At 34.9% G+C, this 288,358-nt stretch overlaps 13 protein-coding genes and 1 pseudogene across 61 annotated transcripts; 7 read left to right on the top strand and 7 right to left on the bottom strand.

Annotated features, from left to right (window-relative positions):
• Positions 1-13,561: 13,561 nt before the first annotated feature.
• On the bottom strand, positions 13,562-17,659 carry LOC18447576 (uncharacterized). The gene is made up of 2 exons (XM_006857670.4): positions 15,219-17,659; positions 13,562-13,929 (listed from the first exon to the last, which is right to left on the bottom strand). The coding sequence occupies exons 1-2, from the start codon at positions 17,067-17,069 to the stop codon at positions 13,834-13,836; spliced, it is 1,947 nt and encodes a 648-aa protein (XP_006857732.1). The 5' UTR covers positions 17,070-17,659; the 3' UTR covers positions 13,562-13,833.
• A 35,834-nt stretch (positions 17,660-53,493) lies between these two features.
• On the bottom strand, positions 53,494-59,165 carry LOC18447577 (ARM repeat superfamily protein). The gene is made up of 2 exons (XM_006857671.4): positions 58,719-59,165; positions 53,494-54,597 (listed from the first exon to the last, which is right to left on the bottom strand). The coding sequence occupies exons 1-2, from the start codon at positions 59,003-59,005 to the stop codon at positions 53,739-53,741; spliced, it is 1,146 nt and encodes a 381-aa protein (XP_006857733.1). The 5' UTR covers positions 59,006-59,165; the 3' UTR covers positions 53,494-53,738.
• A 2,784-nt stretch (positions 59,166-61,949) lies between these two features.
• LOC18447579 (phosphatidylinositol deacylase) lies at positions 61,950-85,465 on the bottom strand. 14 transcript variants are annotated; one of them, XR_016042234.1, is made up of 19 exons: positions 84,328-85,465; positions 80,191-80,448; positions 76,775-76,965; positions 76,498-76,669; positions 75,713-75,850; positions 75,385-75,574; positions 74,560-74,708; positions 71,707-71,889; positions 71,255-71,365; positions 70,504-70,623; positions 70,221-70,377; positions 69,689-69,855; positions 69,508-69,594; positions 65,639-65,967; positions 64,939-65,011; positions 64,639-64,778; positions 63,759-64,029; positions 62,603-62,931; positions 61,950-62,241 (listed from the first exon to the last, which is right to left on the bottom strand). XR_016042234.1 is itself a non-coding variant. In XM_020675543.2 (19 exons), the coding sequence occupies exons 2-18, from the start codon at positions 80,290-80,292 to the stop codon at positions 62,636-62,638; spliced, it is 2,913 nt and encodes a 970-aa protein (XP_020531202.1). In that variant the 5' UTR covers positions 80,293-80,448; positions 84,328-85,465; the 3' UTR covers positions 61,950-62,241; positions 62,603-62,635. The 14 variants fall into 14 exon arrangements, 11 of the variants coding, with proteins under 11 accessions (XP_020531202.1, XP_088705262.1, XP_020531199.1 ...); XR_016042232.1 differs by having other exon boundaries at positions 84,332-85,465; XR_016042233.1 differs by having other exon boundaries at positions 63,759-64,005; positions 84,332-85,465.
• Positions 85,466-96,989: 11,524 nt separating this feature from the next.
• Positions 96,990-102,933, bottom strand: LOC18447580 (large ribosomal subunit protein uL30y). Its single transcript, XM_006857674.4, has 7 exons — positions 102,856-102,933; positions 101,657-101,844; positions 101,425-101,522; positions 97,937-97,994; positions 97,767-97,846; positions 97,581-97,683; positions 96,990-97,479 (listed from the first exon to the last, which is right to left on the bottom strand). The coding sequence occupies exons 2-7, from the start codon at positions 101,840-101,842 to the stop codon at positions 97,264-97,266; spliced, it is 741 nt and encodes a 246-aa protein (XP_006857736.1). The 5' UTR covers positions 101,843-101,844; positions 102,856-102,933; the 3' UTR covers positions 96,990-97,263.
• Positions 102,934-105,890: 2,957 nt separating this feature from the next.
• ABCG26 (ABC-2 type transporter family protein) lies at positions 105,891-109,207 on the bottom strand. Its single transcript, XM_006857675.3, has 9 exons — positions 108,959-109,207; positions 108,387-108,673; positions 108,141-108,296; positions 107,788-107,971; positions 107,403-107,681; positions 106,997-107,281; positions 106,627-106,911; positions 106,392-106,499; positions 105,891-106,292 (listed from the first exon to the last, which is right to left on the bottom strand). The coding sequence occupies exons 1-9, from the start codon at positions 109,163-109,165 to the stop codon at positions 106,023-106,025; spliced, it is 2,061 nt and encodes a 686-aa protein (XP_006857737.1). The 5' UTR covers positions 109,166-109,207; the 3' UTR covers positions 105,891-106,022.
• Positions 109,208-111,215: 2,008 nt separating this feature from the next.
• Positions 111,216-117,677, top strand: LOC18447582 (coiled-coil protein). 9 transcript variants are annotated; one of them, XM_088849126.1, is made up of 7 exons: positions 111,220-111,668; positions 113,422-113,937; positions 115,482-115,705; positions 116,060-116,206; positions 116,498-116,722; positions 117,210-117,247; positions 117,340-117,677. In XM_088849126.1, the coding sequence occupies exons 1-7, from the start codon at positions 111,411-111,413 to the stop codon at positions 117,348-117,350; spliced, it is 1,419 nt and encodes a 472-aa protein (XP_088705252.1). In that variant the 5' UTR covers positions 111,220-111,410; the 3' UTR covers positions 117,351-117,677. The 9 variants fall into 9 exon arrangements, 8 of the variants coding, with proteins under 8 accessions (XP_006857738.2, XP_088705252.1, XP_088705251.1 ...); XM_088849125.1 differs by lacking the exon at positions 117,210-117,247 and adding an exon at positions 115,156-115,240 and having other exon boundaries at positions 113,422-113,942; XM_088849127.1 differs by lacking the exons at positions 111,220-111,668; positions 117,210-117,247 and adding exons at positions 114,856-114,897; positions 115,156-115,240 and having other exon boundaries at positions 113,809-113,937.
• Positions 117,678-120,662: 2,985 nt separating this feature from the next.
• Positions 120,663-140,037, bottom strand: LOC18447583 (uncharacterized). Of its 4 annotated transcripts, none has more exons than XM_006857677.4 (10): positions 139,711-140,037; positions 138,004-138,047; positions 136,284-136,389; positions 129,915-130,050; positions 128,751-129,364; positions 128,007-128,403; positions 124,407-124,716; positions 123,591-123,755; positions 121,888-122,382; positions 120,663-121,503 (listed from the first exon to the last, which is right to left on the bottom strand). In XM_006857677.4, the coding sequence occupies exons 1-10, from the start codon at positions 139,880-139,882 to the stop codon at positions 121,213-121,215; spliced, it is 2,730 nt and encodes a 909-aa protein (XP_006857739.2). In that variant the 5' UTR covers positions 139,883-140,037; the 3' UTR covers positions 120,663-121,212. The 4 variants fall into 4 exon arrangements, with proteins under 4 accessions (XP_006857739.2, XP_011628259.2, XP_020531234.2 ...); XM_011629957.3 differs by having other exon boundaries at positions 128,007-128,400; XM_020675575.2 differs by having other exon boundaries at positions 129,915-130,044.
• A 10,017-nt stretch (positions 140,038-150,054) lies between these two features.
• On the top strand, positions 150,055-174,532 carry LOC18447584 (RNA-binding (RRM/RBD/RNP motifs) family protein). Of its 4 annotated transcripts, XM_088849120.1 has the most exons (7): positions 150,055-150,256; positions 150,351-150,391; positions 151,023-151,186; positions 155,004-155,031; positions 164,487-164,586; positions 164,746-164,915; positions 173,723-174,532. In XM_088849120.1, the coding sequence occupies exons 3-7, from the start codon at positions 151,125-151,127 to the stop codon at positions 174,236-174,238; spliced, it is 876 nt and encodes a 291-aa protein (XP_088705246.1). In that variant the 5' UTR covers positions 150,055-150,256; positions 150,351-150,391; positions 151,023-151,124; the 3' UTR covers positions 174,239-174,532. The 4 variants fall into 4 exon arrangements, with proteins under 4 accessions (XP_088705246.1, XP_006857740.1, XP_088705248.1 ...); XM_006857678.4 differs by lacking the exon at positions 155,004-155,031; XM_088849122.1 differs by lacking the exons at positions 155,004-155,031; positions 173,723-174,532 and adding an exon at positions 172,863-173,235.
• A 7,807-nt stretch (positions 174,533-182,339) lies between these two features.
• PGLP2 (2-phosphoglycolate phosphatase 2) lies at positions 182,340-190,108 on the bottom strand. Of its 2 annotated transcripts, none has more exons than XM_006857679.4 (11): positions 189,082-190,108; positions 188,732-188,799; positions 188,205-188,297; positions 188,043-188,114; positions 186,548-186,619; positions 186,032-186,091; positions 185,837-185,889; positions 184,010-184,104; positions 183,319-183,418; positions 182,734-182,837; positions 182,340-182,592 (listed from the first exon to the last, which is right to left on the bottom strand). In XM_006857679.4, the coding sequence occupies exons 1-11, from the start codon at positions 189,182-189,184 to the stop codon at positions 182,489-182,491; spliced, it is 924 nt and encodes a 307-aa protein (XP_006857741.1). In that variant the 5' UTR covers positions 189,185-190,108; the 3' UTR covers positions 182,340-182,488. The 2 variants fall into 2 exon arrangements, with proteins under 2 accessions (XP_006857741.1, XP_011628260.1); XM_011629958.3 differs by having other exon boundaries at positions 182,340-182,566.
• A 22,980-nt stretch (positions 190,109-213,088) lies between these two features.
• Positions 213,089-215,371, top strand: LOC105421701 (pentatricopeptide repeat-containing protein At5g66520 pseudogene; annotated as a pseudogene). The gene has a single exon (XR_016042230.1). The product of XR_016042230.1 is annotated as a pentatricopeptide repeat-containing protein At5g66520 pseudogene (transcript).
• Positions 215,372-222,896: 7,525 nt separating this feature from the next.
• Positions 222,897-232,774, top strand: LOC18447587 (oligopeptide transporter 1). 2 transcript variants are annotated; one of them, XM_006857681.4, is made up of 7 exons: positions 222,897-223,606; positions 227,515-227,966; positions 228,496-228,593; positions 228,762-229,334; positions 230,080-230,338; positions 231,191-231,373; positions 231,920-232,774. In XM_006857681.4, the coding sequence occupies exons 1-7, from the start codon at positions 223,561-223,563 to the stop codon at positions 232,538-232,540; spliced, it is 2,232 nt and encodes a 743-aa protein (XP_006857743.1). In that variant the 5' UTR covers positions 222,897-223,560; the 3' UTR covers positions 232,541-232,774. The 2 variants fall into 2 exon arrangements, with proteins under 2 accessions (XP_006857743.1, XP_088705245.1); XM_088849119.1 differs by lacking the exon at positions 222,897-223,606 and adding an exon at positions 225,288-225,515.
• A 7,405-nt stretch (positions 232,775-240,179) lies between these two features.
• On the top strand, positions 240,180-247,109 carry ABO5 (ABA Overly-Sensitive 5). The gene is made up of 2 exons (XM_006857682.4): positions 240,180-240,929; positions 245,736-247,109. Exons 1-2 carry the CDS (start codon positions 240,183-240,185, stop codon positions 246,939-246,941), a joined length of 1,953 nt encoding a protein of 650 aa, XP_006857744.2. The 5' UTR covers positions 240,180-240,182; the 3' UTR covers positions 246,942-247,109.
• A 14,999-nt stretch (positions 247,110-262,108) lies between these two features.
• LOC18428537 (uncharacterized) lies at positions 262,109-267,118 on the top strand. 19 transcript variants are annotated; one of them, XR_016042222.1, is made up of 14 exons: positions 262,109-262,374; positions 262,467-262,528; positions 262,673-262,759; positions 263,962-264,095; positions 264,315-264,373; positions 264,458-264,512; positions 264,625-264,666; positions 264,907-264,946; positions 265,236-265,295; positions 265,394-265,434; positions 265,561-265,595; positions 266,098-266,145; positions 266,312-266,431; positions 266,864-267,118. XR_016042222.1 is itself a non-coding variant. In XM_088849110.1 (14 exons), the coding sequence occupies exons 2-14, from the start codon at positions 262,480-262,482 to the stop codon at positions 266,927-266,929; spliced, it is 828 nt and encodes a 275-aa protein (XP_088705236.1). In that variant the 5' UTR covers positions 262,109-262,374; positions 262,467-262,479; the 3' UTR covers positions 266,930-267,118. The 19 variants fall into 19 exon arrangements, 11 of the variants coding, with proteins under 11 accessions (XP_088705236.1, XP_088705232.1, XP_088705240.1 ...); XR_016042223.1 differs by having other exon boundaries at positions 265,561-265,682; XM_088849110.1 differs by having other exon boundaries at positions 265,569-265,595.
• Positions 267,119-274,339: 7,221 nt separating this feature from the next.
• Positions 274,340-287,581, top strand: RPAC43 (RNA polymerase I subunit 43). The gene is made up of 8 exons (XM_088849105.1): positions 274,340-274,548; positions 281,617-281,746; positions 282,052-282,132; positions 282,334-282,521; positions 285,296-285,391; positions 285,600-285,684; positions 285,901-286,026; positions 287,156-287,581. Exons 1-8 carry the CDS (start codon positions 274,366-274,368, stop codon positions 287,257-287,259), a joined length of 993 nt encoding a protein of 330 aa, XP_088705231.1. The 5' UTR covers positions 274,340-274,365; the 3' UTR covers positions 287,260-287,581.
• Positions 287,582-288,358: the final 777 nt, after the last annotated feature.

Below are 288,358 nucleotides of genomic sequence, written 5' to 3'. Positions count from 1 at the left end.
AATCATAAATAAAATATTGAGAGATTCATAAAAATTTAAATAATAAAACTAAAATCATTTCAATAATAAAATGAACACAATGAAATTAATATGATGCACAAATGATCCATATGGTTTTAGGAATCTAATCTGTAATAACGGGGTACTCTACCTTCAACTGTAGATTACATACCACATTAGCTTTATCGAACTGATCCAGTGTTTCCTATGACCCACAGTCCAAGCAGGAGCTCATTAGCGGGTCACCAAAGTTAGGTTGATGAATCAAGGAGTCGCAATCCCAGTCTGTGGATTACAGGTCCTCCCCTAGAGACGAGTCAATGTCACCACGACTTGATGCGACCACAGCTCTATGGCGCATAGGGGTATCTCTCTCACATGCATACGCTTCACCCAAAGGTGGATATCTGGCTTTCCCGAACAATATATCAATTTGCATGTCGTGTGATGGAACATGGATGAGGTTTTGTCCCCTGTCTCAGTAGGTCACCATCACACACAAGGGCCACATGGTCTCTCGGCTCACTCATCTGAGCATGTTCTCCGACCTCATTAAGGGCTAACCCATAAACCCTCATCGGTTTGTTCTTCATGCCCAGGTAACATGGGTTTTTTCCAACCAACTGGCCTAGATCATTAAGCATAGATCGGTATCAGCAAACTATCGTTTGCTTAGTATAGTCGACGAGGGACCACAATCCCACTGAGTTCATATTCCACTATATCATTTCATTTTACAAGCACTCATAAAGCCTTTAAAGGCCACATAAACCCAACATGCCTTACTTTGATTATTTAGAGCCTCAGCCTTATACAAACTACACCATTAACTTATAAGTTCAAACCGAGGTTTAGAAAACCAATTGGGTTGCTGAACTGGTTACTCACGAGTCTCATTCGACCAGGTAACTGGGTGATTCGGCCTTACCAAACCAGAAAAACATTTTTGACTCTTTTAAGATTTAAACATAAAAATAAGTAGATTTTTGGAAAGGATTTGATAATCATATTTTGATTATCTTAATAAAATGGTATGAATATCGAGTGTCAGATTCCTGCCTGAGTATCACACAATTATTTCATAATCTAAATTACAATAAATCTCAATAGTGACATCCATAGTATAGATTAAATATCTGTGATGTCCAAATATTGACATCCATTGTATCATTTTTTTTCTTTTATTCTTTTTGCACTTTGACGTGGAAATTTTCATTAATATTTGGCATCTATGAAAACAAGGCACTCAGTGTTGACAGCAAAGAAATTTAAAGCAATTTACATGTAAAGAAGCAAATGCAACACCCTATTTTGAGAGTATGTATATGCCACCTCATTAGCTTCTCTATAAACATGTGCAAAAGCAATCTCTCTACCCACACACATCTTCAGTTTCTGTTAATATGGATTAGTGTATCGAAACCCTTTGCATCTACCATGATTAGATGCATGAATGACATTATAAGTCATTTTAATTGCATGAATGACATACATCTATGTGTATTGCCTGTTCTTGTAGGAGCATATTGTACAACAACTCCCTCAAATAAAAGAGCTACTTTGTTGGATTATTTTTTTTACGCAAAATTTGGGATCCATTTAGACATCGCTGATGATTAGTCTTAAGAAAAAAATTGGAATCTGAGTTCTTGATCATCTTGATCATGTCCTCCAAAAATTAGATGGTTCCTAATCAATCTTGACACATTATTTCTTTGATCATGTCCTCCACCATCACTGTTTCGAAGTACTCCACCAATGCCTACTTGTCTTGGTTTCCTAAAGAGCTTCCATCAAAGTCTAATTTTACATATCACATCTTTCCTTCAATCTCACCTTGATGATTTTTTGGTTGATCAAATTAGACAAATTTACAGCTACATCTACCCTAGAAACCCCTTTCCGTTTCTTAGTTATAGAAAACCAGCTCCCATAATTTGTTTTTCACAATTTGTTTTTCACCATGTCTAATATTAATTACCCAAACAACCATGTCTATATTTGAAATCTGCCCTTCAAATGTTCTTCGATTTTTTCTAACTAAAGTTCCCATAAAATAACTGCCTGAAAAATTTCCTAAATTACTTTCCTAACTTTTGGTAAGCCATCCAGATTCAGCTGCTCCAAAATCTCCTTATGCCTTCTTGGAAGCACCATCAATATTCCTATCTTTTTAAAGGACCATCAATATTCCTATCTTTTTAAAGGCCCAATTCTAAATGCACTGTATAAATGGGCCATGAAGAAACATGTGATCACCATTTTTATCACTTTTCTTGCATAATAGACAATATTAACTATGGACCAATGAATACTCTCAATATCTACATTTGTATTATTGGATGCATTACATTCTTCATATTTACTCTCTCGTTCTCTCTAACTGCTCATCTTTCTTTATTTCTTTCACAATATCTACCGGGGTTTCAAAACTTGAACTGGATCTGCCAATTTTTCCAATTTGAATCGGAATTAGGGGATCACCAATCTGACTCCCTCACTAAATCCTGACTCGGACCCATTCACCCTAAAATCATGTATTGATGAAGTTCAATGTACTAAAAAGACCGGCTTAGATTGTTTTGAAAAGAATCTTCCTTTTTAAACTTTTTTAACAACGAAAGTTTAATAAACTTAGATTTCACATGGTTCTTAAGTGAATTGGTGAAGTTGGCTCTCTGAGAGGCCTATCGGACTCGGAACCAATGGATGAGCTGTCTGACCCGACGTTTGCTTGTAAACACCATTTCTACAATAATTACCTGTCCAACTAAACTCCCAAAGACTGAAGTTGAGAAGTTGATGTTCTGGTCCTGGGACCTGAAAGAAAGACCTACGTGATCTTTTGTCGGAAAAATACATTTTTTTTTTTTTTTAAATAATCACTTCTTGTAAGACAACAAGATCACTCACGGATGGTCTTATTACAAACAATAGAAATTCCAAAAATAAATAACACATCAATAATATAAATATCAACTGCTTGATGCCATTCATACAAATTAATGATGTGCTTGAGAATATAAAATAAAAAAATAAACAAATAAAGAAAATATATCGGAAATTACATGAACCGAGCTTTTTACATCCCACACTGAATCACCACATCCAATGGCGTGGGTTATGTCGTCTAGCTTCAATCTCGAACCGGGATAACTGATTTTAGCCAAAATATGTATCCACCCTTAAAATCTCTACTAAACCTTAACCCCCAAAACTAACTTAGGCTTCCCTCTAATTTTTCCAACCCTTAGTTTTTTTTTACGTCTAGAGAGGAGAGAGAGAGTACTACCTAGGGTTTTGAAGAGAGGAAGGTAGAGAGAGAAATATGGAGGAGAGAGAGTGGGGCGTGCCCCTCTAAGAGAGAGTGTGTGTGAGAGAGAGGTTGTGTGTAGAGATTGGGAGAGAGCACCCCTATTTATAGTGGATATTTAAGTTTAGGGTTTTTTAAGGTTTTTTTATAGTTTGTCTCTTTCATAAGATTGAATCTAGACCGTTAATCAAGGTGATTTGTGGGGTAAGAGATATGAGCCATCCATTCCATAAATGTGCCATCAACATTATGAAAGCTGTTTTGACCATTATCCCCATTTCCTTAAACCATTTTCCCCATCAATATATTTAAATAAAATAAATATAATGCATTTCATAAAATTGCATGATCCATGTCACATATTCCATAAGGATATGTCAATAATTATCAAGCAAATAAATAATACCAAATAAGATAAGGTCAATATTTTCCTTCCAAGAATTGACCACATGCCACAGATCAAAGTTACTATATTTAATAAACTTGAATACAAAGCAACAAGAGAATATAAGGGGTGGGGCACATGTGGGCCCTCACCCCTTTGTGGTACATGTGGGCCCCCACCCACATGCCTCATGGTGGGCCCATATGCACTTTGGGCCCCCCATATAATTTTATAAATAATTTTAAAATTAAACAATATAATATATGAATTTTTACAATATTGTAAAATCAATAACTGTATTTTTATAAGTCCAAAAAACATAAATAAAATATTGAGAGATTCATAAAAATTCAAATAATAAAACTAGAAACATTTCAATAATAAAATGAACACAATTAAATTAATATGATGGGAAAATGATCCATATGGTTTTAGGAATTCAATCTGTAATAATGGGTACTCCACCTTCAACTGTGGACTACAGACCACACTAGCTTTATCGAACCAGCCCAGTGCTTCTCATTACCCACAGTTCAAGCAGGGGCTCATTAACGGGTCACCAAAGTCAGGTCGCTGAATCAAGGGGTTGCAATCCCAGTCTGTGGATTACAGGTTCTCCCCTAGAAACGAGTCAAGGGCACCACGACCTGATGTGACCACAGCTCTATGGTGCATAAGGGTATTTCTCGCACATGCATACGCTTCCCCAAAAGGTGGATATCTGACTATCCCGAATGATCTATGGATATGTATGCCGTATGATGGAACATGGATGAGGTTTTGACCCTCGTCTCAGTAGGCCTACCATCACACACAAGGGTCACACAGTCCATCGGCTTACTCATCTAGGCATAAGCTCCGACCTCATCAAGGGCTAACCCAAAACCCTCATTGGTTTAATTTTTTATGCCTAAGTACTTTAGTTTTTCAACCGACTGGCCTCGATCAATAAGCACAGTCCGTCATAAGCAAACATCATTTTCTTAGTATGGTCATCGAGGGATCATACTTGTACTGAATTTATGTTTTATTATAATAAAAGTGTTTCAATACACACTCATAAGGCCTTTAAAGGCCACATAAACCCAACAGGACCTCACTATGAAGATGGTGTGTGAAGTTACATGAATAGAAAATAATATCAAAATTAATTAAGAGAAATAACAGAGAAACCCAAGGCAAAACTCTTAGTATCCCTTGTGTTTAGGCCAACTAGAAAAACAACAAACATATATTAAAGATCCATTTTCAAAAGGAATACAGTTGGATGAAAAATATTATAAGTTAGTCTGACTTTTCATGATAAAAGATGTATTCTTTGGGTAAAAATGTTGGAAACATAGTCTTTAGACCCACTTTCATAGAAGAAATACATTCAAAGAATTAGACCCCGATGGTTTCACAATAAATAACACATTTTGGTTGTAAAAATGTGAGAACACAGGAGGAAGGTGTTTCAGAGTTTGTTGAAACCAATGAGAGAGAGAGACAGAGAGACTTGTTGCAGAGGAAGAGGGGAGAGGGGTGGAGAAGAAGAAGTGCGTTGAGAGTTTTGCCTTTTGGGTTTTAATTTTGTATTGGTTTTAAAGCTGTCAAAACTCGGACGAGGGGTAAACTTGAAAAAACATAGAAAATTTTGATATCTGTCATTCAATATAACAACAGCCTATTTTCGGGCCATTTCGTTATAATAGGACAAAAACCCGATCCGTGCTTAAATTTTCCTTAATTTTTATAGATCATAGTTATTAGGAGTAGCCTGGTTGGTGTAATTGGTTGTACTGCAGATCTGTGCCTTGGTGGGTAGGGGTGGCAACAGACTCGGACAGGACTCGGGACCCACCGGGTACACCCGACACGGGTTTGGGTATGGGTCCAACATTTGGACCCTGCCAGTCAGGTTTGGATCCAAAACCTGGAGCTCAATACTATTTGGGTCCCGACTTGAGTCCGCACCTGTAGGCTGTTGGAGATAAAATACAATAAGAACTCATAGTCATCTTTAGCTATTATTAAACGACAAATCAGATGGCTTGAAATCTACGGGCGGGGTGATTGTGACCTTGTTGCCAATAATATAGGTATATGATGGTAAAAAAAAAGATAAAATAAAATACAATAAATAAGCTCATAGTGAGGGTGGCAATGGACCCGACCAAACTTGGGACCTGAAAGGTATAGGTATGGAACTTCTGGACCCGATGGGTTGGGTCTGGGTCTGGGTTTGGGTCCAGCCGTACCCGACTTGTTGCCATCTCTATTGATGGGTTTGGTCCAAATTGAAAATAGCTAATGGTTAAAAAATGATCAAATTGAATGTTTGATTAGTTTTGATGGATTAGATAAGCTAGCTTTGATCCATTCGACTATTTGAATAAAATTGTGCAATGTTTTAATATAGTTATATTTCAAAATTAATAATTTTATTTATTATTTATTCTAAAATCACATCCTGTCGATTACATCAAAATTGATAATATAGTTATATTTCATAATTAATATTTTTATTTATTATTTATTCTAAAATCATATATGAAATCAGAATTGACTGACTGCCTCAACGACTAGTGGCATCCTAATAACATTTCTATATGCAAAGCACCTACATTCTCCACCACCTGCATTCTTCCCCTCTCATCCATGCTCTCTTTCCCTCTCTACCATCTTACATGCAAGTACTCTCTCTCATATGCTGATACCCATGCTTAGAAACAAATTCCTCAAAGCTCACATTTTTCATTGTTTATGAGAATAGTGTGTATTGCGCCATGTGATCATGGTTATTGTAAAAACAGCCATCATCATCCAAACATCATGATGGAGGGAGAGTGAGACATGCATCAATGATATGTTTTGTTGGGCTCACCCATTAAAGAACTATGATGATCATATTGCTAGCATGATATTATACTTTTTCATCATCATCATTATTATCATTCGAATTTTATCTCAACTATTTCGGATCCGTTTAATAAAAATCTTATTCCGTCATTCGGTTCTATCAAAAGTCATACCCTAACTCAAACTTAAGGGATTAGGATTAGTGAAATATATACGAAAGAAGTCAACCGATCCCAACCGTCCTTTGGGATTGGCATGACCGGCTTTGGTAGACTTATACTAAACTTTCCCATCTGATGAAAGGCTTACGTGGGAGCAATGGAGGATTCCTAAGGTACATTTCAATTAATTAAAGAGCTGTGGATTGATTGAATACACCATTAAAGCCTTTGTACCCTCACCAGCTTAAAGCCTTTATGCTTGCACATAAAAACATATGAGATAAATGCTGGTTCCAGTGAAGGTCAACTTTCAATGAGTTGGTGCAAAAGGGTGAAGGAGAGGGAGAGAGAGAGAGAGAGAGAGAGAGAGAGAGGTCCACCTTGATTTTTCAGGAAATTTATTAAACTAATTGGGGATTTGAATTATTTAACATCTTACCTATGTTTTTATATATGGTTTAAAATAGCCTATCTTTCTTTTGATCAAATTTCAAAATTGCCCAGAGGACTTATCAAAATTGTTTTGGAACTTATCAAATACATGGAAAGTAAAATGTTAAATAGTTCGACTTTATGTGTATTTTGATATCTTTCTTTTTTCCTTTTTCTTTTTAATATATAGGACGAGGGATAATTAAGCTCATTGCCTCCGTACAGAATAGGCATATTGAAAGTCATAAACTATAATTTTAGGTATCCATTGTACTGTAAAAGACATGTTCGATATATTTTCTTAAAAGGCCCCAAAAAATAAAGAAGAAAAGAGATACACTCGGGGAAGAAGAATTTTTTTTTTTTTTCTTTTTTTTTTTTGTAACCATGCATGTCGTACCCAAAAAACATGGATGGCCACGTTTCTAATAGGAAAAATTAAAGGATGAAGTTTTTACATGCCCAGATTTTATGATGACAAAATAAAGTGTCACCTCAAATCTTTGTCCAAAAAGCACTTTGGAAGGCGGAAATCTCCATGATGGCTCTAAAATCAATTTCTAATACCGACAATAATCTTTGAAACTAAAAAATTAGTATAGATCTTGCAGACCTTCGAATACTTATTTTTAGGGCGAAATGGATGGTCTCGATAATTTGTTACAATATATATCATTTTTAGATTTTAAAAGTCAAATTTTTTTCCCAACCATAATTTCAAGCCGTGATAACCATTGTAAAAGTTTTCCATTGCTAAAATGGCAATTTTTGATGAGTTATGAGGTGAGGTTTTACTTTTTTTGATTGGGCTGCAGTGCTACCAAACATTTTCCAAATTAAATAATACCCATTGTGAAAGGAACACCATGCAGCTTGAAAGACCATAGTAATGGCTCTCTTTCTTAGAAATTAAAATAAAACCAACTGGGCTATAAGGATGCTTTTTGACTATGCTGCATATAGCATGGAAACACAATATTATATTTCAACTCATCCTCTGGCCCAGTGTTTAACAATTCGCTGGTCTGGATCGAAAATTACGTTATAGATCAGGAATTGGTAAGGTCCTTAAGCGAGAATAAGTCTGATTCTCCGATTGGCTGGCCCCATTGGAGAACCGGGTGAGTTTGTTGAGGAACCGGATTGCCCGAATTGCACAGATTCCATTCTTTTTATTGTTTTATCATTCTGTTCAGTTATTCTTTTCAAAATTAAAATTATTATTTAATTTTTTTGAAGCAATTCTCACACTGAATAATCGGTCCCGTTCACTAATGAGATCAGATTCCTAGAAGGTCGATTCGCCTAATCGATTCTGGTTTTTGAAGCACTACTGCTCTAGACTATAGACATCATATTTTGTACAATAAAAGCCATATAAATTGTATATAAGCAGTTATTTGCTTGAGCCGATTGGAGCTTAAGAAAAGACGCTTATCCCTCAGGGTGCTAACGGTTCGAAATCGAGCCAGGTAGCCCTAGCCCGAGCCAAGCCTGAAACAGAGTATGGCAGGCGTGGGCTTGAAATTTTTGTTTATGACCAAACCAAATTCATGATAATTAGGCCTCGAGCTAGACAGGGCCCGAAACAATAGGGCCGCACAGAGATGGGCCCTATATGAATATGGGAAGAATTCCTTATTTTTTTGATTTCATGCAATAGGGCCGCAATGATTTCATGCGATCGTTGCATAGTAATAGGATGCAACAACTTTAAAAAACCATCTTATGACCATTTGTTTGATCCAAAATTTGAAATATACACTCTTTTCATTATAATGAACAATTACAAAAAAAGAAAAAATTGAAAACACAACTTAAAAAGTATTTTTTTAGCCCAATTAACATAGGCCGTTCATTTTGGTGAGATGTTTAGATCTAGGCTTTAGAAGGATTTTTTCATTTCCAATTTTTTTGGATGGATTTATTATCATTAGATGAACAATGTTAAAAAAGAAAAAAAAATGATTTTGAATTTATAAAGGCTAAGATCTTGAATTTCACAAAATTAATGGTCTAGATTTGTTTTTGGAGGGTACTCACTTCGATCATATCTAAAGTTCAAATTGAAATTTTTTTTTGGGGGGATTGATTATTGAGATGAAGAGAGTGTGTGTAAAAAATTTGGGATCATACAAATACCACAAACGTGGTTTTCTAGAAGTGTCGTTGCATTATACTATAATACAACCGTTGCATTGGATCATTGCTCTGTATGTAATATGTGTACTTAAAAACATTTATTCTCAGCTTTGTGGGGTCTGCATTGGCCCAGCCCCAGTCCGAAAAATATTTTGGGTCTACCAAGCTTGACCCCTCCCCAGCCTGTGGGCCTTGAATGTGGCTCAAACCCTACCAAAAGGCCCATGGTCTGACCTAGACTAGCTTACTGTTATGCTCGTCTCCCATGAGATTGTCTACAAAGATATCATTTATCTTTTGTACTTAGAGGTTACATTCATTCTCACTCATTAGATGTCAAATTTGGTAGCTTGGAGTGCATGTTGTACATTCTGTAACGGCCTAACTCATGTTTTAATAAATTTACTAAATATTTGGTCGAAATCAAAGTTACTAAAACCCAACAGACCAGCGGTCCAACCGGTAGAGCTGGAGTTTGGAAGCTTGTTTGGTTCTATGAACTCCCGGACCGCGATGTACATAGAATTTGTGAAAACCAGCATTTGAGTGGTCGAACTGGTTCTTTCGCCTGTTTTGTTAGCTCTATTGGAACATCCAGCTTTGGGAAAGTAGAATTTAATTCCTTTTTCAAAATTCTTGCCAAATTTTTACATGATTTTTTCTTTTTCATTTTGATAGCTTGGAATTTTTTGGTGCCAAATATTGTACCAAAACTAACTTATTTTCTTCTTCTTTTTTGTCACTTTTTCTATTTTTTATTTTTATTTTTACACCTTATAAAAATTTGAGTAAGATCGATTTCCTTTGTCATGATGCTTTATTGAGTCGCTCTAAATAACTTGGAAAAAAAAATTATCCATCATTTTGTAAATACTTTAACTAACTTAGAAAAGCTAAAGAAAACAATGTTTTATGAGAGTTTAAAAATGAATAGAATTTTGATGGGTTTTTCCCTAATTTTGTAAATATTTTAACTAACTTAGAAAAGCTAAAGAAAACAATGTTTTATGAGAGTTTAAAAATGAATAGAATTTTGATGGGTTTTTACCTAATGTATTCAGTTAATATTGGAAATGCCAAACTCTTCTACCAACTATTCCTTGGTCTTACTTAATGTATTTTTCACTTTTATTTTATTTTTGATAATTTAATAAAAAATTTAAAAAATTATATTGGAGAAAAGGACAGCTCTTTTGCCACTGAAAATGGGGCATTAAAGGATCATAAATGGAAAGCATAGAAGTGAATGTGTTGGGAAATCACAACCTGATTTATTAATTTTTGTGATGAGTGTTAGATGATAGTCTACTAATAAATCTCTCTCTCTCTCTCTCTCTCTCTCTCTCTCTCATACATGTATGAGATACACAAACTCAGACAGACAATTAATATCTCTTAAAAAGACATGCACCTATTTATTGTCTATTTAACAAGATATAAAAAATCCACCTAACATCCCCATATATACACACACATGAAGTGAAGAGTAAGTTCCATGCTCCCAAAAGCTCCCAAGCAAAAACAAACAACCAAAGATGAGGTTGGTGATAGTAGCAACAGTAGCCTTTCTGGCCTTTTTGTCCTACAAGTGCCAAGCCCAAAACATATTTGTCTCGCCCATGCTCCCCAACCCCCGTTCGGGCGGTTTTGACCCAGTTCCCACCGGTTCGAACCCGGTTCTCGGTGGTTCTACCCCGGTTTCCAGTGGCTCAACTCCTGTTTCAGGTGGCGGTCTACCATTTACAGGAGTTGATAACCCGTTGACGGGAGGCAGTTTTCCGGCTCCTAATGGTGGGGTTGAGATACTCCCTGGAGTGGTGGTCCCTGGAGTGGTGGTTCCTCTGCCTGGAGCCGGAGGCTCAGTGGGTGTAGCTGGGGTTGCTGGGACACCAGGAAGCACAGCTGAAGGGTTCAGTTTCGGATCAGGGCAGCCGGGTACCGCAAATGGTGTCATAGTCACTGGACCTTGAAAAAATGGGGAACTGGTTGGGTTCAATAACAGGTTTGGGATGGTTTCAGTTTCTAGATGGAAGTTAGGTCCTCTTAGAAAGTTACGAAATCTTATTGTAGGGCTTGTATCAAGGCTTTCACTGGGGTTAGTGGTATGAATGTTGTCAATGCTTGATGTTGGTTTAGTAGGATGTTTTCATATATATGTAAAAATAGAGTGATGTTTTATGGTGTCTTGCCCCTTTTAAGCTTTCCCGAGTTTTCTTTTTTTCGAAGTGTTGCTTTCAGAGGATATATGCATGATAAGGTAGCTTGGTCTGCCATCCCTTGTATTTTTGAGGTGGTAAAAGAAAAAATGGTGACAGAATAGTGTGGTTTGCTTTTGCGACAAGCTTCTAGGTCTTACAGTCCATTCACATGGAGAGAGAGATATTTACTAAGGGTGGCAACGGGTCGGGTCAGATCCGGGTCCAGCCCGATTCAGATCCGGACCCGATTGGAACCGACTCAAAAATAAAAATATCTATGTACTAAACTACTATATTTAAATATATTTTATAAATTGAGACCTGAAAAAAATTACTGGACCTGGACCCAGACCCGAATAAAGTTCGTGTCTAAGATTTGGACCCAAACACCCGACCCGCTAGGTCCAATTTTTGGCCCCATACCCGGACCCGGATAAATCATGGGTCAGGTCTGGGTCCATTGCCACCCCTAGATTTTATAGGTCCATTGGTCTGTTTTTTGCATGTAGTGTGTATTTGTGTGAAGAACTTGTAGGCTACTACTGTCTGTCAGTCTATCGTATATTAACGATTTTAAGGAGCGCGTATACCATGCTCCCACAGGAGCACAACTATATACGCACTCCCTCAAGCAGAAAATGTTTTTCTACCCCCAAATATGGGAAACACTCCTTTAAAAAAAAATCTAATAGAGAACGCGATTAGAAACTTTTTTTTTTTATAAAGTGTAAAATATGAGTCGAAGAAGTTACATCCCCTTTATAGATTGGGTTTTGCCTGAAAAAGTAAATGGACAGTATGCTCCCTCGGAAGCATGAAATATTTCACTCTATTTACATCCACCATTATCTGCTGATGGGCTCCTAGGTAAGTGGAGTAAATGCTCATCATGTAGTAGTACCATCCCGAACCAAACCCTAAATTGCCCTTATTCATGGTTGTAAGTTTCTTATTTATGAACAACTTAAATGGGAGATGATCTTCCTATTAAGACTTTCAGAGCACACTAATACATTTCATAATTCCTTCGGGTAAAAGAACTACTTAGAAGGATCTTTTCGATTGAAATTTCGGAATCTATTTATTTTAGAATTACCAAATGAGTTTTTCATAAAGTAAGTTTTAGATTTTGAGTTCTTAAGACACTTGCTAATTCGAACTTTTAAAAAATGGGAGATCGCTGATCAATCTTCGAACATAGTTGTTCAAATATGTGTAAGGTCATTATGAATTTTTTTTATCTTTTTATTTTTTGTATTTTTTTATCTTTTTATTTTTTGTGGAATTGGTCGTTGGATATATATGTATAGGTAATACGGTTTAAGGTTTAGGATTTAAGGTTGAGGTATAGAGTTTCAGGAATTGGATTTGGGATTGTGTGGTTATAATGTTTAGGATGTAGTCATCTTTACAGGAAGGTTCTATCAATACTTGCACTAAACTCTTTTAGCCCACAGCCATATCACATTATCCAAAATAATCCTCCTATAAAAGACAGATGAAAGATCTCTAATGGACTCTCATATGTTACCATCCTAATCACAATCATGAAATCTAACAGTTCCCAATTCATTCTTCTAAGAGCAAAGTCCTGCATCATTTTACCCCAACCATCCTAATCACAATCATAAAATCTAACAGTTCCCAATTCATTCTTCTAAGAGCAAAGTCCTGCATCATTTTACCCCTATGTTACAAAAATTTGAAAAACCCTATTATCTCCCGAGTCTCCCAATTTTTCATTGTTTTTCGAATTTCCTTTGTTACATGTATCCTGGCCTGACTCGGACTCGCCTAAGTCAGACTTGGGGGACTTCGGATAGGACTCATGATGAGTCCAGGTCCTATTCTGACTGTGGAAACATTTATCACCCTGAAAGCCTAAAAAGAAAAACAGCACACCCACTGCAAAATCTGACAATTCACATTATATCTTTCTAGAACAAGGGGTCCCTTCTCTTAGGGAGAAAAGTAGTGACTCTTTAAAAGTTAGAACAACAAACAATAGGGCGTCAAAATACTTTCTGCAAGCATTTAACATAAGAATACTTTTAAACATATCAACTTAAAAAGAAAGGAAGAAAAAAAGTGGGGCAAAGAAGAAAGTTCTGCATTCTTTTACCAGAATAATGCTGTTCCAAGAAAAAACAACCCAAATTGAATAATATATATATAATATTATACAGCAAAATAATAAACACAAGTAAAAATGTATGATGTTATATTTAGCATAAGTTACAAATTATACTTTGATGAACACAATAGGCATGGTATGGAGAATATATGAAAGCCAGAAACCAAGGCCTCATGTGCTGGGAAAAAAATAAATGAATAAATATATTGCAGGGGTCGAGTCTTATACTAGTCCTCTTTACCCATAGCATCAAGCACAAATTCTACATACAAGTTCTTCAAGGCGATCATGATAGTCATGAGCAATGGACCCATAATTGCACCCTGCACAAATGAAACAAAAAGGAGAACAGTGATTATGAAATCTCCGTCACAAACTCACATTTTCATGGATCATTTCACAATCAAGCGACGAAATCATATCAATTAATATTTCAGAAATTCTTAAACTACCAAATTCAAAAAGAAATAGCAGTGTAGTGGAATTCAGCAGATAGTTTCATAGAAGTACAAAGGAAAAAACTATTTTGTTTTTCTTTATCTATCCATACATACTGAAAGGCATTCATATCATGTTTTTATAATTATTCAGGAAAAAGGATCTAGATAACTTCAACTCATAATTCATACATGTAATCTTTAACCAAGTAAGGCAAAGGAGAGTAAGTAATTCAGCATGTGCAAGTAAATGATATAAAATGCTCAAAGGATGACCATCGCATCTCAGTCGAGTAGTTGCCCTTGATTCTCCTTTCATCTCAATCAAGTTTGGTGTTTCAATCATGCATTCTGTAATATTTACTTCCCATACTTGCATCCAAGATTCTGTCAAACCCTAAACTCTAATATGATTTACTCTGGATAAAATCATGCTGGACAGTGGTTCTATTCCTTTCCACCCAAGACTTCGAAGGAAATAACTAAGACTAGATGCAAATACTCAGACCAAACAACTCATTGGCATACAGGTTACATAGAGAGATGTATGAGTAATAGATACAATTGGGTGCACAACCATGTATAAATCCATATATTGTGCAGCCATGAGTGCTTAAGAAAATATACAAAATTGTGTGTGTGCAAGCATGTAAAAGCACGTTAAACTCATCGAAATGAAGAACAAATTGCATTTAGATAAATACATGCTACTATTCACAACTAATGACAAAATAAAGGGAAAGAAAATTGAAAGATAAACTTCCTAGGAGCTAATCAAATAAGAAACAAAATTGAAAGATAAACAAAATTGCATTTGATCGCTACAGATGAAAGCGATCAAATATGAATCACCACCAAGCAATAGTAACAACCAAGTAATTCAGGCAAGTGAGCAGGCAAAATGAAGAAGAAGACTCTAAACACATAACAAGTGCAAACATAGGTAAACTCATAGTAAAGTCTAAAAGCATGGAGAGAACTCATAGTTAAGTTCAAAAGCATGGAGAGAGAGAGAGAGAGAGAGAGAGAGAGAGGCCAAATGCAGACTAGTCATCACACATAACAAGTACAAATATGGGTAAACTCATAGTTTATGTTCAAAAGCATGGAGAGAATTCATAGTTAAGTTCAAAAGCATGGAGGAGAGAGAGAGAGAGAGAGAGAGAGAGATTCACCTCCAAGGCTGAAGAGAACAATGCCATTCCGCCAAGTATGCTAAGCCCCGTGAGATAAGCGCTCTGACCAGGTATTTCTTCTTGGATTGCAGAGGCCCCAAAATCCATGGCCAAAAGATGCACACAACACAAAATAACAGCCTGGATATACCGCCCTTCCATGGCCAATTGAGCACCAGCAGGGATAGTAGAAAGCCAAGAAGGAAATATAGGTAAAAGGGGACCTAGAAAAGCCAGAATTGTTGACATATACAAGAAATGTATCTTAAAGAATCTGAACAGTAGCCATGTGAAAAAGCCTTGATAGAAAGCAACTTTAGCAGTTGCCAGGAGAACACTACTAATTGAACGATCCAGTACTTCAGCACACCTAACCCTTGTGGATTTTGAAAGCGGAATCATACCCAAAATATGGTCCATAACACCGCCTGATTCAGAAGTGACGAGAAAAAACAATAACCAGAAGAAAACTATGGATTGAGAAACAAAATTCATAATGTCAACCGCACCCGAAAGTATCTTAAAGAAGAAAGAGAAGAACACGTTTGCCCCTCCAGCCATTACCAAAGTGCTGCTAGATAATACCCTCCTCGATATCGTGACCCCTTTTAGAGCAAGCCCTTTCAATTTTTCAACTAAATCGCCCCTGGTTATCAAAATTTCTCCCGAAAAGGCATGTAGCTCTCTGTAAATCTCGCTCCACTCCCTGTTTTGAACCTTCGTTCGAATACTGTGAAACTTTTCGGTATATGGGTGAGGGGGAATTGAAGGTAGATTTGATTGAATTGGGCCAGCGGGTTGCATCAAATAAGGCTTAACTCCATCAACAAATTCAGTTAAATTATACTGAGTGGCCAAAGAATCAATCTGTGTCAATACTTGTTCATGGACCTTAGCAGAGTAAGTATCAATTAAAACAGGGATATTGTTATCATTAATCCACTGTTTAAGCCCAATTTTTTCTGCATAGTCACTTTCTTCCAAGTGGGTTTTCAGTGAAATAACTGCATCTTTTCCTTCTAATCCGATCTTATACGAGAAGAAAATCCCACCAGCTAAAAACCCAATAATTATGGAAGAAATTAAACCCACTGCAACTATAAAATTCAATCTTTTAAGGACCCAATCAGTGAAAAACCCGCTAAATCTCCTTCTAGATAGATTATGAGTTCTTTTAACAGAATAAATCATGGAAAGAGTTGAATTAACATCCGGAAAACCAGAATTAAAGAAACTGAGAAACGCCATCAATGGGAGAATCAGAACTAGAGGAAAACCTAGAATATCATACCCAAAAACAAATGCCCCAAAAGCAACTAACCATTGGAATAACTTGGCGAACCCCACCTTGCCGGAATTGTCATCTGAAACCTGGTATTTCCGGGAAATTAGCCGGAGTCCAACGAGTTTTAGGTCCATCAATGTACTGGAAATTACCTTAAATATGGCGATTGGAATGGCCAAAAGGGTCTCTAGAAACCCTAAATTTAGTGGGTATGACCAGAATTCAACCAGGGTTTTCTGAATTGCTCGAAGGGGCATCGAGAAGAGAATGGCCCATTGAATTGGACGCAAGAAGTCTTGAAAGAGTTTAGACAGAGCGTAGAGAACGGCTAGAGAGAGAAAGAGACCAGCATGAGCCATGGCGATGTAAAGAGCGAGAGTGACATTGGGGTTGTCCGAGAAGGTACGGTTTTCAGGCAAATGAGCATTTTTTTCTAGAGAGCGAGGTGGGGGCTCTGGTGAAGCGGGGCGCCGAATAGAGGCGGAGCGAAACATGTCAGACCAGGGGAGGTTTGGAGACGGGTCTTCTTCTTTTGGGGAAGCTTTACAGTAAGGAACGATGTCCATTCTAGAGAGAAAGAGAGAGATTGGGCTTTCGATCAGGTATCGCAATCAGAGGACGATGCACAAAGGTTTGCACCTTTCGAAGAGGGGGATACTGTGTTTTAGAGAGAGAGGTTACTCCCTGGACTTTTGATGGGGCAGAGGAATTTTAGAGAGAGAGAGAGAGAGACGGAAAGCATGCTGTTGTACTTTGCGATAAGAGAGAGAGAGAGACTATTTGTTCAGCGACAACGGAGACACCCTGGCCTTTTGACTTAGAGAGAGAGAGAGTTTCAGTCTACAACTGTTGAGAGAGAGAAAGAGTACATAGCTGTAGATAGAGAGAGTTTCAGTCTACAACTGTTGAGAGAGAGAAAGAGTACATAACTGTAGATAGAGAGAGTTTCAGTCTAGAGAGAGAGAGAGGAGAGTTTCAGTCCAAGATAGAAAGACTTCCCCCTGGTTAAGAATCTGAGAAATGGGGCACCCTTATTTCACTCTTAACTCACAAGGGACACTCGTCCTGGACCTCTCATGTGTGTCTGTGAGAGAGAGATTACATTCTAGAGAGAGAAACGGAGAGAGATTACCAGAGAGACCTCACCATCAACAGGGGAGGTTGAGGTTGAATTGTAGAGAGAGAGAGAGAGAGAGAGAGAGAGGGGAGTTTGAGGTTGAATTGTAGAGAGAGAAAGGGGCGTGATATGTGCTTTAAAGTCGAAACAGTGTGAAGGGGCTCGTAGAATAACGGTAGGGACAGGTTTGGAAGGAATTTAACTAATCGTATACTTCACTGCCCTTATCTTTCAATCCAAAGACACGAATACCCCCTTCATCTTTTGATTCTAGTTGGTTTGTATTTCCCAATAAATGAAATGCAATTTCTTTCGATGTGGGTCTTTCTTGAGCATAAAATATTAATATCTAGTATGGATGGCAACTGAATTGGCTTGTTGAACCATTGGTCTGGGGTTGAACCATTGGTCTGGGTGTGAACCAGATAATAGAGTCAACAAGTATGTATTTGACCTTCATCTGGGTTCTTGGATTGGCTCTAGATTAGATCTTAACAGCTCGTGGATCCCAATCAGCCCAATTTGACGCGACCCAATGTATAAGTACAAACACATGTTAATAATACTAAGTATATAGTATAAGATAACATTATTTATTATTATTATTATTATTATTATTATTATTATTATAGATCCGGATTCAACCACAACTGATCCATTCTCACCTCTAATTTTTATGACCAAAATACAAAAAAAAATTGATAAATTTTTCCAATATAAGTCTAAACAAGGCCAAACAACCTTGTGACCTAACTGAACTAGCCTAGTACAATGTGAGCATGTATTAACGTAGCCTAGTCAAATCTGAAGGAGCAAGGTGAAGGCTCAAACCTAGTCTATTGCCAACCCTAATTTACATCTCTATATTACATTATGTGAAGTGCCCGAATTTTTTATAAAACCTTTAATTTGTGATTCGAATTTTTTTTTCTTTTTTTCGAACTTTAAAACTAAAAAACCACATCTCATCTCTCTCTCTTTCCATTGTGGTTGTAGTTCATGTGATATCGTCTCATTTGGAGCCATCGTCTTCATCATTATCTGATCTTTATTTAAACAAATATTTGCTATCCTATCAAGCATTTATCGAATTTGCTAGAGCATAACAACCGCTTGAGACTCTTGAGGCCATTTTAATTTAAACAACGATTTGATGTCTTTTTAGAATTGTAAAGGATAATAAAGTCATTTTTATGATTTGAAGTCTTGAACCGACCCTTTGTCAAAGGGAAGCACTTTTCATGGCGGGTAACTTTTTCGGCGCGTGCGCTGGACTGTTAGACGATCGATACGCCCCCTTCTTTCATCAAAAGCTAAAAGATTTTCTACTCCTGCGGGAGTAGAATGTCCATTTACCCCGTTAGATAAAAACTTCCTTACAATTAATTTTAGGGGTATGACTTCTTTAACTTATAAATTAACTTCAATAAAAAAAAATTTTAATTGTACGCTCTATATGTTTGAAAAAAGAAATGTCTCGAGATTGAAAAAAAACTATCTAATTTTTAAATGGTGAAGATCAAAATGCTAGTAGGTTTGGCAATGTGTCATTTCCGTACACAAACCCGACCCAATTAGGTCTCCTGCAGACTTGGACCCAGCTTTGGTCCAAGTCATTTTGGACTTGGCCTCGGATTTAGAAATACAACAAATAAAAAAAAATTATATATATATATTATAGCGGCTTGGGTCGAGTCGACTTTGAACCTCGACAAAACCAACCCGACCTGAGTCGAACCGATACCCGGCGGGTCAACCCGATCCAGCTTCCACTCCTAAGTGTAAGAAAACTAAAATTTTATTTTTTTAAATATTCTAGTAATTATTATGTAGTTCCCAATCGATGAAAAAATACTCCAAAGTGAATCTTTTGATCAAGGGAGTAGAACTAAACTATGCGATTGAGGGAGCAGTACATGTGCTCCTGCCAAAATTGTTAAGATATCTCCATCTTCTGCAAGATTAGATTATTTTCACGTTCTCTCTATTTAAGTGAGAGGTTTAGTCTAGTCAAATTAACTTGGTTGTTAGTTTAACCAAATCAAATATTGAAAATAAATATTTTAAAATATAAAATAATATTAAAAATACTCAATTCTATTTAATGGGTTAAATTCACGAAATGTTAATTTTTTCCAATGTTTTATTGAACTCATTTTTCTTTTCTTTTTTTCTTCAAACGAGATTGGTCGACCACTGTGACCACCTCGTCCAGATTGGCCTTAATAACTATGATTTAAAACTATGGCAGCATTCTTAAGAAATATACATTTTGGAAAAAGATATACATTTTTTAAGTGCCTAAATGTTAAAAGGTCTTGATATTGAAAAATATAGTTTAATTTTGAGATATTTACCCATCTAAAGCGTATAAATACTATAATTATAAAATCATTTCTCAAGTTTGAATGTTATGTGCATATCCTTTTTGTCCCGTATTGTTTCTTCCAAATTTACCTTCACTTCGGAGATTGAAAATGCAAAGTCGTAAGTGGCTTCGGATTTTCAAACTTTGTAGCCATATGGTTTTCTTTTTTGAATTCATTTTTTAGGAAAATTGAAGTGTCACTCTTCCCTTTGAATTTTGAATATCTGAAATTGCATGAAATTTCTATGTAACTTAAGATATTCAAAATCCAATGTCAAATGTGACTTCAAATTTCCAGTAGTATTGGAGTTACTTCTATTTTTTCCCTAAAAAAAGGCTATAAAAATAAAAAATATGACTATGGATATTGAAAATCCGAAATCATCAACCGACACAATGACTTTGGATTTTCATTCACCGTGAGGTTACAATTGGAATAGGAAAGACAGACCACAAAAAGGATACACGCATAATATACAAAAATTGTAGTGGATTTTTATAATTAGATTATATACTATACTATATACGAGTAAATTATTCTTTATTTTTTTTTAGAACTAACTGAAAAATATTAATTAATTTTTCAAGACTAAGATCTGTGCATTTAAAAACTCAAAAATAAATTTTAGTTTTCAACAAAACTCAATTTGGTGATTTCACATGAAAACCTTTCAACGGAGAGAGTAAATATACAGTATGCTCTCACAAGAACACACTATTTGTACTCCCCCAAAAATAACATTAATCTGTTCCTCCCTCTATTGGGACAAGGCTTTTCTACAAGACCATTCGTTTTATTTAAAGCATGGATTGCTTGTATTATTTAAATGTGAAAAGGCAAGGAAAAAGGGAGAGAGGAAGGTGGGTGAGAAATGATTTCTGATTTTCATTTTATTGGTACCTCTCTATCTAAAACTTGACCCAGTGCTTTCAATTATTGTGTAATGGACCCAGTTCATAACCTCAATATCTCTCTAATATCAGTCAATCTTGTAATGGTCCCACTGTATAATCTCTAAGGGGTGACAAATCCAAATATATAGGAAAAGTCTTCCTAATTCTTATAGGCGAAATTGCACAGCAATTTCGTATATCTTTATTGTCGTCTAAAGTTCATCACACGGTCACGATTATCCGATAGTGTTTCATTTTTCATTTTTTTTTTCTATAAATCGAAATGACCTGAAATTTGGAATGTGTGTACATATAAAAAAATAATTCGTGCACCTAATATATATATATATATATATATATATATATATATATATATATATATATATATATATATATATATATAGGAAAAAACTAAGATTCGCCCACTAGCTCCTATGAATATATGAGTCCAACGGCCCAGATTAAATTTGGGTCGATCTGACGGTCACGGATGTCATCTTTTTCCATATATGTTCATATGCTCATAGGAGCTAGTGGGCGAATCTTAGTTTTTTCATATATATATATATATATATATATATATATATATATTCAATCCGGGCCGTTGGACTCATTTTTTCTTGTGAGCTAGTAGGCTCACCCAAGCTTTTTCTATATACACACACACACACGTACACACACACACACACACACACACACACACACATATATATATATATATATATATATATATATATATATATATATATATATATATATGGAAAAGATCTTGTCAGCCCATGGGTTGATAGCTATAGTGTTAGCCAATGACTCAGATTGAATATAGGCCGATCTGAGGGTCACGATCTCATTGTTTGTTTGAATTTTTATTTTTATTTTTAAATACAAATCACTTAAAAATATAAAAATAATATTTTGTATAATATAAATTGATCAAAATACCCCTAAAATATTTCGAACGTATTTTTGTCAATTTATATTATGATAATTATTATTATTATATTTTTATTAGTTGCGCTTTAATTAGAAGAATGAATGCCTAAGATTTCAAGTGATTTGGATATGTAAAAAAAAAATGAAAATTCAAATACGAAATGAGGTTGTAACGGTTAGATCAGCCCAGATTGAATCTGGGCCATTGACTGATACTATAGCAGTCAGCCTGTAGGCTAACATAATCCTCTCATATATATATATATATATATATATATATATATATATATATATATATATATATATATATATAGCAATGATTTCATCCAGTGGTTGCATCATAATATATTGCCTTAAAAAACTATGTTATGGCCATTTGTTTAATCCAAATTTTGAAATATACACTCTTTTCATTCTAATGAACAATAATAATAATAATAATAATAAAAAACACAACCTAGAAAGTATTTTTTTAGCCCAATTAACATAGGCCGCTCATTTTGATGAGATACTCAGATCTAGGCCTTAAAAGGATTTTTTTTATTTTGAGTATATAAAAGCTAAGATCTTAAAATTCACCAAATAAATGGTCTAGGTTCATTTTTGGAAGGAACTCATTTTGACCATATCTAAGGTTTCAAATTGAACTTTTTTTTTTTCGGATTGATAATTGAGATGAAAGAGAGTGTGTGTGCCTAATTTTGGGTCATACAAATAACACAAACATGGTTTTCTAAAATAGTTATTGCATTATAGTATGATGCAACCGTTGCATGAAATCATTGCTTTTCTATATATATATATATATATATATATATATATATATATATATATATATATATATATATATATATATATATGAAAGTTATGGCTTAGTTCATAACATAGTTAGCAAGTCTCTGTTTAAATCACAATTTTTAAAAAAAAAAATCTTTTTTTTTTTTTTTAAATCGATTAAGGATTTTGAGTTTTTCAAAAGATCTTAAAAAAAAATCGTGTTTTCTTAATGGAACTGATATAAATTCGTATTTTATCTTTTTTTTCAAAAATATTTTTTAAAAAAATGTATTCCCTATGACTTTATTTCTTCATAAACTTAAAAAAAAAGTTTATATAAGGTTGCAACATTAAAATTTACCATTAAATATGCACCTCAAAAATCCATTGGAAAAGGTTGTTTTAATGTTTAAAAACCCCCTAATTGATCATCTCGACATCGAGATGTATAAATGTAAAAAATAAAAAATAATTTGAGTCCCAAAAATAGTGCATCTTGCAACACATTATCTAGCTAGTCTATTTCAAGATTTTCATATCTTTATAGACCTTCTTGATTTTAATTATTTTTGGAGTTTAAAATTTTATAATTAGATATGAAAATATATTTTGAGATAATCCTAAAAATGTTTTACACCAAAACTATAAGTTATGATAAAATTTAAAGGTGTGCCTTAATTGGAATGTTTAAGGTTGTAACCTTATAGAAACCACGCCCTAAACTTAAATCCTATTAAATTTGGTTTGAGGATAAAGACATTAATAGTGGGAGTAAATTAAGAACCTTGACTCACCAAAAAATTCCATCAAAATTTTCACCTATAAGTTCCATAAGAAAAATTGTACAAAAACTACAACCAATATATTCCCCAAAAAACTAATGATATTGAAACAATCATATATTTCAAAATAATAGGTAGCATTAGAAGAAAAGTAACCCAACAAAATATCTCTTTTTCTTTAAATCTAGAGCATCTTTATACAATGCAAGAGATATTCAATGATACTACAGATTTAGGCAACTAGGAATTCAATGTAAAATTCGAATTTACTTAAGCATTTTGTTACTTTTTTTATGCATAAAGAAATTTGATTAATTTTATTTTTTATTTTATTGGTTTATACAATATTGCATTTTGGATCGACCATTATTTTATATATTTGGGTCTTTATTTTAGTTAACTGCAATCCAATACTAAGGGTCTTTCTTGTTTTTTCTTTGAACAATAAACTATACTTTGGTTTATAGTTCTTATTATTTAATGCAGTCCTTATGTTTAGCACTATTATTGTTGTACCGTTTTTTTGGATTTATTTATTACTCTAATGAAAGTAGGTAAATCATAAAATTATTGTTCAATAGCTTTAATGTATCTATATAATAATTGCAAATCATAATTGTGTAATATGTTATCTTTACACATCTGATTTTCTTCACTCGGCTTATTTGAGCCAATTCCGAAATATTCATGATTTTATGACTTATCTTATTTTTTTGGCAATCTGTATTTTTTACTTGATTTTTTCCTAACTTTTTAAAATACAACCGCTTTATTACCAATGTTTTGGTTTGCCAATATATTATTAATCTTCGAATTATTAATTGTGGTTCATAATCTCTCTCTTAATAGACCCAATTAATAATAGATATTCTATAATATAAGATAATGTATTCTTATTTATCAAATGTAAAACTTGACAATTTCCGATGGGTCACAAAATGGTTTTAAGGGATTTTGAGCCCGACAAGGCACAACTCTAGTTCCCGGAGTGCACGTCCAACGGCCAAGAATATCTTACTTCCTTGCTCTAGATGTTAATGGTCTTGTGTACGTTTCCTGGTGATTTCCTTAAAAGTTTTACAATCCATAGAAGGAAAAAATTTATACAGCATTGCAACTTTAAAATGAATGTAGAATTAAGGTGCACCTCAAAAATCCATAATAAAAGGTTGTCTTGATGTTGAAAAACCTTCTAATTGATCATCTCGACATCGAGATATATGAATATGAAAAGAAAAAAAAGATTTAGAGTCCCAAAAATAGTATATCTTGCAATATGTTATCGGGACTGTCCATTTTCAAGATTTTCAAGTGTTTATAGATCTACTTGATTGAAACTATTTTTTAAATTTAAGATTTTATGAATAGATATGAAAATAGATTATCAAACTATCTTAATATTTTTTTTTACATCAAATTTATATTTATGAAAATTTTTGGAGGTGCACCATAATTTGATTGTTTAAAATGCAACCTTATAGAATTTTTTAAGAAAGGTTAAATTATATTAATATTATTTTTAAGAAAAGTTAAATTATATTACATCAAAATTATATTAATGAAAATAATTTGGAGGTGCACCATAATTTGATTGTTTAAAATGCAATCTTATACAATCTTAAAAGAAAGGTTAAAATAAGCTGAAGGCTTTATGGAGAAAACTAAGGCCTCAATTAAAGAAAGACCTATGTGATCTTTTGCCGGAGAAATATATATATTTTTTTTTATTTTATTTTTTTAATAATAATAATAACTCATTATATTTTTGGCAACAAGATTACTCATAGATGGTCTTATTACAAACAATAGAAGTTCCAAAATAAATAACACATTAATAAAATAAATCTCAACTACTTGATGTCATTGATATAACTTAATACTATGCTTGAGAATATGAAATAAAAAACAAATAAATATAAGATAAAGATGCCAGAGATTACCGCAACCAAGTTTCTTACACACCACACCGAGTCACCACATTCAATAACGAGGGATATGCGGTCTAACTTCAATCTCGAATCAGGAAAGCTGATTTCGGCCAAACTATGTAAGCACCTTTAATTCTCTACAAAACCCTAACCTCCAAAAATAACTTAGGTTCTCTCTAATTTTTAGAACCCTTAGTTTCTTTTTAGGTCTAGAGAGAGAAAAAAAAATAGTAGCTAGAGTTGGGGCGAGGCCCCCTTTGAAACTTTAGGATAGAGAGGGTTAGAGAGAGAAACTCATAGGAGAGAGAGTGAGAAAGAGGTTATGGGAGAGAGAGAGGTTATAGGAGAGAGAGAAGAGCACCCCTATTTATAATGAATATTTAGGTTTAGGGTTTTTCATAGTTTACTTCTTTCATGAGATTGAATCTGTACCGTTGTTCAATGTGACTTGTGGAATCTATAACTATATTATAAACAAAACAAAAATCATAATTAAAATATTGAGAGATTCATAAAAAATCAAATAATAAAACTAAAATCATTTCAATAATAAAGTGAACACAATTAAATTAATATGATGAAAAAATGATCCATATGGTTTTAGGAATTCAATCGGTAATAATGGGGTACTCCACCTTCAACTGTGGACTACATACCACACTAGAACCTACCCAGTGTTTCCCATGACCCACAGTCCAAGCAAAGGCTCATTAGCGAGTCACCAAAGTTAGGTCCATGAATCAAGGGGTCGCAATTCCAATCTGTGGATTACAGGTCCTCCTCTAGATATGAGTCAATACGACTACAACTCTATGGTGCATAGGGGTATCTCTCACACATGCATACGCTTCTCCCAAAAGTGGATATCTGACTTCTTCGAACGATCTATCGATATATATGCCGTATGATGGATCATGGATGAGGTTTTGGCTCCCTTCTCAGTAGGCCTACCATCACACACAAGGGTCACACAGTCCCTCAGCTCACTCATCTAGGTAAAAGCTCTGACCTCATCAAGGGCTAACCCAAAACCCTCATCGGTTAATTCTTTATGCCTAGGTACATTGGTTTTTCCAACCGATTGGTCTAGATCGATAAGTACAGTCTGGTACAAGCAACTATCATTCGTTTAGTATGGTCTTCGAGGGAGCACACTCCCATTGAGTTTATGTTTTACTATAATAAAAGTATTTCAATGCACATTCATAAGGCCTTTAAAGGCCACATAATCCCAACACTCAAAACTCAATATTTTTTATAGTTCCGATATAAGAGAATTTTCGAACAGATCATCTCGACCTTGACCATTATTGTCGTGAAAAAATTAAGATTTCAAGGTCTAAAAGTAATGTGTATTGTAACATATTATCTAGACTATATATTTTCTAATGTTTATGGATCCACAAGATCTACACTATTACTTGAGATACAAATTTCATAATCAATGGTGGAGATAGATTCTAGAGCCATCATAGGCCTTTCTCATGCCCAAAGTGCTTTCAAGAGAAGATTGGGAGGTGAGGTTTATAGAAATTGCATCCAATAGATTTTAGAGCCATCTTAAAAACTTCTCACTCCCAAAGTGCTTTCTAGACATTATTTTGAGATGAGGCTTTAAAAAAAAAAAGTCATGAAACTGCATTCATTTCATAATTCGCGGTGAAAATAGATTTTAGAGTTATCTTAAGAATTTTCCCTATCATTTTCTCTCTCTAGATTTTACTTATCGTCCTTTTTATGTCACTAGTTATGTATGGGGAATCTACATTTTTCTATGTTAAGAGGGAAAGGAAGCCTCAGTTAGAATTTAGATATCATATCTTCTAGAGAGTCATCAATAACCCTATAAGAGGCATTACTGTAGGTAAGAATGAGAGGCACAACCGTAACAGAAAAATAAGAATAGAGTATCATGTTATCATCGTCAGAGCTTTTTTCCAACTATTTTGAAATCGACAATCGAACATAATGTAGGTACATATTAGAGAGAGGGCATAGTGCATCACCATATAGATAGGGCATAGTGCATCACCATATAGATAGGTCTCTGGACTTGTGTACGTGAGTCCATTTTGTACCTTCCTATTTAGTTAATGCATTTTGGTGCACTTTGGTTTCCAGGGTGTACGTGGTTTTGTTTTTGTGTTTTCAATTTTGCAGGAGGTTTAGAGAGAGAGAGAGGGAGAATTCAAATTCGATTGTTTATCGAAAAAAGAAAAAAAACAGAATTCAAAATAGAATAAAACTTCAATTTTTGGGTCTTTTTATTTTGCAAAAATAGATTCTCCATTAAAAAAATGGAACTTTAGATCACCTAAATTCCTGCATTAAAACTCTAACTTTTTTATCTGTCTCATTTTAAATGTAAAATGAGACAGACAAAAGAGTAGAAAATGCTATTTTTGGATCGAAAACAAATGAGGATGATGTCGGTATTATGGGGTTCTAAAATTTTTTTGTCAACGTTGGGACTCAGCCGGTCGAATAACCTGGTCCACCCCAGTCAACTAGGCAATTCAGTTCAACTGAGGATTAAAAAAATGGTTCAGTGACCTAGACTGCTCTTTTGAAAAAAAGGGTATGGATTAGTGGATTGGTAGTTCGGATTGGCGGTTTGGCCTATCAAACAGGCAAATAAAAAAAAAAAAAAAATTGGGACCAAAATATAAAAAAAATGAAATGGGACTAGTTCTTTCAAAGAACCAGCCAGAACTAGCCAATTCCGAATATTTAGGTAGAACCAGACCAGCCCTGACAATTCCTAACCTGAACCAGCAAGTTCTGTTCCATAATTTTTAAAACCTTGATTTGAACAAGGACGCATGAACTTTGGATCCCCTTATTCCAATAAGAATTAGACATTTCAGTACGAATCAGCTATTTGTATATAGCGAAAATTCCATATACCCCCTTCTTGTAATTATGAACCAAAAACAACGTTGGTCTATAAAAAGCCCATTGACCCTCTCCAACATAACTGAGAAGGTAGATTAATACACGCTGTACCTTTTTCACAGTCCAAATCAATGTAATCATATTTGCTTCACTTTGGCAAAAGAGCCTGGAACTTTCGGATTTTAGGTTTGGACCGAAGCAAAACGAAGCCTGGAGCTGCCGCTTCGGCCAGCTTTGGGTCGATTCAGCTTAAGCTTCGTCCTCTTCGGCCAAAACAAAGAAATACCTATATAAATTTTTTTATTTTTTTTTTTAAATTTTATTTTCAATATTTTATTGTTATATATTTATATATATAAATATCTAATTTATTCCTATTAAATTTTTTAAAAAATCCAAAGTCTTCTCCCAATATCGACCGAAACACCGAATTGTATTGTTTTTCTCACCAAACCGTAAAAGACTTTGAAACAACAAAATTGGTACAAATGATAGTGAAGATTTTTTTTTTTTTTTTTTTTAATGACCCTAGAACGCCTCCCCAATCCCTCTCTTTGTCACATGGGAATATCTTCCTCTATCTCTCAACCTCCCTCAAATCCCCCTTTCTCTCTCAATAGATATCTATTGAGCTTCACAAATAGGTTAAATATAGCATACCAGATTCCATTTGCATAATAGGGTCAGTTGCGAAAAAAATAAAAAGGAACATATTATAATTTAAATAATGAAAAGATTGGAAGGGGTAAAACATATTTTTCTTTTAACTTGAAGCGATTCAATGGGATTTTCATAGACATGAATTTATGTGACAACTTAAAAATTTGTGGAATTAAAACATAATAGTAATAGTATTGATAGAAATAAACACAAAAAAAATAAATAAATAAAATCAAAATAAAATACTTACAATAAAGAAATATTTTTGAAGAGATGGTTCATTGTGTCAAAAAAAAAATTATTATTATTTTCTCATAATGATTAGTATTATACCCAATATTCATTGGCCGATAACTTCACATTTTCTTGAGGATGCCAAATAATAGGAGGAATATGATGACCCTAACTTTTTCTGAAATTACAAAATAATAATAATAATAATAATAATAATTAATAATTAATAAATAAATAAAATAAAATAAAATACTTACAATTGGCTAGCCTAGATTACAAGCTTTGATAGTTTTGTTCTTTAACAAAATATTTCCAAACAATTGGTATTATTTTTGTTTAAATTGATGCTAGTCCATTTTTATAGAGTAGGCTTTATGGTCTACACTTCTTTTGTACTATCTTTTGCTTTAAAAGAGGTGTTTACCACGCAACTCATCAAACCAATTCATGTAGTTAAGACCAATCGTTTAAAAAACGGATCGGTGACCTGGATCGGACACCCAAAAAATCGATCCAGATCGATGAATCAGAGATTCGGATCGAGAATCGAGTGAATCGGTCAGAATAAAGCTTCAAAAAAATCCGAAAAAATTATTAAAATTCATTATAAATATTGTTTTTTAGGAATTCAATAAGAAATGAGGGTACTCCATTAAGAATTTTCATGTTTTTGAATGAATATGTGAATTTTGATATGTTCTTTTCCTGCGTGAACTGCCATTCAGCATTTAATTTACATCACACAAAAGGATAAACATAGAATTATCATGGAATAAGTATATCAACATACATGGACTACAATAAAGCATAAAATTAGTAACATACGATCTAAAAATAAAATGATAGACGATGTTGTTGTTCTTCTTGTTTACGCTGGTGCCATTGATTGAATTCGCTTGACAATTCATTGATTCGATCTAAAAACGAATCATCGATATTAGCAGGCATCTAACTATTCCTAAATCCCCGAGTGTTAGTGTTTTGTTGTGTTCCCAATCCAAAATCCCCGAAGCTTGTCCATCCTTCATGCTCACCTGCACTGTCGTGCTCATCCCTACACTGTTGCTGTTGGGACTCGATATGTGAATAATATGGCTGGGATAGGGTGGCCTCAGAATCATCATCTCTCTCATTTTCTCTTAGACCCCCTTCCCACTCTCCCTCATTAGGTGCAATATCACCGACATCTCCGACGAATTGTGGATACGTTGGCTGGCTGCTTCCTCTTTCATGCTGCTCATCACTTTCTTCAAGATCTTCATCACCGATAGCCTCAAGGAACGCTCTCTTGTGCAACACTGGCTCCTCCTCTTCTACTACCCATTGGTCTGCTGTGTCTGTGACAAATATTGTGTCTAAGTCTATCGGCCCATGGTGTTCAAATTTCCTTCTTATTTGTCGCTCTCTGAGGTTTAAATTATAATGAACGTAGACTAGTTTATGAAGCTTCTCAGAAGCGAGTCGATTTCTCCTAGTAGTGTGCAACCATTGGAACGTACTCCAGTTGCGCTCACAGCCAATATCAAAACATGTTTGGGAGAGCACCTTGATTGCTATCCTCTTTAGGTGAGGTGCATCAGTACTATATATCTCCCACCATTCAGCTGGATTAAAATTCAAAAAGCATTGTAAGGGCAAGAATAATTCATAAGATTAAATATATGAATGAACAAAATATTAGCGAGGGGATAACCTGGATCCATCATAGTTCGAGAATTTCTGGCAAGTCTAGTTCCGAAGGATCCTATAGCATCCCTATACATAGCAAGCTAAAACAAATATATAACGTTTTAGTGCATTATTCCTCATAAATATAACAACTCAATGAAGTTCTTACCCAAACATTAAATAATACCTCTTGTATTGCTGCTACTTGGTTTCGATGGCTTCTCTCCAACCTTGCAATAATGTATCTGACCCCTTCCATAATCTTGTGGGGTTGTTCAGGCGTCAAATAGAAAAATTTTGGGTTCAAGTAGTAACCTAAAAAATATATAGGTAGAAAAATGTCATTTACAATTTCATAAAAAAATGATTTAAACTGAAACATTGTAATGATATAAATATATATATTTATCAGCATAACGTCCAAATTTAGTGTTTCACCTCCTTTCTATAATCTCGATCACTTTGCTAACAAAATTACACTTCTCCCAAATAGCTGATTTCGCCCTCTCAATACCTTCATAAAGGATACCCATAGTAGCTTTCTTGTCAGCATCCACCATTCTTAACACTGTGACCAAAGGGGCAGTGGCCTCTACAACACTGGAACATCGAGACCAGAACTGCCTATTTGAGACTATGTTGTCCACTTTTATACCGGTACTGGACTTCGAGAGGCGGTCATTTAACCACTCTTCACAAGTAAACAATCTCTTTAATGCACCTTCAGATTCTCGAATGGAGTCCACAGCTAAGTAATCGGTCGCAAAGCGGGTTATGGCAGGCCTGATTATCTCTTTTTTCTTAGAGTGTTCTCTAAACAGAAATAAAATTTTAGAGTGGTTGTATATAAATCTCGACACCAACCTTGCTTCCTCTAGAGTCTCATTCACAATTTTGATCTCACCGATCTCCTCTAACATAAGATCGATGCTGTGTGCAGCACACGGGGTCCATACTAGATGCTTCCTATTATCCATCAACTTGCTGCCCGTAGAAACATATGCACGCGCATTGTCCGTAATAAACTGGACTACATGCTTATCTCCCACCTCCTCCACTATCTGATCATATAGTCGTACGTAGAAGTTTGCATCCTTTTTCGTCCCTGATACGTCTTTGTTAGACAAAAAAGTTGTACCTTTTGGGGAATAGGCCAAGAAGTTTAAAAACTTCTTTTGGCTAACTTTATTTAACCAACCATCACTTATGAAAGTAATGCCTGTCCTTGGCCAACTCTGTTTATATTCTTCAATCCACTTTTTAACTTCCTCCACCTCTTCATCTAATATTGGCCCACTGAGCTCATATGCCGTCGGGGGTTTTACCCCGGGCCCGACTCTCTGGATTGCACTGACCATAGGTGGAAAATATGGGCTATTGGCTGCATCAAAGAGAATCCTTTTATCGTAGAACCATTTACCAACATATCTCCCTAATATGTTTTTTGTACCTTTAACCATGCATTTTAGGGTCATCTGTTGTGACTTAGGCTTTGAGAGAAATGGGTCTTTACGACCATGACCTGCAATACTGGCACTCCTAAGTAACCTAGAAACAATTTCTTCAACAACTGATTCTCCTTGATACATATTGCCACCAACCCCTCCATACATATTTGAGCTGGGCCTGCCATACATGCTCGAGCTGGGCCTGCTATGCATATCTGAGTTAGGCCCACCATGCATATCTGAGCTAGGCCCACCATGCATGTCTGAGCTAGACCCACCGGGCATTCTAAACCCATGTTCCCTATGATATTGTTCATGTAAACTCAATCTTGTGACCATGTCCAGCTCATTATTATGTTGCTCTTCTAGGTCATTATTATATTGCCCTTCTGTATCATTCATGCTTAATGGTGTATATAAACTAGCTATCTTCTCATTCATCCTATGTTTGGCAATTTTTTTACCTTTGTTAGCATTAATAATTGCCGTCATCTGTTTTTTTACATTACTAGGGACACTAGCGCATGCAAAAACTTCTCCCTTAACCCCTGCCAAGTGTTGCTTGAACCTATGTACCCCACTACTTATCACTCTTTGACAGTAATTACAAATAATTTTATCTTTCTTGTTGGGATCAAGTCTGACCCCATGTTGTCATGCAGGGTCTTCTGCAGATCTAGACATGATTCAACTGTTTTAAGATGTAAAAAGTATAAAATTAATCTGACAGTTCAAAAAAAAAAATAATCACCATGTGTAGTGATAATATGTTGCGGTAGTTCATGTAGTCATATTTGTTGTTATTTGTTATTGCAAAATACCTTTATTGACAATAATATTTTCATACATATCAATTACAAACATTCAGGATAATATAATACAAAGTGCAAGCTCCAAACATGGCTACAACTCAATTATCAAGAACATACATTTTTTTGTATTAAAAAATTAATAATAAAAACAATTCTTCACAGAGCCAGCTAACATCAGTCATTCCAACTAAAAAATCCATGAACAACAGATAAAAAAAATACAGTTTTGCATTAAAAATATAATAACATGCATTTTTTTGCATAAATAATCTATCAACATACAATTTTTTCAACAAAAACTTTAACAATAAAAATTTAAAATATGGTTTAATACCTCATGATAATAAAAACCTTGTCACGATTTTCACTTCTTTTCGAAAAATCATCATTTTTCAAAAAATTCGATCATGGATAAAAAAAAAAGTACAGCAAACTCAAACAATAAAAAATAAAAATTGGGTTTAATACATCATGATAATCAAAACCTTATCACGATTTTCACATCTTTTCGGAAAATCATCATTTTTCAAAAAATTGGATCATGGATAAAAAGAAATTAAAAAAAAACGTACAGCAAATTTTCAAAAAATTCGATCATGGATTACAAAAAAAAATTCGATCATGGATTAAAAAAAAAAATTAACAAATTTTCAAAAAGTTCGATCATGGATTAAAAAAAAAAATCACAAATTCAATCATGGATTACAAAAAAAAATTCGATCATGGATTAAAAAAAAAAATCACAAATTTTCAAAAAATTCAATCATGGATTACAAAAAATTCGATCATGGATTACAAAAAATTCGATCATGGATGACAAAAAATTCGATCATGGATTACAAAAAATTCGATCATGGATTACATAAAATTCGATCATGGATTACATAAAATTCGATCATGGATTACGAAAAAAAAAAAACATAAAAAAACAAAAAATTCGATCGTAAATTACAAAAACAGAAAAAAAAAATTCGATCATGGATTACAAAAAATTCAATCATGGGTTACAAAAAAACAAAAAAAAAAACAAAAAATTCGATCATGGATTACAAGAAAAAAAAACAAACATTTCGATCATGGATTACAAAAAATTCGATCATGGATTACATAAAATTCGATCATGGATTACAATAAACCAAAAAAAATAAAAAATTCGATCGTGGATTACAAAAAAAGAAAAAAACAATTCGATCATGGATTACAAAAATTCAATCATGGATTACAAAAAACTCTATCATGGGTTACAAAAAAAACAAAAAACAAAAAATTCGATCATGGATTACAAAAAAAAAAACAAACATTTCGATCATGGATTACAAAAAAAAAAAACAAACATTTCGATCATGGATTACAAAACATTCGATCATGGATTACAAAAAATTCTATCATGGGTTACAAAATAAAAAAATAAAACAAAAAATTCGATCATGGATTACAAGAAAAAAAAACAAACATTTCGATCATGGATTACAAAAAATTCGATCATGGATTACAAAAAATTCTATCATGGGTTACAAAAAAAAAAAGAACAAAAAATTCGATCGTGGATTACAAAAAGAAAAAAAAAACAATTCGAGTATGGATTACAAAAAAATCGATCAAGTATTACAAAACATTCGATCATGGATTACAAAAAAAAAAAAAAAAAATATGTTCTTCACAGAGCCATTTTAACTAAAAAATCCACCTCTAAGTGAATAAATTACATCCAATTGAGTACATTTTCTGATAAACAACAATATAAGGAATCAAAACCCTAAATTTTTAACACATTATTTCTAATATATCATGAAAAAAAAATCAAAAGGCGGAAAAAAAAAAAAAAAAACAGCGGAATTTTGGTTCCGCAGACATCTCTGTGTTCATCTCAAATTTCATGCTGTAATTGACCAAATTATATAAAATTGAAAATTTTAAATCATAATAGACACAATAAAGATTAAAAACCCTAATTATTGAACTCATTATCAAAATATGTCGTGAAATAAATCATATGGAGGAAAAACAAAAAAACCCAAACTTCTCACCTGATTTTGTGAACCGAAGCCTTCAATCTCAAAAAAACTCTGTTTTTCTCAACGATTATCACAAATTAGTAACAAAAGGTTTTGATGCACAGCTTTACGATCAAAATGCCTACAAATTTTGAAAGATTCATGCCCTATTTTGCATGAAACACAAGGAAAGGCAGAAACCCTAAAAATACAAGTTTCGTGATCCAAAAACACCAAATTTTTCAACCATTTAATCCTTGTAAAAGCTGAATAAAGCTGTTTACAGCCTGCAAATTAGATCACATGCAAAAAAAAAAAAGAAAAATGATAAAAAAAATGACAAATTTCGAAGAATCCCGTGACAAACACTGTGCAACCCGTGTTCTTCACGGACTCGCCGATTCCGTACAGTGAATCGGCGAGTCACTGTGCAGAATCGTCCAGTTCTCTCTAGAACAGGACGATTCCCATTTTTTTAACCGATTCGATCCCCCCATGGAGATTTTCGAGTCGAACCGGGCGAGTCCGGTTCGACTCGGCGTTTTTTAAACACTGGTTAAGACACATGTTACAAAAGGTGTTCAAATTTTTAAAGCCCTCGCTCGCATGCTATACTCTCTCTCTCTCTCCCTCTCTTAAAAAGGTGTTTTAATCTCTTATACCTCTCGTCACACTCTTTCTTGTCGTTACTTCACGTTCTCCCACTCTTTAGACTTCTCACAATCCCTGTTTTTTTTCTCTCTAACCCAATTGTTGAGATACTGGAACTTCTCTCTCAAGTATTATAGGGAAGTGAAATCATTGTCTTGAAAATAATTTTTTTAATAAAATTGTGATATTTTATCAATTGTTAAGAATTTTAAATACTATAAATTTTTAGAAATAAATTTATTTTTCCTGGTTAAGAATTTTAGATACTGTAAATTTTTAGAAATAAATTTGATATTTCGCTTTTAGTAAAATTGTGAGATTTCGTTCTGCAGTTTTCAATATTTAGACACTGTAAAATTAATGTGCAAATGGCTGCCTTATTATTTGAAAAACTGATATTTCTGCATTTGATTGTAGTATTGTGAAATGATTATTTGCGAATTGGCAATTCCATAAATTGTGATAATTCCGTATTTAATTTTGGATTCTCATAAAGGTTTTTCTATTGATACTAGACTGTTATCATGTTAGATTAATGTTCTTAGGAACTGCTACATTTCAGAAATTATTGTCAAAATGTTTGATTGATTGCTTATAGATATTTCAATAAAAGTGATTGATCTAAATTGCTTCAAATGAATTCATGTTAAGGATTTCAAGTATATTTTGAGTATATGATATTGCTATTATCTAATATTTAAAGAGTTTCAGAGAAAATTTAAGTACAAGTGGACCTATCCGAGACCCCGGTAGGGATTAAGTGGACACGTCTGATTCGTCGGTGAGGTATAAGTAGACCTATCCAGTATGTTGGTAGGAATTAAGTGGACTCATCTGGTAGGCCGGTGAGATGAGTAGACATGCAAGGATTAAGTGGACCTAATCGGGATGTCGGTAGGGATTAAGGGGACCCATCAGGGGACTGATGGGGTATATAGGTGATCTACTTGGGATGCCAGTAGGGTATTTTGTGAAATCCTTTAAATGATGCATTTTTGTTAAATTGTACTTATGTATTTAATCTTTTAGATTATATTTAATTGTGTATTCCTGAAAGTAAAATTGTTCTCCATAAATGCTCTTCTTCAAGTTGTTTTTAATATAAATTCTGTTGTTTTTAATATACGTTCTTTAGAAAGTGTTTATATCTTCCAACCATGATTATTTTTTAGGACCATGATGATCACTTACTAAATAGCAAAACTCATTAAACTATAGTAAATATTTTTCAAGGTAATTCCAGCCTCATAGTTCGAATGCAACAGTAACATACTTGAAGAAATTGTAGTCATGATTCAATTCCCTTTTGTAATTTTTGGCTCAAATTCACCATTGTAATTTTTGTTATTTATTTTGAGTAAACTTTGTACAAATTAAAAGAAATTGAAAAATCTGTTTTGATGCAATATACAAGTAGAAATTTGAATTTGTCATATATATATATATATATATCAGAATAGTCTGTACCACCTCATGAATATTAATAAACTTGATGTGTGACAATTTATTTAGAATTACAATTATCAAAAGGGGATATTTATAGAATGGTTATATGTAAACTGTATTTAAGACACTGGTTACATGGACACACTCCAAAATGGAAGTATTAGCAATCAACTAAGGGCAGTAATTTATTTGGCAACATAATAAATATTGTTTCAGTTTTGACCCAACACTAAAATTACGCACCAAATTCTATATACTGTCAAAAAACACTCATAAGAAAAATGGCACGATTATTTTGACTTTACCTGAGAAGTTCGGACTTTGAATAAATATGTGTATTTTTTTTTTTTTTGGGTGAATTTCTCCGGCGAAGATCAATAAAACTAAATTTATTAAGCTAGTAATAACTACCAAACTGACTAGTTGGACCAACCAAACTATTAATTGTGTCAGTTTGGATCATAATTAGCAAGTCTACTAATAAAACACAATTTTTTTTCAAAAAATCAAATCGGTTAAGAACTCCAATCTTTTCAAAATATCTTTAAAAAAACCCACTTTTTTTATAATAGAAAAGATATAAAATCGTATTTTATCTTCTTTTTTCAAAACAACTTTTTTAAAAAAGTTCTTCTCAATATCTTTATCCCTTCTTTGATTTAACATCTTTTGACTTAGATATAAGCAAATAAAAAATGAGAAGAACAAATAAGCACATTAAAAGTGAGAAGAATCTTAATTTAACAAAATTTTCCATAAAATGTTTTATAATATGTTTCCTTAAAAGAAGTCGAATATATTTTCCAAAAAGTAATTTATCAAAACAACTATATATCTCATAAGTGTCCGTATAAAGAGCAAGAGAGAGATTAAGTAACATACGCAACTAGGAATGCAGGGTGAGATTCGAGTATTTGGATTTGCACAAGGTTTTTGTTGCTTTCTTTATGTACACAGGAGATTGATTAATTTCAACTTTTTCAATTTTTTCTTTTAAAAGTTCATTGTGGTTTACCACGTAGCATTTTGGATGGACCACTATTTTATATTTTTGAATTTTTATGCTTTAGTTAAATGCAATCCCATACCGAGGGTCATTTTTATTTTCATTCGAACAATAATCCCATACTTTGGGTTACCTTTTTTTTGTTAATGTCGTTGCCCCCAATAAATATATCGTATGTTCTGTGTAAGGACAATATAGTAAATATTATTTATTGAAAGTTTAGAGAGAAAATTTTCAAGTTTGACTCAAATGATACTAGATAAGGATATAAAATTATGGAAAAGTATAAAATGATACCATTTATCTTTGATACAAGGTGGTCACAATTAATCTTGACCATTGAATGTGAAATTGGATGGATGCATTTATTCCATTGACCAAGCTCAAATTTCGAAAGAAATTTTTTCGAACTTTATGACACATCTAAGCTATCACATATCACATCACATAACTAGGAATGCAGAGTAAGATTCGAGTATTTGGATTTGCATAAGGTTTTGTTGCTTTCTTTCTGTACACAGGAGATCGCTTAATTTCACTTTTTCAATTTTTTCTTTTAAAAGTTCATTGTGGTTTACCACGTAGCATTTTGGATGGACCACTATTTTATCTTTTTGAATTTTTATGTTTTAGTTAAATGCAATCCCATACCGAGGGTCATTTTTATTTTCATTCGAATAATAATCCCATACTTTGGGTTACCTTTTTTTGTTAATGTCGTTGCCCCCAATAAATATATCATATGTTCTGCGTAAGGACAATATAGTAAATATTATTTATTGAAAGTTTTCAAGTTTGACTCAAATGATACTAGATAAGGATATAAAATTATGAAAAAGTATAAAATGAGATCATTTATCTTTGATACAAGGTGGTCACAATTAATCTTGACCACTGGATGTGAAATTGGATGGATGTATTTATTCCATTGACTAAGCTCAAATTTTGAAAGAAATTTTTTCGAACTTTGTGACACATCTAAGCTATCACATATCACATCACATAACTAGGAATGCAAGGTGAGATTCGAGTATTTGGATTTGCATAAGGTTTTGTTGCTTTCTTTCTGTACACAGGAGATTGATTAATTTCACTTTTTCAATTTTTTCTTTTAAAAGTTCATTGTGGTTTACCACGTAGCATTTTGGATGGACCACTATTTTAGATTTTTGAATTTTTATATTTTAGTTACATGTTTATGTTTTAGTTAAATGCAATCCCATACTGAGGGTCATTTTTACTTTCATAAGAACAATAATCCCATACTTTGGGTTACCTTTTTTGTTAATGTCGTTGCCCCCAATAAATATATCATATGTTTTGTGTCACGACAATACAGTAAATATTGTTGTAGTATTTATTGAAAGTTTAGAGAGAAAATTTTTAAGTTTGACTCAAACGATACTAGATACGGATATAAAATTATGGAAAAGTATAAAACCATTTATCTTTGATACAAGATGGTCACAATTAATCTTGAACATTGGATGTGAAATTGGATAGATGCATTTATTCCATTGACCAAGCTCAAATTTCGAAAGAAACTTTTTCGAACTTTGTGATACATCTAAGCTATCAGATATCATATCAGATGGTAAAAAAAATTGTGACCTCTTTATATCAAAGGTAAATGGTATACAATCTTTAAAATTATTGTTCAATGAATTTTAATGTATCAATACAATAACTGCAACTCATAATATTTTATTGTGGTATCTTTATATGTCTATTTTTTTCATTCGGTTTTTTTAGTCAAATTTGAAATATTCATGATTCTCTAACTTACCAAATTTTTAGCGATCCATATTTTTGTCCCGATTTTTGCTTCCGACTTTTAGAGCAAAACCGCCTTATTTTTGGTGTTCCATAGGTTTGCCAATATATTATTATTTCCCGACTTATTAATTATAGATTTGATGCACCAACTACTTCTAAGGTCATGTTCAGCAAATGTTTATAATTTCATTTTGCTTGATTGCTAATTTTAGCAGAGCCAACCAAATATCCAAGGTCTATAGGTCATTTGCAACTATTTTAGTAAGCTTTTTAGACTAATTTTAGCTTAGCAAAACCGGTAATCTTTTAAGTAAGTTGTAGGAATCCACCACATTGCCAATTTTAAGATGGGCAAACAAACCATAAAAACTCTATAAGACACAACTTTTGCTAACCTTTTAATTAGCTTTTCACCAAGCTGTATCAATCTATCACATCATAAATTTTGCTAATATAAGGAAATTATAATCATTTTCCACCGGTGTGGCAAAAGGAAGTTGTATTCATCTACGACCTTTATGGCAATATTCTATATAAATACTTATTCTCTCCCACTCTCTCTTTATGCTAAGAGTGGGAATGGAGGGTGGGACATGATGTTGAGGCACCTGCTGTCTTAACCATAGAGGCTTCAACCCCGTTTCCATCTCTCTCTCTTTCCCCCCACATTCTAGCCACAATGCATACTCTTTTATAGTACTTTTTGTGTAATTTAGTGGGGAAGACAGGCCTCTACCCATTTTTTTCAAATAGTTTAGGAGTTCATTTTTTGAAAGTGTTAGAAGGATGGTGTTAGTGGGAATGAAAAATATAGCGTGTTGCCCATACACTTCTCTACAAAATTGTTTACTTAAAATAATGTTGCAATATTTATTTTTCTTATGTTTCCATATTGTTTTGACAAATCTAATAAACACTTTTGTTACTTTGGGTAAACTCCTTGAGAAAAGTAGGTTAACTTGGTAGATCATCAATCACACCTATTTGGACCAGATCGGAATCCTTGTTGATTCCATCATCGGCCGAATCCTTTTCGCTTTTCCGCCGCATAGTGTTCTACAGGCGCTTAGGATCAAACGTCAAGCTATGCTTTCTTGGCAGAGTTCTCAACGATATTGTTGGCAAAGGAAAAAAGAACAAAAAGATTTGTCAAAATACCCAATTAACTATTCAACATTTTATCCATTTGCAAGTACTTCAGCTTATACTTTAGTTATACGTGTCTTAATGGATATTTTGAAATTAAATTAAACAATATAGATAGAATGTTAAATAGTTAAATAATCATATACTAAAACGTCACTAATAAAAAATAGAACTCATTTCTCCCGCTAAAATTGCTAAGGTACAATGAATATGGGATTCACTATTACTTAATACTATCCAACGTGAAATCTAATAGCTTGGGTATGCCACAAAGTTCGAAAAAATTTCTTCTAAAGTTTGAGCTTGGCGAATAAAATAAATATAGCCATCTAATTTCACATCCAAAGGCCAATATTAATTGTGACCACTTGTACCAAAGATAAACGGTCTATATTTTTTCAAAAAATACACGAACTTCTATAATTGGGCTTTGGAAGATCAAGTGCAAGAAAAGATAAGCTTTACATATCTATATAGGAGAGAGAAAGTTTGGTTCAACAAGTCAAGACTAAAGGATGCAAGTAACAAATAATAGCTTGGAAGTAATGTTGCAAGAGCTCTAAACAATTATATGTTAGGGAAACTTACCTAGATATATCTCATTTTTGGGTGAATTACCTTGATATCTGAAATATATGCTATTTAACAATTTTCTTCCAAAATTTTGTCAATAAATGCGCATTTATTGTTTCTATTTTTTTTCCCAAATTGCCCTCGTTTTGAACTTTGGAGATCTGAAGTTGAGTTTGGAACAACTTCAAGTTAGGGTTTTGGACAACTTCAAACATCCGGAATTTAAGGACTGAAGTAATAAAAAACTCAGTTTCAAATCTTATTCATGAGTTTTTTTTTTTTTACAAGAGTTATTACTTTATTTATGCCAAAAGCAAATTACATCAAAGAGGTAAAATCATCAGCAAATTACATCAAAGAGTTAAAGTCATTAGCAACCTCCAACTCATTCAAGGGGACACATCTCCTACCTTAAGAATCCGCTAACGAATTTGCCTTCCTATAGACATGTTCGAAGGATAAAGCCAGCAAGGGCAGCAGGTCATAAATTTGTAAACCTACCAACTTCAGCTGCCATGGAATGCGTTGATCTTTGTTGCACCACTTGACGACATTGAGCGAGTCCCCTTCTATCACAAAGCCACATCCAGATAATCTTGATAGAATCAATTTCAAACCTTCCAAAACTCCCACTAATTCAGCATGGTTCGTCGTAGTGGAGCCACACAGACCAGCATAGGCAAGTACACAGTCCCTTGCCAATCACGAATAACTCCACCAAAACCTGCAAGGCCCTGATTCCCCAAGGAACTCCCATCAAAATTTTGCTTAAGAATCCTCAGATCAGGTGGCTTCCATCTACTGCATGGTCGGATTCTGGGTTTATCCAACTGAAAAAGATTGACAAGATTAAGCATAACATCAGTTTTTGTGATGCCTCTCCCTTCTTTAGTGATTGAGATCTAAGATCAAAGGGATAATTTGATATTGTTGATAACCTTATCAAAGCAGCTAGCCACCCCCTCAAAGGTTCTCCAGTTTCTTTCTAACCAAACTTCCAATAAAATTGTTCCACATAGGACTTTCCAAATCATTCCTCCAGTTTTTGGTAAAGTTACATCCAATTAAACAATCATGTCCAAAACATTTTTTGGTAATGTTAAGTTTATCCCCAACATCTGAAAACGAATTTTAGAAGCAAAGGCACAGTGAATAAAAAGGTGATGCTCGATCTCTAAATCATCCTTACACATTAAACAAATATTCGTGATTATTTTCTCCCTTTTAATTAGATTATCAACGGTAAGAATTTTATTATGTGCCGCTAACCACAGAAATACTTGCACTTTATGAGAAGTAGACCACTTCCAAATCTTCCGCAACTTTGGTGAACTCCACCGAATTCTATCGAAGAAGAGTAGCTTGCATCCATATTTAACTGAAAATAAACCATCATTATCTATTTCCCAAACTAATTCATCTGAAAGTTGCGGCCTAATAATCACATTATTAAGATCCCGTAACAACATAATTAGCGGCTGAAAGAGATAATTTTGAATTCGATCATAAGGGAAAGAAATATTCCAATAAACCTTGTCTCCCCTCACTTGTACCAAATCTGCAACCGTAGCTTGAGGACAACTAACATTCTCAAATAACATAGGGTAAACATACTTAAGCGACATGGTATCCAACCACTTATGCTTCCAGAAAGAAATAGTTGTCCTTGAACTTGGCAACCACCGCAAATTACGATCCACCACTTGTTTAAGAGCATAAATATCTTTCCACAAAAATGAGGTACTGTCCCTACCACTACCCTTCTTAATCCACATCCCAAACTGGTCCACACCACATTTAGATATAAGCACTTTTGATCTTTGGAAAAAATATTACGCCACCAGCACTTACTCAGTAAAGCATCATTCATAAGAGATAAACACCTCAATCCAAGGCTCTCTTCACTCTTGGGGCTACATATCTTGTCTCATCTAATAAGGTGATACTTCATCTCTTTCCCAAAAGAGCCCCACAAAAAATTGCACATCATGAATTATATTCTTCTTGCTACTCCCCTAGGCATACGCATCAGAGACATCAAATAGATAGGGTGATTTGCTAAATAAGACAATAATAACGTAACCCTTCTTCCAAGAGAATGATATTTCGGTTCCATAGATCAAGCTTAAATTGAACCCTTTGGATAACATTATCCCAAATGGCTACTGGCATTCTCTTGATTGAAACTGGCAAACCCAAGTATTTGAAAGGAAATACTTCCACCCTACACTCAAAATTTCCAGCAAGCTCTTCAATCACAATTCACCCCGATCATAGCAGTTTTACCAAAGTTGACCTTCAATCCCATTAAAACCTCACAGCAGATAATAAACAATTTAATGTTATTCACTTGTGCACTATTCGCATCACAGAAAAACAAAATATCATCAGCATATTGAAGATGCAATATCCGTAAACCATCATGAGCAACCGCAAAGCCTGTGAAGTAACATTTGTGTACGATATTATCAATCATCTTGCTAAAACATTCTGCATATAAAGTAAAGAAAAAAGGTCAAAGAGGATCCCCCTGCCTCAAGCCCCTAGAAGCCTTAAAAAAACCTTTTGGGCTTCTATTTATTAGAACCAAGAAATAAGAGGTTGAAAAACAACCGAAGATCCAACTTTTCCATTTGGGCCCAAAATTCATATTTTTAAAAATTTCTATAAGAACACTTCATTCTACCTTATCATAGGCTTTTTCCATATCCAATTTAATCACCAAACCCAACTCCCTACTCAATGATCTCGAATGAATGCATTCGTGTGCTGTAAGCACACTGTCCTGAATCATACGATCTTAGATAAAAGCTGATTGTGAATCAGAAACAAAAAAGGGAAGGAAAGTTTTCAATATCTTAGCAATGATTTTGACAATAATCTAATAAAGACTATTGAGTAGGGTAATGGGCCGAATATCATAAATAGAGATAATAACCGATCTCTTAGGAATCAATGCAATGAAGGTTGCATTAACCCCTTTAAAAATATCGACAGTTGCCATAACCTCATTAACCATATCCAACAAGTCTTTATTCACCAAAGACCAAAAGGATTGAAAGAAGAACAAAGGGAAACCATCCAGCCCAGGGGTCTTATCCCCAGGAAGTTTAAATAAAGCTTTATGTAATTCTTCCATCGAGACATCTACTTCGAAACTATCAGCCACCACGTGGGAAATAGTCGCAAAAGAAAAGACACCCCATCTTAGGCTTGAAGGGAATCTCAGAGGATAAAGCATTTTGAAAATGAGAAATAATGTCATTTTCCCATGCAATACTATCTTCACTATCAATACCCGAAATCTGAAGACTCGAAATATCGTTTTGTCATCGCCGAGCGTTAGCTATTGCATGAAAAAAATTCGTATTGCAATCCCCTTCTTTAAGCCATTTCACCCTAGACCTTTGTCTCCAATAGATCTCTTCTAATCTACGAGATTCATCCAAAGAGGATAATAACTTACTTCTATTCTCCAACTCATCCTCAATCACAGAGCCCACTTGTTGGACCTCTTGCTCCTATCTCTGAATATCACTGAGATTCCGCTCAATTTTGAATTTAAAGGACATCCAATTCTCAACTCTCCACTTTAGTAACATAGGCTTCATATTTAGGAGTTTTCTCTACAACTGAAAGTCTACTAAACCATAAGTGATAGAATTTGCCCAAGTTGACTTAATAAGATCAATCACCTCAAGCTCAGCCATCTAGACCATCTCCATCCTAAAAAGTTCCCCCCCGAGATAAGCTTCGTATTGAGTAAAAACAGGATATGATCAGATGAAAGCCTTGGAAGAGCTTTAATAGATGCCAACGGAAAGGCTTCTAACTAATCATGAGGGACTAAGAACCGATCCAATTTAGACATAACCAAATTAGTGAGGCTATGGTTAGACCAAGTATACTTAACACCCACAATTGGCAAATCAAGCAACTGGAACCGCTCAATACCTGAATTAAACATCCGCATCATAGAATTGATAGAACAAAGTGAAGAAATCTCATCAGGCCATCTAATGAAATTAAAATCACCACCAAAACAGATAGGCAAATTATGGGAAAGTAAAACATTACCCAGGTCATTTAAAAATTCTTCTTCTTGAGCTGGTAAAACAATACCATAAACATTCACTAATCGCCACCCAAAATCAGCCTCTTGGAAAAAGATTGCTAAAAACATTTCCCCTTTAACAATTTCCACACAGTGGAGAGCCAAAGGATCCCACAAATCTCAAAGGTCCCTAGAAGCCCCTACAGAGTCTATACCCTCAAAATTAACTGCCCCATGGCCTCACACCTCCCTAACTAAATCAAAATTAAGAGCAACAGTTTTTGTTTCTTGCAAAATAAGAACATCTAATCTAAACTTATGAATAAAAAACTTTAGATCATTCTTACGTCTGGTGTCACCCAGACTACGAACATTCAAAGAAAAAATCAACATTAAGGGTGAAGGGAAGAACATGGCCCCTCAAAGAAGGACCCCACGTCGCCACCATCTTCGAAGAAGTCATTCATTATATTGCTTTCACTCGAACTGAAAGAATCATTGCTAATATGCATCACACCTCCTTCAATGATGCGAATATCTCCCATAGCATAATACTTAGGTCCCATTGCAGCGATTCTTTCAGACCTTTTAACAGAAGATAAGTCCTTCAGGGGCTCTTGTATCTTAGATTTCTTAGAATTTCTCTTTCCTGCCTTCTGCATCGATGATGAGAAGCAGATTTAATAACCTTTATCGGCTTCTTGATTGCTTTAACAACCAAAGCTAGAGGGACATCGCAGGAAAACCCAATATCATCCACCATCGCAGCAATTGTGGCATCACTCACAAGCCCATCATCAACAATAATCGGTGCAGCCGCAAAACTCCCCATATTAGAACCCGTGGCGACATCAGTATGGGCATCAATATCAACAATCAAAGCCTCAAAACCACTTCCTTGAACCAAATCAGCAACCGGGAGTGTAGCGCTACTCCCCAAATCCAGAATAGGGGCAACACCCACATGGCCATCAACATCAACGCCCATGGCATCCAAATCACTCACCTGATCAAAACCCGTTCCTTGCCAGCCATCCCCTCAACAACTGAGACATCATCTACTCTCCCAGCTTGAAAAAGCAAGACTTGATCCTAGGAAATCACATTCAATGGTTGCTCCCCACCTGCCTCCACAATTGCCAAATTATAAGAATCTATCGAGTTTTGAGCCTCAACACAATCCACATCAAGAGAATCTTCATCCAGTGACAAATTGTGATGAACCTCGTCCTGTTCATCTTCAATCACAACCAGGGCCAGAGGATCGATGGGGTCCCTCGCCATCACCCTAGACCCCACCTTCTTCTTAGCAACCTGTTGGAATGGTAAGAATCTCATCTTCAAAATTACACTCCACCAAAGCAAAACCACCAAAAAGAAGCTGCTGAACGACAATTTTTGAAAGTTCCAGCTCAACGATGGCTTTGGAGGAGAAGATAAGTACGGGATGGGAATTGGAGCTCTCTTAGCAGATGGAAGATCTTTCAAACCCGTTGGTTTCCTCTCTTGTCTCCATCAACCCTCGAGAAAAGTAAAGAAAACTCTCCTAAGGCCTCCTTTTGGACACATGGAAAAGGGAAACTTATCTTTCCAATGACGGTATGCTCTGCCGACTTCACTAGAGATTTAGGTGAGGCCTTTTTTGATGTACCTGCCGAACTATCATAGATAACTGAAGACTGTATTCCTCGACAATTAACAGGTAATAGATAATCAAATGTATTATTAGGGAAACGACCTACCTCAACCCACGATGATTTGAAATTCAAAAGTTTTGAGCCTATAGCGCCTCCACTTGTCTTCTTCAACCCTAAGAAGCGGGATTGAATGTTCTCCTTGGATCTTTGAAACTGTGACCCCACACCACCATGGAAATATTGTTTTTTCTTCTTGCGGCTGACTACAGTCCATCCCTCTTATTCTACCGGCATCACGGTTTGCAAAGGAAAAACGGTTTTATTATCTGTAAATCCATTTTGCTCCATAGCTGTGTATCTATTAAAAGCTTTCATGGCCCACTTGTATGTGAATCTTGGATGGAAAAGGGTCTATCGCTAGAAGCCACGGATAGACACGCACCATGTCTATAGGGCCCTCCTTTAAAAGTTTCCAATCAACATCACAATAAGAGCCGCACACGTTTGCTAACTTTTGAAAGACATCCAATTTCCGGGCATGTAAGGGAATGCCACGAAACGTAACCCACATCTTTAACATCTCTGTTAGGGATCCATGAGCAGAAGGTCTCTATGGGTTTAACGACAACAACTTACTATGAATTCTGACAAAAAGAGAAAGGGAAAGCACAAATTTCACCTCCTCCATAGATCTCAGAAAGAAGATAACCTTATTAGAACTCAAGCACGAACTTCAAGCAAATAAGACAAACCCAAGCCCCTTCTAGCCCAATCGTCCAATCTAAAAACTTCATTTGATGGAGGAGAGAAAGTACCCACAATCACCAAGTTTGTTCTAAAATTGGTATTCTCCACAAATGAACTGTCAATAAGCACCCGAGGCAGAAAAGCCATCGCCTTTGTTTATTAGAGAGCTAGTAAAACCCTAAAACCAGCAACAGCGTGGAAACACATCTGTATCCCAAAACCAGCAACAGCAGAGTCTCCAACTCGATTGATCTACCCCAAAACTAGCAGCGACAACTCAAACAACGGTTTTTCTCATTGCAAAACAACTCAAAAAAACCCAATAAAGAGATGGGTTCCTTTTTCTCTCTAAAGACCAGTGGAATCGGAGAAGTATAATACATAGCAGAGTAAAACCATTTGAAGAAGACCATTTTCTCTCTCTAGAGATCAGAAATAGCAGATACTAAAACATGGTCTCTCTCTTAAGCTCTAAAAAACCCCATGCCCATGATCCCTTTTGTTTCATCACCACTAAAGATCCATGCGCCTGGAGAGTGAATGCTTTTAGTGATATGGGTTTCTCTCATTCATATGGTTTTCCTTATTAACATAATTCAAATAATCCGAACTTGACATTACAAAGGCTCAAACTCAACTTTAGAGCTTGAAAGTCCAAAACAGGGGTAATATGAAAAAAGAATGAAAAAGAAATGGGTATAAACATAATAGCGAATTTTTGAAGAGGATTTTTGAGATAACGATAATTTGAGGGGATTTTAGTATACATTTTTCTATATTTTATTTCATTAAAACAAATTAATTAGTTTTCTATATTTTATTTCATTAAAAATAATTATTTTAATTTATTTTGAAAATTACTCCTTTTAAAATATTTCTTGAAAAACATAATCTTCTTAAAAATCAAACAGTGAAACAGGTCATTGTGATCAAACACGCTCAAATATTTTCTACACTCTTTTGAAAAGTACCGGAGGTAATCTCTCTCTTTCTTCACACTATGAAAGTAAGCTCTCACACACTATTGAAGTAATCTCTCTCACACCCACTATGAAAGTAATCTCTCTCACGCTCTCTCTCCACACTATGAAAGTAATCTCCCCCTCTCTCTCTCACACACCCACCAAAAGCTTTTTTTACACTCTCTTGGAAAAGTAGTTACACTATGAAAGCAATCTCTCTCACACACCAAAAGCTTTTTCTACACTCTCTATTGAAAAGTGGTTACTGTAGAAAATATAGAAATCTGCACTGATGTTTAGGAACAATATATTCTTTCTTTTTATGTGTATCCATATTAAGAAGGTAGTTCATTACATATGTTAGTTTTTTTAGTAGTACACAACTTTATAACCCTATAAATTGGAGCTCTTGTTCACATCTTTGATAAACTCAATAATACATCTTCATAGGGGCTTAAGGCCCAATTATATATAAATACAGTTTATTCACATGGTATCAAAGCCAAATTAATGTTCATCGTGTCTATTGTGTTATTCCTTGATTGAATATGTTAATCTTCGATGCTATCCGTCTCATAGAGCCGTGAAACCGACGGAAAATATTGTCTATGGCTTGTCGTTTATGGGCCATAGGATCTTTGTGCCTTCTTTCCAATCGAAGGAAAATATTGTTTATCGCTTGTCGTTTATGGGCCATAGGATCTTGTTCCTTCTTTGCATCATCATGGAAAATAGACCCAATAGCGTCATTGTTATCCAGAAATTCCTTCTACTACTTGCCAATGCTTTGTTTCAAAACTAAGCCCTGTAGTCCTCTCTATCTCTCTCTAAAAAGAAAGACATCAAATCATGGCCATGTATTTGCTTCTTCTCTCTAAAAATTCAGCGCCAGGCCGGACCCGGCCTCCATGAGCGAGTAAACTGCTACTGTAATTGTAATTCCACAGAAAAATCCCAGCCTGACTCACTATGTAATTGCTCCGGCCCAAGCCCACAAACCCTGCTCTCTCTATCTCTTCTCTCCAGATGGATCTCTCTTCCATTCTCTGTGTTTTTTTTTTTTTTTTTTATACAGCTCCTGCAATTCTCTTGCCAATCACCACCCTCTCGTCTCTTTCTCTCTCTTAATAAGTTCAATAATATACGTTTATGAGAGCTTAAGGTCCAATTATATAGAAATACAATTTCTGACATAGTTATATGGAAGTAATATCTCTCTCTCAACACACACCATGAAAGCAATCTCTCTCTCATGCGTAAAAGGTATATATTCTTCTATGGCACCGACATGTGTGGGCAACATTAGAGTGAAATAGCATCTAACTAACAAACCAAAAGAAGAGAAAGACAAATTTGAAGAGTAAAATGTAGACAAATAAAATTGGATTGACATTGATTTATGCACCGAGTAATGAGTTAGGTGGTGACCTAAGTCTTAGGGTCACATGCCTTTCTATCTAATTAACCTGCCTCCTGTGATTCCCTTCCTTTATGATGGATGTTACATATTATTATACAACTACAATAGGGAAGAGGCTGAGAAAGTGACGCCGAAAAAGTTTCAACCACTCTGCCCATAAAATTTTGGATACATTTCTTTTTATATATATATATATATATTTTAGGGAAAAGTTTATGCATAGCCTAGGATCTAAACAATCAAATTAGAGCTTATCTAAAATATTTCACAAGAAGAGGTTGTTTTGATGCCCAAATATTATCAACTTGATCATCTCGACATCAAGATGGATAGAAAATGAGAAAAAAATGGATTTCAAGTTTTGGAAATAGTGCATCTTGTAACGCATTTTTGAACCGTCGATTTTCAAGATTTTCAAAGATTTGCTCAATATACACTATTTTTTGAAGCTTTAAATTTTATAATTAAAGCTGAAAATATATTTTAGGGCTATCATAAACAATTTCGATACGAAAGGCACTATTTGAAGGTGGGCTCTAATTTGATTATTTAGAGCCTCGACTCTATACAAACCGCACCCTATTGTTTATGGGGTTATATATTATGAGACCATTTATCTTTAATACAAGGATATCACAATTAATATTAGTCATTAGATGTCCGATTGGATGGCTTGACAATGTTTCACAAAGTTGAAAAAAAAATTTATTGGGCTTTGGGTTCAATCACAAGTACACTTACGACCATCTCATTGAAGTTTGATGGACAAAAATGGTTGTGACCTCCTTGTATTAAAAAATAAAGGGTACAGTTTGTATAGAGCCTAGGCTCTAACCAATCAAATTAGAGCCTACCTTTAAATAGTGTCGAGAAATGCAATTTCAATACTGGAAATCTTTGTGATAGACTTAAAATATATTTTCATCTTTATTTATACGGTTTAAAGCTTTAAAAATTGTCTAGATTGACAGGTCTATTAAAACTTGAAAATCTTGAAAATTGACGTTTAAAAAATACATTACAAAATGCACTATTTCCCAATCTTGAAATCCTTTTTTTTTTTCATGCCCATGCATCTTGATGTCGAGATGATTAATTTGATGATATTTGGGTATTAAAACAACATCTTCAAGTGAAAGTTTTGAAGTAGGCTCAAATTTGATTGTTTAGAGCCTCGGTTCTATATAAACTTTTTCCAAAAATAAATCTGTGTTTTTGTATACTTTTCTATTTTTTTATAATATATAGAACGAATTTTCCAATTAAAAAATGATAGGGTTGAGGTCGGCCTAACCTGGGTAAAGATCTTGACGGTTGGACCCCCAAGCTGCAGGTCTCAGCAAGCTCACGAAATCTTATATTTGTGGGTACGTAAAATTGTGAGCTCACCCGCCCGCAAAGGAACCATAAATAAAGGGCCAAAGCTAAGTGTTGGTACTAGAGGCTATAGACATCCCAATACAGTAGAGACCACAATAAAAACTCAGTAGTCATGGATTGCATAGAGGCTACGAACCTTTTCCATATATAATACCCCTTTCAAACTGACAGGGTGCGGTTTGTATAGAGCCGAGGCTCTAAACAATCAAATTAGAGCCCACCTTAAAATAGTGTCGAAAATTATGGTTTCAATACTGAAATTTTTTTTAATAGACTTAAAATATACTTTCATCTTTAATTATAAAAGTGTAGATCAAACAGATCTATGAAAAATTGAAAATCTTGAAAATTGTCGGTAAAAAAATACTTTACAAGATGCACTATTTTCAAATTTTGAAATCCTTTTTTGTCTCTTATGTCCATGCAACTTGTTGTTGAGATAATCAATTTGATGATATTTGAATATCAAAATAACCTTTTTAGTGAAATTTTTGAGGTAGGCTCTAATTTGATGGTTTAGGGAGTAGGCTCTATATAAACTTTTCCCTAAACGGATTGCTTCAAGTTTTAGGGTTCATTGCAAGAATCTTATTAAATTGGGTTAGTATGTCAATGGTGCACCTTAGGTTGACAACTTGTACAAACTTTTTCTATACAAAGAAAGTTCTTTTTTCAATTTAAATATCTATTTTACATTGACATAAATCATGAGCCATTTGTGGCCACCATTTGTTTCAAGGCATGTGTTCATTGTTTAAATGAGATGAGAAGCCATAGAAAAGGCAGAGAAGGCTGGGATCTTGATATTTTAAAGATCCATATCCCTTTAGTTGTTTAGAACCTGACCAAGTATGTGTCTACAATTATTGTGTAATGGACCCAGTTGTCTCTCTCTATCATTATTGGGTAATTGGACCCCTCTCTCTCTCTCTCTCTGGAATGTTATTTTTCTCCTCTCAAGGCAGTTACACAGTAAGATCTTCTCGTTTTCTCTCTCTCTGTCAATGTTACACAGTAAGATCACTCTCTCACTCAAGGTAGTAACACTTTAGGACATCTCTCTCTCCCCCTCTAAAATTAGTTAGTACTCTAAGCTCTCACTCTCTAGATAAAACACTCTAGGATCTGTCTTAAATGCTCTCTCTCTCATTCCCTCTCTCTAAAGGCAGTGAGGTAGTTAACACGCTCTAGGATCTCTCCCGTCAAAAGGTCGAACATGCAAATAGTTGTAGAGTAGCACATAATGGTCACTGAAACTGTCCCCATTGAAAACTCAGATAAAACCTGAACTCCGAGAAGGCAGAGAAAGCGTTTGTTCCTCCGAGTTGGACCATCAACAATGTCTTGAGACTTTTCATTTTAAACTGTCAGATGAGTGTTGAAACTAAGGTACAGAGAGAGAGAGAGGGAGAAGTGGGGGGAGAGAGATAGATATTTAGTAAGTTGTTAGCAGCAGGAAAGTCAAAAGAAAACCCAGAAGCTCATGGTGGAGGGAGAGACCAAAATTCAATCAACACAAAGGATGATGAATTTAGCAATAAGAACACTCTAGACACTGAAAATCACAATCGCAGTAACGAAAAGTGAGAAGGAAACCACGCCGAGAATGTAGGTTCCCAATCCTGCTTTTATTCATCAAACAAGCAAAACTGCAACCAAATTCATCTGTGTAAAACTATAAAGAAGCCAAACTCTCATGTATTTCTCAGAAAACTTAAGAGAATTGTTATTCTATTTACAACCGGAAAAAATATACAGCAGAGATTGTAGAGAGATAGTAGTACACGTGAAGTACGAAAAACAACAAGTAAAATGTTTACTTACAGTCGTTTTAAGATACAGCCCTTACCAGTCACCTGATACCAACAAAGCTGTCAGCCTGGGCTGGCTCCTAGGCACTGTATCTTAACGCCAAAGGCCTCCTCCATTAAAGCTCTGGTTCGAGCTCTACTTCAAACTTAGAGGGAAGTTCAGAAGAAGAAGTATCAGAAGAAGAAGCCCTCTCTTGCAAACTACTCAAGCTGAGCTCCATGCTCCTTTGCACCATTTCCTGTAACAACTTTTTTGCTGTTTCAGCTGCCTTCTCTGCACCATCAACCTGAGTTGCTATATTAAAGACGAGGCTCTCGAGTACCGAAGATTCTAGGGTTTTTGGAGTTGGGTTTTCTCTCAGTAACTCTAACAAAGCCCTAGCTCTCTGTTGGGCCTTGGGAGAGCCATGAACTGTGAGCTGTAGAAGGCCTGGGATGGCCCCTTCTTTCAAAATAAGCTCTCTATACTTCTCTCTAGAACTTTGGCACAACTTTAGGAGAACCCCAACTGAGTGCTCGGTGCTCTGCAAAGACCCATCTTCAATAGTCTCAACTAGTGTGAGAATCCCATTTTCAACCCTGGAAATTGCAGATAAGCCTTCATCCGAGCTAGAGAGAAGTTCTATGAGAGCGGTTGCTTTTTCTGCAAATTTGGAGTATTTTTTGCACTCTTTGAGGAGCATGAGGAGCGGGGGAACAGCTTGTGGGGCAAGAAGAGGAGAGAGGTTTTCAGTGCATGTAGTGAGATTGTAGAGAGCTGTAACTGCATCAACTTTTCCTTGGAGGCTTCCTGAACTGAGGATTTCGACAAGATGGGGTGTGGCTCCTGAGGAGGCTATGCTCGGTTTATTTAGTGCAGAGGCAGAGAGAGTGAGAATGGCAGCAGTGGTGGATTCACGAATGCTAGGGTTTTCAGATTTCAGGAGCTCAACAAGCATGGGAACTGCACCAGCCTTCACAATTCTGACCTTATTCCTAGAGGGAGAATAGAAATAAGGGAAGACGAACATATCAAAAATACTTAACCATATATCTTTTTACTCTCTCTCTCTCTCTTCTTTTCCAACAGTACAGTGACAATCAGGAGCTACAGCTAACCTATTACACCCAATAACCAATACCTGTTCCAAATGAAGCCTAAGTAAACAGAATTAAGAGTGCACAATATCAAACTGCTACAAGTCATTGTATTAGGGAAGAGAGAGAGAGAGAGAGAGAGAGAGAGAGAGAGAGAAGAAAACATTGAAAATGGTTCTCAATACTCATAATTACACTTCCATGTCAGTGCATTTTTAATTTGGGCTGCTCTCCTCAGGGTTTTTCTCCATTATAGTTTGTCAAATAACTTTCACCCCCCCAACATTGTGGGGAGCTTAAAAAGCCCTGAACCTCTCTTGCAAAAAGAGAGAGATTTTCATCTTTTCTTTTTTCATTTTCTTCATAGTTGATGAGTAGAGAAGAATTTTCATAAGAGAAGACCAGAGGATAAGTTAATCAAATTTCCAATTTTGCGAGAATATGCCATTCATGATTGTTGACGAGCATGTCTTCATCATCAGCAGGCAATCTCCTTCATATTTTCCCCTATTGTCAAGTTTCCTTACACCCTAATGTTACGCTCCAAGGACCTTTGAAAAGCATTTTCTAATACCTTTCTTACAGGAAAAAGGCTTCATTGTCTACCATGAACTCTTATATTCCTACAAGATCTCAGAACAATATAGCCTGATCTCATATAACAGAGGTTTCAGAGGACTCATAAACCAAAAGTAGGTGCATTATGAAAAGATATCCGGCATTTGGGTAATAAATCAGATTACAGAGCACCTCACTTGTAATAAGCGAAATGGAAACACATGTCAGGTAATATAGGAATACAATATCAAATACACTACAATTTAAACTTTCGAGAATGTCATTACTACATAATACTGGAAAAAATAAAAAATCCCAACAGAGAAAAACTAATGAAATAAGGAACCCTCCCAACCCTTGATAAAGAAGTTGGACGTTCTCCAATGAAGAAATAGAAAAAGGAAGGAAAGAAAGAGAAGGGAGTAGTAGCACGATTAATAGAAGGGAGTAGTCTCAGACGGAGGAAAATCTAAGGTGGAGTCTGAACTCTGAAGTGAAAAAATCTGTACAAAAAGAAACTATGCATGTGGTTCATAGTACCATGCAGGGCAGAACAGTTACTTGCAATACTCCACATTCACTTGATAAAAGAACACTAAGGGCATGCTAAGGAGTTGTCTACAATTAAAGGAGCTCTGCATATAGGCTACTGCGAAACAGAATTGCATGCATGCTAAGGAGTCCTCCTCAATTACAGGAGCTCTGCATAGAGGCTACTGCTAAACACGATCGTGTATGTATTGGACTGTAATAGAGATAGTTGTTCCCTTGCGCAAATTTTTGGAATCATTTTTTGGTCCTGCAGATTTTTATCTCAAAGGCAAACATAGGCGATAAGATGAGAGAAAGTAGACTTAGGTTGGTTGGCCATGTGTGGCGCAGACCCAATACATCACTTGTTAGGAGGTACGAGTTAGTTCAAGTGAAAGGCTCACAAAGGGCAATGGGTAAACCCAAAAAGACGTGGTTGGAAGTAATGAGAAAAAATATGAGGACTTATGGCCTCACTGAGGGTATGGCCCTTAATAGAGTAGAACGGCAGACCAGGATTCATGTAACCGACCCCAATTAGTTGGAAAAAATCTTTGACGACGATAACGATGAATAAAAGTATCAGACCATAAACTAAATATAGAGTTCGACAGAGATCCATTTAAGAGGTCAAACAGACAACAACATCAACATTACAGGATGTGAAAATACACAAAACTGAACTCTTTTCTTCTCACATTTGTCCTCTTAAATCTCAAATAGAGAAAGCGTTAAAAGAATTCTAGAGGGTAAAACCTCTTCTGAGAAAAAGAACATAAAAAGAAACCCCAAATGAGTGTTCCACGTAACAAAATTACAAAAATTAACGAAGCATTGGATGCCAAGGAAATTGTCAGCCAAGCTTCCACTATTACTATAATGGAAAGAAACAACGATGGCTTGCCACATTTTTTTGTGTTCTTGCTAACCAATCATGGAACTTACATTTCAAAGCATTCTGTTTTTCTCCTCTCCCTGAAAAAGCAGGTACATGGAACATGGCCCCAGTAGGGACCAAATGTCCTCCCAGTTCTAGTGGAACTTGAAGCATAGCTAGAGACCTATGTGTTTAGCCATCATCACTACGAAAGGTCCTATATTTCTATGTAATACGCAGTCATTAATTCCATTTCCAGGTCTGCAATTTCTGATGCCTCCACCATCACAATAACTAGGAACTTCACCCACTTCGCAATCAGCTCACTCATAAGTTCTACTCCAAAATGTCATTTGAAAATTCCCACATAGGATAAACCTCAAAATTGTTTTCTCATCACCTGTCTATATTCAGCCATAACCCTATGGAAAGAATGGATTATGTACTCACAAAGACCCACCCATGCCTCCTTCAACAAGGGAAAACACCTCTATTTCAAAACCCCAACAACCACCAAATGCAATCCTTATGAACCACATTTTTGCTCCTCAGCATCTGACAAGAATCTCACTCCATCCATGAACAATAACTCACAAAAATGCGAACCCCAGAAGCATGACACTGCTCAATATACTTTACACCAAGAAGGAAAGATATTCTCAAGCTTTTTTCAAGAGTTAAGAGAGCTGAAGGATCTAAGCAAATAGAAACATGTCTTGTTAGCTAAAACATTACTCAATGAATAAGAAAATAAAAGTGCCTAAATGCAGAAAACAAATATGGGGCAAACCAATGTTTTCCCAAATGCATACTTAATAGTTTGAGGAAAACAAACGCCTTTATAACTATGGCTACAACCGCATCTAAAACAGCATAAGACAGGTCACAACAGAAAAAAAGACAGTTCAGATTTTGTATATTCCTTCACGGAAAGATAAATTTTAAGATAATCAAGATCGAGAGCTTAATGCTTAAGGTCATACAAAAACATCCCGATCACAAAAGAACACCAATCCTGCCGATATTTTAAGTAAGACCACAAGTTCCCAGCTTGAACATCATACATTGACAAAGAGACTTAAGTACATCTCATAGTGTTAAGCTTAGATTCTCTCACCTAAGAAAAAAACAAAAGCCATTGAACACAAATGTGTTCTCCTAGCCTCGAAGAATTTCATGAGACTACCTCTTTCCTCTTAGGCCCTAAAAGAAAATAATTAATGTCACGACTGGTTGAACTGTCACCAAGTTTGTCATAACCATACTATGCTCAATCACTCATATCACCCCCGTATTCAAGATCGAATCCACAAAGCAACAGCAACAACAATCGCTACAAATTACATTAACAAAAAAAAAGAATGCAAAAAGCCAAATGATGAAACCGCAAGGTGTTCAAGTTCACGGGAATCTCAGATATTTTGAGAATTTATGGTCATAAGCTATGCATCCAACAGGTTGAGGAGGCTCCATTAAACAAATTAAGTTGTTTCCAAAATTAATTAGACAGGGAACTCGTATGGTGAAATCAAGCAATAAAACAAGGTTTCAGGGATCTTAATAGGGACAAAGAAATAAATTCATGTTGGGTTTTCGAGCAAGTTCTGATGTAAATATTAGTTAAACTTAAGTGAATATGGAATATTTATGAGAGAGAAAATTAATGATGTGCCTGATACAGGTTTTTATGATAGATAGAAAGTACTGCTCTTAAAGTGGCTCAGAGAGTACATTAGAGAGAGAGAGAGAGAGAGAGAGAGAGAGAGATTAGCTATAGAGGAGCACAAATTTAGAGAGCGAGAGAGAAAGAACCCATTCAAGTACTACTAAAAAAAGTATTATCTAGCCAAATTAATTTGCATAAATGACAGAGAATCAAAATTTTATCTAGGCCAAATGAGTTGCATAAGAGAAACAAATATGGCGAGAAACACAGGTAGAGAGAGAAAGAGAGAACTCTTTCACCCATAGGGCACACTTAAGTAGCCCAAATGATATGAATAAGAGAGAGAAAGGGAACGACATTTAGAGAGAGACAGAGAGAGAAGATCACCTCTCATTCCTCACAGCGAGATTAAGCAGAGCGAGGAGCGAGGCCTCTTTGGCCTCAGCGTTGGGCAAATTGAGCATTGAAACCAGTGGTTGAATGACCCCAGCTGCTGCAAAATTTGCTCTTGTTTTTACAGAGGTCTTTGACAGCTTCCTTATGTCCCTTGCAGCCTGTATCTGGTTTTCGAGGGTGCCATTAAATAGGGTTTTGGCTGCTTCTTGTACGAGAGCCTGTTTAGTGAGAGTCCAGGCTTCCTCTTCTCTATCTTCTTGTTGCTGATGCCTCCCCATTTGGAGGGCGTGAGAGAAGGCGGCCTATCTTACAGGGACGTGCCCTTTTGTAGATGGATAGAGAGAAGCCTCTTTTCTTTTACCGAGAGGGGGAAGGGCAGAAGGCTTTGTAGAGAGAGAGAGAGAGAGAGAGAGAGAGGAGTCGAAGGTCCCTTATTTAGAGAGAGAAAGGGGGTTATCTAGAGAGAGAATGGCCTCACGTAGAGCATGTCTCCCTCTCTCCCTCATGAGGCAGCTACCCACCGCCCTATGTTGTGTCACAGGGGGGATCTACACAAGGATAAACTCTCTCTCTCTCTCTCTCTCTCTAAACCAGGAGAGAAGGGAGGAGTGGCGCCCGTGTTGTGGTACAGTGCGGCCCCTTTCTACTTTGGGTAAACAACACCTCCACGCCTGCAACTTACTGAAAATAGAAACCTACCGTTCCTTACCTGCCCTAAAAATTGACCAAAAATGACCATTCTGTATCCAAAATTCACCTGAGGGCATCGGGTTTTCCAAGCCGGAAATGCTCCTCTCTCTTTTGCGCAAGGCCCAAAATTTGAACACTGAAATATGATATTTTTGTGGAGGAAAATAATCTGAAAAATGATATTTTTGTGGACGAAAATAAACGAATTAGCTCGTGGCATCAATCTTATCTTATACTATCGCCTCAAATTGATGTTCTCGACCTCGAGATATATGAAAGTGACAGATAAAATAAATTTCAAATTTTTAACAAAATATTTAGATCGGTTATTTTAAAATTATCAAGGGTTTATAGATCTATTCAATTATCTTGTTTTTAAAATTTTAAATTTCATAACTAAGATGAAAATAAATGTTCCGACCATTATTCGGATACTGAACTACATCTCCAAGTAAAATTTAGAATAAGAAAGTTGCATCATAGAAATCTCACCCTTTTGAAAATATCTTAACCACAAAGGATAGATACCAAAAGAAACATTCAGTTCTCAAAAATAGTGCACTTGTAACGTATCATTGGGAGCATCCATTTTCACGAATTTTCAAGTATTAATATATGTACTCAATCTGCACTATATTTGAAACTATAATTTTTAAAATTAATAGTAAAAATATTTATTCAAGGTATCATATAGATTTATTAACACCAAAATTATATCTTCCAACAGGAACGTGTACCTTACTTTGATAATCTGATAATCTGGCATTAATCCTCATATAAACTGCATCGTACTTCATGAATGGTAATATCAGATCGATCTCTCTCTCTCTCTCTCTCTCTCTTAAGCTCGACCGAAAGATCGACGTAGAAAGTAGAAAGAATTCATCCCCACTCAACGCACTCTCATTTTACAATGTCGAGGAGAAGTGTGGCCGTATAAGGATGATTTATTACCTTTTCTAATAAAAATGAGGCGCTAAATAAATGTATATGAAGAAACCATTTATTCTTTATACAAAAAAAGCCAATTTTATATGGTTGAAGATGTATCATTTTTTAGGCACAAAGTCCAAAACTCTATTCGAATACTATAACAAACTTTTATTTCTTAGATGTTTCATTCAATGGCTAAAAATAATTTTGACTTCCTTATTTAAAAAATAAATAAGATTGTACATTGTAAAACCATTTACTTTTGATATAAAGCTGTCACGATTATTTTTAACCATTAAAAAATTTTATTTTAAACTTCGTACTAATCAATAAAACTCCAGATTTGATTTCACAACCAACGACCAATAATAATTGTGACCTCCTTGTATAAAAAATACATCGTATCATTGTATACATTTCCAAGACATATTCGAGAGGACTCCAGAATTCAAAGCACTCCTCTCTCTCTCTCTCTCTCTCTCTCACTCGACACATGAACCTGATTCAAATCATTTCAGTATGTTGATTCTCGTATATAAAACCGATAACCTCCCAAATATGGTAAAACCAGGATAACATTTTAGGAAAAATATCAGTCAAATATCATAGAGCGTACTTTCTGTCTTAAATTACAGGTCAACTATAAAATGACTACAAATGAATAAACAATAAATAAAGAGAATAATAGCATCTGACTTTGGTCTCTTTTATTCTCACTTCATTTATTGATGAGCCATATGAGATACGTACATGGGGAATATTCTTTAGGATGGGGTTGCTATAGTCAGCCAGCTCATACTGTACATATGCAATGTCCCGCTTACACCTATCTTAAAAATGGATTTTTAATCTAAAATTTTAGGGATTCATGATCAAAGTCAAGATGATAATAAATATTAAAAAATTAAAATTCAGCATTTAAAATATAAAACTTAATTAGCATTCTTGCTCTGTAGAAGTGTCTGGTTCTACTAATTTGAGTTACGATTTCTTATTGTGTGATGCAATGAGGAACGTGCTAGTGACGATGTGAACAGTGATGATACAGGTGGCGGAGTAGTGGCGGTAAACCAGTACCATCATGGAGTGGGTAAACTGGGGTGGTAATGGTGGCAGCTGCAGTAGATGGTGCTGGTGCTGGAGCCAATGATTTGGCAGGGGTGGTGGTGGTGGTGGTGCTGGTGGTGAAGCAGGTGGTAGAGCAGTAGTGGTGAAGGCGCCGTGCAGTGGAAGTGGTGCCGTGCTGGTGGTCGGGGGCACATGGCAGAGGTGGAGGCAGGACGGTGCTGATAGGGCGCTGGCGAATAATGGAAAGGCGGTGCGAAAGCAAGTGGCAGAAATAGAAGGGTGGAGTGGTAGCGATGGTGGCAATGGTTGTGGGGTGTGGGAGCAGGTTTTGCAGAAAAGAACAATCGAGTATTGAGTGTACCCAAAAAAAAAAAGGATCAAACCTAGGAAAAATGGTCTCCAAATTCGATAAGCAAACCGGCCTTCAAATTGGAAAATTTGGGGATGGGTATCCAATGGCCTAGAAGGTATGACTACCAGATCAATACTGAGAAAAGAAAAATAAATAAAAAAGAAATAAAAAGAAGATCAGAAGTAAATATTTGCTCATTCAGTCATAAAAATGCTTGCAACCTAAGATTGACAAAATCTCTCCTCTCCTTTACGCAAAAAATACTTCACAAAAATTATGGAGGAAAACATATCTAACAGTTTCTCAATATGAAAGAGAGAGAGAGAGAGAGAGATATTCAAATTACACAACCTGAACTGAACCCAAAAAATCACGAGCCGTGGTTAGATGTCGTATCTCAAGGTAGCTTTCCATGCTATGCCAATAAAGACCCCAAAATCCAGCCACCGAGCGGCACATATTACATTCTCCCTGATTACCAACCATGGACCATAAATTAGAATGCAAATCACATAACAAAGAATTAAGCCATCAAACCACCCATACACCCATACAAATGAGAGAGAGCGAGAGGGCAATTTTGGTCACTTGTTATGTTTCAGAGGGTAGTAAGCGTTACTAAACTAGAGCATTTATTGATTCAATAAAGCGCGGGCAAGCGCATACACAAACACATACAGACTCTGCATGTTTGATCACTTCATAAAAAGGTGGAGATAGATATATGTAGCGCTACTTCAATCACTCAAAAGTTCGTCAGGACCATTTGTTTTTTTTTGCATGTGTGTCAGAGAGAGAGAGAGAGAGAGAGAGAGAGAGATATGATCATTACCCACATCCAAGGAAGAAACACACACTGAGGCTCTCAATGCTTGTGAGAATGTTTCCGACTAATAAAATGCCCATCTCTGTTTTCTCGGCTTCTTCTCACAATAACTCCAAAAGCCATTGAAATAATACCAACAGCCGCCATCGCATAGAAAGCTCGATAAGGGGCTGAGGCCAAGCCAGAGAGATAGCAATAATAACCAGAGAGGAAGTAAACAGCACTTAAACCCATTTGTCGACCTCGTGCCATTGGAGATGGGAACAAAAGCGCATTACAATCTGGTTTCACTCCACTGACTCCATGAAGGATGATGCCTAGTGAGAGAAGTGAATCTGCAAACCAGGGAATGCTCTGATCCATCCCTATTCTCTGTTTCAGACCCAAAAAAAAAAGAGTGGGATGCTATCAAGATCAAGACTGCTACTAAGCAAGTCTTTTTTCCTTTGGTTCAGAATTCTATTACTGAGAGAAGTTATAAAGATCACATGTAGCACTAATCCTCGAATTATTAGTCTTTAATAACAAGAAACTCGTGGCTATTGTTACAAAAAATAAAGCATAGAAGGAAGTGAAAATCAAATGATGTCGTCATATAGAAGTGAAAAAAATAAAAGTAAAATATTGCAAGAATATTAGCAAAATCAACTTCATAAACTGTATCATCCAGAGGAGAGAGAAACTTTGATTCTACAAGACCAAATCTATCTATGACTTCAACTCAAACAAGAGAGACTCACAAATAGAAAAGCCAAGAGAGGATTGTTTTAAAGACTGGTCCAGACTAATAAACCCCAACAGTATTTAGGTCATCTAGAGTAGATCACTGATAATCTCATAATGAGGCTAATGAATAAATGAAGTTCATTATCTTCATCAACAATTTCTCCAACATTTTATATTGTAACTGAGTCACTAGGGACAAGTCAAATTTCTATACATGAAAAGCACTCAACTCCAACAATGTCTATGGCTTTCTCTAGGTTTGTCTTTTGACAAATCTTCCAACATTAGATTTTTACAACATAGTAATCTCAAATTTGAAATGTTGGCTTTTGCAGGAGAACTTCAAGTGCGAGCAATCCATGAGAATAATAGGAAGTGCAGAAAATGTTTGTACTAATTTCTATACGATTTAATAAGAAAGGATATAACTAAATACCTGGCCCCAAGCAATAAGGGATGGAACAAGCATGAGTGTTGCAGTCAAGTGCAATAGGAGGAGGCCCAAGCGATATTGGAAGGCCTCAAGCTGTGTATCACCAAAGCTCTTAGCTGAGTTTGGGCTGCCAGAACTGTGCTCATCCAATGGTAGAAGAGGATCATGTGTTACATTGTTGGATCTTGATCGAGAAGATACATCACCATGGCTCCATGTATTCTGCAAATTTTCCTTTCTTTGTGTATGACTGCGAAAGGAAGCCGCCAAAAAACTGTTACAAAAGCAGGAACTTGTCTCTTAGATTTTCACAGATAAAGCTAAAATTGTGATGCAATGGGCAAAACACATAATCAAGACGCGGTTGTGCCACGTTGATATTTCAGACTGTTCATTTCTTAAGATGCATTCACTAGTGCGAACTGAGAATGGGAATCCTCACTTGATTTATTCAAAGCTTACAAGCAGTCACTGCTGCTTTTTACTACTAGGCCATGAAGACAACCAGAAAAGAATATCTCGTAAAATTGCATGCACAAAATTTATTTGAAAAGGTCATTGTTTCAACAATTAGATCTCACAGAAAGATGTGGAAAAGAATGACCCATAACACAATGAATCCCTTCATGAAGATTCTAGGCCACGAGAAAACGCAACTTTCCTGACCTTTGACCTAGTTGCTGGCTTTCTGCCAGTTTTGTGTATGGCCTTCCCATTTTGCATTCTTATCAATCAGAATAGACAAAAACAAGTATGATGAAAGGATTATTTGTGCATGTGAATTTTTCTATCTATGCACACACACACACACACACACACACACACGCACGCACACGCGCGCACGCACACGCACAAAAAGACATGTAAACTTTTCTTGACACACCTGCACAGAGCAGTGTGACAATTTGAAGCATGTGATAGTAGTAGTACAATCAGTCCAAGTGCGGGATGAACAAAGCAGACCAATGAGATTGCAATCAAAGCCACAATGAGAGTTGGATTTCCTTTCAAAACACGCACCACCTGGTTCCCCAAAGAATAAATTAGAAACCAAAATGAGAAACTCATCTAAATGTCCTAGTTGCAAACTGAGTCAGTGGCTGATTGCTAGTACAAAGAAATAAACCCCAAAATAATAACCAGAAAATTTAAGCAAGAAATCATCGCATTCAGAAATGCGTACCTTAAATGACGATAAGAAGGTAAAACACTGACTACGAAATATCATGGGGAAACTCTCCTCCCACGCATGCCATCTGCAAAATAAAACCCCACAACACAAATAATTATTTTCATCACAGAAAACGAGAAAATGCTGACAAATAACAAGCAATCATAAATCAACAAAATCCTATTGAAGTTTTTGAAATAAACAGAAGTTTTCCATTGAGACAACATTTGCTCTTAGGTACAAGAAAGATCATTGCAGACTTAAAAACCAAGGACAGTATAGTTATTTCTCAAAAGATAATTGAACGCTTGGTCATCTCAGAGTACAGCGGCATAAATGGCTCACACATCCACTTTCCCGGAGTTGATTAACAATCTTTCACTTTACCCATAACAGATAATCAAGATCACCTTTAATTTCCCTTTATAAATAGTAATAAATAAAATTTAGTTAACCTTAAATTTAGAGATAGTTACTTCACAAAAATTCTTGATGTGTGTCAACGAGAAAACTTCTTGATGTATGTGTATTTCAGAGAGATAGAGAGAGAGAGAGAGAGAGAGAGATCCCTGTAATTTAAAATACCATGAAAAAAAAGGTGCATAATTATGTTCACCATTTCATCAAATTCCTGTCTGAAATGTTTAAATTCTGCTTCAAGTACATAATCTGAAATAAGATGCGAGAATAAGCCATAGATAGTCTTGCATACCTTTGTTTCATAAAGACTTGAACAGTTGCAGCCACATGAAAGACCATCTGGGAGCAGAAGATCAGAATGATCATAGCCCCATTGGCAAATGCATAGCACAGCATAGTGACAATGATGAAGATAGAAAACAAACGAGATGGCTGAGAGGTGAACAAGGAGAAGACCACAAAAACAACCATAGGCCCAAGAGCCATTACAAGAAACGGTAACAACATCCACAGATTAGATTCAACAGCCATCAAAATTGAGGGCATTGGTAAATCAAGCTCCCATGCCCGAGCTTGCCGTGCCAGAGCAAAAAATAAGACTGCAATGCACAATCCGACAGTCTGCAATCATAACAAGTTTTCAAATTAAGAGACATCATGAAGCACTTAAAAGGAAAAACAAAACAAATTATATTATGGAAAAAGGTCAAACATAGTCAATAGAACTCCAATTAACCGTAACAAAAAAAAAAGATTAAACTAGATAATTTCTAAAAAGAATCTTGAATTAAACGAGAGAAGGATTTAGAGGATCCTCTATTAGTTAACTGCATTTATATGGGTCGGTCAGGCAGTGTGGCCCATGTGGCCTGGGGGTTCTTATCAGACTAAGAGTTCATGGTCCAGACAAGCACAGCATGGCCACACATACAAAGGAAGGGCCCTAGCTGAGCCCGTCAACCTGGCAATAGGCCGGGCCAGGATTGACGCCCTTTGTCTCAGGCTAGGGTCTTGGCCTGCAGTGCCAGACCAGGGTCATGGACAAGACCAACATGGGTCCAACCAATTGCCAAGCCAAATGGGATCTTAGATTGAGTACGTTCAATGGAGATTGGGTAACGCCTGAATCTTTCTTTATGTCAACGAAGGAACGTGAGGGTAAGAGGTGGACACAGAGCCGAGGTCCTATGGCTATCAGAGCATCAAGATTTGGAAAGAATGACAAAAAAATTTCAAGGTGGACAGTTCCCCAAGATTAGGGGCATTAATGTGTCAGTTCGGGTCCAGGTTGACCCTAACCTAGACTTGGACCTGACCTGACTGGGTCCTAACTGGACCTAGATCCATTGGGTCCAGGTCATTAGACCCAAACCAGACCCACCAGGTTAGGTCAAGTCTGAGTCTTGATAAATATCAGATCGGGTGAGGTCAATAAGGCCCAGGATGGACCCCAGTCACATCCAGGTCATTTGGACAAAGACCTGACCCACCGAGTTCAATATTTGGGTCTAAACCTGGGTCCATGTCGCATCAACCATTGGGTTCGGTGGGTCAAACAGACCCAATTGCCACCCCTACCCTAGATGTGGGGATTGTCAATAGGGACAGCACTCCCTAGGCATCATGAAGATCAGCTTCTCTCCAGGAAAGGATACAAACATTCTAAAATGGTAGTCGCAGAAAACCAATAGAACTTGCAATGCTTGTACTTCAGAAAAAAAAAAAAGAATACACACACCAGTGTTCGCAAAATCGAACCGGAACGGTTAACCGGTCATGAAGATGGGAGCGGTTCGAACCGGAACCGGACTAACCGGAGCGGTTAACCGAACTAACTTGTCAAATAGATTTTTAAAAAAAAAATTGGGTCAAAAACCCCCAAAAAAAATTAAAAAAATAGAAAAACTTAGATTAAGTATATACTATCATATTACATATATTTATCTTATAAAAAAAAATTTGAAACAACCTTTTACATAATTTAATATTTGAATAGTATGGAGATATGAAAGACAATTTATAATTTCACATAAATTCAATTGATGAAGTTACAAAGTCCAACTAACAATGGATGATGCAACAATATATGCTTCTATATTGTTTTGATGTTGTTTTAATGCTGATGTTGAAAAAAGTTGTTTTAATGTTGAAAAACCCTTTAATATAGTTTAGAATTGGGTTTGAGAACATATTTTTTTATAGCATGATGTTACCAGTCTTGCGAAGGGTTGTGAGTCAAGGTAGTAAGAGAGAACACCTCAAGTGCTGCTTCAAATGGCCAAATCGCATATTTTAAAAAAATATGCCAAGTCGATTTTCAAATGGCCAAATCGATTTTGAAATGGCCAAACCTCATTTAATCAGTAACCTTTTGAGTTGGGTTTTAACATGAAAAAAAAAAATTATAAGATGGCAACTTTAAAATGTAGAATTAAGATGCATATTTTAAAAAAACAACTTAATTTTTTATCCATTTCAGCATGCGGAAACATGAGAGATGAGTAAAGCACTTTTTAGTTTCTACCTCTTTTCTTCATAGAGGCTAATAAACAGATTTAAGGACTACAAAGTTGCAACAAATGATAGATAGCTTGTAACAAATAAAAAAACAAATTAGAAGAAAATGTCACAACCAAACAAGAAGTTGAGAACACAGAAAACAGTAGTAACACACACCAAAAAGAACATTAAAAAGAAATTTTTTTTCTCATATTCATCACAAAAAAAATATTTTTATAAAAAATATATATAACATTAAAAACAATCGAACAAGGTCACCAAAAATATATACCATTACAAATAAAGAAATATTTTTTTCTCATATTCATCACAAAAAAACATATGTTTGCAAAAACAATATATAACATTAAAAACAATCCAACAAGCTCACCAAAAATATATAAAATTAAAAAAAAAAAATTCTTATATTCATCATAAATAGCATATTTTTATAAAAACAAAACGTAATTTTATTAAAAAAACAACTTTTTTTTAAGAACACTAAAATCTAGCCAAAGAACATAGAAACTTTAGAGTCAAAATCAACCCCAAATCTTTCATTTTTTGAACAAATTGACATGGGGATATGATAGATACTTCAATTAAGATTCAAATGCCCCAAATTTCATGAAGATCCATTCACTATTGAGATAATTCTTCAAAAAATTGCGGATTTTTCACTTCACGAAAATTTCAGGAAAAAAAAGCAGCAAAAAAAAATCGATATAAAAACATTTAATCAATGGTAAATCAAAATAACTAGTTTATTTGATAGATGAGGCCTTGATGATCAAACTGAACTAATCAATTCGATAAAAATTGATCAATTGATCGATCAGAATCAATTTGTTTGGATAAAAAACAGTTCTTCGAGCAGCAGTACTTTTGTGTCCAAAAAAGCCTCAAATCGTCATCGTTTTGGAAAATTTGAAATATGTAAACGTTGAATCCTTCAACAATGAATCAAAGCCCTCCACTTTTATGAAAATATATGAGGTATTGAAGCTGCATTTGATAGAATGGTGGATATTTCTAATTTGCAAAAATCACCAATTCAATCAGCCAAGAACTCTTTGTTTTTTGACTTTTGATTCAATAATCGATGATTTATAGAAACTTACCAGTGTATAACATCAATAATTGAGCGAAAAAAATATAAAAACCGGAAAATGGAATAAAAAAAAGATGCAAAAGCTTTATTTAAGGGTTCTGTGAAAAATAACGGGCATGTGTCAAATGACGGCCGTTATTTGATGCGTTGAAAACGACGTTATATCGAAAGGTAAACCGGACCGGTTACGAAAAACCAGCCGGTTTAGAGTAAATACCCAGTTTTGGTGCCAGTTGTTTTTGGAGAACGGCTTCTATTCATTAGGACCACAAAACCGGCCTTAACCAGAGTCGGTACCTTGCCAGTACCGATCTAACCGGCCGGTTCCGGTTTTGACCGGCCGGTTTTGCGAACACTGACACACACACACACACATATATATATTAAAGATCAGTATATAACTTGAATTCTTCTGCAAAGGTGGAATATTATGGACTATTCAAGATCAGAGATTTATTGGAGCACCATAATAAATGGTTGGTACTTAAAAATAATGAACTTCAATGATCAATCCACGAATGGCAACTCAAGGAAATCAAAATACTCATTACCTGTGTTCCATGCAAAAGCAAAAATCTACTGGCTGCAGCAGTTAGAGACACAGCTATCCTCACTCTATAGGAACAATGTGGATCCACCTGCAAGGAGGTGAGTAGCACCTATATAACGTGCTCAAGCACATTAATTTGACTTTATGCACAACAATATACAGTGCATAAGAGATCAGCATACCATTAAGAAAGCTGTAGTTGTTTGAGACCTTAGGGCCGCTGATCCCCAGAATGCAGGCGACGAGTCCACAGCAATTGTTTCAGAATACAAATTAGGGATGACATGCAGACCAGATGTTGAATCCCAAACAAGTGCCACAGGTGGGAAGCAACGCAACTTGCAAAGACCTGTAATGCACAGAGATCAGGTATCAAAGGTGTACCATGACATGCCTTAACCCCGTGATATAAGGTAAACCCAAGTATGAGTCCAAAAGGCAGTCAAATAGTCTTATGGAATTCAGAAGAACCAAGAGGCAAGCGCAATAGACACCATGTTCCATATAATGTACGCACAGAAGCACAGCATGGGTATTCTGCAGATTGCCATTGCTACATAATAGCATTTTCTCTCCATAGAGTGTGTGTGTGCGTGTGTGTGTGTATTTATTTATTTTTATTTTTATTTTATTCTTTAATGTAGCTAAACTGAGCCCATAGCATTGGAAAGAAAACCGCTGAATCCCAAACCAGAAAGATGGGGAGATCCTTACTGCTATGTTCCACATCACCAGCTTGTTCAACAGGGAGCCCAGAATTTTTAATGCCGCAACCTATAGTAGATAGTGATAATGTAACAGGCAAAAGGCCCAAGCTTATTGCGAATGAGAAATTCAAAACCAGAGGGTGATCTTCTTTTAACACAATTTCCTGCATACAGCAAATAGGTGATGGCAGTGAAAAACAATATCCGTACAAGATAATTTTTTGAGGTATTTCTTAACAATTTCAACTATATATCAAGCAAATGGTTACTGCTAGACAGCACAAACAAACCTCTTGCATGTAGCTAGAAAGAAGCAGTGACTGTGGAGAGAATTTCTTTTCCCCTTCTTTTGGATTAAAGAATTGTCCAACCGCCATCGAAGCTGCAGGAGGAGGACGACCAGATACAGTCTGGAAAAGAAGTGTCTTGAACTTTATCTCCATGATAGAATCTCAACTAAATGATAAAAAAAAAAACAAATTGCTAATACAAAGGCCTGGAGATTACCCATGAGATGGCCTAGCACATATCCCTTCACAATAAAGTAAAACAAAAAATAAAGAAAGGAAAGCCAAGTTGTAACTTATACACAATGAAAGATTTCCATAAAACAAAAACAATAAAGTTTTTCAGGATATATAAATAAGCTCCACCAGGCCAGGATGGGATATACTTGGGAGAGCCATTTATTTACAAGACTCGCAAACCATGAAAAACCATAGAAACCAAGGGTTCTAATTTTGAAGAAACACTTTATATTTGGGAAGGGAATGCAAAAACTATTCAACCTGTTAAACCAAATTAGTTCACTTGGGGTCTCCATAAAAAGATGACCACGACAATCAGGACTCAGTGACAGACACTTGGTGTTCGGAAAGAGAATCGCTGCAAATGCAAAGACAAAAAAGTAATGCAGGGGATGATTGCATTGCATGACTTATCTTAATAAATGAAAAGACAGTCACTCTTGCAGAAATATTGTTACCAACACAAATCAACTCCTCAAAACAAGCAAAAATGGGAAGTGGTTCAAAATAATACCGGACGAGGTGCAACTGAAATTGTCAAGTATCGAAAACCATGCAACTCTTCCGGGCCCAGTTGCAGAACAGCAGACGGAGGAGCCTGTTCAGTTTGACTTCCAGGCTCAATCTGCAAATTGCAGCAAATTCAGTAAATAATGTGGCTAATTCCATAAATAAACAACATAACTTTAGCAATTATCCCTTGATGGATAATATGAACAATGTCGGCTGCATCATTCACACAAATAAACGGCATTCAGCAACCAACCAGTTTGCTCAGAAACAGGTCATATGGTAAATAATATGCATTATGTCTCTGTATTGATATCACTAAGAAGTGCCAACTGCCAAATGCAATTTTTATGTTTGAAATAATAAGAATACAGCCATAAACAGAAGCTTTCAAACTAAAAGCAAAATGGAAACATATGAATAATTTTAGGAAGTTTCTAATACAGTGGTCAATACCTGCCTTGGTGCTGGTCCAGCGGGAATGTTAAGCATCTTTGATGTCACCTCAACAACTCTTGTACTTGCAGGAACTTCATCTTCGGTTTGTGATTTTCTCCTCTCAGGCCAAAGGTGAAGCCTGACACCAGAACAGGGCGCAAGGTTTGTAACGAATACAAAGTGATCCTTCCCATTTGATCCCTAAGAAATGGAAGAAAATTTAAGGTTGATAAAAGTCAAGAAATCCATGTAAAAGAAAACACAAAATCTCAATTAGCCAAAGAAGGGACTCAAGACAAAAATGAAGTTTCTAAATACAGATTAAGATTTCATTCAAAGAACAAGGAACTTTCCATTCAAGTACCCAGATTTAAATTGAGATAAAATCCCTCCTACTACAGCTGCTTAAGTGGATGATGACAATCTATTTCTCTTTTATTAAGCTATTCATCACGACTAGATGACTTCTTTCGCTTGAAAGAAAGAAGAGATAGGCAGTAGCAGCAGCCCAAAACATATTATTTTTGCTTTTTCCGTTATATTTAAAAAAGGATACAATCATAGCATCTCACTCACCAAATATATGTTTTCAAGCATCATCATCATCGTCATCAAAGCCTTTTCCCAACTAATTGGGTTTGAAAATATATGTTTTCAAGCAAATATATTTTTTTCTTATGAATGAGATGTATGTTTTTGTGGAGTAGCCAATTTTAGCATGTGATGAAAAAATGAATTAGACCTGGAGAATATTATGGTCATTTTCTTTAATAATGTACACCAATGCGCATGATGTACTATACTTAAAACCCAAAACATATTATTTTTACTTTTTTCCACTATATTTAAAAAAGGATACAGAAATAGCATCTCACTCACCAAATATACGTTTTCAAGCATCATCATCATCGTCATCAAAGCCTTTTCCCAACTAATTGGGTTTGAAAATATATGTTTTCAAGCAAATATTTTTTTTTCTTATGAATGAGATGTATGTTTTTGTGGAGTAGCCAATTTTAGCATGTGATGAAAAAATGAATTAGACCTGGAGAATATTATGGCCATTTTCTTTAATAATGTACACCAATGCATATGATGTGCTATACTTAAAACCATGCCACATATGAATGAGCTGAGACACTAGACTGCAAAACAATAGATCGCCTATCCATTCTTTAAGCCTAGATAGTTTACCTACAGAAATCTATACAGTTTCATGACCATTAGGAAATGAATTTCAATCAGGATTTATAACACCATCCCAGGATCTGCATCTCAACATGGTAGGAAATATGGCCACACCACATAATACTTATTAAACAAAGTCACACGAGTGTTGGGACACGTCAATGATCAAAATGCATCCACATGCAATGCAAGGCCAATATTGTCATGTCTGGGAAACGTTATCCTTCTCAAAGGGGCATGAAGTTCCACAAACTTGAACTACACTGACATTTTCTATACCATGTGCTATTTTATACTCTATTCTTAGAGAAAAGGGACAGGAAATCTTATGTTCAACTAGAAACCTTGAAGTCACCTATTTTACCCTTTCCTATTTTGGGCCCTAGAATCACACCTCCCTAGACAGTATAGAGATCATACTCCAAAGTTTGACTATGAAAAGATGAGTGTTCCTTTCTTTCCAGCAACACCAGATCACCATAAGTATGCGGCCCGCTATACCAAAGAAAAAATCTCCTTTGATTCCCACACAAAGCCCTCCATTGGATTCCAAATCAACCAAGGTCATAGGCATAATATGATCTTGAAAGAAGTTTTGTACTGTCCCAACATTCTGAAAGGCATGAGGTATAACCCGTGAGAGTGGAATTTAGTCATCTCTCATGGGTGTTGGAACTTATAAAGCTACCATCCAAGAGAAAACAGTAGCCTGCAACAGCCACATGGCAAAAGCCTTCAATTAGCAATACGAGTGAACTTTGAAGTAGCGAGGAATTGGCAGATGAATTCGGACCACACTTGTCCTTCCATTTCCCAACAGGTTTCAAGAGAGAACACTTGGTTCTCCAGGTGGCAAAACCAAATGCTGCAATTTTTTCTTTAATAAGTTGGTTTCCAAGATTAGTTGAAGTGTAGAACCACTCTGGCCATTCAAATTAAATCTTAAAAAGTAGAAAGATCCCATAGTGGGAAGCATATCAAGTTATCATCAATCATCATCCAAGCCTTATCCCAATAACTTGATCGGCTAGGGAAGCATATCAAGTAAAAACAAGAAAAATGTATTTCAAAGCCACCACATTAACTTGAATATGTACATATTTAAAAACAGTGCTTAAAAGCTCAGGAAGTCAACTAAGGACTCGCACAAGATTACTTTCTTTGAAAACCTGGCAAGTCCCATTGAAATACCATGAAACCTGCCTGAGTCTTGACACTTTTAAGCCCCTACTTACTTTACCAGAGAATGGATAAGTCTAAATGAGACTCGGCCCAATCGGCTCACCAAACTCAGACTTGGGACCCCAGTGAATCCCATCTTGAGTCTGAATTTCAAAACGTTGGTTAGGAGAAACAGAGAGTTCTTCACACAAGCATGAATAAATTGGGTGATCATGAAGATCCTGGGACATATTTTAGGAAACTATAAGCAAATACATGGAAAAGAAAAGAAGATTGCACAATTTGGAACGTTCCTATACCGAATTACAATGATTAAAGAGCATAACTCAATACAAACCAATTAAAATTATGTTCATAGGTCATTGAAAGAATAACACATATAACCAAAAAGAAAAAAAAGATGTCTCACGAAACAAAAGAATAAATGGACCTAACATGTTTGTGTTTTTGTTTGGGTAAATGACCTAAAAGGTTCAATAAGAGAAACTTAGATACACAAACCAGTTTCATTATGTCCATCCACCGCCTCCTCCCATCCATTGCCAAAACAGTCACTGTGGGTATACTGATGTATAAATCTCTCTCAAGGCTGTCATCAGTCCAATGAACAGAGCTAGGGCAAGGAGAGTTACTCATAATTGCCCTTGATCCTGCATCACCAAATAAAGAAAATTTTAAATTTCCATAAAGGTAAAAAAAAAATATATATATATATAGATATATCAAACCAGCAGAAAATCAGATCCCTTTGGATACTTCTACAGATTCAGCAATCTCCAAAACCATTAAGTTTATTAAAGAATTACACAAAGAGAATCACGACAACCGACTGACTAACTATTTCCATCCTCAAATAAGTGAACCACCAATATGACAACCTTCAACAACTTGAGAGACACCAATATGACAAATGGATAAACCATGAACTTAATCGGTGATGTATGGTGAAGAAAACCTCCTTGAACAAACAAGAAAATGACAAGAAATCCCGTTTCCCCGACGTGCCACAGACATTCCTCAAAGGAATACAACCTTTTCTTGGATCTTACACAACCAAGATGTGCAGAATAATCTAATGAATTAAGCTTACAGTCTCCAACAAGCTCCATCCATGTTGTCATCGCAAAGCAAACGTCGGTTTCCAGAAATCAATGTCAGTAGACACTTTTGTAAGATAAACATCCAGTAAGCCAAAATAATTGTCATAAAAGCATGTGCTCATTACACTTGACACTAACATCGTGTATATTAGCATTAAAGAACCTGAAACCTTCACTATTAGAAAGAGCATAAGCAAGGGAAAATTTTGGTAATGACTAAGCATACCAGCAATATTCTCTTCATTCTCTACAGACAAGTGCTTGGAATCATAGGAACGTTGAGCGCACTTCATCCAATTAAAACTCTGTGGTATCCCACTCCGAAGCATTTTCATGAATACATCTAGCCTTTTGCGTGTAGTAGGGAATGGTTGACCAGATTCAGCATCAACCAAACTCAAAAGCGTGTGTGACACCTTCATTGAAGTGAAGATATGTCACAACTAACACCAGGCGAAATATACACAGTTGATAACACATAGAAGGGATTTTTTTTTGGTATTTTTTTTTTTTTTTTGAGAAATACATAGATGAGAAATTTTAGACTGCAATACCTGGATGACTAGTTGATTACACCATAAAATAGATTGATGCTCCATTGAAAGCCACACATTCTTCATACCTGGGGTACCAATCATAAAACCATGACTGGGAGGTATAATACCATCTAGTGATGCCAACTTTGACCGAACCTGAAAAAAGAAAACTAGCATGAACTTCACCATATGGAACAATAGGCAAATGATGAGAAAATCAAGACACCCAATAAAAGCTCAGAAGCACCAAAAAGGCATGAAAGACTAGCTCTCACACACACATGCGCGTGCATGAGCACGTGCCTGCCCACACACACACAGACTTGCATTAGCCTAGTCCCTATGTTTGCCACCTCTCTTTGTCAATTTGTTTGGCCCCAAATTTTGAGGATAGTCCCTAAAACTAAATGAATAAATTCAAAGAAAACAAAATAAATAAATAAATTGGGCACATCTAATCATAGATCTAACAGTGCCCCCATAGACAGATAACAGAGCCTTAATTTTTCCCTCATCAAAAACCATTTTTAGTTTTTTAAATTTTTTTCTTGGGGACATTCACTGGGGTCAAGAAGATGTGTATAAAAAAATGGCCCTAAAGATAACATAAAAAAAATTTGGGTTACGTATGGTGAAAACATTTCGTCCACCCAAAATCAAAATAAAAAATACAAGGAAAAAAAAAGAAAGCCACAAACAAACAGCACATACAAAAATTCAGCCCACAATTCAGATCGCAAGTGTGGCAATAACCACCTTAAACCATCAAATAAGTACCAAAGATATAGACGTGAAGAAGAAACCTGGTAATCACGAATGCCCCCAGTTATTGAGACAACAATGACATTAGACAGAAGTGGATCAGAAAGCCATCTCCCTGAGCGAGAAGTCTGGATCTCGTATCCCTTTCTCCAAGCATGATTTACTCGTGAAAAGAAATGACCTAAAGATGGCTGCAATGCAACTGGAGGGGACCTACACAAGTAAAATCCAATAATATTACTATAATGAGGCAATAAATCAGAAACCAATACAATCGAGTAACCTTGATGAATAGGTTTAAAGCAAAAAGTACTCAACTGGTGTGGACTCGAAAGAGTCACAATAGTTTCAACTGCGGACTTCCTTAAATGAGGGTGAACAATTACAGCTCGAGCAACAAAACCACCCATTGAGTGGCCAACCAATATCACACTTCTGGGCAAGCTTCCAAAATTGTCAGCACCTTCCTTAGACCGTGCATCACGAGACTCCTGGTATTGATCCAGTATCTGTTACAACAAAATAAAAAATTAAACATTTCATGATACTTATGCACAAACAACCAGGAACTAAAACTCGGTAAATATTATGCCACAGACTTCATTATTGTGTAAGACAATCATCTTTATAAGAAAAGAATGGATGAAATTTGATTGTACTGAGACGCTACAAGTTGAGACTACTTTTTTAAAAAAAAAACATTAGTTGAGATGTTTGTCTAATATATATGACGAAAATTTCTATGTTTTAGCATACTTGCAATATAGATTAGTACACATTTCTAATTCATATCAGTTTTTTACAGACCAGCCCTAGTTACACGGCTCGGTAGCCCCATGAGCTCAGGGGGATTAGATATAACAAAGACCAATACTCGCAATAGTACTGTACCCATGACAGTCTATGGGGTGGGTGGAAATCTGCCCCCCTTTGTCTCACCTTGGAGCCTCTAGAGAGCCCAATTTAAGAGTAAGTTTCATCCATATACTCATTTTGCACGATCAATCAACTCGATACATCAGATTAGAGAAACTAATAATAAAAATAAAAAATAAAGTTGATGCATTTGAGGGATCGAAAGTTCCAACCTGGGTTTTACCCAATTTTGAAGACTTCAAACAAATTCCTCACTACCGCTGGTCAATAATCAATGAAAGTTTATCCTTTAGCCTATTTTGAGTTCTTGATTTCATTGTAGGCATATTTCCCTCAAAAAGCCCCATAAAAAAATTATTTTAGATAGTTTAATATTCATTCAAAAATGTAAAGAGCAGATCTCCTACATCTAACTCGAAACACAAAAGTGGTTTGGGAGTCACGATTGGGGTTGCCTGAGGAAGCTTTGACAAGGAATGGAGACGTCGATTCGCATTGAGTGCAAAGGTCAGGAACGACAAGTTTTGCTTGAAAGTGTGAGTAATTAAATTCATTTATATTTTTTTAATAATATCACTTGATCTAGCATTATATAAGTCGTTGTTGCATTTTAAATTACAGTGTGTTACATTGAATTATCAACTAATTTCAGTGAGTACAACCTAATATCATCAAATCAGTATCGTTTTCCATATTTATGGCTAGTTGGGATGTTAAAAGAATTTGTTATCTAAAAATTTGCAAGTTTTTCAAGTACAAATTAAAGATTCCTTCTAATATTATTAAGTTGTTTGCTGTTCTTTCAATGTCCCTGCCCCCCCTCCCTCCCTCTCTCCTAAAATCTTCCGCCAGTCTGCTGCAGCAACCTTTGCCAACCTTACAGTGAAATATCTCAATTTCCAGCCATCTCTTCCCCATAAATAATGCAGAATATTGCACTTAATGCCCTGATTCCAACAACTCATTCTCTCGATCTTGAGAAATCGGCCGCAAAAACAGGGGCAAGAAGAACCAGCAAGCTACAAGGTCGAGTTCATATGCGCTACCAAATTCTAATTCGGCTGCTATTGCCACTGCAAAACCCCAATTTGAGGGCTCCGCCTTGGCCTCATAGGCCCAAGGCCAAAGCCCTCAGTCTCACCCATGATGCATCCCCCTCTGATGAGCCCACCCCCAAAAACCTCACTTTCCAGCAAGACTCCAACTGTCTGGTTTTTTAGGTTGGCCTATGGGACCTATGGTGGACTGCATATGGCTTTCCATGACCATATCAACAGTTTAGGGGCTTCCTGGTTATGGTGGGTAGGAGGTCAGGCTCTTCTGGTAATAGTGGTGGTCAGCACTATTATCCATATGCCCCAACTTCAATTTCCATGATGCAGCATGGTAATGGTGAGGAGAGGAAAGAGACAGTTGGTGTATTGGGTCTGCAGGGGGTCTCTTCATAAAAGAGCACTACTTTGATAAAGGCACAGAGAGAGAAAGCGATAGGTGTATGGGGGTATTGGGCTTGCAGGCGGTAGAGAGAGGGAAAGTGAGAGAGCTCGTCGGCCAGAGAGAGAGAGACTTTTTTCATCATGTTGGTTCTAGGAGGGTTAAGAAAAGAGAACTTGTCAACTGAAAAATTCAAGTGTGAGTTGAATTTTTTTTAGTGAGGTTTTTAGCCTTGTTGGGAGAGCTTTTGATCTTTCGATCTTAAAAGGTTGCTGTTATCCAAACTGTGAAAAGTGCAAGTTGCAAGATTTTTGGATGACAATCCAAAGAGCTGTTGTTTTCAGGTTTATCCTAACTCGCCATTATATACTCTTTTGTTGTTCATCATTTTTCTAAATTTTTAACCTTTGGTTTTTGTCTTTACTTTTTGGGGATTTCCCCTTTTTTTTGGAAATTGTTTTTAGTGCCTTTTCAATCTTGACATAGACTAGGGCTTCTCAACTCGGACTCACCCAAGTATCTGCGACTAAGACAAATTGTAAAACATTGGTACATGTAGATGGCATCTATGGTAGGTAGGCAAGTATGCATTTCATAGAATCCCCAAAAATGGTTTAATACTAAAAGTTGTATTCCCAGTATAGGGGACACATTTTTATCCTTCTAATAAATTTTTAGTTACCGATAGAAAAAAAGGTAAATGGAACACATCGGAACCAAGTCTTCGGGTACTATGGTCTAGATCTCCAGACATATAGTTCTTTAATATGACCTTTCTACACATACTTAAAATAAACACTATTACTCTACCAACTGTTACAAGTAGACTGGTACAAATATATGGATAATGAAAGAAAAGGTCAACAAAATATGTGAAATTACATTTAGAAAAAATAAAATACCTTCCATAAGGATGACTAAGAGAAGGTGACTTCCTAGAGCATAGAAGAACAATGAATGAATGGAAGGGAAACGGGAATTTAGTCTTAAATCAAGAAGGGCAGGAATTGGGAATAGCCAAGGCTGTAAAGAAGGGAAGGAAACGTTTTGCGATTTAATCCCAGAGGGAAGCAGGGCAACAGTAATGGAAAACTAGGGATATAAAGAGTATAAGAGTTTTCACTCTCACTCACATTCGTATACTTAACTTGATTTGACCAAGATATACTTCATAATTTATTCCAGAAATAAAGCATCCAACTTCATAAAATTTACCAACTGACTCATAAAGTATGGAATAATCGTGCCACACTCCCTTTACTAATCCCATCCATCAGAACCCTCTATATGTATGCATGTGCCAACCAACTGCTATGTCAATAGTACTGTTGCATACTTTAGTTCATGAGATCTACTTCACCCTAAACTACCTCGGATTTGTTTCAAAAGAATATGCTAACTTTATTAGTAAACAGAAAACGTACCCGATGAACAGCATACACCACATACTCAGTATGTTCTTCAAGTATACGCCCATCCATTGCAGAATGCTCCCCTTCAAGATCCACAGCAAACCAATCAAGCATGCATGGATACTGGTTCGGTGGTATAAAATTTTCCAAGTCTCTAGAAGAGATATCGTTCCCTCCCTCTTCCGGTGTAAATGCAGCATCTTGGTAAAATGTAGGCTCAAGTGGACCCCCTTGATAAGCCCTATCAGATTCCGCTGCCAAAGAACGCACCTACTTGCAAACAAATTGCAGAAGATTTCAGCAAACAAAACTAACACGAGACTATCTTCATGATTACTACAATTGAATCAAGAATAACACGAGTTTTGGTAAACATGGTTGATATGTATTGATGGCATGAAGTATATATCCTTTAAGATCACCATAGCCAATGGCAAGATACGAAGAAAAAAATGGAGAATACATGAAGTATATCAATGGCATGTGCCACATAGTTTTTTAAACAACTTCCTATGTACAACATTGAGTCTATGCAATGGGGTATGAAGCATAACCACATTGCAATGCACGAAAGTTGCATGGCAACATATACCAATCAAGGGATTCATTTTGGAAAATATTCCAACATAAATCATAAATCAGAAGGCCACAACCAATGCAGTAAGAAATTTTTTGTCGCAAAAGCAATAGCAACATTCATTGACTTCTAACCATTCAAAAAGTTAAAAAGAATAAGCCTATGCAGCTGCCTTTTTCTCTTTCCTTTTTTATCATCGTAAATGAAACTGAGGTGAAAAATAAAAAAGAATCAGAAAACAAAGATTTCCTTTACCAACAGTTGCAATGCCCTACCAAGAGCCAGTCAATGGTACCATGTCAGTGCAATGTCCAGGCAAACCTCATTCACCTAAACAACTATCATGGGGCTAATTTTACAATAGCCTAACCATCTATCACTGGCTCTTAAGTCTGGTTACCTAGCGGGAAAGTTCAGCCTACTCACATGCACCAACACACACATACATACACAAAGGGCCAGCTAAGATTCAACACCCATGGCCCAATTTTATTGCTCTATGCAGTTTCAAATGTACTGCACGAGATGCCCTCAAGGTTCTGGACCTAGGGTTTTATAAAGACTCCAGGTCAGTTACAAGACTTTGAATTTCAAAAACATAGGCCACCAAGCAGCCATCCTTAACTCATGATGGCCTGCCTGGTGCACCATTACAGCCACTCAAAAGACCAGTGGCAAGGTCCATTCTCTAAAGCACCAATGGCCGAGCCCTCATCTATATGAATTTTGAACTGGGCCACTACAGCCAAAAGCCAGATGCCTAGCTCATGCCCAACTTAATGCATTGCAAAGTCGCTTGCCCACCTGTGAACATGCATGGCAATGAGGCCTGAGCGTCCATGTACCACTCTCCACACCAGCCTTGTTTGCCACAGTCAGGCAGTTGGCCCTAAGTGGAGTACCTCCTCACATAGAGGTTTGGTAGTTTAAAAACTAGAATGCCAGGAGTAGTAGGTAAATTCCAAAAAAGTAGCGCAAGTCTGTATGGGATGTGCGACTCATTTGGAACTCGTGTCGAGACTGGAGGGTCATTTCCTTGTTTGTTGCAGTGTTATTATCTTCACTTTGCTTTGGGCAAATCACCTAAGTCTTCGGGATTTTCCCTCCCTCCCTCCCTCTCTAAATGTATACAAGAATAATAACTAAAATAAGGACATTAAAGGAAAACGAGAGTTTAAAATTTTTAAAAATTAAATTCATAAAAAATTACTATAGTGATAATTTGTTTTAATTTTTAATCTCTTTTAAAATTATCATTATATTATTTACAAATTTTTATATTTCCTGAACCTGTCTGAAGACTTCCCTTGAGTCGGCCGAAAAACCAACGAGCTTTTTTTCTGAACCAAAATGAAGAGCTCCCCAGAAGAGAATGTGATGACATTTGTTTGTTGGCTGAGCCAAGGGAGGTTCACACATCAAGCCCTCAGCCACCAGGCGTGCACCAAGTTGGGGTCTGGCACCGGCCATATGACATGTCCAAAAGTTATTTAGAAGCACAAAGTTTACCAAGATTACTGAACAAATTTCACCAAGATTACAAGCAGCAATGCACCTTTGTCATAACCCATTACCCCTCAATCATGCTCCATGTAAATCAAACCACGACAAAAACACTTCCCGCCCACCTTGAGCATGACCTGAAAGGACAATACATCACCTCACCTAACAGAGCATAGTAGTTACATCACTCAGAAACATAAATATTCCTCAACCAAACAAGCAGCATCATGACAACCGCAAAAATTGATTCAGCAAACCCCATGATCCAACCTATTAATACAGTAAGTTCCTCAAAGGGCATAATTTTTTTTTTGATTGAAGGAGTTAACTGTCTCAAAGGGCCTCTATCATGATGGAGCTTCAGTTAATCCAGGCAGGATGAGTGCCTAGCTGAACTAAGTAAAGCTCTCGACAATCTGTCAGCATCCTTTCTAAAGATTCTCATGTTTTTGACAAGAATCAATACCACTAATAAGTACGGAAGACAACCAAGTATTCATTTCAGGGACAGTTGTAAATGCCCAAATACTCCATTAACCCTTCTAAATCTACTTCCAGTAATTTAATGAATATGAAAATTTTCAAACAGAAATAACCAAAGACTAAAAGGCTAATCATCGCAAGGCTGCAACTGGGGAAGTTCACATAATCTGAAGTCATTTCTAATCACTATAATAGATTAACTATCAGACCAGACTCTTGTTATTCAGATTAACACCATTTTTCCTCAAGGGATGGCATTAGCTCCTCTAAGCCACCCAATTACGTTGAAGAAGTTACCACCAGTTACAACTAGCATAGAAGAAAAACCATCAACAAATGCATGAAATCCAATTGCATAGCTTGGGCTTCAGAACAAATCAAATCCTTCGCGAGCTTGAAAAACACTAGATGATCTTGCCGCCTTCGACCCCGACCATTTCCACAAAATCTGTAGACATAAAATCACATTTGGAGCTCCCCTCCATCGACTTTAACTGCACCAATATGGGGAAGTTCCACATACTATCAGGGTTAACTTCATCTTCAAAGCACAAAAAATATTCAGCTAGTGCTGCATAAATGACCCCCTCCACAACCAGTAATTAAAGTGCTTGACAATGATGTCTTTCCAAATGGTCTCCAATAAATTTTTTGTAAGTCAAGCTTTATCTTCTGAGAAATCCAACAGTTGCTTTCCTTCACCAGGTTCTCTAAAAAAGAATTAAACCCCACTTGCTCTGCTACTTTCACACCCCAAAGAACCGAAGTCAGCCAGCCTAACCTAAACACTGGGGAAAGTTCAAGAATAGCAGCCTTGTTTGTCTAGGCATACCCGCAATATAACTATCTGGTAGAGTGACTTGTCTATGGAGGGAGTTTTGCTGTAATAATAATAAGTGTGGCGGAAATAGGCACTATGCCAATTCATGAGCTGGGCTATTTAGCTTCAAATAAACAAAACCAAAAAAAAGGCCTTCTCTTCAATGTTGCGTTAGTCACAGGCTTGAGTTGAAACCCATACTCATTGATAATATTGTTGAACACATATTCCTACTACATTAATATGGAAGCCTATTCCTATGATATATCCACACAATCAAATCCAATCCAATCTTGTGGTTCATGCAAGCACGCACGGAACTACTGACCAGCCTAAGAAGATATATAGCAATATCATCTCTTTTTCTGAATTGAAAGTTCATAACTGATTTTCAAGAAGACAATTACCATTACTAAAAAGAGTCCCAGACGATTTCAACTCTTAAAGAAGCCAATGACTCCCAACTAAAGATGTTTGAAATATGTAGATCGATCTATATGAACATGTCACGATTTCATGTGCACAATTACTTGCTCAATGGGGAGTATTACTCCATGTAAGTGTTGCGTTAGAGATGGAAGGATATACACCAAACATTATGCAATTATGTGCATTGTTGGTATGTGGGTGCACGAAAGGAATGTGTACTCAAACATGAAAGTTTGCCCATGTAAACACACAAATATATACATGAATTCAAGTGTATAAGCGTCTATGTATTTGTGTACGTGGGTAAGAGAGAGAAAGCGAAAAGGACGAGAAGGACCTGCCTGTTTGTAGCTTCCACCGTTTCCAGGGATAAAAAGAACAGGAACACCACTCAGCTTTGTCAAGTGCTCACTGAAATTAATCTTTTTCCACCCTTCATGATACAAAAACAACCCATATTTCTCAGACGAAACATTTGGCGGTGTAGAGATTGGAATGTAAGTTGGGTACATATAAGTCATGTTACAACCATTGGGTACAGGCTTTAGCAAGCCATACAATGCAGCCAAACCAATCCAGATACATAATACAACCACCAATGCAACTCTAAGTTTCGATTTGAGTCCGGCCATCTTAGAATCAACTTTAAAGTCCAACCCAGAAATCGTAACTCAAAGTACCCAACAAGCATGTGCGAGTAATTTCACCTTAAAAACCCCCCGCCATTTATAGGAGAAGAAACTGTATCCTAAGCTATGATACAGTTGAACCAGCAAATATTTGAACAACGGAAAAGATTGCTATATCGTTAGCTTGTTATTGATGAAACCAAGTTGATCAACTAACAAACTATAAAACCATTTTCAGGAAAGAAGTCCCACTGTTGAGCCCTAAAAATCCCAGCTGGTCACAAGATAGACAAAATAAGCCCTAATTTGGGCAGTTTGCTGAACAAAAACCATTCTTCAGTGGATCATTGGTATTCAATCCAGGTAAGTACCTCGAACTTCAGCGAAATACCAATCAAACAACAACTTCGTAACAAGATGCTTCAAAATTTGGGATCCTTTTTGAGAGAAAGGGCATCACCCATCAAAAAAAAAAACGTCCTAGAATATCCACGTTGATCCCAACTCCTTATAAGAACACCACCAACTGCCAGATTCCTGAACCAAATCCCTCCATGAAAAGATTGAGCACCAAGTCATAGCATAGAATCAATAATAAATCCCAGAAAGCCCTAATTCGCTCCCCTGAATGAAGATAACCGCGAAGATCATCACTGTTGAAGAAAACGACTGCAAGTTCCCGAATCCACCATGAAATCAGTCGATTAAAGTCCCGTTTGAAAGCTCTTTGAATTCTCTGATCAATTAGAACTCTCACAAGTGATAAATAATCGTATTTATGCGAATAAATCGGAGTAAATTGGTCCAGAACACTGAACTACGAATGTAAATGAAGCAGACCGCGTCTGCAAAATCTCTGATAAAGCCCGTACTTATATTTAACCTCAAACGACCAAAACAATGCAAATTATTGTTTGACGAAAACAACCTCAGATTTTGTAAAAATTACCGATTTAACCCCTGCTTGACCAGGAAAATAACCTTTCGCACGTTGGATCACAGGAAATGTATACCATGAGATAATTTACTTTCAAAACGTCACTCTCAATATTGATTGTTGGATGTAAAATTGAGTACTATAATAAGTTTATCTAATGTTATTACATTTTTATTTTATTTTTTAGTAAGTTGATACATTTCAATTTATTAGATTTTACGTCTATTATCGTCGTCAAAATCTTTTCTCAACTAATCTGAGTCGGCTAGATGAATCTTGATCCATTATTTTACTTTACTAAAAGTCGTGCCCTCAATTTTGATAAAATTTTACGTTAGTTGTCTACCTAACACTACCTTCGCTTTTACCCCAACATGGAACAAGTTAAAGAAAAGTTTTTGTAAGAAGCTCGCAATGTAATCAAACGGTCGAGTGCACACCATTTTTCAACACAAAGTCATAAGAAATTTCTTAGACTTTGTACACAATTAAGGACACACCCTGGCTTCCAAATTTTCACATTTGATAGCTGTGAGTGATTATAATCTTCTCTTAACAAATATAATTAGTCTTATTGCATTTATTCCTTAATTAAAATTTATTAAAGTATATTTTTTAGTTTGAAGTATGTCCAATCTTCTTAGACATTTGGGTTGAATCACAAACCCCCCATATTCTCTTTCCTAGAGTTTATGATTCCATTCCACTTTTCAATTGATTTTAAATATTATTTTCTGTCTTTGTTTTTTTTGTAAATTGGTCGATATTTGGCAGAACTTCATGCCAAACAGAGTTTTTAAAAGTGTAAAACTGCAGCCATTAGATGTCAATTTTTTCCCATTTTTAAAAGCTAGGATATGTCCTTATGTTTAGAGGTATTGACTCTTAAGAAGAAAATGACACACCCTAATCATGCACTGTTTATTCAACGATTTAAGCCAGACTGAAAACCATTTCCTAGAAGAGAAAACCAAAAAAGAAAAAGAAAAAACTTGGAATTAAATTAAAATGCTACAAATTTACTATCACCACAAAGTCAAAATGGAGCCATCTATTCTCATGAACATTGTATATATCAGACTTAATGTATATTAGGATGACAATTAACTTTATTTGAAATAGGTTATCTTATCTAAAATTAACATAGCCTGAATAATTATTAAGTACATTGTATTGTGTATAATATTATTTAATTTTGAAAAAAGTACATTGTATTGTGTATAATATTATTTAATTTTGAAAAAGGTTTAATAAGGTTTTTTTTTTTTTGGTGAGTCAGTGGGGAGAGAGCACCTACCTTTGGTAGGAATCGAGCCTAGGAAATAACATTGCAAATCATCAAGTGCTAACCAATTAAGCCCAGGCTCTTTTCCTAAGTTTATGTGAGGTTGACGCCTTAAAATGTAGAATTAAGGTATACCTAAAAAATTCTTCAAACACCAATACTTTGACATTAGAAAAACATCTAATTGATCATCTTGGTGTCAAGATGATGGATATGGAGAAAAGAAATATGTCAAGTCTGAAAAATAGTACATCTTACAACACATTATCTAGACAGTCTATTTTCAATATTTTTATGTGTTTATAGATCTACTTGATTTGAACGTCTTTTTGGAGTTTAAAACTTTATTGTTAAATATAAAAATAGATTCCCCCACCATCCTAAGATTATTCGATACCAAAATTGCATCTTATGACGAAATTTGGAGGTATGTCTTACTTTTATTATTCAGCAAACCACCTTTGATTATTTGACTTTTTTTTGTTATTTTACCTATTTTTAGCTATCTATAGCTAAAAACATATGAGTTTCAGCAAATTACTTTACAAAAAACAAAACATTTAAAAAAACTAACTTGTTATAAATGGTAAGTTTGTCTTAGATATCGCTATATTGGACACTGCCAAACAACAAATATTTTACTATCAAAATTAAAATAATGAATTATTATAAAATAGTAAGTGCATCAAAAGATGACCTAGAGCTTTTTTTTTAAGCTCTTGGGTTTATTTGAGAATTAGCCATTTTAAAAATAATTTGGTGGAGAATAATAAACTTTAACTAGCTTTGAGAAGAATCGAGGGCTATCTTGCAACTGTGTCATTCTTGAGAGGGAGAAAAGCGGTATTTCAAAGTTCAAAACCTAAACGAGTTTCAAAACGAGGAAGGGTAACTTTGTTAATTTTAAGGAAAGTTTGGGCGTTTATTGTACTCCAACACATGCATTTGAATATTCATATTTCTCCCTATTTTTATTAAGAATTTTATGGGATCATGGTCCACTATTAATAAAGGAAAACACCGAGGTTATCTTTTACAATTTAAACGGACGGCCGAGATGTTACATCTGGAAAAGAACACTTTTAGCCCAGCCGTGAGATTTTAATGGCGTATTATTACTTTTTTCTTGCGAGTTAATATAAGGGCAAATAAATGTAATTGAAAAGATTCTCTGCTCCCGTGCGAACACACTGTCCACTTGCCCCTCTCATAAAAGCCAAGTTAAAGAGTCTTTCTAGGGACCCAACCTTTTTACACGTTACCTACTCAACCTAGCAACTAACCTCGAAAACCCAAAAAAAAAAAAAAAAAAAAAGCGATCTCGTTGAATTAAAAAATCATCACATATGATTTAGTAAATTTTTATTTGCGCTATTAGCTAATACAACCCATCCCTCTTACTCGGGATGGTTATGGAAAAGTTTAAAGTCTTGACCTTTTTTAAACCACTGTGCATGAAAAAATAATGCTGCATGAAAAAATAATGTTCCAAAAATTTGTTTAATTTTTATGAAGAAAATTAAAAAGTTAGAGAACTCAATTTTTTTTTCTTTTTTTTAAATAAGTGATTTTAGATGTAACCTCCTATTTCAAACCAAAAAAACTCTCCCAACTAGCTCTCTAGCCGATATACTTACCGTACAGTATAAGCTCATGCGAGAGCATCCTTTGTGGCTGTCAACAAACCGATCTTTACGTTGATTCTAAGTTATGTATGCCACGTGGAACCTCTTCTCGACATGTAACTATGTATTATTTTCGGACACGGTTTGTATGCGGCCTCTAGCAATATGGTTTTGATCCTAACTTTTAAAGAAGGAAAAAGTTTATATAAGGTTGGTTTTGCAACTTTATAATGTAGAGCTATGGATGTAAAAATTTATTGAAAAAGGTAGTTTTAATGTTGAAAAACCCTTTGATTGATCATCTCCATATCGAGATGTATGACCATGAAAAATAAAAAGATTTTAAATCTCAAAAATAGTGCATTTTACAATATATTATCTACACCGTCCATTTTCAAGATTTTCATATGTTTATAGATCTACTTGATTTTAACCATTTTTTAAATTTAAAATTTTATAATTAGATATAAAAATAGATTTTAACATAATCCTAATAGCATTTTACAACAAATTTTTATACCATGATAAAATTTGAAGGCACACTTTACCTCTACAGCTATGGATGCATCTGTATGCTAACTGCACCCTTTAAATAATATATAGTCTTTAAGATGGAAATCATGAATATGAAAAAAAAATGAAAATTATAAATAATAATTATATTAAAAATTAAGATACTCCTAAGAACATTTTACATCAAAATTTTATACCATGATAAAATTAGAAGGCGTACCTTACCTGTACAGCTACATATGCATCTGTATGCTAACTGCACCTTTTAAAGAATATATAGTCTTTAAGATAGAATCATGAATATGAAAAAAAATGAAAGTTATAAATTGAAAATTATAAATAATAATTATATTAAAAAACATTTGGTCCGTTAGTTACACTTGGTTTTAAAAGGACTACCTATTTGTATCCATCTTTAAGATAGATGTTTTATACCTCTCAAGAGTATATCGTAGAAATGCGGTCCGGCCCGCATGAAACAATTTTCCTTTTTTTCTCAACACACATGAAAGATAGGGCGAGCAATCACCTCGACCGGGGCATCCTGTGCCTTAGCTTTAACCCCTACACGATCGGCCTGAGCCCGAATAGACCTTGGCCTAGTTAAGGCCGGATCGGGGCTAAAATACAATTTTGGACAAAAAAAAGGGCCTGGTTAGGTTGATCCAAGCTGGGCTTGGTTTTCCCTATCATGGCCAACCCTAGGGCCACATCTTGTAGCTCAGGGCCTGGGGCAAATTGTACACACGGCCTGCAACCCCATTTTCTAGCAAAGGGTCTTCTGCCAACAATTTGCCCCTGGGGCCACATTTTGGAAAAGTTGGTGAGGCAAGGCAGTCATTCTTACAAGGATGTAGTTTCTATCAAGGTTGGGCTTATGAAAATACAGTAAAGCTTCACCTGAAGAAATATTCGTGATGGTTCTAAAATCAATTTTCAACATTGATTATAAAATATTATTTTTAAAGTAAAATGGACCATTGTTTGAAATCTTTTTTCATTTTATTTTTTTTCCTAACATGACCAAAATGATCGATTTGAAGGTTTTCCGATGAAAAAACTGAAATTTTTTATGAGTTCTGAAGTGAGACTTTACTTATTTTGATAGCCCTATCAAAATATTGTCCTTTCCATAAAAGCAACCCTGACCCATTATGCATCCATCTTATAGATGGACGTTAGAAGATGGTGGCCGAACCAAGATATAAAATTGATGGTGTTAAAATTATATTACAAAATATGTTTTTTGGTTCTAAAATTTATTTAATTTAGGTTCATGCATATCAAGGTTAATATTTTCAATCCCTAAATTGTTTAATCCAAAATCCATCTCTAAAATAAATTTTGGAGAGAAGGCTTATTTATATAGGTGAGGTGGGGGGCTCATAGAAGTCTTGTCCTTACTTTTTATGCATATTATGGACAATAAAAGAAGGATGCAAATTGTACCGAGCCGAGGTTAGCTTCAAATGGTGTTGGGAAATGTGATTTCAATACTGAAAATCTTTGTGATAGCTCTAAAATATAGTTTCATCTCTAACTATAAAATTTAAATCTTTAATAATAATGTAGATTGAGTATATTTATTAAAACTTGAAAATCTTGAAAATTGACGGTAAAAAAATGCGTTACAAGATGCCCTATTTCTAAAACTTGAAATCCATTTTTTTTCTGATGTCCATGCATCTTGATGTCGAGATGATCAATTTGAGGATATTTGGGCATCAAAACAACCTATTCTAGTGAAATTTTTGAAGTGGGTTCTAATTTGATTGTTTAGTGTCTGTGCTCTATATAAACTGTATCCATAAAAGAAAAGCAATTTTTATAACTTATATTTGATCGCTTGCCAAATGTATGGCATAGAATCAATGTTTCAAAGAAAATTCCTTCAGAGTAATTTTTAGAGATCAGATCACTTTTTTTGGGAACAAGTTTATATAAGGTTGCAAACCTTAAAATGCATAATTAAGATGCATCTCAAAAATCCATCATAGAAAGTTCTTTTGATGTTGGAAAACCTCTAATTGATCATCTCGACATTGAGATGTATAAATTTAAAAAGAGAAAAAGATTTTTGAGTCCTAAAAATAGCGTATCTTGCAACACGTTATTTGGACTGTCCATTTTCAAGATTTTTCAGTGTTTATATATCTACTTAATTTAACCATTTTTGGAGTTTAATATTTTATAATTAGATATAAAAATAGATTCTCAAGCTCTTAAGAATTTTTTACCCCAAAAATATATTTATAATAAAATTTGGAGGTGCACCTTAATTTGATTATTAAGGTTGCAACCTTATACAAACCACGCCTTTTTTTTTTCCAAATTGATTTCAAAAGACAACCAAAGATGATTTCAAAATTACAAGTCAGGCCAACTGCCTTGATACGTTTTACGCATGGGAACAAATGTACAATATGCTCCGCAAAAGTATATAATCCTCTAGGCTAAAAAACGACAGGGGTAGACCCAAAAGAATATGGTTACAAGTTGTGAGAACATATAAATGGCCGCACTAAGGGCATAGTTTTTTATAAAGCATAATGGCAGACCAAGATTCGTATAATCAGCACCAAATAGTTAAAAAATGACTCTGGTGATGATGAGGAAGAATGTGTAATCCTCTTATGTATTGACAAATATAACATAAAATAAATAAGAATTGCAATTATTATTAATACATATAAAATACTAAAAAAATTAAAACGAAAAGGAAAATTGTGGTGCATCCAAGTCCGCATCTGTTACTGTATGGGCCTGGAGATCTACACCGTCCACCAAAACACGGTCCCCTAAATAGTAGTCCTCCAAAGAATAAGTAAAGTCAACGGCTCAAATATTTTCTTTAACATATATTATTTTTAGTATTTAAATTTTATTTATTTTTACATATTAATAATATCTATGCTAAAGATTATGTATGTTTAAAAAATTAAGATAGAATTCTATTTCAAAATAAACTATTAAGGAGCCCGTATATTTACATGTGAGTCCGTGGACTCATAGAAACCGTGTCCAAAAGAAAATATCAGATGGCCAAATCAAAAAGGCTTACAATTTGGCAATTTGGAGCATGGATTGGAATACACCAAGGCAATTGGTAAAACGACTAAATAATTATGTCTACATTTTTTGAAAGACAATATTGAGTAAATGATAACAAATCTTCAAGTTAGCTCACAAGAGGGGTAAAAAAATGCCAAAAAAAAGACTGGGTCACATTGTGTAGGCATTTTGAACAAATTCCAATGGTCCAAATAATCGATTTCTCTCACCTAAACTGACATATCTATTATTAAGCCACAATTTAACTTTCAATCTAATATGAGAGGTCTTTCTCAGTGACATAATTCGGATTTTGAAATTATGAAGTTGTTGAAACCTCAAACTCAAATTCTTACCTTGTTTGAAATACGGGCGAATTTGAATTAAAAAAGAGGATGTACATAAAAAAGAAGTTTTGAGAGGAATTTATGTTTAAAAAAGTAATAATGGCCTTTCTCCCCTTGCTCCTTCTAAGTGTCTTTAAAGTTGTTTGATTATTTTAGTTCCCAAACAATGAATAAAAACCGAAAAACTCATTCCTAGTTCCAGAAAAGAAATCTCCAGGTTAGACTATGAGAGAATGGTTGAACCCAGAATCCATCGTATCATACGACACGGTATTATCGAGAATATGGCATTTTAACAAGCAAATGTATACAATGAGAACATTCACATTTTATACAAGGAGGTAACAATTACTTACAATCATCCAATGTTTAATCTAAGGAAAATTGTTCCATGTGGGCTAAACCTCATTTCTACATAAGCATCCATCTTAAAGATGGTTGCAAGTAGGTGTTTCATCTAAAAACCATGGAAACTAATAGTCCAAATGTTTTCTTACTAGAATTATTATTTTTAAGTTTTAAAATTTATTTATTTATTTCATATTCATGATCTCCATGTTAGAGATTGCATGTCCTAAAAATTAAGTCTTAAATCTATCCCAATTTTTTTTTTTATTAAGAGGCCTGCATTTCTACAAATGCGCGGTTGGCTGCATAGAAACCGGATCCTCAATCTAATAGCTTGAGTATGTCACAAAGTTCAAGAAAATTTATTTCGAAGTTTAAGTTTGATCCACCTAATCTCACATCCAACGGTCAAGATTAATTGTGACAACCTTGTACCAAAAATAAAATCTCATGTATTTTTCCTTTTAATAATGTGGACCAGCGTTTTAAAAAACGCCGAGTCGAACCGGACTCGCCCGGTTCGACTCGGAAATAGTGAAAAAGGAACCGGATCGCCCAAAAATCGGAAATCGTCCGGTTCTAGAGAGAACCGGACGATTCTGTACAGTGAATCGCCGATTCACTGTACGGAATCGGCGAGTCCGAACAGTGAATCGGCGATTCCGTACGGATATTTTTTTTTTTTTTTTTTTTTTTTTTTTTTTGGTAATCCATGATAGATTTTTTTTGTAATCCATGATCGAATTTTTTGGTTTTTTGTAACCCATAATAGAATTTTTTGTAATCCATGATCGAAATGTTTGTTTTCTTTTCTTGTAATCCATGATCGATTTTTTTGTTTTTTTTTTTTTTTTTGTAACCCATGATAGAATTTTTTGTAATCCATGATCGAATGCTTTGTAATATATGATCGAAATGTTTTTTTTTTTTTTGTAATCCATGATTGAAATGTTTGTTTGTTTTTTTTTAATCCATGATTGAATTTTTTGTTTTTTGCTTTTTTTGTAACCCATGATAGAGTTTTTTGTAATCCATGATTGAATTTTTTGTAATCCATGATCGAACTATTTTTTTCTTTTTTTGTAATCCACGATTGAATTTTTTGTTTTTTTTGTTTGTTTTTTTTTGTAATCCATGATCGAATTTTATGTAATCCATGATCGAATTTTATGTAATCCATGATCGAATTTTATGTTATCCATGATTGAATTTTTTGAAAATTTGTGATTTTTTTTGTTTAATCCATGATCGAATTTTTTTTTATAATCCATGATAGAATTTTTTGAAAATTTGTGATTTTTTTTTTAATCCATGATAGATTTTTTTGAAAATTTGTTTTTTTTTTTTTTTAATCCATATTATTCAAAGAGAAAACGAGAGAGATGATGATTCTGAGGCCACCCTATCCCAGCCATATTATTCACATATCGAGTCCCAACAGCAATAGTGTAGGGATGAGCACGAAATACTGTAAATTAAATGCTGAATGGCGGTTCATGCAGGGAAAGAACATATCAATATTCGCATATTCATTCAAAAACATGAAAATTCTTAATGGAGTACCCTCATTTTTTATTGAATTCCTAAAAACCAATATTTATAATGAATTTTAATAATTTTTTCGGATTTTTTTGAAGCTTTATTCTGACCGATTCACCCGATTCCGATCCGGATCGCCGATTCGCCGATCCGGATCGGTTTTTGAAAAGGCCCGATCCGGGTCACCGATCCGGTTTTTAAACCATTGATGTGGACTAATGTAATAGGCTCCGAATGGGAATAGTATCTAATACTTCTAAAATTTACAAAAAAAAAAAAAAAACCTTGAACCCTGAACCCTAAACATAGGCAATTCCAATAATTTCAGGAATTACTTGAAAAATAGAGAGCAAGTGGAATATTTTGACCCCTTCAATACGTATCTGATGACCGGAAGCCACATCTTCTAACTCCTTCCAAGCATTTTCCATATTTGTTACAAGGAAATGCAACGATGTTTTGGAAGTCGCAGCTTCCAAAACAATGTTTAAGAGCACTTAAATGAGAAAGCCACAATTTATAGCCCCAACCTTCATGCTACTCCATAAAAGCGGCAACTTTTAAACCTGGTAGAAGAGTTAACTTGGACAATCTTCCACCAAACAGACGCCCTTCTCTATAATTTTGCAATTTTTTTTTTTTTTTGGCATTATCTACAAAGAGACTATTTATCTTTTGTACATGGAGATCATACATATTCTTATCCCTTAAATTTCAAAATAGGTGGTTGTAAGAGTATCATTAAATAGACACAGATTTCTAAAGAAAAAAAAAAAAAAAATGGACTTTGCAACTTATCCCTAACCACCCAATTTGACATCTAATAGGTGAGTGATTATGACCGCCATATACAAAAGATAAACCGTCTCTATAGACATTCTTTTGTTTAAAAAAAATATGAATTTTGCAAGGGATTTTATCTCGTCAAATGATATATTCTCTCATAATAAAGGTTACAAGCAACAAAAAATGTCACCTTCCCAGAGAGAATAAAGCAACTTAAACGAGAGATTTAATGAAAAAGAGACAAAGATATGGTGAAAAAGAAACCTTAAAATTTCAGAGCAAATAATGTATACTTCGAACTCATTACCTTTGTTATCCTACACAAGGATGTTGGATACTATTGAGCACATTATTCACGAGCTAATTTTTCATCATTCAATAAAGCACTGTATAATGAGCCTAACAAATCAGTCCATCCAAAAATAACAACAAAAAAGAGACTGCTTTAGAGCTTGTTTGGGCTCGCTAATGAACAAACTTCAAGGGTTTGAACCAGTGACCGCCTTCACCCATACCTCGCCCAAATTAACATGCCTACCACCAATCAAAGTGGAAGAAACAAGAGATGTCTTTGCCTTTGCCATTAGGGTGCAGTTGGAATACGGATGCATTCATAGGGAGGTAAGGTGTACCTTCAAATTTTATTATGGTATATAATTTTGATGTAAAATGTTATTAGGATTATCTTAAAATATATTTTTATATCTAATTATAAAATTTTAAATTTCAAAATTAGTTAAAATCAAATAGATGATATGAAAATCTTGAAAATGGACGGTGTAAATAATATACTGTAAAATGCACTAATTTTAAGACTTAAAATCTTTTTATTTTTCATGGTCATACATCTCAATGTCGAGATGATCAATCAAAAAGTTTTTCAACATTTAAACTACCTTTTCCAATAGATTTTTGAGGTACATCCGTAGCTATAGAGGTAAAATTGTAACCTTATATAAACTTTTTCCTTGCCATTAATCGGTAAATAGACTATTTATTTTTTATACAAAAAAATTACAATTACTTTCGACCATTGGATTTGAAATCCAATAAACGAAAGAGTCACAATATTCTATACATTTTATTTTGAATTTCGTGCTCAAATAAAGGCATCATCAACAACCTAATTTCAAATCTAATGATCAATAATAATTACGACTTGACCCGATTTTAAATCTAATGGTCAATAATGTTTGTGACTTGACCCGATTTCAAATCTAATGGTCAATAATGTTTGTGACCTAATATCAAAATAAAACAATCTCATTGTATGCACTCCCTTACAAAAAGTAACTTGGGACAAAAAGTGGAGACCAATATTCGTAAAATCAAACCAGAACAGTTAACCGGATATGAACCTAACAACGGCCTAACCAATGGTAAACAGGCTGATTCAACCACTCTAAGCAAGTAAGTCTCAAACTGTATAAAAAGCGTTGAAAATGAATAAAAGTACAAAAAAAAATCCACTAAAATATGAAAAACATATAAAGAACTCTTAAAAATTAATGAAAAAAACACATTTTAACCCATTTTCTATTTATATTTTCCGAGAGCTATTTTTATTTTTTTTCTAAAAAAAATGGAAAAATATAAAAATGAGTATTAATGGCCCAAAACAATTTTTAATCTTTACCGTAATGTAAAGAATAATTAAAAATGCATTAAATATCAAATTTCTTATTTTTTAGAATTCATATACATTTTTTAGAAATTTTTTTTTAAACAACGGTTGTTAACCCTAACCGCCCAAAACCAGAATCGGCCACTAGCCGGTTCCAATCTAACTGGGCCATTAGCAGTTAGATCGGGTAATTTTACGAAGAATGGTAGGGACAACTTAAATCAGAAGGTAAAGTGCATTACGTAAGCAAATAAACCCAGAAAACGAACAACTATAAAGAATCCGCCTCTGATCCCGCCAATGGATACCAAAACCTTGAAGCAAAAATGGGTCATAATAAAAATAAACGAAACATACGTTTCAGGCATTCTCATCACACCATAGCATAATTGATGGTCTGTATGAGATAAGCTTAGCCACATTGGCATTTAAAAATATTCAAAAGAGATGGAAAAATCACGGCAAAAATTAAAACATTCAACATCCAGCTCATAAAAAAAGAAAGCATCCTCAGTAAAAGAACCGACATTAAGACCTCGGTAGCCTCCTAAACTAATTGAGGAGAAGAAGAAATTGTATTGAAGCATTACTAATTCATCCTCCTAATCAACTCGTTGATGTAATGCTCGCGGTTTCCAGCATCACCGCCTTCAACATAATGGTTTCTCTTCTTTTTCAGACCTCCCAGCGGAGCACTTAGCTGGAAAGGCCACAAGAAGTTGTTTGCCTCCTTGAAATGAGGCCCAACTGTCATTATCTCATGAATGAGATCTTCGATGCATATGATGCCAAATTTACCCAAGGCCTGCAATCAAGTTTTAATAAGGAGATCAAACAGATTAAAATCAAATACATGGTTTCTTCAAATAAAGTTTTGAAGAACGACTCAATGCACAAGATAGATACCTCTTCAATGATGGAATTTTCAGTTAATGCAGTTCTCTGATGTTTCAATTTCCCATAGCCTCTCTTGTAAATCAGTTCTCTAACACTCTTCAAATTAGGATACCTGCAGCATGCACAAGCCAATATATAATTAAGAATAAAAAAACACCAGGTCACTAGGATGATTTCAAGAGTGATGAGACATACCCATAAGTCACATAAGGCTCAACCCTATGCAGCATATTCACAGTTGCTTTGTTCACTTTGAGGAAGACACCATTAAATATCTGGCAGGATATACAGTAATAGAGCATCATGTCAAGCCTGACCATACAAAGTTATAACCCATCTCAAAGGTACAAGGCAAACCCCCTTACCTGCCTCAAACGCAAAAGCTGCAAAATCTTCCTAGTCTTTGGGTGCATGGCATTGATACTGAGAGGAGAAAACAATAAAACAAAGCGGAAAAATGAGATTACATATTACAAACAAAAGGCTTTCAATCAAAATTTGTGCATGGAATAAAACATAAGCAGAAGTTTGAAAGGACACATTAATGCAGTAAGGGAGTAAACCTCAAGCAGTAACTTGACTTCTAAGTTTAATCATAAACATTAACTAAATGATGAAATTTATATCCCAGAGGCCATTAACTAATGGGAGATATCAGCCCCGACAAACTCTTTCCTACTTCTGGAAAGCCAGAAGGAAGGCAAGATAGGGAGGAGTATTCCAAATTCTGACCCAACAGTAGAATGGGGTTGAAGTTTGCAAAGAAAGGACTGGCTCTAGAGAAAATAGAGACAAGTGCTACTAAAATATAAGTAACCAAAAAGCATATGGCAGGAAAAAAATTTTTTTGACCAAAACCCAGGAGATTAATAGAGATAACAAGCATGGAAACCAACCTCCAACTCAAAGGGTTATCCATACCTAAAAAGACAGACATAGAAGTATCAGCCTAATGGAGCATCAAATGCACCATATAGCCGAGGCTTTAGGTTCCAACATGAAATGCACCATATAGCAAAGGCTTTAGATTACTTGTTTTAGCCCAACTGGGAGAACCATTAAAGCTGTTTCTGGAGACAAGGGGTCCAGCATGCAAAACATAATTTTCGATAACCCATATGCCATAAACAACAAGCATAATAATGGCTACATGTAGAAGCCATTGTTTCTCCAATTGAGAGGACAGGAATGGCCCATCTCAACCAACAGTCATTGCGAACGAACACCAGAGACATACCCATAATAATCCCAAGTTACGAAAGCTCTAAGAAGTAGGAAAGAAAATAAGTAGTGAGAAAATGGAAGCAAGAAGAGAACCACATATAGTTATAGTTGGTAATTGAAAATAAAGGCAGATTGGGAATCTGCTGAATCGATCGGATTAAAACTTCAAAAAACTCCGAAAAAAATATTAAAATTCATTATAAATGTTGTTTTTTAAGAATCCAATAAAAAATGAGGGTACTACATTATTAACTTTCATCTTTTTTATCAATTTGTGAATATTGAGATGCTCTTTCCCTGTATAAACTTATTTTAACTATTAAATTTGCATCACATAAAAGAAAAATCATAGAATTATCATGGATAAACTATATACTTATATATGGACTATAATAAAGAGTAGACTAATCAATGAAAGAATAACCATTAAAATCTCGTTTTGACGAAAAACCCTAATCCGCTAAAAAAACCCAAACTATTACAGCCTAACTAACTATAATCCAAAATTATTACAACCTCACTAATTATAATATTATATACTGAAACTATAATTATTAGTTTACATTTTATAATTATTTTATTAGACAAATAATAACAAATTTAAAATATTTTATAATATTATTTAATTTAAAATGTATTATTGACAACTGTAAGAAAAATAATACATTACATGATTTATAATGTAAAAATTCATAAATAAAATAAAATATTTGGTTATCGATGTAAAAATTAATAAAATGCGTACAAATTTTGGAAATAACACTTCAATTTTTCAAAAATTATTTTTTTAGGTTTCTATAATAAATTTAGTAAAATAGATTGTTAGTAGAAAGATGGAGATTTCAAATAGACTAACTTTATTTTTATTTTTTTTATACCTTTCATATTATTTACAAAAATAATTCCACCACTAAATACAACAAAAATTAACTGTTTTATAAAAAATTATTTTTTTTATTTTTTATTTTTTTATGTCTTTTATATTATTTACAAAAATATTTATATTTATACCAACCACTATATACACAACAAAAATGCAACACATGCCCAAGGAGATTCGTATGCAACACATGCCCAAGGAGATTCGACCTTGGGACATCAAGTAAAAAAACCAAAGTCATAACCACCAAGCCATCTAACTACATGTGATTATAAATTGCTAATTAATAGACTATATTTACATTTCGTTTTCATTTATGATGTTTGGGAATTATCCCACATCGAAAGATGGGTATTCAACTTTGGTATATAAATACTTATGTAATATGACTTATAATATGTGTGCAAAAATATTAAGGCAACCTCACACGTGCGCTTGGATACACGTGTGCACGTGTGAGTGTGCGTGGGACACGCTTGCATGTGCGCAAATGTGAGTGAGCGAGGGGGCATGCTCCCACGTGCGCTTGGACACACGTGTGCACGTGTGAGTGTGCGTGGGGCACGCTCGCACGTGCACTTGGACACACGTGTGCACGTGTGAGTGGGGCACACTTGCACCTGCGCTCGGACACACGTGTGAGCTGTGAGTGTGCGTGGGCACACGTGTGAGTGTGTGTGGGGCACGCTCCTACTCTAGAACCGGGCGGTTCTCGATTTTGTGCTGGCTGTGCCGGTTCTCGAGTCGAACGGGGCGAGTCCGGTTCGACTTGACACCCAGAAAAATGAACTGGACTAGCTCCAATGGAATATTGGCACCACAGGATCACATGATTAATGGAAATTTGTACCAATATGCTAGCAGATACTTGATTTCTGAGATAAGTCTTATCAATATGCTAGCAGATACTTGATTTCTGAGATAAGTCTTATTGGAGGAAATTTTAGCTCGTAGATGATGTAGGAAAAAAGAATTAAAAAGCATAAAAGGAGAGAGAATATACCCTATCTCTAAGTATAATGGGGAGCTCACACCGAAGGTTGAGAGAGTTGGCCCCCTCCCCAAGCCTGCAACAGATTCCACCCCCAAAAAAGGATATTTTCACAACACCCAAATCATTTCTTCTTGTCTATCATTTCCTAGTGCAACACTTCCATAATTATAAGAGAAAAACTAAAAAACCCTGACTTTCCCTACATAAAAACTATAAAGGATCATTTCCTGATTCTTAAAACCTACCTAGGCGACTTACTATCTACCTTTTACCAACAAGAGGAGCAATATTTCATCAACAAATACACCTATCGTCATCTATAGATATGTCTCCAATGGAATTATCAAGAAACGGAGATATAGCCATCATTTATTAATCAAGGAAAGCATTCAATGCATACTCCCTACGGCATTCTATTCTAGATCCTTGGAAAGCCATCGCTATAGTCAGGTATTGGTGACGACAACATGCTTACATACCAAAGCACATCAGCTTTTTCTCTCTTTTTTGATAAATCAGAAGCATATCAGCATTAGCAATAAAAAAACTCTTCTTTTTTTGAGAAAAAAATTCACTTTCTTCCCCAAATAGCGACTTGCAACATAATATTACATTACACAAAGGCTAAGGAAGATTCACATCACAAATAAAAACAAAACAATATCCGTTCTTGGAAGTAAACAACAAGATTGTAGAAATATCAAAATAGGTACTTCAGATCTTATAATGACTCCATACTAGAATAGAGAACATACCCACGAATACGAATTATAAACAGCAATTTAGCCTCAGGGTTCACATAGAATCCACCCTTCAACTTGGCTTCTCGCTTTAATCTAACCAGTTCAAGCTCCTGGAAATCATGCAAGAAAATCGTAATTCCATAACAATCGAACAAATGCGCGGCAAACAATCATTTAGGTAGCAGAAGCCCCAAAAACATAAAAAACAAAAATCGTGGGCAAAGCACCGAATGCACTGAGTCACCTGCTCTTGGTACTCCTTTGCATATTCCTGTGCCCTCTTAAACATCAATTTCCTGTTATCAGCATTTTTCTTCTTCGTGGCTTGAAGGGCCTTCTTCTTTGCCAACGCCCATTCCTCACTCCTCTTCCTCTTCTTCAGCACTGATGCTGGAACAATGGCGCCAGTCTTGACCTCTTCTTCACCCATCCCTGTATCATAAACCACTTATCAACATGTTAAACCCGAGTTATAAGAACCCAATAACCAACTTCTGTGAGAATGAAATTCTTCATCAATAATCAAATCTAGTTTACCAAACGAGACCTCCGCAAAACACACATCCAGTTTGTCAATAAAAAGGGAAGATGCAAGTTGAAAAGTTCAAAATAGAAATACAAAAACCAAAATCAGAAACCAAGATATCAAACTACTCCCACATAGCAAGTTGAGCTCCAAAACCAGTATATTAAACCTGGGTCTCAATACCCAAATTTCCCGAGTCAAACATTTTAAACAAAATGATGGAATTCTTAATATATAACCAACAACTCATTTTAAAATCATTCTAAAAACAACCACTTAAACTCAATAAAATGGGTTCCAACAAAAAGGAAAAAACGATCAGTGGCAAATCAGACCATGAGGTCTGATAGAAAACACGGAAAAAAAACCAATCAATCACTTAATTTAACGTAGAAACCCACATTATCAAACTCAGTTCCGTTGCATTCACATGTCAGATAAAAAAAGCAAAAAGAAATGCATTATAGCAAAATATGAATAAAAAACAATACGGATCAGATTATAGTGATTCTCACATGATCAGATTAGAGTGTGATTCTCACATGAAAAGAGAGTAAAAACAAAAAATTAAAACGGGATCCTAAGTTAGCTCGAAACTAACCTAAGTACAAAAATGACAAACAATAAACTAAGATACAATATATATAATATGGTATGGATGATTAGAAACTCCAAAAAGATATTCAATTTTAGATATCCATCAATATACTCCAGCTTAAAATATCAGGCTAATCAGTGGAGGAAGCAACCACATAAAGAAGAATCACAAACACAAATAGTTGCACTGAGAAGATCTTCAGATTATTAGACAGTCAAAAACCCTAAAACAGAAGAAATAGATCGAAATGCCTCGAATTAGGGTTTTAGCATCAGGGTTTCAAAGAGAGAAACAAGAGCTTCGCATCAATGAATCTTACCTGGAGTTTGAGCTCGTGCCTCCGCTCTCGGCGCTCTCTCTCTAGGTCGGCGAAGCAAAAACGAAGGGTTTTGTAAGTAGCAGAGGGACGAGTTAAAGAGCGCTGAGATTAAACAGGGAGAACCTAAATCGGACGGTTCTGGAGTGGCTGGTTTATATTTCCATATTACCCTTTACAAATTTCTTTTGGGCGCCATAGGAAAGGGAAATGATATATCGCTAAAAGTTGTCTTACCGTATCGAACTTGACCTTTAGCGGGATATGCGTTAAATTTAATGGTAATCCTTCGAAGTCTTATACATAGGTGTGGGAATATCTCATAAGATCATTACTTCATAAAAAATATTAGTAAATGATAATTTAGATTAAAATAAAATTTTGAAATTTATCAAAGCGAAACTATTTAATATTTTACTCTTTTTTTTTATTTTATTTTCAAAAATAGCATCAAAATATTCATTTTATGGTAAATTATTGGAATAAAAATTATAAAAATATATATAAGAGATGGACATTTTTAATACGTTAAATGTCTCTTTTGTTTTAATTGCAAAATATTAATAAAACAATTGCATAACAACCTCTTATGGAAAAAGAGTAATTTTATATGAATAATGAACCTATGAGACCCCCCCACACTCATGTGTATAGAACCTAAAACGATCACCATTAAATTAGGCACAAGTCTCTAAAAAAGTTATCATATAGGTGTGGGATTTGATGTTTTTAGAGATATGTGCCACATTTAATGGTGATCCTTTGACATCCTACACACATGGGTAGGGGAAGGTTTTATAACATCATTACTCATTTCATATGTATATTTTTATCCAAAATTTTGGGTTCTATCTATATATCACCGTATGAATATTTTTAATAAAAAAATAGATTAGAGGTTCCTGAATACCTAGATCTTGCCCTTCAAAAATTGAACAATCATTGTTTAATTGTTGATTATTTTTAGGTACGTAGAAGATGGCAAACTTTCTATGTATCTCCTACAGCATAAAACTGACCATTATGAATCGAGGGCTAAGATTGCCTCAATCACATTATCACGTCTCTATACTATTTTATTTTTAATTTTTTTTTCTATAAACTATTTTGACACCAAATTTTGGACGTCTAATCCTCTATTAAACTCACACTAGCAAAAAATATAAAAAAATATTTCCAATAAAATAAACTGATCAAAATACCTTTTAAAGTTTTAAAGGGTATTTTGGTAATTATATTTTACCAAAATATTAATTTTAATATTTTTTTACAAGTGCACCCCAATGAGAAAATGATATGTACCCAATTTCATATTCATACAATTTATATAAATAAAATAAAATTAAAATACTTTTGAGACGTCGAATCTAAGATCAAATGGTAAGTGGCTCTCTTGATCAAAATTGGACGACTGGATGGTAAGAAAAACATAGATCTTTTATGCTGTAGTGGAAGTATAAAATCCTTTCCCCATAGAAGATCCTATTTAATTTGTTTTCTTTGACGTTGATTATGAGATTCAAGAGACTACATCCCTAAAGTTTGGCGTTCAACCAAAATTTATAGCATAAAGTTTCACCTGAAAGAGCAAATGCACAATATATGCTCCAGCGCGAGCGGAAAATATTTTCACAGAAAGCGTAGTCTTGAGTTCTAATAGTTAGAGACATGGAGATTGTTGAATTATTCATCTCTCATAGGTATTTTGGTACTTTGATAACCCGGTTTCTATCATACCAAGCCCACATATGTAGAAATTTGAGCTTCTTAATAAATCTATTTTTAAAATGGATTTTAAGACTTAATTTTTTAAGATATGTAATATCTAACTTAGAGATCATGAATATGAATAAATAAATAATTTTTAGAAGACTAAATATAATAATTCTAGTAAGAAAACATTTGGACTATTGGTTTCCCTTTTTAGATAGATGCTTTACACTTTCTAGACCGCACATGTAGAAAGGCGGTCCAACCCACATGAAACAATTTACCTTTTAATAAATTGCGCAATAATCTTTTCAGATTTGGGAAAAGGGACCATCAGTTAGGCCTTCTCTTGCTCTGTCTCTCTCTCTTACATACATATGTTTTCTGATTTGGAAAAAATGACCAGTTAGGTCTTCTATTTCTCTCTCTAACATGTGTTGCTAGGAAAAAATAGTACAACATTTATAAAGTAATAAGAAATATGGAAAATTATTGTGTGTTCTATGTAACCATAAAAAATTATTGTTATTTTAAGAATGAGCTCAAAGTTAGATTGTCAAACTGGGTAATGAAATATTGAGTTCCATTCCTACCAAAAAAAGAAAACACTCTCCACTTGACTACCCAACAAAGAAAATATGGATGCTAGCACTGCGCCGATTAAATAGATGCATTGTTATGCTGTGGGAGTTATACCTACAAGTTGGCTTATGAAATGTATGATATATGCAAGTCCACTCTCTCTATCACTATCCATCTTTTCATTGGATGGTGATAACACTTGCAAATGTAGATTCTCTATGGTCATATGGGTCATAGATAGTCCAACTTTTGACCTTTCACCTTTGCACTCGAAACCTAGTTTAGCAACGGTGTGATCACTACTCCCCCCGTATCACACTATACACTAACTCCTGGGAGCAAAAATACTAGTGAAAAAGATTAGCGGAATTGAATTTTTGGGATAATCACCTGATATATTTTTTTAAAAAACATAGATATTGAGTTTCTAAACACTTAGATCCCATATCCAAAATTTAGAACGTCTCCATTCAATTATAGGACATTATTTTGTCCTTGTAAATATAAAGTATAATAATAATAATTGTTGTTATTGTTGTTGAGGTTAGTGACTAGGTTCAAGAGATTACAAATTTGGGTCTAAGAAATACTCCTAAATGGGGTTTTATCAGAAGGAGTGAATGCATGGTATGCATTACAAGCATGTAACTTTTTGGTCATAGGCAGCATATGGACTCATTGCCTTCACATTGTAGGATGAAAGATTGGAAAAGATAATTATCTTTTAATGTTCGAATCATAGCTTACTAAAAAGATTAGCACATCATCATAACATTGATATAATCATCAATGCAAACAAATATCACTAAACTGAATGCACATGATCTTTATTCCTTCTGAACATGCACTGAGCATTTACTGAGATCCCCATTAACAAATCAGATTGGTGATATATTTATTCTCTTTCGAAGGCATAAATAAGCGCATAACCGATAAGCAATGGCCATACACAACAGGATCCAAACTTCTTGGACGCCTCCATCCAAATTCACAGTGTCGAATGTTGGTGAACTTTGTAGACTTTTACATCCGCCTACACTTCCACACTCATATAATTGGTCTCCAGAGTACTGCACTTTCAATAGGAGCCTAAACCCATAGTACATGAATGATACATACTTCATCCATTTCATGAATTGAGGTATATGCTGCAAAACCAATGTGCACAAATCAATAACATACTTATTTGCAAAGAGAGAGAGAAGTTCATAGAAGAAGCCCATTTCATTTTGGGCTGAGAAGATAACCTGAACATAGTATCCTCCAGTAAGAAGAAACAACATTAGCACCATAGAAGCTATCATCCCAGCTCTCTTTATGCTCAAAACTGCAGCTCCGAAAAGCTCCCCTGCCCCCTATAGTTTGCAATAGAATTAGAGACTTATGATATACGAAACAATTAAAACACGACAAAAAGAAGATATCGAATGTGCCAATTAACTAGAAATAAGCTGGTTTGGCTAAAAAAGAACTAGAAATTACCTGACTCGTGATGGCAACCAATAACACTGCAAGTAGTGTGAGAAAAAAACATGGCAACGTTCTTCTAAAACCAGCCATGAAGTATATTATGACCATGAAAATGATCGGGTAGAAGACATGAGCAACCATGTCGCACAGTGTGCTACTGACATAGTATGCACTTAATCTATACATATCTGCTTTCCGCTCCTTGACCAGGTACATTTTTTCAAATGGAAATACATAGACAGCTCCAAATAGTGATGAAGAAGTCCAAAATATACAAATGTAGAACATCAATCCAACCTATCAACAAAAAAGAGGACAATGCATTAAGATCATGCATATTGTAGTAGAGATGAAAATTAAGCGACATGTTTACAATTTCTACCTGGTCCCGAACTTGAGCCTCTGTTGTTGTCTTGGATTTCCACCACAATAGACCCAATAGAATTACAACTCCAAGACATTGGAGCAGTCTTAATTTGTCAAAATAATCGCGACGCCGTTCTCTGAATGTCCTGTTTGACAGAATCACAAATTGCTCTGCCCAAGACAATGTACAATCCCTTTTCACTTGAATAGCCATCTGGAGATGTTTATTTGTCCTTGAAGAATGATTGTTTTCTTCTTTTTCCTTAGGTTCCAACACAGTTTTGTATTTCCATTGTAAATGCTAAGATACCAAGAAAGAGACAAAAATAAAAAATGTATAAGCCAATGCAAGAAATTCAAGGTGCTTATATGATAGTTACAACTTGATTTAATTAATCACTAGCTGAAAGTAGCTCATTTACCTTGAGAACTGCCCTTTCTAATCCTTGGGTGGATTGTGAAACTTGTATTTCTTCAGGGAACCTTATGTTATTAACTCGTCCTGTGGCTAAATCCAATAAATATTCTGCAGGGTTCATAGCCAATTCAGGAACAAAACCCAATGAAGAAAAGTAATTCATGGAATCTTGAGCTTGCCCGTGATATATAGCACAGCCTTCTGATATAAGCAACAGCTTGTCAAACATGTGGAACATTCGACTCGAAGGTTGGTGAATCGTTGTAATGATTGTTCTACCAGCCTATTTGTCCATTTAATCAACATATTAAGATGTACAAGTTATTTCATCAAACCAGTACTTAACAAAATGCATTTTAGAATGCAGGGGAGAGAGCTTGTATTATCACCTTTGCAAGTCCTTGTAAAACTTGAAGGAGTTTGTTTGCAGTACTAGAGTCAAGACCAGAGGTAGGCTCGTCAAGTAACAGCAACGATGGATCCACAAGAATCTCATAACCTATACTTGTTCGTTTCCTTTCTCCTCCGGATATACCTTTTACAAATGCTCCTCCAATTTTTGTGTGTCGACATCTATAACCAAACATAATTTTCTATGACCATGATAGCCCTGTAATGGAAAATACTTGTAATTTGATCTTAGAGGAAAATCCAGCTTATTTCTTCCATAAACTGAAAGTGCGATATATTTTTAACTCCAAATGATTTTGAAGGTGTCATATATATTTGTTATGTAGCAAACCTCTCTAAACCTAGCTCCACAATTGTTCTTTCTGCTCTTAGAAACTTTTGTTGACGACTCATATCGCTTGGAAGCCTCAGAAATGCAGCAAAAACAAGGGTCTCTTCCACAGTTAATTGAGGAAAAAGCACGTCATCTTGTGTTACAAATCCTATCCTGTGAATCAACGAATTGATCCAACAAAAAATTAAAATAATACTACCAGATATCTTAAGCAACAAATACACTGATCATAAAACAAATTACCTTCTTTTCAGAGCTGAACTATAGGGAATATCATTGTAAGTGATGTTCCCCTTGATATTCCCATGTAGTCTACCTCCAATTATCTTCAGTAAGGTTGTCTTTCCACTACCAGAAGGCCCCATCAATGCAAGAATTTGACCAGGGCCTATGCTCCCAGTTATTCCATTCAGTATGTTTTTGTACTTGTGCTCTATATTCAAATGTGCAGCCACATTTGACATCACAACTTTCATGGGGTTCTCATATGAGGTGCAATTGCATTCCACCCTATATTCCACATCTTCAAACTACAAATTCAAAAAATTCAGATATTTTTATTAAGAACAAAGAAATGGACTCTCACTAAAGCATTGTTGGAGAACTCAGCAAGTTCAACTCAGACTCGCCCCAGTTATTCAGGCTCGATAGGCTGTTGAGTCCAAAGTTTCATTATTTTATTGTTTGGACTCGGCCTAATCTCTTTGACAGACATGGTCATCGGAGGTGAAATGGGCTCAGGACAGGACACCAGTGTGTCCTCCGAATCCTTGTTCTATAACACTTCAATAAAAAATAAAAAATAATGTATTTACCTTGATGAATATTGGAAGGGGAGAATCCTTGCATGGATAAGAACATGCATTTTCATTATCATTGTCTGGTCCTTCATCTAGCATGGCACATGATTGTGAGATGATTTCTATGCTATGCCCAAATCCACTGCCTCCTGCCATTTGCATTGTGCATCTTGGGAGAGGTGAGGACATAGCCTCTCTCTCCCCTTCATAAGTGATTTCCATGTTTCAAGAAACATTAGCTTTCTCTAGCTTTGTTTTACTTGATATAGTAAGGATCAACCAACTAAAACCAACCAAAACCTTGCCAGCTTATGTTATTGTGATTGCTTAGTTTTGTCATAAGCTTTATGTGAACTTTAATATATAATTGTAGGAGCAAAGCGTGACTCTTGGTGTTGGTATATAATTTATGGTCACATGGATTGAGATAATCAATATTTGATTCCATCACAAATATATGAACAGTTTTCTTCTTTATGAAATTCGGCCCACGAAGAAATTTATGCACATGCCCCCTTAGTTTTATGTTATTATAAAAAAGACGTTGTTTCTATGAGTCCGAGTCACCTCTTAAAAATCTATTTTTGAGATGGATTTTTGACCTAATTTATAAGGCCTTGTAATCTTTGACATGGAGATCATGAATATGAAAAATAAATAAATTTTAAAATATTAATTCTATTAAGAAAACATTTGGACTAATAGCTTCAATTATTTTTAGATGGACAACCTATTTGCATCCATCTTTAAGATGGATGCTTTATACCTCGGGGATCACAAATGTAGAAATGTAGTCCTGATCGAAACAAATTTTCTTATAAAAATCCCCATTCATATTATTTTTTTCATTTTTTTTTATCTTTATCCCAAAATGCCCTTGCTTCAAGATCCAAAGTCCTATGTAATAATATAAAATCTTGAACATTTGAAGATCCATAGTCATCTATTGGCTTTGGACTTTTCAATAACGTAAACTCAATAGTCATGAGCATAAATTTCCCTATATCATGCGATGCCCTAATAAGTTTTTTGACATTTCCCTCCATCGTGTGACGCCCATGAGGATTTTGACCGTTGTTAACGGCAAATAAAATAAATGGTGTAGATTACCACAATATTGTTTCTACAAGTAAGATTGCAAAATTCCATGAATATTTTTTCTTTTGATGTATCGGCAGTGATTTCATGTAACGATTGTATAGCAATATGATGCAATAACCTTTAAAAATTATGTTTTGGCCATTTGTTTGATCTAAATTTTAAAATATACTCTCTTTTTATTCTAATGAACAATCACCAAAAAAGAAAATTTTGAAAACGTAATATTGAAAGTATTTTTTTAGCCCAATTAAATGAGGTCATCCATTTTGATAAGATGTTTATATCTAGGCCTTAGAAGGATTTTTTCCTTTTCCAATTTTTTTAAATAACTTTATTATAATTAGATGAACAATGTTAAAAAATAAAAAATGTTTTTGAGTTTATAAAGGCGAAGATCTTGAAATTCACCAAATAAATGGTCTAGATTTGTTGTCAGAGGGAACTCATTTTGAGCATGTCTAGGGTTCAAATTGTATTTTTTTTTTGGGGGGATTGATTATTGAGATGAAGATAGTGTGTGTGAAAATTTTGGGTCGTAAAAATGAGCAAGCTTTCTATGCTTCCCCTACAACATAAAACTTATATACTTCCCCTTATCCAACCGTCCATTCTAAATTGAGGGTTAAGATTGCCCCAATCACAATGTCATATCTCTAAACTTTTATTTTTAATTTTTTTTTGCAAACTATTTTGACACCAAATTTTGTACGTCCAATCCTCTATTAAAGTCGCACTAGTGGAAAAATATAAAAACAATATTTTCAATAAAATAATATCATTAAAATACTCATGAAAGTTTCAAGGGATATTTTGATCATTATATTTTATCAAAAAATTATTCTTAATATTTTTTATAGGTGCGTCCCAATGAGAAGATGGCATATACTAAATTTCATATTCATAAAATTTGTATAAAAAGAGGTAAAAATAAAATATTTTGAGATGTCGAATCTGAGATCAAACAGTGAGTGACTCTCTTGAGCAAAATTGGATGCTTGATGATAAAAAAAGCATAGATCTTCTATGGTACATAGGAAGTATATAAACTTTTTCTATACAAATAAAACGATGATTTTTTAGAAGTGTGGTTGCATTATATTATAATACAGCCGCTGCATACGGCGGTTGCATTATATCTTTGGCCTTGATGGAGGGCGTATTTCCGAAATTTGAATAGACCAGAGTGTACGGGCACATCTAACATAGTCTCACCAATCTATTGATCAAACGGTGATAACCTCATGAACTTGCTGTTTCCTGTGACACATGCATCATACCATACGTGCCCGTTACTACTGAGTTTCCCATTCGATTATAACAAAGAGTTACAAAGAAGATCAGAAACACACAGCGAGTGTTATCAGCCATGGAAGATTCTCATGAAATCCTTCTGAATGGCCTGGAGCAAGCAGGAATCAAGATCCCAATTGGCGTATCATCAATCCAGGATTTAACAACTGGTGCTCTGGTTTCAATTTGTTCTCAATCTCTTCGTCTCATCGATGATTCCTTTGTTTACCCAACTTCATTGCCAGTTTCAATGGCGGAGAGGTTCCGTCTCAGTACAACCCTCTCAGCCGCCATTAAAGGGCTAGGGTACAGAGGGGATCTGAGTTTCCATCAAGTAAGTAAAAGACCCATGTCTCAACTTTTCAATAAATTTCATGGTTCTCTGAAATTTAAGCCTTTGCTTTTGAAGAAACTCCAAGTGTTCTTTTGCATTCTTTGATCTCTAATTCCGGTGTTGTAGAGAAGCGACGGTTTATTTGGGTTCGTATAAATGTTGGGTTTTTTGCATTATAGCTATGTTAATACTTGTGCTTGCTTAATTTGAATGTTCATAACAATTAATGGAAAAAGATGGTCGTTTTGGCGCTTTAATGGTTTATAGAGCACATAATAGCTGACGTAGGAGTAGAAAAAATTACAAGTTTTTTGCTTCATATTGTTCTATTCATTAATATTTTTATTGCTGGTTCAGGGGCCATAATATCTTACTAATTGTCATATTCCTTGCTCATATTTAAGTAGCGACTGTATAGGAGAAAAAGGAAGATTATGGAAAGAGAAGTGCAGAGTTTACGATAATTGCAAATTGAAAGAAAAAACACTAGTGAATCTACGTCCTTATTGATGGCTTTGTAATGATTACTCTGGATTTGATGACGTTGGAAGTAATTGGGTCTAAATAATATTTGCATTTCATGGACATCTTGGGTGTAGAACTTTTTCTATATTAAACATATTTATCCATCAAAAGGATAACATAGATTCAAGAAAGTTTTGGCAAAGTTTTGTATGGGCTGCCTATCTAATAAAATTAAGGAAAGACTTAAGACGGGTTAAGGGAAAGTTTGGGTCCTTACTGTTACGAGATGAGGATGTTGAGATGGATGAGTGACAAGACAAGAAGGGATAGAATTCAAAATGAATACATTAAAGTTAACTTAGGTGTGGCTCCAATAGACGATAAGAAGAGGGAAAGTAGACTTAGTGGGCTGGCCATGTGCAGCGTAGATCTAGTGCATCACCTGTTATGAAGTGCAAGTTGGTTCAAGTGGAAGGCTAAAAAAGAACAAGGGGTAGGCCTAGAAAAATCTGGTTGGAAGTAGTGAGAAAATATAGGGGAACTTATGACCTCACAAAGGATATGACGCTTGATCGAGCAGAATGGCAGACCACGATTCATGTAGCCGACACCAAATAGTTGGAAAAAGGCTCTAACGATGGTGGTGATGATCCATTAAAAGGATAGGATACAATTCAGAAACAATGGGGGTCAACAAATGAGATCACACGAATTGCATAAGATATTCAAAGGAACTTAGTTATTAGGTGTTTAGGCAATTATTTGAATAGTAGTTACCCAAAAAAAAGAGAATACAAGAAAGAAAAAATTTCCAGATTGTTTGACTTCCAACTTGAGGAAGTTCTACTTTTATAGTTGTATTTTAGAACCATGCCGTCTCTTGTGGTTTTGTTGGTTTTGGCTTTTCTTTTTATGAGAACCTGCTTTGGCAGATTTCACCACATATCAAGTTAGATTCCTATTGAACTATTAAAAAATAAAAAATAAAAAGAAAAAATCTGGTTAAGGAGATTTCCCAAATATAAAATCTATTTGGTTAATGAGGTGTTATTGTTGATATTAATGGTAATAATTGTCTCTCTGGACCAGTTGTTTAGATATTCGTTTTTTTTATCTTTAAGTGTAATTAAAAAAGAACTGAATATTTTTGGTGGTATACTTAATTCGTGTAGAAAAAAGGAAAGGTGGTCCTTCCTCCTAATTGTTTGAAGTTTTTATTTGCTGTCCTTGGCCCTTGAATAAAAACTGAAATGATATCTGAATAACCCATGTTCATTAATCTGTGCAGTTTCTTTACCCCTCTGATGAAGACTCGTATAAATTGGTGAGGTTCTTGGTAGAGAAGTTGTCGAAATCTTCTTCAAATAAAGTTGGTGGTAGAAAGGGAGTTGGAACCAGGGTTAGGGTTGGAGGAAATGACCGGATTTCCACTGAATTTAGCAGCTGTTTAAAGAATTGGATTGAAAAGGAGGATACACTAAGTGAGGATCATGCAGTTCTAAGCCAGGTTAAAACCAAATCAAGAAATTGGTCCTCCGTACTGAAGAAAAATGAACTACTGGAATTGAAGGCTGGATCATCAGAGCCATCAAATACTGTTGTTGAGAAGGTTTTTGTTGGGGGTTCATTTGAAGACCATTTAATTAGTGTTTTAAGGGAAAGTGCGACATCCAATGAAGCATTGGAACCAGAGTCATCAGTTTCTGATGTGAAGCTGTCGGAGTCCTCCCAGAAGGAGACGAATGTTGAACATATCAAGAAACTTGAGCTGAAGTTGGCTTCTCTAGTGGAACAATCTTCACAAGTAAGGTCAATGAAAAAAGGGATGCCTTTTTTTGTTCGAAGTTTTACTGCAGCTTGAAGTTACATGATACCATATACTTTAATGCTGCACATTAAGTTTGAATTGTCATGATTTTTTGTTCATTTCTCTCTTACCTTCCTAGTTTTCTGGTAAGGGAAAGTATAATACTACCAGGGGGCTATGAAAGTCTATACGGTTTTGCACTATCCACGAAATGATGGATGATGATTGTAGAGAGGGGACCCACTATTTGGATCATGTCCTTTTCTCATGGATTCTACTCTCTCACCATCACAGTCTGTGATTTCATTGAACTGTGATGGCCCTATTGGACTATGTGTATCCACTGGATTATAGTGCATTTTCCCAAAAAAGTTACTTTATTAATTTCTCTTTCATAATACATTTGAACAAAGCTCACATCTCCATATCAGACAGAAGGAGAAAGGAGAGTATTAGGCAGACTGATTGAGTTGAAGTTGAGTATATAATCTTTTTCATGTCCGTAACTTACCATGATACGCATTCTTTTCAAGCTCTTGCATTAGGGTTGCCAATTATGGGTCCCATTCTACATACATACATCATAAGATTAAGTACACCATAGCCCATTGGACTATGGATTTATGGATGTTGACGGAGAGGAGGAAAGGGGAAGGGGGGGGCGTGGAGAACACATTTTGTAATAACCACTGGGGTCATCAGCATCTGATAAAATGGGCAACAATGAAGAGAGTTGGGAGACTCAACTGGAGCTTGCCCTATTTTCGTGGATCCCAATCTATCTCACATCACCATCCATCATTTCATTGGACAGGAGAGACCCAGGCACACTATTTATACTGTAATAACTTGGGTTAAAGTAAACCTTTTGTTGCAGAATATAGGGTTATACCATGTAATGTTAACTGTTTGCAGGTTTGAGTACCAATGATATATGGCCTATTTTATACCAGCATGGTACGTTAATTTATTCCTTTTTTTTTGGAAGTTTTAATGTATTCCTATATTCAAGCCGATTTGTTGACAAACTTGTATTTTCCTTTACAAATGATTTTTCTATTGTGATGATCTTTATACTGATTATTTTCCAAACTCATCTGTTTGGCAATAAACAACTAAATTTTATGGTTATAATGATTTAGTTGTTATCATTTAGTGATTATCCAAAAAAAAGAAAAGAAGGGTCGCATTCTTGACAAACTCTTCGTCTTGCAGTATTGGAAAACTGGATGATTCAAGAGTCTCTCTTTTTCGTCTTTGCCTTAGGTTTTTGTTCAACTACCATGAAACATTTGCACAGGTGACAACTAACAAACATCAATGTCAACAAAAATATTTATTTGAGTTTTATTTACAAAAATTAGAAACATTTCTTTGGTTGAAAAGTTAGAAATGCCGAACACTGACTCTTGCTTCTGAGAGATACATGCCTAATGACTGTACATCCTCATCCCTGAATAGAGAGCAAGAGAGACAGAGAGAAGACATGCATTTTCTTAGTACAATGAAATTCACAGGTGAAAATGTGTCCTGACATACAGATGAAGTTCACAGGTGGAGAGTTACAAAACCAAGTAGAGAAATTGAAGGCTCAGGAAAGCACAAATGTTCTAGAAATTCAGCAGCTACAAGAGAAACGTGGGCTTTTGAAAGCAGCAGCAGATATGGCACTAGATGACCAGCACCCTAATGAGTTCTATCTTGAAGAACTTAATAAGAGAGTAGAAGCAAGGAAGCAAAACCTTGAGGAACTTCAGCTGCAATGGTCCTCTCTCTCTCTCTCTCTCTCCTGTTTTCCATTGTTTGAATCCACCAAAACTAGGACAAAAATAAGCTACTTTTTGAAGTCTTATCTTAAAAATTTGTGGGGCTTTAATATATTTATCTATTTATTGTAGCAGCACTTTGACCTTTTCTTCGTAGTCCAGTTTTTTAGTCTGGGGTTATTGCAACATTCAGCACATCTTTTTAGAATTATTTCAGTTGCTCCAGGATTTAATTGGAAATTGTTGTGCCATGAATAACCCTACCCTCCTTTTTTTTGTTGGGTTTTGTTATCTCCTTTGTTTTTTTTATGAGTGTATTCTCAGCTGATCAGAAATCGAATCATGATTGGCAGGGACTCTTTCAAGCACCCTCTGGAGGAGAGAATAACGAGACTTAAGAACTCACTAAGTGCAAAAGAATCTAAAGCGATTGAAAAGCTTCAGTGCTTGAATAAAATTGAGCTGGAAACAGAGGCTGTGATATCTGAAACTATCAAGAGGTGGGTTGCCCTCTCTCTCATCACTCTCTTTGGGATTCAATTCTTCAATAAAATTTCAATCAATTTTCATATTGAATCTAAAAAAATAAATTGAAACGGTTTTGTAGCAGTTATTTTAGCTCTGAAATCTGAGGCTTTTATTTGTGATGTCATATTCTTTGCATTTCAGTTGTCTATAGAAAAGTAATATTTTATTGGATTGGGTTGAGTTCAGGTCTGAAAGTTGGTTCTTCTTTTTCATAAATTATTTTTGGCTGTTATGGTTCTTATGGCCAGTTTGATTACTTGTAGAGAGGCAGAGCGCTTGGCCCTTTCTGAAAAGCTTGAGAAGAGGCCCAAAACTGCATCGAGAGCTTCTTACATCCAGCGTATAACTGAGCTCACCAAGAACAGCAGGAAACAGGACATTGACATCGAGCGAATAGTCGAAGAAACTCGGCAGCTCCATATAGAGAACAACTCCATCCAAGACCGTCTCAATCGCACATACACTGTGGTTGATGAGACTGTTTTTAGGTACCTCTGTGTGTGTGTAAAGCAAGACATACTCAGTCTGACTTTATTGGAACACGTACATATATAGAAGGAAGATAAGAGATCGGTAGAAATGAGTGTAGTCTTCCATCAAAGGAATATAATACCTTTTCATTAATTTATTGTAGGGAAACTATCAGAAATATACCTTAATTTTCGCCTAATTGGAAAAAAAACCTTCAACTTTCATAAACTTCATCCGGACCCTTTTTCCTCAATTTTAGCATTTTTGTTTACCAAAATAGCTTTCACGATAGTCGTATTACCGTAATGACTATTGCATTACATTATTTAAAGTACCGTAATGATAGAACCTTCACGGTAATGCCACTACTGTGAAGGCTATTTTAATAAAAAAAATGTCAAAATTGAGAAAAAAGAGTGTGGACGAGGTTTATGAAAGTAGAGGGTTTTTTTCCAATTAGATAAAAATTAAAGTATATTTCTGATAATTTCTCCTTATTGTAAGAGAGAAGGCATGGATTGGGGAAAGAGAAAGAGAAGGAGGTGGGGGGCACTTCCCACTTTCTTATTCTTTCGTTATTTCAATTCAAGTGATAATTGTAGAGTATGTAATATATGTCTTCTCTCTCATGCAGGGATGCCATGAATGACCCTCTGAGGCAGCAAGCTTATCGCCTTCTAACTGGCATCCACGACAGCTTTGCTAAGATATCTGAAACCATCCTTGCAAATGACAAGGTTAAAAGAGAAACTACAGAGCTTGAGGCCAAGCTTGAATCACTCAAAGCCCGTAACTTTAACCTTGAGAAAATTCAAGCTGATATCAACTCTATTCGACAGGAAAATGAATACTTAGAACAACGGATCAGACACTAAGCATTTTTTGTAACATCTGTTCAATGTAGTTCCTATGTTTCATTCTTTTAACTTATTCTGGTTTTCCTATTGGTTTAATGATAGCAAAGTTCAAAAATGATATTTGGAAGCTGTTGAGGGTGCTGCAGCAATATTAAAAACGTATTAAAAAATGGACTCATTTTCAATGCACATGGTGAAGTCTGCTGCACCACAATAACACCACCCCAGCCATCAAATGTCAACAAGAGACATGTGCCGTGGCATTCTTAACCTCGGAAGGGATTTTTTTCGAGGTGGGGATGATGTTAAGTACTGTGGTAAACTTCTTTCCACTTTGCCATGCTAAAATGCATTTTATTTAGGAACTCTCAATCACATCGAGTAATTCTCTAATAGAAAATATGCAATAAAATTATTTATCTTTGATACAAGGAGGTCACAATTAATATTAATGATTGGATGTGAAATTGGGTAGTTGGGAGAGTCCTACTGACCAAGTTCAAATTCTAAAGAATTTAGTTGGGATTTTATGAAATATCCGAAGTTGTTAGGTTTTACATTTACATATGACGGTTCTGATTGATTGTAAACACTATGTACGAAGGGTAGATGATCAACAACATTTTTTAGGTCCATCTTAAAAAAGAAAACTAAAAAAATGTAGGGCAATGATTTCATGCAATGGTTGTATAGCAATATGATGCAACAATTTAAAAAAAAATACATTTTTTTCATTTTAATGAACAAATCACAAAAAAAGAAAAAATTGAACATACAATAACATAGGCCATTCATTTTGGTGAGATGTTTAGATTTACGTTTTAGAATGATTTTTTCATTTTTAATTTTTTTGGATGGTTTTATTTTCATTAGATGAACAATGTTAAAAATGAAAAAAATGATTTTGAGTTTATAAAGGTTAAGATCATGAAATTCACAAAATAAATGGTCGACATTCATTTTTGGAGGGGACGCATTTTGACCATATCTAGAGTTCAAATTGAACTTATTTTTTTGAGGGGTTGATTATTAAGATGAAGAGAGTGTGTGCAAAATTTGAGACCATACAAATGCCACAAACATGGTTTCTAGAAGTTCTTGCACTGTACTATGATGCAACCTGGATCATTGCTCAAAAAGTTATATGCTCCTGTGAGAACAAAATGTACATTTGCACCCTCACTCAAAGGGTAGAGGTGTCTTTGAGAGCCCAAGAGCTTGGGGATGTAACCAACCTACCAACCAGTCCTAAAAAAGGAAAAGTGAAAAAGAACAAAAAAGAATCAGTCATGAATCCTCTTGGGAAAAAAACAGAACGCTCCAAAATTGCACAAGAAACTTCACAATCTTTGAGCAATTTTAGTTACTCTATTCAATTTTCCGTTTTGAAAATGCACCTTGCGGATTCTAGAGTGGATCCCAACATCTCATATCATAAAAATCCTCTTCAATGGGATCATTTGCTCAAGGGACTAAGTTTTTTTGGCCTTTAGATCGACAGCTCTACAAAGACTCTCTTTTTTTAGAATATTGTGGAGGCAAGATATACAGATTGATTATTTACTTCTAGTACAAGGAGGTCTCAAAAAAAAATTTCTTAAATTTTGTGACACCTCAAACAATCCAATTTGACATCTAGTGGTTAGGAACAAATGCGACTTTATAACAAAGATAAATGGTCCCACAGTATACAATTCTTATTCTAAAAAAAAAAGTATACAAAGAGATTATTTACTTTTTGTACAAAGATATCACAATTATTCTTGTCCCTTCAATTTAAAAAATGGATGGTTGTAAAAGTGTCATTGAAAAGACTCAAAAGTTAAAAAAAAAAAAAAAAATTCTCTAACTCTGTGATTAGCGCAAGCCATCCAATTTGATATCTAATGAGTAAAAGTGATTGTAACTTCCTTGTAATAAAGATAAATAGACTCATTGTATACAATCCCTTTCTAAAATTCACAAAAAATCCTGCATATGCTAGGACTTGTTTTGCTGGACCACTTGGTATAATTTCATTTTATGTGAAGACGATATCCTTGAACTGTTCCAAAACGTGTTTATATTTGTCCACTGTACCCCAAGAAAAAGCTGCAAAGAACTTCCAAGCATGTTTGACCTCACCATAACTCATTTTGCCTTGATTTGCATTTAATGCTGGTCAATAATACATCAACTCAGTGAACACAAACACTCTCTTACAGGTTCCACCTTCCAAACACCAACCCTCCCTTTCTCTCTCTCTGTCTGTCTTTCTCTAACACACGAGCACAAACCGTTCAACCTTCTCTCTAACACGCGCAAGAACTGTTGAACCTTCTCTCTCTCACACACAAACCGTTCAACCTTCTCTCTCTACTCTCTCTCCACAAGGAGAGTTCAACCTTCTCTCTAAAACATACAAGAACCATTTAATCTCTCTCTAACACAAATCATTCAACCTTCTCTCTATCTCTCTCTAACACAACCATTCAACCTACTCTTTCTAATGCTCACACAAGAACCATTTAAACTTCTCTCTCTCTCTAATACACAAGAACCATTCAACCTCCCTCTCTCTCTCTCTATGAAAATTGATGTTTCTCTCTCGGGAAACATGAGAAATGCTTCAGAAGGACAGAGCTCTTGTAGACAAAACCGTCGAACAAAAGAAAGTGTCCATAATATCTTTTCAAAACGAACAGAAAAGAAAGTGTCCATAATACCACAGGTTAATTCTCGATCATGCATATAATTAACCCAATGGAAAACAAGGAAAAAAAACAATCTAAAAATCTCCAGCTCCAATTTCTTAAACCCAAACAAAGCTGAAACTCAGCAAAACCCAGTAAGCAATATGTACTTCTATGATGCAGACAAGGAACAAGGTATCACTGGCATGGACCCTGCGGTTGCCACAAGCCAATATGGAATAACACAAACTGTCCATTCATGTAAAAGAAAATCTCAATCATCATCCAAGGTAACATGAATTGCAGATCGGAGCCAAACTTTGCGGTTTCCTAGAAATGGAGGAACAAAAGGTTTACGATAAATCTGAACCAAAATGAATAGAGGCATCACCTATAATTTACTTTATACTCATCCATTTCATTCTGAGTAGCAGAGAGAGGGATTTCTAATTTCCATATAACAATTACAAGTTAATACATCTCACACTGTCAAAATTCAATCTACAAAGGTAAGAGAGTGGAAAATAATGAAAACCCACCAACTCAACTCTCACCTTCCACATCCTAAACCTTAAGATGAGAAAAAAACCCAAAAGCCTAAGTTTTCAGCAACAAACAGTACCTTACATAAGAAAAATTAAAAATCACAGAAATAACAAAAGGTGAATGAGAACGAAAGAGAGACCTTTCAACATACCTCTCTCAACTAACTTAAAAATGGTTAACACTGAGTCATAGTGGGGGCAGTTCCTCTTTTGCCCCAAAAGGGTAAACCTGAATCACCCTCAAAAGAAGGGAAAAAAACACTAAAACCGCTTACTTTCACATCCTTTGTGCAATATCCCCACCACCATCATCAACCTTTCCTCCATATATTTACACTCAAAAGGCCAAAGGCTCTTGAAAGAACCCAATATTTCCCATCCATTTTTCCGCGATATTTCCAACCAAACTATCCAAAACTCTTTGTTGGGTTCGTCAATAATTGTTGGCCCAATTGACCTGCGGACGTTGGGCATTTTGGTAAACTCCAGCTTGTGGGCCCACAGGACCAACTGGGCCAGCCATGGTTTGGGCTTGTTGCATGAGAGGGTGGGCAGTGGGTGCTGCCATGGCTGGTGGGCCTGGATGGTAGAGGCCTGCAAGGCCCGCCTGAGTGGGCCCAAAGGTAACGTGCTGACCAGCTTGAGGAAGGCTGTAGAAGGAACTTGCCTGAAGGGTCGAGATGTCTCGGCCCGGAGCTGGAAACCACATTGCAGCGCCTTCGCCCTGCAAGAGTAGAAAAGAAATATATAAGCCATTTCTTCTTTGATAATTAAGAAACATGTACGGCAATTACAATGCTTAAGATAAGTTGAAAGAGAAACATAGACAAGCTCTCTCTCTCTCTCTAAAAGAAAGAGGATGTCTTTATTTGGCATACCTTAAATTGTTAATGGTAATTTTAAGTTAATAAAATGAGGAGAGAGGATTGAGAGGGGATAAGGGGGTAAAGTGAAATATCTAGGAAATTTTAATGCCACCTGAAAGAAAAACATAGGGAGGGAGGGGATATCGTGAAATTTTCCCTTCTACTAACTCCATAACTATTCTGTACTTTTTGAAGAAAAAAAAGAAAGAACATGAAAAAAAAAAAGATAAAACAAAGCATACCTGCTGCCCAGTAATATACACATTATTCTCCTTATACTGTGACCCCCCAAGCTCCTCATTTGAGGCTGAATTCCCACTCGTTGCAGCTGCACTGGCACTATATCCCGAAGGGACACCTCCAAAATTTCCATAACCAGCAGGCATCCCTATATGAGTTGAGTTACCCGAATTTGAACCAGGCTTGTACTGAGAAAGGGAGTACTTAACTGTTGCACCAGCTTGTGGAGGAGGGTAAGAGCTACCACTTGGGGGTTGCTGCGGGAAAGGAGTATTGCTCAAAAAATGGTGAATAGTTGGGGGGGGTACATAGACAGGAGAGAAATATTGGTTATAAGGGAGATAGTTGGATGGATAATGGGATATGTGTACACCAGCTGGTTGCCTGAAAACAGGAACTGGTTGTTGGGTTACAGCTATGGAGCTTTGCATTACTCCAGCAGCTTGGGTGGCCAGGGGAGTGGGACCTGCTGAAGAGACAACCATGGAGTTTGCGCTCTGCAAAAGCAAGTCATAAATCACAATACAAGAATCAGCACATTTCATTCTCTTCTCCTTTTCTTTATGCTTAATCTTTCAATGAATGAAAGAAAGTGCATATCAAGTTGCATTTACTTCATATTTTCATTTAATTCGGAATGTTAAAGAGTCCACATGAGATTGTGCAGTGCTGGTATATACCATTTAGTTATTAACTTATGCAAGTTGGTGTTTAGTATTTATTAAAATCATAGCTCACTAATACAGCGACAATGATGCATTTGAAGAGCCTATCCAGGAGATGGCTGCCCATAAGGACCACCATCAAAATACGAGCTATCTGCCTATCTCCAAAGGACAAAAAACTTGGATTGAGTGAGCATGTCACAGCAATCTCTCTAAAATATGGCCATTTCCTCACCGCCACACAAGCAAAAAAAGATGTGGGGAGAAGCACATAAAATAACCAGATACTAGCTCAAAGATCTTGATCCTGAATCGCAGTTGAACTTCGGACATCAAAAACTAGAGCCACAATTTCTCGCAAAGCAATCTGCAGCTAATACCTCCTATTTCTTTAGGTGGTTCAGAGGGAGGTAAGGCAGTCTAAAACCTCCCATCCATTGCTATCATATACAACAACCCAAAACTTATTGTTGCAGCAAAGTGATGACTTATGACCTCGACTATTAACTATAAAGGCATTCGACTACGCTGATCAACCAAAAAAAGTCAATTTGTCCTCCCCACCTTATTTTAGGATAAGATTAATATGAGCAACATTTAGGAGCAATATGGGAGAAACAATTGGTGAAAAAGGTTTGAGAGTATGAAAATATCAAGGTTCCAAAGTAGGCACCAACCTTGGTACAAGGTACCTCCAACTTAGTGTCAAACTCCAAAAGCCCAAAATTTAAACCCCGCTGCCATAGGAATGCAACATGTCTCCAAATCCCTTAGCCTATTCTCCAAATGGAAGGACTGCATCCACACCCCTAAGCTAACAAGTACTTTTTAAGAACCTTCACTACACATCAACCCCCATATTTGGACTTTTATGCCCACATGGCACCTTTGATTCATATTCCCTATTCAAGCCCCATCGCTTAAAAATTCCAACATTGTCACCGCCACACTTTTACTGGTATAATTTTCATAATCGTTGTAATATCTCATAACTATATCACAAAATAAATAAATAAAAAAACAAAGCCAAAGCTAGTCACCTCCTGTGAAGATGGACCACTCTGGGTAGAGAGCACCGCAATGTTCCCATTGAACTTGGTAGCTGTGCCTGGTGCAAGGAATGGAGCGAAGCGAGCATCGCCATCTGCACCAGGACGATAAAATGGGGTGTAATAGCTAGTCGCTGGATCAAATGGCTGCTGGACCTACACAAAAAACCACAATGAGCTATGAGCATGAAGAAGAACGCATTATTATGGGAAGAAACAATTGGAGAAAAAAAAAATAGCACCACTCTTCAAATTTTACTATAACCAACAATCAATCTAACGATGTGAAAATGAAGTATTATTATTCTACAGAAATGATGATTCTGAATTTATCTTTTCCTAAAACTGATTACTAGCTTTTCCTACAGAAATGAGAAAACTGAATTTATCTTTTCCTACAGAAATGAGAATTACTTTATCTAGAAGAGAGAATCTTATCTGAAATCAAATACACTCTGGATAACATTATTTCGTAAGTTGTTTGATATGTACCTTGTATTATAAATAATATTATGTAACTTTCTTTATGATTTTCAGCTATTTTTAGCTATTTCGGGATAAGAACTTGTGATTTTCAGCAAATTACTTTAATAAAGTAAAAACAGATTTTCAAAAAGATAAACTTATATGTAAAACTGCCTATAAGCTTATCTCATTTAACTTTATAATGGACAATGCCAAACAACAGATAATTCATTATCAGAAATAATTTTATTGAAACAGTGAATTATAGTGGCATTAAGTACATCCAAACATACCCTAAGACTAACAGTTAATCATTAAAGGTCATGAGACCATGAAGCTTACAATAAAGCCCGGAAGACGAGAGACATCCCGTGCCTGAGGTTCCCCACTTTCAAAGGATGCAAATTGACTCCCCAACATGGGAGGCATCAGCCCAAAACTTGAAAAATTTGGCCCATTTTGCACCACAGAATACTGAGGCCCTCCTGGTGCCAAAACCACATCTGGTTTTGAAGCATCAGATTGTTGAACAGCACCCACGTTTTGTGAAACATCTGTTTCACCAGAAGACAACATCTCTGGTGCACGACCTGGTGATTGTGAGTGCTCCATATAGTTCCCTTCTGTACCAGTTGGAGCTGCATTTGAAATGCTGCACCAATTTCATTTAGCCCAAGTGTTAACAAGATGCAAAGAGAAACAGCCATGTAAGGATTTTGAAATGAGACTAGCTCAATGTTATAAGGGACAGTAACCATAATAAGGTGGACAATGGAAATCACAGAGCAATAGGTCATCAAGGTTCAATAAGATCGTGGACCCAACAGAACAGGATGACTCCAATGGTGGATATCCCACTGATAATAAGCATCATTAGACTATGCAAAACCAAAGTCCATTGGATCACCATGGTTCAATGAATAATTCACGGTAATGGAGAGAGTTGGAACCCACTGGGACAAAACCTGATCCAGATGATGGTTCCCACTCCGCCAACTTAGTTTCATTGGACAGTGAGAATCCCAATGGACCATAGTTTTCCATAGTCCATTGTATTATATAGTACACTTTCCCCTGTCAGAAATTTGCAAAATCAACAATATAAATTTGTATGATACTTGGAATATAATCTACTTATGGTACACAAGGTTTCATTAAGAATGCAACAAACAACAAGGAAAAATGAAAGCTAAGAAAATAAATTTTTGAAAAAATAGAGAAAACCAAATATATATAAAACATATGATACATCCCATGACCACACTTTCTTTTCTAGACATGCCACCACCCAATACTTTTGATACCACACCACTAACCCCAACAGTATTAATATTTGCAGCTACTACCCCCAATGCATAAACCCACATTCATTCCCATCCTTCACATTCATTCCCATTCTTCACTCTCTCTTAAGGCCTTCAAATTTTTAGAGAGTTTCTCTTTCTAGAAATATGAAATTTGCGATAACTTAAAATTTGAGATAGTTTCTCTCTAAAACTTTTGAGACAGTTTATCTCTCTAAAATTTAAACTTTGAGATGGTTTCTCTTTAAAAACTTGATATAGTTTCTCTCTCTAAATTTTGGATTTCATGTTTTTCAGAGCGAGAAACTATCTTAAATGCATTGAAGGTATTTTTGTCCTGAAAAAATAATTTTTTTACTTTGAGGGGTGGATTGTGGGCTACGAAAGGTGAGGACCTTAAGCTTTCCCTTATCATGTCCCAAGCCCGGGTAAAGACGATGGGTTGCGTTAGATTGGCATCCAACATAAAACTTCGTCAAAACTTTCTACAAATTCGGAGTATCTGCTTATGCTAGAACATTGCCCATAAGCGACACGTAGCAAGGGGTAGGCCCAAAAAGACATGGTTGGACATAGTGGAAAAAGATGTGGACTTATGGCCTCAACAAGGGTATGGCCCTTAATAGAGCAAATGGCAGACCACGATTCATGTAGTCAACCCTAATTAGTTGCGAACACGCTCTGATGATGACTTCGGGGGGTAGATGCAAATATAAATACTATTGGTATTAGTGGTGTAATATCAAAAGTATTAGGGGGTGGCATGTCTAGAATATGTGGTCATAGAGGGTATGTATAATATTTCTCATATATATATATATATGAGAAATGATCCTATAGGACCCTCCTCCACCCATGTGTGTAGGACCCCAAATGATCACCATTAAATTTGGCACGAATCTATAGAAAAGTGAAGTCATACACCCATGTGATAACTTTTCTAAAGATCCGTGCCAACTTTAATGGCGATCTTTTGGGGTCCTACACACATAGGTGGGGGAGGGTCCTATAGGATCATTACTCTCTCTATTTATATATATATATATAGGAAGATGCTAGAGTGAACCCACTAGCTCACAGGAAAAAATGAGCCCAACGGCTCATATTGGATCTAGGCTGATCTGACGATCACGGATGTCCAGTAGTGTTTGAATTATAATTATTTTTCTACAAATCCAAATAACTTCAAATTTAGAGCGTGTGCACATCAAAAATAAGTGAATCTTCAAAAAATATCAAGAGAATATATTTTGGCCAATTTGTTTTTCACAAATTATTTTTTTTATATTTTTTATTATGTGCGGCTTGATAAGAAGAACACGCGCCTAAAATTTCAAGTGATTTGGATTTGTAGAAAAAAAATTAAAATTCAAACACTACCAGACATCCATGTTCGTCAGATCGGCCCAGATTCAATCTAGGCCATTGGGCGTATACTATTCCATGAGCTAGTAGGCACACCCAAGCTTTTTCCATATATATATATATACATATATACATATCGGCTCTGTGTGTGTGCATGTCCACAGGCACGCAGTGAGTGTGTCTGTGTGCATGTCCACAGGCACGCAATGAGTGTGTCTGTGTGTGTGCGCATTTTTGTATGTGCGCACGCGCGTATCCGAGTGTGTGTGTGTGTCTATGTATATATACACATACTGAACTAGTTGCAGGAATATGCACATGAAAAAGCAAAATAATTTGAATTCAAAAAAGAGTGTCAATTTTTTGAAGATGTCGAAATAAGTAAAATTAAGTGCAAAAGAATATTGGAAAGTAGTAAAGAACTCCCTCAAGTCTTCCACTTAATAGGAAAGAATCATCAGTAAATATAAAATTATGAACATTTATTAAAAAAAAGATACAGGATGACTTAAAGTTTGAAAAATGGTGAACCATAAGCAATGCCGCCTATGGTGCATGATAAATCAAAATGTAAGAGTTGTTGGGTGGCAGAAGTGCAAGTATGGGTAATTATGAGAGAGGTTTGGGCAAAGCAGATAAAATATGCAAGAGACTCTAAAAGCATGTGATAAGATTGAGCACCTATAATAACAATAAGATGCATGAAGTACACAAATTTACAATATCTAAGATAGATAAATAACTCATGAGAATGTAAATATATTAAATAACTTTGGCTGCGAAGACTACAGATGACAAGAAAAACTCAAGACAAAAATATCTAAAAATTGATGATGGGTGATGATTTCATGTCATGGCCCAAGAAAGATTGTGACCAGGATATGTGCTTAAAGAATGTCAACTATAATAGTAATAGGTTATTGAATCCATAGGATAATGAAAATGCATGCAAGCTTCAGGACCAATCCCAAACAGTAATTGCAATAATCTCACAACCCAAGGTGATGGAATATGAGGATGCTCAAATAACAGAGAAATGGAATCCATTGTGTCATCATAGCCCACCAACACAATGAATGTTGATGGGGAAAGAGAAGAGAGAGGGACCGACCATTGGGGCCATGTCATGTTCTGTTGGGTTCCATCACCACTCATCATGAACGTGATGACCCAATGGACTATGGTTTTTCCATAGCCCATAGAATTCTACCATAATTTCAAATATGCTTATGCATTGAGGAGCTAAGGACAAAGTGTGGTAAGACTCTCTGACCTTAAAGGAGGTTCCTCCTGGGGTTCCTCAATCCCTTGAGATGACTCAGACAAGGGCGAGGAGCTTTTATCACTATCATGATCATTCACGAAAATGTTACCCACTCCAAAGCTCGGCTCAAAGCTTCCAAAGCTCAACCCAGTTCTTTCAGCTTCGGGAACTTGCAGATGGTTTGGGATGATAACATGCTGATCATCTGAAACTTGCAATTCCTCCATCTTCTTCTGCAACTTCAAATTTGCCTCTTCCAAACGTGCATTATCAGATGAAGATTGGGATTGGTGTCCTTCAACACTTAGGCTTGGGTCAGCATTGGTTGCACCAAGGCTCCCAGACCCTGGGGCAGTGGGATTGGGATTCGTAGGTTTTGGCTTCCACTCCTTACTTGGACCAACTGCTGCAAAGACACAATATTAAACGTAATTTATTATCATGGCACCTTTCTGGTTACATACATTCAAATTTTGCACAACCATTTCATGAAAATAAATACGCATAAAACAAGTCAAAGAAACCGCATTCCATCAATGAAAAAAACGATATTCCATAAATAAGTCAAGAGAAAATTGAGCAAGAAAGATAAAGGTCGTAGATTACATTTATGAGCTACAATAAGTTGTTTCTCTCCAGAAAAATATAAATAAAATTTGAAGGATTGTAAAGATGGGTTTTAATCCAAAAAGTGAAAAAAACAAAGCACGATTTAAAAAGAAAAAAGGATAAAAATAATAATATTAATCTCACCTTTTTGAGATCCATTAAGTTGCTGCTGTGATCGTGCACCATAATTCGAAGGAGGCCTTCCAACAGAAGACCCAGGATTGGAAGACGAAGACACAACTGGGGTTGACTCAGGTAGGTGGTTTCTTTCAATCCCTTGAGACTTACTCTGTGCGGTGCCATGGAAAAAGGCGCTTCCAATCTCTGGACTCACTTTCTCACTCATTGACGTCGATAACTCCGAATCAGCCACATCATGAGATACAAGTTGGTTTATTTGTAAAGGGATTGCGAAACTTGATGGCACCAACTTACTCTCATGAACTGCATTATTTGGGTCCACAGCTATCCTCTGGCTCCCCACTTCACGTTTAATTGTACCAAGAGCCCCAGGAATACGATAATCAAGAGATGGCAACAATACTGGATCAGAAGCAGAGGAATAAACCCCTGAAACTGAAGCTGGAAATGGTGAATACTTGTCAGAACTTTGCGGGGCAAGTCCATGTGTATCCCCATGCGAACTTTCCCTAGAGGGTGGTGCACCACTGGTTCCTCCAGTCTCCTGTGACACACGCCCAGATTCAGGACTTGCATATGGTATACTAGCTGGACCATTGGCCAATTCGGGTTTAGAGCTGCAAAAGAAAAGAACACAAGCAAAAAAGTTAGAAATGCAAATCCATCTAGGATACACAGCTTTTAAATAATTATACAAATCTTTATGTTACTTTTTTGTAATAGATTTTGCTTTTCACATCATCTTTTTCTTCTTTTCTATAATCAAGTCTACGCTGTCTCATGCTCATTCCACCTTTTCGAGGTCAGCATTTCTTTCAATCATATCCGGAATCAAATAGTCAACCTGCATTTCCTTCCATTTACCTGCTCCAATTCTAATTTTGGAAAGTTACCATTATATTAAGGATTATCGAAGAAAAAAAGCCCCAAAGTGTCATTAACACCCAATGAGACATTAGGCTATGTCAGAGAGAGAAGGGAACCCCATTGGACAATCGATTTCCATCAAAGAGCATCATTTTATTGGACGGGGATGACACAATTGAACTCTGGTTTATCCTGAGGTCTACGGGAGGATTATAGTACACGTTTCCCTAAGTTCTAGGATTATAAATTTGTCGTGAAAGGAAACCAGAGAAAGGGATAAATAAAGGCAGTGTTGTAAACCTCGATACAGAAGCATCTGCTTTGGTCTCTGCTGTTTGTGAAGAAGCTGAAACTGAAATGGGAACTGGACCTTTGTTTGCACCTTGAATGGCTCCATTTTCCTTTCCAGCGTTAAAGTTCCTTCCACCACCTGCATCTGACCAACAGAAGAAAATCAGCAGGGATATTTTTTTCTTTTAATTGGTAACTTGATCACTGTAATTATATAAAAAGTCAGCAGCAGCAGGAATCTTATTGCTATTTGTAGGATGAACCGGTAGCACACAATGTTGAAATGTATAGATACATACAAGAAAGAGGTAATTGCTTTAGAAAGTAGGGAAGTATAGCACAATCCATTGGAGCATAGCATACAGCGAGACCTTCCACCGTCTGTTCCTTATAATGGAACATAGAGGTTAAATGCTTAACCATCACAGGTCCAACCAGAACATTCCTTTAAAGTGGTAACATTGATTTAGTTATTGTGTTTGAAACTGTGAATCTTCAAAATTATTCCAAAACCTAGCACTAAAACGGGATTAAAGGTCCCTAGAATTGATTTATAAAAGGAACAGGGATATGAATAATTTCATACTATAAACTCCCTTTTTTGCTGTTGTCTCCTCTAAACTATTTGCCTCTCTTCATGTGCGCACAAAAGTGGCCTGTATGCCCACAAATGCATCAAAAATCTCATCAAAATAGTGGGCCAATCTCCATGGTATCAATGATAATCTTTTAGCCAACTCTATGACACTGAGTCGATCTCCCTCAATGATAAATGACATCCAACTTGAGCCTGTGAAGTAAAATCCCTGACAGAAGGGCCAATACTTCAGCCTCATTTGAATCAGTCACACCGACAGGATTCAAAAGGTAAGTCTCTCCAAGATGGTCCCAAAACGCTCCTCCCAACCTGAAGATCCTGAATTTGAAGATGAACTGTCATCGAAGTTTAGTTTGATGGTTCCTTCAAGCAGATGTTTCCAGGAAGAGCATCTACACTCTCTTGCTTTATAGGTCCAAGCCACAGACTCCCATTGAGTGATGAAATCGAATGTCTAGCAGCTCCAAAAGTACTTTAGAGGAGCGCCCACAGGATAACTCGAGTCATCACTTTCTCCTTGAGCTAATTATATCCAAGTAGAAGTGATCAAATACTCTCCTTTCCTTTCAATCCATATAGATATAGACCAGTATATGGTAGCCATACATAATCTCCATAGTATTACACCTCTCAAATGTATCTGTGATTGAACCATTCTCTGATACAAGACTCCACATCGTTTGTTACAGGACATACAGAACCAAAAAGTTATAAAAGGAAGGGCCATATCTCCCTGGCTAATTGTCTACTCACTTTCCTGACGCATGATACATCCATGTGTTGAAAATGATCGAGTGTGAGGATGCTAGTCACATAGGGTTTGGATATGTAGTGGGGCCTCTAGGTGACCTGTTTTAGGCTGAATACTATTTTGTATGAGTCTCTCATAGAAGGATTTCATTGTAAATACTAAATACTTTGTTGCCGTTTGTGCTGCAAATAACCTTGTCCAGTCTATTTCGAGAAGTGGTATCTTTGGACTGTCTGAACTAATCCGAAGAAGTCCTCTATCTTGCATTCTCTTATATCTCAACTGAATCTAGGGGATCAACTACTGTCGAACATATAAGCAACTAAAGCTTCAGGCTCTTCGGCTAAAGATTAAGAGTCCATGGGAATGCTTCTGCTAGAGTAGTGTCAAACACTGACATGTCTCTCCAAAATTTGATTCTCAATCCATTCTCTTGTCTGAATCAAATGTATTTGAAAAGGTAAACCTGGACTAAATGGATTACTTTCCACATACCTAATACTTTGGTCCCCTGATTCGATGATTTAAGGGTCTACAAATTATCAGATGAGCCATATTTGTGCTCTATGAGATTTCTCCACGGGCGCTCGCCTCCTTGTTCATATCTCCAGAGCCATTTTCCTAGGAATGGAATTCCTTCAGCCTTCTGATTCCGAGACCACCCTTTGCTTCCCATTTTACCAAGTGATATTTATGTTGCTTTACTGATCCCCTCCACCAAAAGTCCTGCAGTAGTTGGTCTATTTTTGCATAATAATATTGGCACCATAAACAAGGATCTATAATAGACTGGCAGGTAGCCAGTTGATTAGATCAATGCAATCCTCCCAGTGATTAAAGAATTGATTTTCCAATTGGCTTGTTTAATCTAGAGTCATTGTGACTGGATCTCATAAGGCTTTCCTGGTTTTACCTATTTGCAAATGTGACACCCTCAGTGCATCTTTTGTTGCTGAAAAGCGTGGTGTGATATCTCTGTCATGTTCTCTTTCGGCCATCCTGCTGAACAAATCAACAATTATAGTGCATAAAAATGGTGACAATGAATCCCCATCCCTATCTCTACGCTTGATAGGAAGAACCCACATGGAGCATCATTTAACATTATGGAAAAAGCTGTCAATATACAGGTCTCCAAGCCCTCTATCTCTCCCCAGAGCCCATCCTTTCTTTGATCCTATCCAAAAAATCCCATTGGACATGATTGTAAACCAAGTCGAGCTTATATACTAAACCTGGTTTCTTGGACTTGTATCTTGCATCAGTGAATATGTATGCTACATTTCTCCAAGACCTGTCTTTGACAATAGCACAATGAAACGGGAAGACAACACTGTTAAGAACCTCTTTCAACCTTGACGCAAAAATCTTCTGCATTATTTTCGACATGCTGTTATGAGGCTAACAGACCTAAAATCCTTAATGTCTTCAGTCCCCTCAACTTTTGGTATTTGTTATCATTTTTACATCTAGATCTGTCCTACTTTGATAATACACAATAAGAAGGGGAGATAACACTACTAAGTACCTCCTTCAACCTTGTTGCAAATTGCCTTTGCAATCATTTTATATATGCTGTAGTTGAGGCTAATGACCTAAAATCGTTAATGTCTTCAGCCCCAACAACTTTTGGCACTAAAGTGATAAATGTGGCATTCATCCATCTATTGATGCCATCTGCTATGAAACTCTCCGACCATGGCCATGACCTCATCATCATAGCCTTTTAGCCTTTTCCCCATTAATTGGAGTCGGCTATGACTTCATCACTAATAAAATCCCAGAAGTCTGAAAAAAAGGCCAAAGGAATCTGTCCAGTACAGGTGCTTTGTCTCTATCCAATCAATACGGCCCACTTGAGCTCTATATATTCAAACGCGTCTGGAATCCCACCAGGACATTCACCACAGTTAATCTTTACTTACTATCACTAGAACAGATAGTAGATCCCCCCCCCCCTTTTTTTTGGGGGTAAGTATAGTAGATGCCCCTTTCAAATACATATATTGCACTACGTTGGCTTATGGTTTCCCAGGATAAATGCATTATACAATATCTCCAAACAGTCGCATAACCTATTGACACTTCGAGCACAGAACATGCTTAACAAATAACTCATTAAGTTAAACAGCAATATAAATTTACAGTACAAATTGTTAATCAACTAATTGCTAGATAGCACACAAACATTTGCTGACTATGGGACAATTTTTTTTCTTCTTAATAAGCTCTAGCCATATTTTCAAAAAGATTAAGGAATGAGACAACTTTCTAAGCAATCGAAAGGAGAGAGAGAGAGAGAGAGAGAGGGAGAGAGAGAGAGAGAGAACAAAATATAGTAGAAATTCACTGCTATACTTGATAAGAAGAGATCCAAAGAAAAATTCCTAGAATTCCAAATTTCCAATGATACACTTTTTAAGAATTAACCAGAAAACAAAAGTTGCTACATTTGGCGAACCTTTACAAATTACTAGAACCAAAAACCACAGTGTTAAATAACCTCATTTAAGGAATTATAACTTCAGGAGAAACAGATTACTTGAAAGAAAATGGATAATAATGTTATGGACACAAAAGAAATATTGTTACAAAACTTTGCTGCATCTCGTACTACCAAAAGACATTATATGGGAAACAAGGCCATAAGAAGTCCAACATAACATTGTGATTTGTAACAACTAACAAATAAGCACTCTAATACATGTCCAAAAGTTTATATGCATTGTTTCAATAATTAAGGAAGTACTAAGTCAATGATGCAAGAACCCTTGTAGACCAAGTCCACTCACATCAAGATACTACCTAACAAGCCCATTCGGTGCTATTAATTTCAAGGACAAGCACCCATTTGCATTTTTCCATCTGTGTCCACAATGACATGATCATTGAACAGTTCAACACTTAAACAACCACCAATACGCCAAGAACTCCTAGTTATTTTGGTAAGTAGTTCATTTCTTTCTTACTATATTCTCCCACCTAGCATTCATGATATTCTATATTTTGGTAAGTAGTATTCATAATATTCATTATCATCATCGAAGCCTTTTCCCAACTAATTAGGGATGGCTACACGAATCATGATCCGCCATTCTGCTTTATTAAGGACCACCATTCATAATATCTACAACTTTTACTTTTATTTTTTTTAGTAAACAACTTTCATGAAGATTCAGATAGAGAAAATGCATGTATCTCATCCATCACCTCAACATCTCTCTAAGAGGTGGAATTTATGGATGTAATAGCGTTGCACTCACAGGGCCAGGTTAAGGCAGTTTTGAGAAGATTAAAGTAAGAAGTGACTAGAGAAAAGATTCTTTAGCATGAGTAGATAAAGAACGAGTTGACATACCAGAGTGGGAGCACTACCCAAGGTACAAGGTCATGTAACTAACTAGCAGTGCTACTCCCAATTTTCATGCTTCTTAGCCAAAACTTAGTTCTAAGAGAATAACAAGGATAAAATTAAAGAGAGGAAAATCCTAATGGAAAAGTGACTCTCTGCCCGCGCTTGTGGGCTATCCCACCAAGTGCTTCTAGCAACTAAGACTAAGAACCGTTGCCACTACAAGCTTCATGAATCTTAGAGCCCCTCAAATTAATTGCTTACTATAACAACATATGGACCTTTCAATGACTAAATGTTTATTGGAAAAGGTATATGTGATAAATACACGGCATGTGCCTAGAGATGATGTCTTCTGTTGACAAAATAGCTAATGTAGGTGTCTCGAGATGGATTACTCTTGTTAGATGCAATGCCCCCCATAGTTCTATGATGCAACCTAACACACTTCTTTTTCTTTTGTTTGTATAGAAACTATATATTGTCAAAAATTTAGAGGTTTAGCTTTCCTTTTCTGTTCCTAGTGGTTTCTCACCAATTAGCTTTTCTACTCCTCCTGACTGATAATATAGGCTTGAGGTAACAGGAGAATGGTTCGGTTCTTATGGCATAAGCATGTGATTTAAGTAATATCTAGGCCAAGGGCAATGAAACAGCTCTCAAAGTTTACAATACAATTGAATAAAGAAACTTGTAAGGGAGGATGATGGACAACAAGGATAAGTAGCAGCCCAGAAAGTCACAAGTAAAACTATACTAAAACCCAATCCACTACAGAAGAAAAACCATAATCCATCAGTCATCACCTTCCTGTAAGATGTATAATGATGGAATGGGGAACACCAGAACAAACATAGCCCCAGTGGTTGGCATCCTTCTCTCCCCATCACTGTCCATTTTATTGGACAGCGATAAACCGCAATGGACTATGGTTTTTCCATAGTCCAATTAGTTATATTATATTTCCCTGAATAAAATAATGGGAAGTTGGAAAGGCAGAGAAGCATCAAAACAAATTTGGGATTGGACTATGGATAGGGTTTCTGGGGGTCCCATGCATCCCATGATGTGTGGGTTTTTTTGGAAATCCCCTTTCATGAAATGAAGTCACCTATGGAGTTTGACGGATCCAACAGGTGGAGTGGTGCTCCTTGTTAGACAACAAACTTTCAGAGGGCAAACGAGTCACTGTAATGGGGCCAGTGCCCCAACAAAGCAAGTGGAGTTGTTGTGTTCCCAGGTGAAAGATACAAATTACACATGGAAATAGCATGTAATCAAGAAATGAACTTTAGACCACAGAGTGCTGCACTTCCATGAATCGAATAATAGAAACAACCATTCCTTCAAGAAGTTAAACAATTTTGTGGAAAAAAAAAACAACCATTCAAGAAAAAATGAAACAAAAATAATGAAACATAAACACAACGCCCGCACAGTAATCATATAAACCATATGGCTTTCCTTACATAACGGCATGAATTGTGGTCATATGTGGTAGCTAAGGACTAAAAACAGCCATCCAGTGAAGTGATGGAAGGTGATGGAGATAGAACTAGACCAACCATACCAGGAATGGTGGACCCCACTCTAGTTCCATCACCTTTTATTTCGATGAACCACTAGACTATCACATTAAAGGATTACTTTTCAAGTACAAAGTCCAAGAGATATTACCATGAGATGGGTAACGAGGAGAGTATCCCCCTTTACCACTCCTTCCCCCTCGCCCCTGCAGGCCAGGTCTCCACCTAGAATCGCCAGAGTCTGTGTTGTTCAGATTCTGCACAACCGAACACAGATAATTAGCAATTTAGCACCCTTATTCAGAGCCAAAAAAGAAAATACACAGCCAGAAAAGACTCAAGGACAGTCAAACATCAGTAAACTGGTTAAAGGGGATTTAGTACATAAATTATTGAAAACCTTTCAAAGGAAGATGTAGCTCAAAAGGGAGTTAAGAAGTGATGCTGTAATTTGAAGGGGCACATATCTAGCAAGCTCACAGGATAATATATTGGAGGGATTGTTCCTTTCCGCTGAACACAAATATCCATATACAAAATAAGAACATGAACACTTCAGTACTCTGAGAGCAGAACTTATTCATATAGTAACTGTATTGAGAAAAACAAAGTTCGACAGTCTAATTTGAGAGTAAAATGAGATAAGTGCTAATCTGTAATAATTTCATGTACTTGCTAATCGGAGTGCAACTCAAACTCAGCCAGTTTACTCAGACTTGGCAGCCTTCAGAGTCCAGAAAGGCCCATAACTCATTGGAAGCTAACTCATTGGAAGCAGTATGTAGCAGTACTCACCCAAGTTATTGTAGCAACTAGGAAGTAGACCCGGAAAGTTTGCATTAACTCGGGCGAGTCCAAAGAAACTTGTCGGTCCAATGATCCTTCAGTATAAACTTCTTATTGGGAGGGAGAGAAGTGGGGAAATCCGACCCACCTTTCTTTAGCTTTCTCCCTAATTTGAGCTCAGGTTTCTCTCAAACTTCACCTCTAGGCTATTTTTCCATAATAAAAAAACTCGAATTTGCGATTTTTTTTTTTTGTGGGTGGGTGGGGTGGGGTGGGGTGGGGGGGGGGGGTTCAAATGAGGTTGTTTTCAAATGTGTGCCAAATGATAACAAACATTAAAATGATTGCAAAGTGAAACCATCTAGAACAATCTACATTATGAACCCCAGGCCATAACGGTAAAGAACCCAAAAAATTTAAGAACGTTCAAGTGCCAGCAAAATTGCAGTAAATATAGCCGATGTGAGTGTCAATTCTGAGATGCATGTGTAACCCTTTCCATCTATATAGTACTTTTCTTAAACCTTTTGTTGAACAAAGATGAATTTCTTGTCCCATTTAAAAAGGCTCTGTCATATGACAGCCTTTCCAAGTTCTTTAATCGTAATTTAACAATGCATGAATTGATTAACAACTCATAGCAATCTGAGATTCAATATTATAAATGGCAATATGGAACATATAAAGGGGAAAAAAGGAACTGTTATTAACAACACATTCTCAAAGTACTTCGCAGGTTATGCAGGGTCCCCCATTTTAGATTGCTTCGCAGGTGATGCAAAAGCACTCCATGAAAAAAAAAATGCTGGTCATTGCTTTAGGAACTCAAACTCTAGCCATATAGTGCAAAGAATTCCATCAAGCACCATACAGACCTTATAGCTTAGGTCTTAACAAAATACATTACGATGTTCACAATACTAACTATTTGATCCAATCATGTTCATAAAGGAAAATCCAAATTTGAACTATCATACTAAGCCAGTAATTACCAGCAAAAAGTAATGGAAATACGTGCTAGCCATTTTCAGATAAGAATGTGCGATGGAAAGTAAAAAATAAATAATCGGATAACAAGGCTTTACCTCTTTTCTCTTGTCGCGTTTCCTTCTGACCTCATGAAAGGTGTCTACAAAACCACCCAGGCTCTTTCAGTTTACATGCAATGGAAGTCAACAAACAAATAAAGCAAGGGAAAAATAGAGATCAAATAGGAAGTAAGCTTGGACTTTATTGTTTAAGGTGTTGATAGTTGCAAACACTATGACCCAAGTTGAAATCCTACAGCCAAACCACCCAAAAAAAAAATTATTAAACAAATAACCTATATAACTGCTTGCACCGCACCAGTGGAGTATGAAAAACAAAAAAATCCAATAACTAGTAACAAACAAGCCATCGTTAGAAAAGTGATAATCAAATATGCTGATGGATAGGTCAACAACTCAAGTCAATTCAATACAGAAAATACTCCTTAATCCTATGCCATTTGATACAACAAGAAACTACCAATACAAAAGCTATGTTTCATCTACACAAATCTAAATTTCTGTCTAGAAAAAAAAAAAAGGGAACACAAGAATAATCAACATAATATCAAACTTTGTTAACCTCAAAACTTCTACACGAGACTTGTGAGGTAACATATTACAGAAGTCCAATCAAAAAACAGAAAAGCTAGACTGTGAATATCAAAAAAAAAATATTATATAAAGTTTTACAAGCAAATGCTCCGAAACCAACTATGTGATCAAACTATGAATGTAAAAGCAGTTCCATTGAGGATTACAAGACAAAACACCCCATAGAACTGAATTAGAGTACAAATTTGTAAACTACCAAAAATTAATCAAAAACCATATGAAACACCAATAAGGTGAGCCAATTATTTCATTAGACTGACCTATATATCAGAACTTGATCACTGTCAAAATCAAATTCAATAAAGCAACGAGTACAAATCAACTGCATGCACTAAACAATGTACACTATGCACTTCAATGATCCAATAAAAACCAAAATTGTACTAGAAACGCATGATCATAAAATTAAAAAAAAGGACCGAGATGGATGAGAAATCAAACAGATGTGTACAGTTCTGATCCATAATGAGCAAATTAAAAGCAATATCAAGCGAGTGTTCTGATTAGATTATTACAAAGGTTGACCAAAATTTTAAAATAAATGTAAATAAGAAAAGCCAAAATATTAGCAAAACCAGAATCCTGTTCCCTTACGGCATGAGATGCAAGTTTCTAGCCATGATACATGCCATCCAATACTTAGACTGCTGAGACAAGCAAAAATCAAACTGTAAATAAAAAGGAAAACACAGAGAAAATTCAGAGAGAAAAAAACCCAAATAAAAAAAAGCACAAATAAAAATACCCAAATCGATTAACACATGAAATGTCGATTTCTAGCTAAGTTGTGCATTAATATGCATGGAATGACTGGTGTATTCCAGCTCGAAGGCTGAAAAATAATAATAAATGAAAACAAGTAAATAACAAGGGCAAAAAACCTGAAAGTAAGAAAAAAAGCTCCAGGATCAAAACCCCAGCAAGTCAACATCTAAGATTTGAATTTTCAGCAAAAAAAAAAACTCTCTACCGCACAATAGACCAGATGGGTCTTCCACATAATGATGATATATTTCTAGAGAGAAAGGGAAATGGAAATAGAGAGATAAACGATGGGTATTGAAAACAAAAAGATCAGGAACGAATATTTTGAAACAAAGTGGAGAGAGAAGGAGATGAATGAGTGGATAGAGATAGAGATGGGCACACCTTGAAGGAGGAGTTTCTGGGTTGTTTCGTTGGGATCCATGTTACACTCTTTGAGCATTGCGTAAATCTCATCATCGTGGTGGTTGCCTGCGATTTCCTTGATATTCTGAATCATCTTCCTCACACTAGAGGGTATGGAAGCCCCGCCACTGTGATGAAGACCGCCGCTCATGTTTGCAGGTTAGAAAGAGAGAGAGACAGAATAGTATAGAGAGAGAGAGGGGGAGAGGGGTTTTTGTTGATTTGCAGGAGGGAGAAGAAGGGGAGAGATTTTGGGGTTTTGAATTGATGGGAACGAAGGGAGCTCCTCTCTCTCTCACTCCTCTCTCTCTCTCTTTCTCTACTATGGCCTTTCGGCCTTATTTTTCTTTAACGACTTCTAAAATGCTAAAGTTGCCGTAACTCTCTCTCTATCTCTTTCTCTCTCTAAAACGCCCTAAGTCCATTATCTCTCTCTAAAATGCCCGGTCTCCCAATTTTTTTTCCCCAAAAGTCTTTCTCCTCCTCACTCACACGGTCACACCCCATAATTAAACCACCCAACCAAAACAAAAAAAAATAAAAAAAGCCCCTCCATTTTCTCTCTCACTTCCAACCCCCCAAGCCCTCTAAATGCGAAACACTCACTCCCACCTTTTCAGTGTAAATCTCTCTCTAATACAATCATCCATCTCTCTCCATACCCTCAACCTCATACAAATCTCTCTCTGGGAACGGTTATTAATTGATTTAGTCCAATCAAAACTCGTTTGATAATTATTTGAGTTTATTTAATTATATTTAAATAATTATTATTAATATTTTTAAAAAAAACAATCTTGTGATACTCTCACATATTTATATGTGTAGGATCCCAAATGATCACTATTAAATTTGGTACAGATCTCTAAAAAAGTCAAATTCCATATTCATAGGATATTTTTTTTAGAGATCTTTGTCAAATTTAATGGTGATCATTTGGCGTCTTATATACATAGATGTAGGAGGGTCTCATAAGATCATTACTCTTTAAAATATACTCTACAATTCATAAGCTTTCGAATTATAATGGTTAATATTAGAATGAGTTGTAAATTACATATTTATTAAATGTGTTTTTTAAGTTACATTTTTTCATATATTGTTCATCAAATAAAGGTATCTGTGTAAATATGGGTGGGGGAGGGTCCTGTATGATCATTTATCTTGTGTAAATATCAATAAAATATGATATTTATTTTTGTTACTTTTATAGTGAGTAAATTTGAAATTATTATTAAATGATAAATATATTTTACAAATAAAGTTTTACAACATCAACTTCCAAAATATCATCGTACTTTTGTAAAAAAAAAAAAATTGTCTTTACTTAATGATTAAGTCATCTATTATAATTATTCTTTAAATAGAAAGTAATGACTATTTCAATAAATACACTTATTTCAAACTCATTTTAATATTAATCATTGTATTTTAAAAAGTTGTTAACTCTACACAGGCTCTATTTAATTTCAAATAATTATTTTGATTAGTTTTCAAACAAACTAATTTTTAGCTTATGAGGACATTGCACTAGTGACCGGTGCTCTTTGTACCCTCACCCTCATACAAATCTCTCTCCGTACCCTCACCCTCATACAAATCTCTCTCTCATGGTCATGGGACCAACTATTAATTAGTTTGGTTCAATCAAAAGGAGTTCAACAACTACTCGAGCCTGTGTGACTAAATTTAAAAAAAAAAACAATTATTTAAAAATACTCTACAATTCACAAGCTTTTAAATTACAATGGTTAATGTTATAATGAGTTGTAAATTATATATTTATTAAATGTATTTTTAAGTTATATTTTGTGATAACTTGTTCATCAAATAAAGGTATTTGTGTAAATATCAATAAAAGATAATATGCACTTTTGTTACTTTTGTAATGAGCAAAGTTAAAATTATTACTAAATAACACATGTATTTTACGAATAAAGTTTTACTACATTAACTTTCAAAATATCATTGTATTTTTGTAAAAAAACCAATTTGTTCTTACTTAATGATTAAGCTATCTATTAAAAATTTTATTTAAACACAAAGTAATGATTTTTTCAATAAATACACTTAATCCAAATTCATTATAACATCAATATTTGTACTTCGAATAGTTGTTAACTTTAAACAAACCTTATTTAATTTCAAATATTGATTTTAATTAATTTTTAAACAAACTATTTTTTATATTTTTATTTTTATTTATTTTTTCTCCTGTGGCAATTGCACCGGACCGGTGCTCTTCGTCCCCCCTCCCTCTTTCCCTCCCCCTATTCTCCTCTCTCTCTCCAATAATCCAAAGTACAAACACGCCCATTCTCTCACCAGTATATATTATTGGAGTAAATAAAGATTCTATCTCTATAATCATTGGGTGTGGGGTGTGGGCTGTGTGGATTACACATTGAAAAGGAGTGATAAAACAAAGATATCAATCTTCAATATAAAGTACTTTTTACCTCTCCAAAGTTCAATGAGTCAAAATTCATTCCATGCACATTTACACTGAGCTACAACTATTTAAATCCCGTTCGGATAAACACAACGAAGAAGTATCAAAGGTTGATAGTATTGAAATTTAAAAACAAAGCTTGTATTTAAAACTCGGTTAGAAAATTATTTGTGTTCCGAAAATTAGAATCCGGCTCTAACTCAAAGGGTTTAGTGTCTGAGCCCCCTGGTATCACTTGTGAAAATCACGTTTTGAGTCTCACGGTTTGAAATCCGGCTTGACTAGTCCAACTCAAGCGACTTGAGTCGGACTGGGCTATATTTGACACATACAATATAATTTGACAAGCTTGGACCTATAATCATTGGCATTCGAATATGATATGAGTCAATACAATGTTTAAATAGTGATTTCAAAACCGAACATAAGTTGTCAAATCACATGCAAGTGCTTTGTTCAGTCCGATCCAAAGTGAAAGTCATGGTTGAAAACCAATAAAAATTAATATTTGATCGTTTTTTGCCAGTTTGATTAATAAGTCTGGAAAAAGTATGTGATTGCACACAAGGTTCGCATGTGCAAAGCTTTCATGCTTGCTTTACCTGCCCGTAGCTGATTTACAGCTTCTAAAAGCCATGTTAAGAGTTCCCGACATTTTTTGGGATGCCAAATGTTTTGAATTTAATAGACAAATGACCCGAGGGCTTGCAATTGGCCATGAGACGTATCCTAACCTGGTCCGGTTTGGCCAAAAAAAGTTGGGCTTGGGTCACAAAATGTGGCCTGAGGGCTAGGGCACCACGACCCGATGACCAGTTAGGATTGGGCTAGACATGGGCCTGGGGCATAACAATGCCGCCCCAACTCGGTCCTATATTTTTCTTTTTTTAGTTTTTTTATTTCCTTTTTTTTATTAGGCCTAGTTGGGCCCAAACTAGATAGGGCTAGAGCTAGGGCTTGGGCCAAGGTCCCTCTAACCAGTCCAGGTTGGGTCGGGCTGGGTCCATCCTCTATGGACTTAGGTCAGGGCCAACCCGGCTCAGTATTGGCACGCCCTGTCTCTACCTGTTGCCAACCCTTAACGATTCTAAGTATAATTAGGCACTCTATGCTTTTATTGTATAAAAGTTTTTGGCCCTCCAACTTATTTGTCTCTCCTATTTTTCAAGAGTTCACTTGAAATGCATCCCAAAGTGATTGCATGTCTAAGTTCTACCACAATTCTAGGATTTTGCAGCTCCCAATATACAATAAATATGATAGCTTTGGAAACTTGAAATACAAGGCATAAAACAATGTATATAGGATAGACTAGTTTTAGGGTCGAAATATTTCCATATAAATTTTTGGATAGAAAATCCATTCTTAAACAGGACTTGGAAAGCATGGGTGCATCAAGGATGCACCAAAATCCATGCCCATTTTATGGCAGGTTTGGCAACTGGAAATCACATCTTCTAATACTGTACAAGTTCCCTACATGATAAGAGGAACTGTTGCATGCTAATTGGATATTGAAGTATCTACTTGCCTTATATTTTAAATTACAAATAATATATTACAAGTTCTATAAGTTATCATGGAGCTTGCGGCATATATTTCTCTCGCATCCTTCAAAAAACAAATGCATAAGTTGCAATTTCAATTCAGTAGTTTACAACACCACTTACATACACACAAGCATTATGAGCGTTCCATCTTTAAAAATACAAGGGAAAAATTTATATAAGGTGTCAACCCGATACTATCAAAGTAAAATATACCTCAAAGACATGTAGAAAATTTTTGTCCTAATGTTTGAAATCTCTCAAATTAATCATGTCGACCTCGAGATGTATATATATATATATATATATATATATATATATATATTAATGATCCTATGATACCCTACCACATCTATGTGTGTAGGACCTCAATTGATTACCATTAAATTTGGCAAAGATCTCTAAATAAATTATCACATGGGTATGAGACAAAACTTTTATAGAGACCTGTGCCAAATTTAATGGTGATCCTTTGAGGTCCTATACACATAGGTGTGGGAGGGTCTCATATGATCATTACTCATATATATATATATATATAAGATGCTTTCAAGTTAAGATAAATAGTGTATATTAGTAGCGCATTATCTAGATCATCTTTTTTCAAAAATTGTAATTGTTTATAGATCCGCTCAGTCTATACCCTTTTTTGAGCTCTAAATTTCACAATTACAAGAGAAAAAAAATCTTATTACATCACCAGGTTTCCAGCATCAAAACTACATTGTTAACATAATTTTGAGGTGTGCTCTACTATGATTGTTTAAGGTTGATGCCTTACACAAACCGCATTCTATAATTTGAATCTTACTAATTCTACAAGTTCTATATGCCACTTTGTAATTCCAAAACCCCCCTCCCCCGTCCTTTATCTCTCAGTGTTTGAATTCTAGTAAGGGAAATTGTTTCATATGGGCTTAATCGCATTTCGACATATGCGGTCTAAAGGTATAAAACATCCATATCAATTGAAACTAATGGTCAAAATGTTTTCTTAATAGAATTATTAGATTTAATTTCAAATTTTATTTTATTTTTCATATTCATGATCTTCATGTTAGGAATTACATGTCCTTAAAAATTAAGTAAGAAAGTCCATATCAAAAATATATTTTTAAGAGGCACCTCGTTTCTACATGGACTCATAGAAACCAAGTCCTTCTAGTAAAATCTAAAAATTCTAAATGCCACTAAAAACCTCTCTCTCTCTCACAAAGGTAGATGCCTATTTCATACAGCTACAAGCTCTATAAATTATTTCCAATTTATGTTTCTTGATGGCATTCAAGCGTTCCAAATGGCAACCCTGCTTTCGATGCCACGGATATTGTTCAAATTTAAGGGCATAATATGGTCAAGAAACTTTTTTGGATGCCTTAATTTATCCTTTAGGTTATCTTCATATAATAGTGTCATATGTTAACACAATTTTGGCAATGTTTTGGGTTGCTATCCTTTGGTTTAGAAAAGGAAAAGACAAATAGTGTTTTTTAAAGACATGAAACCAATTTACCACACTTGGATACATTGAGGGCTCACTCGTGCAACTACATCTACATGTTTTGCTACATATGATGAAAGGGATGGTGGATTGAGTGTACCCTTTCTCTATAAAGCCCTTTTAATGGATTATCTCACATGGTGTCAACCTCATATGTTTTATATAAATTAAGTAGATTTCAAGACATGAAAATAGTGCATTTTCTAAAGCACTAGAGGGATCGTCGATTTTTTTTAAAAAATGATTGTTTATAGATATGCTCAATTAGAATCCGTTTTTTTACTTTGAACTTCATAATTTTTCATGCCATTGCAAAGCTTTTTGGTACTGAAATTGTGTCATTCAGCATAATTTTGAGGTATGTTTTATTTTAATAGTATAAGGTTGACACCTTACACAAAACCTCACCCTTTTTAGAATGTCCCAAGTTAAAATTCAGAAAAAAAATAAGAAAATAAAATAAATAGAGAAAACTACTTCAACCAAGACAACCCCGATAGAGAGAGGCTTTGATAACCGGAGAAAAAATAAAAACAAGCTTTGGACAAACAAACAAAATATTGTTCTCCCACACACTTGTATGCAGCTATGGTAGGCTTACTGTATTAAGGTGGCCAAGTATATTTACAAGATCCCCAATGTTCTCTCTAGCATCAAAATGCACGAGTGTGGTAAAAAATGAGAATTGACTTTATCTTCAGGGCTATCAAACGGGTTGGGTACACCGGTGAACCGAGCAGGTCGATCCAACACACACACAAAAAATGAAAAAAAATAATATATATATATATATATATATGATAAATTACCATATAGGACCCTCCCCTACTTATGTGTGTAGAATCACCACTAAATTTGGCTTGGATATATAGAAAAGTCAAATCCCACACTCATGTGATACATTTCAAGAGATCTGTGCCAACTTTAATGGTGATCCTTTAGGATCTTACACACATGGGTGGAGGGCCCTATAGGATCATTATTATATATATGGAAAATGCTTTTGTGAGCCAATGGACTCACAAGGAAAAACGAGCCGGCCCATATTGAATCTGGGCCGATCTAACGATCATGAATGCTCGATAGTGTTTGAATTTTAATTTTTTTATACAAATCTAAATTATTTAAAATTTTTGACGTGTGTTGATAAAAAATAGGTGAATATTCGAAAAATTTTACATAATAAAATGACCAAAATACCCCTATCATTTTAAGGAGATATTTTGGTCATTTTTAATTATGGATTATTATTTTTTTATATTCTTATTAGGTGCGGCTTGATGAAAATAATATTCACCTAAAATTTCAAGAGATTTAGATTTATAGAAAAATAAATAAAATTCAAATACTCTTGGCTATCAGATCAGCCCATATTCAATCTAGGCCATTGAGCTTATACTATTATTTGAGCTAGTAGGCTCACCCTAGCATCTTCATATATATATATATGATCCTATGAGACCCTCCCACACCCATGTGTGTAGGACCCAAAGGATGACGATTAAATTTAATACATATCTCTAAAAAGTCAAGTCCCACACCTATGTCAAAATTTAATAGTGATCCTTTTGGGTTCTATTCACATGGGTGTGGGAGAGTCTCATAGTATCATTACTCATATATATATATATATAGGGTAATGATTTCATGCAAGAGTTGTATAGTAATGTGATGCAACAACCTTAAAAAACTATTTTATGACCATTTCTTTGATCCAAAATTTGAAATATACAACTCTTTATAATCTAATGAACAATCACAAAAAAAGAAAAAATTGAAAACACAACTTAACAAGTATTTTTTTAGCCTAATTAACATAGGCTGTTCGTTTTGGTGAGATGCTTAAATCTAGGCTTTAGAAGGATTTTTTTCTTTTCCATATTTTTTATATGGCTTTATTATCATTAGATGAACAATGTTAAACAAAAAAAAAAAAAAGATTTTGAGTTTATAAAGGTTAAGATTTTGAAATTCACAAAATAAATGGTTAAATTTGTTTTTTGAGGGAATTCATTTTTACCATATCTAGGGTTCAAATTGAACTTTTTTTTTGGGGGGGTTGATTATTGAGATGAAGAGAGTGTGTGTGCAAAATTTGGGGTCAGACAAATACCACAAACATGGTTTTTTTAGAAGTGTCGTTACATTATACTATAATAGAACCGTTGCATTGGATCATTGCTCACATATATATATATATATATATATATATATATATATATATATATATATATATATATATATATCCCACACCCATGTGAGTAGGACGCAAAATGATCACCATTAAATTTTGACATAGATTTATAGAAGAGTTATCAATAAACTTATTCACCCAAGTCCCATACCCCATGTGAGAATTTGTATAGATATCTATGTCAAAATTTAATGGTGGTCATTTGGGGTCTTACTCACATGAGTGTGTGAGGGTCTCATAACTCTCTCTCTCTCTCTCTCTCGATATATATATATATATATATATATATATATATATATATATATATATATATATATATATATATATATATATATATATATATATAGGCAATGATTAATGTCACGGTTGTATCATAGTACAATGCAACCACATTTCTAGAAAATCATGTTTGAGGTATTTGCCTATATATATATATATATATATATATATATATATATAGGCAACGATTCATGTCACGGTTTTATCATAGTACAATGCAACCACATTTCTATAAAATCATGTTTGAGGTATTTGTATGACCTAAAATTTTGCACACATACTTTCTTCATCTAAATGATCAACCATAAAAAAAAAAAAATAAAATTAAAGTTGAACTCAATATATGGTCAAAATGAGTCTCATCCAATAATGAACCTAAGCTATATTCATTTGGTGAATTTAAAGATCATAGCTTTTACAAACTTAAAATCATTTTTTTCTTTGTTAACATTGTTCATCTAATAATAAGAAAGCCATCTAAAAAAACTGGAAAATAAAAAATTGTTCTAAGGCCTAGATCTAATCATATTACCAAAATGGACAACCTATGTAATATGGGTTGAAAAAATACTTTATAGGTTCCGTTTTCATTTTTTTTATTTTTTTGTGATACTTTATTAGAATGAAAGGAGTGTATGTTTAAAAAATTTGATAAAACAAAATCGCCTTAACATGGTTTTTGAAAGTTGTTGCATTATATTACTATACAACCGTAGCATAAAATCATTATATATATATATATATATATATACCTAGATCCCACCCAACTTGGTAGTTGGATTTGGTTCCAATTGACTTGACATAACCCATGTTTGACTTGGGTCTTAATCTAATTTATACCTGATTTGGTCGGTGCTGGATCAAGGTCCATTGGACCAGAATCTAACCCCTTTAGCTTAAAAGCATTGGTAATGATTCCTACCTAATGTGAGACCCAGTTGTTATCACACAGCCACTATTGAGCAATATTTCGATATTTTCCATGGACGCGGGTTCCAAAAGAGGACACAAATGAAATGTGGCCGGTTTTCGACACAAGTGGAAGACGATGATAACACATATCATATTTTTGTGGTCGGCCAAACTAGCCATAAGCCAGCATCATATTTGCAATTTTGAGGCGCCTTTTATATTAAGGGATTGTTTACAAAAAGGCCATGTATCTGTTGCGCATAGAGGTCACAATTATTATTATCAAAATGGGTGGTTGTAAGAATATCATCGAATATATATAAAATTATAAAAAAAGAAAAATTATCGAACTTTTGTGACTCACCATAAGCCATCCAAATTGACATTTAATGAATGGACATAACCGTGACCTCCATATACGAAAGATAAATGGTCTATTTGTAGACAAATCTCTTATAGCAACTTACGATAGTAATATATAAACATTGGTGGGTTGAACTATGATATAATTCACTTAAATATGGATAAAATACCTTTAACATTGTTAAGAAAAAAAAAGAAGACATTGTCTAATGTATTAACATGATCGTGGTTCTCTTAACAAGACTGAACAAGTGGATTGATTTAAAGTAAAAATTATGTTTCGTCAAAAGATGTATCAAAATAAATATTTGAATAGTTGGACCAATTAATGTTAGCCGATTCAATTCCTTAAATAAAAGCTGAAATATTTTTTAATTTGTTTTATATTGTTTAATTTTTACTTTCTATTTTAATTTATTTTTAAATCTACTTTAACCAATTCGATTAGTGATAAAATCAAAATTGACTCGACCAAATTCCTCACTGATTAGGCGACAAGTTCGATCCCAACGATAACCTTGGGGTCCTTTTGTTTGAATGATTGTAAAGTCTTTGCATGGACTAATTTGCCAAACATGACAGCTAGTGTCATTTTTTAACATTACCTTTGAGATTTATTATGTATGTAAATGGACCGGACGCAATTCCATTTTCACTCTTTCAGGTGTAGAGTTAAATTTCACTCCCTCAGTTAAATTTCACTCCCTCAGTCAAAAAATCCACTCGGGAGGTTGCTTTCAATATAAAATTTTAGAAATTTTCAAATAATAGATGATTATGAAAATTTTGAAATTTGAATTTTCTAACACTTAGATTTTATCATCTAAATTGGATGACGTTTATTTAATCTCGAGACATTTACTTTTTTTAAATGTATGAGAGTGAAATTATTATTATTATTATTTACTGAGGCTAATACATGGATTTAATTCTAGGGTCCCAAAATTAATTCTAGATGATATTTTACTCGAGGGAGTAAATAAACTGTATACTCCCGCGAGAGTACAATATTTTTGTGAGGATATAATACCTTTTGGCTTAGTTTAAACCAGAAACCCTGGTATATCTGGTTCTCGTCAACTTGGTTTTTCTAAACCCTAATTTTACCCTCTCTCTCTCTCATTTCTTCTTCAAAACTCTTATTTTGCTCTGTCCTCTCTCTCCGTCCTTCAAACTCCTCATCTCCAGCTGCGATTCGTCTACATGGCGAAGGCCAAGTCGAAAGATGATAAGGGTGTTTCAAATGCTAATGAGAAATACGATGGTGCCAGCCAAGGGTACTTTCTCTCTCTAGTTGTTATATCTTTTTTCATTTGTTTTTGGCTAAGGTTTGATAGTTATTCTAACATATTTATTATTATCTGTGTTCAGAAAGATATTCATTGGAGGGCTTCCAAAGGATACCACTCCAGGTATGTTTCTCTCTCTTCAATTTAAAGGGTCCATGTTTCTCTCTAATGTATTCAAGGGTTCCATTATTTTCTCCTTGCATTATGGTTTTTCTTTTTTCCACTTAGAATCTACATTTTTGTTCATTAATCTCTCGCCCGCTCTCGTTTCCCACACTGGTTTGTGCATTTGACTGTATTCATTTGTTTTGTTACTTCTTATTTGCAGGTTATATAATGTTTTTTTATTTTTAGGATTCTGAAATTTGAATTTCTTCGTTTGTTTGAATTTTTCATGAGTGTATTTTTTGTTGCATGTTGGCCTCTTCTCACCATTTATCTTTAAGCACAGCCATAGAGTCCACATTTGCTCTCTTTTTCCTTTATTTCCAATTGGGTTTTCTTACTTTATTTTTTTCTTGGGTTTGTTTGTTTTTCTTTCTATAATTTATGGCATGATCTAATAATTTAAATGAATTCGGATTTTGCATGTGTATGTCCTGTTGTATTTTGCATTTTAATTTTTATCTATCCCTCTTATTGTTATTTGCCTATTTGCACGATTTTTTATATTTTTCTTGGTTTTAGTTTCTATGTTTTGGCATTACCGATACTTTTCCTGATTTTTTGTTTCTCTGGTGATGTTGGGTGATAGCTACTTTTACGAAGCATTTTGGGAAGTATGGGGAGATAACAGACTCTGTGATAATGAAGGATCGTTACACAGGCCAACCCAGGGGTTTTGGGTTCATCACATATGCAGATCCCTCGGTTGTTGACAAGGTCATTGAGGATGACCATATCATCAATGGAAAACAAGTAAGTCGTAGGTTGCTGCTATCTTTGTTGTTGTTGCTGCTATAATTGGTGCCATTGTTTTTGTTGTTGTTGTTGTTGCTATAATTACTGCAGCTGCAGCTGCTACTACTACTACTGCTATTACTACAGTTGTTATTATAATGATAACAATAACAACAATAATAATAATAACAACAAAAACACCACCACCAACAATAATAATAGTAATAATAAATGGCATTATAATTAATATTATTGACATTAACCTAGCAGATGGTTTTCACCACTGTTTAAAAAAAGCGAACTGGCGGGTTGAATTAGTCACCTAGGTCCCAAGTTGAGCTTGGTGAATCACCAAGTTGGCTAGTACTACCTGGCCGATCTTCGAGAAAAAACAGAGTGACAAATAAAATAGAGAAAATAATGGTAACAAATAAAGAAAAACACAAAATCAAATATTCAAAATCAAGTATTAGATTTTCTCTCAAAAAATAAAGTATTAGATTTCATAAATAGGAGGTATATGTCAAAATTAAGATAAAAAATTAAAATAAAAAAACACTTTGGAAAGATCCTTAAAAAAAACACACACACACACACACACACAAACACACTTTGGTAAGCAAATGATGGAGAAAACAAAATTCTATCTTAGAGAACTTTTATTTTGATAAAAAAAAAATGTGAGCGGTTTTGTAGATCGATGTGATAGGAACAATTTTGCCTTTGAACAAATTTCGTGAAATGATGATAGAGAAATTGAATATTTTTTTTGCTTTTATGTTAAAAATGTCCCAAAGTTTGTCGTCTCGATTTCTTCTATTTCGCTTTATGATCCAATATATTGTGACATGTGTTTGTTGGTGAGAATTGACCAAGAGCATGCAATAATGGCTGATTGGGTTTTTAGATTTGAAAAATCACAAGCTTTTGATAAAGACGCTCTCCAAAAGCAAATTTGCTTGAAATAAATTAGATCAAAATTGGGGGCTTACAAGCATCAATTGGTGTTAAAACTTGATTGAATTGGGGATTAAAATAGATGTGGACCAATTATTGATCCAAAAAATGGCAAAACAAAAAGTCTTTAAGGCCCTTTTTTTTTTTCGCCTTTTTCATGTGAAAAAGGTGGTACTGTAACTCACCCGAGTCTAGGCAAGAACTATCCTGGTATTCCATTGGTTTTGAGCCAACTCGGGCGATTCTGAGTCGGCTCGGCGATTTTTTGAACCATGGTACTAGGGTCCAACCTCCAAAGAACCAAGGTTTTTGAGCCTTGGTACCAAGTGGTGTTCTCCCCATATGGTTTCTTGCTTCGCAAAGGCTAACTTTGGTGGGTTGGAGGACTCCGCATCAGCTATAAGGTGCTTGGCCCTTGATGAAATTGGCAGTGGGCACAACCTTAGAGGCACAACCTTAGAGGCAAAGGATCTAACACTTGACACAAGGGGAGGAGCCAGATGAGGCTCAGTTGTGCCACTTGGAAAGGATTTGACTCAACATATGAACTAACAAAGTAAACTTTTGTGGTGTAGATGTTGCTTTGCACATGGGGCCATACTTTTTTGGTGGGGATTTCCTAGTCTTGGTACCAAGGTTAAAAATTCGCCGAGCTGACTCGGAATCGCCCGAGTTGGCATGGGATCGACGGCGTATTGGGTTGGTTCTTGCTTTGACTCGGGTGAGTCTCATGGAAACCCCTTTCCATGTGAAAAAGGAGAAAAAAAAAACATGCTTTACAAACTTATTTTTTTGGTATCTTAAGATCAATACTTGATCCCTATCTATTTTTTACTAATCATTTTTAATACTACACTCTATTAACCACGGTTTAGATCTAGAACAACTTTATTTGGGTCAATTTGTACTTTTGGTAAGATTTTTTATCAAAATATTGTGATTGTTCAACCCGATAAAACCAGATCCATCATTCATCCATTTTCTCTCTCAATTTTGAACGAAATGATTCAAAGTTTGTTTTGGATTGTTTGCTCTGGCGTCCTCTAACAGGCGGTTATAACAATTTATTGGATCTAAAAGCAGAATATAATAAATCGCGAGTCCAAATTTTTGGATTTTGTGACCTGAAATTGAAAATCTTTGACTTCTCTCCCATTGTTTCAGCAACTTCATTTAAATTTCACTCAAAATGTTCATATCACATTGATCTACAAATGCCTTAACAAATTCTTTCAATCAGAACCAAGAGTATCTAAGATCCATTTTTTTTTACCATTTTTATGCAACTCTATTTCTAAAGTGTTTTTTTTTTTCATTTCACTTTATTCCTCATCAATGTTAAAAAAGGCAGAGGTGGGCAGGGGCTCTGACCACCTAGGCGGCGGCTGGGCGGTCCTTTTTGGTAGTGAGGGTGTGTGGGCATATGTTTCTAGTGTGTGTGTATGTATATATATAGAGAGTGTGTATGTGTGGCGCATCTTTGAGGCCTCGCATGATATATTTAAAGATCATATTTTTTTTTTTCTTCTTCTATCTTATAAGTGGAGTAAGAGAGAGAGACATATGGATCTGAGAGAGAGAGAGAGAGAGAGAGAGAGAGAGAGAGAGAGAGAGAGAGAGGGGCCTTAAATAGTCTTTAACTTTTTTTTTTTTCCATTTGTTTTAATGAGGCTTCCATTTTTTTTTTAAGGGGTGGGCAGGTGCCCAGACCCGCCTAGGTAGGCGCCTTGGGTTTGCTCGCGTGGACCCACCCACCTGGGTTACACATTACACCTAGGCCGATTGTCGGCCAGTTTGTATAGGTGGCCCTGTGGCTGATTTTTTCAACCTTGTACCTCATAGTATTTCTATACGCCCTCCCCCCTCCCCTCAGTCGCTCCTCACCTCGCCTTTCTTTTAAAAGATTGGTTGAGTTAGCTGAGACTGCTCAGTCAACTCAACAATTTGGCCAGTTTGGCTCTGAACAGGTGGGTGAACAGTTTGACCGTCGGTCCAAGTTTTTAACATTGGTTGTCACTGAAATGCTAGTGAGCAGTGTTTGCAAAGTTGGCCAGTCCAAGTTGGAATTGGCCGGTAAAACCAGAACCGGGCACTGGTTGATCCAGTTTGGCAGGTTTAGGTGGTCTGGCTGGGCATTTAAAAAATAAATAAAAAATATGTAAAATCTCAAAAAATAAGGGATTTGTTTAAAATGTGTTTTTCAATTTTTTTTATCATTTTGGAAAATATTGGAAAGTGTTTTGGCCAAGAATACTTATTTTTACATTTTTCCATTTTTTGGAAAATTTCAAAAATACCACTGTGCACAAGTAGATCTTTTAAAATTCAACTTTTTTACTACTTTTCAACTTCGTTTGGCTTTTTTTAATTATGCTTTAAATATACTTTTCATTTTTTTTTGTTTCTAATTTTTTGTTTTCTTTTAGCACTTTTTACATCACCCAGGACTTGCTCAGCTAGGTCGGTTGAACTGACCTTTACTGGTTACTTGGACCTGGCCCTTGGCCGGTTTTCGAGGCTGGTTCGATTTGTCGATCACTGCTAGTTATTTTTGTGGCACTCTTGTTGAGAGCATGTATCACTTTTTGATTTTATTGCCTTTCTATATGTTGGATTGAGCTCACAGTTTTGGGCATATGCTTCTCACTTTCATGCACCTGTAAAGAGTAAATATAAAATAAATCTACGGAAATTTAAAGACCAAAATACTTCTGAAGGTTGCAAGTGCACTTTGGTTATATCACCTTCTTGAATATTTTGAAAAGTTTTTACATGTGCATCCCAATGAGTTCTGTCGCCCTCAAAACTTTCAGTCTGATCTGATGTGTCAAAAAAATAAAATTAAAATAACGATTTATGCTGTCAACTGTTTGATTAGGATCAGACGACTCCGTGTCCGGCATGTGGTAGGTTCTTCCTTATTATTGTTGTTTTTATTATTGCTGTTGTTATTGTTATTATTATTTGTTGGGCATATGGATATATGTTTAGTGTTTTGATTGTACTAGTTCAATTACGTGCATTGCATGAAGGAATGGTATAAGTGGACATATAAATGAAATATGCGATTGCATAAGTAATATGCTATGAAGCATGTAAATAATCACAAATATGCAACACGAGAATTCATTGGTAAGCAACAATTAATAGGCAAAATTAAGTACATATCCATCATTATTCTATTTTATAGAGGAATATGCAAAAATGAAGATGCCGTGTATATAATTTTTAGCCATTAAAAGATATACTATAATACTAGGAAATTGGAGGAGTATTTAAAGGAATATAGCACTCTCATAGATAAAGTATTGAAGTAGCTGTTGACATATAAATGAGGTCCAATGAAAGATTGAGCATTTTTAATAGTGTTTTTTTTTTTGGGTAAGTCAGTCGGGGAGAATTTTTAATAGCTTAAGCAATGAAAATGGTGTCAATGAGATGTCAATTTCATCTTGGAAATGCTCATGCGATTTAATAAATTTAGATTTTTTACTTGTTATTATGTATCCAATTAACAAGTATTTGTTTTAGTAGATTTACGTGCTTTGTACATAGATAGGCAATGAGATATAGAAAAACAACAAAATATTTAATGTTGAAAATTGATAAGATGTTTTAGATATTTATAAGTATATAATACATCAAAGTTATTTAGCGTACCCATTGATTAGTGCTCTGTATACTTAAAAATTATTTACACTATAGTTATTGTTGTATTAAAACATTTTGTATTTATGAATTGCAATAAGCATGCTGTATGGGCTAAATAAAGAAATGCATATACCATGCTTTTCGTGCCTTTGTCAATATTGTTCATGAACGTTGAATGAGATGTTTTACACACAAACTATAAATATCATTAGTTTGTAGTTTAAGTAGTAAAATGGTGTAGTATTTTAAATATTTTGGAATATCAAATGGTAAAGTATTTTAAAAGTTCATTATTGAGATATTATAGGAGATGAATGTTGAAAAATATAGTTCATATCGATGCAGAGAGGAATAAAACCCATCCAAATCCATGTCAAAAAAAAGAAGAAGGTATTGTTTTCTTCGTTTGTGTAGAGATTAGAAAGGGACGGGGTTTGTATTTTTCAAACTGTTGCTATGAAATACACACATTTTCAAACCTCTCTAAGGGATATGTTCTAGGGGCACATACCTTTTCAAAGGATTCACTTTTAAAACCTATCGCTTGAAGACAAGTTTAAATCATGCAGAGACTCCTAAGACTCGTAAAAGTAATGCATGGGGGAATAAAGTGTGTGTGTTTTGAAAATCTGTCTCTTGAAGATGGTGTGTGCCCCTCAAAATGGTTGATAGGTGTGTGTCCCTTTGCTGGTTTTCAAAATACAAATCACTTCAACTCTACAAAAACAAAGTAGTTCATCCTTGCTCTACAAAAACAAAGTAGATCATCCTTGGCCCCCTCATTTTCCCTCTCTTTTTCCATCCTCTCTCTACTCTCACTGTACAACTTTTGCATGGTTTCTGCAAAATGTAAACGTAATTAGATTTAAAATACAAATGCAAAAAAAATAAAATAAAATACATATCTTTATTATTATTTTTTAATTTCAGGTTTATGGATTAAGGAGTTTTACAAATTGTCATTGTAAAAGCCCTTACAAACTAAAAAATGAAAATGTAAACAACGAAGGCTACAATTTTTTTTTGCTTTTTATCTTTTTTTTCATTTGTGGTTGAAGTTTCGAGGGGATCCACCATTTCTCTCTCTCAAGTACCCCTTTAAAAAACCTAGTTTTTTGTTTTACCGTTATGCCCTTCTAGAAAAAAAAAAAGAGAAAATCACCCGTTGAACCCTTTGTTTTGAAAAAGCAGAAAAACCGGGGGCATAAATGGTCGTTTAGCAATAACCTAAATATAACTACTATTAATTTTAAATTCGTAAAATCATTCTCAAAAAAAATTTTAATTTGTAAAATAGTATATCATTATTGTGCCATAATAAATAGTTTAAAATGCCAACAATAAATGCATCAACCAATATCGTTCTTTTTCCATTTATGTTGTTTTTGTTATTTATTTATTTTCTTTGCTTTTTTCATTTGCAATTGTTGAACAACTGCCAAAGACTAGGTCAAAATTCGTTTAATTTGTTTGTGGTGTTGTTGTGCTGTATTTATTTGTTCCATTTGGCGTTTGACCTAATAGTACTTTTCCTCATTGAATTCAAAAATGAAATTTTCTGAAAAATATGCAAGTAACAATGTAATTCAAGAAAGAAAAAAGTGTCCAAACATATATGTTTCTATATTTTTTTAAGTTTTTCTATATACTTTTTAATGGCATCTACAAAATGTAAAAGCAATTGAAAAGGTAATTACCGAGTCTGAAGATGTGTAGATCTTGTCGGAGTCTTTATTTTTTATTCAGTCTAAAAAAAAATTGTAAAAGCAATTGCTGTTTTAAAACAGAAAATCCAAGAAAAGCTCCAAATAAATACTTTTATTTTATTTTTTTTAAATTTTGGATTTACGGAGTAAGTACTTTTACAAAGTATCACTATAAAAGCCCTTACAAATTTAAAATCGAAAATGATTAAAAAATGCCTTTCTTTTTTTCTATTTTTTCCGCATTTTCGGTTTAAGTTTGAGGGGGGTTTCTATTTCTCTCTCTTGGAGATTTCTAAAAGTAATACTGTTTTTTTTTTCCTACCTTTTTCGTAATCAATCAACTAAAGGAAAATCTTTAAATTGTGACTCTTTTGAAAAGGTGTGCCCCTAAAACGCACCCCTTAGGAAGGGGTGAAAAGGTGTGTCTCCCTTAGCAATGTTTTGAAAAAATACAAACCCCATATGTTTCCAAACTTCACACAAACAAAGATCATCCTCTCACTATAATGCCATAGTTTATTTTGATATGGATTTGGATGTGTTTTATTCATCTATTTGTGAATTGATATAAGTTATATTTTTTCCGTATTAGTCTTTGGCAAGGTCTCAATGACATTTTTTTAAAATACTTTTAAAAATTACCTTTCCACCAATTGACATTATAAAAAATTTAAAATTCATTATCATTTCACTATTTAAACTACAAATTAAGGTATTTATAATTTGTGAGTAAAATAGTTTATTCAATGTGTATGAACAATATTAACTCACACTACTACTAACTTATTATCCAGTAAGGCATCGAAAGCATGGTGTGTAGTCAAACTATCTGTGCTCCATATGCAACATGTTCAGTACAACTCTTCAATACAACATGTATGCAACATGTTCAGTGCAGCTCTTCAATACAAAATATTTTAGTATAACACTAACTATAAGTAGATAATTTTAAGTGTACATCATCATTATCATTATTTAGCCTTAACCCTGCATTTGGGCTCGGCTACACGAATCCTATTTTTCCATTTTGCTCTAGTAAGAGCTATACCCTCAGTTAGAACATAGATCACCATATCTCTTCACACTACTTCCATCTGTGTCTTTTTGGGCCTTCTTGTTATCCTTTTAGAGCCTTCCAGTTGAACCAAATCGGTCCTCGTAAACAGTGCTGCTCTAGGTCGACGTTGCACATAGCCACACGACGTGAGTCTATTTTCCCGCATTTATCGCCTATTAGAGCCACCGTAAGTTCCCTCTGATGTTCATTTTGAAATCTATTTTTTCTTATCTTGCCTCTCTTCCATCTCAACATCCTCATCTCAACCGCACTCATTCCATGAATATGTCGTTTCTTTGCTGCCCAACATTCTGTCTTAGAATGCATGGTTGGTCTTACAACTTTCCTATAAAACTTCCTCTTAATTTTCCTTGGAATGTAGTCATCACATAACTTTGAAATCACATCTTCACTTCTTTCGCACTATTCTAACTCTATCTGTAATATCTTCCTCAGTCTCTCCATTCTCATAGATTATCGACCCAATATATAAAAAATAATCTCTTTTTTGGTAATTATAGGCCATCAAGTTTCACTAATTCCTCATTTCTATTGCTATCATTACTAAACTTGCATTCCATATATTCTGTCGTAGTCCGTTTATTCTTAAAATCTTCAGATTATAGAGCATATACCTCTAAAGTTCTAACTTTGCATTAACACCATCTTTAGTCTCATCCATCAAAGCCAAGTCATTCGTAAACAACATATACCTCAGTTCTACATCTTGTAGATGCCTAGTTAACGTATCCATAACTAATTTTAGTGAGTATACGAAATAAATGAGTGGATGCTAGTTAATTCGTCCATAACAATAGTAAATAAGTATACTAAATAAATTTTATGTAGTAGATATTTATAAATATCTAAAATTTCTTATTGTCTTTCAACATCAAATAGTTTGTTATTATTCTATATCTCATTGCATATCTATGAAAAAAGCACGTGGATCCACTAAGATAAATACTTACAAATTGGTTATAGCATAATAAATAAAAAATCTTAATTTTATGAAATTCTCTAGATTTTTTCTTGATGAAATTGACAAATGATTTATACCATTTTCATTGTTTAAACATCCTTAATCTTTCATTGGATCTCATTTATATGTTAGCAACTACTTTAATATTTTATTTACAAAATTACTATTCCCTTTAAATACTCCTTGAATTCCCTACTGTTGTAGGTCTAAGAAGGGTGAGGACCTTAAACTTTCCCTTAAGCAGTCCCAAGCCCGGGTAAAGAAGGTGGGTTGCATTAGATAGGCAACTAGCGTAAACTACATTTTATCGTGAATCCTGAACCTATGTTGTATCACTGAGGTATGACTCTTGATAGAGAAGAATGGATGAACATGATTCATGCAATCGGGATAAGGTTTGGATGATGATGATGATGAATTTCGTGCTGTTGTGTTGTGTATTTTAATAATCAGAAAGTTATATACATCGTGGCTTCCTTTTTACATATTACTCTATTAAAATGGAATGGTGATAGATATGTATTTAATTTTGTTTGTCCCGCATCTCTATTATATTTGTGTCAACTTGTATGTACGGAATTTAAGATATATTTCTCATTGCATATTTCAAAAGGCGCTAGGCTGGGGGTCCAGGCCGCCCAGAACCTGGGCGGCCTAGTTGAATCCAAAAAGGATTCTACAGTTATATATTGTACAAAATATAAGAATTACGTATTTAGGGCACATTAGAATTCAAAGTATAATACACATTAGCACACACTCCATAAGCATACCCATAAGTCGGTTCATAATCCATATCCAATTAAAACTTAAAACTTACCATTCATAGTTCAATCAAAGTTCAAAGTTTAATAATTATTCAACATTCATCATTTATCATCAGAAAAATTAGGGTTAGCTGCATTGGCATCATATTCATCGGAGTCGTCACGCTCTTCGTCATATTGGTTATACTCATCCGTCTCTTCTGCATCTGCCTCTTCTTCCTCCTCCACCATCGTTCTTTGTTTAGTAGATCTAGTGGCCCTAGGAGGGTCAGCTGATGTCCCTGAAGCATCCATGATCATGTCCCAAGTCAATTCTTCATGCCCCTCGACCTCATCATCACCAACTAACCATTCTATATCATTGTCCATATTTTTTGATTTGATGGGGTCTCTCTTATCTCTCTTAGCAAACCTGTCCTTAAAGAATGGATTATGCTTGACGTAGACTACGTCATTGAGCCTTTTTTATTCAAGCTTGTTCTTTCTCTTTGTATGAATCTAACAAAATCAAATGAAATTAATTAAAATCTATGGTTTATGTATTATTATTAATAATACAATTATACAAATTACCTTTACAACCTTACCCCTTCAAAAGTACTCCAATTGCGCTCACAACCAGATGAGGAAGTGGTTAGGTTTAAGATCCGAATGGCCAACTTTTGTAAATTTGGAGAACTATTTGGCTCCTCTCCATTGGACTCCCAAAAGACTTTAATGAGCACTTGTAATTTATTAGCTCATCAGCTCATATAATATCTTGGATATTAGGATCAGGGACTAGCACATCTACACACTTATTAAATCCAGTCATAATTGTGTCATTTGTGTGTATATCCTTGTCAACATAGAAAAAAGTTGGGTTCAAATAATAACCAGCCGCATGCAATGGCCAATGTAGCTGCCTATCCCACTTCTCATCAATAATCTCCCAAACATGCTTGTAACAGTTCTCATCATCATCAAAATTTTTGGGCTATCTCTCTTTTGCATTTCTCTATAGCCTCATATATATAGCCTGTAGAAGGCTTGTCACTATCAACCATGCGAAGGACTTTGACAAGAGTAAAAAATATCTTAAGAACGCCCTTCACCCCTCGCCAAAAAGCCTTAGAAAGGATAATATCTCTCTCACAAATGGGTAGGGGCCCAAATCCCTACTGACTTAACAAATTTTTTTACTTGCCCAGAAAAAGGATAATATCTCTCTCCTTCCCAACCTGATCCTTGGACCACTTGCATGCTCTCTAGTCATCCAAGGTAAACATCTGCCTCAATTGCACTCTCTTCGAATGTTTGTTATCTAGGCATAAGTACCAGGTCTCAAATCTCGTAACCCCAGGCCTCACAACCTTGTTCGTCTTTGTAAATCAACGCATCATGCTAAGGGTGAGATGGTGGCCATGAATGAAATTTGTAACTGAGTTTGCCTTCTTCACTACACCTGATATGTCGATTAAACCGCCAAGAGCTTCAAGCATGAGGTTTATGCAAGGTGTTGCACATGGTGTCCAAATGATTCTAGGATAAACTATGCGCAACAAATTAGCTGCAACAACATTAGTAGCAACATTGTTGTGACAACCTGTACAACATGATGCTCCCCAATCTCTTTGATTCCCTTTTATAAAACTTGGAATGTGTAATGGGCATCATGGATATGATCAGAGGCATCAATAGACCTAAAAAAAGAGTCCCTAAAGGACAATTCACAAGCAAATTCATCTGACTTCTTCTCTTCCTATCACTCCAAGCATTAGTCATAATAGAAGCCTCATACTGAGCCCATGCATCCTGCTTAACTTCTACAGCTTCTTTTGTGACACTCACCGCCTTTTTCAAAAGAAACTCTGAAAGCTCGTATGGGGTTGGGGGTTTCATCCCAAGCCCAAATTGGCCAATTGCCTCTACTGCAGCATAGAAGCTGCTTAAGCGAGCGGTATTGAAAGGAATGCTCGCCTCATAAAACCATGTAGCAATGTGATAAGCAATTCTATCTCTCTTCTTTCTTCATTTTATTTTCAATGGTGGTTTGCTTCTTTGTTTTCTCTCCTGCAACCTTAGGGTCAGGCCGAGGCAAAAAACTATCCATAGGGCCTTTAACCCGAGGCTTCTTACTCCCAGAACCAGACCCAGAAGCAATTACAACTCCCTTTCCCTTTCCCCTAATTATGGATTGTTCTACTTCTACCTCTTGACATCCCTTTCCAATCCCATCCTCATCACTATCATCATCATCATAATTCAAGATGTTTCTTGAACCGGTTTATACCCCCTTTTGTATCCTTCTCACAAAAATTGCATCACATAAGATGCAATTTTTATCATTAGGATCTGGGTCGTAATCATATTTCCAACGGGGATCACCACTCCTATTAGATCCCGAAGAAGACATCTCAAAATAATGCAATTTATACAAGCAATAAAAAAAAGCACTTATTTTGAGTTTGATTGCTCAATCTCCAAATTTCCACCTCAAATATCGCTCTAAGGACTCAAAATCTTCTTAAAAAAACCCCAATAGATTTATAAAACATAAAAAATTAAATCTAATATCAATGAGTGCTGTTTTGATCAATTTCTCATAACTTTGAGAAACCCTTCGATCTTAAAGAAATCACCAGAAAACTAATTTTTTGGGGGTTTTCTCTCTCTAAAATGGGCTCCAATAAGTTTTAGGTTTCAAATAGACCTAAAACCCCCATTTTTGGCCCTTTAGTATAAAACAAATGGACAAAAAATGCCCCACCGAAAGCAATTTTCGCTCCTGAGCGGGGCGCTTAACCTGAGCACCTAGGGATCATCGCTTTTTTTGGGCACCTAGGCATGAGCAATGCGCCCAGGCCTCCAGATCCACCTAGGCGGGCTGCCCATGCGCTGGGCGGTCCACTTTTTGGAACGCTGCACACTCCTATTGTAAAATCACGTGATCATTTACATGATCGCAAATTGCATATCAATGTATTCTCACGTCACATATTTATGTGATTATTTTAACCGAATGTTTTTAATACTCTGTATTGCATATTTACACTATTATTTATGTGATTGTATATTTCATTTATGTGATTGCTTATTTCATTTATGTGATTGCTTATTTCATTCCTTCGTGCAACACACATAACCCAACTATTTTTTTTTAAGAGCTTAATTGCCTTAAATTCTCTCCAAGGGTATCCCTTCTTATTCTTGAGGCATGTCTACCTCGTAAGTTTGTCTTAATAATGTAATATAGATATTGGAATCCTCTTTTCCTCTCATTATTGGTGTTTCAAACAGTAATATTACTTTTACACATTCAAAACGAAAATAATGGTAGACTGCTAGTGAGAATGGAAGTTGTCTCTTTCTTTGTTAGTAAAAAAAAATAAATGGAGCACTATTTAAAATCCTGGAGATGAGTATGAATTTTAGCTTGTGTGGCCATGCCCTTCTCTTGGATGAATCTCCTCCTTTTTTTATGTTACCTAGAATTTCAAACTTTTACTGGTGGAGCTCCTGCCAAGTGCTGAAGTCATTTGAAATTATTGTTTCCTCTATCAAGCGATGCACAATTACCTCCATTCTCAGTTTTCTCATTTTTCTGTACAAATTATGGAAACTACTGTGCTAAAATTGCACTTGGAATTTTGAATATCACTTTCTCATTCGTTTGAGTAGTCCTCATGAAATGTGGAATCTAATCTGTGAAATGTTATTCACAAATGCCCAAGAAATCAGTCTCAAAATGTCAACTTACATTGGTATGAACAGTTTGGTTTTTGTACACAAGTACTCGTGGTCTGAACAATACAATGAAGTTTTAGTGTCTTATGTTGCTTGAAATTATGAAAATAGCATAGACTCTTCGTCAAACAAATGATTTCTGTTTAATTCCTACTATTAGGAGAAATAGAGGCCTTTTTATGTTATTGTGTACTATGTGTGGGCGAAATATTTTGGTAAATAATATCAGTAAATTATAACAGCACTGGATTTCAATAGAAAGAAATGTGCAAAAAAATTTCAGAGAAGGCCTTAAAGTATATGTAGCTTCCAGAGAGATGGATCAAAATATTCAAGGCTTCGCTAATAATGTGCATTAAAGATATTAGTGTAAAAATGTTGTTCTTTATGTGGTTTTATTGTTCTTTATTTTCTTGATGAAGATGTATATATTTGAAGTTTGGGGTTCTTAGACTGGAACATGGCCTTTCAGGTGGAAATAAAAAGAACAATTCCAAAGGGAACTTTGCAATCTAAGGTTTTTAAGACAAAGAAGATTTTTGTTGGTGGAGTCCCTACAAATGTTACAGAAGGTAGTCATTTGGTCTTGTTAGTTTTATTCTCTGATCACCAAATTTCTTAAAATGGTAGAACTCTTAGTAGTATCTATTTTTAGTTGTTTCTTGCCCATCATTTTTATTGCTGCCTAGCCTGATCACTTTTTTCCCCCTATTGTTTCTCCCATATACTAGATGAGTTCAAGAACTTCTTCTCCAAATATGGGAAAGTAGTGGACCACCAGATCATTCGTGACCATTCAACCAATCGTTCTCGGGGTTTTGGGTTTATAATCTTTGATAGTGAAAAAGTTGTAGATGACCTTGTAGCCAAGGGCAATATGATAGACTTTGGAGATACTCAGGTGAGTGAGTCTCTGTGCTTATCTAAACAAAAATACAACAATACAAGTTGGGTATATTATGCTTACCAAAGTGTCTCTATTCTTCACATTTTATTGTGGGTGCTATGGTCCTTCAGCATATTTAATTGGAAAAAATAAAATTTTACATATATTTTTGTCTCCCGCGTTGTGTTTAAATGGTTTCTAGTTTTGCTTTATTATGGAGGTTCATCATGGTACCATAATTACAAGGTTGGCTATGATAATGTTATGTTAATGTCGTACCCACTTTGTTGTAGAAGTCACAAGGTTGGGGCTTTCTCTTTAAAAAAAACAGAAGAAAACATCTAGGAGTCCATGGTATTTCTTGTATATCATTGTTCATTTAATAGGCCATTCTTCTCTGTTATGTTGTTTCCTTTCCTTGTTATGTGTTGTCTGTACTTTATTGATGTTTGGATGATTCTTTCAAGTAGTTTTCTGTATCTAATTTCTTGTCCCTCCTTTTTAGCTAATGCTAGAGCCTACTCGTGTGCTTTTACTTTGTACTAGAATTTATGATGTTGTTACTCTTTTGGAAAATGGTTTGATGCTACTGTGGATGCATCCTGAGCTGTCGGGTGGCTTCTCTTATACCTTGTTTTGAATGGGTGTCGATTGATGACCAAAGCTCTAAATCATTACACTCCTCTCTGAGGTCTTTTTTTTTTTAAATTGGATCTGGAGGCTTGAAAATGGTTAATCCCCAATACAATGTCAAAATCAGATTTGAACTATCCCTTCTATTGGGTGGTAGTCTCGTGGGTTTGGAGCTTGACGAGTGCTTCAAATCAACAATTTTGGGTTGGAGAAGGATTCATAAATTGTTTGGAGGTTTCTTAAGGGTCTTCATTCTATCAAAAAACTGGAGTTCGAGGTATGGCTGCATGGTTTTATGGTGCTACCCTTGCTGCACTGTAAACGGACTTTACTTTTATGTAGGGCTACCAAATGGGCAGGTCAGGCTTTGGATTTTAGGCTGGGCTTCGCTTCAGGTTGGGTTTGGCCAGATTCTAAGTCCCATTTTCGGGCCTTGGCCTGGCAAATTGGGTTCGATTTTCTTTTGGACTGTTCCCAGGAGTACCTAACTGTATGCTATAATTGCAATAAAAATCTATATGAAACCCAAATATCTATGATCCATAGACTATACCTTCTATAACCCCCTTCATTTTTTCTCTCCTCCTTTTTCCTCTTTTTTTGCGAAAAACACATACTCAAGTTGTTGCAAGTGGAGTGGAAGTCGGATTGTGACGTGCTAGAAGCTCCATTGGGTTAGGAAAAAATTCTGTTGAATTATGTAATTAATAAATTAAAATTGTGAAAAATTACAATTTTTATTAAAAAGCAAAAGAATTGGTAATCCCACAAAATATTAATTAAAATTTTGAAAAATTACAATTTTTATTGAAAAGCAAACGAATTGGTAATCCCGCAAAATACAGTAAAAAATGGGCACAAAAAATACTCAACAAAACATTAATTAGTCAATCAATTGTATTTCTTTGAGGTGCAACTTATGTAAAAAACTACTACACAATGCAATAAATAAAAAATTATGATGAGGCGCATTGGTTAATCTGCTGAAAATACAATGGAGCTGATTTTTTATTGATAATGTTTTTTTTATTTACAATTTTACACTTGACAACCTCCAAAGCTCCTTCATTCACAATTTACTTACATAACATCTATATGTGATAGAGAGAAAGAGGGAGACACATAAGATCGAAATGAATCATCTTATTGGTCTCTTGTTACTCCTTTCAGCGGCCAGGAGCGATCTCCAAAAGTGCTGATCAAGATCCTAAAATTTGAAAATCGTGATTTCATTTAGGTCCCTATCCTTGGTCTACGAAGGGTGAGGACCTTAAATTTTTGCTTACCCCATCCCAAGACAGGGTAAGGGGTGTGGGTTGTGTTAGGTAGGCAGCCAACGTATAAAATTTTGCCGAAACTTCTCATGAGTCTGGAATATAAAATAAGAATGGTGGACCAGGATTCGTGTAGCTGTCCTCAATTAGTTGGGAAAAAGCTTTGATGATGATGATAATTTAGATCCCTATGCTGGAGTGTCAGAGCAAGATCTTGGCACCTAGGTTGGGAGATTTTTGTGAAACGTAATCTCTAGAACCGAACGATCATCCTTAAGGGGGGGGAAGGGGGGGGGGGGGGGGGGGGGTGGGGTGGGGGGGGGGGAAGCTCCCAACCTTTATGTGCCTAAAGAAAATGACGTCCCAAGATTGCAAGAACTGTCCAATTTTTGGAGGGAAAGATCTAGATGTACAAGACCTCAAAATCCCAACTTTTTTATCTTTGGAAAATAATCTAGTGATACTTAGATGGATTCCAAAATTTTGACTACGAACAACATCTCCCCAGTAGCTAAGTTGCCCAAGGGAGTTGTTGTACAATATGCTTTCAAGGGAACATGTTATACGGGTTCTATAGTAGACAATCCCTCTTCTTAATATTCAGTCATTATCTATGTAGGTGTGTTGTGTGGCGCAATATCTTCAAATGATTGATTAGATGCCATAAGTCAATGGTAATACTCACACAATGTCCTATTTTTTTCAACAAATTAACCTTGTCAATAATTAAATCTCTCATTACAAACCAAAAATCTATAATTAAACAAAAATTGTCGTTGCGAGTGATTTGAGAATGGAAATCAACTAGAAAGATGGAAAGGCTAAAGAATTGCACATGTAAAATAAGTAAGAACTATACTCAAAATGCTCACACCAAACACAATCATCCCTTCAACTTCGAGTCAATGTAGGATGTTGTGCTGTCGGCTGCGATACATGTATTAATTGGTAATTACTAATAGAGAAATGCATGATATTTATATCAAAAAATAAGTGCTTACAATTTGGAATATTGTTTTACCTTCATGGTGGTGATCTCAAAGCCATTCTTGCGCTAAAATTTAACCCTCCGTAATGAGGTGCAAAAATATCAATACTGAGAGAATGATGGATAACAATAGCCAAAATATCTGGACCGTCTTAGAGAATGTAGGATGGGTTGCTGCTTTATGTTTCCACCAACCTAGAATGCTCAAGTTCCCATCTTTTTCTTTAGGAAACGCATCATCTTTCGAATAGTGGTTAGAGTTTTATTTTTTAGGATGGCAATAGAACTTTGAATAAAAAATTGGTCAATCACCTTGGTGAAGCTTGCTTTTCGCTTTATTGTCCTGTGCAGAACTTGAACTATTTCGTTTTCATTGTTAGAAGAGGGTGCATTACTTTTGTCACAATAAATTTTTAAGAAATAATACTCTACAAGCTTCGGTTTGTACCCAGGATCTTACAGTTTCATCTGGACAGATAATGTCTTCCGTGTTCAATGTAAAGATTCAAAGTAAAATATTTGACTACGGATTTTACAAGTAGCATCAACAAGAACTTCTAGAAACTAAGGTGGAAGTCTAAAAAAAGATCAAGGGGTAGACCCAAAAGGATGTGGTTGGAAGTAGTAAGAAAAGATATAGGGACTTATGGCACTCACTGTGGGTATGACCCTTAATAAAGCAGAATGGTCGACCAGGATTCGTGTAGCTGACCCAATTAGTTGGGAAAAGGCTCTGATGATGATGATGATCAATAAGAACTTCTAGAAATTTCCAAATAATCTCTTGAGGTTTAATCTAACCAGATGTAGATGGAGCACTATGAGAAAGATCACTTGTAATTCAAATAAGTCCTTACTTATAAAGTTCTTTGATGCAAGAATCCCAAATGTCAGGTTCGAATTTTGTAGGGACAAACTTAAGCCTTCTCACGTGCCGCTATTAATTGTTGTGTGTGTTTATTGGATATATGAAGCAAGATGGGTATGCTCTTACATACTTTACAATTTTACACCGATTAGTTGTAAAATTCGATGTGCTGAGTGAGAAGGATTTAGTTTTGGATGTTCCGACAAAGTGGAATACTCTATTTGCACGTGATTACGATGTTATGTTCCACATGCAGGTGATTGGATTGAGACTAAATTGATTTGTAAGTTTTTTACAATTTTTGTTGATATCCCGTACTTATTTATGGATGCTGGGAAATTTGTCATGTCCAATACATGTTGATGGATGATGCTAACAATTGAAATGAATCCATCAGATCCGTAACTTTGGTGATGCAATGAAACTTAACATATATTGGGCCGATTGTAATTTGATTATGGTAAATGCAGTTGTTATGGATTCTCTCTGCATATTACTTCTTGAGTATTGTGCTTCTTAGGGCATATTGTGAGCGACGTGGTAAGCATGTTAAAATTGTGTATTTTAAAAAATGAATCGGTTGGGTGGATACTCCACCCACCAATTCCGATCTTGATCGGCCAAATCAATTATTTGGATCGGTTGGATCGATGATTCAGAATGTGTTTTCTTTTTATTTAAAAGCTAAAAGTTAATGGAATTTAACAATTTGTGTTTTGTATAAGTGGTGGGACATCCTATCCTTTTTCAAGAGGATAGAGCTTCGAGCGCTATGCATGTGACTTGCCTTCTAATACTAAAAATTATTACTTCTTGAGCCTTGTGTTTAAAGAAAATATACCTCTTTAGATTCTAGAAGAGGGAGGGGAGGGACGAGGGCATGGAACCCCTAATGTCCTCTAAAGAGAGATCAAACAAAGAAGGTCTAGCGAACAAGGCCTTTTAAGTTGTTTGTTAAAAAACATATCATATTATATATATGAATCAATAAATTGCAAGTATCGTTCGAGAACTAGCATGGTCACCGGTGATTCTCGATCTGGATCGATGATCTTCGATTCTGGTCAGAGATTTTTGAAACACTTCTTTATAATCTATATGGATAATATGTTGGTTTAAGGCAATCGTCTTCTTGTAGCATAGAAAGAGTGTCGGTGTTGGGAGCTTAGGTTCTTTGATTGTTAAGGAAATGAAGGCTTCGTGATTTTGAATCAATGTTTAAAAAACTGGTGATTTGGATTGAGAATCGCTAATCTGATCAAGAAACGGTGAGACTGACCCAATTCTCTTGGAACCGCCTGGTTTTGTTTGGGAGCTGGGCAAAGTTCTTTATTATTGTTATTTTCCTTTTTTCTTTTCTTTTTTTCAATTTCTTTATTCTTTGGACCAATTTTCACACTAGAGTATCAGTCTAGTTTGTCGATCTGGATTGGTGATTTGCCGACTTGAACCGGATTTTCGGATGGTCGGTTCACTTGACTAATTCGGGTTTTTAAGCACTGTATTGACATATTTCTCATTCGTAGTATGACCAATCACTCTCAGAAATTAATAATGGATCACTATTTGAAAGATGATGTACTCCCTTGAGAAGGAAATGAGAAGTTTGACATTTAGGTGGGTAGAAATATATTGCAATAATCTATCTTACATAGTGATGGGAACTGAGCAAAGTTATTTTTTACTATTAATTTTTGTTTTCCTTTTTTTTTTTAATTTCTTTATTTTTTGGATCGATTCTCACATTGGAGAATCAGTCTGGTTTGTCGATTTGGATTTGTGATTTGCCCCGATCTGAACAGGATTTTCAGATGGCTGGTTCACTCGACTGATCTGGGTATTTATGCACTGCTTTGACATATTTCTCATTCACAGTATGATCGATCACTCTACTCAATCAATAATGGATCACTATTTGAAAAATAATGTTCTCCCTTGAGAAGAAGATGAGAAGTTTGACATTTAGGTTGGTAGAAATAAATCGCAACGATCTATCTTACACAATGTTTCAATAATCATTGATTCGGATTAGAAATCGTCGATCTAGATATGGAATCACCGATGATCATGTCAGTTCTCGTTCAGTATGGGCGATTCATTAATTTTTGTATATAATATGTAATCTTTTTAACAACATAAGAGGTCTTGTTGGTTAGACCTCTGGTGTTTTAATCTCTGTGGGGGACGTTGGCGATATGATTCCCTTCCACCCCGTCCCTCTTTAAAATCTAAAGATATATATATATAAACATTGCGTTCAAGATTTATTCTCTTTTAAAGCTTTAGAAGGCAAGTTACATGCATGGGGTTCGAACAACTATCTTTTTGGAAAGGGATAGGATGTCCTACCGCTAGGCCATCAATGATTAGTGCTATATAAAGCACATTTTTTTAAATATATCCTTAATTTTCAGCCTTTTTATAAATGAAAGTTCCAAATCACTGATCTTGTGCAGATCGCCAATCAGGTTGATCCAAATCTGGATTGGTGGGTGGATGATCCACTCTTCCGATCCATTTTTTGAAACACTGATCTTATATTCTCTAAGATGGCCTAGGAAATTTGGCTGTTCCTTTGTTCACTGCCCCTCAGAGTTGGCCTTCAACATAGGTGGCATAGTACTTTAATTGCTTGTCCTAAGAAATTAGATTTGGAATATTTAGATGATGATGTGCTTCTTTAAGAAGATATGGAAATTAGACCTTTTTAGGTTGGTGGAAATATGATGTAGCATTCTAGCATGCACTCTGTAAGATGGCTTGGAATATTTTTGGTCATTCTTTTGTTCACTTTCCGCTCAAGTTGGCCCTTAGCGCATGTGACAGAGTACTCGATTAGGACCATATTTCCTTGCTTCTGATAATTGCATTGGCTTTGATTTTGGTGCCAAACTGGCTTTGGGATTTGTTACCATATGAAAAGGAAAACTTTATAAATAGCTTTTTAAGTACTTGTTTCTTTGATGTATTTATTATACCATATTTATTATACATGATAGAATTAGTAATTATGAACCGATGTGTACAACAGCCAGTAGTTCTACATCTTTCATTGTCCCGTGGATGGAGGGACAATTCTACTTGTCTTAAAGGTTTCATCTTGTTGGTATGACCGTTTGGGGTGTAATTCTTAATGTTATTATTGGTGCAATTTTGTAGTCCAATTTCGAGTTAATCTTCCATTCTCAAAGCACTTCTATGATGTTTTGATTAATGATGGATTTTCTTTTTGTAATGTAGTAATTTAATTATTAACAAGGTCGAAGAGTACTATTTGTGGGTGCTCACAAAGAAGATGAGAACTAAGAGTTTCTAGATGACTGAATGCTTTTTTCTGAAACCTGATCTATTTCTCTATTAACATTGTTCTGTATGGATTTTGTCGAGTCTTCAGTTCTTTTGTATGGTTTGTATGGTTTCCATGGATTTTTGTATGGTTTTCGATCTAGGTTTTGCCATTTAACTTTCAGCAAACAATTTCTTTTTAATTTCTAGTACGATTCATATGGCTTTAGTTTGAATCTTTAGTGCAGCTTTTTATGGATTTTAGCCTGGTTATATGGATTTCACTTTGAGTCTTTAGTATGGCATCGTATGTACTTTAGCATGGTTACTATTTACTTTGTTTGAATCTTTAGGATCGCTTTTTTAGGGACAGATGGACTTTATGACTTTGTTTGGACTTCAGTATGGCTTTTTATGTCTTCTAGTTATTTCCTTTTGTATCTATTGATTCGTTCATATGGTTTTCGTTTGGATCTTTTGTATGTGGTGTGGTCTCTATTATGGCTTAATATGGATCTATTTGGAAGAAATGGGTCTTACTGATAGAAGTCCAATGTTTCTGTTATACTGGAACCTGTCGGCAAAGCTTCAATTCTCGGGTTTTGATTTATAAAATGAGCTGGGTTTCATGATCTTTCTATGTTCAGAATTGCTTTCTGTGGACTTTAGTATGACTTTAACTAGGATTTGTCATCTATTTTTTTAGTGTATCTTTAGGTTGATTGATGTTGCTTTAGTTTGAATTAAACTGAAGATACAAAAGGGTGACTTTTATGTAATTTCATTATGAATCTTGATTTTTGTTAAAGGATTTCATTCTGAATCTTTAGTTTGGCTTTTTATGTACTTCTGCATGGTTACTTAGATTCTTAGTTTGAATCTTTACTACGGCAATCCTGTACTCTGATATATAGGTACCAATTGAAGTTGCGAATTCAAGTTGCAACTCTTTCTAAGAGTCATTGGAATCTCTTTTCTTTCTGTTGAGGGTTTTGGGTTTTTTAACTTTGGAAGATTGGGTTGTAGCATCATGTGATATAATGATCAATTTGTTGTGCATAATAGTGATCGCCAGTAATGGTATCAGTTTTGTTCCATTGGTTTTTGCAGTGTTGGGGTTTTGTACCTTTCATTGTAATTGTCTTTGTATAAGCCATACTTTTCTAGGTGCTATATTGTGTTGAAGGGATTAGACTGCTGTATATTTTGCTCATGTACATGTCATGGTTAGTTTTGGGGTGAATTCTGAACTAGCACTTTAATGTAGTTTCTAGTTTCTCCTCTTTATTGCAGACTCCACTAGCAATTCTTATTTTCCTGTAGCCTGTGGTGTTTCTTGAGTAGATTGGACACTCTTTTCCTAGGGTCTGCATTGCTAGTTCCCTTCTATTAGAATTTATGAGGGCCTGCAATTCTTTTTTGCTATATCAGACCTTTATAGCAATAATTGAATTAGTAATTATATTTTTATAAATGATTCTTATTGGGGTATTCATAGACTTTGATGGTCCTAATGTGAAATAGGTACATCATCCATTTTGAATAGAAAAATACATGTTATTAGCCTTAGTGTGATTTCTAGTTCTAGCTCTTCTATTATTTTTTAATTGTTATAGTTCTCAGCTGCACCTTTGTGTTCTCGTAGAATTCACTAGCATTTACCTACACTATTCTTGAGGTTTAAAATTTTTTAGTGGATCCATGTTCAATAGATATTCTTGAGACGTAGCTGGCCCATGAGATAGTTCTAGGTTAATATTGTTTTTTCTTGTAGGTGGAAGTCAGGAAGGCTGAACCGAAGAAATCTTCAAACCCACCCCCACAACCACCTTTTGTTAGTGACACCAGGGCTCGTCCCTATGGATTCAGCGACTCTTATGCTAGTGGTTTTGGTGCTAGTGGATTTGGACCCTCTTCTTATAGGTCGATGGCGGGTATCGGAGAGAGACTTGGTGGATTTGGTGGTGGTGGTGAATTTAATGGAGGCTATGGTAGTAGTGGTTTAGGTGCTTATAGGGACGATTCTCCCCTTGGCTATTCTAGTCGGCTAGGATCATATGGTGGAGGCCTTGGTGGTGGTGGAGGATATGGTGCTAGTGGTTTATTGGGAGACTATGGAAGAGGTGGAGAGGGATTTAGTGGTGGGTTTGGTGGTGGGTCTAGTCTTGGGTCTAGCTATGCATCTGGCCCATCCGCTAGTTATGGAGGTGAAAGTGGTGGCTTCTATGGATCTAGGGGGGCAGGATATGGAGGTAGTGGCAGCGGTCGATACCATCCGTATGCAAGGTAGAACTGACTAGTGAGCAATGGAAGTTCGCTTTGTATCAATTAAGCTTGTCAAGGATGCCAGTCGAGGCTTGCACTTTAGGTTATTATTGAGCAGAACATTTTTTGTTTGATATTTTTACTCTAATAGATATATAATATTTAATGTCTAAACTCTGTCGTGGGATGTGTGTTTTTTTTCTCTGTTGGTGTTTGGGTACAAAATTCTGTGGTTTTAACATAAATTGGTTGGGCTCACAGTTTAGTCTCTACGAATGTTGATATTATTAATATTACTATCATTTGGGGTTTTGCTCTCTGAGATGTTGGTTGCTTCGTCTCTCGTTTTTCTTTTGTTTTTGTAATTGGATTTTTTTTTTTCTTTTCTTGGATCTTTTAGATTTGCAATTTAGCATGCTTTCCTGCATGGCTTGGTTAATTATGCATTTAGCAGATGATTTCTAATATAAGACATAATTTGATACTTTTCAACGGAAAGTGTGGCAGCTCTGGGAAATCCCAAACTTTGTATGGATGAATCAAATGTCTTACAGAAACTGCTGGATTACCTGGTTTCTATAGATATTTTTTCTCATTAATATTCTTTGATGTTTTTTTCCTTTATTGCGGTAGAATGTCATTTCCCTTTTCCGTTGTTTCTAATATGAATCTTGTTATGTTCTTCTAATCAAGGCCCGTTTAGGCTTTTATATGCTCTGTGGGTTTTTCCAAGCCCTCAAATTTTGTTTGGTATATTTTTTCATGTAGCATTTTCTGTGGATACATCATTCACCTAAACTTAATTTTCACTGTATGCACTCTTTGTTATCCAAACTTTAAGAGTCTTAGCAATTGTTGTAACTTCACATTGATGACAGGCCTCATGAGGCTTTTTGTATGGAAATAACTTTGAGCTGCCATACTTCCTGTTTGAATTCTTGGAGGGACGGTCCAGATTGCTTTTGACAGTTTGGATACAATCTGGACCACCTCTCTCGCCCATAAGAATTTGGGTGAGTAGTACTTCTACATGGTCCCATATAGTTGGATGCAATGGATAATTTATAGTTGTTGCTGATTCAATATGTACTTGGAAAAGCAAAATAGATGCTTCTGCATAATCCATTGGACCTAACATGTGGAAATATGCGTATAAACTTTTCTTGGTGTTCTAGTTCGATGAAATTTTGAGTTTCCATTGAGAATGTATTGCCACAAATGTTTTTTAGGGAAACTGATCAAAATATGCCAATCTTTTCAACAAACTAACGATTTATCATTGTTCAACCACTCAAATCATGGCTATGTGCATTCTTATGAGTATTTTGAAATTAAATCAAAATAAATGGGTAAAACATGTAATAGTTGATCTCTTAATATTATTTTGATAAATTTTCTTTATTTTATATCTGCCCAAAAGTACGGGTGGCAAAATGTGTTGCCCAGGGTGGAATTTGAAAAGGTGTGAAAATCATTAGATCCCTTGAGAGATCGATATTTTTACTAAAAATTCAATGAATTGAAGTTAGCAGATTGTTGGGTATTGGTTTAGTTGAGAGAGTCAAGCAAACTAAGTGGGTCCCATTTTTTCTTGTTACGCACTCATCCAAGGGTCTGTCTCGTGTAAGAATCATGAGGATGGTATATTTATGTGAAGTTGTTGAGCATAGGTATGTTTATTTTAATAAATTAAATATATTCATCCAAGAAATATATATAGGGGAATGTATGTTATATCTTTTATAAATAGCGGTATTAAAAAAAGACATCTATCAAAATGCTCATTAGAGATCAACTATTTAGCATTTTGCCTTTTTGAAACTATTCCAAGTCATCATATATCTTTCGAATTTTCAAGTAAAGTTAGAACAAGTGTAGGATATTAAATAACTCATCTCTCGCGAGTGTTCAAATAAAGTCATCTTTAAAAAATGCCCCAAGCATTTTACATTTTATTTCTAAGTCGTTACTTTTTTATTGAATATTAGGTGCGTGTTGATTCTTTATCATAAGTAGCTCTTTTATTCGTTACAACCAGGGGTTACTTTTAGGGAAAATTGCATAAAACCCCTAAAAATAGACTTTCTAGGTACTTTACACTCACCCTAATTTTTGTAGCGTATTTTTTTCCGAACTCAAGTGTTATAGCAAATATTTTTCAATACAAAAAGTTCACTTTTTTTGATGAAAATACTCTTTCCGTACATAACAAATTATTTGAGGATCTCAATAAAAGAAAACATAGGACTGTAGTTGTGTATTGCGGGACCGAAATTGTACACTATCGGTATGTTTATTTCAAACACAATTTGGTTGGACCGTAGTTCACAAATGTTGGATTGCTCATTAATTCAAAGCACTTGCTGGAGCATTAAAAGTAAATTGTTTATTTATATACTTTTTCCTTATTAATATATAACCATTTACTTTTTGTACAAGAAGATTACAATCATTCTTGTCTCTTAGATTTCATAGATGGGTGGTTGTAAAGGTGTCATTAATGAGACAATTTTTTAAAAAAGAAATTCTTGGACTTTATTACTCACTCCAAGGCATCAAAATTGACATCTAGTGAGTGAGAATAGTTGTGACCTTCTTATCAGTGGCGGTTTATTGAATGGACCCGCAATGGACGGCATCGTCCATTATGGTTCCGCGTGAATTTTTGGATTGCCACGGTCTTAACATGTTCGTAGCGGTCGAAAAACACATGTATTCGATTTTTTTAAATGGTCTATGGGTGAAATCACTGTAGCATTTCACCCATAAGCGTTGCATAGATGCTTCCATATATATATATATATATATCTAACAAAACTAAGGGCAGCCCACCAAGTGATGAAATAGTGTGAACCGAACGATTCAATTTGAATCTAGGCCGATTTAACGATCGCTACTGTATTTTGTAATATAATTTTAGCATTTATATAAATCCAAATAACATGAAATTTGAAATATCCATTTTTCTCATCAAGGTGTGTCTAATAAAAATATTAAAAAATAATATGTAAAAAATAAATCAACCAAAATACTCATGATATTATTGAGAGTATTTTGGTCAATTTATTTATTACGAATTATTTTTTTGATATTTTTATTACATTGATTCAAATTTCAAGTGTTTTGAATTTGTAAAAAAAAAATATAATTTATTACAAAATGCAATCATGATTAGCTCATATTCAATCTAAGCCATTGAGCTTGTACTATTCCATTAGCCTCTAGGTTGCAAGTATTGTTTCCCTATTGAGAAATTATCGCAAATACACCTTAAATGAAAAAAAACCACAAATTTTGGTTTATCTTGTTTGTATCATTTTTCCTCTTTTTTTGTTTTTTTGTTTTTTTACCAAAATGACTTTCGCAGTAGTTGTATTACCGTAATAATTAGCGCATGTTATTTGGTACTTTAAATACTGTAATACTTAAGGAATTTTATAGGGTACTTTTAGTACCGTAAACTGTGTACCATAAACTTAGACTAACCTTTATATGGCATTTTAAGTACCATAAACACTAACTCATGTTATATGGCACTTAAAATGCCGTAATCCCTTTACTCATTCTGTTTATCTCTAATTATTTTTATGTTTATTTATTATTTCTCTCTCTAATTCTTTTTAATATTTATCTCTTCTTTCTTTCTTTATTGTTTTTTTCTTGTATTTCTCTCTCTACAATCTCATCATTGTTTCCTTAGAGAGTAATCAAACATGGGTATGCAAAACAAAGGATATGATCTAAGGAAACGATGATAAGATTGTAGTGAAAGAAAAAAGAAATAAAAAAGAATTAGAGAGAAAAAGAATAGATAAATATGAAAAAGAATTAGAGAGAAAAAGAGTACATAAACATTAAAAGAATTAAAGATGGAAGAGATAAACAAAATGAGAAAAGTATTTACGACATTTTAAGTGCCGTATAAGACGCATTAGTTTTTACAGTACTTCAAATGCTGTATAATGGGTTTTAGTTTTTACGATACCTAAAGTACTGTAATTGGTTTCACAGTTATGGCCAGAGTTTTACGGTAATTAAAATACCGTACTATTACTTGAAGTTTCTTCGATATTTTAAATACCGTATAAAATGATATGTATTACGGTAGTAAGAGCACCGTGAATGTCATTTCGGTTAAAAAAAAATCGAAAATGAGGAAAATTGGTGCAGATAAGGTAAACAAAGGTATAGGGTTTTTTTTTCAATTAAAGTATATTTGCAATAGTTTCTCATATATATATATATATATATATATATATATATATATATATATATATATATATATATATATATATATATAGAGAGAGAGAATGGTTTGATAGGGTTGCAACTTTCAAAATAAGTAAAGGCTCACCTCATTAACTCATCGAAAATTACAATGCAAGCATTAGAAAATCTTTCATTGGTAATCAAGCCAAAACTTTTACATTGATAATCTTGTTCTGAATATTGTGGTTGTAAAAAAAAAAAAAAAAAAAGATTTCAAGCTTTAAAAATAGTATATATTGTAACAAATTGTCTAAGTCGTCCATTTTGCCCTAAACATAAATGTTCATGAATTTGCAAGATCTATACCATTTTTTAAGTTCCAAATTTCATCATTGGTGTTGGAATTTGAGTTTAAAACTATCATGGAGATTTTCATTGTCAGGATAAGGATTTGAGATGAAGCTTTATTTTATTTTTGTGAAGCATAGGCTTTAACTTCTCATATATATATATATATATATATATATATATATATATATATATATATATATATATATATATAGATAGAAAGGGAGAGAGCGAAATCTTGTGAAAACTGAAAGGTAATACATTTGACCAATGGTAAATGGAATAAAGCACATGATAATATTGGAACATCGCGATGTAGCTGTTACGTTTGTAGTGATATCATCTTTAAGAGTTTCTTGATTTGTACGTTAAAATTAAGTTTGTTGCACATTCTTGCCAATGAAGTAATGAGTTAGACATGGTTGAACCTCATGATCCTCAAATGTATTAGTCTAGATAGAGAGAGAGTGTGTGTGTGTCCATATATCATGCTCTTTAAAAGGTTATGGTATATGGTTCATATACTACGTTTAATATGCAAGGAGTGGGGCTTAGGTGGTGAAAATGGGTGAGCAATAGAGCCAATACTTGTGCAATAGCCCTCTTATTAGAAACTTATCATAGTGTACTCAAGATTTCCTTAGTTGCATTCCTAAAAAATAAAAAGTGAAATCAACTTGTATAAGTTCTGTTGAATGAATATGAGAATTTCAAACCTTTGATCTCACTAAAAGTATGATCTTTAATAGCGTGGAATGACTAGAATTCAATGTAGCCAATCCCAATTCGATGGGAAAAGGCTTTGACGATGATGATGACCTCACCAAAGGTGATTATGTATCATTATGCAGCTCCCTTTGGCCTACTTTAGAAGCACATCAAGTTACACAGTAGAATGGGTTAAAAATTAATGGTAAATTCCAATTTTGCCCCTGCAAAACTAGAAATATGTTTTGAATCTCACAAAGTTCTTTAGAATTTAAATCAGTTATTGGTATGTGAAAATAGTAAAAGCTATTTGAAAATAGTAATGGAAATAGTAATGGCTCTTTGTAAGTGGTTATAAGAGCCACCTACAAATATATACATATATATAAATTATATTTTATTAGTTGTTAAATAATAATAATAATAATAATACAAACATTATCAACAACAGTTAATAAATCCTTTTGTTCATATTAAAAACTTTATCCTTACTAATTATCTAAAATACCTTAAAACAAAAGGTTAACACATTGAAGATAAAGGTTATTAGGTGCTAAATATGTTCAGTTTATAAGATACACTTGTCAAACAAAACAAATGCTAAGTTTATAATATACACTTGTCAAACAAACCCCTTTGCAGTAAACGAAATGCAAGCAACAAATTGTACATCACATAACCATGAGTTTCTTATAGTGCGGAGTTGATGTGATTTGCTTCAATACCTAATTGCTACTTTGGCAGGTAAATAGTGTCACCTGAAGAATTTCTTTTTTTTTTTTTTGGGGCAATTCAGTGGGGATAACGAGCCCTTTTTTCTTTTTCTTTTTTCTGTTTTTTTTTTTTTGGAAAAATCATTGGTGATTTTTTTAATAGAGAATGATTTTTTTGTGAAATCATTAATGATTTTTTAATGCCCCATAGGGACATTCCATAAACGCTTTATTAATGTATATGAGATCTACTATTCATAGGCACCACAGCTCACTGTAAGCAGTCCCTTTCCGAAAAGAGATGGCCGCCCAATCATATGCAGCTCTAGTCTCTAGTATGCTAGAAATAGGAGGTGCAGTTTGCATAAGGTTGCAAACCTTAAACAATTCAAGGCGCGTGGCGCAAGAATCTATTCTCTTCCTTATTACAAAATTTTAAACACCAAAAATGGTTCAAATCAAACAAATATATGAATGCATAAAAATCTTGAAAATAGACAGTTTAAATAATATGTAAATAATATGTTGAAAGAAGTATCATTTTTAGAATTTGAAATCTTTTCCTTTTTCCATATTCATTCACCTCAATGCCAATATGATCACTTAGATGTTTTTTCAACATCAAAACGGCCTTTTTCGAGAGATTTTTGAAGTGCACGTCAATTCTATATTTAGGTCTCAACCTTAAGTAAATGTTTCCATTAGAAATACCTCAATACAAACAACTTAAGACAGCACATTTGGTAAAAAACGTTTCCAGATAATAACAAGTACATAATCCAGTAGGAATAGCAATTTGAATTTATAAAGAACCAAGTTATATAGTACAATTTTTTTTAAAAAAAACTGATTATTTCTAGTATAATCCTAGTAAAATGAATTGATCACAATATTTAATGCTTCTCGTTATTCTATGATAAAAGTTTTTCCCAACAATAACGGATATGTAATTTGAAAGAAAATTAGCAGATTTAATTTATAGACAACATGATGTTTAACTAAAAATTTTAAAATTTAAATATGGCAAACATAGAGCAATTTGCAAAGAATCGATAATGGGTATGTACCTTTTTTTGGGTAACTATAATTATTTATGAAAGCCATTACATTGGATAATAACTTTTGATATTGTAATTTGATATACATCAGAAATTATTGTCAATTTTATCATTTATAAAAAGAAAATTTATCAAAAACCACCTAAAATATCAAATGTTTATCATTTGACCCATTTATTAAAGGGAACCTTTCCATACGCCATTAGGCATAGGAAATTATGTATGGCACCCTCTCTTAGCCATTTGATCTGATTAGATGGAAGAGATGACCCCAATCACACAATCGCTTGTGACATTATGATTCAAGCCATTCCAATAATCCAATCCTAGGATAGAGAGGCATATATGAGTTTCCTATACCTAGTGGCATAGAGAAAGGTTCTCTTATATTTTATCAACTATCAAACTAATGATTATATGTCCCGTCATGAGATTTTGAAAATAAATAAAAGAAATAGGTCAAAATATTATATACTTTAACATGTACATGCTTTATGATAAGTTTTTCTTTATAAAATTGTTAAAGATAATAAATAATTTTATTTCTGCATAGTTTGAAATCACATGAGGTTTATGGGTAGAGGAAAATTATATAAAACAATTGTGATACCAACATTGTTTAATGGGATGGAATATTAACCGGTCAAGAAACAACATACCCTATAAAATGAGTGTAGCTGAGATGAAGATGTTGAGATAGATGAATGGCAACACAAAAAAAGATAGAATTCAAAATGAATATATTAGAGAGAACTTAGGTGTGGCTTCAATGGGTGATAAGATGAGGGAAAGTAAACTTAGATGGGCTGGCCATGTTCAGTGTAGACCCAATACATCACTAATTAAAAGGTGTGATTGGTAGTAGAAAATTCTAAAAAGGCAAGAGGAAGGTCCAAAAGGATATGGATTAAAATAGCGGAAAAGTTATGGGGACTATAGTCTTACCGAAAGTATGGCTAAAGTATGGTTCTTGATAGAGTAGAATGACCTCAAATAGTTGGGATAAAGCTATGATGATGATAGTTTGAATGCAAAGTTTACTTCATACTAAATAATATATTAGTTTAAGGTATTAAAGTCCCAAGAATTATTTGATAAATTTTTTATACTAAAGACAAACACGATATTAAACCGATACACTCCTTGCGGATAATATGTTGACAACAATAATTATAAATAAGGACTTTACATTTAATAAAAATGACAAATGACAGATAAGGGAATAACTTAAATCAACCATTACATGGTTAAACGAGATTGCATGAGATCAGACACCGTGGATGTATAGTAATCAGGTTGGATGCTGTTTGTGGGGCCCTGTAGATCCGATGTAGTGGTTACGCCTACATCATTAACATTTCCATAAAATGCGAGCACGCTCACTCACTCACACGCACGAAAAGAGGAGAGAGAGAGAGAGAGAGAGAGAGAGAGAGAGGGATGGCATGATGCATGATATCATTCAATACAAGTTTCACAGTTACCTGAAAATACGAGGAGTGTCTTGCAGCCAGCATTCTTACCAAAGAGGATATCTGTGTCTAACCTGTCTCCGACCATGCACATCTTAGGAGTATCAATTTGAAATCTGCATAGGGCATGGGCATTTGAAAATTTAGATATCAGAAGCAATTATGAAACAAAATAAGCATGTGCAACTTTGTCCTTTTCTCATCTATTCTTCTAGATTATTTGCTTATTAATCTCTGCCAACCAGTCGGCTGAATTGATAAGAGAGTGGCGGTAAATCCCTTGCAAGTCCAGATTAAGTTTCATGAAGATTAAAAACTAGAGATCGATTTGGAAGTTTGCTGATCTTTTCTATTCTGATTTGTCTTGCAACATTTTCTTCTATCATAATCGTAAATTTCTGAAGTCATTTCACACTAACTTTTAGAAATCATTGACTTCATAGATCAGAGATTTATACCAGACAGGCATGACAAAATTCAAGTGTTTCACATCAAAAATTCATTCTATAGGTTCGACCACCACAAGAAAAATAACAAATTTTATGCTGGAAAAGTTGAATAAGCAAATAAGAAGTTCTTTTAATTGGTCTCTCATACCTCTCCAACAAGAAGTCCATCATGAAGGTTGAAGGCTTCCCAACAACAATAGGTTCCTTTTGTGTGGATCCACATATCGCAGCTACCATGGTTCCAGCACCTGAATTCCAAGAGAGAGCGCCAATATTACTTAAATATACAGTGATAAACCTAGCAAATACTCTCATCCAGTTATTGACAACGTAAAATTTAGGTCTGACAATGGGGTTATGCCGAACCCCTGGCTGGCAGGTTGACCCAAACCCAGATCAGGATTAAGGCCCAAGTTTTGGCTCATGAGAGTCAAATCCAAGTCTAGAAGTTATAGACTTGGTAGTAAGGTAGGGTTTGGGACTAGCTTGGACCTAACCTAGTCCGTTGGGCACAACCATAGCCACTGGGTCCAATCAGCTACAACCAGACCGAGTCTCGGTTGATCCCTGGACCAACCTGAATCCAATCCTACTTGTTGACACCCCAAGATAAATGGTCCGTCCTGTCTGAAAAATCTCAATTATATTCTGAAGACTACAGTACCTCCTACTTGAATAATCTACTTAAGTAAGAAGATTCATTGAAAGTTAGATAAGGCAGATAGTTTGCATACTTAAACCATAAGTCATTGCCTTTGGGATTCACACACAGACACAAATGACACTTTTGCAAGAAGCTATGATCTTGAAATGAAGATGCAGGGACTTGAGAAAATAACCTGGCCATTCTTGTGACGTAAGATGACCAATGGCATCACGATTCGTCGCAATGAACAGGCATCCTGAATTCTCACGTATACAAAGTGTTCCATACCTGCGAATTTGAAAGTCCAATGACAGATACAGAAAGAGATGCATCCCATTTCTCAATAATTACTCTAATAATCTTTATCTACTCATAAGACAAAATAAATAGGAGTATGACTTTCAAATTCCTCACTGCTCTTATTTTTTTCTGCAAATTTCCTAGAATATCTCCCTCTAAATATTCATCCCTGAAATCTCTTTAACTGAAAATGTTTTTAATTTGTTATGCAAATCAAATGATAATGTTGCCAACGAAAAGCTAGAAATTTAAATACCTATTAAAGCAATACTGAATGAGTTGAAAATACAATAAGAATTAAAGGATTATATTATAGAAATCAGACAATTAACCACAATGTTTCTTTAGTTTCCTTATGTCAACAGAATGTACATGCCAACCAACTATTCATTGGCATCTAGTCGTATCAACATCATAAGTTTTTTGAGGATAAGTATCATTTCCAACATTACCTTATGCCCAATTGGCTCGTCTTGACCGGCCAAATAATTTCAAATTTCCCTATCACTGAGTTCACCTCTTTTACACAAAGAAAAAGATTTTACTAAGTCAAGGTTCCTGCTGCCTTTAGAGAACATTCATAACCAGCCAATTGTCCCATGGTAGATATATAAAACAATTTCCACCACTCTCATAAATTTGATTCTAATTTTGTTTCCATTCTCCAATATTTTATCATCATTGGCATGTAGTTTTTCTTCTTCAATTTTTTTTATTTTTACATTTTATTTTGTTTATTTTTGAGGGAAAATGACTATTACCCCCCTCCCCGAAACTTCCATCCCTATTAGCCCCTTGGGTCACCAAAATCCGTTGTATCCCCTCAAATTTAAAATTTTGGGACTGATAGCCACCTAATTATCTTTTTCTTTGTATTTTTCACAAATTTGATCTTTTTGTTTTACAAAATGCTCACTTCCCTTTCTCTTCCGTTGCTTAAAACAATCTTACCTCCGTGGATCCCACTCTATAAATTTAGATATGAAAAAAAAAAAATAATAATAATAATATTATGACCTATTTTACAATTATATCAAATATCATTTGAACTTGAAAAATGATTAATCAGATATTTGTTACTATTGTTAATCGTTATTATTATTTATTTATTAAAAAAATTTGTCAAAATACCTATAAGAGATGAAATACTTAACAATTAATATATTATTGTTATTATTGTTATTATTATAATTATAAATTATTATCATTAATAAAATTTGTATATCAAGTCCTAAAGAAATATATGAAAGACTAATGTATGGGTTTGGCATTTTGTAAAACAAAGAGATCAAATTTGTAAAAAAAAAAAAAAAAACATAATTAGGGGGCTAATGGTCCCAAAGTTTAAAACTTGAGAGGGTGCAAGGGATTTTGGTTAACCTAGGGGGTTAATAGGAATCGAAATTTTTGAGAGGGCATTAAAAGTCATTTTCCCTATTTTTATTACATTTGATTTAATTTTTTTCTTACAATTTCAAAGAACATTGAAAATGAAAGGAGGCAAGTCCAGTCTAAGCCGATGTTGAATCCCCTGATCAATTATACCTGTATTCTATAGTATGCTAACATGTTTATCCATTTAGAAATCAACTTAACCATCTTAATTGAGATTAAGTCCAGATTAAAGATTCCAGAACAAGCCTGCAAGTTTTTTAGCACTTTTCTCACAACTATTTTGAAAAGGTGTAAAGGAAAGCAAGGAAAGGACTAACTATCTCACTGGAGCTTATAATAGTTTATATACTGGTCAAGTCCAACAACAACTGCTCCAACCTGGAAAAAGTAAATGCCCATGTCAATCCTATCTGTTGGTTTGAGGATTATATGTCAAAACATGAATATGGGATTCATTCTTAGAACTGACCAGACATTTCAGATAAAACTACTAAGAAAACTTATGGGGTCAAGATCATACATCCTTATCGTGTTCGAAAAAGAAATTCGAATTGAGCTGTATCCTTTTGTTTCCATCTTCCTGCAATGGATACAGAGTCCAGATCAATAATAACGAAATGGTCAACTTAAAATCCAGCTTGGTAAATCAAATTTATCCACAAAAACTATAGCAATTTCAAATGATTTTAGCTTTAGTGTAAGAACAAACAAAAATGCTTTTCGGTGGGACTTGTGAAACATGATCACATCTTTCAGTAGGACAACAGAGAATGCCTGTGGGAATTGTCTCAGACAAATGACATTAGTGCATAGAAGCATGGAAACATAATTCTTTTGGGTGTTGGAAAGCGAATTGTTTTGCATAATAAAATCTTTATGTGCAGTTCAAGCTTCAAAGCCTTTGTGCTCTTTAGAATGGAAAACACAAGTCTGGATATAGAGCAAAATAATTGCCAATATCACATTGAAAACAAGAAAGCTTCTTGTCATAGTTTCTCCAAGGGAGTTGATTACACTGTAAATTTTTTAGCCCTACCGGTCCTCCAAGGCATGTATAACCAACAAGCTCCAATTCTTCCAAAATGCCTTCCTCACCAATAACATAAACCTGTAGAGTAATAATTTTGTCAAATCATGTATGCTATTTGCTTCATCTCACCACCTAATTTATATGAAGAAAAAATGAAATATAATGTGATGCATTTCTAGGAACAATGCTTTGTGAACAGATTTACCCATTGAAAGGCCATTTTGGAACATGCTTTTGGGTGGCGAAAAGAAAGGGGTTAACTAGGCAATGGTCTTATTCTGTCATAGGCAGTGGAGAAATTGATAATGAGGCAACAAGCCCAAGGAAAGGCATGTTTCTATTCTTGTGAAGGGTTGACAATATGCACAATCGAAGATCACAAAGAGAAAAGTGTACAATCTTACTGGAAGCAATATTAACATGAGCAACAATACATCTCCCTTAATAAAACATGACCAACAATATCCAAACTTTTGGAAAACATCCATCACATATTAAGGCTTACTTCACCAATACGGAAAAAGTTATTTTTCTTTTTAATGCAATACTGAAAAGGTTCTATTGAGTTCATAGAGAAGTCATTCTAACAATGCTCAGACGAAAAATTATTATCAAGCAAAAGATCGGCAATTATGGCCAGTTCCATTGTACGCCATCCCAATATCCAATATGCTCCATTGAAACTGCATAACATTCAAATGGAAACTAAATGCAAGGCTTGCCAATCTAACAAAAAAAACAAAGCAGATAACAAGGATCTAAGATCTAATTAATTTTCTCATAATATTATCATTAATCATGGCATTCGTTTCTCATGGTGCAGTATCGTAACCATCCAAACACATTCCATTCAGAAACAATAATGGGGTTTACTGGATGTTGAGTGCAAAGAGTCCGCTAGCAGGGCGGTAGTTTCAGATATTATCAAGGGTTTGGATTGCCTAGGAACATGGAGCACCATTATGAACTAGGAGCACAACTGGGAGGTTTCAAAAATCATATTAGTTTTGTTGTACCCATAACCATAAAAGCCCACAAACACAAAATTCAGTCTTATACTGCACAAACATATTATGCACCAATTCTGCGAGGCAACAGGAATATGAAGATAACTTGCTGCAAATTCATATCTAATACAAAATCCGTATGAGTGCAGAAGGAGATAGATACAAATGGATACTCCTATTCATGTATGCATGTACACAAACATATATATGCAAGAAAAATATCAACATTTATACACACATGGAAAGGGTAAGGAAGGAATGCCATCGAGGGAAAAGGTCTCGAGTCATTTGCTTAGTCGGAAGGAGGTGAAGAGACCTCTGCACAGGGTGGTTTGGACACGAAGCTATCAAAGTGAATTGGGCCCTATTGGGAACGACGAATTGGAGGTTTGGACACGAGTCATGATTTTTTGTTGAATCAACCTCTAGGAAAAAATGTGTATGCTATCCTAAGATGAATGAAATACAATTAAGAATTCACAAAATAAACTGACCTTCTTCTCTTTTGGAAAATTGATAGATTTAAGGTAAGCTGCTGCTGCAAAAGACGAAGAAAAAATTTCCTCCTATTGACAGAAAAAGAGGCAACCAGATAGTTAACATATAGTCAAAACTCTAGAGGTACGAAATGAAAAAGATCTTGAGCAGATATTTACTTCATTCACAGAAATGCCGAACGTTTGAAACTTCTTCGCATATTGCTTTCTCGATTTTGTTGAGTTGTTTGTCACAAATACCAATTTCTTTCCCTGTCAAAAGGAGTTGAATACTCTTTTAAATAAAGACATCATTTCTAAAAGCAAGTCACACTGAAATTTCCATGTTTTGAAATGCCAAAAATTGACTTCAGGTCATATCATAACCTCTGTACATGAAAAGAGATCATCAATTTTTGAATGACCTGAAGAAAAAAAGAAAAGAAAAAAAGTCCGATCCATACACTTTATAGTTTATATGAGGCATACTGACTTTTCAAGCATTTCACGAATAATATAATGGCCAACCAAATGAGCACAAAATCAGTTGGACAACTAGGTAGCATCATTGGAAAATACAGCACCAGTAATCCATCCTTTATCAATATGATCAAATTCTGGAAATGACGAAACTGATGCACACAATCAACTTAAATAATAAGAAATACATTCTATTTTAGAAAACTAAAATATTGAAACCCACAAACCTTCGATCGAAGCATCTCTAATGTTTCCGGGACACCATCTATAAGAGTGTCTCCCTTCCATATGACACCTGCAAAATTGCAGGAATCAAGCCAAATAATATTTTCATGCTCTTTCACAGCAAATACATAAGAAATATGCATTACTTTTCACTGAAAGTGCAACATTTGTAGATTCATTTCAAAATCTACCATTCAAGCAGCTAACAAACACATAAAATTTGTCACTCCTGAATCCTCATAGATAATGAAACAAACCAATACAAAAAGTTCATTGATAAATAATGTTCAACAACAAATCATTACTACAATAGAAAGAAACAGAAAATGATACTTTTAATCCTCTTACTCACCATCACAGTCGAAGAGAAAAGCATCGACTGAATTTATGAGAAACTCTGCATTTTGAGACGAAAGAAATTGGGGTCTAGAATCATCAGTCCCAGTGTCGTCCATAGGAGAAAATCGGACACCGAATAGGGCAAAAAATTGCAGAAAATTGCCCAACTATATCTAAAACAGGACCTTGGGCAGGGTAGCATATGAAAAATGACTGAAACGATAAATAATTTCAATAACAAAAACCCTAAATGGTGAAGCCATTGACATTTTTCGCCATTAGAGCAGTGCAAAATTTATGCCCAAAAATTGAGAGGGAGAGGCGCGTATTTGCATGGGAATGTTAAAAAAGAGCGCGAGCAATTCTGAGATCGAAATCTAGCCGATAATTTGTGACACGTGGTCGTGAAGGGGAATATTCCAAGTGGAAAAGGCACAATGGGCTGCGTTTAGGTGCCACTATGTTTTAGGGCTTGGGCTTGGGCTTGGGCTTGGGCTGGGGCTGGACTGGTTGTCGGTCAGCAACGTTCAGACGTTGCGTATCTCAAATTTCATTCCCATCACCGAACAACCCCAAAAAAAAAGCGCCACTGTGGTTTTTTTTACATGAAAAGTTTTCTATAAACCATCAGGTGCAAGGATTTGTCAAGGAAATTGATAATTCAGTTAAGAATCGCCCAATTTAAATTGAATTTAGCCCCCGCCTGATTCATATCTCGTAATATATCAGGATCGAACCGAATCGAATTTTGCCCCTGCCTTATTCAGATCTCGTAATATATCGAGAATCAACCGAGTCCCATCAAATTTAGCCCCTGCCTGACGCGGATCTCATAACATATCAGGATCCAACCGAGGCCCTCCAAAATTTGAAGGTTTGGGCTGGTTCCTTTTTCATTTTGAGAAGCCCCTCTAAAATTTGAAGGTTTGGACCCGATCGGTTTCTTTTTCATTTTGAGTTCCAGCTATGAATGTCAAACCTCTCACATGGCACTTGCCTCCCGGTGAGAAATTGATATTTTGACTTAGGGTCACGAAAATGTGGGACAATTATTTGGTTTTGTATATAAAATAAGACATCTATCACTAGGAAGGAATATTTCGGTGAAAACAAGACATTGAGAAAATCTATAAAAATTGCTTCTAGTAAAATCCTAATCTATTAAGGGATTAATAACTATTAAGAAAAACCCAAATTTTTTAAGATAAGTAAGCGGTCACGTAGAAAATTAAGAGTAGTGAGCATCCTAATGAGGATGTGAAATTTTAAAGAGGAATATTTAAGGGATTTAACATTTTGGACAAACCTAACCCATATTAGTACTCCCGGTAACATTTATCTCAAAAAAATTAGGGAAAATTACATAAATATCTGTTTTAGTTTTCTTTATTGCTAAAATACCGAATACTTTATGCTAAAAAGATAAAATTACCTATTTTCAATTTTTCAAAATCGAAATTACTCCAATTTCGGTTTTGAAGAACAAAAAATTTAAATTTCTGATTATTCAAAAATTGAAAAATATTTCTCTCTTGTGGATCCTCTAGGTATTCTCTCGAATACTCCCTCTCTGGAACCCCTTCTCTGTTTTTCTAAAACTTTATCTCTCTCGACCACCCCTCCCTCCCTCTCTCTCAATCAGAGACCCCCTCTCTACCCAAAATCTCTCTCTCTTAAACCATTTGCAATTCAGAGAGCTCTTCTCTATGTCTCTTAAACTCTCTCTCTCTCAACCCCTTTCTCCCTGAAACCTATCTATCTCAAACTATCTTTGCTAATCGGAGAAGCTATGGCTGTGGGGTTTGAAAGATGAGAGACCCCCTCTCTCTTTGAAATCTTTATTTCTGAAACCATATTTGCTAATCGGAGAGGCCATGATTGTGGAGTTTTGAATAGCAGACTGACAAAGGTGGGCATTTGGTTTATGGCTTGAAACTTGTCGGTTTTGGAAGAGAAAAATATTTTTAGTTATTAAAGAACCAAAAATTTTAAATTTTTCAGTTTTTCAAAAACCAAAATTGGCTTGACTTTGGTATTTGAAAACAAAAAATGGGTAGTTTCGTCTTTTTTAAAAAAATTGTTATAAAGTCCAAAAAAACGAACATATCAGTAATAACGGAAAGTATTCAATAATTTGATATTAATATAAACTAAAATGGATATCTACGTAATTTTTCCTATTCTCAAATTTATTTAATCATGATAAATTATAGTGATAATAATAACTCCCATAAAAGATAAAAAGAAAAAAACCCCATGAAAGATATTATCGTGCAAATCTTATTATCCAAGCACAAACCATGCATGTATGAGAATGTTAAAAATAGTACAAATCAATGTAGGTTAACAAATTTCTTCAAAACGTTTGAAAAACCCAATAAAATAATTAAAGAGATTAATTTTTAAAAAAAAAAACTAAAAAAATAATTGATTTTTCCCCTAAAAAGCTAAAAAATTAATTGTTCAACTCATGTTTGTTTTGAAAAGGTACTGAAAATTAAAAAGAAATATCGTTAATGAAATGGACAATTCATATCAATGTATGTTTAAAAGTGTAAAACATAAATGTAATGGGCATGGCTCATCAAAGTTACCAGGAGAAAGCATTAAAAATAAAAACAACAAAAGCAAAATTAATTGAAAAAACAAGGAGATTCACTAGGAACTATTTATGGAGTACATTGTTTTGTTTTTTTAAGTAAGGTATTTCTTCAATAAAAAGGCCAGTAATTGTTGATTGCGAAATGAATGTATTGGACAACATACACTCGGACATTAGACCGGTTTTTAATATTTATATATTTTTAGTAAAATAATAAAAAATCATAGTGCAACACCCCCTTTCTTTTTAGAATCAAATCCTATATTTTAAAAAAAATATTGTAATTTTTTGAAACTTTAAATCCACTATTAGGTGTAGAATTGTATATGTCAATCTTCTTACCATTTTGATCTTAATGGATAACTGGGATAGTTTAAAGGCGTATTCGTCATTTTATTTTGGGTGTCGTTGGCATACGGATGTATCCGTAAGTATAGAGGTAAGGTGCACCTTCAAATTTTATCATGATATATAATTTTGATGTAAAATGTTCTTAGGATTATCTCAAAATATATTTTTATATCTAATTATAACATTTTAAATTTTAAAAATGGTTAAAATCAAGTAGATCTATAAACATATAAAAATCTTGAAAATGGACAGTGTAGATAATATGTTGTAAAATGCATTATTTCTGAGACTCAAAATCTTTTTATTTTTCATGGTCATATATTTCAATGTTGAGATGATCAATCAAAGGGTTTTTCAATATTAAATCTATTTTTTCCGATGGATTTTTGTGGTGCATCCGTAGTTCTACGTTATAAGGTATCATCCTTATATGAACTTTTTCCTTTTATTTTACCAGGAATTTTTTTTTAAAGTTTTCCTTAGGTGCGAGCTTATAAGAGGATTTGACGCTCCAAATTAAATGTCAATATTATTTATATAAAAAACAAAAAACAATATTAATAGCCTTAATTTATTTGCCACCATGTATTCTCTTTATAACAACATTAACCTTCGCTTTTTTTTTTGGAGGAAGACCTTGGTGCACCTACACGACCCTTCCGCTATGTCACTTTGTTTCCTTTTACATGGCTACGTATAAAGAGTGGGGTTTGTATAAGATGTCTCCTTTATATTGTAGAAGTAAAGTATACATCTAAAATTTATTTGAATATTTAGTTTCGTTATTGACAACAATGTGTTGGCTTGTTATAATTTAGGACTTTTAATTATTATTTTTTTATATCCACATATCTAATGTCAAGACAATCAATTGGTGGGTTCTTGAACATCAAAACACTCATTTTGTAGAATTTTTGAGTCGTTGTAAGGTTGAAACCTTATATAAACTTAATTTTTTTCATGTAACAAAATTGTGCCTTATGTTGTGTACCCCGGAAAAGGTTTTGGATAGCCCACTCACTGTGAGATTCAAAACAAATAAATAATTAATTAGTGAAAAAAATATTAATAAGATAATGATAATAAGAAATTCAACAGGGGGATGACCCAACCAACAAATCTGATTTGGATGTATGATTTCTGATCAGATCTTGAGGTTTTAAAATATAACTCATGACATAGACTTGGAGAAAACTGACACCATTTTTGGCTTATTTTGAAGGCCCCATCCTGCCATCCAATTTAGATCTAGTGAGTCATTGATCGTTTGATCTATATCCTTCACCTTATAGTATTTTTTTTTTAGTTTTCTTTCTACAATTATATGAATATGAAATTTGGTACATGCCATCATCTCAATGGGACGCACTTAAAAAAATATTTTAGATAAAATACAATAACCAAAATATCCCTAAAACTTTTAGGGGCATTTTAGTTATTTTATTTTATTGATAATATTTTTTTATATTTTTTACCGGTGCAAGTTTAAGAGAGGATTGGACACCCAGATTTTGGTATGAGAAATATTTATTAAAAAAATTTAAATAAAATAGTGTAGAGATGTGACATTATGATTGGGTCAATTTTAGTCGTTCATTTATAGTAGACGGTTGGATAAGGGGAAGCATATAAATTTTATGCATTAGGGGAAGCACAAAAAGCTTACCCTGTTTTGAATCGTGTATGAGAAAAAAAAACTAAAAGTTGAATTTCTATTAGCAATATGAATGATTTGGCATTACAAAATATTTGGGGAAAATATACAATAAGCCTAATTCTCTTATTACGAAGAGGTTACAATCACTCTTACTAGTTAGATATAAAATCTAATGGCTGCGAATTTGCCGAGTTTGAACTGCAAAAATATCTTGTTCAATTTTATGACACATTCCAAACTATTAGACTTCACATCCAGCAATTAAGTTGATTATGACTTTTTTTTTTGGGTAGTTGATTATGACCTTTTTATACTATTTCTTTTTTTTTCAAGGAAATCATTAGAAATATACCTTAATTTTTGATTAATTAGGGAAAAAACCCTCAACTTTTATAAACCTCGTCTACACTTTTTTTCTTTGATTTTTAGCATTTTTTAAACAAAATAGCTTTCATGATAATCATATTACCGTGAAGCCCTAACATTACCTCCCTAGCATTGTGGTACTTTAAGTATTGTAATGACTACCGCATTTTATACAGCATTTTAAGTGCCACGATAACTCGAATCCTTATTATGCTACTATAAAGACCGTGATACTATCGTATCTTATAACTGACTTAAAGTGATAAAGTTGACATGTATTATGGTACTTAAAGTACCGTAATCGTATTGGATGATATCAACGGTGCAAAAAACAATTGTTATTATTTCTAAACTTAAAAGTCTCGCGCTTTTCTCTTTCCTTTCCACGATTTTCTTCATCCTAAAACCCTATCTTTCCATTCCACTCTCTCTAACCCCACCTCTCTTCCTTAGCCTATTCTCTCTCTCTCTCTCTCTCTCTCTCTCTTCCTTAGCCTCCTCTCTCTCTCTAATCTCTCATCCATTTTCTATCATCTCCTTTTATTTCTCAATCTTTGAATGAGGTCTCTGAGAGCTATTGCTCAATTCGTGAGAATCAAATATACACATAAACACTATTTTACTGTTATGTTATCAAAATCGTCAAGTTTTTAATTATATATTTCCTTGGATGGCAATTACAACACTTTGTAATAAATATTATGCTGTTTTTTTAGTGGTACTTAATGTAATTGGGTTGGCAATTGGAATTTTTTGTTTAAAATATTGCACAAATATGTTTTAGATCTGTATTTATATTGTGGCATCTGTATTGCAATCTCATGTCTCTCTATAATGCAACCTCTTCATTGCATATAAATATGTGGAAACATTTATACATGCATTGCGATCTTCCAATGTGTCATTGTTCTTGGACGCTCCGAAATTGCGATGCTTATATTGATTAAAATATTTAAACAAACATTAGACTCCAAACAGAGACCAGAGGACATCGCACTCGGGCCAAATTCGCCCATGCATTGCATATCATAGAAACACATGTTTTTATATATCATATCTAGAAACATACAAGTTTCAAATGTTTAATACATTACAATTTACATCAACTGAGGAAAATGAAAAATAAGCCAAATACCCTTGATTTAGGCATTCAAACCTATACATTGACTTTAGAAAATAAAATATGCAGTCATACATAAATAGAAACAATATAATGGGTATACGGGCCCGTATATCTAAGCGTAAACACATGGGTACTGTGGTATCACATGTTATTTTTCGAGATCGGGCTTCAAGTGGGCGTGAAAAACTACAACATATTTTTCTCTATCTCATATACGAATAAGAAAACAGTCATATATGGTATTTCCTCTTAATGCATTGTAATTTCAGTTACTCTCTATTTATTTCTCTCTAATACACTATCACGTTGATTCGATCATTCCAATCCAAAATAATCGAATCCCCTCTTTATCAAGGAAGGAGGTATATATATATATATATATAGGAAAAAGCTAGGGTTAGCCCACTAGCTCATATGAACATATGAGCCCAACGGCCCAGATTGAATCTGAGCCGATCAGACGATCACGGATGTCCAGTAGTGCTTAAATTTTATTTTATTTTATAGATATTCAAATCACTTGAAATTTTAAGTGTGTGGTCATAAAAAATAGCTGAATATTTGAAAAATGTCAAAAAAAGATTTTTCATAAAATAAATTGATCAAAATACCCTAGAAAAGTTTCAGGGGGGTATTTTGGTCATTTTTATTTTCATGAATATTTGTTTTTATATTTTTATTAAATGAGCTTAATGAGAATAATGGACGTCTAAAATTTCAAGTGATTTGGATTTGTAGAAAAAAAATATAATTCAAACACTACCAGACATCCGTGATCGTTAGATCGGCCCTTATTCAATCTAGGCGGTTGGGCTCATATATTCATATGAGCTGGTGGGCTAATATATATATGAAAAATGCTGAGATTAGCCTACTAGCTTATATAAACATATGAGTTCATATGAGCCTAATGGTCTAGATTGAATTTGGGCCGATCTGACGGTCACGACTTTATTTTATATTTAAATTTTAATATTTTTTTATAAATCTAAAAAATTTGAAATTTTAGGCGTGTGTTTTTAAAAAATATGATAATCTTATAAAAATATCAAAAAAATAATTTATAAGAAATAAATTGATTAAAATACCCCTAAAAAGTTTTGGGGGTATTTTGGATAATTTTATGATTACGAATTATTTTTTAAATATTTTTATTAGGTGCACCTTGATGAGAAGAATAGGCATATAAAATTTCAAGTTATTTGGATTTGTATAGAAAACATTAAAATTTAGATACGAAATAAGGTCGTGACAGTCAGATAGGCCCAGATTCAATCTGGGCCGTTAGGCTCATATGTTCATATGAGCTAGTGGGCTAATATCAACATTTTCGATATATATATATATATATATATATATATATATATATATATATATATATATATATATAAATGGATAATGATCAACATCAATTGATAATCACAAAATCTTTAGTCTTCATCCATTTGTTGATTTGTGTCATTATCTTCACACTCTAATCTTAAAGATGATAATCATGTAATTTGAATGAGTTTGAATGCATGCACATATGTCTTCTGATAATCACATATTTTACTTAGTGCTTATCTTCATAATATTCAATTTTAACTTCACAAATCCTAGATCTAACAAGGACACTGTGTGAGAAAAAAGGATTATATTATTCTTTATCGATCGTCATGTAAACTTCTGCAGCACAGTTTCTACATGCCTTTGTATTTCTTTAACCGCTTTCAGATGGTAGATCCATTGATAATTAAATTTGGAGGGATGAAAGAGGACTCAGAGACGAAGCATACCAAGTCTCACCGTAAATAGATAACGGATGAGAGAGATCTTGTCCGTCAAAGTTATCATATTTATGCTGGAAATTGCATCAGCTGAACCAATATATTACAAGTAGATTGCAGATGCAACCGATTCTTAATGATAAATCCTTTGAACATGAAATTTGTAGAAACGAGAGAAGACTCAAAGACGAATATAATGGTCCAAGTCTTGCCTTAAATGGATCAGATAAGAGAGATATGGTCCGTCTAAGTTACCATGTTTTTGTTGGAAACTGTGTCAGCATAACTAGTGGATTACGGATGCAACCACTTCCAATATATAAATCAATAAATGTTGCACCTTTTAAGGGTGATAAATCATTGAGTCACATATCCAATAGTCCTAGTCCCATGAGAAAATTCCTAATATCGAGAGAAAAATCTCAATTTTGGTGATTGGGTGTCATCTTGACTGTAATGCACGGAGCATAAAGCTTTTAAGGCACTATATGCGGGGATATGCGGATAATGGGTTAAGGCATTTCCTATTGGTATGAAACTTTAGGGTGAGGGTTATAATGCCTCAGACATAGAGTCCTCGAGTCCCATCTTAATTTCAAAACATCAAATTTTACGTTGTCAGTCAAAGGCATATCATTCTTGAACTTTAAAACATATCATGTCTCAACATGTATTTCTTCAAGGATTACCTCAACATATTAACATATGACGAGGTTTCTCTTATTATGTTCGGTTTATTAAAACCTCGTATTCTTAACTAACAACGGATTAAAAAAGTCACATCACATCTCATCCAAAACTCCTCTAAGATCTAGTGGAGATGAATCCATGTGTCATGAGAGTATATATATCCCAAAGTTTCGTCCCAAAATGAAACATTTTCATGATTTCTTAACATATATCCTGCGTCATGATGCTCATGCATAACTGACGATTGAATCAGGAAAATATATTATCAACGACATCATATTCCTCCACGTATCACATGGAGAGGCATATAAAGGCATTAGAAGTATATGTATCATATAACCTGTCTCTCAATAAGATGGCTTTAATATCTTTTATCTTTATCTTTAAGTTAAAAGTTGAACATGCTTAACTGACGAGCTATTGTTATCATATCTTTATCGGTCGTAAGTCAAGACATATAGGGGTCGACTAATGAGTCAAGACCCTCTGAATGATGAACTTTGAGCATATCGTATCTTTCATATCATCATATCATAGGGCATATCTAAGCAGGTGTTATCAATAGCCATGTTCATTTCTTATCGATCGTCTGTTAAGACAGTTATCTAAGGTTCGCTATGAAACAACCTATCTAGGGTTCGCTATAAAACTGCTTATCCAGCGTTTATTATGGAACTCATGCTTTTATTAATACCTTTATCGAGCGTTGGTTAAGCACTTGCACTTTCCATATCGATGTCTTTATCAATAGTAGGTTAAAACACATTTAGCCTCATATAATGGTTAGAAGCATAATTAACACAAGGCATATATTCAGGGTTTTAAGCTTATCAAGTCTATCCACCATTAATACATTTATCAGACGTGCATTAGAACTTTTGTCTTATAATCACTTCAATATTTATTGAGGTGATTAAAAGTATCTAGTCTTATATGTGACTAAAAGTACACCCAACATATCCCAAAAAATTTCATTGCATATTTGTTTCTATTTGAAATTGGAGATCTCAGTAGTGATTAGGTTTGCATGCACTAATAATGGGTGATGATAGAGTGAACATCGCTTTACACTTTGGTTCTTTCAAGAAGAATTCTAATGATAGACGTATTTTTCTATTATGTTGGGGCCCTGAAGGTTACATTTTTTTAGGGGGATCCCATTCTTAGACCAATTAAAGACTCACGTGTCAAAAGTAACAAATTATGCTCCAAGTATCATGACTATTAGGTATATTGACCCATGGTTACCCCAAGTAACTGGAATATGCTACGTATCGACGATTAATGAATAGTATTCTCTCTTTGCTAGGTATTGTATATCAAACAAACCTATTGAGTCTCCACTGAATATTGACTACCAACAATGCCTCATAATGGTCCATCAAGATTGACCATGAAAGAAGTTTGCAATGAAATTCATTAGTTCTTTATTTGACAATATATTTTGTGCAAATGCTATAGGTTACGATAATTCTCACTTGTTCTTATAATATTTTTTCAACAGCGGTACCCGACCAAAGTAAGTAATTCAGAGTGAAGGTGATATTGACATAGGCGTAGAAGGTGAACATGATTAAAAAATCAAGCATCATATCGACGACATTGATATGATGAAAAGCCCCATCAGGATTGACCATTACGAATTGTACTTTGACATGGTCAGCTTTTTTATGACGTGCAGGCATGCCGTAGTCACGTTATTGATTATGTCATATTACAAAAGTTAAATATGAAGTTTGTAAAGCAAGGAGAGACGTGTATGGGCGAGGTGTGCTGCAGATGGGTGCTCATGGTGAGTGCTATGTTAGATGGTTAATACAATAAACTTCTTTAGGGTGAGTAACTTTGTAAACGTGCACTTCTGTACCGACGCAATAGGCAGGGTATATCAACCGCTTGCTCAAGTACACTGGGTGAAAAATAAGATCAAAGACTGTTTGAGTGATATGCCAAATCTAACACCTTGAGATGTTATTAATAATGAACAATGTGATCACGGTGGCATACTATCTTATCAACAAGCATGGTGGGGCAAAGAGGTTGCACAAGAGATAAATAACGGTTCCCATGTGAAGGTGTATGAGGATCTCGCCAAGTACCTGCATAAGATCCAAATCACTAACCCTGAAACCCTAAAGATTATTTAGACAGATGATTATGATAAGTTTAAGCGTGTGTTTATAGTTAATCGTCCATGTTTATATGATTTTATGTATGGCTGCAAGTCACTGATGGGACTAGATGATACTTTTTTTAAGGGAAGATACATAGGGATACTATTGGTCGCAATTGAGTAGATGTAAATGAAAGTATATTTCCCATAGCATATGCAATGGTTGAGAGTGAAACTCTACCAAGTTGGACTTAGTTTCTAGAGCTTCTCAACGAGTAGTTTGAGGAGATGCATGATTTGTCAGCTTTAACTATTGTTTCAGATTGTCAGAAATGGTTGCAAGCTGTAATTGAAGAAGTATTGCCAACCGGTGAGCAGAGGTGTTGTATATGTCACCTTTCCGATAACTTCAACAGTGAATTTAGAAATTTGGCACTCACAAGACTTTATTGGAAAGTGGCATGTGCATTGACTATATTAAGGTTCGATGAGTTCATGTCAAAGATTAGGAGTGCAAATGTTGAATCCTATGATTGGATCATGACACAACATCCAAAATATTGGGCAAACATATATTTTCAAAGATGTAGATACAATCATCTCACATCGAACATTTCTGAATCATTTAACAAATGGATATTAAAGGCTTGAGAGAAGCCCCTCATTAAACTCCCTGAATGCCTAAAGGTTAAGCTCATAGGCAAATTTGCTAAGAAGATAGTCAAGTCCCTAGAATGGAGCGACGTACTTACATTAAAGGCCCAATAGGTAATAAATGAGAGGAGTGATAATTCCTTCATATAGTGATAGGCACATGATGGTATGTATGAGATCCATGCAGATAAGAAATATGTTGTTAATCAGATGACATATATATGTAGCTGTCGGGTGTGGCAGGTTACTAGTTTGTCGTGCAATGATGCGATCACCACCATAAGATCATAGGCATCAAGATGTTACAAAATTTATAGTGTTTATAGTACAATAGATATGTACCATATGGCATATTCCCTTCTCTTCCACCCTATGCTTGATATAAAGATTATCTATGCAATAGTATTTGCTGTCAGATGCAAGATGAACCATGGGGCGTCCAAAGAAACGATGCAGACAAACAGTGTACAAAGAGATAAGGCCTCTTAAGTGTAGCCGTTGATCGCGAGCTATAACTGGAAGACATACAAATCAAATATATGAAATGATGTAAATGCCACTTGATATTTTTTGATATGCCTTTTTGCTTCTGAATTTGTGTTTCAGTACATTTCATGATGTAAAGAGGTCAGTAGTGCATGTTGATATGGCTTTTTGGTTCAATTTATGAAATGTCTAAAGTTGTTGATTTGGATGATATGGAGTGCATGTTCAATTTTGAGATCTCTCATTTCAAGCCTATAACAAAAATCTCAAAAAGTACCGTAATGCTTAGCTCGTTCATTATGATATCGTAATGCTTAGCCCGGTTATTACGGTACTGAAAAGGCCATAATTCTTGAAAGACTACTGCGAAACTACTATAAATTTGAGCATTTCAGTCTTTAAAGTATTGTAATGCTTAGCACAGTCATTACGGTATTTTAAAGACCGTAATTACTTAAAGTTTATTGAAAAACTACTAGAAATTTGAGCATTACTGTCTTTAAAGTATTGTAATGCTTAACCAGGTCATTACGGTACTTAAAACACTGTAATGAGCATTACGGTTTTTAAAATATCGTAATGCCTAGCCCCGTAATTACTATACTTAAAACCAATGTTGTCAGGTTCGCTTCGGAGCCTGTTTCGGTTTTGTCTAAAAAATAAAGCAATTCGGTGCTTCAGCAAATTGGGGAAAGACTTTTAGTTTTTTTAATATATAATTTTAAAATAGATATTTATATAATTTTATAGGATTTTAAAAATAAAAATAAAAAATTTAACAATAAAAGAAGTTGTTACAAAATAAAAATATATCAAAATATAATACCGACATATATTGATATGACGGACAACATCCGGTGACTTAATATTGGTAGGTCTTTCGGGAAAACCTCATCGAAAAAATTCGAACTGCTATTCAATATATCATCTCAGTCCTAAGCCAACTCATACCCTTCTTGGTTTGTAGTTTTGTACAAAGTGTCAATGACCGATGCATGTTATCATTCTATATACGTACAAAGTCTTTTAAAAAAACATGTGTCAACATTATATGTATTATTTTCCAAAACACATAAAATTTCGATATAAAAAACCATGTTTCGGGGTAATTATTCACATCTCTTTGGTTGAGTGGGTAAAACTGAAGGCCTTAGCCATTTCGGCAAAAGTAAACTTAAATTAATAACATTGCTTAAAACACCATAATTCCTTAAAGCTTACTAGAAAACTATTGAAAATTTGAGCATTATGGTCTTTAAAGTATCGTAGTACTTAACCTGGTCATTACAGTACTTAAAACACCGTAATAAGCATTACGATTTTAAAAGTACCGTAATGCTTAACCAGGTCATTATGGTACTTAAAACACCAGAATTCCTCAAATCCTATTGCTACTTATTCCATTTCTTCACATTGCTCCAAGTTTGCCATATTTTTTGACATTATAGAACAATTTTAGGTGGCCATGCATTTCTTCTCAACTTCAAAGTGATAATTTTGCTTTTAGATTATCACATACATTATATTATCAATGAATTCATCTATCCCAATTATAATAAAAACTTTACTACATTTTTTTTTCCTTTAATATCTTAATGGTGAAAATATAAGGTGGGATATTATGTTGAGATATCTGCCAAAAAAAAAACTTTAATACATCGCGATAAATTCATTTTACTAAGACACTATGAAATTTGTTACAAAAATAATAATTCCAATTTATGAGAGATAATTATAACAAAATAATAGCTCCATCTTCCACATTAGTACAATACCCAACTTTCCTACAGGAAAGGCATTACACACATGCATTATCAACATCTAATCATGTCTAAACATGCTTCCATAGCTAGTGTAACATATATCAATATTCTATAGGTTAGCACTTGAGAGAAAAAAGTCTTTGTAAACACTATAGGCACTATGGTCTCTTTACCTAAACAATTTTGATTAACAAAACAATAGAAAATATAAATCATCGAGAATTTTTTTGTCAAAGTTTACACTTATGACCCTACTAGCGGCAACTCAAATTGTATTGTATTTGAGCTGCTCTCTTCCTGGCTAACTCCGCGAGAGCATAATTCCCATCTAGGCGCCTCCGATTGAACCGGTGTGGGGATAGGTTGTGTATTTCTTGGTCTCTCATCTGGTCGATAAGGGTGCTATACTGGAACCATATCTTCCATCTCCCCATCTAACTCCATTTCCTTAGAGGCCTCCTCATCCCTTCTCATCTCGTCCTCTTCATGTGGCCCAACTACTTGAGTCTCACCTTTTGGGTCGTATAATTTCAGTGATTTTAATGCTTCCCCAATTAGGTATCAATGCCTTGAAGTGTAACCTTGACATACAAGCTATGCTGCATGTCATATGTCCCTAGGCTGCATCAAGTCATATGAAAATATATCATTGAGACTTCTAAAATTTAAGTAGCACAAATAAAACAATGATAGTTCTAAAACAGTCTTACCATTCTATCTTCATCATGATAACTTTGAGGTGTGAATCTTGAGGGACTTTTTTTATATGGGTTATGGATTAGGGGCCTAGTCTTTAGCCTTTACCACTTGATATATTCTTGTCTTGGCTTCCCATTGAACATGTCATTTGCTTCCTGACACATATAATCTAGCATGTCCTTTCACTTATTTATCAGAGGTTAAGGCTCGCCTTGCCAGTTCTCAGGCCTCTTCCCATTTCTCTTCCTCCTCTCCCACTGCAAATGATCATCCGATGTCCCTTGGTGAAGTCCACATTGTTGGAGCACACGAACTGGTAAGTAGCCCTCACAAATGTGTTCACATATGAGGTACGTGCGATACAAAGCAGTCTGTTGAACAAGAAGGCCATAATTTGTGTCCTCAGTTTCATCTCCTACATCAGGAAAATCATCGTAGGGGTTCTATATAGTAAATAATTTGCACAAAAAATTTCCTAAAATATAAATAAACAAAGTCAATGAAAACTATTCTCTATTATCATTTATTCGTGCGATATCGGTTTCCTGGCACCCCACAAGAGCGAAGTTGTGAGAGTTGTCCTATTCTCTAGAAATAACCCATCTGAGGGATCTAAGGAGCCATACTAAGATGTCTTTGGAATTTTAGTGCAACAATTTGAAGTGCTCGTATGCCCAGCATTGAAATGCATATATAAAAATTAAGTATTACAACCAAATATCTATCAAAACTTTTAAAAAATCTATCAAAACATTAACATAATAGCATTACCAGTACAAGAGTGGTTGATCCACTTAGGTATTAATGATCAGGACGAACAACCTTTGACAAGGCCTAGAACAAATAAACTAGGGCAGCTGCATCTCATGCATACTGACTTGCAACATCCATATTATCAAAAAATTGTAAGTATAATGTAGGAATTGTATCGTTTGTAGAATCCGCAAAAATTGTACAGCCGACTAGATACAGGAGATAGGCATGAGTGTGTCGTAACAGGGTGATCCACTTACAGTTCTGTGGGAACTGTCTAATTGTGTTCTTTAACCATGTCAGTCACATAATAGAATAGTTAGCACATGCTAGCAGGTGTCCTAGCATGGGAATATAGAATCCGTGTACTTCTCCACTCTCCTAAGAGTTACAGCTATACCTGTCACCCTTAACCGGAGAATTTTCCATACATCCTCAATAGTAGGCATCATCTCTCTGACGTCTATATTGAAGTGCCTGGTATTCGTCTCTACGTACCACCTCTCAATCATAATAGCCAATATGCCACGGTTGTGGTGAGTCATCGAAACTATGATAAGAGGAAACAATCCAGATATCCTGACAAAGTTAATTTGAGCATTGTTTGTTAAAAGTCATAAATATAATGCATTGGCCTTCTCATCAATCATGAGGGGATTATCCCGATCTTGAAATAGAATTTGTGATTTTAAATATTAAAATAACTAAATTGATTAATCATCACGATAGACAAATAATATAATTTTGAACATTTGTACATACATCTCATTCCCAAAGCTTTTGTGATATATGTTATCTTTGTCTAGTGAACAATGTAGGAATCTCAGGACCTCCAAGGCTGGGTTTGGCTTCAACCATGATCCCTATTCAAAAAGCGATCATCGATATTCAATGGTAACAAATAACTAAAAATGTGAGAGCTTGATGAATTTATGAAAGTAGCAATAAGAAACCTCACTCTTGCATGATACAAAAAATTTAGGTGCTTCAAGAATAGTTCCAAAATAAAACATATACTCAGATAAAAAATAAAAAATCAGCAATAACAAACCAAAAATCTCATAATAACATATTTCAAGAAGAAACCTTAAATACAAATTTATCATTCGCATTCTTCAATAATGCGGTTTCTAACATTATCACAAATAATAGAAACAAAGTTACAGAGCTCCCAATATTATCACAAATAATTCCCAATAGATTTTAGAAAGGTTTTTAATTCTCATGTCACTGCAGAAAATAATGCCTCATGGATATATTTTTCAACAACAAAAAAGTACATAAATAATGCATATACAAAAAAATTATAAAATAGTGATTTGGGCATACATTGAAGATACCTTAAAATACTTGACCTAAGTTTATATATTACAACTCTACCAACTATATACCATCGATCATTGCTTGGTAAAAATAGAAAACATAAGAATTGGGGATTTATATCAACTATCATACTGGATTGTTGAAAGGATTCAGATGGTCAATTTTCATGAAACTATGCAATATTTTAGTGTATTTCTCCATAACATTAGCCTAATGATAGTGGAATCAGAAAATAAAGTTCCAATTATCATTTTTTTTGTTTTATTAACTGGAATCCAAAATGATCTCCTTATCCCAAGTGCAAATTATGGAAAAGAAGATCTGATGCATAGTTCCAATTTTGCACTCAAAGAAATGGAAGTTTTAAGACAAAGATGACAAAAAAAAAAAAGGTCACCATATTTGCCCCAAATCAGAGAAAAAACATATAATTGGCATGCTGAATCAATATATGATAAACTTTGTGGTTGTACTATGACATGATATACACTCCTGAAAACCTTTACAAAACTGTTGGATATTGTTCTGGCCATTGTTTAAGCTAGTATTAGTGTATAATGGAAAATTCACTCCACGGGGCTTTGAAGATAATGTTTTTTAATTACATTATTTATCTGATTTGGTATTGTTTTTTGAGCACACCGTACTTATTCTAAGTTGGTTGAAATGTTATAAAGTACTCTTGAAACTTGCTAACAAAAAAAACAAAGGGAAACATTTATTACCTCAAAGGAGAAATCTAATGATATGAGGCAAATGAGGGAGAAAGAGAGCCCGTGAGAGATTGAGTGCCAGATAGTAAAGGCCTCAAGAAATTATGCACAAGATACGCAGAATAAAGTGAGCCACCCTAAAATTCCAAAAAAATAAAGGGTTTGGGAGGGGTACTGTAACAATCTTAAACTTTCAAAAAAAAATAAAGGAAAAAAAAAAAATAGCAAATAAACTTTTAATAAGTGATGGTCCATATGAGCATGATAGTCCTTAGGGACCATCACCATTTTCAAAGCTTTTAGTTTGAGTTTGTTTGTTTCCTGCTGCCTTGCCACGTCCAGTGGACGTGGGCTTTAAGTGTATAAGAGGTAATATAAACGTTACACCTCGTGTATGAGGTGTAACTTAATAATATTTTTTTTTATAAGGTGTCGTAAGAGTTTAAATACGAGAGGCGAGGTTTCTCTCTCTCTCTAGCCGAATTCAGGATAACTGCGGATTCATTTTGAGTGCTAGTCAATATCAACCTTGGAAGATGCTGTTGTTGTGCTAGCTTTCTTTATTTACTTTGTAAGACGTCGCCACTGTAAATTTGTTTTATCAAGAGTTGTATATATGTTTTGGACCGTCACATCTCAAGAATATCTGTATTGTAAATTCTTGAGGTGTGACAATTATTTATGGGATATCAATTCACAAATAAAATGTAAAATGTAACAATCTTAAACTTTCAAAAAAAAAAAAACTTTTAATAAGTGATAGTCCATATGAGCATAATAGTCCTTAGGGACCATCACCATTTTCAAAGCTTTTAGTTTGAGTTTGTTTGTTTGCTGCTGCCTTGCCACGTCCAATGGACGTGGGCTTTAAGTGTATAAGAGGTAATATAAACGTTACACCTCGTGTATGAGGTGTAACGTAATAATATTTTTTTTTATAAGGTGTCGTAAGAGTTTAAATACGAGAGGCTAGGTTTCTCTCTCTCTCTCTCTAGCCGAATTTTTATCGGAAGCTCTCTCACAAAATATTTTATGTAAGTGACATCGTCTTTCTGAAAAATAGTCTGTTTTTAATAAATAGTGATATTTCCGTCCAGGATCTTTATTTTATAAGTTTTGTGTGTAAGTGACTTCATTGTCTCAAAAAATAATCCATTCTTTTTAAAAATAAAATGAAATAATTATTTCTGCTTATTATCATTAATTTTAGGCGCGATAAATTTTATGCGCACACGACCTCATTATATTGAAAAATAATCTTTTTAATAAAAATTGTGATATTTTATCTATATTAAAAATTTATTTTTCTAAGAATTTACATCATTTAAAATTTCTAACATAGATAAAATATCACAATTTTTATTAAAAATATTATTTTTCATGATAATGAGGTTGTGTGCTCATAAAATTTATCGCGCCTAAAATTCATGATAATAAGCAGAAATAATGATTTCAATTTATTTTTAAAAAAGAATGGATTATTTTTCGAGACAATGAAGTCACTTACACACAAAACTTATAAAATAAAGATCCTGGATGGAAATATCACTATTTATTAAAAACAAACTATTTTTCAGAAAGACGATGTCACTTATATAAAATATTATGTGAGAGAGCTTCTGATAAAAATTTGGCTAGAGAGAGAGAGAGAGAGAGAGAGAGAGAGAGAAACCTCGCCTCTCGTATTTAAACTCTTACGACACCTTATAAAAAAAAATATTATTAAGTTACACCTCGTACACGAGGTGTAACGTTTATATTACCTCTTATACACTTAAAGCCCACGTCCACTGGACGTAGCAAGGCAGCAGCAAACAAACAAACTCAAACTAAAAGCTTTGCAAATGGTGATGGTCCCTAAGGACTATCATGCTCATATAGACCATCACTTATTAAAAGTTTCCTTTCTTTCGTTTTTTTTTTTTTTTTTTTTTTTTTTTTTTTTTTTTTTTTTTTAAAGTTTAAGATTGTTACATTGCTTCTTCCAAGATAGCTTTCTTCACACTCTCATCATTCGGAACACAAACCCGACCTTTGAATCTTAACAAATCCTCATTACATATAGAGAATTCATCTCTCTTTCCTTGCTTCACCTCTTTTTATAATTGTTATAAGCCGATGGTCTTTCTTTTGTGCCAATCGAGTCTATTGGATTAATTGGGGTTCTGCCTTAATATTGGCAATCATACTTACCACACCATTAATGGACGGAGTTGGATGCCAATCCACTATTTCCTCTAACAATTTCATTTCTTGGATCATTAGATGAGCTAAGATTCCCGTAGATTTTCTACTTAGAGCGTCGGCCACAACGTTAGCTTTTCCTGAATGATAATGGATTGTACAATCATAATCTTTTAAGAAATCCATCCATCTTATCTGCCGCATATTTAAATCCTTCTGAGAGAAGAGGTATTTCAAACTCTTATGATCCGTATATATTTCGAATTGCTCACCATATAGATAATGCCTCCATATTTTCAAAGCGAATACTATTGCAACTAGCTCCAAATCATGAATTGGATATTTTTTCTCATATTCTTTCAATTGTCAGGATGCATATGCCACTACTTTCCCATATTGCATTAATACACAGCCCAAGCCTTTATGTGAAGCATCACTATAAATCACAAATCCCCCACTCCCCTCAGGAATAGTTAAAATAGGTGCTGAAGTTAATCAAACTATTTGTGTCTAAATGCCTAACATGCCAGCAAGTAAAAGCTGAACATCAAAGGCCCGCTGGGTTGTTGCAGCCTTTACCCGTGCCAAAATGGAAGTGGGAGCACATCTCTATGGATTTTGTCTCTGGCGTGCCTAGAACAAACTCAGGACATGATAGCATTTGGGTCATTGTGGACCGGTTGACCAAAGCTGCCCATTTTCTATCGATTCGCACGACGTACACTTTGGATCGACTGGTCCAGTTGTACATTAAGGAAATAGTGTGGTTGCATGGAGTTCCTGTCAGTATTGTATCGGATAGGGATACTCGGTTTACTTCTAAATTTTGGGCTAAACTACAGTCAGCCATAGGGACAAGACTCACCTTTAATACTGCCTTTCACCCCAAACTGATGGAAAATCGGAGAGGACCATCCAAACCTTAGAAGATATACTGAGGGCCTGTGTTATTGACTTTACAGGAAGCTGGGATGACCATTTACCCCTGATTGAGTTTGCTTATAATAATAGCTTCCAAGCCAGTATTCAGATGGCACCATATGAAGCCCTGTATGGGAGGAAATGCAGGTCACCCATCTGTTGGGACGAGGTTGGTGAAAGAAAGCTTTTGGGGCAAAAAATTATCCAGATAACCACAAATAAAATAGCATTAATTCGTGAAAGGCTCAAGACAGCTCAGAGTCGGCAAAAGAGTTATGCCGATAACCGACGGAGAGATCTTGAATTTGAGGAAAGTGATCGAGTTTTCCTAAAAATCTCACCAATAAAGGGCATTATGAGATTAGGCAAGAAAGGAAAGCTGAGCCCACGTTACATCGGACTATTTGAAATCCTGAAAAGAATCGGAGGTGTCGCTTATAGACTTGCCTTACCACCCGAATTGGCAAATGTCCATAATGTCTTTCATGTATCTTCACTACGAACATATCAGCCCGACCCATCTCATATCTTGAAATATGAACATTTCCCGATCAGGAAGGACCTATCCTTCATTGAGCAGCCAATTTTGATACTGGATAGAAGGGTACAAGTGTTGCGCAATAAGGAGATTCTTTTAATCCGTGTATTATGGCAGTACCATTCAAGAGAAGAGTCGACTTGGGAACGAGAAGACGATATCAGAGAAAAATATCTCTATCTTTTTCAGTAATCAGGTACATAAATTTAGATGACTAAATTTCTTTAAGGGAGGGAGAATGTAACAATCTTAAACTTTCAAAAAAAAAAAAAAAAACAAAGAAAATAAACTTTTAATAAGTGATGGTCCATATGAGCATGATAGTCCTTAGGGACCATCACCATTTTCAAAGCTTTTAGTTTGCGTTTGTTTGTTTGCTGCTGCCTTGCCTCGTCTAGTGGATGTGGGCTTTAAGTGTATACAAGGTAATATAAACGTTACACCTCGTGTATGAGGTGTAACTTAATAATATTTTTTTTTATAAGGTGTCGTAAGAGTTTAAATACGAGAGGTGAAGTTTCTCTCTCTCTCTCTCTCTAGCCGAATTTTTATCGGAAGCTCTCTCACAAAATATTTTATGTAAGTGACATCGTCTTTCTGAAAAATAGTCTGTTTTTAATAAATAGTGATATTTCCGTCCAGGATCTTTATTTTATAAGTTTTGTGTGTAAATGACTTCATTGTCTCAAAAAATAATCCATTCTTTTTAAAAATAAAATGAAATAATTATTTCTGCTTATTATCATGAATTTTAGGCGAGATAAATTTTATGCGCGCACGACCTCATTATCTTGAAAAATAATCTTTTTAATAAAAATTGTGATATTTTATCTATGTTAGAAATTTTAAATGCTGTAAATTCTTAGAAAAATAAATCTATTTTTTTAGAAAAAGTAAATTCTTAGAAAAGTAAATTCTAAGTTGGTTGAAATGCTATAAAGTACTCTTTGAAACTTGCTAACAAAAAAAACAAAGGGAAACATTTATTACCTCAAAGGAGAAATCTAATGATATGAGGCAAATGAGGGAGAAAGAGAGCCCGTGAGAGATTGAGTGCCAGATAGTAAAGGCCTCAAGAAATTATGCACAAGATACGCAGAATAAAGAGAGCCACCCTAAAATGCCAAAAATATAAAAGGTTTGGGAGGGGTACTGTAACAATCTTAAACTTTCAAAAAAAAAAAAAAAAACAAAGAAAATAAACTTTTAATAAGTGATGGTCCATATGAGCATGATAGTCCTTAGGGACCATCACCATTTTCAAAGCTTTTAGTTTGACTTTGTTTGTTTGCTGCTGCCTTGCCACGTTCAGTGGACGTGGGCTTTAAGTGTATAAGAGGTAATATAAACGTTACACCTCGTGAATGAGGTGTAACTTAATAATATTTCTTTTTATAAGGTGTTGTAAGAGTTTAAATACGAGAGGCGAGGTTTCTCTCTCTCTCTCTAGCCGAATTTTTATCGGAAGCTCTCTCACAAAATATTTTATGTAAGTGACATCGTCTTTCTGAAAAATAGTCTGTTTTTAATAAATAGTGATATTTCCGTCCAGGATCTTTATTTTATAAGTTTTGTGTGTAAGTACTTCATTGTCTCGAAAAATAATCCATTCTTTTTAAAAATAAAATGAAATATTTATTTCTGCTTATGATCATGAATTTTAGGTGCGATAAATTTTATGCGCACACGACCTCATTATCTTGAAAAATAATATTTTTAATAAAAATTGTGATATTTTATCTATGTTAGAAATTTTAAATGCTGTAAATTCTTTGAAAAATAAATTTATTTATTTTTCTTGTCTATTGTTAGAAAATTTTAGATACTATCAAATTATTAGAAATAAATGTGATATTTCTGCTTTTAGTAAAATTGTGAGATTTCTTTCTACTGTTTTAAAATATTTAGACATTGTAAATTTCATGTACAAATGATTGCCTTATTATCTGAAAAATGATATTTTTGCATTTGATTATAGTATTGTTGTGAAATGTTTAATTGCAAATTAACATCCCATAAATTGTGATAATTCCGTATTCTTGAATTTCTATAAGAGTTTTTCTATACATATTATATTGACAATTATGCTAGAATGTCTTTACGAACTGCCACCTTCTAAATTTGAGCCCAAAATATTTGATTGGTTGAAATGTTATTGAAAGTGACTGTTATTAATGGTGTCAGTGAGATTCATATTAATGATTTCAGTGATATATTGAGTACATGATATTGCTGCTTTCGAATGTTTAAAGAGATTTAGAAATAATTTAAGTATGCAAGTGGACTCATCCGGTTCGCCGGTGAGGTATAAGTGGACCTATCCGGGACGCCGATAGGGATTAAGTGGACTCATCCGGTACGTCGGTGAGGTATAAGTGGACCTGCAGGGATTAAGTGGACCTATCTGGGACGCCGATAGGGATTAAGTGGAACCATCAAGACGCTGATGGGGTATATAGGTGACCTACTTGGGACGCCAGTAAGGTATTTTGTGAAATCCTTTGAATTAGGCACTGCCGTTAAAAGTGTTATAAGCATTTCAATTATTCGGATTATACTTAATTATGCATTTATTGAAAGTGAAACTGTTGATGCATTTCTGTTAATAGATATTCTTTTTGAAAATATTGATATCTTTCAACCATGATTATTTTTTAGGATTATGATGATCACTTACTGAGTAGCCAAACTCATCAAACTATGGTAAACATTTTTTCAGGATAACTGCGGATTCATTTTGAGTGCTAGTCAATATCAACCTTGGAAGATACTGTTGTTGTGCTAGCTTTCTTTATTTACTTTGTAAGACCTCGCCACTGTAAATTTGTCCTATCAAGAGTTGTATATATGTTTTGCACTGTCACATCTCAAGAATATCTGTATTGTAAATTCTTGGGGTGTGACAGGTACAAGATATGATAATATTATGATATTTTGAGTACCGTAATAAGGCTTTAATTTTAAATTTGTATAAGATGTAGTAGTCACTATGGTACTTAAAGTACCGTGATGATAAGGCATTTTAAAATGCTCTAGTCATTACGGTATTTTGACTACCATAATTGTACTTCACGTTGTTACAATATTTTAAATATCGTATAAAATGCAATAGCCATACAGTAATACGACTATCGTGAAGGTTATTTTGGTAAAAAGTTACAAAAAATGAGAAAAAAAACGAGTGGAAGAGGTTTATGAAAATATAAGATTTTTTTTTTTTGTAATTTACTAAAAATTAAAGTATATTTTTGATAATTTTTCTAATTTTTTTAAACTAAATATTTAGGGGGCAATGGGAAATTTTAGAAAGAAAATTACCTTAATAGTGCGGACAAATGTTCTATAACGGTCATTAGGCTTATCACCATCCCATAGTTGGATTGGATGGTGCCCAATGATTATGGCCGTAGCTATGGCCTCATATTATATTACCATCATTAAATCACTGGCCACAAAATTACCTTCTTAGCAGCCCAATGGCTGCTTCTTTCTCCTTCACTCAGATCCCCACCGTTTCCCCTCTACATCAAAACCCAAAAAAAACCGACAAAACCCATGAGAAATCCCCTAGAAACACAGATTCAGAAGATCATGTAACCCATCTTCTCTATAATTTCAAGGCCCCATTTGAGCTCAAACAAGTCCACTCTCACATCATAAAAAACAATCTCTCTCCTACAATTCTCCCATTAAACAAAGTTGGTCACATATGTTCTCTCTCTACCCCAGTTTCTCTCTCTAACAACTTTGATTACGCTCGAAAGATCTTTGAAAGCGTCGACAAGCCAGAGATAATCATATGGAATTCTATACTCAAGGACTTAGCAACAGGTGATAACCCAAGAGAAGCAATCCTCTTGTTCACAAAATTAAGGTTCCATGACATTTTACCAGACACATTTGGTTGTTCTTTTGTATTAAAGGCTTGTTCTCTCCTACTGTCTCTCTATACAGGCAAAATCATTCATGGTTTTGTCTTGAAATCTGGTTTTGGCCCGGACATATTTGTGCAAAACACATTGATTCATATGTACGCATGTTGTGGAGTAATGGGTGCTTCAAACCAAATATTTCATAAAATGGATCAAAGAGATGTTATAACATATAACACCATGATAACCCATAATTTTAAAATTGGAGACTACGTGGCAGGGCGCCATTTGTTCGATGAAATGGGTGAGAGAAACGTGACCTCATGGACGGCCATGATTGCAGGATACACTCAACTAGGCAAACCTGAGGAGGCAATAAACATGTTTCATGAAATGGAGAAAGCAAAGGTTAGGCCTAATGAAGTTACAGTGGTCAGTGTTCTGTCGGCTTGTGCAGATATGGGAGCACTAGACCTAGGAAGAAAGCTTCATTTGTATATAAAAAGAAGAGGATTTTGTTCGAATATACGCGTTTGTAACACATTGATTGATATGTATGTGAAATGTGGATGTTTAGACAAGGCTCGAGAAGTCTTCTACGAAATGCAAAAAAGAACAGTCGTCTCATGGTCGACCATGATCATGGGTCTAGCCGTGCATGGTCATGGCTTGGAGGCATTCAAGCTCTTCGATAAGATGAAAGAGGAAAATGTGAGGCCTAACAGGGTCACATTTGTTGGTATTCTGCATGCATGTAGCCATATGGGGTTAGTGGAAGAGGGGCTAAGGCTCTTCGACAGCATGGTTAGGGACCATGGCTTGGAGGCCGAAATAGAGCACTATGGGTGCATGGTCGATCTCTTTAGTCGATCCGGCCTCCTAAAAGAAGCTCGTGAGTTCATAGACACGATGCCAATCGAGCCTAGTGGTGCGATATGGGGAGCTCTGTTAGGAGGATGTAGAGTTCACAAGAATGTTGAGATGGGTGAAGAGGTCATCAAGCATTTGCTTGAGCTAGAGCCTCAAAATGATGGTTACTATGTGGTTCTTTCTAACATCTATGCAGCTGCTGATCGATGGGAAGATGCAGCTAGAGTAAGAAGGTTGATGAAAGAGAGAGGAATAAGGAAAACACCAGGGTGTAGTTCAATTGTGGTAGATGGAATTGTTCATGAGTTTTTGGCTGGAGATGGATCACACCCTCAAGCCAAGGAAATATATGAGAGATGGGAGCAATTAGCACAAGAATTGAAGCTTGAGGGCTATGTTCCGGACACTTCTCTGGTGTTGTTAGATATGGAGGAAGAGGAGAAGGAGCACTCTCTCTATCGACACAGCGAGAAATTAGCTGTTGTTTTCGGGCTTATGAACGCACCACCCGGAAAGCCGATAAGGATCATGAAGAACCTTAGGGTGTGTAGGGACTGCCATGTCGCTTTAAAACTCGTCTCGAGAGTCAGCGGTCGCCAAATAGTGTTACGAGATCGAAATCGGTTCCATTGTTTCATGGATGGAGAGTGTTCTTGCCGGGATTATTGGTAATATGACATATTGATCAAAGTATATTTACCAACTCGACCAAAAACAAAAGAAAAGAAAAAATGTGGCATATTGTTTGAAGGCACCTAAATTCCACCCCTTGTTACATGTATCCTATATTATGTTGATTTGAATTTATGCATTTTATGCTTTGGGGTCAATAAATATGAACTTGGATGTTCTTGAATTTGTCTGGGCTGGTTGATCTAAAGCTGGTTGATCTAAAGCTCAACTATCAAAACAATGTAGGCCTAAGCTTTTTTGTTTTTTGTTTCTTTTTTTTGGGGTAATTGGAAGATAGGCCCTGCTCATTTTCTTTGAAATAGTTTAGGAGTTAGGTTTTTTTAAGTGTTAATAGGGTGATGTCATTGGCAATAAAAACTGCAAAAAACCACAAAGTAGTGACTAGGGTGTGGGGATGCTATCACCCCCATTTAGGCCCAAGCTCATCATGAGCTTTAACTATTGGGGCCCATCAAAACTAGTGGAAGGCAAGCCAAAAATAAAACAAAATAACAAAATTGTCTATCATTGTCATGTCCAAGTTGACCCGACATGGGCATCTTGGCTTATTGTTTTGTCCTTACAACCCAAATGCCCACCGACCTACCTCTCCGTGACAAGAAGGAAAAGGAAAGGCTGAAAATGAACCCAGGGCCACCCATGGGTGATGGGAAATTGGACGACTCAAATTTAGTTATTTGTATTTGTTTATGTAATTTTGTTTTGAATAATTTGGGTAAGGAAAGAGTTTATATAAGTTCGCAATCTTAAAATGTAGAATTAAGGTGCATCTCAAAAATTCATTTGAAAAGGTTGTTTTGAGGTTTGAAAACCCTCTAATTGATCATCTCAATATCGAGATATATGAGTATGTAAATCAATAAAGAATTTTAGTCCCAAAAACAGTGTACTTTGCAAAACATTATCTAGACAGTCTATTTTCAAAATTTTATTGTATTTATAGATCTACTTGATTTGAATTATTTTTTAAGTTTAAAAATTCATAATTAGAGATGAAAATGAATTATAAGGCAACCCTAATAATTTTTTATACTAAATTTACATCTTATGATAAAATTTGGAGGTGCATCTTATTTGGATTGTTTAAGGTTGCAACCTTATACAAACCGCACCCTTTGGGTAATAATCTAATAAACTAGGTTCACCAGGTGTGGAAGGTGAGAGCTAGTGCCAAAAATTGGATGAATGTGAATAGAGTGGAACCCTCCACATGGCGATTGTGTCCCGCTCTATATCACGTCCCTCCGATCATTAATTGGATCGATGGTAGATGCAGCCTCACTTATCTAGTAGGGGTTTATGTACATTTAGGAATGCATCTATTCTAAAATACATTTCCACATATTTTGGATCCAAAATTTTAGTGGTTTATCATCTCAATCGCCATGAAGATATGACTTTAAATAGAGTAAAATGATGGACTAGGATTTTTGTAGTCGATCCCGATTAATTGAAAAAAAGCTATGAAGATATGATCATCATCATTATCTTAACCCCCATGACCATGACAATGAATCCGATAAAGAATAAAGGATATGAAGCCTTACAAATAGTTTATTTTATATTTCTTTCTACCATTCTTTTTTTTTCAAAAATCATTAGATCTACCCTATTTTTCGAGCTCTAAATTCACTGATTTGAGACATAAATGAATTTGCATTAATTTAGAATATATCTCTGAGTCTTGAAAGCTTTGAAAATCAAGGGTGAACGCACTGGCCAACACGCTAACGACTTTTTATTTGTTGAACACGTCATCTCCCACATATTTTTGCCCCACATTTCAATAAGCACATAATGAAATACCTTTATTGGGTTCCACACAATAAAGGATACTAAAACGGCTCAAAGGACCATGCTTTTCAGACCCACATGTGAAGGGGTCCTTGCCTCCAAGTTACATGTGACCCATATCCTGTGATGGCTACTTTTAGCACATTGGGTGGGGGTAGCAACGGATCGAGTTGGGTCCGGTTCCGATTGGATCTGATCTAAAAAAAAAAATTATATAAATTTAAATAATTATATATATTTATTTTAAAATTACTTAAATATTTTTAAAATATTATATATTAAATATTATTTAAATATTAACATTAATAAGATGGAGAATAAAAATTACTTAAATAATATTAAAATATTATATATTAAATAAATAATATTTTACTATTAATATTAATCGGGTCAGGTTTACATGGGCCCCGACCCTAACCCAAAATAGTGTTTAGGTCCATGGACCTGGACCCAACCTACCGGGTCCAATTTTTTAACCCGTATGCGGACCCCTACAATTGGGATAACATTTCATCTAGCGTGCTCGCTTTTGATTGAAAGCTCACATTCCACCTAGCGCGCTCACTAAAGCCCCCACTTCCAGCTTTGCAACAAGAACAATGGGGGAAATATTAAACTTAGTTTTTGAGTTCATCGAATTGAAGTTCCTCAATGTCATGTCATTACAAAAGTCGTTGAGCATGGACTTGACTTCAATCAATTCTATTAAACTTTTAAGAGTTGAAGTCCAAATTATTCACGTGGTCTCTCTCTCACTTCCTCTCACATGGGTTAGAGCAAAAAGTCTTCTATGGATACCTTATTTTAAGGATGAAGTTTCTATAAGGCTTAGGTTGTATGCAAACAAAATAAAGACTCACGTCAAATTCTCGTATAGATAATACTTTCGGTTATCAAAATCTCCATGATGACTCTAAAATCAATTTTCAACATCGACAAAAAAATTTGAAATGCAAAAAATATATAAATCTTGTCGATATTTGAATGCTTATATTTAGGAAGAGATGGACGGGTTAGATGATTTGTTTACAATATACACTATTTTTATAACTTGAAATCCTAATTTTTTTCACAACTATAATGTTCAAGTCGAGATGATTGATGCAAATGTTTTTCAATGCTTGAATTGCAATTTTGATGAGTTATGAGGTGAGGCTTTACTTATTTTGATAAAACTGCAGCCCTATCAAATCATTTTCCTTATTTTAAAATGGTCAACCTCATAAGAACAGCTTTTCACAAGAATTCAAATGTACACCCATATATTAAATAAGGCTTGGAAATATTTCCATTGTCTTCATTCTTAAAGATCAAGAAAATCAGATTTGAAAACAATGGGAGCTTCCAAGAAAAAGGGGGGTCTATCATTATCATCCGATTCTTATCCCAATTATTAAGAATCAACTACTCCACTCTTTTGGGGTAAAAGTAGTTCTAAAAGAGAAGGGAACGGTTTTGTGGTGACAAACTGAGGAACAGACAAAAATAGGCCAATAAATTTTAAAAAGAAATTCAAAAGGGCAAAAATAAGGTGGAGAGAAAGGTGATAAAAAATACCTCGTTTTGGGAATGGGTTGGAGGTGACCACGTTAGCTTCGGCTATTGGCCTAGGTTTTCATTTTCACTAATACATTGAAAACTACTAATTATTTTAAAAATAAATAGGGGCCTATATTCGATACAGATATGCCCAAAAAAAAAATCCCTGGTTTTATTTTTCACATATTGTAATTATTTATATGGGATTGTATATAATGAGACCATTTGTCTTTGATACAAAGATGTCACAATTAGTTACAACTATCATATGTGAAATTTGATAGCTTGGATGTGTCAAAAAGTTCAAATTTTTTTTTTTTTGAAGTTTGAGCTTTGTCAATGGAATAAATATATAGCCATCCAATTTTACATCCAATAGTCAAAATCAATTATTACCATCTTATACCAAAAGGTAAATGATCTCATTGTATATTTTTCCTTTTTATATTTGTTACAATAACCGGCTAAGAGTACATTTTATCAAGGCAAAAAAAAAAAAAAAATTCCGATTATTTTTGTACGGTTCGAGTAGTTCCCTTCCCTAACTACTCTTGAGATGAATTTTTTATCCGAAATATTGCAACTCAGTGATCTCGGTCACCTTGAATGCGAATTTAAAAAGCCAAAAATTTATCGGAATACCCATGGTCAATTATTTAACATTTTATCCGTATCTTTTGTTTTTATATCAAAATATCTATCAAAATGCACATGACTGTGAGATATAATAGTTTAAAAAATTAAGTTGTTAAACTGACGAGAAGGTCGGTGTATTTTTATCAATTTGCTTTAAAGAAAAAAGGATTCTAAACTTAAACCATCGTATATTGCACACTCTTTATATTGGATAGGTCATTGTCATTTTTCTCAGATCAATTGTCACGTTATTTGTTGCAAAATCATGGAGTAAATGCAAAAACAGTTTGGAGTGACTTAAAATATATTCCATATCCTAAACCCATGAAATATGATGGACTCTGTGACAGGATTGTATATTCTTTCCATTCACAGACTCATTGTTGGGGGATGCACAATAAACTTTTTCAAAATCTTTTCGGTTAAGTTAATCTAAGAACATATCACCGAACGTAATTTCCGAAAAAAAAACAGAGAAAAATTCTGAATTATGGTTCCCTACTAAAATAACGCCCTTAATAAATACAGATACTTAAAAGAAAAGAAAAAAAAAAACAAAAACAAAACAAAGAGTCTTGATTGCTTAAATTCATTGAAATAATGCACATGCAATAACGTGTATGTCACGGCTTGTCTCTAAACTGATTAGATGATTTGTTTCGTTTAAAAATGAATTAGTGATTTATATAAGCCTTGAATAATGTATTAGAGTATGTATATCTATATTGATATATATCGTTATGAATATATAATGAGATATGTATATGTATGGATATATATCTTTTAGGTGCCTCTTGATTATGATAAGATTAGTTAGTAGTTATCTATAACTGTTGATATTTATCTTTAATTATTATTCATCCTATATTTATACAGATATTGTACATAATATATAGATATGGTATATTCTTTAGTAATCAATCAATCAATAGGCCTAAGTCTCAAATATACTGAAATATAATTTCTAATAAAGAGAGAGTTCCATGAAGCCTAAGTCTCAAATATACATAAATATAATTTCTAACATAATATTAAGGGAAAAATTTATACCGAGCCTAAGCTCTAAACAATCAAATCAAAGCTTACCTAGAAAATTTCGCTTGAAGAGATCGTTTTGATGCTCAAACATCCTCAAATTGATCATCTCCACATCAAGATGCATGGACTTGAGAAAAAAATAGATTTCAAGTTTTGGAAATAGTGCATCTTGTAAGGCATTTTGGGCCGTCAATTATTAAGTTATTCAAGTTTTCATAGATATTCTCGTTCTACACTATTTTTGAAGCTTTAAATTTTATAATTAAAGATAAACATATATTTCAAGGCTAATCAAAGATTAACCATATTGAAACCACACTATTTGAAGGTAGGCTCTAATTTGTTTGTTTAGAGCCTCGGCTCTATACAACCCGTACCCATTAATTAATATGAAAATCATAGACAAGATTCAATCTAGTGCCCCTTGATTGACCCTAGGATGTGTTTGATTGGTGGAATTCGCAACTTTTAAAGATTTTTGGGAAAAGTTGGAAGCTGCCCCTTATCTACCCCATGAAACTTTCATAATCATCAGGATTTGAGGTTTTCACATCCGAAGCCGAAACTTCCACCAAACAAACATGCCCTAGAAATAAAAAGAAAAATTTAAAAATGCCATCAAAGTACAAGACCAAGAGTTCAATTCAATTGTAAACTAAAAATTATTGGGAAAATATCTTACTATCTTCTATTTTTAACTTCCATATCTCATCAAACCCAAAAATTGAAAAATATTACTTATAAGCAAAAAGAATCCATCTTTTCTATCTTCCAACCCTTAAACTTTTTCAACCATGTATTATTGATCTCAACAACTTATGAAATAACTTTATCTCTCTCTCTCTAAAACTCCATCTCTCTCCCTAAAACTCATACTCCATCTCTCTCTAAAACCTAAACTCCATCTCTCTCTCACATATAAGAAAGGTGTGCTCGTGTTCAAGCTCAAGTTAAATCCCTTGGTTTTTAAACTCATCGAGAAGCGAAGAGAGAGATGTAGTTTGACTAGAGTGCCATTTTAGTGCTTGTTTGAGTAAAAAATTTATGGTCAAAGGGATCCAAGGGTTGTAAGATAGAAAAGATGAAGAATTTTTACTTACAAATAATATTTTCAATTCTTGAATTTCGTGAGATATAAAAATTAAAAATAAAAGATAAAACCATATTTTTCCAAAATTTTCGTTATATGAACAATTCACAATGGGAAAGGTAACCCAAACTTCATGCCTCACGATTCACTCTAGTTAATAGGGATTTGCTACAATTCCCAATGTGAAAGGTAACCCAAACTTCATGCCTCACGATTCACTTTAGTTAATAGGGAATTTGCTTACCAGTGAAGATCCCTTAGATTATATAGATAACTTAATCTCATTTCTTAATATAACCAAAATACCTCTGATTCATATAATTATATTGTATTTTATAATTGATTATATCTATTAATAGAGGGAAAGTTTATTTTGCATCATGAGTACACCGTGGTTTTTTTAGATTTAGGATCATAAACACATTTTAAATCACGCAAATGCATTTTAAACCTTATATTCATGATGTTGCAGCTCAAAAATTGGTCTAGGTCTAATAACTTGCACATATTTTTATGGGTGTCTTAATTTTTTTTATTTTGTTGTCTTTTTTTCATATTTTTGTTCGTGGTCGACATGATTGACATGTCTAATTTTGGATGCAGTATCGCTTTGACGGTAAAATCACTAGAATAGGAATGTCGTTTGGCGCATGTAAACCTCGCCTCCTAATTGTCACAGGATCGAACTTGATAAGCGTTCTAGTCCAGTCAAAACCAGTCTAATTATGAGTCGAATTGGTTAGTTTATAAAAAATATAAAATAAAATAAAAATTTGCTCAATTTTGTTTAACCAATTGAACTTGTCAAAATCGTATGACCAAACAAAACTAGTTAAACCTGACTTTTGAATAGTTTTGACCAACACTAATTTTAAATTTCAACTTTATACTATACCAACCAAAGCATTGTTCCTAGTCAGTCCCATAGTAATGATTTCAAACAGTCTTTTAAAAACGAGCTCGTTAGGACAGATCGTTGACCCACATATCCATGTTACGTTGTTGGATTGGTGATCTGGTTTGGGTCTAGGTTGCTACGATTCATTGATCTAGGAAAAAGATTTAAAATAAGTGAAATAAAAAAATTTAAATACGGATTTGTGGCTAGTGCTTTAAAGGGACCATTAGATGAGCTTAAAAGAAAAAAAAATAAAAAATCTTTATGGGAAGCTTTTAGTGGGGAAATGAGCCTAGGATCCATACCATACTCGACCTCTTGTTGATTCCCATTAATGTTGCTAATCGGGAACTGAAAATCAACAGGTTTTGAAATAAGGACTTCAACTCATGAAAATAAAATATCCCTACAATTCATGTATACGAAATAAATTGATTAAAATACCTCTAATCAAGTGACCGTTTGCTGCACGGTTGTCACATTTCAAGCCCCGCTGCTAAATTTATCCAAAGCTTTTGATGCACGGTTGCCACATTTCAAGCCACCTCCAAAAACTGCAGCTAAATTTATCCAAAGCTTTAATAAATAATGAATCACAGTAGAAAGCCAGCGCACATAGCAAATATCACAAGAAAGAAGACAGCACCACTTGGGCTGTCATTATAAAAAGCTGACCACAAACACACACACACTCTCTCTCTCTCTAAGTTACACAGCTTTCTCTCTCTCTCTCTACGAAACCCCATAACGGGGCAGATACACTTTCTCTCTCTAAAACACCCTCAAAATGGCAACTTGTATGTACCCTCTTTCTCTCAGTTAAGGACTCCTTTTTTCAGCCGCTCTCTAGGACCAGTGCCGGATACATGTTCATATTTTCCCCTTATTTTTGGCAACTAAAATCTGTTCATCTCTCTTCCTCTCTCTCTCCATAACGCGGCCGCATACATTTTCTCTCTCTAGATGGACACACCCGCCAGGGGGAACCTCCAGATTTAGCGGGGTCTTTTCTTTTTTTTAGAAACTAAGCCCATTGTTTCTATCTCAAACCATTCTCTTCCTCTTTTCTTGGCGGGAAGACCGGTTTAAAAATGGCATCTAATATTATAGAGAGAGAGTGAGAGAAAGAGAGAGGAGAGTCATATTATAGAGAGAGAAAGAGAAAGAGAAAGAGAGAGAAGAGTCCTTAGTTGGTATTTATTTAATGTCGTTTTTCGGCTCCAAATAATTAGGGAAAAAGGAAAAGCAAAAATTGGAGTCCAAAAAAAGGAAAAAAATTGAATGATATTGAAGGAGGATATCAATAAATAGGAGGCGACCCAAGAACTGGGAGAAGAGGAATCGGCACCTTTTTGAGATGGCAGATTCTACCGATCCCAACAGTGTCAAGGATCTCAAAAAAGGTGTGATTCTTTATTCTTTTCTTTTATTTCTCCTTTTTTTAATAGATTTTTCTGCCTTTTCATGTTGAAAATCTGCACTTTATTTTCGTTTATTTTATTGGGTTTTGTTTTTGCTATTTTTTTTCGCTGGTTTGAGCAATCGGTGTTGTGGATCTAGTCTTCAATGGATTGAACAATATGTTTTCTGTAGTCTATTGCGGCCTTTTCTTATTAAAAGCTGTTTTTTATGTGTGTGTGCTTTTCCTCCTTTTATTCATCTTATGGTTTTAGACGAATGGATTGCATCATTGACAATTTCCAGTATGAAACTATTAGACCAGTTTTTATTTTTTATTTTATTTTATTTATTCTGATACTAATCATGGCTATTTTCTAAATTATTAAATAATGAACACAATTTTAAATTTTTATTTTTTTCTCCTCCTGTGGATTTGGGTTATTGATTAAGATCATTGGTCTTGAAGATAACTTTTGAATCAATAATCAAACTTTGCTTTCTTTTCTTGCTTCTGCAATTTCTTAGAGTTCTAGTTTTTATGAATGTGTTTTACTATTTTGGTTTTTTCAGTTTTTTTTTTTTCTCTCTCTCTCTCTCTTTCTATATATATATATATTATTTATTTTCTTCATTCTCCAAATCTGTATTTGCTCATTCTCTCTCTTTTTGCATAAAATTTCTTTCTTTTCTTCTCCCTTGTACGATATTACTTTTTTATTCCTATTTTTTTATTTTTTTTCAATTAATCTTCATAGGTTGGACTTTCTATAGTATTCATGCGTGGAGAAACTGCTAAAAAAGCATGGTGTTTTTTGGGCTAAGAACTTTGGTACTATTGGTGCGTTTCCTTTTTTGTTTGTAACTTTATTATGGGTACATTTCCTTTTTATTACAAACTTTATCTATCTTGATATTTTGTTCTTCATGATAAGCTTGGTGTCCACAATCAAGGTATTTCCTATGAAGGATAATGCTTTTCATTAATAATTTTTTTTAAAGGATTATTTATCTTGATATTTAGTTCTTCAAGATAAGCTTAGTGTTCACAATTAGGGTATTTCCTGTGAAGGAAAACGTTTTTCACAAATAAATTTTTTTAAAGGATGTAAAATCCTCAAACATCAAATGTTTTCCTTTAATTTTTCTTTTCAACGGGAAATTTTCTAATATACTTTCTAATTAATCTTCAAAATATAATTAGTCTTCAAAATTAGGGTTCTAAACACTTTCCTTGAGACTATTATATGCTTCTTGTTTGGAATGGATTAGTATGCATGAAATATCTGATTTTTTGGACGAAATTCGCTCATTTGTTTTCCTTTTTTGTTTATTTTCCAAATCCAATATGGTTCCATCCTATACGGGTTCAGGAATCAGGTCCAGTTCTTTGCCAACCATTTGACAACTTTCTCTCTCTATGGGTCATGCAAGATCGCTTTTTATCTCTCTCAAAGAGCCATACAAACTCGCCTTCTTTCTCTCTCTAAGCACCTCTCTCCCTCTAAGAGCCGTACAAACTCACATTCTCTCTCCAAGAGCCATACAAACTCGCATTCTCTCTCCAAGAGCCATACAAACTCGCCTTCTTTCTCTCTCTAGGCACCTTTCTCCCTCTAAGAGCCATACAAACTCACATTCTCTCTCTAAGAGCCATACAAACTCGCCTTCTTTCTCTCTCTAAGCACCTCTCTCCCTCTAAGAGCCATACAAACTCACATTCTCTCTCTAAGAGCCATACAAACTCGCCTTCTTTTTCTCTCTATGCAGCTCTCTCTCTATGAGCCATACAAACATTTTCTCTCTCTAAGCCATTAAAGCTCAAACCACTCTTCTTGCATGCCCCCATGGGCCTCTGGGCCTAGAGAGAGAGATTATTTTATGATTTCATGTTGAACGTGACATTGGGAAAAGGTTTGCATTTTACGCAAGAATTCCTGCAACTTGTGAAAGTATATGCATAAATGTGAATTTATGACAATTTTGGCTGTATGTCCCAGTTAATTTTGCAGCCTTTTCTTCCTTGTCTGTTTTATCTTTCCCTATTGAATGCTTCAATAATGTTCTCAATCTCCACGAAAAATAATATTATTTTCATTAGGAGTAATTTACATACGGATTCATAAAATTTTTGTTTTATGTAAAATACTTATCGTAATATTTTTTTCAAAATTATCACTCGTTCAACCCGAATTTTGAGGTTTTTTTATTAATAGGGTAGTGCCCCAAGCTTTAAGACCTACTAACTAAAAAGCTAAAAAAAAACACCTAAAAAAAAGAAATTAAAATTTGGGTTAAAATTTTAGAAAAAATAAAAAACAAGTTGACCAACCTATTTTGTGATTTTTGCATATAAGTAGCATATTGTATTTTACCTAAAATTTTAAAATACTATGTAAATCACTATTTTTATTTATAAATTTTTTTTTTTTTCATTTTGAAAAATGATACTGTATTATGGAATGGGACGGTCCTATCTTTAGTGAGATAATTTCTGTAACAACTCTTTCTTATATGCATGATGACAAGTGCTGGTTCTTATCCTTTTGTTTTTTTTTCCAGGTTTTTTGTTATTGTTTCTTGTTGATTAAATATTTAAGATTTCGGCAAATATTTAGAAAGAAATTCCCCCCTTTTTTTTATTGTTAACGCATCACTTATCATCATGCAGTTATGCATAGAATAGATTAAATCTGTTTGAATGAATAGATCAAATTTGAAAAAATCCGGTTAAATTTTAAGCTTAAAATAACGTTGTCAAAACTGACTAAATCTCAATAATATTGCAGTTAGGCACAATAGATTAGATTAAATGTGTTTGAAGGAATAGATCAAATTTGAAAAAATCTCGCTAAATTTTAAGCTTCAAATAAAGTTTGCAAAACTGATTAAATCTCAACAATATTTTTATTGATTTGGATTCAAAATCATTTTAAATCTTATTTATAATTGCTTTAAATCTAATTTAATAATATTTTAAATCATCATCCAAGCTTTATCCCAACTATTTGAAGTGAGCTACAATATCTTATTTGGTTATTCTATAGGTTAGGATTCATGAAAAGATAAGACAAAGTTTTACATTGTTAGGACTTAAGACGGAGGGCCCATTTATTTAATAATATTTTAAATCTTATTTTCAATTTATGTGAAAATTGGCTAGGACCGAGTTATTTAAGACCATTTTAAAACTTATTTCCAATTTATATGAAAATTGGCTAAGGCCGCTTTTTATTTTGGAAAACAGTAAAAAAACTTTTAATTTAGGGACTCGCCCTAGCGACTCGAATGTTTTAAGAGTTAGTCGGGGGATGTTTTAAAAACTTGCAGTCAAATTGAATCCATCTTTTTATCCGATGTTTAAAACATGGATCTACCGGGTGAATCAACATCTTAGAAATTGGTGCAGATCAGAGAATCGGCTGATAAAAAAAATTGCAAATAAAATAAAAAATTTAAAAATTTAATAAAAAATAAAATGTCTGGCCTCATTACCCTGACAGAATCGCCCATTGCCCGATTTATTTTGGGAACCAAAAACGCCCCTACTAACTCCCAACCCCGCATTTTCTAAAACATTATTACCATTAAAAAAATGGAAACATTGTTTGTATCCTTGATCCAATATGGACAATTAGACCAGGAATCAAATTGACGGACCGATTATGAAATAGATTTTAATATAATTAAATACATTGATATTTTAATTTTTGAGTTGAGTTTGAGTCTCACACTACATTTTTTAGTCCAAACCCTCATCTCAATTTGCTTTATGGTTGCTGGGACTAGTCCCCTTGAATAGAAGTTAATTGAGTTTTTAGTTTATCATCATCTAAGTCTCATCCCAACTATTTGAGGTCTTGTTAAACAAGTAATAATTGTATATTAACTATCTGTCTTTGATCAATTGTAGATGATGAAACTGAGGAGATCAATGACAATCCTATTGAGCAAGTGAGATTAACAGTCCCGATCACTGATGACCCCACGTTGCCGGTCCTAACTTTTCGGACATGGGTTCTAGGCATCATCACATGTTCTGTCCTTGCCTTTCTCAACCAGTTCTTTGGCTATCGCCAAAATTCCCTCTATGTACCTGCGGTGGCTGCCCAAATTGTGACCCTACCACTTGGGAAACTCATGGCCAAGACTCTCCCGACAAATTCCATCACGATCCCGGGAACAAAATGGAAATTCTCGATGAATCCGGGGCCCTTCAACTTGAAGGAGCACGTGCTCATTACCATCTTCGCCAACTCTGGCTCTAACTCGGTGTATGCTGTGAACATTATAACGATCGTTAAAGCCTTCTATCACAGGCAACTCAACCCTTTCGCTGCGTTGCTCCTCTCCCAGACAACTCAGGTAGTGTTTAAGGGTATTTTGGTCATTTGAGGAAAAAGTGCCTTTAGGGTGTTTTGATCATTTCAAGTATGGCATAACAGGATTTTAGTTTTTTTTTTGAGGAAATTCTCTCATTTTAAAAAAGGCATTCTTGTACTTTTTTAGGAAGTATGATCTTTCTTATGTTTGAGAATGGTGGTAAGATTTAAGAGAATTAGGATTGGCATTCTTTTAAAACGGATGTTGCACATTATGATTATTTTCTTTTGATAAAACACTATTACAACCATCTTTAATCGTCAGATGTGAAATTGAGAAGCTAGAGTTGTGTCATAAAGTTTGAATAAATTTTTATTAGATTTTAAACACGATGAATGACAATGATTGTGGACTTCTTGCATGAGAGGTAAACTGTGTTTGCAACTTTGCATATTTATCCATTTTTTTTAACATTATTCATGATTCTTTCAATGCTAGTTTTCAGTCACTAACAATTCTGTTTATTTCAATAGTTTTCTCTCTTTAATCCATGTTAACTTTCAATGTATAGATGCTCGGATATGGATGGGCCGGTGTGTTTAGGAAGTTCCTTGTTGATTCCCCGTACATGTGGTGGCCAGCAAACCTGGTTCAAGTTTCCCTTTTCAGGTATCTCTCTCCCTTTTTTTTCTCTCTCTCTATATATATATATTATAATATATATATTGTGAGGATATTGTAAAGTAAATAATTTTAGAGTACTGAATTCTAAAGTCACCATTTCAATTGATGGAAATCCTTAAGATCACTATACTGCACTCCCCCCTCTCTCCACAGGGCACTACATGAGAAGGAGGTTCGATCGAAGGGCAGCATGACTCGCCTCCAGTTCTTCTTAGCTGTCTTCCTCACCAGCTTCTCCTACTACGTTGTCCCCAACTACTTCTTCCCCTCCATCACATCCCTCTCTTTTGTCTGCTGGATTTGGAAAGACTCAGTAACGGCTCAACAAATTGGCTCTGGCCTCTACGGCCTCGGGATTGGCTCCTTCGCTCTCGATTGGTCCGCTGTCGCCAGTTTTCTTGGAAGCCCTCTTGCTACTCCAGGCTTTGCTATAGCTAACATAATGTTTGGTTTCTTCCTTACCATGTATGTGGTGCTTCCTATAACATATTGGACCAACTCTTTTCAAGCAAAAAGGTTCCCTATATTCTCCTCCCATGTTTTTGATGGTGTGGGGCAGCCCTACAACATTTCAAGAGTGTTGGATGATGCCACATTCTCCTTTAATGAGGTTGGATATCAGGGATACAGCAAGGTGCACCTTAGCATCTTCTTTGTCTTTGCTTATGGCATCGGCTTTGCAACTCTTGCCGCCACTGTGTCGCATGTGGCCCTCTTCCATGGAAAGTGAGTGCCCTCTCTCTCTTAATGGTTTTTTGCAACCTTAACACTAATGAACATATTTATGTTTTAACCTTCATACTCACTAAAAATTCTTTTATATTTCATTCTAGGAGAAACGATTAGCTACCACTTGATGTTCAAAAGATAAGGATTTTCTCAAAGGTTAAATGGTTTCACCCGGCCTTGGACACTGACTTGGTGGGTCAGGTCCGGGTCCAATAAAATTGGAACTGATAAGCTCCAAGTCCATTTGCAGCCTAGACCTTGGAACTGATAAGCTCCAAGTCCATTTGCAGCCTAGACCTACCCACATTGGATGCGGGTACGATCTGACAAATGTGTGTGTCTATGATGTGGGTTTAGATCAAACCGATCTGACTTGGACGTGTGTATGCATGTTATCCCCGGTTTGACAGACCTAAATCCAGTCAAGTCCATGTTCATTTGGATTTGCACCCTGCTTAAGATTTACACCTAGCAAAATCAATGGATTTATTAATGCAAAATAGCACTTTATTATGGTAAAGTTCATTGAAATATAGGTCTAAGCCTGCTTTTCCCCCAAAATCCACCTAAGTTTGTAAAATCATACCTAAAATTGTAGCCCATCTAAAATAGAACAAAATTTTAAGCAAAAAAAGAAAAAAATAGAGTTGTGTAATGGGTTATAATACAATGTTTGAGATTCCAATTCCAGCTAACGTACAGTGGAATGAAACTTATTTGATATTGCCTCTAAAATATGCAGGAATATATGGGGTCATTTTAGGGCAACATTCAGGAATCAAAAAGGTGATGTGCACACAAGGATCATGAAGAAGAATTACAAGGAGGTGCCTCAGTACTGGTTTTACATCATCCTGGTGGCCATGATTGTGTTGGCTATCTCTTGCTGTGAAGGATTTGGAGGGCAATTGCAGTTGCCATATTGGGGTGTGTTCATGGCTTGTGGCTTAGCCTTGTTTTTCACCCTTCCCATTGGTATCATCCAAGCTACTACTAACATGGTTAGAAACCATCTCTCTCTCTCTCAAACTCTCTCTCCCCCTAACATATTATGTAGATATCCAAATATGACTATACCTCCTTACTTGCATTCTCTAAACACAATGATCTCTCTCTCTCCAACACATTATGTAGATATCAAATATGGCTATGCCTCCTTACTTGCCTTCTCTGAAGACAATGACCTCTCAGTCTCCCCCCTTAACCCCCAAAATACCCATTATGTAGATAGTGAATATAGTTATAACCCCTCATGAGGTCACAATTGCTCTTGGCCATTAGATGTCAAATTGGATGGTTTGAGTTACACAGAGTTTTAGAAAGTTTTTTCTTTTGAATTTCGTCAAATTGGATGGCTTGGGTATATATAGGGTTTTAGAAAGTTTTCTTTTGAATTTCAAGCCTACTCAATGAGACACTCATAACCAGACGATTTCAAATTTGATGGGCATGTATGATTGTAACGTCCTTATATCAAAAGTATACAAATAGATTATTTACTTTTGGTACAAGGAGGTCACAATCGCTCTTGCCCATCAAATTTTATATCGGGTACTTGTGTCATTGACTTGAATCAAATATCAAAAAAAGAGTTTCTCGAACTTTATGACACACCCTAAGCTATCCAGTCTTTCAAAATCACCCAATAACCTTTTCAACCAGTGATTTAATAACGATTTGAACTAGAATCACCTAAAATTCCTACAGTTGGATTGCCCTTGACAGCCTTTCATTCTCCATCATAAAGGAAAACCCATTGTAACCTGCGAGTACTTAGTAATGAAGATATATCTTGAATGCTTAATTCTTTGTATTTCAATTCATCTTGACGTGCTTTTGTGAAAATTTTGCAGCAACCAGGGCTGAATGTGATAACAGAGCTGATTATTGGGTACATTTATCCGGGCAAGCCTTTGGCCAATGTGTCTTTCAAGACATATGGTTACATTAGCATGTCTCAAGCCATCATGTTTTTGCAAGATTTCAAGCTGGGGCACTACATGAAGATTCCCCCAAGATCTATGTTTGTGGCTCAGGTACACACACACTCTCTATCTCTCGTATACACATATACAATGAACCTTCTTCTCCATCAAGGTTTTTTTAACTCTCCTTGATCAGGGTACTCGATCTTTGAAAGAGGTAATAGAAATCATACTAAGATGAAATTAGATAAAATATATAAAAGATAAGATTTTTTAAAATTTAGAATATTTCAATTTTTTTTAAAAAAAAGATAAATATGAAAGTTCCCAGATGTTCTAAAAAACTATCAAAATAATCTAAAAACATAATTATAACTATTATATTGTGTTTTCCAATTTTTTGTATTTTAAACTTTCTTTAAGAGTTTTGTGAGTTACTCGCCCCAAGTCTAACAGGACTCCTGCTACAATAATATTTACAGCTTCTTTCTAGCAAGTATAACTGTACGTATTCTTGCCATATTACTCTTTGAGATCTAATATCTCCCCCCGTCCCCCACCCCCACCCCCACCCCCCCCAAATCACAATTACCACTACCACCATAATAATTCTCACATCTGCTAGAATTCTAACCTCTCATCTCAATATTCTTTCAGCTTGTAGGCACCGTCCTTTCCACTTCGATCTATTTTGGCACGTCGTGGTGGCTCCTTGAATCCGTCCCGCACATCTGTGACCGCTCCCAACTTCCTGACGGCAGCCCCTGGACCTGCCCTGGGGACGACGTCTTCTACAATGCATCTATCATATGGGGTGTTGTCGGTCCCCTCCGAATGTTCGGTTCCAAAGGCCTTTACCAACTCCAAAACCTCTTCTTTCTCATTGGCTTCTTGGCCCCAGTGCCTGTATGGATTCTGTCTAAGAAGTTCCCTAATAAGAAGTGGATTAGTCTAATTAACATGCCACTCATCATTGGAGCCACTGGTAATATGCCTCCTGCAAGGGCTGTTAATTTCATTTGCTGGGGAATTGTTGGATATATCTTTAATTTCCTTATTTACAAGAGGTACAAAGGTTGGTGGGCACGGCATACCTATGTACTATCGGCTGGATTAGACGCCGGAGTTGCGTTTATGGCTGTTTTATGCTACTTCACTCTACAGATTAATGACATTAATGGGCTGAATTGGTGGGGGCTCGATTTGGATGACCATTGCCCTCTGGCACATTGCCCTACTGCTCCTGGCATCCAAGTCGCGGATTGCCCGCCTTTCTAAACACAAAAGAACCACAAAAGAAGACGACGAATGATGATGATGAAGGAGAAAAAGGTTTAGTTACTGTAGATGAATTTGGTTTAAAAGTGGGTTTCAGAGGATTTGTTCATGTAGATACACAATTGGAATAGTAATTGGGTGTTTGTTCAATAAACATTTCAAAAAGTAATTGGGTGTTTGTTCAAGAAACATTTCAAAAAGAAAAGAAATATTTCAATACTGGCTTCATATTCATACGCTTCCTTGTATACACTGGTTTCTAGTTCTTTAACTGATTGAGATTTGTGTATTACATGGTGGGAGTAATGTTGTTTTGTTTTGATCACATAATATGTGCCATTAATTCATCTGTCTACAATGTTAAGGTGCTTTATTGTAAATCTCTCCATTTTTTTAAATTGTCCTATTTAAAATGCTCTTCCTTCCAAAAATCCATCTTAAAGAAGGATTTATATCTAAAATCTTGATAATCTCGACCACCTCTGATTATGAATATAAAAAAAGAGGAATCTAAACATTCAAAGATTTAAAATGAATGAATTTTTAAAATAATTAAATTTTAAATCTAAAATTTATCTCAGGGATGGTCTTCTAACTTGAGATCAAATATGTGTGTTCCTTTCTCAACATGCTAAATTGAGAGAGGAACAAACTAGAATGCTAAATTGAGAGAGGAACAAACTGGAAAATATCACGTCTCACTTTTTGGATATTTTGGATAATTGAGAGAGGAATTCTCACTTTTTGGATATTTTAGATAATTTTCTCAATATACTAAATTGAGAGAGGAACAAACTGGAAAATATCACGTCTCACTCTTTGGATATTTTGGATAATTGGTAAGGCTTCGATGGCATAATTGGTAAGGCCTCGACGGCACCTCCAGATTTGGTGTTGATTTGACGATCTGGGCAAAATTCACTCACCCATGTGTCTAAAATACACATGATCATTTCCCAATGTGAATATATTTAAAAAGTGATCTATAAAACTGTCTTGGATAGAAATGATATGAGGCTCCTAAATCTTCTTAAATTTTTTAAATTTGCTTACTTTTTTTTTTGGTTTTTCTTTTAGTTTAACCGAGTAGGACCCAGCAAAGTCACCAACTTGAAGTGGTCGGGCGATCGCGTTGATCCAATGGTTTAAAAAACAGATCGGTGGACACCCCCAAAATTCATTCGAATCGGCGAATCAACAAATCGGCGTTTCGGATTAGGAATCAGTTTGATTCGGCTTTTAAAAAAATTCAAAATAATTATTAAAAATTATGATACTATATTAATAACTTTTATTTTTTTGCATCAATATATGAATATTGAGATGTTCTTTCCCTATATGAAGATTTTCATCAAATATTTATTAAAATCTAAATAAATACAATATTATACATTAGAATTAGAATTATTGATTTCTATTTTATTATTTTTATCATCAATTTACTATACAAATAAGAACAAATTTGAAATTTGTCTTATAATATCATCTACTTTAAAAAATCTAATTTACAACTATAACAAAAATAATACATTGCATAATTTATAATGTAAATAAATTAATAAATAAAATATAATGTTTGATTATCATTATAATCCGTATAATTATTAATTACAATATTATAATAAACGTGATTAAAAAAACAATGGTATGTCCCTCACAAATAAATAAATCTAATGTATAATAATTAGTGTTGATAGAAATATAGAATTTAATAACATAAATTTGTAATCATATTTTAATAAAATTAAGAAAAAAAAAATCATATTTACAATGTGGATAATTGATAAAGCAACTTGAAATAAATTCCAAAGTGGTATGAGCTAGTGTTATTTTTCTCTCTTAAAATATCACATAAATTAGTAGTATTTTTTTAGAGAAAATTACATACATATTTGTTATACTTTGCGTTATTACGGATGTACCAAATAGTTTTCGTTATTACATGTCGGTTATAATTCAATTTTTTTAAAAAAACGACTTTACCCACTTAAAGTTTCTGGAATTTCACAATCACAATTTCGAATGCCCAACATCTAAAAAATGTGACATTTTCGGATATTGGCAATGCAAGCTTTATGAAATGTGATTGATATTGTTTAACCGAAAATACATTGAATTCGGATGTTGAACATCTGAAAAACCCTTCAATTCGATTGTTCAACACCCGAAAATGGGTAAAGTCGTTTTTTTTAAAATTTGTATTATGAAAGGTAAAAAACGAACATACATGTAATAACGGAAACTATTCGGTACATCCTTCATAATGTAGAATATAACAGATATATGTGTAATTTTTCCTTTTTTTAATGTTCAATAAATCAGTATTAGTATTATTTTTTGCTTTTTTCAATATCCTATGAACTAGTACTATTTTTTTTAATCACAATTAGCTAATAGTCAAATGGTATTAGTCTTCTTTTTTTTTTGATATGTAAATTTAAGTATATTTGGTGAAGGATAGGGGTGGTGGGTCATATCAACCAATTATTATTTTTAATAATTTTTCTCTTTTTTATCTCTTAATTTTTTTTTAAAACATCACTATAAATCTCTAAAAACAGTGTTCTTTTAGTTTCTAAAAGAAATTAAGAGTGATGCATTATGTACTTTCATTATTTTGTAAAAATATGTACATACTAAGATTTTTTAATGTCTGGATGTCTATGTAATTATTACTTGTAATATAATATTATAATATTATATCAAAATAATTTAAAAATATTAAAAAAAAACTTCCATATTATAAGATTAAAAAAATTAATTTTTCACATAAATTAATATCACATCAAAGTATCAAATATTTATTTTTTCTTTTTACTCATAAAAAATTATTACAACCTAACTAACTATAATAATATATATTGAAATTGAAGTTGTTGGTTTATAACTTTAGATTTTATAATTATTTTACTATACAAATAAAAATATAAATGTCTTATAATATCATCTAATTTTAAAAATCTTATTTGCAATTATAAGAAAAAACAATACATACAAAATTTATAATATAAATAAAGTAACAAATAGAATGCAATATTTGGTTATCAATAAATTAAAGAGAATTCATAGTTGCAATATGAGATAATTGATAAAACAACTTGAAATAAATTCTAAAGTGGTATGAGTTAGTGTTATTTCTCTCTCTTAAAATATCCTCTAAACTAATATTTTTTAATAGTCCATAAACTAGTATTAGTATCATTTTTTTGTTTTTTGTTTTTTTTAATATCCTATGAGCTAGTATTAATTTTTTAATCTCAATTAACTAATTAATTAATTGTTAATCGTATAATGAAATAATCCTATGAGATAATAGCCTAATAGAGTTTTATGCTTATTTTTAGTAAATAAATTGAAATTTTTTTGTGAAAGATAGAGGTGGTGGGCACCCAATTATTACTTTTAATATTTTTTGTCGTATAATTTAATTGCCACCATTGGACGTACACCTTCTTTTCCATGATGCGTGCATCCCTAATAGTACACCACTACACCCATGTAATATATTACACCTAATAGTATATCTAATAATATCATTATTGAAAGTTTATTGAATGAATTGTCCCTTGGTTATGCCCCGATTCGCCGATGTGGGATGGGAAGAATAATACACTGAATCGATGGGGAGTTATTCTTGGAAGTTCATTGAATGAATTGTCCCACATCAAAGGGATGTGGGAAGGGCCAACCCAGGAGGATAAGTATTCGTGTTGAGGGCTACGTGTAATTGGGCTTTATGCATGCTGATGCAAGCAGTTGAGGATTTAATTCGTGGGCCAGGTGGTGGGGTGTGTAAAAATCAATTTTTTAATAGAGTTATTGACGAGTCATATCGGGCGATCCATGACATCATTTGGTGACTCATCATTAAGTCGATTTTAGGTAGAGAATCATCTGAATCCCTTTTTTTTACACAATCCGGAATGAGATAGGCGACACCCAATCTAAGTTGCTGATTTTTAAACACCGGTTTGATCTATAGCTCGAATCTTTTGAACATTGCAGTATATTAGTGCATTTTTTGTATCATGCAGTCAAGTCCCTCACAAATAAGTTTGGAAAAAGTTTATATAGAGCCAAGGCCCTAAACAATCAAATTAGAGCCCACATCGAAAATTTCATTAGAAGAGGTTGTTTTGATATCCAAATATCGTCAAATTGATCATCTCGACGTCAAGATGCATGAACATGAGAAAAAAATAGATTTCAAGTTTTGGAAATAGTGCATCTTGTACACATTTTCGGACTGTCAATTTTCAAGATTTTCGACTTTTCATACATGTGCTTGATCTACATTAGTTTTGAAGCTTTAAAATTTATAATTAAAGATGATTTTTTTTTAAAGGCTATCGTAAAGATTTCTAATTTTGAAATCACATTTCTTGACATTATTTAAAGGTGCACCTTACTTTGATTGTATAGAGCCTCAACTCTATACAAACCGCACCCAATAAGTTTATTGTAGCATGATACGGGCAAAGTATGTTTTTTTTTGTATAACATGTATACATGACTTCATGGAATTACTTAAGCAAATATCTGTTTCTTTGGGAAAGAAAAAATTTGTGGAATAGAACAAGGAAATGGCTGAAGACTCAAATGAATTACCAGTCTTCGAACTAATATTTTCGGTTTCCCCATCATTTTATAAAGGAAAAAGTTTATATAAGTTTGCTACCTTATTATGTAGAACTACAGATGCTCCTCAAAAATCCATCGGAAAAGGTAGTTTTAATGTTGAAAAACCCTTTGATTGATCATCTCGACATTGAGATATATGACTATGAAAAATAAAAAGATTTTAAGTCTCAGAAATCGTGCATTTTACAACATATTATCTACACCGTCCATTTTCAAGATTTTCATATGTTTATAGATCTACTTGATTTTAACCATTTTTGAAATTTTAAATTTTATAATTAGATATAAAAATAGATTTGGAGATAATCCTAATGACATTTCACATCAAAATTATATACCATGATAAAATTTGGAAGGCACCGTACCTCTACACCTACGGAGGCGTCTGTATGCCAACTGCACCCATATATAAATGGGGCAGATTTCATGCTCAAGAATAACCTCTTTCATTGGTTATGTATGTTAACAACATATTGTATGTAAAAATGTTGGTTCTTAATGAACTTATTAAAAACATACTGGGTCGAGTGGTAATTACTATGTGCTTGGGCAACCCCATGTGATCTTCATGTATTGGGTAAAGGGTGGCAACGGGCCAGGGCAGCATTTATCCCTTTAGGACTGGCCCAAGCCCGGCCCTGGCTATATTAGGGTCAGGTTGGGCCAGGCCAACAACAAATGAAAAAAAAATAGAAAAAATAACAAAAAAATAAAACTGGAATAGGCCAAATTGGGCTGGCCTTGGCTCTAAATGTAGCCCATACCTATTTTTCCAAATTGTGATGCTCAACATGTACCTGTCCATCACCAAATATGATGGACCGACTTGTGACTAAACGTGCCAGTCCGATACAAAACGTTCCCGATGGATATTATACTCGAATGGTAAAAATGCATCGGACCGGCTTATATTGAAATTTTTACCAGTTCAACATAAAACGGCTGAAAGAGAGAAAGTAGGAAATGTTGGTTAAAACGAGGATATTCTGGTTTAGAAAAGGTTGTCCCTTTCTCCTTGGGAGTGTGGATGCTAAAACAAACAATTTTAGATTTGAAAGTGTAGTATCAAAAGTATGGGTGATGTTTAAATAATGTTGCCTCCTTATATTGTAAAATTAAGGCACACTCTAAATTTTGTCTAGGGATGTAGTTTCACTGTCAAAAACCCTGTGATGGTTTGAATTATTGTATTTGACTTTATTTATAGAATTGAAGATTAAAAAAATGGTACAAATAGAGCATATTTATAATCACTTGAAAATCTTAAATATAGACAAGCTATATAGCTTATTACAAGATGCAGTATTTTTTGGACTTTTAAATTTTTTTTTTTTCTTTATTTCCCTACCTCTCAAGGTCGAGATGATTAATTAGAAGGTTTTCCCACTTTAAAACACTCTTTTCTGTTAGATTTTTGACATGTACCTTACTTATATAGTATAAGGTTGCCACCTTCTATAATTTTTTTCCCAAAACTATATATGTATGAGGTTTCTATGAGGCCCTGGCTTTATGTCCGGAAATCACTTTTGGCAATGAAAATCTCCGTGATGGCTTTAAAATCAATTTTCAACACAAATAATAAATTTTGAAACTTAAAAAATGGTAAAGATCTTGCAGATCTATGAACTTTTATTTTTAGGGTGAAATGGACGGTCTAGATAATTTGCTACAATATACACTATTTTTAGAGCTTGAAATCTTAAGTTTTTCCACAATTGTAGTATTCAAGACAAGATAGTGGATGAAAGGTTTTCTAATGCATAAGTGCAATTTTTGATGAGTTATGTGGTGAGGCTTTACTTATTATGAAACAATTTTCCAATCAAAGTTTCTATAGAGCCGAGGCTCTAAACAATCAAAGTAAAGCGCATCTTCAAATAGTATTGAAAAATATGGTTTTAAAATTAGAAATATTTGTGATAGCCTTAAAATATATTTTCATTTTTAATTATAAAATTTAATACTTCAAAAATAGTGTAGATCAAGTAGATCTATGAAATCTTGAAATTGACGGTTCAAAAATACATTACAAGATGTACTATTTTCAAAACTTGAAATTCATTTTTTCTTCATGTTCATGCATATTGATTTCGAGATGATCAATTTGAGAATATTTGGACATCAAAACAACCTCTTCTAATGAAATTTTTGAGGTAGGCTCTAATTTGATTATTTAAAAATTAGAGCGTCTGCTATGCATAAACTTTTTGTTAATATTTTGATGGGGGCCTTTTTCTTGGAGGAGGGGGGGCGGGGGGGGGCATTGGCTAGAAGTCCGAAGGCGTATCTATAATCTTCCCAAAAATAAAACATCCTTTGAGCCCGAGAAAAAGTAACATATTTGAGTTACATGCGTAGTTATAGACCATTCAATTTTTAGACAATCAAAATGTTAAAAGAATTCAAAATTCAAAATTTATTTTTTAAAAGAATATTATCCCATATTATAATGAGTAATAATTCTCAAAGAGATCAAAAAATTCCAAAGATTTTCCTCGGCAATTGTTTTCTCCAAAGACGTAAATCGACACTATGCTCCCGAGGGAGTATACTTGCTCAAACCAGAGCTCTTGGGCTTGGGCTTGGGCTTGGGCTTGGGCTGGGTTAGGCTTGGGCTTGACAATCTCTCTACTCTCGCTTAGAACTTAGGACAGCGTGGGCTCATCTCTCTCTATCTCTTAAAAGTTAAAACCGTGAGGCCATGCTCTCTCTATCTCTAAAAAGTGAGGTATGATTAGGAGTGGCAATGGATCTAGACCCAACCCACCCGAAATGCGTCTCGGTATGGGCCAACATTTAGAGCAGGCGAATACTATTCAGGTCCGAATTCAGGTCAGGTTTGCTCTCTCTCCATCTCACTCTCTTAAAAAAGTGGAGCACATTCTTCATCTCTTTCTAGGCGCATCTGTATCTTGGTGTGCCCGAAGGCCTCCTGCCCCTCTCTTTCTCTCTCTCAGTGTACTAATGGCGCCTGTTTCCCCGTAATTCGAAACCAGCAATGAAGCGCAGGGTCCTCCGCTTTCTTTCTCTCTCTACTCTGTTCACCCCACCTCCACTTTCTCGCTCCTACGCCACAAAATACACAGCCCACCTCACCAAATCCTCAACCAACAGTAACCACCTCTCCATTCAAATCACTCCCCCCAATGTGCCCTCTGATCCCAGAGGTTACCCATATCCCCGAAAAGACATAATTTGCAGAGTCTTGAACATCCTAAAAAACTCTCCAGAATGGCCTTTCGACCTTCAAGAGTACTTTCTCTCTCTTGGAACTCAGCTCACAACACTCGAAACCAGCGAAATTTTGAAGGGAGAGAATAACCCAAAAAGAGCCCTTGAATTTTTCAGGTTTTCAAGCGAAGTTGCAGGCGTTAAGCATGATTCTTTCACTTACAATCGAATTATGACGATTATGGCGAAGAATGAGAGATTCGATGATGTGGGTTTGATAAGGGATGAGATGGAGAGGAAAGGAGTGAGAGGGAGCATCTCTACTGTGAATATTTTGATTGGGATTTATGGTGGGTCAGAGAGAGAGAGTGATTTAGAGAGATGTGTTGGTCTGGTGGAGAAATGGGGGTTGAGGTTTAATGGGTACACGTTCAAGTGCTTGTTGCAGGCTTATTTGAGGTCGGGAGACGTGGGGAAGGCGGTGGGTGTTTATGAGAAGATGAGGAGGGGTGGGTATAAGCTCGACATTTTCGCGTATAATATGTTGCTTGATGCTCTTGCAAAAGATGATCAGGTTCTCTCTCTCTTCCTGTTTTATGCTCTGATGATAGCTTGCCATGTACAATTTTTTTTCTCTTTGGTTTATGCTCTCTTTCTCTCTCTGCTTTATTCTCTGGTGATAGCTTACCCAGGACACATCTCTATTATGCTCTGTCTCTCTCTGTGATGATAGCTTACTCTGTACATTTTTCTTGTGGTTTATGCTCATGTCTTTCTTGTTTTGTGAATTCTATTAATTACTCTCTCTCTCTCTCTCTGAGCCAAGATGCTTAATCAGAAACCACATATCATATGTTATGTGAGATTTTCAGCAAACATTTATGGTACTGATAAAAAACTGTTACTCCAAACTATAAATTCTTTAAAATTTGAACTATTCTTTCAAGAGTGTTTGGAGAAGGTCTGAAATGGGGGTTTTAATTGCAGTTCATGTCTAAATTACGCCAATTCTGCGGCATATGAATTATCGAAGAGCAACGCCATTTTGTGATTTTATGTAATGGCACTTCCAAATTTAAAAAGAAAACTATCAAGAATTTTCATTCCAACATTCTAAATCACTTAAGAACTTTACCTTAGATGTAGAATTGGTTTTATCGGACTGGAGTTGGGGAATGACTTAATATCCCATCCTTTTGAGTGAATATTTTGATTTACATTCACTGTGGTGAAGTAAAAAAATTCATATGCCTGAACAAATATTTCCGTGCTTTGGTTCTTTCGTAGCTTTCTTTTCACACACAGATAAACACAGCAAACATATAGGTAAATGTGCTTCTTAAGAGTCAGTTATCCAAGGACCATTTTCTTGCATAGGAATCATTTTAAGAATGAGTATCAGGAGATTAGTTGAGGTTGTAAATGCAAAGTGTGTCCATGTTAATACCTTGGTTTTTCTCTTACTCTTATCCAGTGTTTAAAATCTTACATTTAGTAGCCCCTCATTCACTGCCAAAACCGAGTCAAGTCACTGAATCAAACATTGAACTAGGAAAAACTGGTGATTTTCCAAAATTTTGTGAGAGAATTTTGAAAAAACAGCGTGCTAGTTATGGGAATCAGACCCAGTTCAATGTTATAAAACGATCAGAGTTGACTTGGCAAGTTTTTCCTGACTTGGAAACGAGTTTCTATTTACTATTCTTATCTATTGAGAAGCTGGACATGACTTTGTGGAATCTTTTCATGGAAAGGTATGAGGGAAGGTTGGCTCTTTGGAAGAATCATTCTTTAACTTGGATAGGAAGCATAACCCTTATCAACACGCTGCGATCTAACATACTGGTGTATTTTATGTCCTACTGGTCCCTGTATGAGAGTCTGAAATTTAGAAATGATTCAGTAGGAGTTTTTTCTCATATTATTTAACCTGGTTAAAATGGGAAGGATAACTATAAACTCCAGTTGCCCAAATATTGGGGTGTTAGCTCATTGGTGGGGCATAGTGTTAGTTGGTTTAGAGTTCTATAGTGGTGTGGGTTGTAGTGTAGGATATGATAATGGCAATTAGTTTGGGTCTGATACCTAGTGTTTCAAGCTGTGAAGCGTGAATACTTCAAATTGAGTGTCTTATCCATTTTTTAACTGGGCTTAAAAGATGATTTCCCATGAGAAATTGCCATTGTATTGGCAAAGAGTGTTAAATTTGGTCAATATGTGCTTCATTGCAATAGTAAGAGACCCAATTTGTGTGAGGAAGGTGAATGTTTGGAACCCTCGAACTTTGTCCTGAAAACAGAAAAAAACTATCCAACCTGTCTTGTTCCAGAGAGCATTAGATTTTGTGCTTTTATTAAAATTTCTGCAACAAGTTCATTGTATCTGCAACTAAGAGTGTATTTGTACTTAATACTATAGAGTGGTGTAGCTTTCTATTACTTGAACAACTAAATCTTGTGGATCTTCACACGGATATACTTGTGGAAAGTTGGTGAATGTTAGAACTTTATTGATTGTTTGAGGTAGATGATTGATGTCACGAGGATTAAAGGACGAATCCTAAATAAAAAGAGTTGCAAGGTTTTATGAGGGACACTACAACTTCTTCACCTCAAGGGAAGTTATGATGGATGAACAAATGAAATGAACGAGGATCACAAAAATGTTATCTGGTCAATTTTTTCTTGATGGGCTGGAAGGGATGTGTTTGATGAACTCTGCAGCTTGCCCAGAAGATCTTGAATAGTGCATTTAAGAGAGAAGGTCATGAAGAGTTAGATATAAGAGAAAAGGTTCTATATGATGCTTATCAAAATCAAACACAATTTTGCTGGTCCATGATGTCATGAGAGCAAAGGTCTTGAAAATAGTGACAAATTTTTATCATCATCCAAGCCTTATCCCAATGACTTGGAGCTACTTAAATCTTGCTTCTCCATTATTCTCTATCAAGGGCCATACTCTCAATAAGATCAAAAGTCACCACATCTTTTCTCACTACTTATATCCATGTCCTTTAGGCATTCCCCTTGCCTTTTTAGAGCCTTCCTCTTGAACCTAATTGCACCTCTTAACCGGTGATGTAGTAGGGTCTATGGCTGTATATGACCGGCCCATCTAAATCTACTTTTGCTCATCTTATTGCTTATTATTTTTCTTTCAGGATTCATGATAAAATGTGGCAAAGTTTTATGCTGGCTGCCTACCTAACGCAACCCGCCTCTTTTACCCCGGTTTGAGATGGGTTAAGAAAAAGTTTAAGGCCCTCACCTTGTTAGACCACATTGGCTATTAGTTCATTATTTTGATGAAACTTTCAACATATGTACAAGATTACAAGCTCTTCTCTACATATTTGGAGAGGAGACAACATGTAATTTCAAGCAAAGGATGGGAAATATAGATTAGAGTTCCTTACAGCATTTAGCGCAATTCTTCAAAAAGAGTCCAATTTTTTTATATATGGTAGTTCACTTTGTGTACTCTGTGTTCTTCATGCCTCTCTTTCATACTTAATTAATTTTAAGTACATACAAAAAAAGGGGTGTACGCCAAGACAACAACTGTTGCCGTATCCATCTCAATAGTGCATAAAGTCTGGTTCTCACCCAGTTCATCTCAAGAGGGGCCTAGCATATCCCATATTTCCATCTACAGAATGTGGAGAATAACTTGGTGTTTTACAAAGCCCAACCTCAGCAAATCAACGGCCTCTAGTTGTTCCTAAGGTGCCTTTAGATCACAATGGAACTTCAGGCAAACATAGCTAAAATATAAGTCATAGCAATAGCCTTTGTAAGGGGCAATCTCAAGATACTAGCACAACGGATGGGCTATAGCTCCAACAAACTGCCAAACAAATGCCACCCTTGTGATGAAATGGGAAAAGGTAATCTAAACTTTAGAGGCGAACTTGGCATTAGAGAGCTTAAAGACTGCAAGAGGCCCTGTGGCAATTCGCAGTGCACCAAGATCATCTTTGGTACCCAGTCATTAGCCATAAATATGTCACAATACTAGAATGACAGAGGAAACTTCTGGGGATAGGGACAGAGGACTCACAATAATTCCGCTCGATGAAATGGGAAAAGGTAATCTAAACTTAGAGGACAACTTGGCATAAGAGAGCTTAAAGTGTGCAAGAGGCTCTGTAGCAATTCACCCTGCGACAAGATCATCACTGGCACTCAGTCATCAGCCATAAACATGGCACTGAAAACTCTGATTGGCTGCCTTGGGCCCTAAGCCATTCTTGAAACTCAGGTGCTTAGGGACATTAGGACAAATTGAGAAAGGATTAGCAAGAACCAGTAATCATATCATGTTGCCCAATCACCAAAAGATTCTATATCTATCTATCTATTCATTCAAACATGATAATACTATGCACATCTGTGGATACGAAATGCAATTGAGATGTCAAAAAAGCTAACTATTTACATCAACAGCCTTTTTTGCCAGGATTGAATATGTCCAAAATGCTCCTCATTGAAGGTCAAGTCATTGTAGAAGGCATCATAGTAAAACCCCTCTCCCCTCGTTGTACATGGTCCAAACCTCCAATGCATAATTTGCATCCATAGTCCATTTCAAGGGATTGTCCAAGAATATGGCATATAAGATTTCCGTACTAACAAAAAAAAAGAGAGAGAGAGAAAAGTTCGTAAGGAAATATTTTGAGAGTGTACGAGAACCAAATTTAATCAGTTAAACTAGATCTACTAATTGCTTCAAATCTTGAATAATGGCATATAAGATGAAGCCTTTGATGGCAGAAACATAGTTGCTTATACCAGATCTACAATAGTGGCAGGAACCACTCATACTCGTTCTTTCTTAAATTCTTTTTCAAATAACGTCTCCAAATTATTTTCATGGAAGCTGAGTTGAAAGTATGTATTGATTAAAATAAAAAAGATGAGTTGTTAAGCATGTTTGCTTTACATAAAGCAGAACAAGTGTCTCAGATTATAGATGATTCAGTCTCAGAAAAACTCCTTGAGCATCAAGTGGTTTCTTATTGGCAAATGACTTCAAATTAGCATTCTTAGTCTTGTTTGAAAAATTAGAATTGCGTGTTTCGATACTGCACAATTACATATGATTCCATTGTCGTTTGCCTATAGAGGCAACAAGGTGACTGCAGTTACCTTAAAATCTAAAACTGCTGGAATGGCTATGTAGAACAAAAAGTTAATGTTAAAAGTAAGTCAAAATAAACTTCTGATCTTCATGCATATTGCTTTCTTTCAAAAATTTTCTTTAATACACCTCTTATTCCGACTTTGATTCAACTATTTGCATATAATTACTTCTGTCAATTATACTACTCTCAACATTACAAAACTAAACAATTATACTACTTTCATGTTTTTGGCAGGTTGAACGTGCTATCAAGGTCTTCATGGACATGAAGCGCAAACATGTCGAACCTGACGAGTATTCGTTCACCATCCTCATCAGAACATTGGGCAAGAAAGGGAAAGCCAGCGACTTTCTCTCTCTGTTCAAAGAAATGATAGAGAAAGGTTGTGCACCGAACCTGATAGCATATAACACCATGATTCAAGCTCTCCTCAAGAATTCCATGGTGGAAAAAGCCATCTTTGTCTTTGAGAAAATGGTCGAGAATAATTGTCGACCCAATGAATTCACATACATTGTGATTCTAGATGCCTTAATTGCAGAAGGAAAGCTTGACCAACTTCACCATGTTGTCGAAATCTCAAAGATATTCATAAATAAATCTATCTATGCGTATCTCATAAGAACTCTTAGTAATTTGGGTCACACAAGTGAAGCCCACAAGTTATTTTGTAATATGTGGAGCTTGGGCCAGAGAGGAGATAGAACTGCCTATGTATCCATGCTCGAAAACCTTTGTAATTCTGGTAAGACCCAAGAAGCCACGGATTTGCTCTCTAAGATCAAAGAATATGGGTTACTTCCAGATTCAGTGATGTACAATATGGTATTCTCAGCTCTTGGCAAGCTCAAACTGGTAAAAGACATTCTCTCTCTATATGAACAGATGACGTTAGATGGGGTTTTACCTGATATTTTCACTTATAATATCCTGCTTTCGAGCTTTGGTCGAGCGGGTTGTCTAAATGAGGCCGTTAACCTCTTTAGGGAGATGGAAGACGGGAACTGTAAACCTGACACTATTAGTTATAATTCTTTGATAAATTGTTTGGGAAAGAATGGGGAGCTTGATGAAGCCCATATGAAGTTTATGGAGATGAGAGAAAGAGGCTTGAATCCTGATGTTTTCACCTATAGCACACTCATCGAATGTTTTGGCAAGTTGGGTAAGGTTGAAATGTCTTGTCGACTTTTCGATGAGATGGTCGAAGAGGGATGTAGTCCTAACACTGTTACATATAATATTTTACTTGATTGTTTAGAGAGAAGAGGGAGAGTGGCTGAGGCTTTGAAGCTTTATGAGAAGATGAAATTGCAGGGTTTGACACCCGATTCAATAACATACACAGTTTTGGAGAGATTGCAAAGTGGGTCTGGTCGGCCCATGCGAGTACCTAAAAAGGGCTCGACAGTGGGTTGGGTTATGAGTCCCTTGAGGTGATGTGGGATCAGAGAGAGAGAGAGAGAGAGGACCTTGGTGTTGTATCAGTCATTGAACCAGGCTAAGTGTTGTATGAATAGAGAGGCCCTTCATGGGTGAATGACTCAATTGTATCCATTTTTTGACATGTATACTGATAATGGGAAAAATTTGAGTTTTTTGAAGAAACTTGTTTGTGTAATTTCAAAAAAAAAAAAAAAATTGTTTATGTGCCACCATAGTAAGCAGGAACATACATAAAACTCTCACTCTCTCTCTCATGCACGAACCAGAGCCATTGGACCAGTGTTATGGGCGCGAGTTATAAAAAATTGAAATAAATTCTATTAAAATTGTGAAAGCGTGGAATTATTGTTTAAATTTTTATATATGATGTGGATGTTTTTGACACGGAGTGGTGAGTTTTTTTTTTCCTTTTTGACATAATCTTTATTTTTATATTTGTTTTAAATATCCTCTACTATAAATTAAATTTTGAACTCCTTTTTTTCTACACTTATTTAAACTTCTTTGGAGTTTTTAAGGTTAATTTGGTTTTATTTAATTCTTAGTAAAATTATTTTTATTTTTCAAGAATTTCAGTTTTTTTTTAATGTTAACAAAATTTTATTGAGAAAATAAAAAGATTATACCAGGATAAAAAGGCAAAAAGGAAAGATGAAGAAAAGAAAAGAAAAAAAAAATGCAGGTGTGGCTAAAAGGAATACATGATAGCTATGCAACAAGGCAAGCGATAATCTCACTGGGAGAAAAGCTTTGTTGTTGCTCCGTTTGTTAACTTGTCTGCCTCCTTATTACACTTCTTATGGGCATGGAAGATAACTTTCCTTTCTGCAAGTCATTAGCTGAAAGGGGTTTGTCCCGCGTCCTTACGTCAATTTATAACATTAGCTGAATCTCCTTTCACAATCGCTTTATTATAAGGTCTGGTCCAATTTAACAACTCCAAGTTTTAGGGCCCACAACTCAACCTCATTAACATCACATTAGAGCAGATGACCCTGGTAAGTCCAGATAGTAGTACCATTTAAATCCCTTAAAAGACCTACATATCTCACTATTTGCATCACATCGTTTTAGTGATATAACTCGTCTCAGGCAAAGACTGAGGTGATTCTTGGAAACCATTGCTGTTTTTCTTGAAACTACAATTTTTGCCCCAGAAGCTTCCTCTCTTTGCTGGTCCTACATTGGCTTTCTTTACCCAAGATATTTCATGAAAGCAAGACAGGTTTTAGGGGTAAAAATGGAGTTGTGTGGGAAAGCAAAGACAGGGCACCGGATTATTAAGTTTCACTAAAAATGCAGCTTGAGAGAGAAACCTTGTGTGCACTTAGAGAGAGAATCAGACTCACCGAGGCAGATCAGAGAAGTTATTTAAAAGTGGAAGAGTTTTGATGCAATTCTTGCATGCCCTTCTAAATATTTGTAAGATAGATTTTAAATATAAAATATCACCTCATATAATTGAGATAAGGTTTAAATGATGATTTTAGATCTAAATATTTAACAAGTGTGTATACTGCAATTATGAATTTAATAAAGATAAAATTTAAATCTTGTAAATATATTAATTGAAAATAATTAAATGACAATTTCATAAAATAATTCATCTTTAAGATTTTATTATTTTTAAGACTCATAAATGAAAAACATATTGCTCGTCAAATTTTATATTCAAAATTCATTTCTAAGATAGATTTTATGCACTGAAAAAGTAACAAGAGAGATGGCATACAAGATTAACATAGCAAATTGACTCAATTGTCTTTCTACGGTAAGTCAGGGATAATACTCAATATTTAATAAAAATTGTCCAATTTTTAGATGGTGAGATTTAAGATTTAAATAACTCAAAATATAATTTTATTATGAAAATAATCATTTGGTAATCCTAAAACTTGAAGTCACAATAAATCTTCTCGAGTTGGTCTTTTACCCAAGGGCCAAGTGTATAGTATCCTCCTCCTATGGGAGCATACTATATATGTGCCTAAAACCAGAAAAGTAAATATTAAGCCCCCCAAAAAAAATTATATCAAGCATCAACCTTATATTAACAAAGAGAGGCGCATCTAAAAAACCCACACAAAAAAGTTGCTCTAATATTGAAAAACTCTCAAATTGGTCATCTTGACATTTAGATGTAAAATATAAAAAAAAATAAAAGAAAAAAGATTTCAAATCCAAAAAGTAGTACATCTTGTAAACGGCATTATTTGATTCATCTATTTTCAAGTTTTTCAAGTATTTATAGATTTAATCGGCCTTATTTTTGGAACTTCAAAAATAATAAGTAAGATGAAATAGATTTTTAGGCCATCATAATAAAAGTTTGTTTCCACAAACTGTATTATTAGGGAGAGTTTGGAGTTACGCCTTACTTCGATCCTTAAACCTTGCACACAAAAATAACTCACGCTTATAATAGGAAATTGCCGTTTACCAAAAAAAAAAGAAAAATTGTTTCATGCGGGCTGGACCGCATTTCTACAATATGTGGTCTAAAGGTATAAAGCGTCCATCTTAAAGAGGGACATAAACACATGGTTCATCTAAAACCGAGTGCAACTAATTGTCCAAATGTTTTTTTAATATAATAATTATTTTTAGTTTTCAATTTTTTTTTCCATATTCATGATCTCATTTCTCTAAAAATTAGAATTAAATTATATTTAAAAATATAAGGTAATTATCGCTAATATACCTATATCTTAATAAAATCGAAAAAAAAAACCACAACTTTCCAAAACCTCGCCTACACCCTTTTTCTCAAGTTTCGGCTTTTTTAGGATGAAAATACCATTTACGGTAGTCTTTTTACCGTAAAACATATTAAGCTTTACGGTAATTTTATATTTTAGTTTTACGGTAATTAAAATACCGTAATAAATTGAAAGATCATTACGATAATTAAAATACTGTAATATGTTGAGGTAGAGTTATGGTAATTAAATTACCGTAAAGGTTCTCACATTCTTTACAGCAATCTTAGTACAATAATATTTTGAATTTTCATAAACAACCAAACAATGAAAAAAAAGGCTTACATAGATAAACCAATTTCCACAAAGAGAGAAAAAGAGAAAGAGAGAACCTCAACTCATGACATGCCATTCCCCAAGAAGGCGTGTATCTCTTCCAGAATCAACTCACAAAATTTTGTCGAAATCAGATCATGAGTATATCTCAAAATTCTCTATGATTGATGGGCCTGTTACTTTCTCTCTCTACAACTTATCCAATTAAAATGCATTATAGTTAAAAAACAGAACAATGGGTGGGTCTCACACCCTCTGATTTTTCTTGCCTTTTTTTATCTTCCATGTTACACTAAGGAAAGGCCTTATAACTGGAGTTTTCAGTTTTATCTCTCTACACGATCCAGTGTGAACTCCAAGAATGCCTGCAAAATAAAAGCATGAGTGATGATTTTGAAAGAAAGACTTATGTGAGCTTTTGCTGGTGAATATAATTTATTTATTTATTATTATTATTATTTTAATCATCCTTTTTGCTTTGGCAAAAGGATCGCTTACAGATGGCCTTATTACATTAAAAAATATTTCAAAATAAATGCAACTTAACAATAAAATAAGACTCAACCACTTGATGTCATTTATACAACTAAACATTATGCTTGAGAATAAAGATAAATTTAAATGAAATAAAAGAAGATGTCGAAGATTACCTCAATCAAGCTTATTACACCCCACACCGAGTCACCAACATCTGATAGCACGGGATCGGCGGTCTGGCTTCAATCTCGAACTGAAAAAACTAATTTCGGCCAAACCGAGAAAGCACCCTTAAATCTCTACAAAAACCTTAACCCCAAAATAATTTAGGATTAACCCTAATTTCTCAACCCTTAGTATCTTTAGATCAAGAGAGAGAGAGAGAGTAGGAGGCTTAGGGTTAGGGCGTGGCCCCTATGGGTGTTGGGGGAGAGAGAGGGTTAGAGAGGGAAACCTTGAGGAGAGAGAGTAGGCAGCTTAAGGTTGGGGCATGCCCCTATGGGTCTTAGGAGAGAGAAAAGGTTAGAGAGAGAAACCCTGAGGAGAGAGAGTAGGAGGCCTAGGGTTGGAGCGTACCCCTTATGGGTCTTAGGAGAGGAGAGGGTTAGAGAGAGAAACCCTGAGGAGAGAGAGTGGAGTGTGGCCCTCTAGGAGAGAGATGAGAGAGAGAGAGAGAGTTGTGGGACAGAGAAGGTGTAGAGAATAGGGGAGGGTACACCCCTATTTATAGTGCAAATGTAGGTTTAGGGTTTTTTAGGGTTTCTCATAGTTTGCATCTTTCTTGAAATTGAATATAGACTATTGATCAGGGTGATTTGTGGGGTGGGAGATCTGAGTTATCAATTCCATAAATAGGCCATCAACATTATAGAATGTGCATGGACCATGGTCCTCATTTCTTTAAACCATTTTCCTATCAATATATTTAATTTACAATCTATTAAAATATCATGCATTCCATAAAATTGCATAATCCATCTCATATATTCCATAAGAATATATCAAATAATATCAAGTTAATATATGCTATCACATTTAGATAAGATATGGTCAATATTTACTATATACAATTTGATCACTTGTCATAAGATACATTTTCCAAACTTTTAAAACTTATCACAAAGCAACCAAAAAGTGATCCAAAGGGGTGGGGCGTGCCACCCATATGTGGCACCCATATGTGGCACGTGTGGGCCTCACCTCTTGCCACATGGCGGGCCCATGTGCACTATGGGTCCCCATGAGATTTTATAAAATTTTTAAAATTAATAAAATAATTTTAAAACATTATTTGAATTTTTATAACTTTGCAAAATAAATACCTTCATTTTATAAGTCCAAAAATTATAAATAAAATAGTAAAAGACTCATAAAAATTCAAATAATAAATCTAAAATAATTTTTATAATAAAATGAACACAGTTAAATTAATATAATGAGAAATAGATCCATATGGTTCAGGAATTACATCAGCGATCAGGGGGCACTCCACTTTCAACTGTGGACTACAGACCACACTTGTTTTATTGAATCGACCCAATGTTTGACCCACAGTCCAAATAGGGGCTCATTAGCTGGTCACCAAAGTCTGGCCGATGAGACAAGGGGTGGCAATCCCAATCAGTGGATTACAGGTCCTCCCTTAGAGACGAGTCAAAGTCACCACGACCTGATGCGACCATAGCTCTATGGTACATAGTGGTATCTCTCGCATATGCATATGCTTCACCCAAATGTGGATATCCGACTTTTCCGAACGATCTATTGATATGCATGCCGTGTGATGGATCATGGATGATGTTTTGACCCTCGTCTCTGTAGACCTACCATCATACACAAGGGTCACACAGTCCCTCGGCTCACTCATCCAGGCATAAGCTCTGACCTCATCAAGGGATAACCCATAACCCTTCTCGGTTTATTCTCTATGCTCAGGTACCTTGGGTTTTCCAACCGACTGACCTAGAACGTCAAGCATAGTCCGGTATCAACAAACATTATTTATTTAGTATAGTTCCCGAATGACCACACTCATACTAAGTTTATCTTCCACTATAATAAATATTTTTCAACACTCATAAGGCCTTTAAACGCCACATAAACCCAACATCTCCCACTTGGCCTTTGAAGGCCTTACATACTCTCTTCCTCACGTTCTCTCATCCCTATCTCTCTCACATGTCTTACAAAAATATTAGGGACAACTCCCATAGTCAGAGGGTCTGCAATCATAAAATCTGTAGATATGTAGCTGATATCGATCTCTTTCAATCTCACCTCATTTCTCAGGTTATAGAAGTATGGCTTGAAATGCTTCGAATTCTTATGAAATTGATGCTCCTTAAAGACACAAATAACCGTCGTGTTGTCGTATAAAATACGTACTGCCTCATAACGTACAGGATGAAAATTAAGTTGATTAAGAAATTTATTAATCCACACGGCCTCCTTGGCTGCTAGATAGCATGTTACATACTCGGATTCTATGGTGGATAATTCCACTATATCTTGTTTCTTTGACTTCCAAGAAACCGCACTCTCTCAAAACATAAACACATACCTAGATGTAGACTTCGTATCATTTGGATCTACGAGATAGCTTGCATCTGAATATCCCTATATTGCTATTTCAGTTCTTCCTTTATATGTGAGCGCATAGTTCATGGTCCCCTTTGAATATCTGAGAATTCTTTTTCCTGCTTTCTAATGCTCATCTCCTGGATTCTTTGGAAATGGCTCACCAGACTCATGACGAATGATAAGTCAGGCTTTGTTCCCGTCATGGTGTACATATGGGACCCAACTACGCTCTTGTATGACACTCTCTCCATGCCTCTTATATCCATATCTTTGGTATGACATATTTTATTACTAAGCTTCGTCTAATGGGCTTACACATACTCATATTAAACTTTTTCAGTATCCTCTTACAGTAGGTTGCTTGGAAAAGTTGGATATCCTACTTTCTCTTATTTCTTATTATCTTGATGCCTAATACATACGAAGCTTCTCCAAGATCCTTCATATCAAAGTGTTGTGTAAGAAAATTTTTTGTCTCTACTATTAGGGCAATTGAGCTACTAACAATTAACATATTATCAACATAAAACGATATAAAGACCACATCACTTCTACTGACCTTTTGATATATGCAATAATCCTCATTATTTGTAGACAACTCTGCAAGAGCAAGGGTCTCTTGGAACTGTCGCGATGCTTGTTTCAGGCCATAAAGGAATTTATTAAGTTTGCATATTAAGTTCTCTTTCCCTTTCTCCTCAAATCCCTCAGGTTAGGTCATGTAAATTTTTTCTTCTAAATCCCCATTTAGAAATGTTATTTTGACATTCATTTGATGAACCTCAAAGTCAAAATAGGCTGCTATAGTTATAAGGAATCGGATGGATGGAAATTTGACAACCGGGGAAAATGTTTTTTCATAATCTATCCATTCTTTTTAGGTGAAACCTTTTTGCAACCAACCTAGCTATGTATTTTTACATTTTTTCTTCAGAGTTCAATTTTTTCTTGAAAATCTACTTACAACCAATGGCTTTGCATTTTCGAGATAGAGGTACTAATTACCACACATGGTTTTGGTTAATGGAAGCATACTCATCTTTCAATGCTTGAACCTAGTATTCTCTTTCAGAGCAGGACAAGGCTTCATGGTAGGTTTTAGGCTCAAAATCTAGATCTTGCCCAACTATCAAAATGTTCCCCAAGGTAGATAAATTGTTCTAGGTACATAGGTGGTCTACTAACTTGGTTACTTCGTATTGGTTCGGGTAACGGTTCACTATCTTTAGGAGGCTCATGTTCAGGTTGGGATTGTTTCGAAGTTTCAAGTTCAGGTTCTCGAACTATATCCTTGTTTTTTGCATCATCAAAGAAGTCGGCTTGTTTTCTACTCACCTTCGATTAAAGGAATTCTTCCTCGAAGAAGTAAGCATCGCGGCTCTCAATGACTGCTCATGTTTCAATGTTGTATAATCGATACCCCTTACCATAATCTGGGTAACCAATGAAAATGGATTTGACAGTCTTGGGTCGCAATTTGGTTCTATTTTGGTGTGGGATAAAGACATGGGCTGAGTAACCCTAAACTCTCAAGTGATCAAGGGAGGGAGTATGACCTGTGAAAATTTTGTGAGGAGTAAGTGGGACAGCTTTTGTGGGAGTTCAATTAAGGATGTAGTATGCCATAAACACGGCTTCTCCCCAAAAGTCTAAGGAGAGATTTGCATGCCCCATCATACTCCTTACCATTTCAGCTAAGGTCATATTTCGTCTCTCATCGATACCATTTTGTTTGGAAGTATAAGGCATGGTGTATTGATGGATAATTCCATTTTCAACGCAGAGTTTTTCGAAAAGATCAGATGAATATTCCTCCCATCTATCAGTTCTAAGGACTTTGATTTTCAAGTTGGTTTGATTATCTACTTCGGCCTTATATTATTTGAATTTTTTTTTGGGCTTCTTATTTTGTATGAATAAAGTACACAAGGCCACATCGCGAGTGGTCATCTATAAAAGTGATGAAATATCTTTTTCTACTTTTGATGATCACATTCATAGGTCCACATATGTCACTATGAATGATTTTCAATACGCTAGTAGCTCTTTTTGCCCTGGTGGTATTTTTCCTTATCAATTTTCCTTGCATACAAGATTCGCACACTTTCGATAAATCTCCCTTGTAATTTTGAAGAATGTCGTCATTTTTCAATCTTTCCTTTCGTTTTATATTAATGTGTCATACCTCATATGTCATAGGGGTAGCATCTAATTCATTAAGGGACGAGACATAAGCAATGTTCTCTTTTATTTCAATAGTAAATAGCCCGTCTACAAGTCTTCTAATCATGATCACATTTTTCTCCTTCTTGACCACCACTTTCTCCCCAATGAAAGTGGTCATGAATCTAGCCATAGACATCTTAGGAATCGAAATTAAGCACTTCCTCATATCAGGAGCATAAAGTGTTTGCTTTATGATCATAGTGCTCACACACTTCAATTTCAACTCAAAATCTCCAACTCCAAATACATCAGTCTTCTGATTTCCTCCCATATAAATATGTTACTGCACTGGCCCCATGAGAGTGAAAGAACGAAAATCTTCATTGGTGTTTATAACATGGGTCATTGCCCCTGAGTCAAAACACCAAGAAGCTCATTGGGGTCAGCCATCATAGACTCAAAGACCACACATGTGTTGATCCCTCTAGATTTGTTGAACCGATAACTATTGGCTATGTGGCTCACCTTCTTGCAAATAAAACAGGTTTGAGTCTCTCTTTTTGCTCCCTTATTTCCAAAAACTCTCTGTTTGAAATATCTTGTCTTCCTAGAATAATTTCTTCTATTTCTTTTTTTAAATTTAGAAGAATATGGAGTTTTTACCATATGCACGGCTTCCCTTGGAGTTGTTGTCAGTGCTTGCCTTGAATTTTTCCTTTCCTCTTCTGCTTTGATTGTAGTGATGAGCTCCTTCAGTTTTAGTGCCGTCTTTTTGGTCGAGATGAAAGATATGAAGGTCTCCCATGAATTATGAAATGAATTTATGAGATGAATCACTTACATAGATTCATTTCATTTCATGCCTGTGTCTTCTAGCTCTCTGACTAGCGCGCGAAAGACGTGCACATGATCTACAAACTTGACACCTTTTATCATTTGTAACTCTCCTCATAGCCATGGTTTGCTTTATGAGAGATGGTTCAGCATATTCTCTTTAAAATCTATCAAAAATCCCACTTACAGTAGAGTTTGACTCATACTTAGAAGCATACGAGTCAGTTATGGTACATAAAAGAATGTGCTTGCATCTCAGGTTCCTCCTCTTCCAACTGGCGTACTCATCTTTAATTTATTGAGAAGAGTCGTCAGTTGGATGACGAGATCAGTCCTCACAGAGTACCTTATGCAAGTTTTTTTCATAGAGCACATATTTGATTTTTTTTCTAGGAAGTATAGTTGGTCCCATCAAACCTCTCGGTTTTCAGGATCTCTGAGATGAAGGTACGTGCTGCCACATCTTTCTATTCTCAAGCAAAAATAAGAAAAGACTCCCAATGGCAATCAAGTACAACTAGCTCTGATACTGATAAAAGAAAGACACGTGTGATCTTTTGCCAGTGAATATAATTTATTTATTTATCATTTTTTAATCACCCCTTTTGCTTTGACAAAAAAGATTACTTATAGATGGTCTTATTACAATCGATAAATATTTCAAAATAAAGGCAACTTAACAATAAAATAAGACTCAACCACTTGATGTCATTTATACAACTAAATATTATGCTCGAGAATAAAGATAAATTTGCATGAAATAAAAGAAGATGCCGGAGATTACCTCAACCGGGCTTATTACACTCAACACCGAGTCACCAAAATCCAATGGAACGGGGTTGGCGGTCTAGCTTCAATCTCGAACCGAGAGAGCTAATTTTTGCCACACCTCGTAAACCCCTTTAAATCTCTACAAAAACCTTAACCCCAAAATAATTTAGGATTAACCCTAACTGCCCAACCGTTAGTATCTTTAGGTCGAGAGAGAGAGAGAGAGAGAGAGAGAGAGAGAGAGAGAGAGGGAGAGAGAGTATGAGGCTTAGGGTTGGGCCGTGCCCCTATGGGTCTTAGGAGAGAGAGGGTTAGAGAGAGAAATATTGAGGAGAGAGAGTAGGAGGCCTAAGGTTGGGGCATGCCCTCATGGGTCTTAGGAGAGAGTGAGGGTTAGAGAGAGAAACCCTGAGGAGAGAGAGTGGGGCATGCCCCTTTAGGAGAGAGATGTGAGAGAGAGTTGTGGGATAGAGAAGGTGTAGATAACAGGAGAGGGTACACCCCTATTTATAGTGCAAAGTTCGGTTTAGGATTTTTTAGGATTTCTCATAGTTTGACTATTTATTAAGATTGAATATGGACCGTTGATCAAAGTGACTTGTGAGGTGAGAGATCTGAGCCATCAATTCCATAGATGAGCCATCAACATTATAGAAGGTGCATAGACCATTATTCTCTTTTCTTTAAATAATTTTCCCATCAATATATTTAATTTACAATCTATTAAAATATCATGCATTCCATAAAATTGCATAATCCATCTCATATATTTGATAACAATATATCAAATAATATCAAGTTAATATATGTTATCTCATTTAATGGTCAATATTTACTATATTACAAATTGACCACGTGTCATAAGATACACTTTCCAAACTTTTAAAACTTATCATAAAGCAACCAAAAAGGGATCTAAATGGGTGGGGCACGCCACCCATATGTGGCACGTGTGGGCCCCACCTCTTACCACATGGGGGGCCCATGTGCACTATGTGCCCCCATGAGATTTTATAAAAATTATAAAATTAACAAAAGAATTTTAAAACATTATTTGAATTTTTATAACTTTGTAAAATGAATATCTTCATTTTATAAGTCAAAAAATTATAAATAAGATATTAACTGTCACACCCCAAGAATTTACAATACTGATATTCCTGAGATGTGGTAGTCAAAACATATATATACATCTCTTTTTAGGACAAATTTACAATGGCGAATTTTAAAAAGTAACAAAAGAAAGTTTAAGCACAACTTCAATATCTTCCCAAAGTTGATCCTGACGAGCACTCAAATGAAACCGCAGTTATCCTGAAAAATGTTTATCATAGTTTGATGAGTTTGGCTACTCAGTAAGTGATCATCATAATCCTAAAAATAATCATGATTGAAAGATATCAATATTTTCCAAAATGAGATCTATTAACAGAAATGCATCAACAGTTTCACTTTCAATAAATGCATAATTAAGTATAATCCAAGTAATTGAAATGCTTATAACACTTTTAACGGCAGTGCATAATTCAAAGGATTTCACAAAATACCCTACTGGCGTCCCAAGTAGGTCACCTATATACCCCATCAGCGTCTTGATGGTTCCACTTAATCCCTATCGGCGTCCCAGATAGGTCCACTTAATCCCTGCAGGTCCACTTATACCTCACCGGCGTACCGGATGAGTCCACTTAATCCCTACCAGCGTCCCAGATAGGTCTACTTATACCTCACCGGCGAACCGGATGAGTCCATTTGCATACTTAAATTATTTCTAAATCTCTTTAAACATTCGAAAGCAGCAATATCATGTACTCAACATATCACTGAAATCATTAATATGAATTTCACTTAAACCATTAATAACAGTCACGTTCTATAACATTTAAAAAATAACCAATCAAATATTTTGGGCTCAAATTTAGAAAGGTAGCAGTTTGTAAAGGCATTCTAGCATAATTGCCAATTTAATATGTATAGAAAAACTCTTATAAAAAATTCAAGAATACGGAATTATCACAATTTATGAGATATCAATCCACAAATAAACATTTCACAACAATATTATAATCAATTGCAAAAATGTCAATTTTTTAAATAATAAGGCAGTCATTTGCACATGAATTTTAGAATGTCTAAATATTCAGAACGGTAGAAAGAAATATCACAATTTTACTAAAACCAGAAATATCACATTTATTTCTAACAATAAACAAGAAAAATAAATAAATTTATTTTTCTAATTTACAGCATTCAAAATTTCTAACATAGATAAAATATCACAATTTTTATTAAAAAGATTATTTTTCAAGATAATGAGGTCACGTGCGCATAAAATTTATCGCGCCTAAAATTCATGATAATAAGCAGAAATAATTATTTCATTTTATTTTTAAAAAGAATGGATTATTTTTCGAGACAATGGGGTCACTTACACACAAAACTTATAAAATAAAGATCCTGGACGGAAATATCACTATTTATTAAAAACAGACTATTTTTCAGGAAGACGATGTCACTTACTCACAAATATTTGAGAGGGAGCTTCCGATAAAAATTCGGCTCGAGAGAGAAGTTCACTGTGTTTCGACCTGAGAAAAAATCTCAAAAGTTTTCTAAGGTAAGAGTCTTCACCTCTCTGAATTTAAATTCTACTAACATATTATTTTATTCTTTTATTACGTTACAGGTGTGAGCGTTAGTTTACCCTTTAAACACCTCAAGCTTTTATTACGTTACAGGTGTGAGCATTAGTTTACGCTTTAAACACCTCAAGCTTTTATTACGTTACAGGTGTGAGCATTAGTTTACGCTTTAAACACCTAAAGCCCACGTCCTTTAGTGGACGTGGCAAGAGCAAGGAAACACAAAGCTTTTAAACGAAAAGCTTTGAAAAGTAGCGATGGTCCCTAAACACCATCATGTTCAAACGAATCATCATGTATTAAAAGTTTAATTTTTTTTTATTTTTTTTTTATTTTTTTTTTTTTTGAAAGTTTAGGATTGTTACATTAATAGACTCATAAAATTTCAAATAATAAATATAAAATAATTTCTATAATAAAATGAACACAATTAAATTAATATTATGGGAAATAGATCCATATGGTTCAAGAATTCCATCAGTGATCATGGGGCACTCCACCTTCAACTGTGGACTACAGACCACACTTGCTTTATCGAACCGACTCAATGGTTTCCTTGACCTACAGTACAAGCAAGGACTCATTAGCGGGTCACTAAAGTCTGACCGATAAGACAAGGGATCATAATCCCAATCAGTGGATTACATGTCCTCCTCTAGCGACGAGTCAAGATCACCACGGCCTGATGCGACCACAACTCTATGGTGCATATGAGTATCTCTCGCACATGCATACGCTTCACTCAAAGGTGGATATCTGGCTTTCTCAAACGATCTATCGATATGCATGCCGTGTGATGGATCATGGATGAGGTTTTGGCTCTCGCCTCTGTAGGCCTACCATCACACACAAGGGTCACACAGTCCCTCGACTTACTCATCTAAACATAAACTCCGATCTCGTCGAGGGATAACATATAACCCTTCTCGATTTATTCTCTATGCCCAGGTACCTTGGGTTTTTTAACCATCTGGCCTAGAACGTCAAGCACAGTCTAGTATCAGTAAACATCATTTGCTTAATATGGTCCCCGAGGGACCACACTCCCACTGAGTTCATTTTTTACTATAATAAATGTTTTTCATTACACACTCATAAGGCCTTTAAAGACCACATAAAACCGATAGATTTTACAGCAACTTCATTCTCCACATAAATTTGAAATGATTCTTTTCATTTTGTATGTTGCATCACTTGACGGATAAGAGGCTAGCGTAGTAACATATTACATATTGAAGGTAGATATTACTTCTGAAAGCCTCATATCCATTGAAGCTATTGTTTTACGAAGCCTGTAGAAATAAGAAACTAATGCTCCACGCTCTTCCCACACCCTTTTAAGCTATTGTTTTATGAATCCTACAAAAAAAAGAGATTGATGTTCAAACCTCTTCTTCTCCCCCTCTTTCATTTTGTAGGCATTCTTGGAGCTCACACTGGACCGTGTAGAGAGAAAAAACTAAAATCTCTGGTTCTAAGGCCTTCCTTGGTGTAATAAGGAAGATAAGAAAAATAGATGTAAACAGAGGGGCAGTGTTGTAGAGGCGGTTAAAATACTATATAGAATATGCAATCTTAGCCAAGGTTCATCCTAAGAGTACATCGTTACATCTTAAGAGTGAAGATTACAGTGCTTCCACGACAAGTTTACAAAGCAGGAGGAGAGGGGTAGCCTTAATATTATCTTTGGTTTGAAGCTTTTCAACCAATAGGTGTTTCTAATTGACAAGGAAAATGTTTCTATAATTACAGTACCCAAATACTATTATGGTAATTAAAGTAGTTTGTAATTGACAAGAAAAATGTTTCTATAATTAAAGTACCCTAATACTATTGCGGTAATTAAAGTATCGTAATACTATTATAGTAATTAAAGTACCGTAATACTACTTTAATTACCGTAAATCTTAGTATCTATTACGGTAAGAAGACTACGGGTGAAGGTTATTTTGGTCCAAAAAAAGCCAAAAACTGTGAGAAAGGGTATCTATTACGGTAAGAAGACTACGGTGAATGTTATTTTGGTTTGAAAAAGCCAAAAATTGTGAGAAAGGGTTTAGGCGAGGTTTTGAAAAATTGGGGGTTTTTTTTTTCGATTATTGTAAAATTGGTATATTAGCGATAATTTCCCAAAAATATATTATATTGTCAAGCCTGCATTTATAAAATATGCAGATTGGCCGCATAGTACGTGTATCCAATCTCTCTTTAGTGAATGGCTTGATACTGTGGCTATTGCCCGAGATTCTGTGAGACATAGAGCTTATACTGTAGCATAAGTTAAGTTAAACAGTTCATATTGAAAGAGAGGGCCTGACATAGTTCAGAATGGTGGATAGATTATGCCTAATATTTTTCGAGTATATTTATTTAGGAAAATTGTTTCATGTGGCCTGGACTGAATTTCTACATATGAGGCCTAGAAAGTGTAAAGCATTCATCTTAAAGATGAATGCAAGTCGGTGTTCCATCTAAAAAAAAAAAAACTAACGGTCCGAATGTTTTTTTATTAAAATCATTATTTTTAGCTTTTAAAATTTATTTATTTATTTTATATTATGATCTCCATGTTAGAGATTACATGTCCTTAAAAATTAAATCTTAAAATTCATCTCAAAAATAGATTTATTAAGAAGCCGTCATTTCTTCACATAACAGCTCGCCCCGCATAGAAATCGGGTCCAAGAATAATTGATCCAAAACTTCGTCTCCAAAAATTGATAAGAGGGGCCTCATTTCCACATATGAATCTTAGAATTCAGACAAACCGTCCAAATTAGAAATTAACCCTTACGCCCCTGCAACGAAACTACCCCGGATCAGGAAAGGCGGGAAAACTCGAACTTCTATAAGGAGGAACTCACTTCACACCTGAAACTGAGACGAATTGTGTTCACAGAGAGTAAAAAAGAGGCCCATTGAGTGCGTATTGTCTCAAAGCCTTAATTCTAGTTAATTAGGGCAACGGAGACCCAATTGTTCATCTACTTATGCAATTTCCGTTGCTTTTTTAGGGTTTGCAACACAATGGAGGAATATCTGCAACATATGAAGAACCTGCGCTCGCAAATGAATGGTATCTCTGCTTGATCGTCTTTGATTTTAGGGATTTCTCAGTTATGATATTGAATTTTGCTTGATCCTAGTATATTTGAATTTATGTGATTTTAATATTATTTTTTAAAAAATAAACATTCCTCTGAAATTGATGAATTTGCAGGTTTTGAGGAGCAGCTTGCTGAGATCTCAGTGGAAGAGCACAAGCAGAAGACTTGCATTCAAGCCATTGAAAATGATCTACAATTTGGTTGGTTTCTGAAAAATTATTACTCTATTCTAGGATATTTATTTGTTGATTTATTTGTGATAGTTCTAAAGAAGCTTGGATTAGTTCCTCGATAGACAATTTGGAAGCATCTTTTGGTTCCTATTTACTTACGCTTTCATTATTTTGTAGAACTTTTGTTAATGTTTGTGATCAAATCAGATCATCAACTGTTCTATTCAGTTATAAATAGTTATCATGTTGGCTAATTCCTGAATCTTGAATCTCCAACAAAGTTTGGGGAGTATCTATTGAAATTCTGGAGCATGCTAGGGATTATATTTTGATTGCATATCTTACTGAATCTTCCATGGATTCCATTAGATTTGGTTTAAACTGCCTGATAATTCCATCAAATTAGATTGATGGAGAGGGCTCATTATTTTTACAGCATTTCTTGTATAATCATCCATCAATTCCTTAGATTTTTGCTGAAAGGTGCTAAATAATTGGTGAATATTTTATCAGAATCGCAAATTTTGCTAGATTATCAAAGAATATCAAATTTTCTGCAAAGAAAATTGCAAAGGGACTTTATCAAAGTTCAGATGACCTTCAGATCATAGATACTTGGTTGAATTTCTTCCAGTATTAGGTATAAAAATGAAAAAGTAAGCAAAAAAGATTTTAGGTGCAAGTGGGACTGAGAAGTCCAAAGTCTGTCCTAGCTAAAGCCTGTTAATATTTTCCCTGACATCAATGGTTTAAGGGATAAACTTTTTGTATCACCTGATTTTGTCCTGGTTATTTTCAATTACTTTCCGTAATATAAATTTTTCACAAAAGTCTCTTTCTAGAAGATCAATGTAACCCTGGGACCTTTGAGTGCATAAACCAAGTTCTAAATCCGAGGCCATCCAACTACTTTATGAAGAGAGAGAGAGAGAGAGAGAGAGTGAGAGGATAAAAACGGGCTAAAGCTTAAGTGATGAACAAACAAGGGTCTTCCATGATGAAAAACCTTGATTTTTCTTTTTAGTTTTTGTTTTTTTTTCTTTCCTCTTTGCTCGACATTGATGGCCTCTTTAAAATGAATATGTATTTCTCGGGGATGCATAAGCAATTCATCCAACATTTGCTTTACTTAGTAGTACAAACTATAAAGTTACAGACAAATAGCCAGATCTTTTGTGCATTTTTGGACATTCTAAATTTTTTGGTGCCTGATTTTGCAAAATTGGCAGCAAAATCTGAGACTGCACGAGTAGAAGAAGAGACTACTCGAATGGAGAATGAAAAAGGCGAAATTTCCTGCCAAATATTAGACATCCATAAGAACATTGTCAATCTTGAGACACAATCATCAGGTCTTACTCAGGTATCCTTGCCATCCTCTCTCTCTCTCTCTCTCTCTCTCTCTCTCTCTCTCTCTCTCTTTCCTCTCCCTTTTTTCTCTCTCTCTCTCCTCTCTCTCTCTCTCTCACACACACACACACAAGTTTTGACTTTTTGACATGTGTAACACAAAACTTGATAAATGAGAAATCTTTAACTATGCAATTTCAAGTCTTTTTTCATGGGATCCTTTTATGTGCAGAGCATGGAGCTTTTGCAGCAAGAAACTGCCAGCTTGTTTACAAAGATTGAAGAGAGAAGGTTAAAATTCAGCAAATTTCAGTTCGCTATGCAATTAATTGAAAAACTAAGTTCATTGAGTAATTTTTTATGGTCATAGTGCAGGAACTATTTCAACAAAGTTCTAAAGGACTTAAGTACTGCATTACGTGAACGTCAAGTAAACTCTTTTCTTTGTACTTTTTACAAATCATTAGATGATTTACTTGTGTGACTTGTTTTTCTTTCTTACTTCTTTCCTTTTTCCTATTTCTCTTTTGCCTCATGAATAGGACTCATATAATTCTCAAGAGCATGGCAAAGAGCTCAAATCAGTAAGCTCTCATGTACTTTCACTAAATTTGCAAGTGCCAAAACTATGAAAAAGACATTTTGGATATGCAGATATAAAGAATTGTCGTTTTTAGAATTTTAGTGAATAGAATTCATCTTGTAGATCTGCATTACTTGGGCTTAAATGCAAGGCTTTATGTAAAGTATTCAATTTTAGTTTTATATATTTTTGCGGCAAAAAATGTCCATCTATAACTTCTAATGACATGTATGTGTGGTAGGTCGTGGAAAAAAATACAGAGAAAAGAGGTAGACTTGAAGGTATGAAGAGTAAATGCTTCTTCACCCCCTTTTATCTAGCTAAACACAGCTGTTTTAGCTTGTGTTCTCCTTTATCTTTGTCAATTCTGTCGTGGATTATTTTCTTAAGTATGGTGTGAACAAATTAATCATTTTCCATCAAGCAGTTGAAGTGTGCACTTAATCAGATTGATATCCTTTCTTGTAGCTGTAGGTGATTAAAAATTGGGTCGTTTTCCTTAGCCACTGACTGACTTGTAAAGCATATACAGTATGATGTTAATTGCTAGTGTTTTATGTTATGAAAAAGCGTACAGTGAGTTTGGAGTTTGGACCATATTCTTCAAGTATTTGGCCATATCATTTGAGGGTTGTATTCTTTTTTCTTCAAAGTTTTTTTAAAAATGAAAATTCTGATGTTTAAGTGGTAAATTGTGGGTTTGACTTCAGAATAATTTTGTAATGCAGGTAACTGTCATGAAATTCAACTTCCCAAAGAGAAACTCGAGGTTTTTCTTGTTTTAAGCAGTGTGTTCTTAAAGGATTCATAGTCAACATCTTAAGTACAGTAACTATGGCTATTACATGTCATTCTTTTAGTATAACCTTACACATTATGTCTCTTTTTGCGCAAGTTTTGCAGGAAGCTGAAGCTAATAAGAAATGTCAGGTACTCATGACTAAAATAGAGTTGGCAAAAGCTGAACTTCAGGAACTAACTGAACAAAAATCCAAACTTGCTTCTCAAAATTCAGAGGTACTGATAGTCACATACCAATTCCAGGACTTCGGTTACTTGAAAATAACAATAAATACAAGTTTGATATGATTATCAATCATAATTTACTTTGGTATTTTGGAGTATGGGTGCACACACAAAATGTAGATTCTGATGAACCAATTATCATAAAAAAAATAATAAATAAAAAATTGTATCAAAGAATCATATGTTGGTTCATGAACCTTACTGCCTGGATGATGGGTTGCTTTCGTGGTCTCTGTGTGTGTGTTTGTGTGTGTGTGTATCTGTGCTTTTTTGTGCTAATGAGAGAGGCAGAGAGAGAATTCTTGATTCCATAAATAGATGATCCAACTCTATCATAGTAAATATCAATGGCCTCAAGTCCACAACTATCTTGCATATTAACTGGTCCCTGTATGTTGTTTCACAGTCAAAACAAACCTTGGAGCAACTGCAACGTAAACTTGACGCTTTTCCGGTTTGTTAGAAGAAATTCATAACCCGCACTTATATAACTCCATATATTCTGTTGCTTAGTTATCCATCTATACTTCTGATCTTTTGATTTTTCTTTTGTGTGTGTAATTATTTTTGGGGCGATTATCCTGGTGTTGATAGTTTGAATTATTAATTCTCGGTGTCAGCCTGAATTGAAAGCAATGGATATATCGGCTTTGGAAGAGGAACATAAAGCTCTGATTTCTGATAAAGCAGGGGAAATTAGCTATCTTCAGTCTTTGCAAGAAAGGATAGAGCAACTCAAGGTATCTATGCATTCTTATTTCTCTTTTATTATTTATATAAATTATTGAATTTTTTAATTTTTTATAGAATTTGTTTGCGGTTGTTGAACAGTGAAGGAAGCATTTATTTTAATATTTTAAGCCTTTGAAATTTAGCAAAAATAAGGAGGTTTTAGTAATTTTGGTAAAGCGGCTCATTTCTATCTCTGGCTTGCTGAGCAGCGAAGCATGCTTAGTAGTGGCATTTCCATAATGGACGGTCCAGATTTTTTATTCATCGTCAAAGTGCATCCTTTCTGAACTGTCCATTTGACAGGCTCATCCATGCCTTCAAAAAACAGTTTGAATGAGAAATCTAATTCCAATTGTTGCTTTCCCTTCCTTCTATATGTCTTATTTGAAATAAAGATGGAGGAGATTATGATCCATCTGAAATGGGTTCTGATTTTTCAGGGCATTTCACAATCTGTAAAGTGCGCATGTGGAGAAGAATACAAAGTGGAGATTGTTCAGAAATAAGAAAAGATATGTCTGTGTCTCTGTCTCTCTCTCTAAAGAAGGATGTCAGTATATGTCTAACAACATGGACAAGTATACATGTGTATAGCTTCTTTCATAGCTTTTTTCTGACAAAAAGTATGCTTGAAATGGTTTCCAGTCTTCAAAACCTTTCTAACAAAAACATGTCACTGTTTCTACCTAAAGAAATCTCTCTCTCTCTCTCTCTCTAGGAAATGTGCTGTGGTAGGCTTGCTAGCTAAAATATGACGTAAGCTTTCTAAGTAAGTGTTGGGAGGGTAGAGATTGGATCCTAATGACAATCCCCTGTCCAATCTACACCATCTTGGATAGTGATGCTCACTAGGAGCATTCCCTAGTAGAGAGGAACACTTTTCACTTCTTAATCCATTTCAAGTTAATGTTGTGGCATGTTTCAATTCTATCGCACATGGTTACATCTTTTATGACAACCTGGATAGTAGTGTTTCAAAAGTTGGAAATCGGGCTCCGACTTGACTGGGTCTGAGTCCTCCAGTCTGACTTGGGTGATTATGAGGCTGATGGGTTATATTTAACAGAAAAATTAAAATACTGAAAAACCATGAGACTCAAGCAATTCTAGGTGTTCAGCTCATAATCATCAGCCTCCCGATTTGGTTTGGCTCGGGACGTGTTTTGAAATATCATCATCATCATCTAAACCTTATCCCAGGGGTAATTTTGTTGGCTGCACATTGGTGTAATGCTACTATACTAGGATTTTTCTCTGCAATCCAAGGCGCTAACAAGTTTCAATACACACATATGTTGCACTTAAATTGATTTCTTTAAAAGAACTGATTGAGCATTATTGTTGCATGAGAAAGCATAGTAATTGGAAGGTAAGTATTGTGGTGAAAGAATAACATACACCATGATGTGTGATCTATTATACACTACTAGGACATCCTCCGGTGATGCTGAAGAAGAGCGAGGTTAATTCGTTGTGCTCAATGTGAATGTCTGTCATCGAATTCTGTGATTATTATCCACCATCTGTCAGGGGGAACGAAGGGTGGGGGTAGAATACCAAATACAATATAGAGGTGATCTACTAATTTTTGGTGTACTTTGCCATTATTAGTAAGCATGCTAATGATCCATAAGACCATAGAGAACCAATATTGATAACTGTTATCACCATCCAATCATATAATGGATAGCGATGGAGAGAGCGGGTCCAACAAGATCAAGGCATTAACTCAATTTGTAGGTCTTGCTCGCTCTCCATCACTGCCCATTAATGGTTGACTGGTGTATGGATGGTGGAGATTGGACTAGGAGGGAAGTAGACCATAAATTCTATATCACATGGAATGGTGGATCTCGGATTGCATGGGAAGCCTGGACTCGACATGCAAAAGTTAGAGAATATATCGTTCTCTACCAGTACAATAAAATCACTGTTGGATCCCAATGCCCAGTTGTTAAACCATGCGAACAATATATCGGACTGCAGTAAACAACAGTCGGACTGAAGTAAAACAGTGTTGGACTGATGTCACCTTGTGCTGGACCGAGCTAAAATAACTACTGGACTGTGTTGCATATTTATCGAACCGAGGGCACCTTGTGCTTGATCACGTGCACACTATGCCGACAGAGAGTACACCTCATGCCGGATTGCCTTTCCTGTTGCCGGAAAGGAAAGAGGAGAGAGAGGCATTTTAATTAAGGAGAGGGGATTTTGGTATTTATTTGACCTTTTTCTTTTACGGGGGGAGGGGGTATTTGCTGGAAAAATATCATATGGGGTAAAAATTACAATAAAAAAAATTAATTGGGGAAAGTGCACCAGCAAAACATCGATACGAAAGATGAATATATTAGTGTCCTTATAAAGAATTTAAAGGTTAGAAAAAAAAAATGATGTGAAGCGAACAGATATATTACCACTTGAAAATTTTGAAAATTTTAAACATAGACAGTCCATATAATATGTCACAAATATGTAATGTTAAGAAATTAAAATTTGTATATCTCTAGATCTTGAGTCAAAATGGTCAATTAGAATCTTTTTCCAACATTAAAACAATATTTTCAGTTGACAAGTGCACCACACTTCTACGATACAAAGTCTACCCTATTTTCAGTTGAGAAGTGCACGATATAAAGTTTATCCCAGTGTTTAAAAAACGCCGACCCGGTTCGACTCGGGAATCGCCATGGACGGATCGAATCGACGAAAAAAACGGGAATCGTCCGGTTCTAGAGAGAACCGGATGATTCTGCACAGTGACTCCCCGATTCACTGTACAGAATCGACGAGTCCCGTACGGAATTTTTTTTTATTTTATTATTTTTATTTATTATTATTATTATTTTATTTTATTTTTTTGTAATCCATGATAGATTTTTTTGTAGTACTTGATCGATTTTTTTGTAATCCATGATTGAATTGTTTTTTTTTTTTTTTGTAATCCATGATCGAATTTTTTGTTTTTTTTTTGTTTTTTGTAACCCATGATAGAATTTTTTGTAATCCATGATCGAATTTTTTGTAATCCATGATCGAAATGTTTGTTTTTTTTTCTTGTAATCCATGATCGAATTTTTTGTTTTTTGTTTTTTTTTTTGTAACCCATGATAGAATTTTTTGTAATCCATGATCGAATGTTTTGTAATCTATGATCGAAATGTTTGTTTTTTTTGTGTAATCCATGATCGAAATGTTTGTTTTTTTTTTTGTAATCCATGATCGAATTTTTTGTTTTTTGTTTTTTGTTTTTTTTGTAACCCATGATAGAGTTTTTTGTAATCCATGATTGAATTTTTTGTAATCCATGATCGAATTGTTTTTTTCTTTTTTTGTAATCCACGATCGAATTTTTTGTTTTTTTTTGTTTGTTTTTTTTTGTAATCCATGATCGAATTTTATGTAATCCATGATCGAATTTTATGTAATCCATGATCGAATTTTTTGTAATCCATGATTGAATTTTTTGAAAATTTGTGATTTTTTTTTTTTAATCCATGATCGAATTTTTTTTTGTAATCCATGATAGAATTTTTTGAAAATTTGTGATTTTTTTTTTTACTCCATGATTGAATTTTTTTTGTAATCCATGATAAATTTTTTTGAAAATTTGTGATTTTTTTTTTTTAATCCATGATCGTTTTTTTTGAAAATTTGTTATTTTTTTTTTTAATCCATATTATTCAAAGGGAAAATGAGAGAGATGATGATTCTGAGGCCACCCTATCCCAGCCATATTATTCACATATCGAGTCCCAACAGCAACAGTATAGGGATGAGCACGACAGTGCAGGTGAGCATGAAGGATGGACAATCTTCGGGGAGTTTAGATTGGGAACACAACAAAACACTAACACTCAGGGATTTGGGAATAGTCAGACGCCTGCTAATATTGATGATTCGTTTTTAGATCGAATCAATGAATTGTTAAACGAATTCAATCAATGGCACCAGCGTGACCAAGAAGAGCAATAATGTCGTCTATCATTTTATTTTTAGATCTTATGTTACTAATTTTATGCTTTATTGTAGTCCATGTATGTTGGTATACTTATTCCATGATAATTCTATGTTTATCCTTTTGTGTGATGTAAATTAAATGGCGGTTCATGCAGGGAAAGAACATATCAATATTCGCATATTCATTCAAAAACATGAAAATTCTTAATGGAGTACTCTCATTTCTTATTGAATTCCTAAAAAACAATATTTATAATGAATTTTAATATTTTTTTCGGATTTTTTTTAAGTTTTATTCTGACCGATTCAACCGATTCCCGATCCGTATCGCTGATTCGCCGATCCCGATCGGTTTTTTGGGAGCCCGATCCGGGTCACCGATCCGTTTTTTAAACCATTGGTTTACCTTTTTAGGGATGGCAATGAAACCATATATGACCGGTAGACTCGACCTGGGTTCAGGTATGGATTAAAAAATTGGATACGACGGGTTGAGTCCAGATTCAAAATCTTGGACCCGAACATTATTCAGGTCTAGGTCTAGGTCTAGTTCTAGGTCCATGTGGACTCAACTCGAATAGTGTTGATATTTAAATAATATTTAAATAAAGAAAAAGTTTATATAAGGTTGCAACCTTAAAATATAGAATTAAAGATGCACCTCACAAATCTATTGAAAAAGGTTGTTTTATTGTTGAAAAACCCACTAATTGATCATCTTGACATCGAGATGTATATATACGAAAAAAAGAAAGAATTTGCGTCTAAAAAATAGTGCATCTTGCAACAAACTATCTAGATTGTCCATTTTCAAAATTTTCATATGTTTATAGATCTACTTGATTTTAACTATTTTATGAGTTTCAATATTTTTAATTAGATATGAAAATAGATTTGAGATAATCCTAAGAATTCTTTACACCAAAATTATATGCTATGATAAAATATAAAGGTACGCCTTAATTAGATTGTTTACGGCTACAACCTTATAAAAACCAACCCCTTTGTTAGATTGTTTACGGTTGCAACCTTATAAAAACCATTTCCTTTAAATAAAGGAAAAAATTTATATAAGGTTGCAACTTTAAAATGTAGAATTACAGATGCACCTCAAAAATCTATAAAAAAATATTGTTTCAATGTTGAAAAACCCTCTAATTGATCATCTCGACATTGAGATATATGAATATGGGAAAAAAAAGATATTAAGTTCCAAAAATAATGCATTTTGCAACATATTATCTAGGCCATCCATTTTCGTTCAAAAAATAATGCATTTTGCAACATATTATCTAGGCCATCCATTTTCAAGATTTTCAAATGCTTATAAATCTACTCGATTTTAATTATGTTTAGAATTTAAAGTTTTAAAATAAGATATAAAATTAGATTTTCAAATAATCTTAATAATATTTTACACGAAAAATATATGTTGTGATAAAATTTGGAGATGCACTTTAATTGGATTGTTTAAGATTGCAACGTTATCGAAACCACACCCTTAAATAAATATAATTATAACTAAATATTTTAATTATAATATTTAAATAATAATATATATTTAATAAATTTATAAAATAAATTTAAAGATACGGTTAGTGTGATTTTTGAATTGGACGAGTCCTGCATTACATTTTCGAGTCCGGTCCAGCTCAACCTGGGTACGCCTTACATAGGCCGCGATAATTTGGTCAGGGTAAGTTTGTCTATTTAGCATATGATTGTGGCCTTTTCAGTTATTACAGCAGTAGGTTTTAAAGGCAGTAGCTTTCTCTGAAATCGCAATGCCTCTCCCCCTTCTGCTCTCACTTACGCTGCAGTGAAACTCTCCCGCCCAAAGATGGCGAAAAAGAGGGACGAAAAGAGGGGACAGAGTTTATTTTCTCTCTCTAAAAAATATTCTTCTGTAGCCTAGAGAGAGAAGAAAAGATAATTGCAGGAAGGGAAGCAATAACGAAGATGAATAAAGGGGAAGTTGCTTATTTCCTCTGTGTATTATCGCTTCTTCTGCATCTCTGAGAGAGGTATTGAGTCTTCTTGTCTAGCTCTGAGAGAGAGAGAAGGTGAGGAATAAAGAATTATAGAATTAAAGAAGAAAAGCGAGGGGAAAGCTGCTTCTTCTCTCTCTGTATCAACTCTTCTTATCAGTTTTTAGAGAGAGAAAGAAAGGACAAGGAGGAAACAGCCATGCCTAGGGTTTCTGCTTTGGATATGCCCGATGTTCCAAAGGGGCAGCTGCCAGAGCACCTCAACTTCCAGAGAACTCGTGTTCTCTGTGCTTCGGATGCTGCTCTACACGTAAGTACTTGTACTTCCTTTCAGTTTAAGGTTTTATATGTGTCTCGCTTGCATATCTCAGTGGGTTTTGACACATTTGGGGTACTTTTCGGTGAATATGACTTTTTAGGGTTTCATTTGTTTTTGGGTGGTCGTTGAATCGATGAATCACCATAAATTTCAAAATGAACTTAAAATGGGCTTGAGGAGCTTAATCGCTGTCAAAAGATGGCGAGGCTCTAAGTCGTCATTGTGCATTTTGACCTACCAATATCTCCACTCTTTGTTGCTTTCTAATTTTCACTTTATTTTGATTGGTAAATGTGGGACTTTTAACCTTTAAACTTGGGTTGAAATGAACGATTATCTCACAAGGCTAGCCAATTGAGCCGAATCTGTTCTCTTTTTCCTTTTCATTTTAAATAAGGGATTGTATACAATGAGACCTTTTACCTTTGATACAAGGTAGTCACAATTACTTACAACTCTCCCATGTGAAGTTTGATAGCTTGGACGTGTCACAAAGTTCGAGAAAACTTCTTTTGAAGTTTGAGCTTGGTCAATGGAATAATTATAGCCGCCCAATTTCATTTCCAATGGTCAAGATTAATGTCTCACCTTGTACCAAAGGTCAATGGTCTTATTCTATACTTTCCCTATAATTAGGTAGAACCAAATTATTCAAAGCTTCGTTTGTTGGTTTTGACTGTTTCACTCATCAATTTTTAGTTTCTTGAGTAATGATAATTCCTTAAATTGAGATCTTTTCTGAGAATGTCATAAAGTAAAATGAAATTACATGAGCACATTGGATTGGAAGTGGGCCGTCAGGTATAATCATCTCCTTTCTGCAATTCACACCCACTGTCGAGAAAAATCTTTAGATATGGGAAAAAATGATGGTCAATGTCCGTTGCATTGACAGTATTTTAACCAAACTCTCTCTCTCTCTCTCTCTCTCTCTCTCTCTCTCTCTGTGGGCCTAAACTCCAACTGGAGCTTTCCTCTATGATTGCTTACTTTGATATTGAACTTCAATGAACTGTGGAGTGTCATCTCATCCTGACTCTTGGAAACATCACAACTCAAGTTCAAAGCCCTCAGGCCATACAGGTGGGTGACCCGTTAGAACCCACTGGTCTGATCTTTTAAGCACTTCATTTTCCTATTTTAGTGGCAAGTATGAAAGTATCTTGCAAATAATTCATAGTTTATGGTATTCCTTTCTCAAAATATCTCTTTCCTCCATGTCCTAAAGGATGCCAATTCCACTATCTAGCCAACAGCACAGTCAATCATGAAGACTTCCCTGTAGATAGGGTCAGTTTACCAGGATGATATCTTGTCATTCTTGGCCTTTATAATATAATTGTAAGTATATTTTTCTCAATAAAACTTCGTTAGTTATCAAGAGAAGTTATTCTTAATGTATGAGATATGGTTTCTGGTTTCTTCTTTTGGTGGAAATTGGAAAGTTCCTTTAATAGTTGAGCATCACGGCCTGATGATACATAGCAATGCGGAGTTTTTGGTTACAATCCGATGGTTACCTGTCAAAAAAGGAGCTAAAACTTGAATTTAAGCATTTCTCCTATTGATTCTGTATCATATGTAAATCTTACCCTTTTCTTGATATATGTGCATGTGTTTCTATTGGTGTTTGAAGACAGAAGGTATTCAGTACTCTGGAGCTTATGCATCTATGGGGGTCGATAATAGTCTCAATTTGGAAAAGTTTTGTGAGAATTTCAAGGTTGAAGTGATTGATATCAAGGATGAAGAAAGTTCAGGTACAGATTGGGATAAAGAAAATTCTATTGAATTCGATATGGTGGGCATTGACGCTTCATTGGCAAATGCTTTCCGAAGGATTCTCATTGCTGAGGTATACTAGAAAATATTTCTTCATTTATGAACAGTCGTTAAAGAAAAAGGCTGATCAAATTCTGCTTTCAAAATGGTCATTTGTGTTATAAGATTCTTATTGTCTGTGGTTTTTCATGATGTGTTTCCTCTCAATGATTCTTCTTATTCTGAAGGCCGAAGAGCTGATACCATTTTTGTTTAAGCTCCTTTTAGATAGTTATAATTATTTGAAAATTTATAGACTTTCTGATATGTTGTGATCATTGAACTTATATTTCCGTTTAATGTTTGGTTAATTTGTATTAACCCCACCCAGATGCACATAGATTGTTGACACTACCATTTCTTTAATTGAAATGCATGTTCCCCTTTTTGTTCACACAAACATTATATTCTAAAGGAATCATTTAGTAAAGATAACGGTGTATGTATCTTTGGGTGGTTCATTACCATGTTTATGATTGTTTGGTATTTTATGTGAAAATACAAATGTGAGATACATATAAATGAAATACAATTGAACATACATACACACTAACACTAAAAAAAAAGCACAATTAACTCTTGCAGGCACACCTATTCTTTTCTTCCTATACAGACTTTTCATGTGCCCCTAGACCTTTTAAATGAAGTTGTTGCTTCTCTTGCTCAGACTCCTTGCAGAGGTTGTTCTTAAGTTGGCAATTATGGTTCCCATGATCAGATGGTCTGTTTTATATTGATATAAATCGTTATATTATTGGTTTTATAGTATGAGATAGCATTTCTACCCTGTTCACTAGTTCTAAAATTTCAAGGTAAGAACAAGAAAAAGATAATCACATTAACAATTGCATTTGCTGCTCTTTTGGTCTAAGGCTAGGCAACCACTTCCGTTTATGAGTTGTTGCACTCACTATTTGAAATTATTAGGTTAAATGATTCACTTGAGATTTTTCTTGTTGGTGTAATCTTGTATTTGGATACATGCTATCATCCATTGCTTTTGGGTTTCGCAGGTGGATTCCAAGAGGATAGAGCGAGAGAGAAACTCATACTCTCCTTGAAAAGAAAATTCCCATCTCCTTTTAGAGGGGATGAATTTTATTTCTCTTGAACCATTTCCAGCTGGATCTGAGTATTACATATCCATTGAATTAGAAAACCCTTGGTTATTAGCCCTAGTGGGGGCCTTTTGTAGGATTTAATATCTAGAGAGAGAAAAAGAAGAAGAAAAGGGAGAAGAAAAAGAGGAAGAAATATGGGGATGAGAGGGAAGGGACGCTGGGAAACTAAGATGTTCATACTTTCTCCCCCCTCAAGGGTCATGATCTCTATGAGTACAGAAAAATTTCAGGAATACTCCTGGCTGATCACTTTATGGAGATTGAAATACTTCCAAAAGATCATTATTTCTACTCCCGGTCGGAGGGCAAGTTGTAGTGCTCCTCTTTTTCCATGTGTGTCAGTCAGTCAGCTTAACGGGACAGATATTTTTCCAAGGTTCACGATTCTCCTTTTAAATTTCAGTGAGTCGTAGGGTGTCACTTGAGCTTTCTTCCAATGAAGTTTTGGAGCTCCTCTCTCTCTCTTTCTTTCTCTCTATTTCTCTCTAAGACTCTTTTCTTTAACACTCTTCTTTCTCCTCCTCTCTCTTTTTATTTTTCATTAGAATACGAGCCTCAAATGAGGTGAGGCCACTTTTCTATAGAGAAGAGGAGAGACGCAGTGAGCTCCTATTGGTTCAGCACGTATGCCCTTGTAGGGTTGGTGGGCTCCTATTGGTTGAGCACATATGGCCTTTGAGATTTGGGGCCTCTTTGTTATGCAATGCTTAGTGTTGTTAAATGTAATTGACCCCCATTCTTACAATTTGATCGGTCAATAAGAGAAGAATATTTCTTTGAATTAGAGAATGTTCTTTCCCCTCGCTCTTCTCCGCTGTGGGCATTGGAACTATGACTATGCTTCTTGAAAATGTTTCCATTTTATGTTATCTTCTTTAGGATCATAGAAAGAGACTGCCCTTTTGTGATGTCCATTACTAAAAGGAGGGAGGGGCACATGTTTTAACATTTTGTATCCCCCGTCATATGATGTGAAAAAGGCGAGTCTGTAGGCCAATTGTTTGCATGGTCCACAATCTCTCTCGCACAAGGTAATGTCGCATCCAACTCCGATGTGCTAAGAGCGAGGAAATCTTCCCATCATAGTGAACTCTTTTCTGGTCTACATCCACAGGCTGCTAAAACCTGGCTTGTGCATTCTAGTCACCATTGTTGCCCGCGACTATCGCTATCCTCCAAGGTTACTGTTCTTTGTCTTCTTCAGCATTCTACACTGCTTCGCAAAATGTCCTGGCTTTCTTTAACAATAGTAAGTCTCATGTTGTTGCTTATCCTGTGATCCGCCATTGTGATCCTTAAGTTTGACTTCGAAGGCTGATTTTGTTTTTCATTCCCCATTGCCCGTGGGTTGTTGCAAATGCATCCTCTTACTCATTCATCGAGAGACCGGCCATCTATCTTGCTAGAGGCACTTGATTAACCAAGAGATTCTCCAACTTGACCAACTATGTTTTGTGGGCCATCCTTGAATCACGGCCAAGAATCCGTGAAACTCGGTCTTAGCATGTGAATTATCAATCTACAAATTCAATGTCTCCAATCCGCAACTTATTTGAAGTTGGGGGATCTCATTTCTTAAGTTCTTTACTTTCATAAACTACTGAGGAAGTGAAAGTGATCCTTGTCTCTACGATCCGAGGTCATTTTCCAACAAGTGCATTCAGGCTATGTTCATTCGTGATAACAACACTGAGAACCTGTCACATTCCTACTTTGATGGCGTTGCATCCTTGATGTGGTCCATCAAGTCTTGTATTGAGGATTTCAGCAGGTATAGTGCCTTGCTCACTTTGATCTTCCACTTCCTCAAGGCCTCCCTATTCACAGCGTCTCTTGGGGATGCTGCCCATGCTGGCAAGATGCCAGTTGATGTAATTGTAGTTGCGGAGCTTGTAGATTACAACCATCGATCTTCCGTTGTTTGTTATGTTGGTTGTGTTTTCTTCGATCCTGATGCTCTGACCTCTCAAGCCAGCACCCAGGATCATGATCCTAGCTTGTGCCTCTTGTCAATTCTGACGCTCTAACCTTATAAGTTGAGCACCCAGAATCATGATTGTCAATTATGTTTTCCTAAATTCTAACGCGTTAACCTTTCAAATCCCGCACCTAAAATAACAATCCTTGCTTAATACCTCCTGTTGAACTCGAATGCCCACTTTTAGTCTCATTCAGACCTTGCTACGATGCCCACTTTATTAATGTGCACTTCTCTGTGATGAACCACATCCACGTTGATTGTCTATGCGTTGAAGACCTTTCTTGTGTTCAACTCCTCAGCTGCACAATGAAGGCATTTGCTGCATAGATCGACACGAATGCATTTGACACATGTCAGCTGAATCAAACACCACTACATTGATTGTAGAGAAGGAGTTGGCAGAGTTGCCTTGGTTGAACAAACACTTACATTAAACCTCAAAGCACAACTCCAACGCACCATGATCACCTGCAGATCAAGGCAACAAAAAAACTAGGAACAAAAGACCAAATAACAAGGAATTATAAACCACTAATTTGCAGCCTTGAGAGAACAGTTTTTTGAGGTTACTACATTTTACTATATTTCATCAACAAATATTTGTCAATGATCTTCATCAGAAAGAACTCAAGAATATCTTTAGAGTGAAAAAGAATTCACGTTATTGCAAATATATCATTACGAGGATCACACACACACACACACACATATATATATATGTATGTATATATAGCACATAAACTGCAGTAGTCACAAGTACTCCTAGGCTGGAATAGATGTTGCTCGATACTCAGCTTCTGTCGTAGACAAGGGCACCTTTAGGCACCTCTTGTTGCACCAAGAAATTACTTGAGACCCTAAGCTAAACACGTACTCTGTAGTTGTATGGGCCTGGCTATGGTGAGGGCTGGCCTGACCCATTGCTAGTCTTTATATATATTTTATATATATTATTAAGTCACAGTTAAGGATAGACACTTGTCGCGAGAATAAAAGGGGACCCTATCCTCAGAAAATGCAAGATAGTTGACCTTTAAGGAGAAGTTTGGGGCACCCTCTAGGCTAATAAGGATTCTATTTTATTAAGGCACCTAAAAAATTGGTGCATGTTTACCTTTCTATATTTTTTGCTTTAAATCTCCCACGAGTCTCTCTTTATCTCCGTATACTTTTTCTTTAATTCTTATCTTCTCTTAATATTCTATTTTTCTCAACTTCCTATTTTTATGGGAAATCCCACCCTTTTCTAAAATTTGTGCATGAAAGTTCTTCAAGCATGACACATATTTCTAGTCCTAGGTTATGACAAGAGAGAGATGGCTATATAAGAGCATCTACATATGCCTTGCACATTTGGATCATTATTAAATAATTTGGATTGCAATGTGATTAGGAATTGTTATTCTTTGCTTTTGGTTCCTTTGCCCTGTCCATTTTGTCAATGCATAACAACCGCCCTGCCAATGGATTTTCAAGCATTGTGTGTACCTATTAAATTGATGGTCTAGATTAATTGCAAACCGTTTTAGTGAAGCTAGAAGATTTTATACTTCCGTGGATACATGCTCCTTAGGGCCGAAACACTATACATGAGTATGCTACGGTCCTAGTTAACATTTAGGGGCCGTTTGGATACCTGGAAATCTATTACGTGACAATAGATTACAAGGAAATATGGCATTTACACTAACTGTTTGGGTACACTTAATCGTAAAGAAATGGAAAGAGATTGCGCAAGATTTCCCAAAAATCAAGAAATCCGTTACGCGCGATGATAGGTGAAAAATCTATTACGGGAGTGACGGGTAATTTGGGAAATCTTTCGCATACGTTTTTGCCTACCCTATCCCTGATTAAAAAAATCAAGCCCTCTCTCTCTCTTCATAATAACTAAGGTGATCCCTACCTTTTTAGGCTCATCCCCTCATCTGACGGCATCAGCTGTCATATAAAAACAAAAATAATAAAAATAAAAATCAGTAATCAATGATAAATTACACAACACAATCATAATAAAAAATTTCACACAACATAATCCTCATAAGAGATTACTAAAATCTCAATTAAAATAACATACCTCTTTAGTCTCCTCCAATACCTCAAAATTTTATAGTGCAATTACCAAACCTTCTAGTTTATTAATCACGTTTCTTCCCATTTTTTAACTCGTACCATAGAGATTTTGAATTTTATATCATAAATTTATTGTTTATTTATATAGAGAGACATTTGAAAGACTTCTATAAAAAATAAATAAAAATAAGGCTTATTATAATAAATCATGTTATTCCAATCATATTGTTCCAATGACTTATCATGTTGAAACCAATGTCATGTTAGAAAACATGTGATTCCATGTAAGTGCCAAAGGCACTTAAAATAAGTAGGAAATGGTGTCATGATGACTTTAAAATGGTACAAGTTATTATTAGAAAATCTTTTTGGAATGGTGATGATGTTAATCTTTTTAGAATGGTGTGATGATGATTTTAATTCTGTATTTTAGTGGAATTTTGTGACAAAAAAGAGAGAAATGATAATTTTGCATTTTAGTGGAATTTTGTGACAAAAAAGAAAAAAATGATAGTTTATAGGCACGTGTTAGTAAAATGTTGGTAATGCATTTCCTATATTTCTTCCAGACATAGCCAAACAATAACAATGTATTTCCCAGGTTGCATTTAAATACTGCCCAAACAGTAACAATCCATTTGCAGGTAATGTATTACGCCAGTAATATATTTCACAGACAATATATTTTCAGATATCCAAACGGCCCCTTAATTAAAACAAGAGTATGTGGAGGACCAAAATTCAGGACAAAACCTCCTCAATCTGGCAATCCGAAAAAAGAAAAAAGACCATACAATTTTATACGTGACTAATGAAAATAAAGTCCAAAAATTGGACAGAGACCATCCAATTTCTTGACAGTTAGATCTATAGAGATTGCAATCCAATATTTTACTAGTCTAGACCATATGATTTCGGAATATTTCTATTGTGCTAAACTATCTCTTTCTAGGTTTCTCAACCATTAAGATACCTTTCGAATGATAAATGATAAATTTTTGGATACAAAAAATTATTTCGTGAATCACACTTACTCTTTCTTTAGATCACTGCTATTCTCTCCCCTAAAATCTGGAACTTCCCTTTAGGATAGAGACAATTAGAAATTTTAGTAGAAATTCTCTCAAACTACTCTTTATATGTGGGTATTTTCTTCTCTAATTTTAAGATGACCAAAATATAACTGGTGAATGCGGATTAAGAGGAGTGGGAACCAAATTTTGGAAGCTTTAAATATTAGGTTCCCATAATAATAGGAAAAGTTGGGTCTAGCCCACAAATCAGACTGTGTCCTATGGGCACTCATTCCTCATCCTTTGTAAGGCCGTCTTGGCCATAAAGCCCATTGGTCCCTCATAGACCAATCCACACTCATTCAAATTGGGGAGTCTCTCTATATTTCAGTAATAGCATGTGTACTTACATGGGGGTGACACCAGAGCCAAGCCCTTTAAATGCAACAAAAATTCGACAATGGAATTCTCGTAACCATATCTATGTCTTGGTCTCTTGATTAAATGCCTAGTATCAGCTTCATGTGTTCCATGCATCTATTTATTTAGATTTATAGCGGTCTCTGTATGATGAAAAAAATAGACATATATATTAATTGCATAGGGATCGCCATGGTGTCATGGCTTTCAAGATTTGTCATTTGGAAATACCATATTAAACTTTTACTTATCAAGACACAGAATACTATGGAAATTTCATTGTTATTTTTTAAGATTCTATTGCAGTAGTTGGATTTATTGTGCTCCTTTGGAGCTCTTACCTGGTACACAGGCTCGTGCACACACATATATGTAACTGTGTGTGTATGTGTGTGGGTGGGTGTTGTGTGTGTGTGTGTGTGTGAGAGAGAGAGAGAGATTGATTTATTATGCTTCGCATAGAGAGAGATTTATTATGCTTCACATACGTGCAGGTTCCTACGATGGCTATTGAGAAAGTCCTAATAGCAAACAACACATCAGTAGTACAAGATGAAGTGCTGGCTCATAGGTTGGGTCTGATACCTATCAAAGTTGACCCCAGGCTATTTGAATATAAATCAGGTTTGTGTTCTGGACAACATATTGTAGAAATACATCCTATGTATCGTATGCAATGCACATCCAGGGCATCCACTTAATTTGTTCTTGAGATGAACCTTGTAGGTGGATCATAGTTCCAAAGGCTGGCATTCACCCTGGAATTATGGTTCATTTCCACTGAGAATGGATGGTAGATGTCCTGGACTCATATTCCACACTTACATAGTTTACTGTGTTTATTCTTATTAAGCTCTTCATTGTAAAACTTTCCTTTTTTGAAATTAGTCATATGATTAAATTTAAATGCTTTTTTTTTTTGGTGGCAGAAAATGATGCTGCTACTGAAAAAAATACCATTGTTTTTAAACTACATGTTAAATGTGGAAAGGACTCTACCCGTCTCACAGGTATGCCTCTATTGTGGAGAATGATTTGGTTGGTAGCTCAGTCTATATTGTTGTGCGGACCCTTTTCTCCTTCCTTTTTTTTTTGTGAATGATTAGCCGTGTGATTTTTTGTGTTTTTTTTTTTTAGAATGTTCACTTGATTAGCCCTGTGATTTTGTCTCATGTTTTTTCGTTATCTTGTTTTGATGCCATCATATGCAGTGAAGTCGGATCAATTGAAGTGGCTACCAGGAGGGAGTGAGCTTCCAATGGCAGCAGCCGACTCTTCTTCGAAAATTAAAACATATACTTCATTTAGTTGTAGCCAAGATTCTCTGCCTGAATTTTCAAACAATCCAATTACCCCTGCATATCCCGACATTACCATTGCTAGGCTTCGCTCAGGCCAGGTAATAAGCAATTTTCTTAGTAGGTCAGTTTATTAATAAGTGGAATCTTTTGTTTATGTTTAGGGATTGTTTACAAAGAGACCATTTATCTTTTGTGCATGGAGGTCACAAACATTCCCACTCATTTTAGATGTCAAATTGAATGGCTTGGGGTGAGTCACAAGTCAGAAAATATTTTTTTTGGAACTTTGTGTGTATTAAATGACACTCTTACAGCCACCCATTTTGAAATGTAAGTGACAAGAATGATTGTGACTTCCATGTACAAAAAAGATAAATGATCTCTTTGTAGAATTATTCCCTTTTTTGTTTATCTTAATATATTTTTGTTATCTAAACACTTGGAATTGGTCTGGAGCCAGAATTTCATTGTCAAATTTATGAAGGCTTAGGTTTAACATGTTTTATTTGGTTTCACTTATTGGATATTGTTTATTACTTTTATTTTGAATGTAGAAAGTCACTCACCCATTCACCTTCCGTGTCTTTTTAAAGGAGGTTAATTACTGCGATGATCCTTAGAATGATATTTGACCTCCATATATTGTGTACATACAAAAAACAGCTTTAGTTATTTCTGTGGGGAGCACTATACTTGTATTTACCTTTTGTTTATATTCACATGCACACACATACATATGCACAACATTGTATGATATGGCATGCTGTATTCCATTGATATAATATAAGGAAAAAGTTTATGTAAGGTCTCCACCTTATACTATTAAAGTAAGGTGCACCTTAAAATCAATCAAAAAAGGTTGTTCTAATGCTAAAACCCTGAAATCGATCATCAACTTTGAGATGTATGGATATTTGTGTGGTTGTGTAGGGGGGGTGGGGGATTCAAGTTATGAAATAGTGCATCTTTAAACACATTATTTGGCCCTTCTATTTTAAAAAATTGTAATATTTGTAGATCTGCTCAATCTGCATCGTTTTTTAGAGTTTTAAATTTCATAATTAGGTGTGACAAAAGATTTTCATGATATCACAAAGATTTCCGACACAAAAACTGCATCTGTCAGCATAGTTTTGAGGTGCGCCTTACTTGTAGGGTTGACACCTTATACAAACATTATCATCATTAGAGCCAACTATTTGGGGTGACACCTTATACAAACCTCACCTATAGTATAATATCGATGTAGGGTTATGTTATCACTATTTATTTTTGGGAAAGCTTTCTATACACCATTAGGTGTAGGGAATTCATATATGCCATCCCTCTCCCAGCCATCAAATCTAAATAGATGGATGAGATGGGCCTAGTCGCAATGTCACGCCCAAGCATTATTTTATTTTTAGTTTATTTTTTCTAGAAGTGATATTGTCACCAAATTTGGGGCGTCGAATCCTCTCTTAAGCTCACTCCTACAAAAAAAACAGAAAAACTGATAAAATAAAATGGCCAAGCCCTGAAAGTTTCAGGGGCAGTTTAGTCATTTTATTATTTTTGAAATATTTTTTTCTATATATTTTTTTGGTGCATCCCATTGAGATGATGACACACCAAATTTCATGTTCATATGATTTGTAGAATTTGTTTTTTTAAAAAAATGTACTCTGAGATGTTAGATCTAGCTCAAACGGTCAGTGGCTCACTCTTGACATAATGACTGAAGCCATCCCAGACAGCGGAAGAGAGTGGCATATAAATTCCCGATACCTAGTTGTGTATGGAAAGCTGTCCCTTTATTTTAATCTCTTGTACTTGAACACTTTCCAATAGTACTTTATTACCATTTCATCCAATGTTAAATTTAAATATTTTAAGCATGTGATAAGTTCCTTTAAAAATAGTCTTTCATGTACTTGAAAAGTGATTTAATATTCTAATGTTCAGATCTATATCATCATTTGTTTTTATTACTTGGGATGTTCTGGATCTACCATAGATACATGCCTCCACTAGTGAACCGCTCCCCTTCGGCACTCTCCCCGATCATGACTTCACTCCTGCTACGATAACAGACGCTTTCATCAAGCCTGATCTCCTTGCTTGGTCTGACTTGCCTGTCTTACCTGGCTTACTTCCCAGAAAAGAGATCTAACGAATTCCATGCAGTAAACCTGTACAAGCCCAACCTGGTACTAGTTTTGGGAGCTTTGGGGTGTGATCTGAATAGAAAATAGATATTCAACTCCATTTTGTGGGTCACTAAAGGAGTATGAAGGAATCCTCTTAAGGAGAATAAAATAAAATGACCCTAAAAGGGTGCCAAAGTTGAGTCTCTTAGGGACCTGGCTTGTGTCTAATTGTTTCATATATTATTGCATTAATGGGCCCCGTGGTCTTTTAACACTGTCCCCCCAGGGCTCTACTATGCCAGCTAAAATAACATTCTAAGGGAACATTATTGGAAAAAATTCAATAAAGATGAAATTCTAAGAGTGCCATTCTAATACTGTACAAAACCTGTATCTCTTGAAGATTTTTCCTTGCAAGTATACCAACTTTGTTGTTTTTTAAATATATAAAGGGGTGATCATCATGTTTGTAATAGTTGGAGCAACTATTGTACGAAGACTGTGTTTTCTGTTTTTAAATATATAAAGGGATGATTATCATGTTTGTGGTCGGTGGAGCAACTAATGTAGGAAGAAATTGTATTTTAGGGAGGGAGGTAAGGAGGAAGTCAGAGAGATTCTTTTGCGTCATTCTTTCTTTTAGTTATCTTTGCATGGTGTGGCGCACTTCATGTTGCAACAAATTTATCCTCGTCTCATGAAACCAAAATAGCACTAGTCTAATTTTCTTACTCCCTCATCAGGAAATCGAACTTGAGGCTCATGTGGTAAAAGGACTTGGAAAAACCCATGCAAAGTGGTCGCCTGTGTCTACTGCCTGGTATCGAATGTTGCCAGAGGTACATCTACTCTAGAGAAGATTATTTAGTCAGTGATTACTTTCTCAAAAAGACGGACAACAAATAACTTCTTACAAAGTTGAGCAAATTATGAATTACACAAAGGATTTCAAAATCCGTTTCTTTCTTTTTATATTCCAAACCCAGGTCCCAATTTTCCTTTCTTGGCTCTAATGTTAATTTTATTTGGTCCTTTTCTTTTTACTAGGTCGTTTTACTGCAAGATGTTAGAGGTGAAAATGCCGAGGAACTTGTAAAGAAGTGCCCTGCAAAGGTGTTTGACATAGAGGATGGTTAGTTGCTGTTTCTTCAAGTTGCTAAAAATCTTGAAACCCCACCCCCCCCCTCCCCAAAACACACACACACACACACATGCACATGAGAGAGAGAGAGAGAGAGAGAGAGAGAGAGAGAGAGAGGGAGAATTTTTCTTCCTTTTGATTTTGTATTTTTCTTGGAGGGAGGGAGAATTTTTCTTCCTTTTTATTTTGTATTTTTCTTTCAAGCAGGTGTTAAAGGTCCTAAGAAGGCCGTAGTGTCCAGGCCAAGGGATTGCACACTGTGCAAGGAATGCATCCGGGGTGAAGAATGGGAGCATCGGGTACAGCTAAGCCGGGTTAAGAATCACTTCATCTGTAAGTTGCTCTGCCATTTCTTAACCATAATGTATTCCATTTCTTTTCTTGTTTCTTGCTACTATTTTTGTTGGAGGTTCACCAGTTTAACCCCCACAACCCCCCCCCCCCCCTCTTCTTCTTTCTTGCTACTATTTTTTGTTTGAGGTGCACTGGTTTAACCCCCACAACAACCCCCCCTCCCCCGTCCCCCCTTTTCTTCTCCTCTCTCTCTCTCTTCGGAGGCAGAAGATAAAGAAGTTCAAATTATTTGGTTGCCTCTGCCAATTCCCTATAACAATTATGGAGGGCGAGAGAGAGAGAGAGAGTTTTGGTTGCCTCTGCCAATTCCCTATAACAATTATGGAGGCAGAGAGAGAGAGAGAGAGAGAGAGAGAGAGAGAGAGAGAGAGAGAGCCCTTAGTTATGTCCACAAGGACTGACTTTTAGATATAAAAACTTCATTTCACTGAAATCTAGCATTGAAACTACTTTATGAACTCAGAGATTTCCTTGATTTACATATTTCTTGGTTTCACAATGTATTGCATGAGGGCTCTTTAGTTCAAGCTCAGTATATTATAGGGGAATATATACCTGACATCACTGTTGGATGACAGTAAGGCATACCATGGAGTTCCTCACTGTCTGTTCCTATTGATGGGCAGTGGAGATTATCTGCGGTTTCCAATGGATGCCACTTATCTGAGTGTGGTTGATTAATCTCTACCATTGGTCATCTTGATGGGCAGTGGGGTCCAATTGTGCCCCATATACATATGCCTTCTGTGTGATACACTTCCCCTGTTTTGGAACCAATGAAAGTGAATTCAATTTTGTGTATGGCATACATGCAACACATCTGGTGATCCATATCACGGCATAAAATATGTGGTCACAAGGGTCATCATCGTCCAATCTATGGGTTGGATGTCAATGGAAAGAGATTGGGGCCTATTAAACTTAAGTCAATTGCACAGCCTACTCTCACCATCATTGTCCATCCCGTTGGTTGGATGCTGATGACCCTTATGATGGCATATTTAATATGTTTATATGGATCATAACACACTTGTCCTAGTTTTTTTCTATTCGTTGCGTGGGTTGAATTTGGATTAAAATCAAAATATTTGTGCTGAATCTTTTGCAGTTAAGATAGAATCGGCAGGACAGCTACCCCCCGAAACTCTTTTCACCGAGGCTGTGAAAATCTTGGAAGACAAGTGTGAGCGTGTGATCACCGAACTCTCATGAATCTTTCTTTTCAGGGGCAAAATATCAATTATAAGTTATTAAAAAGAATTGATATAGGCAGTTTTCCTATCTAAAAAAACAGAATATAGCTTTTCTGATTCCTGGTTGAAGAAAGGAAAAAGAAATATGTTTGCTGATTTGGTTGTACCAAATTATGGTGGCAGAGTTGTAACAGATGAGTGTTCTTTGTTGTTTGAGAGGCCTTAGGAATTTTTGGGAAGTTGATGGTTGTGAGACTGGATGCCCATTAGTTACATGTGGAAAATAGATATCGAAAATTAGTTGAGGATAATTTGAAAAAGTGTAATGACTTATCTTCCAATGCCCTCGCTCTCTTTCTCTCTCATGACTTATTTTGCAATGTTGTATATATATCTCTCTCTCTCTCTGCTGGTGATTCATAGCATATGTAAAGGTGTTGGAGGAGATGCTTTCATAGTGGTTTTGGTAACTGCTTTTGGAGTGGTTTTGTTTATTGCTTCCATTTTACTTCATAAAGGGTCAGCTTTTATTGCTTCACTTCCTAAATAAGACTTCCGTCAATGATTTGTTTTCTTGCATCTTGAGGTTGTGTTGGCTTGAATGGCTTCCCTATAATAATCCTTATCAAGAAAGGGACTGTATGCTCGGGTACACGGAGCTCACAATTGCTTATAACTATTCGATGTGAAATCTGACGGCTTGGTACAAGGAGCTCGCAATTGTTTATAACTATTCGATGTGAAATCCGATGGCTTGGGTTATTTGTTTGAAAAATTTTCTTGACTTTTAAGCCTAGTCACAAGAGGAATTGCAACCCATAATTTTAGGGGCAAGCTTTCTATGTTTCCCCTACAGTATAAACTTATATACTTCTCGTTATCCAACCCTCTATTTTGAAGGGAGGGTTAAGATTATTATTCTATTTTTAATTTTTTTCTATAAACCATTTTGACACCAAATTTTGGATGTCCAATCCTCTATTAAACTTGTACCAGCAAAAAAATATGAAACAAATATTTTCAATAAAATAGAATGATCAAAATACCTGGAAAAGTTTCAAGAGGTATTTTGGTTATTATATTTTATCAAAAAATTATTATTTTTAATATTATTTTAT

Source organism: Amborella trichopoda, chromosome 10 (genome assembly GCF_054954075.1).
Source record: "Amborella trichopoda isolate Santa Cruz 75 chromosome 10, AtrichopodaSantaCruz75HAP2 v2.0, whole genome shotgun sequence".
Taxonomy (NCBI): Eukaryota; Viridiplantae; Streptophyta; class Magnoliopsida; order Amborellales; family Amborellaceae; genus Amborella; species Amborella trichopoda.
This window is presented reverse-complemented; position numbering and strand designations above follow the sequence as displayed.

What these genes read in the sequence shown, in the direction of transcription:
- ABCG26 (XM_006857675.3), bottom strand. Translation starts at nt 109,165, where the DNA reads ATGGAAATCACTTATGAAGGGGAGAGAGAGGCTATGTCCTCACCTCTC. An exon ending in AGTTCAGCTCTGAAAAGAAG is followed by an intron (nt 108,297 to 108,386) that starts GTAATTTGTTTT and finishes GTTGATTCACAG; the next exon opens with GATAGGATTTGTAACACAAG. An exon ending in AGGCTCAAGTTCGGGACCAG is followed by an intron (nt 106,912 to 106,996) that starts GTAGAAATTGTA and finishes TTTTGTTGATAG; the next exon opens with GTTGGATTGATGTTCTACAT.
- LOC18447583 (XM_006857677.4), bottom strand. Translation starts at nt 139,882, where the DNA reads ATGAGCGGCGGTCTTCATCACAGTGGCGGGGCTTCCATACCCTCTAGT. An exon ending in CCAGAAACTCCTCCTTCAAG is followed by an intron (nt 138,048 to 139,710) that starts GTGTGCCCATCT and finishes GTGGTTTTGTAG; the next exon opens with ACACCTTTCATGAGGTCAGA. An exon ending in CAGGAGGAACCTCCTTTAAG is followed by an intron (nt 124,717 to 128,006) that starts GTCAGAGAGTCT and finishes AAATTGGTGCAG; the next exon opens with CATTTCAAATGCAGCTCCAA.
- LOC18447576 (XM_006857670.4), bottom strand. Translation starts at nt 17,069, where the DNA reads ATGGACATCGTTCCTTACTGTAAAGCTTCCCCAAAAGAAGAAGACCCG. An exon ending in TGTTCTCTTCAGCCTTGGAG is followed by an intron (nt 13,930 to 15,218) that starts GTGAATCTCTCT and finishes TCATTTGTGCAG; the next exon opens with GGTGCAATTATGGGTCCATT.
- LOC18447580 (XM_006857674.4), bottom strand. Translation starts at nt 101,842, where the DNA reads ATGGGTGAAGAAGAGGTCAAGACTGGCGCCATTGTTCCAGCATCAGTG. An exon ending in TTTATAATTCGTATTCGTGG is followed by an intron (nt 97,995 to 101,424) that starts GTATGTTCTCTA and finishes TTCTCCTCTCAG; the next exon opens with TATCAATGCCATGCACCCAA. An exon ending in AAAATTCCATCATTGAAGAG is followed by an intron (nt 97,480 to 97,580) that starts GTATCTATCTTG and finishes ACTTGATTGCAG; the next exon opens with GCCTTGGGTAAATTTGGCAT.
- RPAC43 (XM_088849105.1), top strand. Translation starts at nt 274,366, where the DNA reads ATGGGGGTCGATAATAGTCTCAATTTGGAAAAGTTTTGTGAGAATTTC. An exon ending in GGACTCTACCCGTCTCACAG is followed by an intron (nt 282,133 to 282,333) that starts GTATGCCTCTAT and finishes CATCATATGCAG; the next exon opens with TGAAGTCGGATCAATTGAAG. An exon ending in CTAGGCTTCGCTCAGGCCAG is followed by an intron (nt 282,522 to 285,295) that starts GTAATAAGCAAT and finishes CTCCCTCATCAG; the next exon opens with GAAATCGAACTTGAGGCTCA.
- LOC18447584 (XM_006857678.4), top strand. Translation starts at nt 150,183, where the DNA reads ATGGCGAAGGCCAAGTCGAAAGATGATAAGGGTGTTTCAAATGCTAAT. An exon ending in CCCTACAAATGTTACAGAAG is followed by an intron (nt 164,587 to 164,745) that starts GTAGTCATTTGG and finishes CCCATATACTAG; the next exon opens with ATGAGTTCAAGAACTTCTTC. An exon ending in TAGACTTTGGAGATACTCAG is followed by an intron (nt 164,916 to 173,722) that starts GTGAGTGAGTCT and finishes TTTTTCTTGTAG; the next exon opens with GTGGAAGTCAGGAAGGCTGA.
- LOC18428537 (XM_088849106.1), top strand. Translation starts at nt 262,480, where the DNA reads ATGGAGGAATATCTGCAACATATGAAGAACCTGCGCTCGCAAATGAAT. An exon ending in CCTGCGCTCGCAAATGAATG is followed by an intron (nt 262,529 to 262,672) that starts GTATCTCTGCTT and finishes ATGAATTTGCAG; the next exon opens with GTTTTGAGGAGCAGCTTGCT. An exon ending in TTTGGCCATATCATTTGAGG is followed by an intron (nt 265,296 to 265,393) that starts GTTGTATTCTTT and finishes TTTGTAATGCAG; the next exon opens with GTAACTGTCATGAAATTCAA.
- ABO5 (XM_006857682.4), top strand. Translation starts at nt 240,183, where the DNA reads ATGAAGCGCAGGGTCCTCCGCTTTCTTTCTCTCTCTACTCTGTTCACC. An exon ending in CTCTTGCAAAAGATGATCAG is followed by an intron (nt 240,930 to 245,735) that starts GTTCTCTCTCTC and finishes TGTTTTTGGCAG; the next exon opens with GTTGAACGTGCTATCAAGGT.
- LOC18447587 (XM_006857681.4), top strand. Translation starts at nt 223,561, where the DNA reads ATGGCAGATTCTACCGATCCCAACAGTGTCAAGGATCTCAAAAAAG. An exon ending in TCCTCTCCCAGACAACTCAG is followed by an intron (nt 227,967 to 228,495) that starts GTAGTGTTTAAG and finishes TTCAATGTATAG; the next exon opens with ATGCTCGGATATGGATGGGC. An exon ending in GTTCAAGTTTCCCTTTTCAG is followed by an intron (nt 228,594 to 228,761) that starts GTATCTCTCTCC and finishes CTCTCTCCACAG; the next exon opens with GGCACTACATGAGAAGGAGG.
- LOC18447577 (XM_006857671.4), bottom strand. Translation starts at nt 59,005, where the DNA reads ATGGGGAGGCATCAGCAACAAGAAGATAGAGAAGAGGAAGCCTGGACT. An exon ending in CTCGCTGTGAGGAATGAGAG is followed by an intron (nt 54,598 to 58,718) that starts GTGATCTTCTCT and finishes TTCTCCCTCTAG; the next exon opens with GAATAAGGTCAGAATTGTGA.
- LOC18447579 (XM_020675540.2), bottom strand. Translation starts at nt 84,622, where the DNA reads ATGGCCGGACTCAAATCGAAACTTAGAGTTGCATTGGTGGTTGTATTA. An exon ending in GTAATCAACTAGTCATCCAG is followed by an intron (nt 75,575 to 75,712) that starts GTATTGCAGTCT and finishes ACTTCAATGAAG; the next exon opens with GTGTCACACACGCTTTTGAG. An exon ending in TGCTTTTGCATGGAACACAG is followed by an intron (nt 65,968 to 69,507) that starts GTAATGAGTATT and finishes TTATGATTGCAG; the next exon opens with ACTGTCGGATTGTGCATTGC.
- PGLP2 (XM_006857679.4), bottom strand. Translation starts at nt 189,184, where the DNA reads ATGGACGACACTGGGACTGATGATTCTAGACCCCAATTTCTTTCGTCT. An exon ending in TAGAGATGCTTCGATCGAAG is followed by an intron (nt 188,298 to 188,731) that starts GTTTGTGGGTTT and finishes TCCTTTTGACAG; the next exon opens with GGAAAGAAATTGGTATTTGT. An exon ending in TTTTCGAACACGATAAGGAT is followed by an intron (nt 185,890 to 186,031) that starts GTATGATCTTGA and finishes TACTTTTTCCAG; the next exon opens with GTTGGAGCAGTTGTTGTTGG.
- LOC18447582 (XM_088849125.1), top strand. Translation starts at nt 111,411, where the DNA reads ATGGAAGATTCTCATGAAATCCTTCTGAATGGCCTGGAGCAAGCAGGA. An exon ending in ACCATGAAACATTTGCACAG is followed by an intron (nt 115,241 to 115,481) that starts GTGACAACTAAC and finishes CCTGACATACAG; the next exon opens with ATGAAGTTCACAGGTGGAGA. An exon ending in GAGGAACTTCAGCTGCAATG is followed by an intron (nt 115,706 to 116,059) that starts GTCCTCTCTCTC and finishes CATGATTGGCAG; the next exon opens with GGACTCTTTCAAGCACCCTC.